Genomic DNA, 255,300 nt, shown 5'->3' on the forward strand with positions numbered 1-255,300 from the left:
GAGCCGAAACAGAACTACATACTGACGCGTCTATGTACGGATATGGCGCAATCTTATTGCAGCGCGACGAAAACAATGATAAATTTCATCCGATCTATTATGCGAGTGGTAAGACTACATCGACTGAGGCGAAATACACTAGTTACGAGCTCGAAGTGTTAGCAATAATAAAAGCGTTACGGAAGTTTAGAATTTATCTGTTGGGTATACCGTTTAAGATAGTAACTGATTGTCAGGCATTTTCGATGACTATGAATAAAAAGGATTTATGTGTGAGAGTGGCTCGGTGGGCTTTGTTATTGGAAGAGTTCCAATATGAGATAGAGCATAGACCAGGTAAAAGTATGTTGCATGTCGATGCGTTGAGTCGGAATCCATTGCCGACCAGCATGGTAATAGATGAAAGCGATGAGAGTGTGAATGTGAGGATTGGTAGGGCGCAGCGTAGCGATAACGAACTTAGGAAGTTTTCGAATTGGCGCAGCGAGATGAGCTTAATGATTATAAGATTAGGTATGGCCTATTGTTTAAACAAGACGAAGGGGAAATGCGATTAATTGTACCGAAATCAATGATCACCGAAATAATTAGGCGTGTTCACGAAAATGGGCATTTCTCAGCGGCAAAAACGGAAACGTTAGTGAAACGGAATTATTGGTTCCAGAATATGCGCTCAAAAATTGAAAAGGTTGTACGTACTTGTGTAAGTTGTATTTTAGCGGAACGAAAACAGGGTAAACAGGAAGGATTCCTTAATCCTATTGAAAAGGGCAGCATACCGCTGGACGTATATCACATAGATCATCTGGGACCGCTAAATTCGACGAAGAAAAATTATAGACATATCTTAGTGGTAGTAGATGCTTTTTCTAAGTTTGTGTGGTTGTACGCGGTTCGGTCAACAAATACAGCCGAAACTCTAGATAGGCTTCGAAAGCAGGCGGCGATATTCGGAAACCCGAGAAGGATCATATCGGACCGCGGCACCGCCTTTACTGCGCGTGAGTTTGAGGAGTATTGTAAAGAAGAAGGTATTGAGCACGTAAAAATTACAACCGGTGTGCCTAGGGGAAATGGGCAAGTTGAAAGGATAAACAGAACCCTTATTCCTGTTCTTACCAAGTTAGCGGCGCCAAAACCCCAAGACTGGTACAAATATTTGGGAAGGGCACAACAGTGCTTAAATGCCGTTCCAAATCGCAGCACAGGGACGTCCGCTTTCAACGTCCTTTTTGGAGTGCATATGAGAGTAAGAAATGATCCACAAATTCGAGAAATTATAGAGACCGAGTGGCTACGGGAGTTTCAAAAAGATCGCGATGAACTCAGAGATGCTGTTCGAGACCAGTTGCAGAAAGTGCAGCGGGAAAATATAAAAACATATAACAAACGACGAAAGGAAGCAAAACGATATAACGAGGATGACTTGGTGGCAATCAAGCGAACGCAATTGGCACCAGGCTTGAAGCTGGCATCGAAATACTTGGGTCCGTATCAGATAATAAAAGCCTTGCGTAATGATCGATATGTGGTGCGTAAGGTAGGCGAATCGGAGGGCCCTTTACAAACTTCTACATCGGCGGATCACATGAAACCGTGGGTCGAAAGTATAAACGTCGGATTGAGTGATAGTGAGTCGAGTGACGATTAGTGATTATTGTGGCAGACGTGTAAATAGATATGAGTAAATGGAATTGATGCGAATGAATGAATGTGAAACGAAACGGTATTGACGACAGATACTGCTGCAGAATGGCCGAGTGTAGGAGACGGTAAGCGTCGCCGTCTTATCTTTTGGGTCTGCCGACAAAGACGCTATATATCTAATATCGGGTGGATTTTAAGTAACCTGATACAACAGACGAAATAAAGGACGGTGTGAATGCGACGAATGAATGCACGAGCGACAAAGAGTAGTGAGTGTTGAGCGTTGTAAGAGAGAGGATCTGCGTTTTGTAATAACGATTAGAAATTGTAATAAAACTGTTTTTCCCATTAAAAATCCTACATATAGTTCAAGAAGCTTGCTAAAAAACTTTTTCAATATAATACAAAAAAATTCTTATGTAGCGAAAAAAAAGTACCCAAAAACTCGCAACAATATTACTCCCAGGATTGCAGCGATCATTTTTCGACGAAAAAACATCGAATTCTAAACGACAAGTTCCAAAAACTTGTCGTTAATCGATGATCTTACATCTTCCCGAAGATTTCGTAGCATTGCGTATAAACAAATAAGCCCTTTTTTTCTTTTCAGAAATCAATAATCAGTGGTATGGACCGCATTATACTTGGCAAATCTTTCGAAATAAAGTCTGAAATGGGCATACAGAGGAGGACAATATATTCTGAGAGCACCTATAGATCGGGTAACTTGCTAGAAAATTCATTCAATAAAATACGAAAAACTACTTAGACAGTAAAAATAAGGTACCAAAAATTCGAAAAAATTTTACTACAATGACCGCAACGATCTTTTTTCGGCGAAAAAAAATTGAATTCTACACGAAAGCTGTCCAGAATTTGTCGATAATCGATGATATTTTATCTTCCCGAAGGTTCCGTGGCATTGTGTGTAAAGAAATCAGCCTTTTTTTTTCGTTCTTGAAATCTATAATCAGTGGTATGGACCGCATTATTCTTGGCAAATCGTTCGAAATAAAGGCTGAAATGGGCATACAGTGGAGGATTATATATTCTAAAAGCTCCTATAGATCGGGAAGCTTGCTAGAAAATTCTTTCTAAAAAAATACGAAAAAATTCTTAGTCAGCGAAAATAAAGTACCCAAAATTCGAAAAAATTACACTCCCACGAACGCAACAATCTTTCTTCGTAAAAATAACATCGACTACTACACGACAAGTGCCCAAAACTTGTCAAAAATCGATGATTTTCATCTTCCCGAAGGTTTAGTTGCGTTGCTTATAAAGAAATAAGCCTTTTTTTTCTGTTCGCGAAATCTATAATCAGTGCAATGGACCGCATTATTCTTAGCAAATCTTTCGAAATAAAGGCTGAAATGGGCATACAGAGGAAGATTATATATTCTGAGAGCACCTATAGATCGGCAAGCTTGCTAAAAAATTCTTTCTACAAAATACGAAAAAATTCTTAGACAGTGAAAATAAAGAACCCAAAAATTCGAAAAAATTTCACTCCCAGGATCGCAACGATTTTTTCGGCGAAAAAACATTGAATTCTACACGAAAGTTGCCCAAAACTTGTCGAAAATCGATGATTTTTCATCTTCACGAAGGGTTCGTGTCCTTGCTTACAAAGAAATCTGCCCTTTTTTAAGTTCTTGAAATCTATAATCAGTGGTATGGACCGCATTATTCTTGGCAAAACTCTCGAAATAAAGACTGAATCGGCCATACAGAGGACGATTATATATTCTTAGCTCACCTATAGATCGGGAAGCTTGCTAGAAAATTCTTTCTTCAAAATACGAAAAAATTCTTAGACAGTGAAAATAAAGTACCCAAAAATTCGAAAAAAATTTTACTCCCATGATCGCAACGATCTTTTTTCGGCGAAAAAACATCGAATTCTACACGACAAGTGTCAAAAACTTGTCGAAAATCGATGATTTTTCATCTTCACGAAGGGTTCGTGTCCCTGCTTACAAAGAAATCGGCCCTTTTTTTCGTTCTTGAAATCTATAATCAGTGGTATGGACCGCATAATTCTTGGCAAATATTTCGAAATAAAGGCTGAATCGGGCATACACAAAAGGATTATATATTCTGAGACCTCCTATAGATCGGAAAGCTTGCTAGAAAATTCTTTCTATAAAATACGAAAAGATTCTTATACAGTGAAAATAAAGTACAAAAAATTCGAAAAAATTTTACTCCCATGATCGCAACGATCTTTTTTCGGCGAAAAAACATCGAATTCTACACAACAAGTGTCAAAAATTTGTCGATAATAGATGATGTTTTATCTTCCCAAAGGTTTTGTGTCCTTGCCTACAAAGAAATCGGCCCTATTTTCGTTCTTGAAATCTATAATCAGTGGTATGGACCACTGTTTATAGAATATTTAACATTATTCTTGGCAAATCTTTCGAAATAAAGGCTGAATCGGGCATACAGAAGAGGATTATATATTCTGAGAGCACCTATAGATCGGGAAGCTTGCTAGAAAATTCATTCAATAAAATACGAAAAATTCTTAGTCAGTGAAAATGAAGTACCAAAAGATTCGAAAAAATTTTACTCAAATGACCGCAACGATCTTTTTTCGGCGAAAAAAACTTTGAATTCTACACGACAAGTGCAAAACTTGTCGATAATCGATGATCTTTCATCTTCCCGAAGATTTCGTAGCATTGCGTATAAACAAATAAGCCCTTTTTTTCTTTTCCGAAATCTATAATCAGTGGTATGGACCGCATTATTCTTGGCAAATCTTTCGAAATAAAGTCTGAAATGGGCATACAGAGGAGGACAATATATTCTGAGAGCACCTATAGATCGGGTAGCTTGCTAGAAAATTCATTCAATAAAATACGAAAAACTACTTAGACAGTAAAATAAGGTACCAAAAAATTCGAAAAAATTTTACTACAATGACCGCAACGATCTTTTTTCGGCGAAAAAAAATTGAATTCTACACGAAAGCTGTCCAGAATTTGTCGATAATCGATGATATTTTATCTTCCCGAAGGTTCCGTGGCATTGTGTGTAAAGAAATCAGCCTTTTTTTTCGTTCTTGAAATCTATAATCAGTGGTATGGACCGCATTATTCTTGGCAAATCGTTCGAAATAAGGCTGAAATAGGCATACAGTGGAGGATTATCTATTCTGAGAGCTCCTATAGATCGGGAAGCTTGCTAGAAAATTCTTTCTATAAAATACGAAAAAATTCTTAGTCAGCGAAAATAAAGTACCCAAAAATTCGAAAAAATTACACTCCCACGAACGCAACAATCTTTCTTCGTAAAAATAACATCGACTACTACACGACAAGTGCCCAAAACTTGTCGAAAATCGATGATTTTCTCTTCCTGAAGGTTTAGTTGCGTTGCTTATAAAGAAATAAGCCTTTTTTTCTGTTCGCGAAATCTATAATCAGTGCTATGGACCGCATTATTCTTAGCAAATCTTTCGAAATAAAGGTGTTCGGTGAAATTAGGGAATTTTACCAATTCGTATTGCGCGCCGAATAGGTTAGAAAGCGACGGCGTTGGGATATTAAATTGGTTAGAATTACATTCTAAATAGGATCTGGTACTGTTGCCTTAGTTGAGTTATGAGGGCTCGAGGGGGCATTAGAGATACATGTAGGACCTCCTTAGCCGGCAAGGTACGTGCGCGTGGGTCTTGTGGTACTTGGGTGAGGGGAGATGGGTGCGTAGGCCCTGGCTCGAGAGCGCAAGCGACAGACCGATTCTGGATATTGAAAAGGATTATTCGTTTGCTGATAAGGTACAATGGCGCCATATTGGTTTCTTTGAAGTAAGAGCTGTTTCTTGTGGCGTTCTTTCGAGTTGTCGACTGGTAAGTTTGAAAGGGTTGGGCATAGCCGCAACCGAGCTTTTTTACTAAGTAGGAGGGGGTTGTGCATAGACACAACCATGCACTTGGCCAAGTAGAAGGGGTTTTGCATAGACTCAACCGCGCTTATTATTAAGTTCGATGGGGTCGTGCTAGCACAAGACCGCACTGTTACTTCGCTTTGAAGGAGTTGTGCAAAAGGCACAACTACGCTTGTCACCGATAGTCACGGTGCCTATTACAGTGTTTACCAGTCGACCTGCCGAGGATAAATTTGTGAAGGAAAAGGCTACCCCACGTGGAAGGTGTTGGCAGCGAGATTAACGTTTTTTGAAGACCGGATAACGCATCTAAGTAGGCTACGATAAGTTACATATTTGTAGTGGAGACGAAGGTAAGAGAGTTCTCTAGTCAAAGAAGAAATAAGAGACTACTATTTACTGTATTATAGGATTAAATAAAGTCATAGCTTGCCCCGGCTTTTCTCTCAACTTCGTGAGAGTTTTTATGCCGAAGCAAGTGTTTCATACCGCGTAAAATTGTGTTAATTGATTTATCTATCCTTCCCTATCTCACTCATTCATGCGTCGAAATAACCGAACTCACGACATTAATATCGAAACGCTTACAATCTTATATTCTACAAACATTTTGATGCCTCGGGTGAGGAATGAGTGATAGGTTGGATTGATAAATCAGTATATTCGGAAGGTGATTGCGAATTTTTTCTCTTTGTTCTTTGTCACGCCGAGCGTGTGGCTTTGTGTGAATATGGCGTCGTTTTTCCGTTGCATACCGGAAACGCGTGACATTTTTCGAATTTAGGCACGTGCTACGCGTTAGCACTTCACTTCCGTCCGCATCGTTTCCCCCACCCGGTTTGGGACTTTGGTTGGGGCGGTTGTATGTTAAGCGGTGGCGGTGACGAGTAGTAGTGGGGATAACGGAAAAGCTGTGGTGTAGAGGGGATGTAGCATCGTTGCGGTCCCCTGGTTACGCTCGAAAACAACTTGTCTTTCTTGCACGCGCGTTTCTCTGTCTATCTCGCCTCCGATCAGTGACTGTGGTAAATTGAGACTTTGGTTTCTTCCTTTGACGTTATACAACATGCCATCGCGCGCTTTAAGTGAGTTTGATGTCTCTTGATTGACATGATCCAGCCGGGAATTGACGCGTTAGCTACGGTATTTAAGGCGTTACAGATAAACAGCCGAGTTATTCGAGCAACGAATTTCGCTTTAATTCAGCAGGAGAATTTTTGCGTACTTTGGAGTAGCCAATTTAGAGTTTGCCACCTAGAAGCGGATCGATTTAATTTAGAGACGATGTCTACGGCCGATTACTTCAACCAGGTTTGAGAAACAACAGCTTGACGCTCAGGACACGGCGTTTGAACGATTTATCTCCGTATTAGTGGATGCAGGAGCTGCACGGCGGGCGGAGTGGAATGCGACTAATTCTCTATTGTAGGTGCTGTCCGGCTCTCCTCAGAAGGAAGTGAATGAACGTTGCAGCGATTTTTGGAGCTAGGAGATGTTTCAGCCGCACCTAAGCGGGTAATGTCCGAAGATGAGAGATTCGAGAGAACCTTCCAGGAGACGCATCAGAGAAACCAGATACGTCGATAAGTGGGACAGCTATCGCTGAAGCAGGATCACCGTCCAGTCGCAGCAGAGACGAAGCGAATCGCTCTTCTCTTCTCTTGTAATTACATTGTAGGCTCTCACGGGATTCGAAATTGGCTCAGGCGTATGGTGAATTCATGGAGCCGTACGAGGAGTTGAATCCTAGGTTGCGAGGTTCGAAGACAGAGATCCCACGTTAGGAGGCCTAGTATTTACCTCATCATGTAGTAGTGCAGCAGAATAATTCAAGGAGAACCTAAGGGTGGTATCTGACGCTTCTCGGCATACGAGAGACAGTCATTCTTTAATTTCTTTTATACTAACAAGTTCCCGTTGCAAAATGATCTCTTACTAATTTTACTCAATTGACGCAGGTACTGGTATTGCTTTCATTGCGCATATTGTTGAGAGTTTGGAAAGATTCGGGTAGTGCCGGAGCATCGGGATTACCAAAGGATTATCTGATCGCCCGACGCTTCATTGGAACCGGTGGAATTCCGGCTAAATACGGTCACTTATGACACAGCTTGCGCTCCCTACCTGGCCATTCGCACCCTCTCGCAGCTGGTTCAGAATGAAAGTTTGCGGTTCCCGCTCGGAGCCCGTTGCTTGCAATCAGAGATGTAGGTCGACGATATTTTTGCGGGCGCAGACGACATACCGACGGTGATTAGAAAAGGGATTGAATTTGTTGAGCTATTAGTTTCTGCTGTATCCAGCTAGATAAGTGGGCTGCGAATTATCCAGAAGTACTTCCAGATTCAGTAAGACAGGTCGCGGAGTTCGATCGAGAATGATCGAACGATTAAAATACTATGCGTGCGCTGGGTTCCGGAACAGGACGAATTTAAGTTCGATGCTGCTAGTATGGCTGACATGGCTGCCGCTTATACTGAAAGATCGGTTTTATCAAATATCGCGCGGTTATTCGACCCCTTAGGATAACTTTCACATGTTACCGTTGTCGCCAAGATATTGATGCAGGACATGTGGTTGTTGAAATGTGATTAGAACGCGCCATTACCGTCGGAAATCCGTGAACGTTGGTATAGGTATTGTCAAGGGTTAGTTACATTACCGGGTTTATCTGTAAGGAGGTGGCTAGGGAGTACCGCGGAATCATTTTGCCAGATACACGGTTTCGCGGATGCCTCTTCGCCTGCGTACGCCGCAGCAGTATATTTGCGTATTGACGAGGGTCATGGGAAGTTTCGCGTGTCGTTGTTAGCTTCTAAATTAAAGGTAGCTCCTGTTAAGACTGTGAGTATTCCTAATCTAGAACTTTGCTGAGCGGCTCTTCTTGTTAAGCTTATTCTTCATCTAACTAGCCTGGACCTTCTTCAGAGATGTCCAATTTTGCCTGGTCAGATAGTCAAATCGTGCTTAATTGGCTTCGTAAGCAGCCGTGCCATTGGAAAACCTTTGTCGCCAATCGCGTGTCGCTCATTTAGATTCAACTGAAGAGCAACGTAGTCCCATGTTCCGACTAAGAAAAATCCTGCCGATTTGGCATCGCAAGGTGTTCTACCGGATGAGTTAGCTAGGAGCGCTCTTTGGGGGCAGGGCCCGGCATGGCTTTCCATGTCCTCCGTCCAGTGGTCGCACTCGAACGAAGCCGTTTGAGTGCACCATGTCCGTCATAGCTTAAATGAGCCCGAGATCCTGACTCGATTCTCTTCCTTAACTAAACTTCTAAGATCTCTTTGCATACTGCAGGCGCCCAATTCTCCGGGTAAGAAATCGTCAACCAGTAGATACAAGTTCTTTACCTCATTTTATTATCAGTGTTGAGATATCTGACGCTCGAGTGATGGTCATTCGTTTAGTTCGGGCAACAGTGTTCGCGACGGAGATAGGAATCCTGACGGCAGGCAAGAGATTGCCGAAAGGCAACTGCCTTACTAAGTTAAATCCCTTCTTGAATGAGGATGACGGTCTATTACGAGTAGGAGGTCGTTTGGCCAGTTCTTACTTAGCTTTCGATCGGAAACATCCGCCAATTTTGCCCCAGAATTCATACCTTAGTCAATTGTTTGTGCGACATGCACACCACCAGTGTCTCCATGGAGGTCCAACCTTGACCTCGAGTTATCTGATGTCCCAAGTTGGATATTAAGCAGAAACCGGCTAGTTAAATCGGCTATTCGAGCTTGTTAGCGACTTAACCTCTGATTCCGTCATAGCCGCGTATCGTCGATTTGTAGGTAGACGAGGTATTTCTCAGACTCTTTATAGTGACAATGCTACTAATTTCCAAGGAGCTGATAAAGAGCTTAGGATTATGTTCAACCGTGTTCGGAGTTTTATCAGAAAGTGACATTTCTTCTTGCCAACGATGGAACGAACTGGAAGTTCATTCCAACCAGTGCTCCACATTATGGTGGGTTGTGGGAAGCTGGAGTCAAATCAGTAAAGCACCATTTAAAGAGAGTCATAGGGGAGCATACGCTCACCTTTGAGGAGTTATCCACAGCTCTCGTGGAAATCGATGCTTGTCTCAATTCTCGTCCTCTATGGCCGCTAAGCTCGGAAACCGACGATCGGCGGGAGCACACTCCTTCTCATTTTCCAAATGAGGGAGTTTCTACTTTGATTCAGGATGCTGATTTACCAAAATTGCCTGAGAAACGGTTAAGTAGATTTCAACTTCTTCAACGCATTAGAAACAATTTCTGGAAACGTTGGTCAAGCGAGTATTTGGTGCACTTGCAATGTCGAGAAAAATGGAGGGATCCTTACGAGATCTCCACAGTAGGTCAGCTTGTGTCAGTGCGCGACGACCGATACCCCCCTCAAAATAGTCCTTATGCAGAGTAACAGAGATACTCCCACGTAAGATACTCATTGGAGAACAGCTAGTTTTGGTTCGTTAGTTTGACGAAGGCGGGCGGGATGTTCGGTAAAATTAGGGAATTTGACAAATTCGTATTGCGCGCCGAATAGGTTAGATAGCGACAGCGTTGGAATATTAAATTGGTTAGAATTACATTCTAAATAGGATCTGGTACGGTTGCCTTAGTTGAGTTATGAGGGCGCGAAGGGGCATTAGAGATACATGTAGGACCGCCTTTAGCCGGCAAGGTACGTGCGCGTGGGTCTTGAGGTACTTGGGAGGGGGGAAATGGGTGCGTAGGCCCTGGCTCGAGAGCGCAAGCGACAGACCGATTCTGGATATTGAAAAGGACTATTCGTTTGCTGATAAGGTACAATGGCGCCATATTGGTTTCTTTGAAGTAAGAGCTGTTTCTTGTGGCGTTCTTTCGAGTTGTCGACTGGTAAGTTTGAAAGGGTTGGGCATAGCCGCAACCGAGCTTTTTTACTAAGTAGGAGGGGGTTGTGCATAGACACAACCATGCACTTGGCCAAGTAGAAGGGGTTTTGCATAGACTCAACCGCGCTCATTATTAATAGCCCAGTCAACGCGGGCCAAAAACTGATTTTTGCAGCCCCTGCTTGATTCTTTGTAATAAAGGCTAAAATATGCATACAGAGGATGATTATATATTCTGAGAGCACATACAGATCGGGAAGCTTGCAAGAAAATTCATTCAATAAAATACGAAAAAATTCTTAGTCAGTGAAAATAAAGTACCCAAATATTCGAAAAAATTTTACTCCTAGGATCGCAACGATTTTTTTTCGGTGAAAAAACATTGAATTCTACACAAAAGCTGCCCAAAACTTTTCGAAAATTAATGATTTTTCATCTTCCTGAAGGGTTCGTTTCCTTGCCTAGAAAGAAATCGGCCCTTTTTCTCCTTCGCGAAATCTATAATCAGTGGTATGGACCGCATTATTCTTGGCAAATCGTTCGAAATAAAGGCTGAAATGGGCATACAGAGGACGATTAAATATTCTGAGAGCACCTATAGATCGGGAAGCTTGCTAGAAAATTCTTTCAATAAAATACGAAAAAATTCTTAGTCAGTGAAAATAAAGTAACAAAAAATACGAAAAAATTTTACTCCCAGGATCGCAACGATCTTTTTTCGGCGAAAAAACATCAAATTCTACACGACAAGTGCCAAAACTTGTCGATAATCGATGATCTTTCATCTTCCCGAAGGTTTCGTGGCATTGCGTATAAAGAAATCAGTCTTTTTTTTCCGTTCGCGAAATCTATAATCAGTGGTATGGACCGCATTATTCTTTGCAAATCTTTCGAAATAAAGGCTGAAATGGGCATACAGAGGACGATTATATATTCTGACAGCACCTATAGATCGGGAAGCTTGCTAGAAAATTCTTTCAATAAAATACGAAAAAATTCTTAGTCAGTGAAAATAAAGTACCCAAAAATTCGAAAAAATTTTACTCCCAGGATCGCAACGATCTTTTTTCGGCGAAAAAACATCGAATTCTAAACGACAAGTGCCAAAAACTTGTCGATAATCGATGATATTTCATCTTCCCGAAGGTTTCGTGGCTTTGCGTATAAAGAAATCATCCTTTTTTTTCTGTTCGCGAAATCTATAATCAATGGTATGGAACGCATTATTCTTTGCAAAACTTTCGTAATAAAGGCTAAAATGGGCATACAGAGGACGATTATATATTCTGAGAGCACCTATAGATCAGGAAGCTTGCTAGAAAATTCTTTCAATAAAATACGAAAAAATTCTTAGTCAGTGAAAATAAAGTACCCAAATATTCGAAAAAATTTTACTCCTAGGATCGCAACGATTTTTTTTCAGTGAAAAAACATGGAATTCTACACAAAAGCTGCCCAAAACTTTTCGAAAATAAATAATTTTTCATCTTCCTGAAGGGTTCGTTTCCTTGCCTAGAATAGAATCGGCCCTTTTTCTCCTTCGCGAAATCTATAATCAGTGGTATGGACCGCATTATTCTTGGCAAATCGTTCGAAATAAAGGCTGAAATGGGCATACAGAGGACGATTATATATTCTGAGAGCACCTATAGATCGGGAAGCTTGCTAGAAAATTCATTCAATAAAATACGAAAATCCTTAGTCAGTGAAAATAAAGTAACCAAAAATACGAAAAAATTTTACTCCCAGGATCGCAACGATCTTTTTTCGGCGAAAAAACATCGAATTCTACACGACAAGTGCCAAAAACTTGTCGATAATCGATGATCTTTCATCCTCCCGAAGGTTTCGTGGCATTGCGTATAAAGAAATCAGCCTTTTTTTTCCGTTCGCGAAATCTATAATCAGTGGTATGGACCGCATTATTCTTGGCAAATCTTTCGAAATAGAGGCTAAAATAGGCATACAGAGGACGATTAAATATTCTGAGAGAACCTATAGTTCAAGAAGCTTGCTAAAAAAGTTTTTCAATATAATACAAAAAAATTCTTATGTAGCTAAAAAAAAGTACCCAAAAACTCGAAACAATTTTACTCCAAGGATTGCAGCGATCATTTTTCGGCAAAAAAACATCGAATTCTACAAGACAAGTGCCAAAAACTTGTCGATAATCAATGATCTTTCATCCTCCCGAAGGTTTCGTGGCATTGCGTATAAAGAAATCAGCCTTTTTTTTCCGTTCGCGAAATCTATAATCAGTGGTATGGACCGCATTATTCTTGGCAAATCGTTCGAAATAAGGCTGAAATGGGCATACAGAGGACGATTAAATATTCTGAGAGCACCTATAGATCGGAAAGCTTGCTAGAAAATTCTTTCAATAAAATACGAAAAAATTATTAGTCAGTGAAAATAAAGTAACCAAAAATACGAAAAAATTATACTCCCAGGATCGCAACGATCTTTTCTCGGCGAAAAAACATCGAATTCTACACGACAAGAGCCAAAAACTTGTCGATAATCGATGATCTTTCATCTTCCCGAAGGTTTCGTTGCATTGCGTATAAAGAAATCATCCTTTTTTTCTGTTCGCGAAATCTATAATCAGTGGTATGGACCGCATTATTCTTTGCAAAACTTTCGTAATAAAGACTAAATTGGGCATACAGAGGACGATTATATATTATGAGAGCACCTATAGATCGGGAAGCTTGCTAAAAAATTCTTTCAATAAAATACGAAAAAATTCTTAGTCAGTGAAAATAAAGTACCCAAATATTCGAAAAAATTTTACTCCTAGGATCGCAACGATTTTTTTTCAGTGAAAAAACATGGAATTCTACACAAAAGCTGCCCAAAACTTGTCGAAAATTAATAATTTTTCATCTTCCTGAAGGGTTCGTTTCTTTGCCTAGAAAGAAATCGGCCCTTTTTTTCCTTCACGAAATCTATAATCAGTGGTATGGACCGCATTATTCTTGGCAAATCGTTCGAAATAAAGGCTGAAATGGGCCTACAGAGGACGATTAAATATTCTGAGAGCACCTATAGATCGGGAAGCTTGCTAGAAAATTCTTTCAATAAAATACGAAAAAATTATTAGTCAGTGAAAATAAAGTAACCAAAAATACGAAAAAATTTTACTCCCTTGATTGCAGCGATCTTTTTTCGGCGAAAAAACATCGAATTCTACACGACAAATTCCGAAAACATTTCGAAAATCGATGATTTTTCATCTTCCCGAAGGTTTCGTGTCCTTGCCTACAAAGATATCGGCCCTATTTTCCGTTAGCGAAATCTATAATCAGTGGTATGGACCGCATTATTCTTGGCAAATCTCTCAAAATAAAGGCTTATATAGGCATATAGAGGACGATTCTATAGTGTGACATGACCTACAGATCGGGTAGCTTGCTAAAAAATTCTTTCAATAAAATTCGAAAAAATTTTTAAACAGAGAAAAAAAATTACACGAAAACTCGAATATATTTTACTCCCAGGATCGCAACAATCTTTTATCATCGAAAAAACATCGAATTAAATACGACAAGTGCAAAAAACATGTCGAAAATCGATAATTTTTCATCTACCCGAAGAGTTCGTAGCATTGCGTATAAAGAAATCATCCTTTTTTTCTTTTCGTGAAATCTATATTCACTGGTATGGACCGCAATATTTTTGGCAAATCTGTCGAACTAAAGGATGAAATAGGCATACAGTGAACGATAATATAGTCCGAGAGCATCTACAGATCGGGAAGCTTGCTAGAAAATTCTTTTAATAAAAGAAGAAAAAATTTTTAGGCAGCGAAAAAAAAGTACAGAAAAACTCAAAAAATTTTACTCCCGGGATTGCAACGATCTATTTTCGGCGAAAAAAAATCGAATTCTACACGACAAGTGCCAAAAACATTTCGAAAATCGATGATTTTTCATATTCCCGAAAAGTTCGTGGTTTTGCCTACAAAGAAATCGGCCCAATTGTTCGTTCGCGAAATCTATATTTAGTGGTTAGGAAAGCAATCTTCTTCTCAAATCTTTCGAAATATATGTGGAAAAACGCATACAGTTGACAATTCTATAGTCTGAAAGCATATACAGATCAGGAAGCTTGCTAGATAATTTTTCCAAAAAAATACGAAAAATTTCTAAGGCAGCGAAAAAAAAGTACCCAAAAACACGAAAAAATTTCACTCCTAGTATTGCAACGATCTTTTTTAGGCGAAAAAACATCGAATTCTACATGAAAAGTTTTCAAAACATGTCGAAAGTCGATGATTTTTCATCTTCCCGAAGAGTTCGTGGTTTTGCCTACAAAGAAATCGGCCCAATTGTTCGTTCGCGAAATCTATATTCAGTTGTTTGGACAGCAATATTTTTCTCAAATCTTTCGAAATATAGACTGAAGAAGGGCATACAGTTGACGATTCTAAAGTCTGGGAGCAGATACAGATCGAGAAGCTAGCTAGAAAATTTTTTAAAGAGTGTAAGAAAAAATACCCCGGCAGCGAAAAAATAGTACCCAAACACTCGAAAAAATTTTACTCCCAGGATCGCAACGATCTTTTTTCGGCGAAAAAACATCGAATTCTACACGACAAGTGCCAAAAACTTGTCGATAATCGATGATCTTTCATCCTCCCGAAGGTTTCGTGGCATTACGTATAAAGAAATCAGCCTTTTTTTTCCGTTCGCGAAATCTATAATCAGTGGTATGGACCGCATTATTCTTGGCAAATCTTTCGAAATAGAGGCTAAAATGGGCATACAGAGGACGATTAAATATTCTGAGAGAACCTATAGTTCAAGAAGCTTGCTAAAAAAGTTTTTCAATATAATACAAAAAAATTCTTATGTAGCTAAAAAAAAGTACCCAAAAACTCGAAACAATTTTACTCCAAGGATTGCAGCGATCATTTTTCGGCAAAAAAACATCGAATTCTACACGACAAGTGCCAAAAACTTGTCGATAATCGATGATCTTTCATCTTCCCGAAGGTTTCGTTGCATTGCGTATAAGGAAATCATCCTTTTTTTCTGTTCGCGAAATCTATAATCAGTGGTATGGACCGCATTATTCTTTGCAAAACTTTCGTAATAAAGACTAAATTGGGCATACAGAGGACGATTATATATTCTGAGAGCACCTATAGATCGGGAAGCTTGCTAAAAAATTCTTTCAATAAAATACGAAAAAATTCTTAGTCAGTGAAAATAAAGTACCCAAATATTCGAAAAAATTTTACTCCTAGGATCGAAACGATTTTTTTTCAGTGAAAAAACATGGAATTCTACACAAAAGCTGCCCAAAACTTGTCGAAAATTAATAATTTTTCATCTTCCTGAAGGGTTCGTTTCTTTGCCTAGAAAGAAATCGGCCCTTTTTTTCCTTCACGAAATCTATAATCAGTAGTATGGACCGCATTATTCTTGGCAAATCGTTCGAAATAAAGGCTGAAATGGGCCTACAGAGGACGATTAAATATTCTGAGAGCACCTATAGATCGGGAAGCTTGCTAGAAAATTCTTTCAATAAAATACGAAAAAATTATTAGTCAGTGAAAATAAAGTAACCAAAAATACGAAAAAATTTTACTCCCTTGATTGCAGCGATCTTTTTTCGGCGAAAAAACATCGAATTCTACACGACAAATTCCGAAAACATTTCGAAAATCGATGATTTTTCATCTTCCCGAAGGTTTCGTGTCCTTGCCTACAAAGATATCGGCCCTATTTTCCGTTAGCGAAATCTATAATCAGTGGTATGGACCGCATTATTCTTGGCAAATCTCTCAAAATAAAGGCTTATATAGGCATATAGAGGACGATTCTATAGTGTGACATGACCTACAGATCGGGTAGCTTGCTAAAAAATTCTTTCAATAAAATTCGAAAAAATTTTTAAACAGAGAAAAAAAATTACACGAAAACTCGAATATATTTTACTCCCAGGATCGCAACAATCTTTTATCATCGAAAAAACATCGAATTAAATACGACAAGTGCAAAAAACATGTCGAAAATCGATAATTTTTCATCTACCCGAAGAGTTCGTAGCATTGCGTATAAAGAAATCAGCCTTTTTTTCTTTTCGTGAAATCTATATTCACTGGTATGGACCGCAATATTTTTGGCAAATCTGTCGAACTAAAGGATGAAATAGGCATACAGTGAACGATAATATAGTCCGAGAGCATCTACAGATCGGGAAGCTTGCTAGAAAATTCTTTTAATAAAAGAAGAAAAAATTTTTAGGCAGCGAAAAAAAAGTACCAAAAAACTCAAAAAATTTTACTCCCAGGATTGCAACGATCTATTTTCGGCGAAAAAAAATCGAATTCTACACGACAAGTGCCAAAAACATTTCGAAAATCGATGATTTTTCATATTCCCGAAAAGTTCGTGGTTTTGCCTACAAAGAAATCGGCCCAATTGTTCGTTCGCGAAATCTATATTTAGTGGTTAGGAAAGCAATCTTCTTCTCAAATCTTTCGAAATATATGTGGAAAAACGCATATAGTTGACAATTCTATAGTCTGAAAGCATATACAGATCAGGAAGCTTGCTAGATAATTTTTCCAAAAAAATACGAAAAATTTCTAAGGCAGCGAAAAAAAAGTACCCAAAAACACGAAAAAATTTCACTCCTAGTATTGCAACGATCTTTTTTAGGCGAAAAAACATCGAATTCTACATGAAAAGTTTTCAAAACATGTCGAAAGTCGATGATTTTTCATCTTCCCGAAGAGTTCGTGGTTTTGCCAACAAAGAAATCGGCCCAATTGTTCGTTCGCGAAATCTATATTCAGTTGTTTGGACAGCAATATTTTTCTCAAATCTTTCGAAATATAGACTGAAGAAGGGCATACAGTTGACGATTCTAAAGTCTGGGAGCAGATACAGATCGAGAAGCTAGCTAGAAAATTTTTTAAAGAGTGTAAGAAAAAATACCCCGGCAGCGAAAAAATAGTACCCAAACACTCGAAAAAATTTCACTCCCAGTATCGCAACGATATTTTTTCATCGAAAAAACATCGAATTCTACACGAAAGGTTCTCAGAACATGTCGAAAATCGATGATTTTTCATCTTACCGAAGAGTTCGTGGTTTTACATACAATGAAATCGGCCCATTTTTTCGTTCTCGAAATCTATGTTCAGTTGTATGGACCGCAATATTCTTCTCAAATCTTTCTTAATATATGCTGAAAAAGGCATACAGTTGACAATTCTATAATCTGAAAGCAGTTACAGATCGGGAAGCTTGCTAAAATTTTTTCTAGAAAATACGAAAAAATTTTCGGGCAGCGAAATAAAAGTACCCAAAAACTAAAAAAAATTTCAACCCCAGTATTGTAACGATCTTTTTTCGGCGACAGAACATCGAATTCTACACGGAAGGTTCTCAAAACATGTAGAAAGTCGATGATTATTCATCTTGCCGAAGAGTTCGTGGTTTTGCTTAGAAAGAAATCGACCCTTCTTTTGTTCGAGAAATCTATATTCAGTGGTATAGACCGCAATATTCTTAACAAATCATTCGAAAAATATGCTGAAAATGGCATACAGTTGACGATTCAATAGTCTGAGAGCAAATACAACTCTATAAGCTTGATAGAAAATTTTTTCTAGAAAATACGAAAAAATTTTCAGGCAGCGAAATAAAAGTACCCAAACACTCGAAAAAATTTTACTCCCAGTATCGCAACGATCTTTTTCCGGCGACAAAACATCGAGTTCTGCACAAAAGTGTTCAAAACATATCAAAAATCGATTATTTTTCATCCTCCCGAAAAGTTCGTGTTTTTGCCTACAAAGAAATCGGACCAATTGTTCGTTCGCGAAATCTATATTCAGTTGTTTGGACATCAATATTCTTCTCAAATCTTTCGAAATATATGCTGAAAAAGACATACAGTCGATGATTCTATAGTCTGAGAGCATATACAGATCGGGAAGCTTGCTACAAAATTTTTTCAAGAAAATACGAAAAAATTGTAAGGCAGCGAAAAAAAAGTTCTTTAAAACTTGAAAAAAATTAATTCCCAGGATTGCAACTATCTTTTTTCGTCGAAAAAACATCGAATTCTACAGGAAAAGTGTTCAAAACATGTCGAAAATCGATTATTTTTCATCCTCCCGAAAAGTTCGTTGTCTTGCCTACATAGTAATCGGCCTATTTTTTCAATCGCGAAATCTATATTCAGTGGTATGGATCGCAATATTCTTCTCAAATCTTTCAAAATATATGCTGAAAAGGGCATACAGTTGACATTTCTATAGTCTGAAAGCAGTTACAGATCGGGAAGCTTGCTAGAAAATATTTCCAAGAAAATACGAAATAATTCTCAGGCAGCGAAAAAAAAGTACCTAAAAACTCGAAAAAATTTAAATATCAGGATCACAACGATCTCTATTCGGCGAGAAAAAATCGAATTCCAAACAAAAATGCTCAAAAGATGTCGAAAATCGATGATTTTTTATCTTACCGAAGAGTTTGTGGTTTTGCATCCAATGAAATTGGCCCATTTTTTCGTTCGCGAAATCTATGTTCAGTTGTTTGGACATCAATATTCTTCTCAAATCTTTCGAAATATATGCTGAAAAAGACATACAGTCGATGATTCTATAGTCTGAGAGCATATACAGATCGGGAAGCTTGCTACAAAATTTTTCAAGAAAATACGAAAAAATTGTCACGCAGCGAAAAATAGTACCCAAAAACTCGAAGAAATTTCACTCCTAGGATCTCAACGATCTTTTTTCGCAAAAAAACTTCGAATTCTACACGTAAAGTACTTAAAACATGTAGAATATCGATGATTTTTTATCTTCCCTAAGAGTTCATGGTTTTGCCTACTTAGAAATCGGCCCAATTGTTCGTTCGCGAAATATATATTCAGTAATATGGACCGCCGTATTCTTCTCATATCTTTCGAAATATAGACTGAAGAAGGGCATACAGTTGACGATTCTAAAGTCTGGGAGCAGATACAAATCGAGAAGCTTGCTAGAAAATTTTTTCAAGTAAGTACGAAAAAATACCCAGGCAGCGAAAAAAAAGTACCCAAACACTCGAAAAAATTTCACTCCCAGTATCGCAACGATCTTTTTTCGGCGACAAAACATCGAATTCTGCACAAAAGTGTTCAAAACATGATGAAAATCGATGATTTTTTATCTTCCTGAAGAGTTCGTTGTTTTGCCTACAAAGTAATCGGCCCATTTTTTCAATAGCGAAATCTATATTCAGTGGTATGGACCGCAATATTCTTCTCAAATCTTTCGAAATATATGCTGAAAAGGGCATACAGTTGACGATTCTAAAGTCTGAGAGCAGATACAGATCGAGAAGCTTGCTAGAAAATTTTTTCAAGAATATACGAAAAAATACCCAGGCAGCAAAAAAAAAGTATCCAAACACTCGAAAAAATTTCACTCCCAGTATCGCAACTATCTTTTTTCGGCGACAAAACATCGAATTCTGCACAAAAGTGCTCAAAACATGTTGAAAATTGATGATTTTTTATCTTTCCGAAGCGTTCGTAGTTTTTCAATCGCGAAATATATATTCAGTAATATGGACCGCAATATTCTTCTCAAATCTTTCGTAATATATGCTGAAAAGAGCATACAGTTGACAATTCTATAGTCTGAAAGCAAATACAGATCGGAAAATTTCTAGAAAATTTTTTCAAGAAAATACGAAAAAATTTTTAGGCAGCGAAATAAAAGTTACCAAAAAATCGAAAAAATTTCACTCCCAGGATAGCAACGAACTTTTTTCGGCGAAAAAACATCGAATTGTACAGAAAAAGTGCTCAAAACATGTCGAAAATCGATGATTTTTCATCTTCTCAAAGAGTACGTCGTTTTCCCTAAAAATAAACCGACCCTTTTTTTCGTTCGCTAAACTATAATCAGTGGTGTGGACCGCAATATTCTTCTCAAATCTTTCGAAATATATGCTAAAAAGGGAATACAGTTGACGATTCTATAGTCTGAAAGCAGATACAGATCGGGAAGCTTTCTAGAAAATTTTTTCAAGAAAATACGAAAAAATTCTCACGCAGCAAAGAAATATTACCCAAAAACTCGAAAAAATTTTACTCCCAGGATCGCTAAGATCTTTTTTAAGCGAAAAAACATCGAATTCTACACGGAAGGTTCTCAAAACATGTAGAAAATCGATGATTATTCATCTTGCCGAAGAGTTCGTGGTTTTGCTTAGAAAGAAATCGACCCTTCTTTCGTTCGCGAAATATATATTCAGTGGTATAGACCGCAATATTCTTAACAAATCTTTCGAAATATATGCTGAAAATGGCATACAGTTGACGATTCTATACTCTGAGAGCAAATACAGATCAATAAGCTTGATAGAAAATTTTTTCTAGAAAATACGAAAAAATTTTCAGGCAGCGAAATAAAAGTACCCAAAAACTAAAAAAAATTTCACCCCCAGTATTGCAACGATCTTTTTTCTGATACAAAACATCGAATTCTACACATAAAGTTCTTTAACATGTAGAATATCGATGATTTTTCATCTTCCCGAAGAGTTCTTGGTCTTGCCTACAAAGAAATCGGCCCAATAGTTCATTCGCGAAATCTATATTCAGTTGTTTGGACAGCAATATTCTTCTCACATCTTTCGAAATATAGACTGAAGAAGGGCATACAGTTGATGTTTCTATCATTTATATAGGTGACCAGAAAATGGTCGAATATCTCCCAATGAGTTCTACTAAAAAGTTTAACGCTGGAATGAGTGAGAAAGGACAGGATAGTTAAATTAACAAAACACTTTTACGCGGCACAAAGCTACTTGCCTCGGCATAAAAACTCTCACGGAATTGAGAGAAAAGCCAGGGCAAGAGAACAATTTATTCAATAAACTGGTAAAACATACAATGACAAACAAAACGCTGAAAAGAAAATATATTATTTGAATAAACGACGCGAGGTACCTTTTGGTCGCACGCTAGAGAGCTCTCTTACCGTTCGCTTCCAACGCAAGGCGACAACCGAACGCACGCTGTTTCTTATCGCACCTAACGATAGCCTGTCTGGCCAGTACCTTATCCCGCGTTGGTAGCCTGGCGACCGGTTGCAGATAATTCGCTACAACCGTCCGACTACAAGATGCAGATAATTCGCTCCAACTCTCTGACTACAAGCCCACGTGGGGAGCCCGGCTACAGGTTGCGGATACTTCGCTACAACTGTCGGCTGCAAGCCCGCGTTGGGAGCCTGGCGACAGGTTGCAGTTATCCGTACAACTGACCGACTAGAAGCCCACGTGGGAAGCTTGGCTACAGGTTGCGGATATGTCGCTACAACTGTCCGCAGCAAGCCCGCGTTGGGAGCCTGGCGACAGGTTGCAGATAATTCGCCACAAGCCCACGTGGGGAGCCCGGCTACAGGTTGCAGACAATTCGCTACACCTGGCCGGCTAGAAGCCCACGTGGGAAGCCTGGAGACAGGTTCTAGATATCCGTAGAACTGACCGACTAGAAGCCCACGTGGAGAGTCTGTTGGGAACAAAACACCAGAAAACTCCACCCACTCCTCACTCACTCACACACGCTCTAGTCACGTTGCCTAGAACAAAGGCCAAGATAACGAGAAGCTCAAGATGAGAAAACACACTGTTGGTAGCTTGAACCAGAGTGAACACCAGAATCAGACTCGTGCGTGCACACGGCCCCACGCATACTATCCCCCCCCCGCACACCTCAAGACGCTCAACCATGCCTCTTGCATGGTAAGGCGCGTCTGCACGCATTTTGACAGCCCTTGCGCGCCCTCGCAACTTAATTAACGCATACGCCGCCTATCCTATTCCACGCGCAATATGAATTATTCCAACAACGTAAATATCGCCGAACAGTTGACGATTCTAAAGTCTGAGAGCAGATACAGATCGAGAAGCTTGCTAGAAAATTTTTTCAAGAATATACGAAAAAATACCCAGGCAGCAGAAAAAAGTATCCAAACACTCGAAAAAATTTCACTCCCAGTATCGCAACGATCTTTTTTCGGCGACAAAACATCGAATTCTGCACAAAAGTGCTCAAAACATGTTGAAAATTGATGATTTTTTATCTTTCCGAAGCGTTCGTAGTTTTTCAATCGCGAAATCTATATTCAGTAATATGGACCGCAATATTCTTCTCAAATCTTTCGTAATATATGCTGAAAAGAGCATACAGTTGACAATTCTATAGTCTGAAAGCAAATACAGATCGGAAAATTTCTAGAAAATTTTTTCAAGAAAATACGAAAAAATTTCTAGGCAGCGAAATAAAAGTACCCAAAAAATCGAAAAAATTTCACTCCCAGGATAGCAACGAACTTTTTTCGGCGAAAAAACATCGAATTGTACAGAAAAAGTGCTCAAAACATGTCGAAAATCGATGATTTTTCATCTTCTCAAAGAGTTCGTCGTTTTCCCTAAAAATAAACCGACCCTTTTTTTCGTTCGCTAAACTATAATCAGTGGTGTGGGCCGCAATATTCTTCTCAAATCTTTCGAAATATATGCTAAAAAGGGAATACAGTTGACGATTCTATAGTCTGAAAGCAGATACAGATCGGGAAGCTTTCTAGAAAATTTTTTCAAGAAAATACGAAAAAATTCTCACGCAGCGAAAAAAAAGTACCCAAAACCTCAAAAAAATTTAATTCCCAGGATCACAACGATCTTTATTCGGCGGGAAAAAATCGAATTCCACACGAAAATTGCTCAAAAAAGGTCAAAAATCGATGATTTTTCATCTTACCTAAGAGTTCGTGGTTTTGCATACAATGAAATCAGCCCATTTTTTCGTTCGCGTAATCAATGTTCAGTTGTATACATCGCAATATTCTTCTCAAATCTTTCGTAATATATGCTGAAAAGGGCATACAGTTGACAATTCTGTAGTATGAAAGCAGATACAGGTCGGGAAGCTTTCTAGAAAATTTTTTCAAGAAAATGCGAAAAAATTCTCAGGCAGCGATAAAAAAAGACCCAAAAACTGATAAAAATTTCAAATCCAGGACTGCATCGATCTTTTTCGGCGAAAAAACATCGAATTCTACACGATTAGTGCACAAAACTTGTCGAAAATCGATGATTTTTCATCTTTCCGAAGAGTTCGTCGATTTGCCTACAAATAAATCGACCCATTTTTTCGTTCACGAAATCTATATTCAGTGGTATAGGCCGCAATATTTTTGGCCAATCATTCGAAATATGTACTGAAAAATGGCCTACAGTTGACGATTCTATAGTCTCAGAGCAAATATAGATCGAGAAGCTTGCTACAAAATTTTTTCAAGAAAATACGAAAAAATTCTCAGGCAGCGAAAGAAAAGTACCAAAAAACTCGAAAAAATTTCACTCCCAGGATCGGAACGATTTTTTTTCGGCGAAAAAACATCGAATTTTGCACAAAAGTGCTCAAAAAATTTTGAAAATCGATGATTTTTTATCTTTCCGAAGAGTTCGTGGTTTTTCTTAGAAGAAATCGGCCCTTTTTTCCGTTCGCGAAATTTATATTCAGTAGTATGGACCGCAATATTCTTCTCAAATCTTTCGAAATATATGCTGTAAAGGTCATACAGTTGACGATTCTATAGTCTGAGAGCAAATACAGTTCGAGAAGCTTGCTAGAAAATTTTTTCAAGGAAATACGAAAAAATTGTCAGGAAACGAAAAAAAAATACCATAAAACTCGAAAAAAATTCATTACCAGAATAGCAAGGATCTTTCTTCGGCAAAAAAACATCGAATTCTACACGAAAAATTCCCAAAACATGTAGAAAATCGATTTTTCATCTAACCGAAGAGTTCGTGATTTTGCTTAGAAAGAAATTGACCCTTTTTTTTCTTCGCGTAATATATATTCAGTGGTATGGACCGTAATATTCTAGGATATCTTCTAAAATATAGGCTGAAAAAAGCATACAGTTGTCGATTCTATAGTCTGGGAGCAGATACGGATCGGGAAGAAAATTTTTTTAAGAAAATACGAAAAAATTCTCAGGCAGCGAAAGAAAAGTACCCAAAAACTCGGTAAAATTTCACTCCCAGGATCGGAACGATATATTTTCGGCGACAAAACATCGAATTTTGCACAAAAGTGCTCAAAACATGTAGAAAATCGATGATTTTTTATTTTTCCGGAGAGTTCGTTGTTTTGCCCACAAAGAAATCAACCCTTTTTTTCGTTCGCGAAATCTATATTCAGTGGTATGGATCGCAATATTCATCTCAAATCTTTACAAATATACCCTGCGCCGGAACTCCGAAGTGAATATTATGGTATTAATCATAGTCGTCTGCAGGTACACGGCTCGATACGAGTTAGTTTAAAATTAGATGACGGCGAAAGGGTTGACACTAGTCTGTTGGTAGTACCGGATACTACAATGGTTAACTCCGTTATTTTAGGTCGCGACGCATTAAAAAGATGTGGATTAGTTTTTAGCAGAAAAGATAGGCGCTCCGAAGAAGAGGTAGTAATAGATCAGATTATGAATATAGAAGTAAGTGATTCCACCGATAATAAAATTACCGAATTAGACATTAATCCCAAAATCGCGGTGGAAAAACAAAATGAATTAAAGGAAATCTTAAAGGTAAATTACTTAGATGCACCTCGTCCGGAAAAGCCTAGAATAAGCAAGGAACACCTACGAGCAATGGAAGAGTTAAAGGATAAATTAGTTATAGCGCCTTTGTTAGCCAAATTTAATTACAAATCATCGGGAAAAAATTGGCATCAATTTTTAACGGATATTGAGTACGCTTTGAATAACAGTCCGAATGCATCAACCGGGGAACCTCCTAGTAAATTATTATTCGGTGTAATCCAGAGGGGTGGCATTGTCGATAATGTCCGTAGTTATTTAGAAAACACCATCGCGAATAGCGAACGCGATTTAAAAGCAATTAGGAATAAGGCCGAAGATAGAATGGCTGAGAAGCAAAATTATAACAAGAGGTATTATGATAAACGCCATCATAAGATACGGTCAGAATTTAATGTCGGTGATTATGTGGTGGTAAGAAATTTTGATAGCACTCCAGGGGTTGGAAAAAAACTGATACCAAAATTTAGGGGTCCGTACGAAGTTATAAGAAAATTACGAAACGATAGATATGTAGTTGCCGATATAGGGGGCTTCCAAATATCTCAAAGACCGTATCAGGGAACATGGGAATATTGTAACATGCGTCCCTGGCGAGGAACGGAACAGGCCAAAGAATAAAGACAGAGGAGAACAATCTAAAGTTTATATTTAGTATATTTTATCCTTACGATTAAAATCCAGTTGTATTATGTTTCATTTCATTTCCTTTTTAAGATTATCACCGAAATCGCATCTCGCTTTATGTTTGTAAGAATAAATATTATTTTAGTTATTGATTAGATCGAAAAGAAAAAAAAAAAAAGAGAGAGGAAAAAAGGAAAAAGAAATATTGTATCCGAGTGATTTTATATCTTATGTATGCGTTTATTTAATCTTTAGACCCTTATATATCAGAATTTTTAGGACCTTTTATACTATCTTGCGCTTGTGTTTATTTTGTGATTGTATTTCTTATGTATGGATTATCTTATATTTTTTCTTTCAGATTATTACTTTTATTTATGATCGTATTCTTATGTTTGTATTCATGTACTTTTTATTTATGTATTAACCTTATGTTCATGTTCATTTTACGTTGCGTCTTTATGTATGTGTGATGGTCTAGTGACCGAGGGCGGTCACCGTCAGGACTGGCCGATTGTAAACGTCTTATGCAGGTTCGTGCACGTTGGCGCCTGCACTAGTGTGAGTGCGTGCCGATGTTTATTTAGGATATCGGTATTCTTAAGATTAAGTGTGGGGAACAGAGGCTATATGCGTCACCCGTAGGGGAGGCCGATGCTTCGTCGTTCGATGAAAAGGTATAAAAGGGCAGACGGGGAATACGGCCGGAGGAGTTATAGAAGAGTTATAGAGGAGAGTGAAGGAGTTTAGTTCAGTTTTCGCGGTTCTTATGTTAGTTATGATGACCCTACTTATGAGTCTTATGTATCTTACGGTAACGGGTTATTACAATTATTAAGAATTGTCCACTATTGAAAGTAACGGCCTTATGAAATCTTGTGTGCTGTAAAGTTTACACTTGTCTTGTAGAATTCGATGATTTTCGCTAAAAAAGATCCTTGCGATCCTGGGAGTAAAATTTTTTCGAATTTTTGAGTACTTTATTTTCGCTGACTAAGAATTTTTTCGATTTTATTGAAAGAATTTTCTAGCAAGCTTCCCGATCTATAGGTGCTCTTAGAATATATAATCGTCCTCTGTATGCCCATTTCAGCCTTTATATCGAAAGATTTGCCATGAATAATGCGGTCCATACCACTGATTATAGATTTCGCGAACGGAAAATAAAGGCCGATTACTTATATGCAATGCCATGAACCCTTCGGAAAGATGAAATATCATCGATTAACGACAAGTTTTTGGTACTTGTCGTGTAGAAGTTGATGTTTTTTCGCCAAAAAAAGATCGTTGCAATCCTGGGAGTAAAATTTTTTCGAGTTTTTAGGTACTTTTTTTTTCGCTACATAAGAATTTTATCGTATTTTATTGAAAAAGTTTTATAGCAAGATACTTGATCTATAAGTGCTCTCTGACTATATAATCGTCCTCTGTATGTCCATTTCAGCCTTCATTTCTAAAGATTTGCCAAGAATAATGCGGTCCATACAACTGATTATAGATTTCGCGAACGAAAAAAAGGGACGATTTCTTTGTAGGCAAAGACACGAACCTTTCGGAAAGACGAAAAATCATTGATTATCGGAAAGGTTTTGGCACTTGTCGTGTAAAATTCGATGTTTTTTCACCGAAAAAAGATCTTTGCAATCCTGGGAGTAAAATTTTTTCGAGTTTTTGGGAACTTTTTTTTCGCTACATAAGAATTTTATCGTATTTTATTGAAAAAGTTTTATAGCAAGATTCTTGATCTATAAGTGCTCTCTGACTATATAATTGTCCTCTGTATGTCTATTTCAGCCTTTAGTTCGAACGATTTGCCAAGAATAATGTGATCCATAAAACTGATTATAGATTTCGCGAACAAAAAAAAGGGACGATTTCTTTGTAGGCAAAGACACGAACCTTTCGGAAAGACGAAAAATCATTGATTTGCGACAAATTTTGGGCAGCTTTCGTGTAGAATTCAATGTTTTTTTGTCGAAAAAAGATCGTTGCGATCCTGGGAGTAAAATTTATTCGAATTTTTGGGTACTTTATTTTCACTGACTAAGAATTTTTTCGTATTTTATTGAAAGAATTTTCTAGCAAGCTTCCCGTACTATAGGTACTCTTAGAATATATAATCGTCCTCTGTATGCCCATTTCAGCCTTTATATCGAAAGATTTGCCATGAATAATGCGGTCCAAACCACTAATTATAGATTTCGCGAAAGGAAAATAAAGGCCGATTACTTTATATGCAATGCCAAGAACCCTTCGGGAAGATGAAAGATCATCGATTAACGACAAGTTTTTGGTACTTGTCGTGTAGAAGTTGATGTTTTTTCGCCAAAAAAAGATCGTTGCAATCCTGGGAGTAAAATTTTTTCGAGTTTTAGGTACTTTTTTTCGCTACATAAGAATTTTATCGTATTTTATTGAAAAAGTTTTATAGCAAGATTCTTGATCTATAAGTGCTCTCTGACTATATAATCGTCCTCTGTATGTCCATTTCAGCCTTCATTTCTAAAGATTTGCCAAGAATAATGCGGTCCATACAACTGATTATAGATTTCGCGAACGAAAAAAAGGGACGATTTCTTTGTAGGCAAAGACACGAACCTTTCGGAAAGACGAAAAATCATTGATTATCGGAAAGGTTTTGGCACTTGTCGTGTAAAATTCGATGTTTTTTCACCGAAAAAAGATCTTTGCAATCCTGGGAGTAAAATTTTTTCGAGTTTTTGGGAACTTTTTTTTCGCTACATAAGAATTTTATCGTATTTTATTGAAAAAGTTTTATAGCAAGATTCTTGATCTATAAGTGCTCTCTGACTATATAATTGTCCTCTGTATGTCTATTTCAGCCTTTAGTTCGAACGATTTGCCAAGAATAATGTGATCCATAAAACTGATTATAGATTTCGCGAAAAAAAAAAGGGACGATTTCTTTGTAGGCAAAGACACGAACCTTTCGGAAAGACGAAAAATCATTGATTTGCGACAAATTTTAGGCAGCTTTCGTGTAGAATTCAATGTTTTTTTGTCGAAAAAAGATCGTTGCGATCCTGGGAGTAAAATTTATTCGAATTTTTGGGTACTTTATTTTCACTGACAAAGAATTTTTTCGTATTTTATTGAAAGAATTTTCTAGCAAGCTTCCCGATCTATAGGTACTCTTAGAATATATAATCGTCCTCTGTATGCCCATTTCAGCCTTTATATCGAAAGATTTGCCATGAATAATGCGGTCCATACCACTGATTATAGATTTCGCGAACGGAAAATAAAGGCCGATTACTTTATATGCAATGCCATGAACCCTTCGGGAAGATGAAATATCATCGATTAACGACAAGTTTTTGGTACTTGTCGTGTAGAAGTTGATGTTTTTTCGCCAAAAAAAGATCGTTGCAATCCTGGGAGTAAAATTTTTTCGAGTTTTTAGGTACTTTTTTTTCGCTACATAAGAATTTTATCGTATTTTATTGAAAAAGTTTTATAGCAAGATTCTTGATCTATAAGTGCTCTCTGACTATATAATCGTCCTCTGTATGTCCATTTCAGCCTTCATTTCTAAAGATTTGCCAAGAATAATGCGGTCCATACAACTGATTATAGATTTCGCGAACGAAAAAAAGGGACGATTTCTTTGTAGGCAAAGACACGAACCTTTCGGAAAGACGAAAAATCATTGATTATCGGAAAGGTTTTGGCACTTGTCGTGTAAAATTCGATGTTTTTTCACCGAAAAAAGATCTTTACAATCCTGGGAGTAAAATTTTTTCGAGTTTTTGGGAACTTTTTTTTCGCTACATAAGAATTTTATCGTATTTTATTGAAAAAGTTTTATAGCAAGATTCTTGATCTATAAGTGCTCTCTGACTATATAATTGTCCTCTGTATGTCTATTTCAGTTTTTAGTTCGAACGATTTGCCAAGAATAATGCGGTCCATACAACTGATTATAGATTTCGCGAACGAAAAAAAGGGACGATATCTTTGTAGGCAAAGACACGAACCTTTCGGAAAGACGAAAAATCATTGATTATCGGAAAGGTTTTGGCACTTGTCGTGTAAAATTCGATGTTTTTTCACCGAAAAAAGATCTTTGCAATCCTGGGAGTAAAATTTTTTCGAGTTTTTGGGAACTTTTTTTTCGCTACATAAGAATTTTATCGTATTTTATTGAAAAAGTTTTATAGCAAGATTCTTGATCTATAAGTGCTCTCTGACTATATAATTGTCCTCTGTATGTCTATTTCAGCCTTTAGTTCGAACGATTTGCCAAGAATAATGTGATCCATAAAACTGATTATAGATTTCGCGAACAAAAAAAAGGGACGATTTCTTTGTAGGCAAAGACACGAACCTTTCGGAAAGACGAAAAATCATTGATTTGCGACAAATTTTGGGCAGCTTTCGTGTAGAATTCAATATTTTTGTCGAAAAAAGATCGTTGCGATCCTGGAAGTAAAATTTATTCGAATTTTTGGGTACTTTATTTTCACTGACTAAGAATTTTTTCGTATTTTATTGAAAGAATTTTCTAGCAAGCTTCCCGATCTATAGGTGCTTTCAGAATATATAATCGTCCTCTGTATACCCATTTTAGCCTTTATATCGAAAGATTTGCCAAGAATAATGCGGTCCATACCACTAATTATAGATTTCAAGAACGAAAAAATGCCGATTTTTTTGTAAGCAAGGAAACGAACTATTAGAGAAGATGAAAAATCATCGATTTTCGCAAGTTTTGGGCACCTTTCGTGTAGAATTCAATGATTTTTCGCCGAAAAAAGATCGTTGCGATCCTGGGAGTAAAATTTTTTTCGAATTTTTGAGTACTTTATTTCGCTGACTAAGAATTTTATCGTATTTTATTGAAAAAGTTTTATAGCAAGATTCTTGATCTATAAGTGCTCTCTGACTATATAATCGTCCTCTGTATGTCCATTTCAGCCTTCATTTCTAAAGATTTGCCAAGAATAATGCGGTCCATACAACTGATTATAGATTTCGCGAACGAAAAAAAGGGACGATTTCTTTGTAGGCAAAGACACGAACCTTTCGGAAAGACGAAAAATCATTGATTATCGGAAAGGTTTTGGCACTTGTCGTGTAAAATTCGATGTTTTTTCACCGAAAAAAGATCGTTGCAATCCTGGGAGTAAAATTTTTTCGAGTTTTTGGGTACTTTTTTTTCGCTACATAAGAATTTTATCGTATTTTATTGAAAAAGTTTTATAGCAAGATTCTTGATCTATAAGTGCTCTCAGACTATATAATCGTCCTCTGAATGCCCATTTCAGCCTTTAGTTCGAACGATTTGCCAAGAATAATGTGGTCCATAAAACTGATTATAGATTTCGCGAACAAAAAAAAGGGACGATTTCTTTGTAGGCAAAGATACGAACCTTTCGGAAAGACGAAAAATCATTGATTTGCGACAAATTTTGGGCAGCTTTCGTGTAGAATTCAATGTTTTTTTGTCGAAAAAAGATCGTTGCGATCCTAGGAGTAAAATTTATTCGAATTTTTGGGTACTTTATTTTCACTGATTAAGAATTTTTTCGTATTTTATTGAAAGAATTTTCTAGCAAGCTTCCCGATCTATAGGTGCTCTCAGAATATATAATCCTCCTGTGTATGCCCGATTCAGACTTTATTTCGAAAGTTTTGCCAAAAATATTGCGGTACATACCACTGATTAAAGATTACGCGGACGGAAAAAAAGGCTGATTTCTTTATACGCAATGCCACGAAATCTTCGGGATGATGAAAAATCATCGTTTATCGACATGTTTTTGGCACTTGTCGTGTAGAATTCGATTTTTTTTCCCTGAAAAAAAAATCGTTGCGATCCGGGGAGTAAAATTTGTTCGAGTTTCTGGGTAATATTTTTTCCCTGCCTAAGAATATTATCGTATTTTTTCGAAAGAATTTTCTAGCAAGCTTCTCAATCTGTAGGTGCCCTCAGACTATAGAATCGTCCTCTGTATGCAAATTTCAGCCTTTATTTCGAAAGATTTGCCTAAAATATTGCAGTCCATACAACTGAATATAGATTTCGCGAACGGAAAAAAGGGCTGATATCTTTATACGCAAGGCCGCGAACTCTTCGGGAAGATGAAAAATCATCGATTATCGACATTTTTTGAGCACTTTTCGTGTAGAAATCTATGTTTTTTCGACGAAAAAAGGTTGTTGCGATCCGTTGAGTGAAATTTTCTCGAGTTTTTTGGTACTTTTTTTTCGCTGCCAAAGAATTTTTTCGTATTTTATTGAAAAAGTATTTTAACAAGCTTCTTGATCTATAAGTGCTCTCAGACTATAGAATCGTAAACTGTTTGCCCTTTTCAGCATTTATTTCGAAAGATATGCTAAGAATATTGCGGTCCATACCACTGGTTATAGATTTCGCGAACGAAAAAAGGGGTCGATTTCTTTGTAGACAATGCCACGAACTCTTCAGGATGAAGAAAAATCATCGATTGTCGACATGTTTTGGGAACTATTTGTGTAGAATTCGATGTTAACTCAACGAAAAAAAGGTGCTGGGATCCTGGGAGTACAATTTTTTCGAGTTTTTGGGTACTTTTTTTTCGCTGCCAAGGAATCTTCTCGTATTTTATTGAAAATATTTTCTAGCAAGCTTCCCTAAATATAGGTGCTCTCAGACTATAGAATCGTCCACTGTATGCCCTTTTCAGCCATTAATAAGAAAGATTTGCCAAGAATATTGCGGTCCATACAACTGAATATAGATTTCGCGAACGGAAAAAAGGGCTGATATCTTTATACGCAAGGCCGCGAACTCTTCGGGAAAATGAAATATCATCGATTTTCGACATATTTTGGGCACATTTCGTATAGAATTCGATGATATTTGGCAGAAAAAAGAATGTTTCGATATTGGGAGTGAAATTTTTTCGAGTTTTTTGGTACTTTTTTTTCGCTGCCAAAGAATCTTTTCGTATTTTATTGAAAAAATTTTCTAGCAAGCTTCCCGATCTATAGGTGCTCTCAGACTATAGAATCGTCCAATGTATGCCCTTTTTCAGCATTCATTTCGATAGATTTGCCAAGAATATTGCGGTCCATACCACTGCATATACATTTTGCGAACTGAAAAAAATGCTGAATTCTTTATACGCAATGCCACGAACTCTTCGGGAAGATGAAAAATCATCGATTATCGACATGTTTTGGGCATTTTTCGTGTAGAATTCGATGTTATTTCGACTAAAAAAGATTGTTGCGATCCTAGGAGAGAAATTTTTTCGATTTTTCGGGAACTTTTTTTTCGCTGCCAAAGAATTTTTTCGTATTTTATTAAAAAAATTTTCTAGCAAGCTTCCCTATATATAGGTTCACTTAGACTATAGAATTATGCAATTAGCTTGTCTTCCTCCTCTGCTTCTGCTCATCAACATCTATTTCGAGTATTTTATCAAGTTCAAGTGTGGTTTAGTAATTAACTAGACCCAAAAGACTGAGGTTGGAAGTTATCGACAATACATTGGAACCAATCCAGACTTTACTCTCATCTGCACCGGAAAAACTCCTCAACACAATTTTTTTCAATTGTAAAAAAGGATGTAAAGCTAAATGCGGCTGCAAAGAAGTGGGACTGTTTTGTTCATTAGCATGTACCAGTTGTCACTGCCAATCATGCTTCAATTATGATTCGCTATCAGAAGAATGTTCATACGATATCAGCGAGGAAACATCTAATTCATTGCTGTTAGGACAATTTACTTGCACCCAGCAGGAAAAAGAAGAAGAAGAACAACATGAGGAAGCAGAAGTATTAGATGATTACGAATAATTTTCCTCAATTTCTTAAAATTCACACCGCTTTCATCATTTCCAATAGTACCATTTTTTATTATTAAATAGTATTGAATTAAACAGGATCACAATAGATCATAGAATAGGCCTACCGGGGAAACCACTTTAAAAAAAAACGCTTCAAGTACACTACCTCACAGGTGGCGTGATAACGTGTGCATATTATGAAGAACACTACTTTTTCAACTTTTTGAATCATTACATCTCAGAAACGGTGACACTTAGGAGAAAAAGTGTGGGAAGTGTGGAAGTTTTATAGATAATTGCATGATCTAAAATTTTAGTCTGACCTATTTTTATGATAAAACTTACCGTTTGGCTGAAAAACGCAAAAAACCCATATTTGCGAACTTTGATCTTGAATAAATTTTTTCGCAAATGTCGAATCGATGGGAACTTTTCACATTTCATTTATATTGGTGTTACGAACATTCGTACAAATTTTCTGCTCTATGCGAATTTTGATAACCTTGCATGTCTAACTTGACCGGGCTATTATATATGTAGGAGACGGTAAGCGTCGCCGTCTTATCTTTTGGGTCTGCCGACACACAAAGACGCTATATATCTAATATCGGTTAGATTTTAAGTAACCTGATACAACGGACGAAATAAAGGACGGTGTGAATGCGACGAATGAATGCACGGGCGACAAAGAGCAGTGAGTATTGAGCGTTTTAAGAGAGAGGATCTGCGTTTTGTAATAAAACTGTTTTTCCATTTAAAAATCCTACATATATAAATTAAAACTCATACTTTTGTTAAATTTACTCTTCTAATCGTTTGCAAGCACACACTCATGCACACACACACAAACGCTAATCAACATGCGCATATACATTCGTTCGTCTTTCTTTTCTTGATTAACCCATTTGCATCCAAGAGCGGATATATCCGCGAGCTGAGACTGTCTGCTATCACCGAGCGCGGATTATTCCGCATAAGAAACATTAGTTTTTCTATCTGTGAGACTTTGGTCGGTGATACGGGTCAGTCGACAGTTTAATGTCGCTGATTTTTGAGCAAGAAAGCTAAAGTAGACGCATAATGCAAATGGGTTTATAATTTTTGTTAATTTTAATTTTTTATATATTTATTTCTTTTTCTTTTCATCGTTGATTTTTGACACTGTCGCCATCTATCCGTATAACTACAATCTAATTTTTACTCTCTCTTGTTTTATTTTTTTATTAGGTATCATCGAACGATACTTCGACTATCGATAAGTTAGAAATTTTTATTTCTTTCTTTAATTTAAAAAATAATTTAAACTTGTTTTTTTACAAACAAATCGAGAAACAATAATTAACGATAACGATTAAAGATACAAATTTATATCAATGTTATTTAAAAAGAAAGCTTTTAAATACGTTCTATTGATTCTCCATTACAAAACAAGGATTGTTAACAATAATTTGTAATGAATTGTTGCTAACACATTGACAACTGAGTACGTATTTATTGAAAAAAAGAAAGAAAACAAAAATTCTAAGTACTGCAAATGAATTTGCATATATTTTTGTTACTTTTTTTCCTGTCGAAAAAATATGGTATCGTTCATTTTGTAAAAACCTTCCACTCTCCCCGTATTCATTCAATTTTTAATTTAATCATCGTTGAATTATTTTTCACGTTTAAATCTTCATCGAAACATACTTTTTCACTTCTTTCTTAATTCGTATACACATTTCTCTCTCTCTCTCTTTCTTTCTCATTCTTCATTCTATGTATATATTTAAGTATATATATGTATATATATCTAAAGTTATATTATATTGCAATTGACATACGTTTTTAGATTATTATTTTATTTTTTACAATTTGCAGAATTCTTCGGATCGAACGAAGGTCACCGTATAATAGTGGCCACACTTATTTTATTACTTCCTTCTTTTCTTCTCTCCCAACCCCGGTCATCTTCTTCTTTTTTATCTCTTTTTGTCTTTTTTATTTCTTTCTTTCAATTTTATCATCTTCTTTATTCGTCGACCGTATGATTTGTGTGATCAAGATGGATTTTATGTTTACGTGTATGTCTGCCTGCGTGTGTATTTATTTTTTTTTGTTCGTACGGTATCGTACTATAAAAACATTTTTATAGCACTGATACCGTTCTAAATACTTAGAACCGTTCGTGCTTAATGATTTTACTGTTTTCTTTTCTTTTTTTTTTTATTATTGTAATACGAACGTTTTTGTAGGAAGAACGCTATTTTTTTATTTCCTTTCATTTAATTTTTAATTTTATATTTATTTTATTTTAATTATTTATATTTATTTACTAACGCAGCCCGAGAGAAAACGTTGTGGTAATAATGATATTTAATTGAATACAATTTAATAAAATAATAATAACTTTTGTTCTTTATTTTTTTGTTTTTCTCACTTTCTTCCCTTGTCTTCTTTCTTTTTCTTTATTTTTTTGGGGGGGATGAAAATGGCGACGATGTTTGCTTTGATTTTTCTACTGTTTTCTTTTTTTTACGATGTTTTTGTTTGTTTTTTTGACATTTTATTATCGTTCAAAGATTCTAGTTTCGGCTTAGGCACTTTCAGGAAAATAAATAGCAGTTGTGTGATAATATTTTTCATAGCAATTAGAGCGAATGAATTTTTTTTTTCCCCAAGGATATTTAACTGTATTTTGTTGTTTCGCTTTATTATCCTTTTTTCTTTTTCATTTTTTTGGGGAGTATTTTTATTCTTTGACTTTAAACGTAATTTAGAAGTATATGTATGTGGGGTTTTGTATTATTAAGAAGTGTAGATATGAATGTGTGAATGGTATGAGTGTAAAGTGATTGAAAGAAATGAAAGAATGCATCCGGTCGAGACAAAGGAAGAGCGTTAGAAAGGAATGTTAGTTTATAGGTTTAAGGTTACATCATCCGGATTTGTCGCCTTTGTATCGCTACATCGAAGTCTCCCGAATGTTCTCGATAATGTAAAATACCGGAAGAGCATTTGCGCGTGGCTTGGAATGATCGGGAAGTTTCCAGGGAGATGACGAGAAACAACGGGAGACGATGGAGGGGATGTAGGATATAAGTGGACGACGGAAAGGATGGTGCTGCGTTCTGTTCTGTTCTGTTCTGGGTTGCGTTTTTCTGAGAGTTGAATAAGATTTGAGGAGTGATAAGTGTAACGGGAGGTACGAAAGACAACGGGGAACGGCGAAGGATCAAGATAGACGACGAAGAGTCGGATTCGGGTGTTCCTTGCGGTTGATTTCGGGACGTGGGAGTTACACTTGTTATTAGATCATTAGATTATTAGATTATAGATACTTACCATTTTATATTCTTTTTACAAACATTATACCTTGTTACTTATTTTTAATAAATACTACTTTATATTACCATTATACAATAAATTCTTACATGTATATGTGTGTATTTTACTAAAAAAAAAAAAAAAAAAACCAACAAAAAATACGATCTTTTTCCATTGGTCGGCTTCGCTATTTTTTTTTACAACACTATGTATTATAATTATGTATTTACATATGTGTGGAACAAGCCTAATTTTTGCGAGACATTAAAGGAGACGATGAAGGGACAAAATAGCGACTTTTTAAGGATTGGTAGGTGCAGGTGAGAGATGTAGGACGGGGTTTGTAAAAGTAATTTTAACAAAGAGACGAGTCTAGGATACTTTTGTTTCTCAATTTTCCTTTTTTTTCTTTTTTCCTAATTTCTCTCGTTTCTTCCAGCGAATTTTTGGCTCTCTCTAAAGCTAAATTAATAAACAATATAATAATAATATTTTTATTAATGAAAAAACTACGGTGAATTTCTTGTTATGAAATCGACAAATGTTTTAACGATCTCTCTTTTGCCTATTAATAGGATCGATCTCGTTTAGGTTCTTTTTCTTTCTTTTTTTTTTTGAACACATTGCAGGATCAAGGTTTTATGTAATTAAATAGGAAACACACATTTTGTATATATGTATATACACACGTTTGGATACGTATTTCTTTTCCTAATTAAAAGAAAAAAGAAAATATAAAAAGAAAAACGAATAAATGGTATCGTTAATTCTCTTTTTTCTTTTTTTTTATTCAGTAATAAATTTATGTATACTATTACTTTTATATAATACCTTTATGTATATATATATATATATACATTTATATAAAGGTGCATCAAGAAATATTTTTTTATTTTCTCTCTCTCTCTTTCTCTTTGTGTTTTCACGAAAAAAAAATAACTTCATAAAAATCATGTCTTCGATTTTAATGTTTTTCGAGCTTCTAAAAGCTTCTAAATTACTATGAATGAATTTAAAAAAAGAACGTTCAGGAGAGATACTAACTTTATGAAATATGAAGATTTTCGTTTACGTGAAAGTACCTACAGCCCTATTATGACAAAGGTAGGAGAATATATTATTCTGTATTTATTTTTTAATGCTAAAAATATTTAACACTTTTACAAGTCTGTAAAAAAATCATATTTTCTAATTTCGAAAAAAATGTTCTCTTCTACAAAAATGAAAAATAAAGAAATTTCATTTCCCTTTTCCCCCTTTTCCCTATCATTTTATATTTATTTCAAATATTCATCACCTTTTTTTGGTTTTGGTTTGTTTAGAAACCCACATTTTATCCTAATCATTTATTTTTCTTTTCTACTCTTCTTCCAATCACCGTTTTGAATTAACCCGTGCAATGTAATATTAAACATGTCCATTTTGAAAAAATAATAAAAAAAACTTTTATCTATTTAGCGTGGTAATTGCTTTTCGTTGACTTTTTTAAATACTTAATTATAGTATAATATACATATATATATGTAGGATTCAATACAAAGATGAATAGAATGTTTCCATGTAAATACAATAATAGCTGTTTGCTTCTTAAAGGCTATACGATGACTAACTTACATAGCAACGTACTCACTCATACTATCTCATTTCCCTCACACCATCACAATAAAGGGCGATATTTCTTATGTCTTTTCACTTATTCGAATATTTAGTAACGATCGTTCTCGAACATTCATACTGAACAACAACTTTTTTCTTACTCTAAAGGCGTATATATTTAGCAACGATCGTTCCCCAATATTCCTATCTTAACGTTTCTTCTTAAATTTTTTCTATCCCTTCCTAACTGACAAACAACTTTGTTTTTCCTTGAAATACGGATATGTTTAGCAATGATCGTTCTCGAATATTCATATCTTAATTCATAGCCCCTTTGTCTAATTTCCCTTCCCACATATATTTAATCATAATTGTTTTTCTCTTAATTTCTATTCGTAATATTTATTTTCGAGTTTTCTTAAAACTATAAGAAAAATAACGTAATTTCCAACAAGTTTAATTTTTAAAGATTAAATTTCACTTACAAGCAACTCTCTGTTCCGTCCTCGATTTGAGACAAAAGGAGAGAAAGAAAAAGAGAATTGAGTTTCATACCCATCATGCTCAAATTTCAAATCGGATAAATACGATCCCTACGTATTAACTGTATATGTGTGTATGCATTGAAGAAGAAACATGATGGAAATTTTAAAACGAGAAAAATACTTTGTCTCTATATACACGCACACGTACGAGTACATATACGCATGTACGTGAATATATTTGCATGTGTGTAAGTTTAGGGAAGTCATGAAAAAAATTTTGGAATGTAATGCATGTGTTGTGTGTGTATGTGTGTGTACAGATGTATATGTTAAGAACACACGAAGAAAATTGTGACTGAAGTTAATACGTATGTACGAATGTATATGAATATGTATATATGTGAAAAAAATTTAAAACGAAGAGAAATATTTTACCTGTTTTAATATGCGTATATAAATGTGTACGTTCGTATGCAAGATACATATGTTACGTTTAAGTTGACACATTAAAATATTTCATTGAAAATGTAAGTAAGGACATGTATGTATGTATATATGTATGTGTATGTAGTAAAATAACATGAAAAATATGGAAAATAGATTAGAATGCATTAATGTGAATTATATGTATGAAGTATATGTATTTAGTGTGAATTTGTTTGCTTCTAGTACTTTACATATGGTAAGTGAATACTTGTATTATGTATATATGTATTATACATATATGGATACATACATCTTATGATCAACAAATCAGATTCAACAATTTCGAATGTATGAGTATGTGTGAGTATGTAATATATGCGTCAATGGAACTTTTAGTGTCAATGTGTTTTTCAAATATTTCAAATATGTAAATACTTTTATATATGTATATATGTATATATGTGTATGTACTAAAAAGTATGGTAGAGAAACGATGTATATATATATGATACCTATTAAAAAAGATTTGCGTGAATATGTTTGTGTAATTGTAAGTAAAAGACGGAAAAAAAAGAAAAGAAAATAATGATGGAACAAAATTGGATCGAACTTTCTTCCCCGATCGTGCCTCGTTCGTTTCAATGGATTTTCTAACTTCGCATAATCTTTCAAACAACTTCCATCATACAATTTCTCTCTCGACTCGTTGAAAGTCATCAAACGAAAATTATATTTTCCCATAGGATCCTATTAGAACAGTAGTGGGGGTAACTTTATTCATCTTATTGCGAGCCACATAACTTTTATTATTAGAATCCAACTCTCACCACCGCTACTACTTCCCCCACTCCTTCCTACTAGTATTACTTAAACACTTTTGCGATTTGTATCTGGTATTTTTCTTATATACGTCATTTAACCCTTTGCACTTCGGTTAAGCTTTAATATAATTATAGTTCATTGTGTGGAATGCATAAGGGTTCCAAATCGTTACCTGAGAACCGATAAGGTTTGAAATCTTACAGTTTTCGGTAATCATTCATGTTTTCTTTTTACACATGGAATAATTAATTTTTTTTGATTAATTATTGTTAAACAACAGATGATTATACTGTGTTGTAATAAAGCAATATTTTTGATTTTCTATCATTCAAATTTAAATATAACCCAATGATATTTGGGTTTAGTTTTTTTGAATATTTTATGGAGCGTTTACTGAGTACCTTAATAATTAACAATAACCAATCATTTAATTATTTTCATTAACACTTTTCTACAATTAATTTCATTAATATTTAAATATAAGTAACAAATGATTACAAAAGCACGCAATAAAGTAGCAATATTTTTGATTTTCCGTCATTCGCATTTAAATAGAACCCTGCAGTATTCGGGCTTAGATTTTTGAACATTATTCGAAACATTTCTGAGTACCGACAGCTTTTTTAAATCCTTAATTAACAGTAATCAATCATTTAATGTTTTTCATTAACAATTAATTTTGTTTGTATAATTTAATTTAAACAATAATTGAATATAAACGTCTTGCAGTAAAGTAATATTTCCAATATTTTTTAAATATCCATTTAAATATTATAACAGATATCTGTGCGGTACTCAGTTTTAGATTTGAAAAATTTTGTTAATTAGATACCACTCCAAATGATTATTCAATAAATAAAGATAAACGAAACCGTATGAAAATAATATTGCTTGTATTTCATTTTACCGGAGCAAATAAGTAACAGAACACCGTTATAACAATTATCCACCCCTTTAGCAACACAATCCTCTAAAACAGTGTTTCTCAACCAATAAATCGGACTTTTTACTATTTTTAGGTTATATTAAATTTTGAATTTGGCCTACCTTAGACAAAAGCGAGAAAAATAATTAATAAATTTGTCAATGATTTGTAAAAACTATTCGTTAAATGTTTTTAACAAGTTAACGAAAATTTATAAATATATAATAAAATTTATAAAAATATAATAAAATAATAAAAACAGTGTAACTTCTCAGAGCCAATAACTATGCGTTTCCAAATTTTTAGATTTTAAACATTTGGGTCATAGTAATATGGTAAAAAAAAAGAAAGGTTAAAAAACCCTGCTCTAAACTGATAATTCAATTGAATATATTTATATTGATTTTGTTTAAACTTTTTGGATCAGATTGTCATCGATATTTCGAAGAGATTCTTAAAAATGATAACATATATTATATTCATTTTTTTAATCGATAATTAACAAGCATCACAACCGAGTCTCTCATTCTCTTTTCCATTATTATTATTATTATTATTATTATTATTAGTAGTAGTAGTAGTAGTAGTAGTATTAGTATTATTATTATTAATATTATTATTATAATATCATTATTATTAGATATTTATTTTCTTTTTTCATAAAAATGTGATTCGTTTCTCAATGGTACAGGCAACTTTGTTTTACACATTTTTTGCTTATCCTTAATTACTCTGTATAAATGTATTAGTATAATAAAAAGATATATAAGAGATCGCGATCTTCTCGATTGTATTTTTTTATCAATGATAAAATAACAACTTATACAAAATTAATAACTTTTAAGTGTATGTAAGAAAAAAAGAAAAAGAAAGAGTGAGAGAGAGAAAGAGAGAAAGAAAAAGAGATAGAGAGAGAAATAGAAACGACACGTTTCTTCCCTATCATCGTCATCATCATCATCATCATCATCATCATCATCATCATCATCATCATCATCATAATTATCATTGTCATCATCGTCGTCATAATCATCATCGTCATCGTCATTATCATCGTCATCATTATTATAATCATCATTATCATTCTTATTATCATAATCATGATAAATCACGATAATCGTGATTAACCCGACACAAGCACGGTATATTCGATGACGCGGAATCTTCGACTTGGCACTGAAGAGAGCTAATTAGCGACGAAAGAAGACGACCTTGAACTGGTCATCATGATTGGGTCGCATCAAAATAGGCCGAACTTGGTCCTGAGGAATTCCTTTAAGGGGACATAATATTGGTTCCTTAAAGCCACCATTTCTGGCGTTTTACGCAGGCTGTTAAATATCGTAGCATCCGTTTCGAATATCAGTATCAAACTGATGAAAAACGCGGTTAAGACAAGCATGAAGGCCGGAACGAAGCGTCGTAAAATTCGCATACTCCTATGCCTCAACTTTCCTTGAAATCTACGTGCTAGATGCGACTGTTGTTGTTGTTGCAATTGTTGTTATTGGTGTTGATGTTGGTGTTGATGTTTTTGTTGCAAAGAAAGCTTCAAATTTTGAAGCTTTTGCATTTTTGGTACCGGTGTTACCGATCGACTATGTGGTTTACCGGATGCGTCCAATAACTGACTCTCCGATGACGAATGATCGAAGGAGTCTCTGAAGTAATAATCGTTCACCTCACCCTCGTGTTGGCCGACTGTAACAATAGATTTAATCAACGATTAATTAGATTTATCATTTTTTTTAAGTTACTCGAATCGTTCGTTGTTATTCCCGTTTATCGTCAAAGTTCAATCATATTTTTTCTTTTCTTTTCTATTATTTCAAGTTATCAGATTGGCCCGAAAAGTTAGTGCCGATCCCTTCTCCACCCACCGAACCTCGCCCCACCAAAAAAAATTCAAAAACAATTTATATATCTGTTGATATTTTAAAATCGATACGAAACATTTTGCAAGTAAGTCAATATACTTGGAGGATAAACGAGTTATAACGGTTAGAGTTTCTAGATCCTACAAGTTGAAAAGATTCTGGTAACATCGACGTTTTGATCGAAACAAGAATCTTTTCTCACGACGTTTCGTTCAAGAACAGGCTCGACATCAAAGGCTACGTGATGACTTATCGTTAACAGGCGCAGGCCCATGCTTCACCGCAATAATAATATGCAAAACAGAAAGTAATTTAAAAGTAAATGTAAAAAAAAGAACTATATATATATATATATATATATACCATAGATATATTATAAATAAATATCTAAACGCTCGAACGCATTAAATCAAATAGCGCATTAGAAATATAAAATAGATTAGATATATAGAAAGATAGAAAGAGAAAGAGAAAGAGAAAAAGAGAAAGAGGGAGAAATAGATGAAGAGATAAAAGATAGAAAGAAAGTAAATAGAAAGGGAATAATGTGAGAATAAAAAGGATAAAGAATCCCAGGATGATCCTGTATAGATGGATCCATAGGGCCGAGATCTTACCTGAATTTAAAACAGAATCGATTCCATTTCTATCGTCATGCTGTGAAGTTAGCCGATGATGATCGTAGTAAACAGAACCGTTGGTAGTAGTAGTAGTAGTAGTAGTAGTAGCTAGCGAAGAAGCTTTAGAGTTTTTTGACATCGTTCCCATTGTAGTCGTCGAGTCTTCTTGAAGTGTCGTCTCGTTGTTATTGTAGTAGTAGTAGTTGTGGTGTTGATTGTGATTTTGTTGTTGTTGTTGTTGTTGTTGTTGTTGGTGGTGATGGTGGTGGTGTTGATGAACCTTTCTTACCTGCCACGAATCGTCTCGAGTTGGTTCGAGTGTATTGTCGAGAACATCAACATTGCTTTTCGAGTTGGTCGTTGAAATGTTTCCGTTAGCTATGAAGACACGTTTCTTTTATGTCAGTGACATTGGTGTTGTTGTTGATGTTGGGATCGTGGTTGAAGTAGTTGCATTAGTATTAGTAATAATGGTTGCTGTTGGCAACGACAATAAGGAGGAAGAGGAGTAAGATACTGATGTAGACAAGGATGGTTTAAAGGCTGGTACCTTGGAGGTCTTGATTATCAATGCGGTAGACCTGACGACCTTGGGACTCTTTTCAAGGGCATTTATACGTTGCCTGACGACGTTATCGATATCACGACCAACTAGCTCTTCCGAGCCTATCACTATTCTTTGACTGTACAACGCTTGTGGTCGGTTCAGCGTGCTCTTGGGAAATTTCAGTTTAACTTTCGCGTGGTTGTTTGTGGTGGTAGTAGTAGTAGTAGTAGTATTGGAGGTAGTAGTAGAATTAGAAGTAGAAGTAGAAGTAGTAGAAGTAGTGGTAGTGGTGGTGGTGGTGGTGGTGGTGTTGTTGTTGTTGTTGTTGTTGTTGTGGGTGGTGGCACTCACATGCTTATCTTTTTCGTCTAAGGCTAAAAAAACAGAAAAAAAGGGAAGGAACAAATAAACGGTTGAAAAAAAAGAAGCCAAAATAATAAGCGCCAGGTAATATTGTTGCGGAAGCTGCGGAAGCTTGAGATTGCGACAACAGGTCGTTTTGTTCATTTATTTTTGTTTTGCCTGATAACAATCGTTTTATGTTCGTAATGCTAAGTGATGTGTAATAAAGAAGGAGAAAGAAAGAAAAGATAGGATTAAGTGCATCATTCTATCCTCTAGAAAATTCTATTATTTTAAGTAAAATGTATTTCTTTCACTTTTTTTTATTAGTTATATATTACATATATTTTTATTACTTTTATATTATACATTAATTTTTATATTAATATAATTATACTGTTATAAATTATATCGTTAACTTCACATTATATAATTATCTGATGTGTGTGTAATTTTTTTTAAATATAATTAATATATGAGAAATTATAAATTTATAGAAAGTTTATTATTACACTATTGATATTAATTTAAAAATTAATTTTGTTTTATTTCTTGCTTTTAGTTTTTCTCGTTAAAAATATTTTTACAAATAATCCATTTACCTCGAGAAAAATTAGAATCGTAAAATGTAAATTTTATCTGACAACGACGGTAATATAATTATTCGTAAAAATTTAGATCAATATATTCCCTCTCTCTCTTTCTTTCTCTTTAGCATGTTTCATCGTCATGATTCGTTAAGACACGCCATGTTCGAGAAAAAATGATTCGTGTCTTTAAAAAACGATTGTTAACGTGATGTAATTAATTACATATATAATTATGTACTAATATATACACACACACACACATTAATAAATAGATATATAGAACGAACGAAATGTATTTTGTTCTACAATTTTTATTTACGACCTTGATTTATTTTAATTACTATTCTTTTTTCTCTTTTCATGTTTTTCATAAAAAAAAAAATTTCTTTTATCTAATCATTTCGTTCGTTTGTTCATTTAATATCTATTGTTTCATGCAATCGGGCTAAAACGTGATCATTTCGTACATGCATTTCTCTTTTAAAATCTTCACGAGTCATTGAATCGTACGATGATAATCGAAATGGTAATTATTACTTTCTTTTTTTTCATAAGTTTAATAAAATTTTCTATCCACGATCCAACGTTGACTCATTTAAATTTACTCAAAGAGAAAAAAAAGTCATTCTCACGTTTTTTCTAAAAATTAAACATTAAAGTGCTCGTTCGAGTATTATTTATGCATGAATAATTATAAAAAATAGCCAGAGTCGAATATTTCTATGCGCGTACGTATATATATTTTGTTTTGTTTTTTATTAATTCAGAATTATTTAATACAATATAACAAAATTAATGATCGCTCATTGACTTGGGTTACTTTTATAATCAAAAATTCGTATAACTATCAATAAAATCAATATCTACGTAACATGTTATACGAAAATACAGTAAATCTTCCAATAAAAATTAATAACAAATAATAATCAATTAAATTTATTTCATCAATAAGAAATACGATAATTCCAGTATTAAAATATTTACAAACCAATCGACAAATTCTTTGCGAACATATTCTTGCAAGGTAATTCATGCCACAATTAATACGAATAAGTATAAATTTATTTTTTAATATATAAAACAATCTAAGACACTTTATCGTATTAATATTAATTAATTCTTCTGACTGTGTATATGCACATAATATATACCCACCCCCTCCCCTAAGTTTCCTAATTTCACACGTACGAATCTTTAAAAGAACAAAAAATAAACAAAAACTCCATAAAAATATATTCCTTATGTCTTTAATTAATTTTATTGCACATTCATATAACATGTTTGAATAAAAAACGGAAGAAAACACATTCACACGAAACGCTTGAGTGAATAATAAAAATAAACGGAAGGTATAGTAAAAATTCTAAAAAGAACTGATTAAAACGGATAGATAAAACAAACAAACATAGACAAAAAATAGATAAAAAATATAGACCAACCATTGTTTCTTCTTGCATGAATCTCTTGGTCCTCCGATACGGTCTCCAGGAGTGGCAAGGTATTATCTGGACAATAGGGTGAACTGAGAGGTACTCCAGTACCACCCTCAGACATTCCGGTACCATCCAATCCCGCACTATGACAACTACGTGGTAAACTGGAATAACCTATTCAAAAATCGTATTATAATCAGACACGTTATATAATTGTTAAAATTAATCCTATCGTTGAAATTATTGTATTTTCTTTATTTTTATAAATTTATTTTTTATTCAACGAATATACCATACGCGTATATTCGAGGATTATCTTCTATTTACGTCACAAATCGTAAAGAGATTTTTCATTTTTATAACGTTATATATGTCATAGATGATTATTCGAAATAATTCCGATTATGAAGATTTTGTTATATTTTGGTATATTTTGTAAGATTTTGTTATATTTTTATATTTATATACGTTTATGTTCGTTTAACGAACAATATTTTGATCGAAGTTAAAATAGAGTAGGATTATTCATAATACGTGTGTATTATATATGTGAAATTGTTGGTATATATTAGGTGTACAAATAAGTTTCCGCCGTTTTTTTATTAAAAATTAAGTATTTATTCTAGAAGAATGGTAATTTTGAGGTTATTTAAAATACTGTCCATCACTTGCAATGACTTTTTTCCATCTCTCAGGTAACATTCGGATCCCACGTCGGAAGAACTCCTTGTCTTTTGTGGCTATCCACGAATCAACCAAATTTTTGGTATCTTCATATGATTTGAACCGCTGCTCCGACAGAGCATGTGCCATGGACCGAAATAGGTGATAATCGGACGGTGCAATGTCTGGTGAATACGGCGGGTGGGGTAACACTTCCCAATCAAGTGTTTCCAAATACATTTTCACGGGAGCCGCTACATGTGGACGAGCATTGTCATGCAGGAGAATAATTTTTTCGTGTCTAGAATAGTATTGAGGGCGTTTTTCCTTCAGAGCTCGGCTCAATCTCATTAATTGTGTTCGATAGAGGGCTCCGGTGATTGTTTCGCTCGGATTAAGCAACTCATAATACACTACACCCAGCTGATCCCACCAAATACACAGCATGAGTTTTTTTCCGTGAATATTCGGTTTTGCTGTTGATGTTGACGCATGGATTGGTAATCCCCATGATTTTTTCTTTTTGGATTATCATAATGTATCCATTTCTCGTCACCAGTGATGATACGATGTAAAAAACCCTTTTTTTTTTATGTCTAGCAAGCAGTATTTCACTTAAGCATAATCGGCGTTCAATATCTCTCGGCTTTAATTCGTACGGAACCCAATTTCCTTGTTTATTAATCATTCCTAATGATTTTAAACGATGTGAGACTGCTTGCTGAGTGACTTCTAATGTTACAGCAAGTTCTTTTTGTGTTTGAGATGAATCTTCCAACAATATTTCCTCCAATTCTGCATCCTCGTAAATTTTGGCCTTCCACTGCGATCTTTGTCTTCTACGTCGAAATCACCGTTTTTAAACTTTTGAAACCACTCACGACACGTTCTCTCACTCGAAGCAGTTTCACCATATGCTTCTACGAGCAATCGATGCGCCTCAGCAGCAGATTTCTTTATATTAAAGAAGTAAACTAATATTTCCGCAAATGACGCTTATTTGGCTCAAATTTGGAAATATTCAACTAAAAAAATTATATTTTACCAATATGAAATCAATAATATTAATAGGTTATGTTGTTCTTAAACGTCCAAACTAATTTTTAAGCAGGATATCATCTGCGAAAGTTAACGGAAACTCCGCGCCGCGCTATCTACATTAAAACGGCGGAAACTTATTTGTACACCTAATATTTCTAATGCAACGATTCTACGATTTTTTTAACGTATATCCTCTTTAAATTCGCTCGACGTATGAATATTTACGAAAAAATATGTGTATATTTTTTTAAAACATTATACGTATATACACATTTCTCGAATGTTAATATAAACAAACAGAAATTATTATAATGCGCGTTGCATTATTTTTTTAATTTGATTTTATTAGATTGGCGCGTGACTTAAGATAGAATTATCAAAGATTATAATATAAAATAGATTTTTAAAATAGTATGCATCCGTTCAACATTTTCATGTTTAAAAAAAATAATAAATCAGTAAAATGAATCGAAAAGTATTAAAAGAAAAAAGAAAAAGAAATAAAAACAACAACAATAATATTATAACCCCCCTCCCATATTATATTAAATATTAATTATATATAATTTAAAAAAAAAGAGAATGAAAACACACATAAATTATAAATCGGTCATTTGATACATGATTCGTTTAACGTTAATAGATAAAAATATTAATTATAAAAATAATACTAACGTATTTCCACAAGGTCCTGACTAGGGGTGCTAGGGGTGGCCGGTACGCTGCTTGCTTTTCTTCTAAGACACGTCGTTTGACAACGTTGAATAGGTGGTTCCTCTTTTCGAAGTGGACCCGTTTCCTCTAAAACTTCTCTTTCCGTTCTTCCTGTGTATTTGAATTTAGTGCCCCAAGAGAATATTGATCCTCCACTGACCACAGGTGCGTCAGATGCTTTCGGCAAACTATTGTTTTCAAACAAACACAAATCAAATTTATTCCAAGTAATTTTATTATTGAAAAATAGAATATTGATAATATAAGATATATATCTTATGAAGAATAAATATATACACGTGTAAGGAATATTTTAATAAATATTATTAGTTTAGAATTATGAGAAATATTATTAGTTTAGGGTAGGTAAATAGGTAGTAGTACGATACTCTAATCTTATTGTTAGTTTACAGGAGATAGCTGAAGATTTAGAGTGTTATGGTGACAAATATTCCAAGGGATAAGGTTTTTTTAACCCTTTCGCTACGGCACTCCGTTCCGTGGGAGTAGCGCCACTGAACGGGACACCGCTCCGTGCAGTGGCTTACGTCTTTCAATGGCATTTTGGAATTCTCTTGTGTGGATACTTTATTGAGAGTTATGTAACAACTGTTTCATCATTTTATATAAAAACATAAAAATGAGTATATTTTGAGTATTCAGAAATTAACATATTAATAATTTAAGTGTAAGCGTAGGTGTTCACGCGACACCGACTATAGTCGGTGTCCGTACACGCAGCACTTCGCGCGGCCGCCGACTATAGTCGGTGTCCGTAGCGAAAGGGTTAAGAGGAAGGATCTGGTATTTGTTTTGAAGTAAATAACACGTGGTAATCTACACTGGGAGATTCAGAGAACCTTTGAACGTACTCCCACTCTAAGGCGTCACTTATGCTTAGAAGAAAGACCGATTGATGACCAATGATGGATCGGAAAAAGACTGGGACCGCCCAGAGTCTCTTTTCCCCTTCCATCGGGGGTATGACCGATGCATAGGATATAAGAACGGAGAAAAAGGAAAAAAGTAGTCTTATTATATCTTATGTCTTAAGTACTCTTATCTCTATGTCTTATGTCTTACGTTTATCTTATGGTTACGATTATGTTATTGTGAAAATCTTATGTTAAATGAATTAATGTGAGATTAAATATATGTGTATCTCAGACTTTCATCCTCAATCAGTAATGCGCCCATCATCCTGACAAACTATCTAAATATATTATAACATCATAATCACCTTTTTCTCCCTTATACACATATAATAATTCAGTAGTTACTAAAGTATATAATATTAGATCAATGATTTTATTTTATCAACCTTTTCGAACGTAAAATAAAATATTCAATATTCGAACAAATGATATTAACCCCCTTTACACTATAATTATTTGTCTGATTTGTTCTTTGCCTATTCTGATATTCCTTTTTCCCAGTTTTGGTGTCTTATATCAAAATTAAAATAGTTAATTTATCGTATACAGTGCTTTTATATTCCTTTTTTTAAATATAATACATTTTAATTCGGTTATTAATTCGGTTAGTTAAAACTACCGTTTAGAATTGTATCGAACAAGAAAACAGTTCTCGAATTTTCCATTTCGTATTTCTGGTTAGAACTTTTTCAATAAAACATTTTTATAAAGCTTATCTTTATGGAACGTGTGTTTTTTTTGTTTCTTATTTTTATTTATAGAAAAAATTGGTAGAATTTTACAGGGAAAAGAAAAAAGAACTAGGACACCCTGTATAAGATAGGATAGTTTTATATGTATTTATGTAATAGATGTGTGTATGTGTGTATATGTAGTAAATGGAATGGTCGTTGCACATTGCACATTGCACTTTTACCCTCAGAGAAACCGACAAAGGCTTTGACCCGATTCGTAAAACTCGATCGGTGAGAAACACCCGTATATCTTTCTTTCTCATAGATACAAGCAACGATAAATTTTCTTTACACTTCATTCTTCCGACTTTATACTAACATAAATATTTCTTTTTCTTTTATTTCACCAAACTAAATGGTAATAACATAACCGTATATATATATATATATATAAACTTTTTTATTTAACGAACTTGTGATACGTTTGAGAGAAAATTTCAATAGAAGAAAAAGTTTAATTATCGTTTCGTTAATTAATATTTAAGAAAAAGAAAATTAAAATCTAGAAAGAAAAAACTTTCTAAAATTATCCACTACATATAGTTATATTTTATTTTTAATCATAGTGAATCACTTGAAATCGTAAAAACTTTAATGACATTTCAACTAATCTATTTTAAAATAGTACAATTTATAAATAAATAAATAAATGAATAAACGATGATATAGTTTTTAAATCAAATTACTTTCCTCCCCCTCTCTCTCTCTCTTCAAATTAGTTAATAAAATATTATTTAGTACAAGTCAAAAATATAACAATTGTAAAATTTAAAATAATTATTATTTGAAATAATAAATCTAATTTTAAAAAGAAACAAATTTAAACATAAAAAAAAAATAAATACAGAAAAAGAATATTATATAATTTTAGAATAGAAAAATCTTAAAAAAGAAAAGAACAAAAAATTAATTTAAAAATCCGGAGTAAAATTTAGAACAAAATCTATAGTATCGAAAATCAAATTCCCTTTTTTCTTTTTTTCTTTTTTAGGAAAAGAACAAAATCAGCAATTCGATTGGACGTGGAAACAATTTGCCGCATCGAACAATGTTGCTGCGAAGTGCATCGAGATAGTAGATAGTATTACAGTTTGACGTTCACTATAACGTGGGTGTATAGTGAACGAATAGACAGGTTTAGCTAGTCCAGTGGTATACCTCGAGATATCCAATTAGATCGATGCATATGTGTCGTTCGCATCGATGCACCGAACTATTGCACAACGTTGAACTGAATTAAAACGCATAGTGCATGGATCGAACTGCATGTAGAAATGCATCCACCTGCATCGGCAACGTTAATGAACCTACGAGAATTAATAGATAAATATTATAGTCAAGATATAAATACATAAAATCATAATTTTTTCTAAAAATCGAAACATTACTTCTTTGTTATTTAAATTATTAATAATTAATATACAACGCAATTTTCTCGCTTGTCTTTTTATTATAAACTATCATCAAATTTTTGTCTTCATTAATATTTGTTTCCTTTTAAAACAATATGATTAATTCGTTATTTAAATTATTAATTACCTCCGTGTAAATTATTATATTTTCTTTTTATGATTTATTATAATATCTTTTTTTTATAGTATTTTTTCAACATATTTTTTGTTTCATCTAAAAATTGCCACGAATCGTATAGTTGTAAACATTGTATTATATAAAAATAAATATTTATATTACACACACACACACACACGCGCGCGAGTTATATGATCCGGTCTCTAGGCATCTGATTACCGAGCGGCCAACGTCCTTATCATCATAGTTGTCAGTTTTCGTCACCAGAAGCGTGACGGTAAGAGTGCCGGTGGCGCCAAGCTTTAGCATGACGGCCACATATTGTAGCGGCCTGCTGTCGATAAGCAGATTTCAACCTTATCCCATGCGACGACTGGCGCTGACACTCTCTGTCGGGCATTCAATCTGTAACGACGTATTAATCAGTAAAAATATTTTAACCAACTTCTTTTAGTTTGATTATTTACTCACTTACCTGAACAAAAATAAATCATTCGTTATTACTTACGTGTGTGAATTCATACCTCGTACACTGTAACATAACTCGCGCGAGTTAATAAGCTTGTAAATAAGCATCAGCAACGAATCCACATGCACAACGACCGACGCTGTTTCGGCCGTCGTTATCTGTCTGCATAAATATACTCCCTTATCAATGAATGGACAGTCCCTTGCAGATAGCCTGATTGTAGGTCCCATTAAAGTCCAAGGCGTAGTAATTATTTCCGTTTGATTATTATTGTTGATAGTAGCAAGTCTTTGGATCAAAGTGAATTCGATAGGGTTTAGGATAGGAATTTTAAGGGTGTATATGATATGGTCTTGGGTAAATACGATTGTTCCCTTAGTAAAGCGAAAATCTAACAAGCTATGATAATGTAACATAAGTTCTTTATAAGAATAAATTTCTAAAAGGTGTGTTCGAATATTTGACACTTGTTCATACGTGAGTATTTCCAGATCGAATAATTGTTCTGAAAAAATAAAGGATCTTTTTATTTTGCCTAACATATCGAGAAAGCGCTGCCCCTGTATAATAAGAGTGGTTATTCCTTCAAAAATATTAAATTTGACGTTCTGATTAATCAAAGCCTTTGATATGTTTGACAAACTTCCGTTAATAATTTCTGTGTTAGCGTTTATATCTTTGCCAATTTTGTATATTATACTTATTGATTTATTTAATGTTATAATATCCTCTTGCTGTTGATGATTAAGTAAATCCAGATTACTATTGATTTTTCTTAGATCTTCCGCGTCCGGGTTTCCGAAAAAATATTTAATCACTGTGCCCAATCCGTCTACCAAGCTTTCTTGCTTCTTTTATTAAAGGGTGCTATCTGATCGAGATTCTGGCGTATCTCATCGCACATGATTGCTGCCTGCTTTAGTAATCCCGACTCTTTAAGTTCCTGTCTTAGGGATAGCATGTGGTAATTTGTAAGGATTTGTGTGTATGTGCCCCGGAGATTGTGGATGTTTAGATTGAAATGTATATAGTGATATTCCGATATGATTCTCCCAATTCCCTGTCGGAAATCGTAGTGAGTCGAATTCATTTCTTCCTCGCCGTCACCCCCTACGAGCATCGTCGCGAGTAGTAGAATCCGCACAATCTTCATTGTCCTGTGAATAAGAAATTTTTCTTAATTTCTTGGCACTTCTTAGATTATAACGTCGGGGCTGACCATGTACATAACATTCTAACGCGGGACCCTTCTGTTTGTTTACAAGCACTTTGTGATAGCGAGCTGCCGTTTTGTCTCGCTGCTGTTTATGCGTTTTAATATAGATTTCCTTATTTTCTAATGTTTTATCAGAGTCGTTAGGTAAATTTTGTTTATCCATCTGCTTATTATATAAGATATTATAGAAAGGAAAAATTTCATTTTTTCGTATTTCATTATATTTTTCGATTGTGTCAGCTTCCGGTTCGATTACATGTTTATGCAACTCTTCGTATGGTCCGTATAAAAGAGCAAAAGGCGTAAAGTTTGTGGCTGAATGGATACTTTGATTATAAATTAAAATTGCCGTAGTCATATGGTTTTTGATCGCTTCTCTGGGATTTTGTTCCATTAAGATACCCAACTTTTCTTTTAAAGTGGAATGCAAACGTTCTATGGGTCCATTCGATGTATGACGATTAATGGTAGTTTGGTGGTAGTCTATTTTATGTATGTGCAAAATTCCCTGAACACAGCCGAATTAAATTCACTGCCGTTATCCGTAGTGATTTTGTCAGGAAAATTATGGTGTGAAGCGAAATGTCTTAATTTATTTAAGATGGTTGTGGCGTTTCCATCCATCAAGTGATAGGCCTGAGCATATTTGGAAAATATGTCTATGATGGTTAAGAACTTTTCTTTCCCAATATGAAAAATATCCATATGTATGTGTTGTAGTGGTCTATTGGCAATTATGGGGCCATAGGACTCCGTTTCATAGGGTTTTCTTTCGTATTTATTCTCCAAGCATAATTCACACTGATTTATGAAATTTTGAATGATACGGTCCATATTTATGGTATAGAATTTTCTTTTAAAGTGAGCTATAGTTTCCTGTATGCCGTTATGGTTTTGGTTATGATACTCGTCTAGTTTTTCCACGAAGTTTTTCCGGTCTATTACAGGCGTATAGATGTTGGTTTTAATCAATTTCAATCTCCCGTTGAAGTGTTCCCTTAATAACCTATACGTGATGGTTTCTAGATTTCCGTCCGCGAAATAAATCCCATATTGTTTATCAGTGTGGATGTTTTCCCTGAAAAATTTGAGCAACTGTGTCTCTGCGTCATTTTCATTAATTTTTACCGTGTATTGTATTTTAAGTTTATCCTTGGTCGTCTTTATTCCATAATCTCTTCCTGATTTAATTATTATACTGTAATTAAACATGTGAATGTTTTTTTCCGTTATGGGCAAAGAGAAGGCCGAGTCCGTCCGAGGTGTAAACGGTTGCCATGCCCTCGTCCGGTGTCTCGTCCGGTGTCTCGTCCAATTCCTCCTGAGCATTGAGTTCTATCCTGCTTAAAGCATCTGCTACACCATTCTCACGACCTTTTTTATATTTGATTTCGAAGTCATATTCCTCCAACTTAATTCTCCATCGAATTAAGCGAGAATTGGGTGTTTTTAAGGACCAAAGCCAGGTAAGCGGTTTATGGTCAGTTTCGATAGTAAATTTTCTCCCGTAGATGTAGGGCCGAAAATGCCTACATGCTTCTACGATCGCTAACAGTTCCTTCTCTATGGTGGAATAATTTTGTTCTGCGGAATTTAACGTTCTCGAATAGCATGATATAAGATGCCTATCCTGAGACAACTCGGCTCCGATTCCAACATTCGATGCATCCGTAGTAATGATAAAAGGTTTCAGAAATCCGGGTATGCTAAAACAGGTGCATTTGTAATTAACTCTTTTAATTTATTAAATGCTTCTACGTAATTCGAATTTTGACAATCTATCTGTTCGCCCTTAGTAAGCACCTTTGTGAGTGGCTTGGATATTGTGGCGTAATCTTTTATAAATTTGCGATAATATCCGGTGAGTCCCAGAAATGATTTCACCTCCCTTTGCGTTTTCGGAATGGGATATCTTACTATAGAATCGATTTTATCGGGATTTGTCTTTATCCCCTCTGATGTTATTATGTGGCCTAAAAATGGAACCTCCTTCCTTAAAAATTCACTTTTGTCTATCTGAATCTTCAACTTATATTTTCTTAATTCTTCAAATATGAGTTTCAAATGTTGTAAGTGTTCCTGTAGTGATTTCGAAAATATTACTATGTCATCCATATATACAAAACAAAATCGGTGTAAATATTCATCAGTATTCTGTCCATCATTCGCTGGAACGTAGCAGGAGCATTTTTCAGTCCGAATGGCATTCGGACATACTCGAAGTGTCCATTCTCGACGGAAAAAGCTGTTTTCTCTATTGAATCTCTATCCACGGGTATTTGGTGAAATCCCTGTGCCAGATCCAGTGTGCTAAAGTAAGCGCATTTGCCCAAATTTTCCAAGATTTCCTCCATTCTTGGTAGTGGGTATTTATCCTCAATAGTTTTGTCATTTAATTTTCTGTAATCGATGACCATGCGCCATTTCTTTTTTCCGCTGGTGTCCGATTTTTTCGGAACGACCCAAACTGGTGACGAATAAGGTGAGTTACTTGGCTGAATTATTTTGTCGTTCAACAATTTTCTGATTTGTTCTTGTATAATCTCTTTTAAGTGGTAAGGATATCTAAAACCTTTGACATAGATCGGATATTCATCTTTCGTTCTAATATTATGTGTCACTGCGGTGGTCGCCGATAGCTTTTCGTTATCGTTATAAAAACAATCCTGATATTTCCGGCATAGTGTTACGATCTTTTCTTTCTCCTCGCAATTCATATGATCTGTTCTTATCAACATTCCCACCCCTTGATGTGATTCACAAAGACGGGCTTGCATAGCTCCGGTATATTATCCAAATAATCTATCTCAAATTTTCCTGTGCTGAATGTTTTGGTTTTATAATTTATACTTGCTTGTAAATTCTGTAAATCTTTATTTCCAATTAAACAGTCATATGTCGAATGCCAAGGTGCTATCAAAAATGTAATAGGAGTATCGTCTCCAAATTCCTTTAAAATTGGAAACGTGAGAGCATGCGTACCCGTGTTACCTTGTGCACAGACTTTATTTCAAACCTATATGGGAAAATACGTCCTGAAAATAATTCGTATGCTATTTTTGGGTTTATGACAGATGACGATGCCCAGTATCTATGAGAATTTTTAATGATGGGTTGGTAGTTACGAGGTGTGGTAACTCGGGCGAATTTCCAATATTGTTTAAATTGATTATGTGCCTCCGGCGAAATTGCGGTCCCCCTGAAAATTTTCAGCGTCAGTTATTTCCCCATTCCCCTGATCGTCTACATTATCATTAATAAAAGGCAGTTCCTCCTGACATTCTGGTGTTTCTTCCTGTTCTTCCTGATTATATAGCTCTTCCGAAATAAAATGAGAAGGTCCCGTATTCCTAAAGAAATTACTTCCTCCCGGTACGAAGTTATTCGGTTTAGCTACGTTGTTATTTGATGTCGGTAAGTTATTCGATCTACCAACCAGATTCCCCCTTTGCCCACTGGTATTTCCAGCGCCCATCGACATGGGTGTAAATCTATAGTTCTGTTGCCCAGGTTGATTATTAGCACCTTTTCCAAAATTATTTTCAAAATTTGTTATGGCTCTGGGTGGTGCCCGTGCAGTTACTGGCTGTGGCTGAAATGGTCGGAATAAATTTCCATTTCCCGATGTTCCGGGTACGTTGAAGAGATTAGAATTCCTTGATTGATTGCCTGTACCGAAACCGTTAGGTTTTGATTTGATTTCTCGTTGTTTTGTAAAATTGAGGAATGCCGCTTGTTGCTCATAGCTTTCCAGTCTCCTACATTTCGCTAGACAGGCTTCGATATCTCCTAATTCGAAGTGCGTAAGATGTGTATGATAGGGTTCTCTAATACCACTAATGAATACATTTTTTGCAACATTTTCATAAAACGTAAATTTCATGATGATTAATTGTGCGTCTTGAATATTTAATTGAATATGCTCCTTCAGTTTGTTCAATCGCCGTTTGATCTCATCAGCATAACTTTCGTAACTTTGATTCGGTAATTGGTAACATGTGTTAAGTTTGCTAAATAATAATTCCTCTGAACTAGCGTCGCTATATCTATTTATTAGGAGTGTTTTACACGCGGCCCAATTAGCCGGGTTATTTGAGACTACTAAATCCAATGCTTCCCCCCGTATTTTTGACTTGATAAGCGCAAATAATGATGTATTTATAGCGTCGTCGTTCGTTATCAAATTCTCGACAAACTTATCACATGTTTGTAAAAAGTGCGATAAAAACCTTGTTCCTCCCTCATAAATGGGAATCGCATCCCGCCATATTTCTAGTCTTAGTTTAAATTGTTCTAAACTAATTTGTGCATTTTGATTTTGAGCCATTTTATATTTTAATTATATAACGTAAGTATTAAATAATAAAAGACACGCTGTATATTCGTAATGCTTATTTGATTCTTTTGATTTTCGCTTTCTCTATATGTACGTATGTATCACTTTTATAGTAATTGCTTTTACGTAACAATCGTATTTGAGGTAGGGTTATAATGAAATGAAGTGAAAGGAATTCCGAAGACTTACTACTTTTCTTTGGTGATTCCAGATGACACTTTGCTTGCAGGTGGGCTTCAGAGCTCGACGTGGTGGACTGTGACAATGGGGTTAAAACACCTGCTGCCTCCTCTTTGATGATTTCCGTCAAAGGTATGGCGGAGAATCCGGATTTGTCAGCCTCACAGTATCCTACCGGCTGCGCCAGTTATGTTACAGTGTACGAGGTATGAATTCACACACGTAAGTAATAACGAATGATTTATTTTGTTCAGGTAAGTGAGTAAATAATCAAACTAAAAGAAGTTGGTTAAAATACTTTTACTGATTAATACGTCGTTACAGATTGAATGCCCGACAAAGAGTAGTTCGTCGCCGGTACGAGAGAAGTGGTGGCAAGCACTTCCCCGTGCCCCCCCCATCGCATTCCAATTGAACGGCCCTTCATCTTAAGTCGCCTTGCTCGGGCATCGAGGATGTTTATTCTACCCATGATGATAAGGACGCCGGCCGCTCGGCAACCAGATACCCAGAGGCCGAATCATATAACTCGCGCGCGCGTGAATAAAAAGAAAGTATGCTAGAAACTAATTGTTATTTAATTAACGTATTATTTTTCTTCACCATTTATACGTGATTTTGTTATGGAAGTGTAACTTATATACATACATTATATGATTAAATAATGTATATGGCAAGAATTACTATAATAGTTACATATATATTTTTATAGAGATTTATTATACGATTATGAAAGTATTATTTTAAATATATTATCCAACAAGTATAATAAACTTAACATTTAGATACAAAAAAAAATGTTATTATTCTTACCACTTTCACAATCATTAGGTTTATCGAAATACAGGGTCTTTCGCCTAACTCGATCACCTAAAATATCTAGTTTATTTCGTACGATAGAAGAAAATGTTAAAGAAAAACAATATTCTGTTGGAAGGCGACGATACAGTGATGGACCAAAATTTTTTTGTCAAAGTCATTTTTTTCGAGATATCAAGGACACATCGTATTTTTTTTAAATATGACTGCATATTTACACTAGAATATTCTTGTAGCTTAAAAAAACCGAATCCAAGAATGTGCAATATGTTGACCTTCAAATGAACTTTACCGAGAAAATTGTGAAATATTGTTTCTTGTACATGAGAAGATTTTTTGAGTGCTTACACGTTGATTGCATTTGTTTCTTCATTACCGTCTTCCAAACGCATACTGAAGTTCCTGACAAGCTTTTCACAATTTTTTCAGTAAAAGTCATTTGATGGTCAACATGTTGCACATCGTTGGATTTAGTTTTTTATAAACAATAAGAATATTGTAGTAAAAATATGCAGTCCTATTTAAAAAAAATACGATGATCTTGATATCTCGAAAAAAATGACCCTGCAAAAAAAATTTGGCCCATTATTATATCGGCGCCTTCGAACAGAATATTTTTTTCCTCTAACACTTTTTTCTATCGTACGAAATAAATGAGATATTTTCGGTGGTCGAGTTTGACGAAAGACCCTGTATATTATTAATAAAGAAATTGAAAAATTCGTAATAATTTGTTACATGAGGTAGATAATAAATTCTTCGTCGTACGACTTCATTTTTCTTTTATGACGATGATAAAGAAAGAAAGAAAGAAAAAAAAAAAACAAAAAATAAGAAAAAATGTCTAAACCGGCTACTTCAAAATGAACTAATTAATAATCTAATGTAAAAGCTAAGCTGATCTATGATCTCTAACTAAAATTACGATCTAGCAATCATAATATTAAACGTGAACGATTTTTGTTTATCTAATTTATTAATTAATACTAATGTAGGATTCAATACAAAAATGAATAGAATGTTTCCATGTAAATGCAATAATAGCTGTTTGCTGCTTAAAGGCTATACGATGACTAACTTACATAGCAACGTACTCACTCATACTATACCATTTCCCTCACACCATCACAATAAAGGGCGATATTTCTTATGTCTTTTCACTTATTCGAATATTTAGTAACGATCGTTCTCGAACATTCATACTGAACAACAACTTTTTTCTTACTCTAAAGGCGTATATATTTAGCAACGATCGCTCCCCAATATTCCTATCTTAACGTTTCTTCTTAAATTTTTTCTATCCCTTCCTAACTGACAAACAACTTTGTTTTTCCTTGAAATACGGATATGTTTAGCAATGATCGTTCTCGAATATTCATATCTTAATTCATAGCCCCTTTGTCTAATTTCCCTTCCCACACTCGGCCATATCTGCATCTCCTTCGGCCCCCGAAGGGAACTCTTCGAACGGTTTCATGTAATCTGCCGCCGTTGTGGTGGTCTTTGGTCCTTCATCCCCACCAACACGAATCACTTCATATCGGTTATTTCCCTTACATCTAGATATCTTATACGGACCTAAGAATTTCTTTTGTATCTTTAACCCCGCACCAAACTGCGTGCGCTTTATTGCTACTAAATCGCCTTCGTTGTAAACACTCGCTTTCTTACATTTACGGTTATAATTACGCCTATTCTCTTCTTGAATTTTTAACAGACTTTCCTTCGTTGCTTCTCTCAGTCTTAAGCGTTCGTCAGAATATTGCAATATCGCCTCTTTCTCTATTAATTCTAAAATAGCTAAATCTTCGCGCTGCTTCATTTTTACGCCAAACATCACCTCGAAAGGTAACGCATCTACACTACGCTGATAAGTGCTATTAATCGCTCTTTGGACCTTATCTACGTGCTTATACCACTTGTCAGGCGCGTCCATCGACATCTTATAGTCCAGTCAACGAAGGCCGTTTCCTGCCTATCTCAGGAAAGAAGGTGGAAACTTGATATAAGGGTAAATAAACGACGCTGAATCGAATGGTGCTAATTTTTTTGAGGTGGAAGGTGCCGTTTTTGAAAAAAGGGTAAAGAAGGATAAAAATTGGTAAAAAATGGCTTTATCTTAGAATCTAGGCATTTAATCGAAAAAAGTTTCAAACAAAAGTTGTAGAGAATTAAAATATACATAAAAAATGTTCTATGAGTTATCTTCGTATTTTCAAAAATAAGCGAATAAAATTGGATTGAAGATGGGAAAATAATTGTAAGAGTGGGGAAGCAAGTCCCGCCTCTCAGTCGGCTTTTACACGCGAGCGGGCTAGTGTGCGTGCGAGCGTCCGTGTGCACTAATCACAAACGAAGGATCTTCGGCAATCTTCGGGACTCTCGGTCTTGAATACAAGTGAGAGTGAGAGAAGAAACCGATATTTCCCTTTTCTATTTGTTTAGGCGATAACGAGTATTATTGTCCTTGGCCATCGATTGTTGAGCGTTCTGATATTTCTCGTTTTATATTTTTTCTTTCGGTATAGTCCAGTCAACGCGGGCCGTTTCCTTCATATCTCAGGAAAGAAGGTGGAAACTTAAAATAAGGGTAAATAGACGACGCTGAATCGAATGGTGCTAATTTTTTTGAGGTGGAAAGTGCCGTTTTTAAGAAAAAGGGTAAAAAAGGGTCAAAAATAACTTTATCTTAGAATCTAGGCATTTAATCGAAAAAAGTTTGAAACAAAAGTTGTAGAGAAATGAAAAATACTAAAAAAATTGTAAACTCCCAAACACATAAGAACATAAGACTAACTAACTGCTACTTCCTACTACTCAGCACATAAGAACATAAGATTAACTAACTGCTACTTCCTACTACTACCCGTATTGTCCGACTGCCCTTTTTTACTTTTCCGTCGAACAACGGAGCATCGGCCCCCCTCCATGGGTGACGCATACAGCCTCGGTTCCCCACACTTAATCTTAAGAATACCGATATCCTAAATAAACATCCGCACGCACTCACACTAGTGCAGGCGCCAACGTGCACGAACCTGCATAAGACGTTTACAAAATGTTCTATGAGTTATCTTCGTATTTTCAAAAATAAGCGAATAAAATTGGATTGAAGATGGGAAAAAAATTGTAAGAGTGGGAGAAAGCAAGCTTATCCCTCCGTCGCGTTTTACACGCGAGCGAGCTAGTGTGCGTGCGAGCGTCCGTGTGCACTAATACACAAACGAAAGATCTTCGGCAATCTTCGGGACTCTCGGCCTTGAATGAAAGTGCGAGTGAGAGAACAAACCAATATTTCTCTCTTTTTATTTATCATGCGATAACGAGTATTATTGTCCTTGGCCATCGATTGTTGAGCGTTCTGATATTTCTCTTTTTATATTTTTTCTTTCGGTAGCAAGAATTTTACGTCTTGGCCATCGTGCGTCGAGCGTTTTGTATATCTATATATATCGGCGTATAAGCGCGGCATTTTTAAATCGAATCTTGATGCTTATGGCACGCCGTTTCTTTATTTATTGTCAAAAATAATGAACCTTGAGTAAAAAAAAAATAATTCATTTTAGCAGAAACTATTATTATTTTAGTTGAGAGTAAAGATAATGAATTAATTTTGTGCCTCGCAATAAAATTAATTAGAATAATTAATTGATATAATTTTTTGCCTCACAAAAATTTATTTGTATATCAAATTGAATACGTATTCTCTTTAAGACGAAATTTAAAATTTAAATATTTTTCCTATTAAATTATGTATTTTATAAAATTTTAAATTACTGACTTTTTGTCTCGTAAAAATTTATTAGTGTATCAAACTAAATACATATTTGAAAAAGAAGAATTTTGTATCCACACATAAAATTAATTCAAGATATATATGAAAGGATATTCTAAAAACGTGGAATTTATTTTTTGTCTATACATAATTTTAATTCATTTTTATTATGTTATAAGAAAACAGTAATGCATTCCGATTGATCTTCGAAGTCTTAAGAATTGTACGAAAAATATTGGGCAATTATCAATTGGTGCGTTAGCGTAAGTAGTAACGTCTTCGCTTCTAGCGCTGGTTTATTAACGTTCGATTCTTCGTGGGGGAATTATTTTTTTTATAAGTTTTTCTATCCTTAACAAGGAGACGATCAGTGAGTCTCACCTCAGATTTTTTTCAAATTTTGCACTAACGATATAAATTTTATTAGGAAATCAACATTATTACGCGAGTAATAAATTACCAATTATAAATAAATAATATCCAATAAATAACAAAAATTAATTTTTAACGTGCCGAAACGATACATTTTTTAGGATGATATTTACAGGATTAATTTGTAATTTAAGTAATAAACTTCGTTTATTTGTGCAGGATGTAAAAAAATTTATTGCTTTGAATTTTTTTGTAATAATTTTTTTTTTTTCTATATATAATTAGAAATTAGGAAATGTAAAAATAATTTATATAACCTAAGGATAGAAAAACTTATAAAAAAAATAATTCCCCCACGAAGAATCGAACGTTAATAAACCAGCGCGAGAAGCGAAGACGTTACTACTTACGCTACGCATCACTTGGTAATTGTTCAATTTTTTCGTACAATTCTTAAGACTTCGAAGATGAATCAGAATGCATTACTGTTTTCTTATAACATAATAAAAATGAATTAAAATTATGTGTAGACAAAAATAAATTCCACGTTTTTAGAATATCCTTTCATATATATCTTGAATTAATTTTATGTGTGGATATAAAATTCTTCTTTTTCAAATATGTATTTAATTTGATACACTAATAAATTTTTACGAGACAAAAAGTCAGTAATTTAAAATTTTATAAAATACATAATTTAATAGGAAAAATATTTAAATTTTAAATTTCGTCTTAAAGAGAATACGTATTCAATTTGATATACAAATAAATTTTTGTGAGGCAAAGAATTTATGTCAATTAATTATTCTAATTAATTTTATGGCGAGACACAAAATTAATTCATTATTTTTACTCTCAACTAAATAATAATAGTTTCTGAAAATGAATTATTTTTTTTTTATTCAAGGTTCATTATTTTTGACAATAAATAAAGAAACGGCGTGCCATAAGCATCAAGATTCGATTTAAAAATGCCGCGCTTATACGCCGATATATATAGATATACAAAACGCTCGACGCACGATGGCCAAAACGAAAAATTCTCGCTACCAAAGAAAAAATAGAAAGAGAGAAATATCGGTTTTCTTTCTCACTCGCACTCGTATACAAAACGCTCGACGCTCGATGGCCAAGACGTAAAATTCTTGCTACCGAAAGAAAAAATATAAAAAGAGAAATATCAGAACGCTCAACAATCGATGGCCCAAGACAATAATACTCGTTATCGCATGATAAATAAAAAGAGAGTAATATTGGTTTGTTCTCTCACTCGCACTTTCATTCAAGACCGAGAGTCCCGAAGATTGCCGAAGATCCTTCGTTTGTGTATTAGTGCACACGGACGCTCGCACGCATACTAGCTCGCTCGCGTGTAAAACGCGACGGAGGGATAAGCTTGCTTTCTCCCACTCTTACAATTTTTTTCCATCTTCAATCCAATTTTATTCGCTTATTTTTGAAAATACGAAGATAACTCATGGAACATTTTTATGTATATTTTAATTCTCTACAACTTTTGTTTGAAACTTTTTTCGATTAAATGCCTAGATTCTAAGATAAGGCTATATTTTACCCTTTTTTACCCTTTTTCTCAAAACCTCGGGATCAAATTTAAATAAAATTAGCACCATTCGATTCAGCGTCGTCAACTTACCCTTAGGACAAAGATGCACGCGTTTTGCTAAAAAAGTCGAAGTTAGGCCCGCGTTGACTGGCCTATTTTCTTTGTCTGGACAGAAACTATGTGCTTCCGAACCGCACCCGTAACAATGGTCTTTCTTTATCGCCGGAGATCTACCGATACGTATCAACGCTACGTTTCCTTGATTATCTTTTCTAAATCGCGTTCCTTGTACGTTACTTTTTTTAAGTTTATCAAATATTTGAATATTATTTTTAAATTCTGTGAGCGTTCGGGATCCGTACAATACTGCCTTATCGCGACGCTCGCCTAACAAACCATCCGCTATATACTGTATAAGGGCGTCTTCTTCGATGTTACCTTGATTCGCGATTTCTTGCATACTATAAATGTACAAACGACTACTTTCGCCTGGTTGTTGTCTACGCTTGGACAACTGCTTATGAATCGTGGCTGAATTTACCTTTACCTGAAATTCCCTAATCAAACTACGCTTTAAGCTGTCCCATGATTTAATTTCTCTTTCGAACGATATAAATTGTCTTGCCGCTCCTTTTAACATACGTTTCCCGTAGATAAACTTCTGCAAATCGTTCCATCCCAACAATACGCTGGTATCTTCAAAATCGTGGATCCAATGATCTATCAGTAGCTTATCCTCTCCGTTGAAATATGATAGGCTTTCTTCCACATCCTTTATGGAAAACGAAGCGAGTTGTTGCGTAGCAACGCTAACCGCTCCTCTTTCCCCGCGTTGTCCACCTCTCTGTGATTCTTCTTCTCGTTTGCCTTCGTCTCCTTCTTCTTCTTCTTCTTCTTCTTCACTTTCTTCGTCTTCGCTTTCTTCATCTTTCATCGCATCTTTCAAGCGATTTCTTAACGCCTGCTTATTTCCGACTATGGATAACCTTAACTTCTTCGCCGCTTTTTTTAACTCCCTTAATTTCATGGAGTCAATCTGCTCATAGGTATAAGTGACGGCTTCTTCCTCGACTGCTTTACCTTGACGCTTTCGTTCTTCAACTCGTCTTCTTAGTAACGTGTTTTGAACGGCCCTTTCGTTCAATTCCTCACGTTCAACTTCCTGCTCATCCGCACTTGTTTCGAGTGTTACCTTCAATTGAGCCATCGTTCAAACAGCTACTTTTCTTAATCTTAATGTTTCTTTATCGTCCTCCTATATCACCGTTACACCAACACTACCGATTACTTCACAACTTTACTTTAGTATTCACGCATGGTCAACTTTCCTCGCGCAACACTCTTAATCAACTTAGAATCGGATTCACACTGCTGGTAATTGTAACGCAACTTTCGACTTGATACAACTTTATACGACTTTTTATTGCACACATGAAATCTATTCTCTTTTAATCCCGGACGAGCCTCCAAATGTAGGATTCAATACAAAGATGAATAGAATGTTTCCATGTAAATGCAATAATAGCTGTTTGCTGCTTAAAGGCTATACGATGACTAACTTACATAGCAACGTACTCACTCATACTATACCATTTCCCTCACACCATCACAATAAAGGGCGATATTTCTTATGTCTTTTCACTTATTCGAATATTTAGTAACGATCGTTCTCGAACATTCATACTGAACAACAACTTTTTTCTTATTCTAAAGGCGTATATATTTAGCAACGATCGTTCCCCAATATTCCTATCTTAACGTTTCTTCTTAAATTTTTTCTATCCCTTCCTAACTGACAAACAACTTTGTTTTTCCTTGAAATACGGATATGTTTAGCAATGATCGTTCTCGAATATTCATATCTTAATTCATAGCCCCTTTGTCTAATTTCCCTTCCCACACTAATATCAGACTTCTATTGCTAAATGATTTAATTATTATATATAATGAGTCACAAGTATATTCTTAACACGTTGTTAATTTAAAACAATCATATTTTCTTGTAATACGATATTACAAAATTTTTATAAATCGAAAAATATTGTAGGATTATTCAATTTTGATATTGCTATTATATATATTATAATGAACTTTGTAGCAAAAGATTATTTTATTATAAGAGAAATAAAAAAAAAGGATGCACAAGATGATGAACCAAGTATTAAAATACATAAAAAAATAAATAATAGTATTCGTGAGACCAATTTTTGATCATTTGAGTAAAAATTATATTTGTCTAACAATAAAATGCTCTTCTGCCATCAAATTTTTTTCAATTTGAAAAATGTAATAATACTACAATATGTTTCAGAGTGTGTGTGAGAATATTGAAAGTTTATATTGCAAGCAAAAATCATATACAGAGATTCATTAATTATTGTATTAGATCAAGGAAAAAAAAGGAATCAATTATTTTTATGTTTATTTAAACGTTTATTTATCTATTATTTTTACGTTTATATATAAACGTTATTTATCCGTTATTTTTACCTTTTTTTAAAACGTTTATTTATAAATTATTATTATCCTGTATTGAATAGTAATATCCTGTATTTATTCTATATGGATTCCTTTTTTCCCTTAGACCAAATAAATTTATATAAATAAAATTAAAAACAATACAAAAAATTGTTATTAAATATAACAAAGACGTACACATAAGGTACGACATACTTACGTGAAAAACAGCATTTGCTCGATAGCGCATCTCCATACGTGACGGCAATTTGAGCCTGTGGGACACTTAAATCCAACTGTGTGCTTTTTCTGAAAATCGTGGGAAACAATATTGTTCTAAAACGTCTCTACTCTATGGTTTTTTAATTACGGCTTCCTTACGGTTCCCCCGAATGTACCGAGAAAATATTATCAACGTTTCGCGTATGATATTATTTTTTTTCCTACCTTTAAAAAAGAAAAAAAAAGTATAGTAAGTTTAATTTAAAAAAAAACACGATGTTTTATATATCATTTCATTGTATTTATTTTTATTTTTCCTTTTTTAGCAAGATCAATTAGTAAGTTTTTTTTTAATTCGTCTTTTTATTATCTCCTTTTACGGATTCTCTAGAGTCAAAGTTTTTGTCTGAATTACTTCTTTTTTTAAATAATATTCTCAAAATGTTATGAATGAAATTCCATTCCATTTTATTTGAATGAAACAGAAAATTATAAATTATTTTTTTAATGTCCAATCGGAGACGATTATGTTTTTTTTCTTGGATACACCGAACGTTTGTATAGATCTGCAATTTTTTTTAATTTCGAATATTAAAAAGGGAAAAAGAAGTATCTTAAGAAGACAGATACTTTTTAATTAAATTCGCGTTGAAATCGGTGAACTTTTAATTAGCGAAGTTCCAACCCTACGTATGGTACTTTTCTCGGTACATAAATGCGATAATTAGCGAACTACGACTATATACATACATATATATATACACATATGTATGTATTTAAGTATATATATATAGGATTCGTGAAAAAATTGGGCCGTTGGACAGACTGGACCGGGACTCGAACCCGGATCTTCCGCTTTCCGGGCGACTGCTCTTAACCATTGAGCTATCCAGGGCCGACCGTCCAATCTCCTCACGAATGCCTATTTAAGTGTTTGGCTTGGAGGTGCTCGCATCCCACATATATGTATACGTTTCTAGAGACGTATAAGTTATGATGCGTTTGTTACGCTAATCCGATCGGATTTGAACGGAGATTCGTCTCAAGTGAGTAATAAAAACGATAGGACAATTAAACAATCATTGATTTTTAAGTTAAATAAAAAAAATAAAATAATAAAAGGTTTCTCTAAAAGTGGTTTGCAAAACGTAATATCATAATTGTTTTTTTGGTAAAGTCATATTTTCATACTGCAACATTAAAAATTGATTTTGTTTTGGTTTTAAGAAATATGGAAAAAAAACAAAATATTAAATAAATATTTGCAATCGATATTTTAAGAAAAGGTCAATTTGTAATTCTAACTTTTTAAATAAATCATTAATAGTCAAATATTTTTTTTGTGTTAATATCTATGGGTATCTTCATTTAGAGAGAAATTGATTAAATATATACTATAAATATTTATATATTTTAACTCCGCCTGCATGATCGATGAGAGGATCGAAATCAGCGATCATGTTGCCGGTCCTAAGCCCGGGAAAGGAGGAAGGTTGTTGGATCAGGCTAGCTCCCTACCCAACGTAAAAAAAAAATTTGCTCATAGAAACGAAATATTGCCTCGGAATAGGACGGATTCACAGATGACGACCCAAGCAAAAAAAAGGACAAAGAGTTGGAAAAAAGAACACATAATGCGTCTGGCTACCTGGAACATCAAATCATTTAATAATAAAGATCAAGAAACCCTGAAAGAACTGAAAGATAATAACATCGATATTTGCGCCTTACAAGAAACCAAAAAGAAAGGCAAAGGACAAATACAGTACGAAGACTACTTAGTGATCTATAGTGGTGTAGAAAAACAAATCAGGGCAAAAGAAGGGGTAGCCATCGCAGTGTCTAAGAAGTATCAAAATAACATAGAAGAATGTAGCTACGTATCTTCACGAATCTTGGTTGTAAAAATGATAACGGAAGACCAAAAATTAAATATAGTGTCAATTTATGCACCCGAAGATAATAAACCGAAAGAAGAAAGAGAAGCCTTCTACGACCAACTACAAAATTTAGTCGGATCATTACCAAGTAACCAACAAATGATACCCCTTGGAGATTTTAACGCCCGCATCGGAAACGAAATAATACCTGGAATAAAACAAAGGTTCAACGAAAACGTGTTAAACGACAATGGAGAACTAACGACACAGCTATGCACATTTAACGAGCTAAGGATTAATAATACATTTTACAATCATAAGGAACACTATAAATTTACATACAGCAACACCAGAGGCTTCAGGTCTACAATTGATTACATTGTTACCAACAGATACGTCCAACCAAACCAAATATTAGATATCAGGACGTTAAATTCCGCGAATGTAGGAAGCGATCATAGCCTGCTATTAGCAAAGATAAGAATGAAGTTTAAACCCCAAAGAAATCTTGCACGAGCAACTCAAGTATTGAAAATAAACATCGAGTCACTATGGAACTTACCAACCAAAAACTATACGAGAACAGTTGAAAGAAAAAATCGAAAAAAACCCAATAAAAGAAGAAGATAACATAAACATAGCCTGGAAGAAACTAAGAACCAACATTTTAGACGCTGCATATGAAGCCCTGGGAACACGAACTGTAAAAAACCGGGCTAGAATGATCAAAACTCCTTGGTTCCGCCCAGAGATTAAGGAAATATGCAAAAAAAAGAAAATAGCATACCTTAATATAGGACATTAGGAACACCTGAGTCATACGAAACGTATAGACGAATCCGGAATCAAACAGCGACATTAGTAAGGCAAACAAAGCAAAATTATTGGGAGATTTTTTCGAAAAGAATGGAGAGTGACTTCTATGGACTCCAAAAACAAATCTGGCGATTTATTAGAAATCAAAAAAGGAGGTCAATGAAATGATAGAAACAAACCAGATCACAAAAGAAAATTGGATTAACTATCTAACAGAGCTCTATAATCAGAAGAACCTCAAACGGAACTAAATACGCCAGAAATAATAACCAGAAGCGACATACAAATTGAGTCCAGTGATGTAGAAACAGCTATTCGAAGACTAAAGAATAGGAAGAGCTCAGGGCAAGATGGCATCCAAAACGAGTTAATAAAATATGGTGGCCAACGTCTCACACAACAGTTAACATCCTAATCCAAAAAATACTATGCCAACACAAAATACCTGACGAATGGCGAACTAGTACAACTATAGTTATGTTTAAAAAAGGAGACAAAAAGCTGCCTACAAACTACAGGGAATAAATCTTTTAAACACTTCATTAAAACTAACAACAAAGATTATAACGAATAAAATTAACAGCTTAACGAATCTAGAAGACGAACAGCAGGGATTCAATCAGGCAGATCGTGCACAGACGCGGTTTTCATCATAAGACAGATAACAGAAAAATCAATTGAATACAACAGACCAGCATATATGTGTTTCATTGATTTGGAAAAGGCATTCGACCGAGTGCAGTTAAAGGATGTTATACACCTCCTCTATAACCGGCAAATTCCGAACAATCTTATCAAGACCATAGAGGACATCTATAGAAACAATAAGATCCAAGCAAAGATAAATGGCGCCTTGACTGAACCGATTGATGCAGGTCGTGGTATCCGACAAGGGGATTCCCTAAGTCCCCTGCTTTTTAACATCATTATGGACGAAATAATAAGAAACGTAAGACTGCTAAAAGGATATAAAATGGGCAGTGAAGAAATAACCATCCTATGCTATGCTGATGACGCTGTATTAGTGGCCGAAAATGAGGATGATCTACAACGTCTACTACACCGATTTAACTGCATAGCCAAATCATTCAACATGAAAATATCGGCCCAGAAAACTAAATGCATGACAACATCAAAGAAACCGTTAAGATGCAAACTGGAAATTGAAGGGAAGGTTATTCAGCAGGAAATGAGATTTAAGTACCTAGGAATAGAAATCTCAGGATATGGTGATGTTGAAGCAGAGGTAAGAGAACAGACAATGAAGGCATCCAGAATAGCGGGTTGTTTGAATGACACAATATGGCGAAACAAAAACATTGACATAGAGACCAAAGCAAGAATTTACAAGGCAATGGTAAGACCTATTATTCATATACCGCAGAAACTCGACCAGACACGGCGAAAACGAAACAGTTACTAGAGACAACCGAAATGAGAGTTCTTCGCAGAATAGCTGGAAAAACACTACTGGATCGAGAGAGAAGTGAAGATATTAGAAGAACATGCAAAGTGGAAAACATTAACGAATGGATACTAAAAAGAAAAAAAGAATGGAACGAACATATCAACAGAATGGACAACGGAAGAATTGTCAGAATTGCACGGGATAAGTCACCGGTAGGCCGCAGAAGCACAGGGCACCCACGAAAACGATGGTGCGACAATTTAACAGTGCAATAGGCAGAAAAACGTCGTTACGAAACAGGCAACTTGCCTAAACTGAAGAATGAAGAAGAATTCTTCTTATATCTTCACTTCTCTCTCGGTCCAGTAGTGTTTTTCCAACTATTCTGCGAAGAACTTTCATTTCGGTTGTCTCTAGTAACTGTTTCGTTTTCGCTGTATCTGGTCGAGTTTCTGCGGTATATGACATAATAGGTCTTACCGTTGCCTTGTAGATTCTTGCTTTGGTCTCTATGTCCATGTTTTTGTTTCGCCATATTGTGTTATTAGAACAACCCGCTATTCTGGATGCCTTCATTGTCTGTTCTCTTACCTCTGCTTCAACATCACCATATCCTGAGATTTCTATTCCTAGGTACTTAAATCTCATTTCCTGCTGAATAACCTTCCCTTCAATTTCCAGTTTGCATCTTAACGGTGTCTTTGATGTTGTCATGCATTTAGTTTTCTGGGCCGATATTTTCATGTTGAATGATTTGGCTATGCAGTTAAATCGGTGTAGTAGACGTTGTAGATCATCCTCATTTTCGGCCACTAATACAGCGTCATCAGCATAGCATAGGATGGTTATTTCTTCACTGCCCATTTTATATCCTTTTAGCAGTCTTACGTTTCTTATTATTTCGTCCATAATGATGTTAAAAAGCAGGGGACTTAGGGAATCCCCTTGTCGGATACCACGACCTGCATCAATCGGTTCAGTCAAGGCGCCATTTATCTTTGCTTGGATCTTATTGTTTCTATAGATGTCCTCTATGGTCTTGATAAGATTGTTCGGAATTTGCCGGTTATAGAGGAGGTGTATAACATCCTTTAACTGCACTCGGTCGAATGCCTTTTCCAAATCAATGAAACACATATATGCTGGTCTGTTGTATTCAATTGATTTTTCTGTTATCTGTCTTATGATGAAAACCGCGTCTGTGCACGATCTGCCTGATCTGAATCCCTGCTGTTCGTCTTCTAGATTCGTTAAGCTGTTAATTTTATTCGTTATAACCTTTGTTGTTAGTTTCAATGAAGTGTTTAAAAGATTTATTCCCCTGTAATTTGTAGGTAGTTTTTTGTCTCCTTTTTTAAACATAACTATAGTTGTGCTGGTTCGCCATTCATCAGGTATTTTGTGTTGGCATAGTATTTTTTGGATTAGGAGTGTTAACTGTTGTGTGAGACGTTGGCCACCATATTTTAATAATTCGTTTGGGATGCCATCTTGCCCTGAGCTCTTCCTATTCTTTAGTTTTCGAATAGCTGTTTCTACATCACTGGACTCAATTTGTATGTCGTTTTTAGTTACTATTTCTGGCGTATTTAGTTCCGCTTGAGGTTCTTCTGATTTATAGAGTTCTGTTAAGTAGTTAATCCAGGTTTCTCTTGTGATCTGATTTGTTTAGATCATTTCGTTGACCTCCTTTCTTTGATTTCTAATAAATCGATAGATTTGTTTTTGGAGTCCATAGAAGTCACTCTCCATTCTCTTCGAAAAAATCTCTCAATGATGTTGTTTTGTTTGCCTTACTAATGTCGCTGTTTGATTCCGGATTCGTCTATACATTTCGTATGATTCAGGTGTTCGTAATGTCCTATAGTTAAGGTATGCTATTTTCTTTTTTTTACATATTTCCTTAATCTCTGGGCGGAACCAAGGAGTTTTGATCATTCTAGCCCGGTTTTTTACAGCTCGTGTTCCCAGGGCTTCATACGCAGCTTCTAAAATGTTAGTTTTTGGTTTCTTCCAGGCTGTGTTTATATTATCCTCTTCTTTTATTGGGTTTATTTCGATTTTTTCCTTCAACCTGTTCTCATATAGTTGTTTAGTTGGTAAGTTCCATAGTGACTCGATGTTTATTTTCGGTTCTTGGGTTGCTCGGGCAAGGTTGTTTTGGGGTTTAAACTTCATTCTTATTTTTGCTAGTAGCAGGCTATGATCGCTTCCTACATTCGCGGAATTTAACGTCCTGATATCTAGTATTTGGTGTGGTTGGACGTATCTGTTGGTAACAATATAATCAATTGTGGACCTGAAGCCTCTGGTGTTACTGTATGTGAGTTTGTATTGCTCTTTGTGGTTATAGAATGTATTGTTAATCCTAAGCTCGTTAAATGTGCATAATTATGTCATAATTTCTCCATTATTATTTAACACATTTTCGTTGAACCTTTGTTTAATTCCAGGTATTATTTTATTTCCGATGCGGGCGTTAAAATCTCCAAGGATTATTATTTGTTGGTTATTTGGTAATGATCCGACTGTATTTTGTAACTGTTCGTAGAAGGCTTCTCTTTCTTCTTTTGGTTTGTTATCTTCGGGTGCATAAATTGACACTATATTTAATTTTTGGTCATCTGTTTTCATTTTTACCACTAATATTCGTGAAGATATGTAATCACACTCTTGTATGTTGTTTTTATATTTCTTGGATATTGCGATGGCTACCCCTTCTTTTGCCCTGATTTGTTTTTCTACACCACTATAGATCACTAAGTAGTCGTCGTATTGCATTTGTCCTTTGCCTTTCTTTTTGGTTTCTGGTAAGGCGCATATATCAATTTTATTATCTTTCAATTCTTTTAGGGTTTCTTGGTCTTTATTATTAAGTGACTTGATGTTCCAGGTAGCCAGACGCATTATGTGTTCTTTTTTCCAGTTCTTTGTCCTTTTTCTTGCTTGGGTCGTCATCTGTGAATCCGTCCTATTCCGAGGCAATATTTCGTTTCTATGAGCAAAAATTTTATTTTTTACGTTGGGTAGGGAGCTAGCCTGATCCAACAACCTTCCTCCTTTTCCCGGGCTTAGGACCGGCAACATAATCGCTGATCTCGATCATGCAAGCGGAGTTTAAATTGTATTTAAAAAAAAAAAAAAAATTGTATTTAAAGATATTAAATAAATTGTATTTAATATCTTTATTTTATTAAAGTTTTTATTGAATTTATATTTTATTTTATTTACAAATGTAGAGTATATATTGGCATTCAGGAAAATTGTAGTTATTTCATATTGATTGAAAGATTGGCCAGAAAATCGTACAGAAAGTTGCTGGACACGTTGCGGTTTAAATTAATAAAACAATAGTGCCGATCGGACGTAGATCTTCAACTATTCTCCTTAGCAACAATACAAAAATTAAGATTAAGCGTTCACATTTATCCATAGTTTAAATTTAATTATTTATTATTAATTATTGAAAATTTATTTATTTTATTTTAATTATTTAAATTATTTTAATTTTGAAGTTATTATTAAACTATAATCTCTTGCAGCTTTCCTATTGACCAGGATCAGTATACATTTAAATTTCTGTTTAAGTTTTTGAGATGCCTAAAACTAATGCAAAGAAATGTAAAGATTATCGTCTACGTAGGAAAAGGAATAAGGAAAATAAGGAAATAAGGAAAATAAGGAAAATAATGAGGAAAATAAGGAAAACATAATGCACGCTAATGCAAAACGTTGTAGGGTTCATTGGCTGCGAAGAAAAATGATTCAAAAAGGATATTAATTCCATGCAAATAAAATTTTATGTACTCCGTCAAATTCTAATTTACTTTGCGAACCATCGGATAAGCCTGTGATTACCGGTAAAAATTTATACAATTTAAAATTCACAGCAATAACTAATAGTACTGCTAATTATTAATTTTGAACTTATATTTCTTTTGGTACGTTTGGGAATTTGGTCTTTATTTTTTAAATTTACTTCTTCAAGATGCATCGTTGTCTACTGCAAAAGATGACTTTTACAACTATATTACTGTGCAAGCTGATGTGCATATGGAAAATTCTTCTATGCCGTGTCATCATCGTATAACATCAAAAAACATTACATTAACAAACATGGAGCAAAGTTCACGATCTTAAGCACGAAATAATCAATATTTAGCTGATGCTTCGATTATATATGTATTGTCTAATCAAGACATTTTACCGAATGAAGAACGCAATTCGTTAAACCAAGACACAATCATGGATCAGGAATTACCTCAATCAGATGTACACTCTATTTATTCTAACTCTTCAGACCAGTTAGTAATTAATCATTCCACTGGCGAGCAAATTAATGTGGATTTAGATCCTTCTTTACCATATAGCAATTATCATCAATTTAAACGAACTCATAAGGAATTTAAAATAAAATTCTTGGGCAATTCATTTGGACATCCATGCTCAGTATGTGACTGATTGTGGTTTAAAAAGGATTTAAAAGAGCCATCTAATGAACATAAGGATATTCTAATACAATTTATACCTAATGTACCTATGGAAAATACTAAGCTTTGTAATACATGCATACAAGCTTTAAACAAGAAGAATATTTTATAATATCAAGATATAACGGCTTCAAATATCCAGATGTACCTTAGCATCTACTACCTTTAGATTTAGTTTCTGAAAGATTAATTTTGCCTCGTATTTCTTTTATGCAGATCAGACGTCTGAGACATGTGAATGGTAAATACGCCATTTATGGTCAATTAATTAACCTGCCTTTTTCAGTTAATACAATGGTCAAATCTCTTCAAAGAAATATCGATAACGATTATTGTATAAATGTACATATTAAACGTAAGAAAATTGACCGATCTAGTTACTTACATGGCATTGTTAACAAGCGTACAATTAAAGCTTGGCTATAATTTTTAATACCGTCTCCATTGTATAGAATGTACGATATTAAAATTAATGATTCATATTTTAATGATAATCAAATTCACGACAAAGTTGAACAAAATGATTTTTTTTTTTTTTCTTTAGAAGAAAGTCTTACTGCGTACCAACAGACATTAATGTGGGATGAAAAACAATATTTACGTATTGCACCTGGCGAAGAAAATTTATCTGACAGTTTATGAAAAACAATATTTACGTATTACACCTAGCGAAGAAAATTTATCTCAAAGTTTATTATTTGGTGAATTTTTTTATTTCTTATTTTTTATTTTATTTCTTATTTTAATTAAACCCTTCTTCTTCCTCATGTATAAATAAATAAGATTATACTTATTTTTTTGAAGATATTTTTGAGGTTTTTGATGCTATATTCGTTTTGGTACGCCAAAGAAGTATAACTTCTTACGTGCGTACATAAGTACACACACCAGCTTTTTTTAGAACTTCTAGAAACTTTTGTTCCGCCGTCTAAGAAAATTTGCATATCCTCTTGTTAAGGAAATAAAATAAAAATGAAATGAACGCCGAGCACTTTACAATTGCAGATTTGAATTTTAAATAATTCCGTTACAAATAGGTGGTCGACTAGTGTTGCCGTACGTGAGGCGATTTAAAGCTAATTAGGATTATATTAATCCCGCGAGTAGACGAAAAGTGATTATATTAATCACTTGAGTGGTCTAAGAAACGGAACGAGATCGCAAGTAAGAATCAGAGAGTCCTTGAAAAATCACGTCGTAACCGTTTGAGAATTTCAACTATAATGGCTGCCGGGTAACGGCTGCCGAAAAAGCCGGCGTTACGGCTAGGCATCAAAAAAGGCGCTCAGGAACGAAGCGTATTCCTAGTGCGACAACTGTAGGTAGGCGCCGTTCTTTGGGAATGCTTATTTCCAAACATTCCGCCTGCCATCAGCAACGGGGTTGATGATGAGTTAGGAGTCCCCTCGTTGAGTCACCGGTAGCACAGCGAGCTTGGCGATCGGCCGGGTGAGCGTGGTGGTTGCCGTTTTGAGAGACACTACCCTGGTAAGTCCATCTTCCCCTGGCAACAGCTTGAGTACTCTGGCCATGGGCCACTTTCCTGGAGGCAGCCGCTCATCAGTGAGCAGAACTAGAGAGCCGTATATTATTGTGAGGGTGCCTCCACTTTGAGATGGCTTGCAATCGCTGCAAGTATTGAGTGGACCACAAGCGCCAGAACTGTTGCATCCGCTGTTGGATGAATTGCCATCGGGACAGCCGATTGACCGAGACGTCTAGAAATGAGTGCTCGGGGACCGTATTGAGAGCGGTCCCAATGAGAGAACGACCTGGGGTGAGCGCTGTCGTGTCCTCTGGGTCATCGCTGAGCGGTTCGAGAGGTCGTGAGTTGAGGATGGCTTCTATTTGAGCTAGGAGCGTGAATGCTTCCTCGTAAGTGAGTAACGTATCTCCGACCGTGCGCTCGACGTGGAACTTCAACGATTTGACCGCTGCTTCCCATTTACCACCCATGTGGGGCGCGACAGGTGGGTTAAAGTGCCACTGTGTGTTGTCTTGCGCCAGAAGCGCGGAGAACTTGAGATATCCAGGTGAGCTGGCAGCGAAGCAGCACTTGAGTTGCGCATCCGCGCCCAAAAAATTGGTTCCACAGTCGGAATAGAGTGCCGACGGGGTTCCGCGTCGTGAGGTGAATCTTCTGTATGTTGATATGAACCCTTCAGAGGTGTAGTCGGAGACCACCTCAAGGTGAGTGGCCGATGTTGTGAGGCAAACAAACACGCAAATCCATCCTTTGTAAGTTTTTGCCCGCGGCCTCGCCATGTTTTGAGCGTGAGTGGTCAAGCGTGGTCGATGCCCGTGTGTGAGAAGGGGCGTGATGGTGTGACTCGCGCCAGAGGTAGTTGGCCCATCAGTTGCTGGGCACGGATCCCCCTGTGGCGAGCGCACATCACACACCTGAGGATATGAGATTTGACTGGGGCTCGACCGCCGACGATCCAATAGAGCTGTCTGATAAACGCCAGAGTTATCTGAGTTCCTCCATGCATCGTCTGCTTGTGAGCGTGAGCGATGATGAGTTCTCAGAGTCTTGAGGTCCGGGGAAGGATTGCAGGATGTTTCGTGTCATATGAGAGTTCTGATCTTCTGAGACGACCGCCCACTCTGAGCACACCTTCATTGTCGATGAAGGCGGTGAGTCGGCTGAGTGGGTGAGAGCTTGGTAGGTGAGATTGTCGTCTGAGCAGAGCGAGTTCGTCCTGGAAGAATGCTGCCTGAGTTGCCTTGACCCAAAAGAGTCGCGAGTCTTCCAAATCGGCAGCTGAGATGAGGAATACTGGAGTTGAGTCGATCCTCCGTGAGAGTCTCTTGATTGCTCTGCGACAGAGTGAGGTGATCCTGAGCAGCTTGTTGAGCGTCGAGAACTTGTAAATGAGGACCAAATGATATTCAGGAATGGACCGTACTGTATGATGTGCAACGCTAGCACGAGCTTCCTGAGCACATATATCATCCGGGGCCTCATCAGGTTGAGCAGGCCATGAGTCCTCTGATTGAGTCATCCATGATGGTCCAGTCCACCATAGCGAGTGTTCCTCAAGCTGATCTGTGGTTATTCCACGCGACGCACAGTCAGCGGTGTTGGAAGTGCCTGGTACATGCCTCCAATGAGCAGTCTCCGTAAGTTCCTGTATCTTGGTTACGCGGTTGCGCACGTAATCCTTCCATCTTGAGGGATGAGCCTTGATCCATTTGAGTGTCACTTGAGAGTCCGTCCACAAATGTATGTTCGTAATAGTCATGTTTAAAGTAGCGTAAACATGTTTGAGTAGCGTGGAGAGTAGCAGCGCTGCTGAGAGCTCTAACCTCGGGATGGTTAGCCGTTTGAGTGGAGCAACTTTTGTTTTTGAGCAGACGAGTGAGACGTTGGCGCCAGTGGACGGTGAGTTGACGATCAAATACACAACGGCTCCCATTGCGAACTGAGATGCATCAGCGAAACCGTGCAGTTCAACCGTTGAATGAGCAAACGTGTTGAACCACCGCGGGATGGAGAGTCTGGCCAGACTAGTGAGATCCTGTCTGATGCTGAGCCATTGAGTTGTGAGTGGTTCTGGGAGTGCGTCGTCCCAGTTGAGAGTGTGCAACCAAAGAGACTGAAGAAACATCTTCGCTCTGATGACAACTGGTGAGGCGAATCCCAATGGATCAAATATTTGAGCTACTTCAGATAAGACGAGGCGTTTTGAGAATCTGTTGGGATGAGTTGGTGAGATAGCTAAGAAGTTGAACGTATCCTCCTGAGATGACCAGCGTATTCCCAGGATTTTGGTGTCGCAACCGTCAAATGAGATGTCTGAGTCCTTGCCACTTTCAGAAGGGAGCTCTGCCAATAGCTGGCTAGATGTGGAGTGCCACTTAGCCAGTGGGAAGCCGCCCGCGTGGCACAGACGTATGAGTTGATGAGCAGTCTGAATCAGCTCTCCCACTGAATCTGCTCCTCCGAAAATATCATCGACGTATCGACCGTGAGTGATTGGTTCCACTGCGAGTGGGTAACTTGAACCTTCATCTTCCACTAGTTGAAGCAGCGTTCTTACTGCCAAGAACGGAGCTGACTTGGTTCCATTTGTAACCGTGGTGAGTTGGAAGTGAGATTCCTTGAGCTGCTCGTCTACCCACAATATTCGTTGGAGATCCCAATCGTCAGAGTGTATCTTGATCTGCCGATACATCTTCGTGATATCCGTGGCGAACAGATACTTACGGCGGCAGATCCAGATGAGCAGGTCGAAGAGGTTGAGCATCAAATTTGGACCAGCGTGCATGAGATCATTGAGATAGTAGCCCGTGGAGGTTTTGCTTGAAGACCACTCGGAGCTTAGTGGTTGAGCTGTCTGGCTTGAGAACTCCGTGATGCGGCATATAGTAGTGTGGTCTTCTGACTGTTGAGTTGTCGTCGAGTTTGGTCATGTGACCAGCCTCCTCGTACTCTCTCATGAACTGCGTGTACCGTTGCTGGTACTGATGATCTCTGCGAAACCGTGTGAGTGTTCGTTGTAGACAGGCGTGAGCCGTGTGTTGAGAGTCGGCCAAGAGCTTCGGAGAAGAGTTGAGAGGTATCCTGACGATGTAACGCCCTCTCAGATCTCTCGTATGAGTCGTCTTGAAGTGGTGTTCACACTCCAGCTCTTCAGGTGTGAGTTGAACGTCAGTTGCCGTTGGAACCTCCTCTTGAACCCAAAACTTGGTGAGTAGGTCTTGCAAGCAGGAGTTCGTCGGTTGTGAGATGCCATGATGAGTCTTCCTTGCCAGCGTGACCGGTGCACAAGTTGGGCCGATGACTAGCCACCCGAAGATGGACAGTTGAGCAATGGGGTCTCTAGATGAATGCCGAATAATGTTAGGCCTGATGAGTTGTCCGTAAAAGTCTGCCCCTATGATCACGTCTACTGCTCTTGGAGTGAGAAACTCTGGGTCAGCGAGGTTTAAGCCTCTCAAATGAGGCCATTCAGGCTCGTGAGATATCTCGCCAGACGGCAGGATGCTGGTGACCGTCTTTAGCATATGAGCCGTTATTCTCACCGAGAGTGGTCTGTATCTGGAGTGAAGGTCGATGGTGACCACACCGCTGGTCTGAGATGTCCTTTTGCCTCCAACTCCATAGACGTCTAGCGTTGAGTGTCGCCGCTCAAGATGCAGTTGTCTGGTAAGACCTTCGCTGATGAATGAGATTTCTGACCCGGGGTCAATAAGCACGCGTACCTGAGATGACGAGGTGGGTGAGAAGACTGTGGCTGTTGCGGTTGCCAGCAACGCGAGATGACTATGCTTGAGTGGGCACGTTGCTGTGGGATCGGAAATATCGACGATCCGACTTGATCTTCATGTGGTTGAGGGCTTGGCGTCAGCTATCACCGGAGCCCGTTGGAAATTCCTGCCCAATGGACCAGCTGTCGCCTGATCCCCTGGAGCTGTCTGAGTGTGTTCTGCCGGTGTGCCGAAGAGGCTAGCGAGATCGGCACCATGGAGCATGGTGTGATGCAAGCCGTTGCAGTTCCTACAATGCCTGCGGCTGTTGCAATGTCTGACATTGTGTCTGCCCAAACAATTGCAGCACAGGCTTCGATCTTTCACCACCTTTAACCGCTGACTGATTGAATAGTCGCGCAACTTCGGACAAATCACGATGTAGTGATCCTGTCCACAACAATCACATGGATACGTTGAGCGCGGCTGAGCTGACTGAGCTGCCTGTTGAGACGTCTGAGTGGTTGGCTTTGGTGAGTTGGCTCGGGACTGTTGAGACACCTGATGGGCAATGACGCGCCTGGGCACAGTTGTCTTCGCACCGTTGAGCTGAGCTGTCGTTTGGGTCGCGTTCTCCTCTATATTTTCTAGCGTACGAGCCCGAGCCAAGAGAAACTCAGTGAGCTTACTAAGCGATGGGAATTCATCTGAGGATGTGAGCGATGTTTCCCATTTCTCACGTGTATCGCGGTCGAGTAGTCCACTGACGAGCGTCACCATGAGACACTCATCGGTGTTGGCATGCTTGAGCGCCTGAGTTGTCTCATTTATAACGTTAAGCAGCTTGGTTAGTGAGCTGGACTGGCGCTTCTGCATTGGCTTGAGGTTGAGTAGTCTTTCCAAGTGCAATTTGATGATGAGCCGCTTGTTTTCAAATCGATTGTTGAGCATTGACCACGCTGCGGCGTATGATGAGTAATCTGGCGTAAGGTTTATAATGAGCTCAGAAACGTCACCCTGCAATGCGGCCTTGAGGTATTGAAATTTCTCAATGTCGCTCAGATCTGTGCGATTTCCGATGACTGAGACGAACATGGCCTTGAAGTCTGGCTATTTTCTGATATCTCCGCTGAAGCTGGGCACAGTCAACTCTGGTAGACGTGAGCGGGTTCGAGTTCCAACTGCTGTTGCAGCGGCTGGCTGAGTAGACTGCGTGAGCTGATCCTTGAGCCGTCCTAACATGCGTTTAACTTTGATTACCAACTTGCTTTCCGTGAGATGGACCTTTGTGTTGAAGTAAGCATGATTCAAGTGAGCTGGGGGCCAGTGAGTCACCAACCACGTGTGCTCTGTTCGGAAGGCCTGGTTCATTTCTTCGAGTTGGACCAGCATCATGGTCACTTCAGACACCGACATGTCAGCTGCTGGATCGGTGGCTTGGCTGAGCAGGTCCTCCATTGATTCGACGAGCTCATTTTGAGCCTGAACACGTAGATCTAGCTCACTGCTGAGCTTTGACGGCGACTGACTTCGAGTCACCGCCCCTTGATTTGATGAGACACTGAACAGATCTGTCGCTTGATTCTGCGACCCTGAGAGAGACGGTATTGAATCGACTGACCCCATGGGGGTTGCATCTTGATCGCGCATGACAGGCATGATCAAAGATAAGATGAGCAGGTACGACAATTTATGTATGAGCGGTCTAACAGGCAGGCAATGCCGAATAGTACACACGCGTGGGAGAGAGTGACAGACGGCACTATACCTCGCGGCGCACGAACGCAAGAGAGAGTGAGAGAGACGACATTATACCTCACGGCGCACGAACGCGAGAAAGTGAGTGAGATGGCACTATACCTCGCGGCGCACGAACGCGAGAGAGAGTGAGAGATGGCACTGGCTTCGCAACGCACGAACGCGAGCGAGCAAGAGAGATGGCGATAATCTCACTGAGCTGTTTGGCGCTCCGACTGGCGGTGGTGCAATCATTACATGTGATTGGACAGCCGTCCCGCCAATAGAAGGCCGCGACATCCCGGGCAGAGGAAAAAGGGACTAGGGAGCGGGCAGAGGTGTTAGTTACTAAAGAGAGCGGAAGAAGAAAGAAAGACACATGTACCCGTTGTAAAGATTTGTTATTCCTACGTTGTTAAAATATATCGTTGTTATTCGTTACACGAGTGATATTAATTCTTGTTATCCGCCTACGTAAAACCTATAATTTCCCTATGCTATTATTTGGCTAATAGAGCACGCCACAGCTGTGGCGGCCTGCTGTCGATAAGCAGATTTCTACCTTATCCTATGCGACGACTAGCGCTGCCATCCTCACCGCTGATTCTTTGTCCAAGCTACTTGAGCGCTAGCACTCTATCACGGCTAACGACGTTTCTATGGGAACGTTAATGTTTCCATAGTAACAGAGACTTTCTTCTTCCGTTATTATAAATAAATAAAGAAATGAATTAAGAAGTTACACGTGCTCGATCAACAACGCATTTTTGTTATCCGTTCTTGTTTTGTAATAGTTTATGAATAAATAAATGTTACATAAAAATAGTAGTGGCAGTAGTACATAAAAATCAGTGTTTGAACCAATAGAATTCAAGTTCCTGGTTCCTTCCGCCACAGAGCACAACACGAGCGAGCAACAGAGATGGCACTAGCCTCGCAGCGCACGAACGCGAGCGAGCAAGAGAGATGGCGATAATCTCGCTGAGCACGATCGTGACGGAGCGAGTGAGACGGCACTATCCTCGCTATGCACGAATTTAAAAAGCGAGAAAAACTGCACTACACGCGCTTCACACTACTTCGTATAATTGGCAATTGTAAGAATGCCCTATCCGGCTCGAAGGACCAAATGTTGAGGAAATAAAATAAAAATGAAATGAACGCCGAGCACTTTACAATTGCAGATTTGAATTTTAAATAATTCCGTTACAAATAGGTGGTCGACTAGTGTTGCCGTACGTGAGGCGATTTAAAGCTAATTAGGATTATATTAATCCCGCGAGTAGACGAAAAGTGATTATATTAATCACTTGAGTGGTCTAAGAAACGGAACGAGATCGCAAGTAAGAATCAGAGAGTCCTTGAAAAATCACGTCGTAACCGTTTGAGAATTTCAACTATAATGGCTGCCGGGTAACGGCTGCCGAAAAAGCCGGCGTTACGGCTAGGCATCAAAAAAGGCGCTCAGGAACGAAGCGTATTCCTAGTGCGACAACTTTAGGTAGGCGCCGTTCTTTGGGAATGCTTATTCCCAAACACCTCTAGATAAGATTTTTCAGCAACATTTTCAATCTGGAGGTGTTCGTAGACTATAGGATCTCAAACTATATATTGTTTTTAGCCTATTATTTTAAAGGTTTGGCGAAAGAAATACAACCAATTCCTTTCAATATAAATTTCGCTAATGAAAAAAGGGCCGATTTGTTTGATTGCAAGACCACGAACTTCTTGAGAAGATATAAAATCGTTGATTTCCTACCTGTTTTGGGTATTTTTCGCATAGAATTCAATGCTTTCTCGACGAAGAACGACCGTTTCGATCCAAGAAATGAAATTATTTTTAGTTTTTTGGTAGTTTTTATTCGTCGTCTAAGAAAATTTTCATATTTTATTAAAAAAATTTTCTAGCTAGCTTCCTGATCAGTAAGTTCTCGCAGACAATAGAATTTTCCCTTCTATGATCTTTTTTGCCTTTTTTCGAAGAATTTGTCAAAAATATTATAGTTAATACATCTGAATATAGCTTTCGTGAACGAAAAAAAGGGCCGATTTGTTTGATTGCAAGACGACGAACTTCTCGAAAAGAATAATTAACATTGATTTCCTACCTGTTTTGGGTATTTTTCGCGTAGATTTCAATGCTTTTTCGACGAAGAACGATCGTTTCTATCCTGGAAAAGAGATTTATCAAAATTTTTTGGTACTTTATTTCGCCGTCTAAAAAAATTTTTTTTCAAAAACATTCTGTGTTCAACCGTTAGTAAATACGGACGTGTTTATTTACCGCTCCCGAAAATATAAGTATTTAAATAATAATTACGTTAAGATACAGTGTATCGTACGTTAGGTCTACATCGCAGATACAAGGGTGAGCGACCAGTGTACTAGCGAGGTAACACTGCACCCACACGGGTAACCGCGTGGTCAAGCCTATGGCAAAAATTTGACCATGGAAAGTAACAATATTCCACCTCTTAAAATCGTTAATAACGGAAACAGATTCATTATTCAAAATACCGAATTAGGACTACCGTCGATGGAAACAAAACAATCCTCTAACCTTTCTCGTACAGAAAAGATAATAATCAAAATAGATAATAGAAACTCGTGTATGGAAAGTGAGATGGATACAGACTCGAAAGATTCGCAAAACTAAATTCCCGCTAAATCAACCAAACTACAGGGTTCAAAAAAAATGGCTTCAAGACATATCCGTTAGCAACTCTTATGATCTACTTGATGATTCAACAGAAACTCAAAACATTACAGGAAAAGCAATAGAAGAAATAAAAGCAGTAAAGCCACCACCAATATACATCGACGCAAAAATCATAGACCCTCTGCTCGAGTTACTGGATGAAACAGCTGGTAAAAACAATTATGTAATAAAACAACGTAAGTACAACTAAGTGACAGTACAAACTACAACACCAGATACGTACAGAAAGGTAATAAATGCACTAAAAACTAAAAACGCGAGATACCACACGTATCAAGAAAAAACGAGAAGAGCTATAAAATCGTTATTCGAGGACTTCATCCCAAATCCAACATAGTTAAAATAACAAATAAATTAAACAAAATTGGCAACAAGGTAAGATCAATAACTAATATAATAAAATTCGATACCAAACAGCCGCTACCTTTATTTCTTATCGAATTGGCTCCTCAAGATAATAACAAAAATATATACGAGATTAAAACCCTGCTTAATATAATAATTAAAGGAGAACCACCAAGAACTAAAAGAGAAATACCTCAATGCACAAGATGCCAAGCCTATGGGCACACAAAAAATTACTGTAACAGAAATCCTGCATGTGTAAAATGTGCAAAAAATCACCTAACAGCACTCTGTCCTCAAGAGGGCAAAATAGAAAAAGTCATATGTGTAAACTGCAACGGTAACCACCCAGCAAATTACAAAGGATGTCAGACGAGAAAATTACTACAACAAAAACTGTATCCAACGCTGAGAAAAGAAGTATTGGAAAAACCTTTTCTAGAAGATCCTTACGAAGAAACATACTACAATAAACAAAACATAAATGCCAACAGGGATAATACACCGATAGTTGAACTCAGCGAATCAAGGAGAAGCTACGCCGAAGTAACCCAATGTGCACATACAAATACAAAAGACTTAAGCACTGAGGAGACATCGGACATTAAAGAACTACTAAAACAATCTATTAAAAATACAGAAATCATTACCACAATAATAATGGAGCCAAATTCTCTTTTAAAACAACAAACGCAACAAATAACCACAATGCTACAACTATTAACAAAAACGCTACTTAATAACAAATAATGGATGCACAAATAAAAATAGCGGTTTGGAACAGCAACGGATTACAACAACGAATTCAAGAAACCAAAGCATTCATATACACGCATGATATAGACATTCTACTCGTATCTGAAACTCATCTCACAGACAAAAACTACATAAATATTCCATACTACACCATGTATGACACAAAATATCCTTCAGGTAAAGCGCATGGTGGAACTGCCATAATTATTAAGAACGAGATAAAACATCATCTACACAGTAAAACAGACAACGATTACCTTCAAGCCACCACAACTACATTAGAAACACAGGGTAATTCAATTAAACTATCGGCTATCTATGTACCGCCAAAATTTAAAATTACAATCGACCAAAGGAACAACTTTTTCAAGGAACTAGGTAATAAATTTATAGCAGCTGGCCAAACATCCATATTGGGGATAAAAAACCACTTCACCAAGAGGTAAAATTTTAAACTCCTACGTAACGAACGCAAACCTAGACATCCTCACGACAGGTGAACCAACATACTGGCCATCAGCTTCTAATAAAACTTCCGACTTAATAGACTTCGACGTCCTAAAAGATATAAACCTAATGCACTTCAAAACCGATCATCACTTGATCTCAGTTCAGACCATTCACCTATAATTATAACTTACCAGAACAAACCTATACTATATAAAAAATCACCAACGCTGTGCAATGGGAGCACAAATTGGATGATCTTTAAAGAAACTTTAGAATCCAAATTAAACTTCAACATTTCGCTCAAGACCTCTTTACAAATACAAAATGCAGTTAACAACCTAACAGATGCTATACAAGAAGCAGCGTGGGCATCTAAATCCCAAAATGTTTTATCCAGAAAAATTCCGTCATACCCTAGCATTATTTTACATAAAATAAAAATAAAAAGGCAAGTTAAAGCTAGGTGGCAGAAAAATAAAACGAAGAGTAATAAGAGACTACTAAACAAAGTAACTAAAGATGTTAAGCAGAGCATACGGGATTACAACAAAGCAGAATTCGAAAGATACCTGACATCACTTTCACCTCACGAAGATACAAATTACTCTCTCTAGAAAACAAAAAAAAGATTCAAAAGACCAGTAAAATCAATACCAGCCATACGAAATTTTGGTGGCTCATGGGCAAAAAGCATAGAAAAACAAGCGGAAACCTTCGCAACAAACCTAGAAAACATATTCACAGCACACAACTTCAATATTCATACGTGCACAAACACTAACGTAAATGACGTCGGAAACAAAACACAATCACATGTAAACATTAATAGCACAACAGCCGAAAAAATTACAATGCTAATATCAGAAATCAAAATAAGAAAGGCACCAGGTTACGATCTAATAAATGGCAGAATACTAAAGAAACTGCCACCTAAAGCAATTAAGATGCTCACAATAATATTTAATGCAGTATTACGAGTCCATTACTTTCCAAGTACTTGGAAACTCGCGGAAATTATAATGCTCCCTAAACCTAATAAAGATCCGCATGAAGTAAATTCTTATAGACCGATATCGCTCTTACCATTACTATCGAAACTACTGGAAAAAATAATATACAAAAGAATGAAACGAATAATTTCGGACAAAAACCTGATTCCTGACCATCAATTTGGATTCCGAAACAAACACTCTACCGTTGAACAAGTACACCGACTAACTAACACTATAATAACAGCTTTAGAAAATAAGGAGTACTGTTCTGCCGTCTTCATAGATGTAGAAAAAGTTTTCGATAAAGTGTGGCATCAAGGATTACTACAAATTATAAATAAACACTTTCCACACTCGTATTACAAACTCCTAAAATCTTATCTTTCCGACAGGACATTCTATGTAAAAATAAAAGACACTCATTCAAACATCAAATTAATCAAAGCTGGGGTTCCGCAAGGAAGTATCCTCGGACCAATTCTTTACACCCTCTATACAGCAGACATACCAATAAACGCTAACTGTACTGTCTTAACATTTGCAGACGACACGGCAAAGTTTACCGTAAACAAAGATCCACAACAAGCAGTTCAATTATTACAAAACCAAATCAATTCTCTCGAAGAATGGTTACTTAATAAGAAGATCAAAGTAAACTCTACCAAATGTAAACACATTACGTTTACACTGAGGAAAAACAAAGTACCAAAACTACAATTATATAATACAGAAATCCCACAAGTATCAACGGTCAAGTACTTAGGACTACACCTAGATTCCAAACTAACATGGAAAAAGCATATAAATGCCAAAATCGAACAAATTGGTTTAAAAAGAAGACAAATTGCATGGTTAACTGGCAAAAAATCGAAACTTAGCATAGAGAATAAACTAAGAATTTACAAAACAATTATAAAACCAATCTGGACATATGGATTACCGCTATGGGGTATAGCAGCGAAAAGCCACATTGCCAAGCTCGAGGCTCAACAATCCATAACACTACGCACAATCTTGGATGCTCCATGGTACGTCCGCAATGAAGATATAAGGAAAGACTTAAATATTCCCACGTTACAAGAAGAAATAACCAAATCAACCTGCAGATACAAAAGAAGAATTGATACGCACATAAACCCGCTAGCCAATGAAAACTATAACCAACATATCCCTAGAAGGCTCAAAAGAATTCACCCAGGAGACCTAGTAAAAACTATAACTAAATGAAATAAACGACAATAGCGACGCTTTTTCATTGGAGAAAACGTCTACGTGCTATCTTTTTCACTTATATAACAATTTACCAAATGTCTACGGACAAATTGTAAAGATGTATGGAGTTATAAAAAAAAAAAAGAAAAAAAAAGGATTAGAGTGCGATACCTCTACGGCTCATAGCTTTGATCAACAGGTGATCGTTGCTCGTCTAAAGGCAAAGATTACAGTATAATGGCTTCTCTCCATATGGCTTAGATCATTCTGTGATCTCTTCTCGGTTGATGGCAAATATTAGAGTACGATAGCTCATCAACTCATAGCCATGATCAACGAATGATCGCTGCTCGTCTAAGTGCTAAGATTGCAGAATAATCGCACCTTGGCTCATAGCTAAGAACAGCGTATGATCGCTTCTCAGCTTGATGCTAAGATTACAGTACGATCTCTCCTCGTCTCTCCTCTCCTCTCTCTACAATTGACACTAGTGACTTATGGTAACTAAAGTCTAATGTATTTACCAAGATTTCTTCAACATGGAGTCCTCTAGCGATTGGGTTTAGCTAATTGTGAGGAAGGTGAAAGATTAAATTAAAAATAAATTAAAACACATGGTTGAGCCAATGGAAAGTACAATACTCTATTGGCTCATCAGGGAAAAGCATTGCGGCATAAAAGCCCTCGTTGTTATTCGTATACGCGTTAATGGTGGTCAACCACGGACAACGCACGTGGTCGATATTTGTCTACGTGTTAATGGCGGTCAACGAGGGACAACGCACGTGCCTTACCTGATTCGTTTGAGTATAAAAATACAATAATTATCTTACCGAATACGTGGTGGTAGAAGTGTAAAGCGTCCTAATACACTTCGTTACTTATCGTGTGGGGATACTCGGATGATACTCACTCTCGCGCGATTATACAGGTATCTGCTATGATATATATTCTGGATGCATTTTGTTCTCTCTAGTTGTCTCTGATTTATCGTCGTAGGCGTCCAGTGGAAGAATAGACCGAGTGTTTTTTTGGCTGGCGAGGGACGCCCAGCCCATTACCGAAAGTAGGCCCACCATTTTCCGAGATCCGAGTAGTGGGAATGCGAACATTAGCGCTTAGTAATTCCCTATAGGACTAAGACGCACATTATGAATACGAGTTCATAGTCTACGTTCGATTCCGATCGTACAGTAATATATATGCTCTAGTTTGAATTTGATCAAGATATCTTTAAAATATAGCGTCAATTACTATTTTTGTCGCACCGATGGCATGGAGGCGACATTTACTGCCATGACCAGCTTAACACTATTCACCGATGTGGTTTTCACCAGATTCTAAGCTCTTTCCGCTCTGAGGGAAAACCGTAAGTAAAAACTCTCAGGAGATTGTCGGTACCAAGCCCCAAGACGGCTTCTTCTTTTAACTCGCTCCTCCGAAAAGAGACGCTTCCTAGGACAGCACAACTTCCTCTGTGTCAGTTCGACTAAAAACGGAAAATAACCTTTTTTCCCCTCTTTCTTTAAAACAACGACGGATATCTTACTTTCGTTTGTCACTAGGTACCGGGCGTCGTTATCTTCCCTGGATCCGCGAAAAGGCCCTCCTCGGAGATGACGTGTTCTAGATACCTCACATCCCTTTCGAAGAATCTGCACTTCTTTAGATTGTTCCTTAGCTTGTATGAATGAAACCGCTCGAACACCTCCCCTGGTTGCAAAGTAGCTACTCGTAAGAGCTCCTGTATACGATGTCTTCGAAATACACCAGTCAAGCTTGGTCCAGTAATTATCGCAGAACTCGCTCCATAAGGTGCTCAAACGTAGCTGGATCATTGCACAGTCTAAAAGGCATTACTCGGAATTGTCAGAATCTTCTTCCCAATGAAAGCGTTGTCTTACCATTGTCCGCCGCGATCCACCTTCTACCTTTAATGAGTTGGAATCCTCCTGGATGTCTGCTTAATCGGTTCCTTCTCGGTCAGCCTAAATGCATGCTCAACGACGTCACATCTTTCGGCGCCAAAGTTCTCTGCGAACTCTTCCGCATTGACGTTTTCCTAAACTCTGCTGGTTCCCTTCGTGATCTTGCCCACTTTTCCTACAAGTCCGGATCTGCTCCTGCTTCTCGGTTTCCCTGGTTCTAAGCTGCACCGACATTTTTTGATCCTTACTCGCTGCTGTAGAAGTTCCTCCCGCATTCCCTCCATCATCCATAACTCGAAACTCCTCCGCTCTGGCTTATCCAGAAAAGCTTCCAGCCCTTTTTCCAACTGACCCAGACCTGGTCGCAACAATATATTACATTAATTATTATGTAGACTCCAAGTTTTCCATTTCAACAAACGATTCGAGTGGCTTATGATAACTAAAGTATGAAATAAATGCTTTGGTTTGGATTGGATGCAAATATTTTTGAAATACAGCATCAATTACTGTTTTTGATTTTGTTGTTAATTTAGTGCAACTGCTGCACATTTTTAAATTTAATTTTGTATTCAGGAACTTAATTAAATGGAGCGCTGTATCTAATGAAAAATTCACAAAAAATCTCCACTAAAAATAAACTGAATTTTATCGTAATCTTTTTTAAGAATGTTATAATATATGGTAAATTTTATAATCTTAAGTTGGTATATAATGTAGCGTGTTCAACAATATTCAAAAATAATTAATTCACTAGGGAAAAATATTATAAGAATACTTTCATTTTTTAACGTATCAAAAAAGACTTACAAAATATATGACAAACTTAACAATTATAACAAAGGAAAACGAAAGTAGGAACTAGTGTTCACTCTTTGGTCGCTGCTAGTAAATACGCGTGTGTCTTGCTCGGTGGTTGGAACGGAAGAAAGCGAATAGCAACGGTTTTTCATATACGTGGGGTTTTTTTAGTTATCAGTTTTTGCCATCAGAGGCGTGACGGTAAGAGTGCCGGTGGCGCTAAACTTTGGCGTGACGGCCACAATAAATGGGTTCGTTACGCCATCTGATTATGACCAACGAATCTGTGTAGCGAAAGCGGTAGCACTGCGTGTGCGATATGCAATGTGCTTCCCCACTCTAGTTATATAGTCGCTTGTTAACAATGTAAGAGTATCTATCGACGTGGGCTTTTTGCCACTTATTCTTTTGATTCAAATATAATTAATATTATAGCAATAGATTTAATGACGTGCAGAAAGGTTTTAAGATGGCCAGCAAGGTTTAAAGATGGCTAGCATGGTTTTAAGATGAAGAGCAAGGATTTAAGATAATGCAAGATTTAAAGGGTTATATGCAGTTGCGTGGCTTAAAAAAGACGTCTTTTTATGAATTTTTTATAGAAAAAGTTTTAACTTATCAATTATAAGTGATGGTAATTCAAATAGAGTCTACTTTTAATAATACAATAGCGCGTCGATCATGTAAAAATATTAATGTGCACCGCTCCTGTAGATGATTTCCTGAACGTCCTCTAAAAAAAGGCGCTTGGCGGTTATCTCCACTTTGGCAGTTTTGATTAACCGAAATAAAAAAAATGGTGGATTCTTTTAAAGGATAGATTAATGCAGGTATTAACGGGAGGAATATTCAAAATTTTGATTTTTGACAAAATGGCATCTATTTGAAAAAAATGTTTCGTTTTTGACTGAAATTTTCGCTCTAAATTGTAAAAAAAAAATAGTAATAATTTTTTTAAATCTTATTCCTACCGTCAATATCTGAGGAATATATCTAAGAATATTGTGTAAAGATATAAGTCCAATCGGTTGAGTTATTTCTGAGAAATCGAGATCACCGACTTTGAACATACCGTTTTGAGAAAAACGCGATTAAAGTTTCAAAGAGACGTTTACACATAGTTAAAAATTTTTGTTTGCAGCTTACATGAAGTGAAGGATATTTGCCGGATCAATTTGAAATTTTCAGAGAATATGCTTAAATATATATACATTCCGAAAATGCAAAAAAAAATCGATTTTTTTAAATTCTAACTGCGTATAACCCCTTAAAGTAAAATGTAAGGTTTAGAAGGAAATAATAAGATTTAAAGTAGTACGTATGGTGATTATATTAAAATATATATAAATATCCTAATTTTTCTTAACAATTGCAATTCCGCCTGACCTCGTATATATGTGGTCTTTTATATTGAACTACAATATAAAAATTTGGAATTTTTACAATGTTTTCATAATTCATCCACGTCTCAGAAAGAATAAAAAAATTCAACGACGAAGCTATTCTGTCTAATTGAAGACCCTGTGCATGAGCTCGTAAACTTTGACAGGTAAAAGTAGACAGTGACAACCCTTTCCTTGTATTAATAGAACCATATACTAATTTCTCAATTGTTTCAAATCAATTCACGTTCAGCCTTTGAAACTAAGATTGCAATTCTTCTTCTTATTATTATTAATAAGACTTCGTCCTGTTATATATTAGCTATATAGTTCTCTTTTTAGGGCGTTTGTTGATCCTGTAATGATTTTGTCCAGCTTTCATGCCATCTTTTTCGGGGTCTTCCAGGTGGTCTCGTTGTCCCCATTTTTCCTGTTTTTGCCACCTTTGGCAGCTTTCTGTCGTCCATCCTGTCTACATGGTCTCACCACTCTCTTCTTTTCCCTCTTATCCACCTTACCACACCGTGGGTCTCACATTCTTTTCTTATCTCTTTGTTTCTTCTTCTGTCTCCTACAAGGAGACCTTACACTGGGATACTAACGGATTTTAACGAGCTCTGGTATATTAGTAGTATACTTTTATGATGTTATCGTGGTAAAATTTTTTCGTCAAATGCCCAGCCAATTTCGATAAAAAAGCTTTTAAAGTTTTGATTTTTGTTGTATACATGTTTATATTTTCTTAAATTCGACCGTCTATATCAAGTGGCGCGTCAGCGTAAGTAATAGCTTTCTCACTTCTCATGCCGCTAGTTCAATACTTTTTTTCGAAGTTTTTTTTAATAATTTTTTCTATCTGTTTTCAAATTTTTTTTCATATTTTTTAAATTTTAAATATATACAGGAAAGAGAAAATCATTATTACAAAATAATTAGAAATAATAAATTTTTTAACATCTTGCACAAATAATAAAGAAAAACTTATTACTTGAATTACAGTTAACATTTTATTTTTTAACAGGTATATAAAAATAGATAAATCTTCAATATACTAACAAATATAACCATTGTATATATTCTAATCATTAACAATTTCATATATAATTTTTTTATATCCTTGAATTTTAACATTTACTGTACATTTATTAATATTTATTAAACGCAGATTCCAGAGTGATAGTTATCGTAAAAGCATTCAATTGTCACCAAAAATTTTTCATAAAATGATTCGATATGCATGGTACGCTTCGAAATTATTAAAACCAAATGAAAGAGAAATATTTTTAAACGTTAATCAGGTTTGTTTTCCAACAGATCTTTTAAAAAATCGTTGTTTATGTAATAAGTCATCTTTTATTAATTGTGTGAGATGTGAAAAAATTTATTGTTTCTAATTTTTTTCTAATAAATAATTTTCTCTTTCCTGTATATATTTAAAAATTAAGAAATATGAAAAAAAAATTTGAAAACAGATAGAAAAAAATTATTAAAATAAAATTACCCCATAAAGGATCGTACACTAACTAGTGGCACGAGAAGGAAATACGCTACTACTGACGCTAGCGCGCCACTTGATAGACGGTCAAAATTAAGATAATATAAACATATATACAACAAAAATCAAAACTTTAAAAGCCTTTTTCTCAAAATTGAGTAGGCGTTAGGCGAAAATATTTTACCACGATAACACCTTAAAAGTATACTACTATAATAATATACCAAAGCTCGTTAAAATCCATTGGTGTTCCAGTGTAAGGTCCCCTTATTAGTTATTTATAAATTATTTTCTACAATAATTATTATTAAACTATAATCTCTTGCAGCTTTTTGATCAGTATCAGTATACATTTAAATTTTTGTTTTAATTTTCGAGATTTTTAAAACTAATGCAGAGAAATGTAATGCCTATTACTATCGTAATAAAAAAGTATCTAAAAGAAAGTATCCATCACAAATAAACATCAAAAAGAAAAGTATAAAATTACTTCTATTAATCTTTTTATTTTATCTTTATTCTCATGCTCTAGATGATCTATTTTCCTCTCATATTCCTTTTCCTCTACATGTTTACTAAAGTTTGCTTCCTCCTCCTTGTCTCTTTGGGTTTGTTTTTGGCCTATTCTCAAATTTTCATCCTGTATCAGACTAAATTCTTTTATTATGTTCAGGCCTATGAGAAAATCATGAAAATCTTCCTTTTCAATAATAAAGACATCTACCTCTCTTTCAATATCGAAGATTTTTAATTTTATTTTCGTCAATCCTTCTGTATGTGTCACACCACTAACTGTTTTTAATTGTATTTTGTTCATATCTCTCTTTCTATCTATAATTTTTATCAATTTTTTATTTATTAATGATATTTGCGATCCTGAGTCATAAACTCCTTCTATCTCCAACCTGTTTTCTAATACAACCTTAATCTTTATTAGTGGTGTGTTTATTTTTTCGTTATATAGTTCTACCTCCAAAATCGAATTGCTATTTACTTTTTTCCTTTCTCCTCTTCCTTTGCTCTAAACCAGCATTTTTCGCTAGGGTGGTATCTTATACCTTTACCCAATTTTTCGCACATCTTACATGACCTCTTTTCTTCGGGTTTTTTATTGAAATCTATTGTGTTCTTTCTTTGAAAATTTTTCTTATATACCAAGTTTTCATGTTTTCTTACCTCGTTAAATAGATCCGTTGTTTCTTTTAATCCTCCTCGGTTTAGTTTGTTTAATATAAATTCCGGTAATCCTATTGCTATTAGCGATGTAAGTGTTTTTTGTCTATGTCTTTATTGAAATCTACTATAGAAGTTTTTCCTTTTTTATGGCATAATCTATTGGTGAACCGTCCTTGTATTTAAATGTTAGAGCAAAAGTTGCATTACTCCATCCATCGTCTGCAAAACTAAAAATCTTTTTTTCCATTCCGACCATCCAGCTGTTACAGTTAATCTCACAATCGTTGAAGAGTGTCAATCCAACCCTGGTTTATCCAAAAATAACTTTAATATCTCCATTTTTTCCCCATCCTTATCTATCTCAAATCGGGAACATTCCTTTTCAAATTTCTCCATCCATTGTTCGGCATTGGTGTTCTTGCTCGAAAACTTCTCTATCAAGAATTTTTCTCCCATAACTTACAAATTCCGTTTGCTACCTTTATCTTGTGTTGTTTCCACCAATTTTTCTAGTATTTTTTTAAGATCCTCGTCCTGTGACATGTTTTTTATATCTTTTTCATCCACCTCCTCCAGGTACTTCTCTTTAAACCGCAAATTCCCATATTTATCTGTATATACATCTTGTAATTCTTTTGTTAGTGTAATCCAAATTTTTTTCCTTTAGTGTCTTTTTTTGAGTGTATTAACTAATATTGTGTAATTTTCCGTCTTTAATTTAATTTAGTTAAATTCTTTTTAAAAATAATTTAAGTTAATTTAGTTTAATTCTGTATGAATCTTATGTCTCGCCTCTTCCGGTAGTACATACTTCTCCCCACGTTCTATGGTAATCGAGGTTACGATAATTATATTTGTCTTATCATCCTTTGGTGAAGCTACCACTATAAATTCGAATTGGAGTTTTACTATTGTGAACAAAATTGTCGTTTTATAAGACAAATAATTCTAAATTAAATATCGGTGAGGTTTCTTTTTGTTTCCCTTAAGAAAATAACTCAAACGGTTTCTCTCTGTAAAATAAGAGTTTATATTTTAATTAACATTTTTACAATCATTTAACATATTTACAATACTTAAAAACTATATTCTACCTGTAAAATAAGAGAAACGACAATTGAAGTTAGTTATTCGCCTCTCTTTCACAACACTATTTGGAGGTCACCCGTATGGTTAATAACAATTACTAATGTTTCTCTCTGTGTTACGAACTTTTATAAACTGAATAGGTTGATACTTTCCTTTGTCCTATATACCGTCGTAAAGACGCGCGGATCATACTTAGCGCGCCAAGTTTAAAGAGAATATATTCTCTTTACATGCATATATGTATACTAGTATATACTAATATTTTGGACTTATTGTTAGTCATGTTTATAATAATAGTTAGCCTTGGCAGGCGATTATAGCAAAAATACGTATATAATAAGTTTAGAAAACACATGTTTGAGCTAGGGTGTCGAAAGTGCCCTGGGGCATGCTCTCTAGTTTAGGCTTTTGCACTCTGGTGGTATGTGAAAGAACTGTGGAGTGAATTTATTGAGGTATATTTTTGTTTTTTTTAAATATGGATAATAAGCAGGCAGGTTACATACTTTTTTGACGGAATGTGAAAACTTTAATTTTAGGTAGATAGGATCCAGAAAAGGCACTAGGGTTGCGTTCACTCCGGAGTGGAAATTCCACCTCCTGGTTTATACATAATTGTTACAAAATTATATCTTTTAATTTTATTATGTTTGCTTTGTAAATTCATTTTGTTACTCTTCTGTAATTTTTATTATGTATCATAAGATTCAAAGGGATTTGCAACGATTTGAAAGATTCATTTCTATTTCGATTCTATCTCGAACGAGATAGATCCGAACAAATTTGCAAATTCTTCGATGTGTGTGTGTGTGTGAATTTGATACTTAGTTTTAAGTATTATAAGATTAACACTTCGCACAATCTTGATTTTGTCTTATAATTAGAAATATTTTATATAATTCAATATAACGAAGAAATAAAATGAAAATATTACAAGAAAATGCATTTCATTTATTACATTATTTATTTCGATTTCATTTGATGACTTAAAATTAAAAGTGCTACGTGTTATAAGGTCATTGATTATAATTATCTGCTTGGACATTCGATTAATTGTGCTCATGTACCAGGTATAGAAGTATAAAACTGGAATTTTTTGTAAAAATTACACATCTGATGTTTAAAAATGATAAATATTTTATTCAAAATAATCTCCATTGCTATTTATAAATTTTTCCTATTTTTCCGGCAGTTTATGAATGCCAAGCCAAAAAAACGCACGTTCTCCTCTCTTCCGCTCTTCGTTTCTCACGTCAAAATCACCACTTTTGAAATTTTTGAACCACTCGAAACACTGTTTTTACCAAGAGCATGTTCACCGTAAAACTTCGACAAGCATTTGATGCAATTCTGCAACAGATTTTTTCAAACGTTAACAGAAAACTAATGCTGTCATCAAATTGTAGTTCGAAGGCACAAAACTCAACATATCTAAGGTTATAGAAAAATATACCGGTGTATGGAACTTGAGCTGTTGTGTGTTAAAAATCTTCGTCAGCTGTTAGAGGGAGATGATGAGGCTACAGTGTGGCCGTCACGCCAAAGCTTGGCGCCTTCGGCACTCTTACCGTCACGCCTCTGGTGGCGGAACTGTATACTAAAAAAACCCCCACGTACATGAATAACCGCTGCTATTTGCTCTCTTCCTTCTCAACCGCCGAACGAGACACACGCGTACTATTAGCAGCGACAGCAACGCGAACACTAGTTCCTAACTTCCTTTTCCTTTTTAAGATTCTCGTTAAGTTTGTAATAAATTTTATATATAATTTTTTTCTGTTACGTTTTTAATAAAAAATATTCATATAATATTTTCCCCCACTGAACTTGTTATTTTGAATACCATTGAACACGCTACATAACTGTAGCAGTCCGCTGTCGACAAGTAGATTCCTACTACACCCTACGCGACAATCAACGCCGCCACTCTAACCACATATTCTATGGCCAAGCGACTCTAGTACCGCAACTCAACCGTAGCTAACAACGTAGTATCGTCAAAAACTAAAGTCTCTCTTCCGTTTAAATAAATAAAGAAGTTACACACGCGCTCGATTTACACCCACGTTTCATTATTTGTTCGGATCCTGTAATAGTTTATAAATAAATAAATGTTACATAAAGAGAGAGAGATAGTAGAGTCAGTCAGTGAATTGGACAAATAGAATTCACGTTCCTAATCTATCCGCTACTTGATTGGTAACCCTGAAGTGATGAAAGACGGATACGAAAATCGCGCGAGTTATATTACGGTGTACGAGGTATGAATTCACACACGTAAGTAATAACGAATGATTTATTTTGTTCAGGTAAGTGAGTAAATAATCGAACTAAAAGAAGTTGGTTAAAATACTTTTACTGGTTAATACGTCGTTACAGATTGAATGCCCGACAAAGAATAGTTCGTCGCTGGTACGAGAGAAGTGGTGGTAAGCACTTCCTTGTGCCCCCCCCCATCGCATTCCAATTGAACGGCCCTTTATCTTAAGTCGCCCCGCTCGGGCACCGAGGATGTTTACTCTACCCATGACGATAAGGACGTCGGTCGCCCAGCAACCAGATACCCAGAGGCCGGATCATATAACTCGCGCGCCACGGACAGAGGCACAGCCATTGAGACCTCGCGACAACAGTCGAAGACCTGTTACCCTGCAAAAAAAACGCCGCCGACGAACGAGAAGCACCTTAATGTCACCGGTAAGTCATTCACTGCAAAGATCCAACCGCGTGCCCAACGAAAACTCGAGAGACGCCAACGACGACGCCGTGGATAACGACATGTACCAGGCCAAGAAACAGCAACTACGAGTCCCCAACAACAATGACGAGGTAACGGTCAACGCGGCACGCGCCGTAAAACTTCCACAGTTTTAGAAAGAAAACCCGGTCCTCTGGTTCGCTCAAGCGAAAGCAGCCTTCCACATCGCCCGCGTCACCAGCGACACCACAAAATTTCGGCACCTCGTGGTCGACCTAGATCAAGATATCCTACAGTTCGTATCGAATATCCTCGTATCATCGCCCAAGGAGGATAGGTATGAGACCCTCAAGGCATGTGTCGTTAGCGCCTTCAACAAAATGAGCGAGACCAAGCTACGAAAATTGTTTCGGAACAACCAACCAACGGACACGAAACCGAGTAACATCCTGCTGAGGCTACGCAATATAATGAACGGCCAGTGCACGGATAACATCCTGTGGACATTATTCATGGAGCAACTCTCCGATTACATCAGAAGTATATTGGCCATAAGCGAGGAAACAGATCTAACGAAGCTAGCTTTATAGACAAATAAGATTCTCGAGGTGTCCAAGTCCGACGTCGCCGCCGTCGCGTCGACTTCTGCCAAGGAGACACGCCACACTGTTGTGAACACCGATCTGGCAGAGCTACGCGACGTGGAAAAAAACCTGTCGCTGGAGTTACACAAGTTGCGTCCTCGATGAGACCGAGCCGCAGCCGCCACCACAATAGCAGCGTCCAAATAGACAACGGCCCATGCTACTATCATATGCGATACCAAGTGCAGGCCAGGAAATGCCGGCAGCCGTGCACCTGGGTCCAGAATCGCAACGCCCGCGATGGTAATCGCAATCCTCGCGATTCCGATGACGTCCATCGCCCCAACAATAATGTCAACGTCGACAAAAAATAATCTCTCCTTAGACCTACGCGGACGACGCCTCATTGACAACCAAACGCAGATGTCATCTCCAAGGAAGCTCGTGATTCCCACGAAAACAATCGTCTCGTCCATTCATCCTAACGGACCGCATGTCAAACTCTTGAAAGAATTCGTCGACCTGACTTCGCCGTCAATCAAGAAGGCAGCTGCCCACACAGTATATCACATCATCACGAAAGGTCCACCCGTCTACGAGCCGGCGCACAGACTGCCTCCCGACAAGTACAAAGCCGCCAAGGCAGAATTTCAACATATGCTGAACCAAGGCATATGTCAACTGTCCAAGAGTCCATGGGCCAGCCCTCTCCACCTCGTCGCCAAAAAAACGGAGACTGGAGGCTATGTGGCGATTATAGAAAACTGAACGCGATAACGGAACCAGAACGTCACCCAATTCCGCATTTACACGATTTCACGCACAATTTAAATAGATGAACGATTTTTACAGTTATCGACCTGGAACGCGCAAATCATCAGATTCCAGTAGCTCCGGAGGATCGCCCGAAGACAGCCGTCATCACACCGTTCGGCCTATTTGAATTCAACGCCATGTCCTTTGGACTCCGGAACGCAGCAGAAACATTTCAGCGTTTCATGAACAGCGCGCTGCGAGGATTAGATTTTAGTTACTGCTACATTGACGACATCTTGATAGCATCGTTAACGCCGGAGGAGCACATAAGGCACTTTCGCACATTATTCGAGAGGTTACGCGAATTCGGCCTCACTATCAACGTATCAAAATGCACCACGAGGTCGAGTATCTCGGTTACAAGATCAACGCGCAAGGTACACGTCCAGTGGAGGAGCGCGTGGATACCATCCAACAGTACCCAAGACCCGAGGACATCAGCGACCTGCGGAGATTCTTGTGAATTATTAACTTTTATCGTCGTTTTATACCGCACGCCGCATTGGTGCAGGCACCGTTGCACACCTATATAGTAGGCAACAAGAAGAAGAACCAGCGATTCATCGAATGTACCTCGGACGCCAAGCGCGCGTTCGATGCCTGCAAACAAAAACTCGCCGAAGCATCGCTATTTGCACATCCAATTGCAGATGCATCGCTGATCCTGCAGACAGACGCCTCCGACAACGCTATAGGGGCAGTCTTGCAGCAACGAAACAGGAAACAATTTCAACCTTCAGGTTTCTTCTCGCAGAAGCTCTCGGAAACGCAGACCAGATACTCAACCTACGACAGGGAGCTGCAAGCAATTTACAGCAGCCTCAAGTTCTTTCGATTCTTGGTCGAAGGGCGTCACCTAATAATCAAAATCGATCACAAACCTTTAACATTCGCATTTCAGCAGAAGGCGAGCAAGACGTCATAACTACAACTACGACAACTGGACTATATTAGGCAATGCACTACCAGTATCATCCACGTCGCAGGCGACGAAAACAGTCGCGGACGCGCTCTCCAGGGTAGAGGAAATCAGCGTACCTGTCGTGTTCAGCACATAGGATCTGGCGGAACATCAAGAGAGAGACGAGGAACTCGCTGCCCTGATCGATCCTGGGACAAAAACGTCGCTCGTGCTACAAAAGCTACGCGTCGATAATACCAAGACAGTCATATACTGCGACGTCTCTGGAACGGATGTCCAACCGTACATTCCTCAAACGCTTTGTAGACGCATCTTCGATACATCGTACAACTTGGCACATCACAGCGCACGCTCCGTTAGGAAGTTAATAGCACAACGGTTCGTCTGGCCCGGCATGAGCAGCGATATTACCCGTTGGATACGCACCTGTCTGCCGTGCCAGCCCAGCAAAATAAAACGGCATACGAAGAACGCTTTGGAACGAATTCCAATACCGGACACACGTTTCTATCATGTCCATATCGATATCGTTGGGCCACTGTATAAAGAGGTTACCGCTACTGCCTTACGATGAACGATCGTTTCACAAGGTGGCCAGAAGCCATTCCCATCGCCGACATGGCAGCCGACAGCGTCACGAAAACGTTCTTCAGCGGTTGGGTCGCATGCTTCGGAGCACCCGCCATCGTGACCATATAGTCCCTTGCAGGTTTACCAACTTTTCTTTTATTTTTTTCAAAGTGCGCTTGTACCTTGAATTTGTGGTTGCGCATGCGCATAACATATAACCTCTTCATGACGTTTTTTTATTTTTAATTAATAACTAATTAAATAATTAATTAATAAAGTTAAAAGCTATGTATTTTAAATAAACATTTTGTTAGCAATTTAGCGCACTTATTCATTTTTTTCTGCTGTGGCCAACTACGTTGCTTTACTAAGAAATGAAAAAAAAATTTTCACATTTTCAATTATCAATAACTAATTAAATAATTAATAAAAAATTTAAAAAAATATGGATTTCGAATTAACAAATAGCGAGCAATTAAATGTATATCTTCATTTTTCCTAGTTCTGATGGTCGTGTGCCAACTTTTTTGCGCTAAGTAGCTTGACCAAAAAAAGAGCGGTGAGAGTGGCGGCGCTAGCTGTCACATAGGATAGAGTAGAAATCTGCTTATCGACAGTAGGCCGCTACAGTATTCTATCTACTATCGGCCACTGGTGGTCCCGGTAGTAACTAAGATGAATTTGGTTAGGAAAAAAGAGGACTTTGTGAGCTTCTGTGTACTTCTGTATTCTTTAGTTTTTAAATTCCTTTGTATTGATCGAATTGCATGAAACTTACAGAGAACGTATCTAAACTATTATTTATATTGTATAATGGATATCGATAATCCAACTCCACAAGATCTTCAAAGAAAATTATATTTTTTAGTTGAACAGCTTCAACATATGGCTGGAGAACTTCCACCGAAATATCAAATGAGACTTCCTTACGAATTGTTGTCTGCCTTGGCAAATTCTTTATTAAATGACACCATTTTTGAGATTGTCAAGGGTTTAATGGAAATACAACATGTTACAGAAAAACATTTGTTTCAGCAAAGATTGCAACTCCTAAATCAACAAAAAATAGAAACTCAAGAATCATTGTCAAACATAACAACGGATGAGGAAAGAATGGCAATAAAAGCTGCACTTTATAAAAAACATAAAGATGAGTTAAAACAAATAGATATGAAACTGGTATTGCAATTGGATCAAAAGGTATCAGATCAACAAAGTATATTAGAAAAAGCTGGTGTACCTGGATTTGAAGTAACCAATAATCCAATTGAAATTCAAGTACAAATGAGGTTATGTGATTTTATAATAAGATTAAGTAAAATGGAAGTACCCAGATAATTTCAACTGTTTAAATTATTTTGTTTACCTTAATTAATATTAAACTTCAATTACAATATATAATTTAAATGACATTATATTAAACGACATTATTTTGTAAAAATATTTCTTTTATGTATAAAAGTTCATAAAAATATTTAATATTTTTATATATGAAACAAAATGAGTATTGTTTGCGTCACTGTTATAAGTAGTATAAATTTAATTTCATTCTTATTAACGAGAATTTCTCTCACCTTGTATAAGTAGGTGTAAAAGAAAAACATGAAAAATTGTAAAAAATTTAAAATTCCCAAGAATCCATCCATCGCAAAGAATGCATAGAACTTTCAGGATCAGACGCAGCAGGCCCCTCCATTCCATAAGCCAATGGTGAAAATAAATAAAAGCTACAAATACGTAATACATATTAAATACATAAAAATCAATGTATTATATAAATTCGCTGTTAACCATTTGAGTCCCAGGAGTCTTTGGAATAATCTCATTAAAAAGACCCAAGCAGGGTGATAGCATTTGTCTCAATTTATATCGAGAAAACCCAAACAACGTTATTCTTTTCTGTTTTATTAATGCGATTGTCAAGTATCAGTAAAATAAAGGAAACCAACTTCGGTAAAATTCTAAAGCACCATCAATAGTGCACAATGGACAAATGTATTGGATCTTTTCGACATGAAATCTGAGGAGTACAATTACGCTGCTTGTGACTCGAACGATTAAATATATTACCTATATATCGTAATAGAAATAACGCTGCCCATTATAATATGATAAATAGTATTTCCTACTTTATTAGGCAATAATATTTGTAAACTTTCGACGATGTAATTTAAAGTAACGCCAGTTAACATCGAGCTATATAGCAATGCTGGAAAGTAATGATGGAAATATAATACTCTACTCATAGCCCAAAATGGTGCATAATGTAAAAACCATCCAACAAAAAGCCATTTTCCAGCTTCCATTATTTTCTCCCTTTGTTGAAGTGTTAAAGGATCCTCAATGCAACCTCTTTGTTCTCTTATACACACATGTATGTATAACATAATAAACATTATAAGGAATATTATATTTCCCCACCATATAACAGGATTACCAAGCAAATAGACCCTCTGATTATTTCCAGAGAAGAATTGACCCTAAAATCAGTATTTTATATTTAGCTTTTATCAAATCTTTCATTTATCTATTATATTAATCTGTACTAATAAATACTCTATAATTAATAGGCCATTGCCAAGGTTGAGAAGATACTTCTCCTTCTTTCACTTTGAGATCTGAATTTCCTTGCAACATGACAGCATGCGATTCTAAAAATCTATCGAAGAATCCAGGTGCATAAACTTGGAAACTTACATTGGGTACTGTAAATGATATTTACAATTATTACTATTAAATCTAGTATTAAGAATTTCTTATAAAATAAATCGAAATTAATATAATATCGAATACTTACATTTAGTATAATTATTATCTTCTATGTTCCATAATGCATTTTTGTCTCTCATATTTGGATTACATGAAACCTCTTGTTGATTATAACCCCTAAAATAATAAAATTCATAATAATATATTAATATTATCATATTTATAATAATTCTTCGTTAATTCTTGTTTTCCTCGCATACTAACCATTTTGGTAATGTCTTTCCACTACATGTTAGTACGCAATGATGAAGATAGTGAACAAATTTTAACTTACTTATAACAGTTTCAACTATATCACCATCTTTACCATTTGCTATCAATATTTTCCAAACATCATTGGCATCTCCTGTACCATTCTGGAAAATAGATAATGATAATAATAATTATTATTATCAATCAAAATGACAAATATTTAAGGATCCTATGCCACGGCACAGTTCGTACACCCATAAATACTATTTTGAATACAATATTGAATAATTAATTCACAAAATATTAACCTCGCCATATCCTGTTACTTGGTAATGTTTTTTAGAAATAGGTGCAATTTCTTTATGAGAATGTAAATTCCGTTTTGTAATAACATGTTCCAAACGTACAAGATCACCCTGTTTTACCAATACTGGTTCAGACGGAATGTTATCGGTATCATATTTTTTTATCAACCAAAGATTATTATCGTCTTTATGAGAATAAGTTGTAATCTAGAAAATAAATAAAACTGTTGTTTCATTTAACAAATTCGAGCTTGCATTCTTATATAGATCTTATGTATAAAAACCTGTTGCTGTCTGGCGCCAACTTCTTCAGGATATAAATGCCAATGAGAATGTAAATATCCTCCACCTGTACGATGATTTTTTAAAGTAATAGTAGCACCATATGCTAATTGTCGTGGCATAGTTGCATTGTACAAAGAATTTCCTTTTAATAATGATTGAAATTCCGAACTATAAAATCCATCTCCACTTCCGCTGAATCAAAGAAATACATTTGATAAATAATAATAAGTTTTTGTATTATATAAAAAATAAAATCGATGATTTCACCTTTTATTTAAAACTTGAAGATGAATGTAGAAAAATAACATGTAAAGAAATACTGGTAACATAATAAGACAACAAAATCTTGCTATCAAATGTTTGCTCACATAAGACTGGAAGAAAAAATATTTCTATATTTTTTTATTCGGATCACAAATAAAATAAATTATATTATTATAATTATTAAAATTTTTAAACCTAACATAAAAGCAATATTTTTTTCGGTCAAACTTATCTTTTATTAAAAAAAACAAGATTGTGGTTACTGTGTCAGGGCTCAAATTTTTTCAATCCAGCCTCGTATATTCTTATTCTATAATAAATAAAAAGAAAAATAATGCTTACAATGGGTTTCGTTAAGTCCCCTAATTCTCGCCATAATTCGTTTATGGTATAAAGACCAACAAGCATGACAACGAACAGACCAACAAATTTAACGCTAATTGTGCACGCAAGGGATACACCTGTAAATATTAGCCAACTCCACCAAGAAGATGTAAATGGTTGATGACGAAGAGAACCAATTCGAGTCATTCCCCAAGTTGCACACATCATAATAATATTGGGTCCAGAAGAATATACTGATTTAAAGTCAATAGACCAACATCTACAATCAAATTCATTATTATGATTAAAAATAAACATTTAGTTTTATCGATTGAAATTAAAATTTACCAAAAAGAATAAATACTGCAGAAAGCGTTGCTGCATGAGTAGATTTCGTTAAATCCCATACTGTGAGAAATGATAAGGGTACTGTAGTAGCACCTAATAATGTACAAAACTAAAAAGAAAAGAACTATATTTTTAAACATTATAAATATTAACCAGTTAAATTATTACCATAACTATTTTACATTTAAAGAAATAAACATAATTACTATTCTCATTCCAACATATTTGACATTTTCATATTTATCACCTGGTTTTTCAAATGCAAATGTACCATTGTAACCAGTTAAATACCCAGATAATGCGATAAGCATCTAAAATGAAGAATAAAAATTTTAATTCGTAACACTCATGAATATTCACTAATATTTATAACATTTGGAAAATGACAAAATATTTACTTTTCCAAGAGGAGGATGTACATCAAAGAAAAATGTCCTATTTATATACCAACTTCCCATTTTACCAAAATGAGTTTCGTCCCAGCTGTAATATAATATTATTAAATGCACTATCAATTATATAAATAAATATTTTAAACAAATAAATATATGTTAATGTATTTCTTTTATTTTTTTCCTTATACCAGACATGTTGTGGCTCTGTAACTTTATAAAATCTAGTTCCAATTGTAAAAATTATAATAATTCCAAATAACAGCCACCAATTTCTACAAATAAATAAATAAATTTTATATATTTATAATTGAAGGATTACTAATTATTAATACATTTGTTTACGTACCGATTTCGTTCATAGCACATATTTTCATTTTTGAATGGTAAATGTTTTAATTTTGGAATATTTTCTTTTATAATTGTTTTCATTTTTTATTATTTAATAGTATTTTTGTTAAATATAAACAGTTCAGAAAAGTGTGTATACAGTAGACATATTTGAAAAGTGTATATATATAAAAATGCCGCGTGGCTAAGTAAAATACCAACTACAGGATGGAACAAAAGTTCCTAAATTATCTAGGGACAATCTAGGAATAAAATAGTAACCAAATTACTATATAAATTAATGTAATTATTCTTTAATTTATAATAAATATATATTTAACAACGTTCAAAATTGCGTAGCATAAATTTAAAGCATATTTAGTAAATTATATTTTATAGGTACCTGTGGACAATATCTCTTAAATATCGTAAAGAGAATAAACTAATTTATAATCTTGATTTAATATAAAATTTATTTTTCTTATATATCTTATAGGGAAAGTGGGACCTTCGGGGATTGTGAGCTCGTCCTAGGCATTGGCCACAATGCGGTTTGGTTACAAGAGGTTTTTGGCAGCGTAGGAAACAAGAATTGTTATCTTTTGTTCCTTATCATAGCGGCACACACCGGCATTAAGTTTCAGTTTACAGAGGTGTACATAGTATAGCGGCACGACAGTCTCAAAAACCCGCTTCATGCTCGCTTTGTGTGTGTGTGTGTGCGCGCCTGTTACCCGATAATGTATTCTTCTCAACATTGCTTAAATAATAATTTGATATTCTATAGGATATCAAAGTATTATGTACAATGCCTTGGAAAAGTCCGTAACAATTCTTCGTTTCTTACGTCCCAAAAACCGCTTGGTATTGTGGTCAATGCTTAGGACAAGCTCACAATCCCCGAAGGTCCCACTTTCCCTACAACATATATAATATAAGATTATTTATTGTTTTGTGCATGGAAAACATTATTTGTCACGAACACCGGAGAAAAATGGTTAACTCCAAATTATAAAAATAAAGTATATATTATACAATATATCTGTGTGTATGCATAGAACATCATGCAAATAATAAGATGCAATATCTCTAAGATCTCTAAGATAATTAACTATTTACTTGTTTTATTTTGTTCTAATGGTATAATAACAATACAGTTTTTAGCTTCTGATATATGCCACCATCTACCAAGTCTGTGTTCTTTACCGACACCAGCAATTAAATTATTACCATCTGATGTAAATAATAGAGAATTTATGAATCCTACTAATTTAATTGTAAACAATGGATGCAGAGATTTGAACGAATCACCACATCGCCACAACTTGATCTCACCATTTTTAGAACCTAATTAAAAGAAAATATTTATATTATATTTAATGATTTGCATGCATTATAATAAAAATAAAATATACAAAAGAATATTGAGATATAAATAATAGATATCTTATGGAGAAATGTCATACCAGATGCAACTAAATCAGTATTCAAAAACGTTGCTATGCTTGTTATCCAATTAGGTTCATCATTACTGTCGTCTTTTCCATGTGCCTCTGATACAGAGCATAAAGGTTTCTTTTTATGAGAACCCCATATGCAAAGTGAGCCATCATCACTGCCACTAAAAAAATTCTCTTCATTGATAAGTTTAACGATACCTATGCTATTACTATCACCGTTAAAAATTAACTGGGATTCTTCAACAATTTTCCATACTCTAATAGTTCCATCAAATCCGCCACTAGTTATGGCACGTTCTCTTGACAAAGCATCAATCGATGTGATACCGTTTTGATGTCCAAATCTAACAATAGAAGTGCATTATAAACATACAATTTATGTGAAAATATTAATCCATTAAATGTTAACATATACTTACAATGATTCAACATACGCCATATCGTCCAAATTCCAAACTTTTACGCTTCTATCATCAGATGCAGAATAGAGTGTATGTGTGTCTTTTCGAAACACTAGACCAGTTACTATATCTCTATGACCTTGTAAATTTTTGAGAAAATTTAAACTTTCTCCAGAAAATACTTTGATTTCTTTACAACCACCGTCTCCTACAACCTAAAATATTATTTATAAATTAGAAACATAGATATGTCGAATATATAAAATCTACATTTAAAACACAATATACTATTATATTGCTTTTCTTACCAAAAATTTTCCATCCGTACTAACTGCTATACAGTTAATCGATTTCATTCCGTCCTGCTCTTTATTTTTTCCTTTTATAACTTTCAATTTAGTTCTTTCCTTTAATGACCCTAGTATCAATGAAATAATATAAATTACATTACTTGTTTGTTAGATATTTATTAATCAATGTTTTTAATTAAACAAATTTTAATAAAAACTTACATTTAATTAAACTGCCATCTTTAGAACCAGAATATAAAATGTTCCCTTTACTATAAAAACATAAACAAGTAATAGAATCTCTGTGATCTTTACATTTCAACATTATAGGATCTTGATGAGCAATGTAATGTTCAGCTACTGTTTTTCTGAGATATCCCTTTTCTTCCAAATATTCATCTTTTAATCTTTTCTCAACCGCTCCTTCCTCAAACTCTGCTCTATCTTTCTCTATATATTGGATCAAAATATATAATACATTAATAATGTGTAGATATTTATATACGCATAGTGTTATAATTCATATTAAATTTACTAACCTTCTTCCTTAATTTGTTGGAGATATTTTTGGCCAACCTAATACGTTTTTCTTGTGCTGTTTCTTCACTTTCTGACTCACTTTCAAATTCTGGTAATTCTTGACTGCAAAAGAAAAATATTTTACATTTTTTACAGAAAAACTGTTGTTTCTTTTTGTTAATTTATTTATAAATACAAAAAATATTCTTCACAAAAACACATAAATGAAATAAATAGAAACTCATCTCTGCATTCGTTCAAATTTCATAGGAAGCGTAGACCATTCAATACGATCATAAATAAAAGGTTGGTAGGACTGAACACGGTAATTGATATTTATTATAAGTACTTATCTATATGCTCTATACATTGGAGCTCGCATGAAAAAAAGATCATAATAAATTTCATCATATTTTAGCACATAGATCAAATCCTATTTGCTATTTCTGAACTATACGATTACACTTACTTTTGATTCTCTTCTGCAAGTTCTTCGTCATCGCTTGGTATACTCTCATTGTCACCAGATTTTTTTACATTTTTTTTCTCTTTGAAAGCAAATAAACTTTTATTTTTATTTTTATTTTCAAAGCGTCCATTGTACTGAAAAATAAACCAATATTTTATTTAAAAATAGTATATTACGAATATATATATATACATAATATTTTTATTTATTGATAGTTTATACATTAAATACAAAATTCGATTAAATTTTAATTGTTTAAATTTGAAGTTAATTAAGACTGAATACTAAATTATTTGTTTATCATAAACTGCATAACTCTAACCTATAATATGCAACTAAAAATCGTTCAATTTATTAATGCATAAATATTAATAACTTACTTTTCTTTTAACTCCATCCTTGGCATGATTGTTTCTAATAAAAAATGACATTTTTACGTTGAACTAATGTAAATTACCACAATTTAAAAATAAAATCTAAATTTCTAAATTTATTTCAAATACATTAAGCACATGGTAGAAGCCATTCAATTTGTTTGATACTTGTTGCCTTAGAAAGATTAAAGTAGATGGCAGCACGTGCGAACCATGTGTGGCGGCCTGCTGTCGATAAGCAGATTTCTACCTTATCCTATGCGACGACTAGCGCTGCCATCCTCACCGCTGATTCTTTGTCCAAGCTACTTGAACGCTCGCACACTATCACGGCTAACAACGTTTCTATGGGAACGTTAATGTTTCCATAGTTACAAAGACTTTCTTCTTCCGTTATTATAAATAAAGAAAGGAATTAAGAAGTTACACGTGCCCGATTAACAACGCATTTTTGTTATCCGTTCTTGTTTTGTAATAGTTTATGAATAAATAAATGTTACATAAAAATAGTAGTGGCGATCAGTGTTTGAACCAATAGAATTCAAGTTTCTGGTTCCTTCCGCCACACATGTGTAGTGATACGCACCTAGCATACCGGTGCGATACACTAGTGCCTTTTCTCCCTATATGGGAACCATCCAAGTCAAGATTTTTATATATAACATTTATGGAGGGTAGAGGTAAAGAGAATCATCTTATATGGGAGAAAATTTGAAAAAGTGTCCAGCTTATGCTATAAATAATAGTTCATAAACCTTCCAAAATGGCACTGGTGTAGACAAAGGGTATGGTATGAATGTAGCAATTGTAGACGAATTGAAGTATGCGGAAGTTTTTCTTTCCTTGTTTATTTCTCAATCCTACTCTAATAATATTTGGAGCTTCCTTAGAATTAAAAAGTTGGCATAGAATCTCAACAGTTGAAAAAAATGAATAAGTGTATTTAATTGCTAGCTATTTGCTAATTCAAAATCCATAATTGCTAACTTTTTTAATTAATTATTTAATTAGTTATTGATAATTACAAATGTGGAAACGTCATGAAGAGGTTATATGTTATACGCATGCGCAACCACAAATTCAAGGTGCAAGCGCACTGTATACCAACTTTACTTTTATTTTTTTCAAAATGCGCTTGCACCTGTATACCAACTTTACTTTTATTTTTTTCAAAAAGCGCTTTCATAATAACGTTCGAGAGATATCAGTTATATGTGGCGTCCAAGAGTGTACCCGTTATTAATAATAATAAATTGTATATTTTCTTGTTGATAAATTCAGAAAGTGTATATAAATTCTTTGGATATCATTTATCCACCGTCCTGGTTCCCCACATACGTGTAAGGATCCTAAAAAATCAAAATAAGTTGACTAGAGTTTTTTAAAAGTAATTTCTGTTAAAGCATTATTTGTCATATATTTAGATAACCCCACAATTTTGTATAAATCTGTTGTAACATAGAAATATAATAAAAAAAATAATAAAACTGATCATGACGAAGAAGAAAGCAGTGCTTATGGTCTGTTTAGGTATATTTTTATAATTTTTCTTTAATAAGTTTAATTATTTTACCATATATAATATAATCTCATATGAAACATTTATCCCTTTATTTCTAAAGGAAATATTTGCCGCTCTCCAATTGCAGAAGCTATTTTTGATGATAAAATTAAAAAGAAAGGTTTAACTGATCAGTGGGAAGTTGATAGTGCAGCTCTTATAGGATATCATACTGGTAAAAGTCCTGATCCAAGAGCTGTCTCTGTATTGAGAGAAAAAGGAATTACTAACTATTCTCATAATGCTAGACAGGTATGTAAAGTTTTTAGTAAATAATATAATCTAATATAATCTATTTTTTAATATTTATTGAATATGAAAAATACCATATATGCTTGTTAATTCTAGATTACGCTGGATGATTTTCATAAATATGATTGGATATTTGGGATGGACCATGAAATTTAAAAGTATTAACTAATATGAAACCGCAGAATAGTAAAGCAGTAGTTGATATGCTTGGGAAATATGATCCATTAAAAGAAATAGTAATACGTGATCCTTACTATGATGTACATTATCATATTCTTTATATTCTTATATAGATACTTATTTATTTATTTAAATATAATTTAAGTATTTTAAATTGTTTCTATTTTTATAGAATCATAATGATGGATTTAAGGCCGTGTTTGATCAGTGCACAAGATGTATTACAGCGTTTTTAGAAAAATATGAAGGTATTTAATTTTATATTTAATTATACCATTTTTGTTATAGCATAATGTAATATTAATTTAAACCTAAGATATAATAGTTATTTAAGTAGTATTTAAAATTTATTATGTCTAATTTATTTTGTAATTATTCATTATATTACTTACATAATAAATAATTTAATTTTTCAATAGAATAAAAACGCTTGTAAATAAAAGAAACTTGAAACATTGTATAATACAAATGCATTCTATTTTCCCATGAAAGTAATATAACATACTGTATGAAGATAGGAAAAAAAATGAAAATAAATAAAACATACTTTTCAATAACGAAAGCGAGAAATAAAATTGAAATCAAAATTAAATAAAAATAAAATCGACCCAGTGATATAGCGGTAACGAATCTGCATTATTACACGTTACGCTACTGTCTAAACAAACTATTATATAAGAATGTTAGTAAAACTTCTTTCCTCGTTTTCTCGGAAACGATTGGACGTTGTATCCTACTTCTAAAGTGCAATCTATAATTCTAATGGATCTCTACAAATATATAAAGTTTCAAAAAAATCGGAGAAGGACAATACTCTCACAACTCTTGTAAGTGAAACAAACCACAATAAATTATAAAAGGTTAGAAACTAGGAGACAGCGAATATTCCGGAAATAAACAGTCTAGTTATCTATTGTCAAATGAGAGTGCCACAGCTCTTCCTCTTACTGCAATAAATGATCCTTGGTAATATCTCTCGTTATTTTCATTCTCTTCAAATATGTCATAGTTTGTTTCACTTATAATAGCTTGAGATTCCCTTTCCTTCCATGCTTCAAATATAATCAATTGAAGTATCTTTCAGATATTGCAAAAGTTTAATTCAAAATACAAAATCTATAATTTTTCAAAATATGGCAAAAAAGAATAAAGTACTTATGGTTTGTTTAGGTAAGATTGCAATTATGATATATATATGGATTGATTAGGGAATTATTATGAAATTGTTACTATTATTGTAGGAAACAGTTGTCGGTCTCCAATAGCTGAGGCAGTTTTTAATGAACAAATTAAACAAATGAATTTATTTAATTATTGGGAAGCAAATAGCGCAGCAATTCTGAAATATCATATAGGCAATCCACCTGAACCAAGAGCCATGTCGACGCTTCATAAACATGGAATTACTGAGTACTCTCATATAGCAAGACTCGTAAGAACATTTGATATAAATTAATACAAAATGTTTTCGAAGACTAAAAAGAAATAAATCAAAAGGCTGGCCCAAACAACTCATAAAGCAAAGTAATAAAGGGCTTTTAATGCAAAGTACTTTTACTTACCATAACTGTTTACTAATAAAGAAACTGCTGATTGATCTTTGAAGAAAATTAGATTGTAGTTTAAGTTATAAAAAAAATATTAATATTATAATTATTGTTATTTTAGCTTACAAAAGCTGATTTTAACGAATATGATTGGATTTTTGGAATGGATGGTTATATAATGGAATGTTTGTATCATTATAAACTAAAAAATAGTAAAGCAATTGTTGAAATTTTAGGAAAATATGATCCCAATGGAGAAATTAATATAAGGGATCCATTATTTGTACGTAATTTTCAAGAATGTAATTTTTAATTACATCTTATCAAAAAATAACTTTTATAGCTATTTATATATCATTACTTTGTTTAGGATGATGATAGTCATGGATTTGAAAAAGCATATGAACAATCTTTAAGAAGTATACAATCTTTTTTAATACATCATAAAATAGAGAAAATTAATTATATTTTTATTTAACTTTTCGGCCAGAAACATAAACTTCCAAAATGTTACGATCATCTCCAGAATATATAAATCTTTGTAATTGCTCTTCTAATGTATAACTTATTAAATTATCTATTGGACTATCACTAATATTCATATTTATTACAAGTGCATCAAATTGTTTACCAGGCATTAAATTACCTACTTCCTCATCAATTCCTAATGCTGAAATATAAAGATATTCAAGGATGTTAAGGTAAAACATTTAATATCGAATAAAAATACTTACATATAGCACCACCTAAAGTAGCCATATAAAAAACTTCTTTATAATCGAGACTAATATAATCATTTTTAATTGTAGCAAGATTGTTTGACACCACTAATGCAGATCTCATTGCTTCTACCATACTGGAGCTTTGTCCTCCGGCTACATCTAGTGATAAAATAATTATATATTTTATATACAAATTTATCTGACATCATAACAAAATTTATAAAGAAAGAATAATATTATCAATACCAGTCCCTAGTCCTACTTTAAGTCCTTTTGAAATTAATTTTCGTACATCGCACATACCACTTTTTAAACATATATTGGATGATGGACAATGTATAACTGCTGTATCATTTTGTCTGAGAAGCGCTATTTCACTGTCCGTAAGGTATATTGCATGAGCTAATATTGTCTAAGAAAAATAATTTAAATCTAATTGAAAAATGATCAGCTTTCATATTACATTTTATTATTTACCTTATCAGTTAAAAGTCCAGCTTCGTTATATACACTAGCGTAAGATGTATAGTCCTTGAACATGTTTTGTACTGCTTTAATTTCATCTAGATTTTCCGAAATATGTGTCTAAAATAATAATATTTTGTTTTTATAGAAAAATTTTAATTGCTTTATCGAAATTGTGCTTTATAATAATATTTGTAAATACCTGTATACGAAGATTTTTATTTTTAGCCAGTAAACCCAATTCTATCATCAATTTCATATCACAACTTAAAGCAAATCTTGGTGTAATGATTGGTTTATAAGAGGATTCTATAATCCAAATTTTCATATTCAAATATTAAGATTTAAATCATTTTACTATCATAGTTTCATCATTGAAATAACTACTTTTGCTTACATTTAAAGCGATAACATCATCTACAAATTCTACAGTATTTTTTATAGAATCTACCGTATTTTCATAATAGCCATCATCGCGGTCTACATTCATATTTACTTTTCCTATAAAAGCACGTTGGCCATATTTTGAAACTGCTTGTGCTAGTTCCATACATGCCTTTCCATATAAAGATGCAAAATAACATGCTGTTGTTGTACCCATACCAAGTGTACGTTTCTATATATATATGAAACATTAAAAACAATATATTTTATCTATTAAATATACAGATATCCTTATTGTTTGAGATTAAAATGAGAACTAAATTCTACATACCACAACAGTTTTAAATACACGTTTAGCAAAATTCTCATCGACATATTTTCTTTCTAACGGGAAAGTATACTTTTCTAACCAATCTAATAGATTTTTATCATAACCCAAACCAAGATTAGGAAATTGAACTGCATGGGTATGACAATCGACAAAACCTGGCATTAAAAATTCATGGTTGTTTAAAAAAGTTACATGATCACCTTTAATTTTACTAAGATCTGGATTAACAGTAACATCAATTATCTGTAAATTTAAAATGAATTATTCAAATTTCGATAATTAATTAGATGTTAATTTTATTGAAATACAAAAAATATGATAAATATATTTTGTTGACATTGTATAAGAGACATTATTAAGAATACCTTGCCATTTTCTACCAGTACTGCGGCTTGTTTAATTGTAATTAATTCCCTTTTTTTATTACAATGCACCAAGGAACCAACGAATAATCGATTTGACATATTGTAGAGAATGGTTTTTATAATCTTTCAGAAGTGGTGATGTTAACTGAAAAAATACGAATGAAAATTAGTATCACGTATGTGGATATGTTTTCTATTACACGCAATTAAAAAAAAAAAATAAAAAAGATCTCATATATAAAATTAATAGTTAATAATTATTTCAGTGGTAATACATTAATTATATTTATTTTATTAGTGTAAGACTATTTATTGATCGCTAAATCGATCAACAATATTCTACTTCTAATAATTATAAGGATGGAGTTTCCAATAAATAAAACATAACTAAACTAATTAACTAATGTTCTAAAATGATCTTATGATAAAATTCATTATCTCTAATGGCCCCATTGAAAGAATAAACGTCAATCACGGTTTGTATAAAGGTTGCATCAGGATATTTTAATATTTTTTTCCTATAATTTTCACGAAAAAAATTTAAAGGGATATAAATTATACGTGGAAGAAATATTGATCAAATATATCATAGCAACAAGATCGTTTTTCGATTTGTATTCCTTTCGTGAAACTAAACCATTATGTAATATCAATCGAAAGATTATTATTATTTGTTTATTTGCAAGTAAATTTATTAAGAATTTAAAATATGGGAAATAAAAAGGAAAAGAAACGTGAACAAGTGAAAAAAAATAATAAATTAATATCCGATCCACATCGGGAATATTTGGATATGAATACTGATGAAGAAGGCTACGAAAGACATGGTAAAATAAAATGATAGTTTTTACTGTAATTTAGATTATTATTTCTATTTTTAACTGAACTATCATGTTCATATGATGCGATAATAAAAAAAAATACAAATTTATCGCTTAAATCTCAATCATGCACGTTGTGCATGTTTATTAAACTCAACGTTGGCATCATATTTTTTTATAGAATTAATTATAATTTATTACGCGCCAGCTGAAAACCGGGTCGTCATTTATCGATAATAAATATTGATAATTATTTATTTATAAATGACTAATTATAATTTCTTTTATGTATTCTTAATTTTTCGAAAATATGAAATCGGATTATCTGAAGTCTCTCCGTTAATTCGAAAAATACGTTCTAATTATATTTCCTGAACAATTATAGTTTTATCAACTTTAATGGATATGCGTTTAATGGTAATAGTTATCAATTGTATTAGAAAATTATTAAATGATTTAATGTATTTATAAAATACTTAATTACAGAAAGTTCCGAGGGTGAAGAAGAAACTTCTTCAGAACCAGAAAATCCTATCTATACTGAACAACAACTGATAACGTTAGTCAGTATCATGATTACTCATTGGGCGGGAAAATTTAAATGATATTAAAACAATCATTTCTATTCAAATGCGCGTATATTTTCAATTGATTCATTTAAAAGTTTGATTATATTTGATATATCATAAAGATATGTTTTTTTAGGTACAATATATAAAAGATTTGACTATATTATCTCATCTCAAGGAATCAGATTGGAATGAAAACTGTTACGAAGTTATAAAAGAATATTTTCAATGCGTAACTCATAATATGATTATATTTTTCAATCAAAATAAATTAAAAGCATCTTTAAATTTTTACGATTGCAGAGACGTAGAAGTTATGTATTTTTTAAGATCACCGTTACAAATCTACATGCCTGATTTTTTAAAAACAATTTTATGTGGAAATGTCACCAGAGATAAAATAAAATCAATTTTTAAATTTTTAATAAATATATACGCACCTGTTGCTTTGAACAGTAAAGAATGGCCAAAAAGTATTTCTTTATATTATATTTATCATTTAATAATAATAAGTAAATTAATGAGATTTTTTAAAATTCTATTCTAGTTATACAAAATGATTTATATTTGAATTTACATGATCTTTTAATGGTTCTAAATGATCAGCTTTGTAAATTAATAAATAGAACGATTTTGTACGTACCCAAAGAACGTTTACCTAAATTACAAGGATTTCGATTATTTTATGAGAATGATTCCATAATTATAGAAAAAAAAGATTCTATCCTATTAACGCAAGAGTTTCATATTAAAGAATTCATTGGAAGATTGGAAAAAATAGTCAGATGTTGGATCAAGCAAATACATTCAGCTTTGGCTGCTATGGCTATTAGAAAAAATATTAAAAGTATAATGGATGAATGGAATCATTGGAAAAATGTTTGTCAGTTTAATCTTTTTTATTATTATTATCGTAGCTAACTATATTGGATATACTATAAAATATATTATTCATTAATAACATATTTGTATATATATTTTCAGATGATAATTTAAATTCTTTAAATCATCAATTATCCAATAACGAAGTCCAAGGAATTTTGAAATTATTAAAAAATATTAATTCATCTAGTGTAGAATCATTTCCAATGTATATTAAACAAATACAGAAAGCATTGATAGAATCTTCATCTAATTTAATATACTTAAACATTTTATCTGAATATTGTACTAATTTATTTATCTCCAATAACATAGAAATTAATGCAACAAAGATATTCCTTCTGATATTGGTCATTTGGGTGGAATCACCTTTTTACAGTATAACGTATATAGAATTATTAAATAATTAATTTACTAAAATATGTCTATAATATTTATTAGAGAATTATGCAATATTAACATGAAATTTATATTTTTATAGAAATAATATAGAATCCCTTTGTCGAGCATTAAGTTTGCAGTTAATATCTCAATGTCAATGTTGCATAGATTTAGAAAGTGCAATTAAAGGACATGCCGAAAGTGGGATACACATGCTAAAGAAATCTATATCTACTTGTGAAATGTATAAAAAAATTTACGAGAAAGTAAGAATACATATTTCTTCATTTTAACATTTATAGTAATCTGGAGAATATTTTGTAGTTTGTTAAAAAAGTAGTAACATCTATCAACCCTAATAAAATATGGAATATAGATGAGCAATTAATTTTTAATAACATTAATGCATTTATACAAAGATGTCATAATATAATTGAAATTTGTAATGCACGAATTATTTTTGAAAGGTAATTTAGACATCCAATATTTGACTTTTTTATAAATATATATATATATATATTATTATATTATTATTATATTACTTATATTATTATAGGTGTACCAAAGGAGGAACATTCGGAGGCGCAAAAGGATTAGAATATGAAACATGTTGTCAACAAATTGAAAATCTGTTTTATGATCATTTAAGCAACATCATTGCAATTCAAGATAATTTATTAAATATTCAAAATACTAAGTGCAATATTGCTATAGATAAATTTAGAAGAGCTACAATACAATTAGAAAACACAATCAAAAATTTAATTAATCATATTTTTGAAAACATTAAAAACATTGATGAGGGCATTGAAGCGATATATGCTCTTGAAAGATTTAAGTATCGAAAGTGTTTAAAAGATTTAATACATGAAAATGGGAACAGGTGAAATATTTACAAAATAGAATATATATAATTGTTATTTAGTGCAATTGTTAGCTATGATTTTATTATGTACGTAGGTATGGAAAATTTTAGACGAAGAAATAGAAATGTGCAATGTAACTAAAATTATAGAAATAGGTGAATATCATTCACTTATTAAATCCTTTTCTAAATACTCCAAAGAACGGTACACAAACAAATATTATTTAAAAATGCAATATACAAAAATAATAAATGCATCTTATTGGCTGAGAGATTGTGTAGCTGAAAGGTATATACAATATTGTGAAGTAATGGTTTTAACTATACTTTTTATAAAGAAAATGTAATATCATAAAATTTGAATAATTTTAGATATTCCCTGGAACGGTACAAAGTTGTAATAAATCAGTTAAAAGACACTTATGCTATTAATGAAATATGTAGCTAATCACATGAATTTAAGAATTCTATAAAAATTAACATGTACTAATTACTAAAACAGTTCTTCACAGACTAAAATTTAACTATCTTTATGAAATAAAATAATATTTTCTTTTATTCCATTCATATACAATAAAATTTTTAATATAAATGTACATTAATAATAAAAGTATAAAAAATCTATCAGATAATACAAATAAAATATTTGATATAATATAATAACGAAACTATAAAATTTGAATAATTTCTTGAGGTATACATTTAATAACTAAAATATTTGAATTGCACGTTCTATCTATCTTAAATATTACCTACCACTAATAAAAATATATCTATAATATTATATCTTCATATTTTTAATTTATAGAAACAACTTATTAAATGAATTTTCATTATTGTTCTTTTTGTATACATACTTTCTGATGCGTAAATATTCATTTGAATTAATGATCACTTTAGTAGAAACTATATAAATGCAAGAAATTGTTACTTTCTTTAAAAAAAAAAGAAATCCATAAGTAATAACATTTAATAATCAGTAAAATAATTTTCTCTATAGAAAAAAAAAAAAGAATATTTTTAAATTATATATATATATATATATATATATATAAATAATTTATATATTTTTTTTATTAAGCACAATGCACATATTTTTGTATAAAATAATGTTTTTTACTAGAAGAGTTAAAATCTTCTATATACTATAATCCCTACTATTGCATGTTTTCTATTTTATTTTGTAGTTTTTTCTATTCACAATCAATTATATATTCTATTCAACATACAAAATAGAAACACTTTACAAATGATCCCTTATTAAAAAAATATCCACATATGTGATTTACTGAGGCACAATTTTTCTATTTAAATATTTTACCACGTTCTAACTTTCCTTGTTATAAAGAGAAAAGATTCCTACGCTAACAGAGATCTTATTAGTTTACATTAGTAATGATATTATTTTGGCATAATGTAATTATAATTAAATTTTTAATGGCAAGTTTATCTTTTTTTTTACCTAGAGACAATTAATAAATTGTCTTGTCCATTTATCAATGTAAATACTGGACTATCGAGATAGTCTTTATAGTTTAACAACTCATTATCTTCACTGGAAGAACTAATATTTAAGTTGCTTAATTGTTTTGTCCGTGCAGGCGGTAACAAAAATAATAAAGATATAGCGATTATCATATGCCATATGCTATGGATGTACTGTAATCAAATAAATTGATTATTTATAAAATTTATCTAAATAAAATCATGATATTAATTATGTTTACATACTTGGTAATTCGCTTCTGTCTCAATCATAGAAAAAAGCAGAAAACCTACTCCTGCTAATAATGAGCCTATTAATAACTTTGATAATTTATTAGGTCTTCTCCAACTTTTTATACGGTAACTACGATATGTATATGTTCCAACCTACAAGATTTATATTATAAATGAAAATGTATCATTACAGTATTTACAATTAGATATATAATAATTGACTTACTGGTATTATGATACCTATTGTCAAGGGTATCGATATACTAATTAAACTTGTTCTATTAGATTGCACTTCAAATGCAATTAGAAGAACACCAAACATATTGTATAAAGATACTAAATGAATAGGTAATTCTGCCATGGCTACAAGTGTTACCCAAAAAGCCAATATGCTTGAAAAAAAGTCGCTGTACTGTAATACCTACATAATTATTTAGAAAAAAACAAAGTTAATTTATTTCTATAACTTACAATTTAGGCAAATATTATATAGTTAAAAATAAACTTACTTCAAATTTAGTAATACAATAATTTGTGGTATGTTGATCACAGGCATGATAAAGAGCAGAAGATAACATGGTAGATAAGTAAATCAATCCTTCTGTATAAAATTCTCGTTTTATAGCTATATATAGCTGGTATAAAGAATCCATTACTTAATGTTAACATTAATATTCTTGTAGTAGCAGAAGTTCCAGAATTTGTTATAATCATATCGGTACAACCCCATCCCTTATATCCTATAAATGCGTGATAGATAATTATTAATTTATATTTTTAAAATAAATATAAATTTCTTTTGCATATTTGACTTTGGGATAAAGCAGTGTTACCTTCATAACAGTCACAAGCTGTATAGGCAAGAAGATCTCTATGAATTTCTTGACAAATCCCATGACGACCGCACGAATTTTTACCAGGAAATACGCATTGTCTTATATGAACATTCAACGATACTAAAATTTCTTCCATTTCACAATTTACAGGATGGCTATAAATATAATTATTTAAAAATAAAATGATTATACTACAAATATGTATATTTATACAAGCATATATAATATAAGATCTTACTTATTTAAGTAACATATTGCTTGTAAAGAAATATACCATATGTCCGGTTGTGGATATGGTATTAATATATTTCCATCATGTTTATCCGACGAAGACAAATTCATAAATAGTTTTTCATCTTCACATATAATTTTATTTTCCAATATATTAGATGCATGACCTTTTTGAATGCAAACTGTTACAACAATTAATTGTTTTGTCATCGTCTATTAAAAGTAATGATGATGTTTAATTACATAATTTATATATAAGTATGACTTTCAATAATTTTAACGATATCAAAGTTTCTTACCTCATACATTTCTAAATGAATATTAATGTCAAGAGTACCTCCGATATCTACAAAAGGTAAAATATTAAACTGCGTTATAATCGGATATGAGTCCGTTAAAGCCAACCACGGAGTTAACCATTCTTTCCCCTAGAAAAAAAAATGATATATATAAATAACATAGTATAATTATTGCATTGTATAAATCTTTTACCCATATACATTATTTAAATTAAAAGCATACTTGCAATAAATAACTCGTAGAAAATATTTTAGAATGTTTAACTCTGACAAGTTGATATCTTGGGAAACATTTGTCCTCCAAATTAGAATTTTCTTTTTGTACGTAAAACTGATTTGTACGTAGATCCATCAGATTATAAAATGAACTTCTGTTATGGTTCGAAACAATGGTTTGATTTTGTTTTATATTTGTTCCAGATATTTGTGTAAATTTTTCGGTAATCAATGAATACTGTTCTACATTTTGTTTTCCCATTAGTTTAATAGAACATTCTAAAACGATAAGTTTCATTTTATAGAATAGAATTATTTTCAACATTCAGTTCATTCTTAATTAATTACAGAGGACTTACCTGAAACACTAACTTTGATGTTAAATTCTATGATACTATCTGAGATAATTAATAAGTAATAATAACTATCTTCGTATGGGGAAGATATGGTAAACATATAAGAATCTAGCATAGTCAAATTTCCAATATTGCTTGGAGGAGTATTATTAAATATTGGTAAAACACGAGCTTGCAAGACTACATTTTTAATACAAGATTTATGTACATTGCGTAAAGAATGTACGGTAGAATTACATCCCCAAATATGGACACGTAAAGTCGATATTCCAGATGGTACATATATTCTAAAAAATATCTAAATAAATAATTTTCTAATTTTAATCATGATATAATTATTCATTGTGTACATACACTCACTTGTAATAAGAAGACGTTTCTTTAGTTTTTAATGTGGCTTGATAACCAACAGGTACATTTTCTATAGCGCTTACTTCTACCCATAAAGCTATAGAACCTATGCTATAATGACATTTATGAAAAAGGCCCTAAAATATGAAATTAAATATTTTATAATATCATTATCTTTTTTAGGGATAACGAATAAAAACTTATGAACATACTTGTTGTTGAATTTTTTTATCCCAATGAGATAAATATGCGGCAACAAACCAATCACCAGCTTGTGGTCCGTAAACAGGTACAACAGCTATACTTTTGGGCTCAAAATAAGTATTGGTTGAAATGACCAGTGTATCGTTATTAAGCGGATACATATTTGTTGGAAATTTTGTCATATTATCAATTGGTAGGACAGGATAACTACCCCATCTCAAGTGTCTACAAAATATTATTAAAACTTTAGTCATGTCCTAAAGTAAATTAAATAAAACAATCTTATTAAAAAGGCACTAACATATGCACCTTCCTTTGTGGACAATTTGGTTGATCCGTAAATGCTGCAAATTGCCATGTTGCTCTGAGAACTTCCTTTGGTACATTAAAATGAAACATTGCTACGTCTGAATAACTTTTAAAGGGTTGTAGTATACTTTCTTGACTTGCTTCTGGTATTATACATAATGTACCTAAATGTTTAATTAAATTATAATCAATTAATATAATCTTCTATAGCATACATAGTCTAAATTAAAATTAATGTTTAATGACTTTGGAAATTAACATGCCTGGAAGGAAAGATAGTAAATATATTTGGAAAAAAATGAAAAATAAAAGGAACGTTGGATTGAAAAGACAAATTTTCCAAACATGACAGTCATTGCATAAACGTCGATTGTAATAAGTATTGTAAATGTTTAATGAAACACATGTAAAACAAAGTAAAGATTTATTATAAATATTTTATAAACTTAACATATTTATAAACTTGTGGGTGTTCCTAGGTAAAGTTAGGTAGGTTTCCTAGGGACATTGATGTTCCCTAGTGATTTAATTTTGATCAGAAAAAACATTTCTATGATTATTTTGTCATGATAATTACCGCTTGTGATCGAATGCGTTTTTCCTGGGGTTAAAAGACCATTTTTTAATGATAAATATTTCCGTTAAAGTATAAATAAACAATCATTATAAAATTCCTTATCACCACGTACATAACATTTTAATTTAAATCCAGCATTTGCCGCCTATTCAGTTCGATTTATCTCGACATTTTCATATATTTAAAAAAAATAATATCATTTTACTTATAAATATACACTCTTATATTTGTTGTTAATCAATATGTATACTTATAATCAATGATAAATTATATTTTAGAAAAGATCATTAATATTTAGTGTTAATAAAAGTGACTCCATCAATCAAAGATATTTATACATATATAATTAATAAATTAAAATATATTTTAGACTTCGATCTCTTCTTCAGCAGCTGGTAAAATAACATTAGTGAACGCAAGAGGCTTTGGTTTGTCTTTTTTGCAAAGTAAAACTTGTACCTTGCCAGAAATTCTATTAGTTAATTTAGCGTCAACAGTTATCGGGATTGGTATACCACTGAGTAATAAAGGCAAGTTGACAACACGTGGATCAACTTCGGTATTTTCTCCTCTACAAACAATAAACAATCCAGTATCGGATAATCCATCTGAGATATTGGTGATCAATATTTGAATTTGATAATTGGGTCCTAAACCAAGGACATTAGCCTCCAAGGAAATTGGATCGAGTCCAGTATTTTCACAACCAGTTAAAAGATCAACAGCGTTTTTGGCGATGATTAAACGTAGCCGTAAAAATCCTTGCTGAAAAGTATTATGAATTTTTTTGGCTTCTGATCTTTCTCTTATTGTTTGTTCAACAAAAAGACGAGTCTTTTTTGGTATAACAAATTTGGTTACGCTGTTTGACGTTACAGAAAACATTGTATTATGTATACTAAAATCAGCAGTTCGTTTTAATATTTTTACACAGAGACCACCACTGATTGTTACCATAGCCATTGTTCGTTCTTCTTGTCCCATTCGTCCATACTGTAAACCGTTCTCTTTCTCAATAAAATCCAATTAATAACAGTATTGTATACAATAGTAGATAAAAATATACCTTTATTGCAGACACAGGTTCCATCGTTTTAATCGTGTCAACATGGTGTTTACCATCGTATATTCGTACACCATATCCAACCGTACTGACAGCCAGCAAAGAAAGTCCACTTTGTGGTACTGGCAAACTTACCATGTCTAAAATAATACCTGGTACATTAATGCTCCATACTTTAACACCCTATAAAATAATATATATGATCATGCATATTTTTCATTGCTAAATATTTTTCTTTTCTAATTTTTACCTTTTTTGAAAATCCTAATAATGTTCCATCCATAATAGCGACTGCTGCACCATCACCACTAAGAACGGAAACGGCAATGATTGGAGCTTCAAGTTTTTCCCAGAGTTTAACAGGACTTCCTCTTCGTATCGCTCCAATATTTCCATCTCTACCAATTACCATAATTCGACCATCGCCTGCCCATAAACCAGTAGTTGCAAAAGATACAGGTGGCCATTTTAAGAGGTGTTTATCCATGACGGTAAATGCTCTAAAGGTGCAAAGAAAAAAAAAGAAAAACTACAAATGATTTTGATGAAAGAAATTGAGATGCATTTTTTTTACCTTGGATCCAATACAAAAATCTCTTTATTTTCTGTACCTATAATAAGGCAACTACAAGCAGGATCATTCCAGGAATCTTTTCTGATAACACCCAGTGCAGTAACAGTATTATTTTTAATCAGAGGAACTCTTCTGTATTGTTCTGCAAAACTCATACGTAAATTCACATCCATCGTCAAGAATTTTAATGTACGTGGAGATATTGCAGTTGCACCGAGTTCTTTCAACAATAAATCTAGATCATCAGCCAATGTTAATACATTTAATTCTTCGTCGAGACCAGCCTTGTGCCATATCTGAAGGAAGCTCAGATGTATCGTGCAATGCAAATAATATTAATTATACATTAAAAGTATACACGTATATTATTTTTAATTTTAGACGCACTTCTCGCTCTTTAGGATGGGCTTCAAGATGTGGTAAACAATATTTAAAGAATGGTCTCAAGTTCTTAAAAATATAAACACTGGAACTAGCTCCTGCTGCTAATACAGCTGATCTGGGTTCACCGTTTTCTGTATAAAATCCAGCAATTCCACAGGGTGCATCCATCATATTATGCTCTGTTACTTGATCACTACCCTTGTAAACACGTATCTAAAAATAATATCCAGTTACTTATTATGAACAGAGAAGGAGAGAGTAGTAATATCAAACGGGTTGATATTTGAAATAAATACCTTTGCCGAATTAGCGTTAATGGATCCTAAATCAGTGGATATAAGACGCGCATCTCCATCACCGATTACATCAAGCATATCAACGCCACCAGGAAGAGTATAAATTTTAGCACTTGGTTCCCAAATTGCTTCTAACCACCTGCTCGTTCCAAGGCCACCACCTGAATTATGATCTGCCCTGAAAATAATAGATTTTTTAAATATATGAATTAGATATAAGAGATTGATTTATCCTTACCTTAATCCGTGCATCTTGAAATTTGATCAAATATATTTTGTAAATGTTTATTTAAAATTAAATGATTAAAATATATACATGTGTTTATATACAATCTCAATACTTTTCATAATGTTAAAAGCAAGTAATAACGTTTATCACGTGCTATGTTTGGCTATTCGTATCCATGGGAATCTTTTACTAATACATGGTAGATTATTAAGATAAATCAGTAGACATGCGCCCTTTAATATATTGTTTCAATATTTATAATACCTTCGAGAAGGTATATAAATAATTGAATTAAAAAATGCAGTAGTAAGCACTTTCAAAGTATAAAAATTAAAATTACAATTTTTTACAGTACAATAAATGATAATGTAAAAACTATAAAATGTCATTTGAAGGATTGAAGTAATCTTATTCAATAGATTTTAATTCAATATTCATATGTTAAAATAATTGTAGTAGTAATTGTAGTTGACCTATGTATATCGAAACATTGTTTTTCTTAAACGTCATGTTTATTTTCCTTCTTAGTTGTTCAGTTACGAATCAACCTTCAGAACTTTAATTAACAACGCGTACGGCAAATATTATTGAAAATTACGTTGTAATGGGGATTCGTGTCTTCTTTCAAAAAATTTTCTTTTAAATATTACTTTTAATTGACAATGGAAGCAGAAACACCTATTTCTTATTATAGATTTAAGTCAAGACCAACGAATAGACAATTGTGGCCCAAAAATAAAAAAGAAGACAAATTGTTCAAAGATCTGATTGATTGTGTTAATATAATATTAGATCCATGGGATAAAATAGATTCTCCGCAGTTTATAGACTTTTTTGATTTACCTGAAATATCTGATGAATTTTTTGGTATACGATTATCTATGCCTTTATTATTATTAATTATAACTTGATTGTTAATTAAATTATCTTTCTCATTTGTTGTCCAAAATAATTGGATATTTACTTTTATTATAAATATTTCTTTATGTTAAAAGAAACGAAAAATGACGACAAACCATTGAAGCATAATCCAGAAGCACAAAAACTTCCTCAAACGAGTGATTGTAATGATCGCAATGAATTAATTAAGTAATCATTACTTTTGCTCATTTTTATCTTATAAAATTTACGAACAAAATTTAATTTCTAAATTTCCTTTCAGAATATTAGACAATCTTTCTTTGAAGAAAGAAAATAAACAATTGGATGTAAATATTAATAAGGATAAAAAGAAAAAACATTTGATTAAACAAGTATTAATTAAATAAATTTATTAATTTAATTGTTTTTAATTTTAATTTTAAAAATTAAATAAATTATTATTATTATTATTATTATTATTATTATTATTATTATTATTATTATTATTATTATTATTATTATTATTATTTGAATAATATTTCAGTGTATTAAAGTGAAACAGGAAACAACTACTACAACAAATGAAAATAAAAAAATATAACAGAGAAAGTGGATAACGTTGTAAAGCCTTTCAGTTTTGATTTACGAAATAAATGCAAACAACAACAACAAAAGGTAGAATACATTTTTATATATTTATCGTTTCAAAAAATTCTTTTCTAATAATTATAATTTTTTATTTACAATTTATTACCACAAAGAATGTAAAAGAAGATAAAGAGTTACATGTGTTTCAAGCAAAACCTGTAGCCAGATCTATTAAAACAAATGTGAAATCAAAGTCTGATCATACAATTGATGGAAAATTGAAAAATTCAAATAAAATAAATACCGAAAAATGTACCAAAAAATCTACAGAGGTATGTTATATCCGTTACAGTAGATGAAATTATTTCTATAATTATTTGCAATGTAATATTTTGATTTTATTTGCATGCTTTTACTGTATGTATAATTTTGTTTGTAACAAAAAAGGTTTGGAAAAAGTCGCCATTTTTACCGTGTCCTGTTAAAAAAATTTTAAAAATCCCCAAAAGTCCGCCTCTTTTAACAGCAATTCGAGCTAAAGAAAGAAAACGTTTTGAGGAAAAGTTAAAAGAGAAGAAAAAGGAAATGGAAATCCTCAAATCTTTGGTAACTTTTCTTTGATGTTGTATATCTTAAACATTCATTTAACATAATTATACATTTATTACAAGAAATGACAATTAATCGTCAAATGCAATTAGTTTTAGTTTTCAAAATGATAATTATAACAAACACTTTTGTATTATTCATACATATGTATTTATATATATACTTCATTCACGTGTATTTCATTTTTAAATAGATATATTTACATAGAATTGTTTTAATTGACAGACTGCTATAACAGAGAAGAAATTGGAGAAGAAAGAAATGACTCGTTTGAGAAAGCAAACTGTTCATAACGCTCAACCCATTCCCAAATATATCTCTTGTTTGCGTCAAATTGATAAACGTCCTCTTACTGAACCACTCAGTCCATTTAATCATAAACGCCGACGACGCATTTAATTATCAATTTTTTTCAATTCTTTTTTCCGCGTAATAAAAAAAAACTGATAACAAGCATTCGCTTTGTTTCAATTTTTTAACATATCTTCTTCCCATTGTAATTTACTTTATTAAGTTCGATATAATAGAATGTTCTTTTTATTGCCGTTAACGTTACTTTAAAAAAGGGGCAACTTTATAATAAATTTTGTATAAATACTATTCGTATGTAAATATATTAAAAAAAAAAAAAAAAAAATACAGAAAAATAAACATCACTAATTAATATATTTTTGGCACATTAAAATAGTTCAGTGTAAATTTTCTCTTTGTTAGAGACGTGATTATCGATCGTTGAGGATTTATTAACAAATCTGATGACTTGAATGATTTAAAAATTGTAATCGTATCAATACAGTATTTAATAATCTTCTTACCAACAACTACTTTCGTGTACTATGTATATTTCTTATTTTATTCTTATTATCAATATAATTACTTATCAAATTAAAATGACGAACGAAAATTGTTGCTTTAATTATTTATTTCTAGATATTATTTTATTCCAATTTTCCCATTTCATTAATATTATAATAAAAAACTAATTAAGTAAGTACGTTCTTCAAAGAAATTATTAAATCAATTATGTACTCGTTTTATAAATGAACGATTTGTACTCTATATAGTTGGAATCATAAATTAATAGTCTCCAATTCTCATGCATTTATCGCTAAAATTTGTTTAGTGGTCGAAGAGAAAGAGAGAAAGAGAGAGAGAGAGAAAGTATTTGTCCTTTTTATTTAACACATTGATCGCCATGCATAAATCGAATGTGTTTCTTATGGGACCGAAATTCATGCTGCAGCGCAAGTTGGAAACTTATTTAAACTGAGGGGTCCCTACGGAAACATAGCTGCCATCCAGGCTTAAGTTAATTGTAAGTGTGATCAACATGTTAAATATATTTAGCGCTATTAACAAAATTATATATATATAAGTCTTTTGATCTAATAAATCTTTTTTATCAGATTAAATAACATTATTATCTTACAGTTAGTTAAAAAATATAAATTCAAGGATTGGAGAAATTGTAACATTTATAAAGTTAAGTTTTGTTGTTTTAACATATATTTGAAGATTACTATATCGTTAAATAAGAACGACATATACAGGGTCTTTCACCTAACTCGACCACTTAAAATATCTCATTTATTTTGTATGATAGAAAAAAATGTCAGAAGAAAAAAATATTCTGTTCGAAGACGCCGATATAGTGATGGGCCGAATTTTTTTTCAAGGTCATTTTTTTGAGATGTTAAGGTTATCGTATATTTTTTTAAATGGGATTGCACATTTGTACTAGAATATTCTTATAGTTTATAAAAAACGAATCCAACGATGTGCTATATGTTGACCTTCAGGTGACCTTTACCGAGAAAATTGTGAAATGTTTGTCAGGAACTTCAGTACGCGCTCGAAGAACGGTAAATGAAGAAACAAATGCAAATCAACGTGTAAGACACTCCCAAGCAAAAAATCTTCTCATGTACAAGAGACAACATTTCACAATTTTCTTAGTAAAGGTCACCTGAAGGTCAACATATAGCACATCGTTGGATTCGATTTTTTATAAACTATAAGAATATTCTAGTACAAATGTGCAATCCCATTTAAAAAATATACGATAACCTTAACATCTCAAAAAAATGACCTTGAAAAAAAATTCGGCCCATCACTATATCGGCGTCTTCGAACAGAATATTTTTTTCTATCATACAAAATAAATGAGATATTTTAAGTGGTCGAGTTAGGTGAAAGACCCGGTATGTATATATATGCATATACCTGAACTTTCTCTATGTAAGATTAATAATGTATGTATGTGTGTGTGTCTGTGTTTGAAAAATATAAATAATATAAAATGATACTATAATCATATCTAATGCATCACTAACGCAAACTGTCTTCATTGCAGATATGTCAGAACATTAATAAATTTTTTTCTTTTTAATTTTCTCTCAGGTGACACATTCTTTTTATAAAGAAATCTATTTACCCTATTTTAAATACATGTCACACACATGTGAATGAATAAATTTATTAGAGAATGAAAAATAAATGGTATAGAGATCAAAAAGATAAATAGATCTATACGCACTTCTTATTACCTGCATGCGATAATATATATATATGTATGCATGTATGCATACGTAATATATATTTGTGTATGGTGTGTGTGTGTATTATCATCGTGCGCGTACATTTACGTAAACATGTAAATCACATAAAGTATATAGGAAGCCCAATGAATGTCGACAAAAGACAAACATATAAGTAACAGTCTTATTAACTACATGAACACAGCCAATGACACATTAATTAGATAAGATCATAGTTCCATATAGTTCACAATGAATGTAATATGTGAATCAATAATATTATTTTTTATGATTTCTTACTGCAAATATTAAATTAAGACTGTTCATTTGTTTTTACCTATTGTTCCACAAAGTGATTTAATTACTATCTAAATAAAGTAATGCAGAGGTTGGCGATGGTGGTAATGATGAAGAGGGAGGCCGTGCTATAAGAATTTCTGGTTCACTACAATGAAATTGACATACTGTACTGGAAGTACTTAATGTTGATTCCGATAGCATTCCTCTTCCTTTTCCTTTTTTTATTACTTTACCACTATCCCTATTTGTTTCTGCCAAATCTTCAGATTTTTTTTTACGGAAACAAAATAATAACTTTCTTCCCCTAAAATTTGTAACATCACTCTGTGATTGTGAAACAATTGTTTTAGCATTATTTTATTAATATATTTAAAATGTTACCTTGGATATTGAAATTGTGCAAAGTGCGATGATGGACCGATAACTGCTAACATTGGGCATAAAAATAATGTTGCATAAATCCAACTTATTCCCATCACAAGCAATAGAAATACACCAATCTGTATATATGCTAATACATCAGAGGGTAACATGAGAGCACCAGCAATTCCACTTGTTAATGCTGCCATCAGTGTTGGACCACCCATTTGATTTAGTGTTGCTTTAACTTTATCCATTCTTTGTTCCGAGTTGCATGCTCGATAACTCACAGCATAATGTAAACTGAAATCCACTGCCAAACCTAGATAGAAACAAAGTCTTATTATATGTCTTTTTATATATATATTATTTAATTAATATGTATAATTAACATTACCTATGGCAGTAGATACTGCAACACTTTCCAGGACATTAAGTTTCCAACCAAGAAGAATTAAAGCAGCAACAGTAACTATAATAGCAGCACCGATAGTTATAATTGCATACATACTAACTAAAGGATTCAGTGTCACAAATGCTAATACTGCAAGTGCTAAAATCAACGAGACGATCATAGCCCAAATAGTACCCTCGTGCAATGTACGTTGTAATTCGTAAAATTCCAATTCACTAACGAACCATCCTCCTTGCATGGTTGGAGGTGCTGTTTTTAATTGTTTTTGCATCCAAGTTTCAACCTAAAAATATATATACATTATTAGAGAAGTCTTCTTAAATTTAATATTTAATTTAAAACTTACTTGATTATAGAATTGATCCATATCAGAATACGAAAGACTATAGTTATATACTATTATATTCTATAACTAATGCCTTTATTTTAGGCACTGATAACTTTAAAGATTCCGTTGCATTTGTTCCTTGTGATGGAGTTTGTACTGGTTTTTTCAAGAATTTTAGACCTGCAGAGACCGGACCACCTCGATGCCACAAATAAGAAGGGGTGTCATAAAGATGTGCAGCAGCTTCTGCTGCGCACTTTCTTAATACCTTTGGTTTATAAGGAAAAGTACTTTTCTTACAACATGGTGAATAATTAATATATTTGTTTATAGGATCTTCACAATGTCTTTCCATCCACTTTTTTAATGATTCAATAAAACAATTATGAAGAAGTGCTCCTAATGTACTTCGATAAAAAGGCTGAAGTCTTAGATTATAGCAGAACTGTTGTAACCATAATTGAGATTTTGGATGAGACACGTCAAAAGAGTCATCCAATTCTAGCTTACCCTTCTTATCAGGATTTAGATAATCACCATTATCAATTGGTTTTATACCCCAAACGAATCGCATTGGTAACGCTTCACCATCATCGATCTATAAATTTATAATGTTTGCATTATTATACGATTATATGATTATATGTATTATATATTATCTATTTTTAAATATTATGTATTATTACCATTTCACGTTTTTCAAACAAGAATTGTCGAGAATAAATTAAGTCATATTGTTCAAAAGGATGAGAACTTTCAAACAATTGAAAGTCAGGAGTATCTGGTAATTGTAATCCTGGATTATAAAAGACTACTATACAACAGGCTGTAGCTAAAGCACCCAAACTCACAAGCCAAAACCATCTTAAACCAATTGCTATTTTGGTGAGAAAAGTACTAAATGTAAGAGCTATTTTGTCTGCAAATAATCGCACGGGACGAATTATTTTTCTTGTAATAAAACTTGCAGGCGACAAAGTAGTTATTCGACAACGTTCTGATACTACTACGCATGCCGGTAGCCACGTGATCATTAAAAAAAAATTAGCGATCACGGTCATCCCTGAAAACAAACTATATACACAGGCACAATTATTAATTTCAGATATATACGTTAAATAATGTATTTATGATTTATCAATGTAAAGATTTCCTTACCTAAAACAATTAATGGCAGTGACATTACTGACAATGGATGCAAAAAATGCTACTGCTGTTGTTAATGAAGTAACAAACATAGACGGTATTGCATGCTTCATGGTTTCTTGTACTAATCTTGGTAATCCATCGTTAGAAAGCTTTTGTTGTTTGCAACATTCCCAAACCTTGCAATATATAAATGCATCATCTGCACCAATTCCTTAAAAAACAATAATATTTACCACACAATTATGAGATATTTAACTTTTTGTATAGAATTAAAAATATTAAAAAAAAAAACAACTTACCGACAGCAACTACAATTGCAAGCAAATTCATAAATGGGAAAAATTTAATTTGCAGGACAAGAGTATATACTGCATATGAAATACCAAGACTAAAAAGTACTGCAAAGAATGTGGCAATAGTTAACAATAAAGATCCAGTGTACATCCAAATGCATAAGGTTACAAAGCCGAATCCTGTTAGAACCAAACTGAAATTTGATACCAAAAGACGATCAAATAATGTACTCTTTAATCCCAATTGCATGCCTTGTACTTTAAACTTTCCATAACTCAGTCCATTATTGTTTAACTCTTTATAGAAATCTAAACTGGCTGAACTGGCTGCCATTGGGAGAAATAACATCGCAGATTGCAATCCTAAATGCGACTTGTTCAAAAATTGATGTTTCTGTAAAGAAATATTTAATTTATTAGAAAATTATTACTTCTAATTGAGTGTGACATATAATTTAAAAAAAATTAATTCTTACATCATTGGGAATAAAATTAAAATCTAAAAGATAATGTAATAAATGATAAACTGCGTTATGTTGATAACATTCGGCTCGTACACGTTTCTGACAATTAGGATCTTCCGCACATTTAAAAGTTAATTCTAAATTATAATAATAATAAGCACATCTTCTTAACAAAGCTTCTACCCGAATGAGATCACTCTCAGTCACTCCCAAACAGGAACTCCGATTAGACAACAATGCAACATAATTAGCAGGTGACCAACTTCTGCAACACTTATTATTACTCTTGATACCATTATGTTCCTCTTGAACTTGACACAATGAAGTAAAATGAGGATTTGCTCTAAGCGCTGCATCAATATGACACTGAGCTAGTACACCTTCCATGGTCCATAAACTTTTCTCTTCTGTTTCTGTGCTACCAATAACTACACGAGCATAATCAGGGCTTGGTAAATTGCAGAAAAAGTTTTCGCTGTCTAAATTATTATGAATTTTGTCATATTCTATGATGTTAAATTGATTTTTATTTCTTAACTCTGACAATTCTTTCCATTCATCTTTGTTATTATCATTACTTGTATCTTTTTCCGTTTCATTTGTAGTTGCCATGTATTTTTTTCCTTTTTTTCTGCTCATACTCTTAGGCTTCTTTCTAAGAATACCTTGACTTGCCCAACTATGATTTTGCGAAATAGAGTCAGTCTGTAAGAAACAATGTTTATTTTGTTACACTTTGAACAGAAAATTAGGTGATTTACAATTTGTGTCACAACTTTTTAATAAAGCTTTAAATGACTTGTTCGTATAACATTTTTTTCTTATTTTTATGTACAAAATACACTGACACTATTTGGCCAGTTAAACCTCTGGCATCTTATATATACATATACATATTATGATATTTCTTTAGAAAGGAAATAGAATAATAGAATTACCTGTCGTTTCACTTGTTCTAAATAATAATTAAACTCAAAAGGATTATCAGTGAATTCTCCTCTAGGCTTTGTTGCTTCCATTAAATTTTGCCATGCTGTCAGTCTTTGCGCTAATATAGTACCTCGCGCTTCAAAACCCTTGAAATAATAAACGTGTATATAATATCAGTAATAAGTATAATATATGTATATATATATTTCTAAACGTAATATGCATATATAAAATTTATAATACTCACCAATTGAGGGTCAGAAAAGTCTGGTAAACTTTGAATAGTACGTGGAGCTATTAAACACGTACAAGAAAATAGAAATACTGTCAATAGAATAACGCATGGATGATGTGCAACAATGCGAGAAAACCACCACGCTTCCATTTTTGATCCGCTTAATGCCTTACATTGATATTATAATTTTAAATCAAAATAAGCATAGTGTAATAAAAATAGTCTTGATAAAACACCATTCAAGCACATTGCACTTTACAGTACAAATCTGTTACAATTACTTTCAATGAAATTAGTGTCAAAATATAATTTAGTATTGATAACACTGTTTAACGTTTTAACATGAATGTAATTAAAATCATAATTTTCTTTAAATAACACATACATCTTCAATATTTTTTAAATGTTAAATTTCTTATGTTTGCCTAATTGCACTTTGTTGACTCCATTTAAGACGAATCCACCTTTCAACATGTGCAAATAGTATTTTAATATTTAAATATACACATTTCTAATCGATATTTTTGTACTTACATCGATTACAATACAAATAAAATCATATTACAATACACTATGTATACATATATATATATATATATATATATATATATATTATATATATGCATATTATATATACATGTATTTAAACTATACCCACACAATTATTTTCTAGGATCATTGAAAAAGTAACATGGTTGCTCTATGTCAAAGGGTAGCATATGTGTTTACAATCGGTAAGAGTGGTACGATCCGATATTTTGTCCGAAAATTTAATTGCTGAAATGGTAACGTTCGTAAATTGTGCGTCTCGTTTTTCCCTATTTCTCTCTCTCTCTCTCTCTCTCGCTCCTTCTATTCCCCCACTCCTTTCAACATTTATTTTCTCTTTATTGTACGTAATTTATAACATGATTTATTATGATTTATTTCAATTTATTATAATTTATTTTTAAAAATATCGATTTTATTTATCAAATTAAGCCTAAAACATGACAAAATAATAATAGATTACACGAAAGTGATTGGTGTATGCACATTTACGAACAAATACATTTCAATATAATAATACATGTATATTGAAGTGATTAAAACAAAGAATATTATTTTTTATTCACGTATTATATCTTTTGGCTGCAATATTTTCTTTATTATTATTTGATATAAATTACAAATTAATTTAAATATTGCCCTTCTTCTGTTTACAAATTATCATTTTCCATTATTACAAATAGCATATTTTCATTCAGTTCATTATCCTAATTTGTTTAATAAATGACTAAGCATTTAAGTGTACAATAATTTTTTATATTTTATAAAGCTTGACTATAAAAGTATTCTTTTTGTATTTATATTTATATTTATAAAAGAAAAATAATTTATCTATAACTGCCAGTTATCAGTTTAGAAAAAAAGACAACGCTACCATTGATTTTTTAAATATTTAATTTAGAAAGAGATCTTTAACGTTAATGGTAGTTCGCAGACTAAAACATTGAAATGTTCATTTTTAAGATTATTCATTGTTTTTAAATTAAATGAAAAAACATTAACGACTTTTAAACCTCAATAGGATTGACAACAATAGCATTTCTTTTTGCTTCTTTAGATTCTTCTTCCGGGTGTTGTAAGTCGTCCTGTCCTCGAATTCTGATATTATGCTTTTCCTTGTATTCATTTATTTCAATACCTTTCTTAGTTAATTGATCGTTCAAAGCTTCTATTACTTTGGTCAACTAAAAATGATATTAGAAAATTTAAGTTAGTGATAACAATATAAGAATGCATTATTGTATCATGTAGAATCTAAAAACAATAAATTACAAATTGAAAATGTATCGGTTAATTATTCAAACCTGTTCTTTGTTTGTTACTAATGTAGGCATTACGTCTTCAACAATACGCTCACATAAAACTCCTCCGATCATTCTATAACACTTCTTTTTAGGATCAACGTTTTTTAAAGTATCGATAACAATTCTAAAGAAAAGAATCATTTGTTATATCAATTAATGTGATATATAACTATACCTAGATCTATAATTTCTTTAAATGCATTGCATTTCGTAAACAATAGGTTAAAGATCATACTTATGCTCATTTAATTCCATTTCCATTTCGGACAATTTACTGGCCATTAATCTTTGTTCATTTCGAAGCGTTTGAAATCCAGCGAAAACCTCTTCATTAGATTTTCCACTTTTCGAAGATGTTTTGCCTGATTTTTTTTCGCTAGCCATATTAGGAGATCTAACCACAATTCAAAGAAACCGAACGAACTTAGTTGAGTTTCCTAACCTATATAACTTGAACACATGCACAAATTATGATGCATTTTCATGGTGACCAACTTTGTTAATTGTGTTTAGAACAAAGCATTATTTTTAGAATTCGACGTTAACGCCACGTTTGTCGTATTCATTGATACCAGCCATTTTATTTAAATAATAATACAGATTTTGCACTCTAAATTCAATATTTTTACAAATCATATTCATATATATATACAATATAATATTCATAATCAATGGATATTGTATTATAATATTTACAACAATTTTCTAACAAAGTTTTTAAGCATTCATAGCATTTTGTATCTAATATTCTTTTTTATCCTAATATATAAATTTGTTTCATATATTTCTTAAATATTTTCATAACGTAATATCAAAACAATTTTATATACTCATATCAGAATTCGGAAAATAATAGTGGACAAATAACAGGAAGAGTCTCAAATTTTAATGTTTTCTATAGTCATTGCAAATTTTTGTCTTTAAAATTATTTCAAATATTCACATACATACACATACAAAATCTTGTCTATAAAAGTAAATATTCTATTTTTATTTTTATCTATTTAAATTACATTCTAGTTAATAAAAAAATTTAGTAACACCGATAGGTCCAAATAAATTGTTCCAGACATCTGTACATCAAATGTATATTTCATCATTTATCGATACACAATCACCACGCTCACACATAAATAAAATAATTAATTGTATAAAAAAATTCTTTCCATACACGCATTTTCCAAATACAACATATCCATAAATGCACGAAGAACACAAGCTTACAAACTTAAGTAGTTCTTGTTTCTTTTCTTTTTTCTTTTTTTAAGTACAGTCTAAAATATTCGTAATAATTTATACGATTTTATTCATAATACAATTAATGAACAACATAAGGCAAGCAATATAATAATATTTTGTAACATTACTAAATTAATTGTGATATGTTATTGTAAAAATAGCGTCATTTATAATTCGCACTAAGAGATGTAAATGCTTAAAATATTGAATTATACTATTAACAAAGATATTTTTTCCTCTTCGATTAGGAAAATTATTTATCGCGTTTGTTTGGAATGCAAAACACATATCCGATAGGGATAATATAATTTTTTTCGTTCGTATAAAAAATTCTTTGCCTATATCTAGGTCTATATAAATCCAAATGTTATAAACTTGTGTATATACGAATATATACAAAAGCATTGAAGCCAAGCATGAAATAGATTTCTGCTTTTTATTTACATGTTTTATCTCTTTTTTGATATATTTTTTGTTAAATATTTTTGTATGAATAGATATACGAGATGTTTTTTTTAAATGTGATTCACCAGTCTTATGAAAATCATATGTTGCTTAAAATTCAACACATGAAAGCCACGAATAAAAAGGTGCAAGTTTAAACACCTGCTTATGTTAGCATATATCTGGTATAAGAATACTATACCATTAGTCATGGAGTATTTAAAATGTTCATAATACATTTGGCTTTTCAAATTCCATATATGCATATACAATAAAGAATAAGTTACTATAATGTCTAATCACAACTCACAAGAATATTCAAGGTACTAAAGTAAAAAAGAAAGTTTACAAAAATGTTCTTAATATAATTTAAAAAGAAAAAAATGTCATGGATATTAAATGAAATTATTATTGTCATTATTAAACCAATTTCATCGTGATTCGACAGTTTAGCCTTAAAAAAATACTTTAAATTTGTTCAATAATTATTTTTACTTATAGAACTAATTAAATTTAGTGATTCAATTAAACTTATCGATTTCAAATGACAATAATACTTTGCTTACGATACTTTTACAGAAAAGAAAGTCTATTATTTTAAATATAAATTAACTAGTTTACACAAAAGTCTACTTTTAATTATATTTTATATATTTATACAAATCATCCATATTTAATTTATTTCCGAGCAATATTTGCTCGAGTAAAAAGAAAAGTGCTTTCATACTAATATTAATCCACATGTACATGATTTCATACAACGTATTCGTAAAATATGTTTCTTATATAAATTGATAAAAAAATGATTTGAAAATGCCTAAATATAAAAAAATCTTCAACGAATAACTTATGGATTAACTGAATATAATAATTAAGTAAATTAACATAAGTTTAACATATATAAACTTTGTATAAAAGATATTTATAAATAATGATGTAAAAAAAAAATAAAAGTAAATAGATAATTAAAAGTAAGTATTGTTTTTATACCATCAATAAATGTAAATAATATGAAATTGCTTATGCAAAAAAGTGTATGCATATATTTACGTAATAAAATATATATTAATTAAGCTTTTATGGTCTTGGAAATAAAAATATTATCAATTTGTTTGATAACTGTTACTTTTAAAAATAAAACTTAGTTTTGTAATTCATGACAATCAAATTGTTCATATACTTTAATTTTTGTCTTTTAAATGTTCTTTTAAAATTTGTGCATTTTTATGCTTTTAAAAATTTATGCAAATTCACATCCACTAGTATGATAAGCACCTTGTAATAGGATGTCTAAAAAATTGTCAGTACTACTACACAGAAGTTTCGGAATTCAACCTCAATAAAAATTTGTTAGATTTAGGATGTGCCAATTGTTCGGTAAGATGAAAATTCGGTAATCGATATGCCGTGCACAAAAGTGCAATCTCACCTTGTCTCAATTGAAATTCACAACCATTTGCAAGAGGTCGTGATGGCAACTCACCTTCACAAATTAAAGCCCAATGATGTGAACCCTTTTGTCTTTCCTTTTCGTTGGAAAGAACAGGACTTGTTGTAAAAAATGGTTCTAAGAATGCTCGAGGTGCTGCATCTTGTGCTAAACATCTTGCAAAACGATTTAATATTGATTCAACGGAATGACGAGGTTGTTGGCGGGTAACTCTTAAATATTTTTGCAAAGCTCTCGCCATAGATGGAAATACTGCTTGGGCAGCTTCCATAGGATCCAAAGAACCAGGACCAGGTGCAGATTCGACTTCAGAATGTAATCGTTTGATATGAGCAAATGCTTCTTCCGCGGCAGTAATTAATCTCGCCTTTCGTTTGCGTACTCTTCTCTCGTAATCATGTTCTTCGTAAAAACGACCATTATGGCTAGAATCTCTACGTCTAGCTTGCGCAGCTAATACTGCTGTATCGCCGCTACCTCCGCGCGACTGAACACCACTTGAAACACCTCCGTCAACGTCATAAAATTTGAAACTTGATTGTTTTCGACTTGATTTAGATACAGGCAAACGCTCCAGGTATGGATTGTAAATAGGAAAATCTATATAATACCTTTCTAATACCCATACTGCTGCTCTTTGTATCGATAATTGTCCTATCGCATAAGATCTCGATTCACCATCTGGAGATCTTACTACCTGTAATAAAATATTCAATTAAAGTATCCAATGTAATGATAATAAATATAGCAGCAATTATAAATTCATGAATTTTTTATATACCTTAACATAAAACGTTGGCTGAGAATGACGAACTTCTATAAGCAGCACGCCAACATAGTGAATGAATAGTAATGTATTTGCAAGAGTACCCGCATAATTTACTAAACTTTTGTACTCTGTTATTTCACCATTAGCAGCAGTTTTAGCACTTTCTGTGATCTAAAATGATACATTATATTAAGTTAATATAATTAAATCATAATTTTAATTATAAAAATTTATACAAGAATATAAAACTAAACAACAGCATACCTGAACAACATAAAACAACCAATAAGTACAAATGCACAGCATCGTAAGAAGTAAGACACCAGCTCTGAATAAAAATACACGCGGCATAGTAACACTTCGTGGGCGTAGAAATACAGCCCAACTTCCAATAACTAATAGTACTAATTTAAAGGCTAATCCTAACAATTGCCCTTTGCATTCTGCATTGCACGAAAGTAATTGTAATTTTTGTTGCATTGTTAGTACGGTTGTTGTATCAGGAAAAAATCCTAATTTAGGTAGTATGACCATTGCTATGGGACTTAAAAAAGCGCATATTCCAAGGAGCACAGCTACTATTGGAACTATATGTCGATTACAGGCAGATCCAAAAGAAGTGTCAGTTTCGCTTGGCCAATGACTTACATCCTCTGTCGATTCTGACCTGTCTGATGTATTTCCAGTTACTGCTGTTGTATTTTCTCCCCAATTTTCATCTTGAGGTAATATTTGTACTTCAATAACCTCAGGACCTAAGTTATCCACACTATCCCCACGTACATTAACTGTAGTTTGAAAAGGAGCCATTTCGTTTGTATTTATATTATGTCTTTCCTTTCTTTGACTTCGACTACTCCTAATTAAAATAAAGAATCAAACATAGAATGAAATTATAAATTATTTAAAATTATGGTACGCTTACATCTGAATTAAATGATATACCTCAATACATATATTAGATATCAAACAATTATTGATCATAGATTTAAATTAAGAACACCTTCATAATAAAACAGAAGCTAAAAGTTATACTTGATTTAATCAAACAAATTAGCCTACATTTAAAAGTAAATAACTGACATACAATTTTTATCCACAAATTAATGACAAAACTGACATGTAGATCTGTTCTAATATAAAAATATCAAAATATATCGTTGACATTTAACATAGAAATAATTTTATACAGAATCTATGTCATAGTTTGCATGTTATCAAACTATATCTTGATACAATTCAACATAATATTGAATAAACATGACATGAATAAAAATCTAGATATAAACGTACCATTTAATATCACACATGTCTTACTTCATGCTCGAATAATTTAAACAATCACGATAATAAAATATAACAAATCATTCGGAATACTCGAAAATAAAATATAAAATAATATAAAATAAATAATAATAATATATATTATGATCACGAGATAACAGTATAATTGATATGAAGCGCTGATTAGTGCTTGGTTTTGTCGAGGACCGGGATCGAATCCTACAGAGTTTAACCTCGACTACAGCGCCTCTAATAGCGAAAAATAAAAGCAGATTAAGGTAGATATTGTTAAGGTACCTTGTAGTTGTTCTATGAGAATGTTGTCGATGATGAGTTTTGCTACTGTTATTGTATATTTTATGGTGTTTTAGCGAAGATCTGCTTTGCTGGCTATGGCTATGCTCGCTAGCCCCTGATTTTACGCTCTCCGTCTCCATTCCCTAGTATAGGTTACCGCTCTTGCATTATTACTCCATACGAGTATTCTTCCCTGCACCTTCCAACGTGAACAATAAACGACAGGCACATTTACAGAAATGACTTTTCTAGCTGATAATTCAACTATTCAGAGCTTTATCTTCAAAATTCTCAAATGACACATCATCATCATCATTATTATCATAGAATCCTTGGATTCTTTTCCGTCCGTAAATGTCCACATTTAAACATCTTGATTGATCGAATTTGTATGACTTATTATTTAGTCTGAACGTTTAAATAATACTAAGAGCACTTATTTTCTGATAGAAGGACTTCGACAAAGCTTAAAAAATGACGCCGCCACGCCTAGCGTTTATTATTTCCATCCTTCTTCGTCTTCTTTGAAGCAACATTCCGAAGTAATCCCTAGAGATTAAATCTCCACGATTTTCTAGGGACTTAAGAGATTTGCCGAAATATATTCTAGGGACGAAAACTAGTGATTGTTTTCTTTTACTATACTTGCTTTGACTTTTATTCCATTGTATTTTTCTTGTAAATATTAAGAAAGCTCTAATATAGAAGATTTGTGAAGTGTGAAATTTTACAAGTCATTGTTTGGTTTGTAATATTTTCAGATATTCATTTGTTGTAGTTGATAAAGAAAATCCGAAACAATTATTTTTACAAAATAAATACCTGATACATTATTTTGATATACTTTATTGGATTACATTTGTAATTTTTCTTGCTTTGATACAAACCATCAAAATCAACCCGTTACATATAATTTCTCACCGAGCCATTAATCACAATAAATACAAAACATGGATATCTTAACATTGTTCTTTCATCTAATTAGGCAGTGTTCTAAGTTTAAGATAATCATATGACAACATCTCTTGCTAACAAAGCTCATTAATGTAACATAGAATGTATAGAAAAAGCATTTGGATATAATTTTGTAAAATAACTTCATAGGTTAACACAACGTGACAAGGACCCCTGATATTAATTGTTGTACAAAATATTGTAAATTGGTTTTGGAAGATAATCACTGCATAAGGCGTGCATTCGTTCTTGACGTGATACTGGAGCATACCTTTGCATTGGAAATGTTTTCATTATGCTGTCTGTCAAAGCTCTGCTAACTGATGTTAAATCCGCTTCGGGTCCTTGCGTATATTTTTCAAGTGCTAACATTTCCTTTTGGAATAATTCTTCCCCATATTCTTTACGTGTTTGAGGATCAAGTTGCATCCACATATCTCGAGCTTGTTCTAATAACGAATTATTGTCTTTTAACCAAGCATTACCAGACACGTATTCTCCAGTTTCTACAATCACTACATCAACTCCCCATCTTCGCATTTCTAATCGAAGACAAGAACCCCATGCCTCGATAGCAGCCTAAACGTTTTACAAATATTATATGTCAATTAATTTTAAATTAAGTTTAATTCTTATTTTAATTAGTAAAATGTATTCGTAACGTTACCTTAACTGCACAATAAATGCCTCTCACGGGACTTGGTATACGAGCTAAGAGGCTACTCACTATTACAACACGTCCTCTTGATCTTCTGACCAATGGTAAAAATACCTGTTGACAACGACCGTTTATATATATATTAAAAGATATTTATATTATATATGTGGATTAATATTTGATTACCTGTGTCAATCGGGCAAGACCAATAAAGTTAATATCTATACTTCGTTTTAAGACAGAGGGAGGTACCCATTCACATTCACCTAATGTTACCCATGCTGCTGCATGTACCAATGCCCATAATCCTTATTTGTTCCATTGTTTAATCAAATATAGAATTTAATTGTTTTATTTTATTTTATTTTAAATCTAATTATAAGAAAAATTAAAAAACTTACCTGGTGCTTCATCTGGTAAATTTTCATTCACATACAGAAAGGTCGAATGTATATCATGTTCACTAGTAATATCGAGTTGCAATACATGTAATCTTCCTGATGCTTCTTGTTTTAATTTTTTCATTGTTTCTTCTGCTTCATCTTTATTACTAAATCCAGCAAAAACTGTGAAACCCTGCAATATAACAAAATGATATATTAAATAGAGTATTATTAATGATAATCGTAATATCGAATTTTTAAATTAATTAATATCATACCAAGTCATCCAATTGTTTAGCCAAGGTATATCCAACTCTTGAATCGCATCCAGTTACAAGAACAGCCTTTCCTGCCGTAGTAACCTGTTGTGTATATAATTTCACAATTAATAATTTTGTAGTATTGTATATTATTTTAAACGTGCGCATATGAGAAATCCTAAGACTACATTGTTCTATTATGAGTATACAAATGCAGATACAAAAAGAAAAGCCCTTTATGAAGTATTCCAATGAGAATAACGTTTAATTTAATATTACACAAAAAAGGTCAAAGGTTTTAATGGCAAAGATTTTTAATACATTGCTACTCTAAAATAAAAATTTGTTTCACCCATTTGAATAATTTTATATATTTACTGTCAGATAAATTTATTACGTAAGTTAGATTTTAATGAGAATAAATTGAAAATATTATAAATTTGTTTGAAATAATAATTATTTTGAATGCGACATATAATTTGATGATACATCTCTGTTATATATAAATGTTGTATTAATAACTCACCTTTAAATTGTGATAAAATAATGTTGAACTCACTGATATTACCAACAAAAGTAAGAACAATGCAAAACTAGATGTTTGCGAAATACCAAAAATATTTAATACTGTTGCTAGAATAACTGCAACGGCATGTGAAAATGCGATTGGTAATAAACATCTTTCGGCTAACTCCCAAGTTTGACTATCATCTGATTCTTTGTTAACACTTGGCATTTTTTTTTCTTTCCTTTTATTTTTATTTTTATAGAATATTTCAATTAAATTTAATTCCTTCCATCCGGATACGGCTTATGGCTCATTTAAGAGCCTCAACTGAGCTAAGCCTGGGCTAACTTTAATCTTAAAACAGTGTCTAGTCTTGTCTAAATTTAGTTGCAGTGCCGTGTCCTAAGTTCACAAGTCCTAGTCAAATTTGACACCCAATCTAAAAATAAATGATACTTTTAACTTTTCTAAATCTGACTTCTAAAATCTGTTTAAAAATTTTGTTGTATAAGAATATATTTATAATAAAATTACAATATTTGTATACTGAGAGTGAAATGTTGTTTTGATCTATTAAAATAATTTCATTTACTATTAATTTACTGGTATTAACTCAAGTTTTGAGATAAGTATAAATACAAATATTGTTCCTTATATTCAAGATTTAAAATATGTTTGAATATATCATGAATTGATTAATTGATAATTTGATTCATATAAAATTGGATAAATACATATTATCTGAAATACAAGTACAGAAGTATAAATAATAAAAATTTTTCAACAGTAATATTCGATTGTTAACATTATAAATATAATCGAAAGTAGAAAGTTTTTATCGGTATATTTTATGGGTTGGTAGGTAAATATAAAGGGATATATACAAAATTATTTTTTATTAATTATTTTTTAAATCAGCGATGATCTAACATTAGTACCATCATGGCAAATTATTTAAATGTATACAAGAGGGAATATTTATTATTTAATTAGCATAATACTTAGATAATAATATTTATTAAAGTTTCATCCATAAACGTTAATATAGTTTGTCCGGTTGAAGTGAAAAAAATGTATACTAGTGTAGAGTAGGTTATTGATTTCTGTCTAGATGCCATGTTGGTTCGGAATACGGTTGGGGGTGTCTCTCGGATGTATATATATACGCAGGAGTCTGCAAGGAGTATAAATAGGAGGGGTAGTTGCACCATTGACCCAGTGTTGAGTTGACACACAGTCAGTTCACTCACTCATTCAGGCGTTATCATTAAACATTACCGTCTTCTACATTTTTTTAATTCGTTCATATGTGAATTGCGCTAATACCATAGGCAAATTCGCAAAAAGATCAAATTTATATATTCGATACAATCCTAAAACACTGCCCTTTTTCGTACTTTCGTTTAAAAAACCACATACGACTTTTTTATTTCTACCACATCATATATATATATATATATATATATATATATATATATATATATGTATATATGTGTGTATATTTAGTGTTTTAATATAACAACATTTTTATAATAAATATTTGTAATCAGTTGATTAGTATTATGCAAATGTAATAAGCTAGTTGCATTTCATTCAAGGATACGAGTGCATTGTCCGATTAGTGTGCAACGAGAATCAGGCCTTAACAGTGTCAATTTAAAAATAAAATAAAATAAAATAAAATAAAGAAAGAAAAAAGAAGTGAATTTTTGTTCCATCATAGTCGGTTTTATTTGTTATTGAAAAATTTTGGATATAAAGTCATTTTTTCGAGAACGTGTATTTAAAGAAATTATATTGAATCTATTATTTACATTTTGAAGCAATATGTCAGAGACACCAGGGATAGTACAAGGATTGGGTAATCCATATAAAATAGTTGATCATGCAAGGGAAAGAAGGAAGGGTATCACTGCCTCCTCTTTGAAAGATTTGACTAATATAGCTCGAAGTCGCTTGGCTTTACCACCAGATGCAAATCTTACTATCGTGTTAGAACAAGATGGTAAGAATACATTGTTATTGGATAGAGAATATATTTTTAAATCTTCCTCTAAATTTAGATTTATTTTTAACGGTTCTTGAGATTTGGTTGACTTTGCATTTAGGGACCGAGGTAGACGATGAAGAATATTTTGCAACATTGGAAAGGAACACCAGTCTAATGGTTTTATACGGAGACCAGAAATGGATTGCAGCGGGTAGCAGCAAAACTGCTTCTCACTACATTGTTGTAGATGATGTGGACAACATGGAAGGCACTTCAAGAAGCACCGAAATTAGACGTCGACGTCCACCAATAGAGCCATTGGTTTCATCGTTACATGATGATCCATCACACATTTCACTACTCGGTGGAAATGATTTAGAGCTGCTTAGTGATATGGATCCTGATAGCTTAGCTGATATTGTACCTGACAGGTTAGTGTTTAATTTTGTAAACATATAATAGTAGCATTCTTTGTCGTAATCATTTTTTATATTCTCTTTGTTTTGTTATTATAGGATTTTCCTGGAGCAATTGAAGGAAGCATCAGGTAGATTCCTTGCAGAAAAACGACAAGCACAGGAGTCTATGGCTCTTCTTCAGATTTATGCGAGTGGAGGAGAAATGGAGCGAGCGTAGGCCATGTGGGGGGTGGGCGCCCTCACATTGGCTAATATGTATCGAGTTAGGCGTCGTATTTTTTACAAAGGTCGCCAATTACAACAAACATTAATCCTCCTTTGGAATTGAGCCCATTAAATATTTAAAATTGCCAGCCTCGATCGGAGCAAGTAAAAGATTATTCTACTGCAAGCAAAAGATTATTCTTTGCACTTCTGCAGCAAAAAATAATTTATGGATTAAGGATTCAAAATTCTTTTCCATATAAAAAAACTTATTTGCCAGGGTTGTTTTGAAGAAAGTGAGATGATGATAAAAAGAAATACGTACAGATAGACAAATTATTCTCTATTTCTGACTAAAAATGATTTATGAAGTATTTGAAATAATCTATTCAGTCCAAAATGATCAAATTTATAATATTAACCAAAGGGATAAAGAAATGTTTGCTTATATATATCTCATGAGTTAATTATTGTATAAATTAGATCAGATTTTATCTTACGTTTTTTGTTAGTTAGTATTTATAGCATATATATATATATATATATAAATATAATTAACTCAAAAGTAGATACTTTGAACATATGTTGATTTTAGTATGTGGCATATGGAATTGCTTTAATACAAAATATGATTATAATACAAAATATATAAAAGTACTTAGCCGTTAAATAATCTGAACATATTTGATAAGAAAAAAAATTACGATGTCAAAGAAGGTATTCCGTCACGATGTTATCATATCAGTATCAGCACAAGATATGTTTTACTTATTGTATTTTATGTAGATATATCCATAACTGAACTTATGTTCAACGAAGATTGATGGAATATTTAAGACTGAATTTATAGGAAAACAGATTGCATCCCCATTAAAATCACCAATTCATTAAACACTAGATGTAGTGATGTATTAGGAAGAAGAAGAAAAAAAAACAATATCAATCCTTTGATACCAAATGAAGTTGTGCATTTGATAAAAAATCAGCAAAAAATAAAGAAAATAGACGGGTGTTCCTGAAAAGATTATACATATGCACAATCAATAGATTAAATTCATGATACTAACTGTTCTTCATTTATATAATAAGCAAAATGATTTCAAAATATTTAAAAACAAATTGTTACTATCACAATTAAATTATGCGTTGCATTCACATTACGTTATATATATATATATATATATATATATATAAAGTGTTGAATTGCGCTATATACTAAAAAGAAAAAAATAAGGAAGAAAACAGTAAATACAATGTGCATGTCTACTCTTTACAGGTACTCCGTATTTAAATATCGTGACATTCTTTGATATATATATATATATATATATATATATATATATATATATATATATCTTAACATACATATGCAGAACTTTAGTGTTTACATTGTTACCCTTACAAATAAACGTCTAATTTATGTCATGCAAAATTAGAAAGTGCAACGATCAGTATAAGGATATTTATTACTTGGTAATATATATAAATAAATATGTATACATATACATATACATATACATATACATATACATATACATATACATAAACATATACATATACATATATATATATATATATACATGACTAAAAACCACAAATTGCATTTTTTGTGAAACTTAGAATTATTCATTTTTTAATAAATTAAAAGGAACATTATTCATGCCTGAAATTCTCAGGTACGTTAGTTAATATTGAATAGACTGCCAATTATAAGTAACGCACATTAGTGCTCAATGCATTATATTTAATAATGATTCTTTTGTAATAATAACATTTTCATTTTGAATAACTTTATTATTATTATTATGATCATCTTCAGTCTATAATATTACTATAAATAAATTTTATTAACAAGAATATATATTAACCATTTGAGTTCCAGTGGTCTTTAGAAAAATCATGTCAAATGCCAAATGGCACAAACATGTATCAATTGCACATTGCATTTCAATAATGTGGCACTTTTCGATAAGAAATTTGAATAGTGCAATCATGCTGTTTGGGATTCAAATGGTTAATAAACAAATAAGTTATGTTTTAATAGAATGTAAAAACTGGTTATTTATAAGTTCATATAGAGCATTAGATGCGTTCTTAGATTTATTAGAAGCATTACGCAATTGACAAACCGCCTCTTGTAAGACAAGTTCACTTCTTAATAATTGTTTATTGACAGTTGATAGTTCTTGAACACCATTAACAATTGTTCCTTCTGTCATTTGAATTATGTCTTTATCCAATGTTTCATTACATTCACCTATATAAAACACAAAGGCAATAGTTCCTTTTCTTAATTTACATTACGTCATTGTTATTATTATTTAATATAGATAATATGTCATACAAAAAAAATAATTTTTTCTCTTTATAAATAAACATTATATCATTAATGCTATATATAAATTTAAAGTATATAACAGGATAATGTTCTGCTTGCAAGGAAAAGAAATTTTAGGTGCTAAATAAAGTGGATCTCATAAATCCATGAAATTCTTACTTCAGAAAGAAAGAAAGAAAGAAAAAAACAACTTGCATTATGAATAAAAAATGTTTCTGCATAAAGAATATTATATAAAATAATGTGTTTTAGCTATAGGGATGCGTATTGTACTACTATAATATTGATGAAATATGATGTTATTAAAAGCATCTGTTTTACATTCATTCTGTAACCAAAACCTATATAGTACATCAAATTAATGTAATTATAATAATATCATTAATTATTCAGTCTTATCAAATAAAAGATTCTTTCTATTACTTACGTAATTTTTTATGAAGCAAGCTGTTATACTTAATGCTGCTTTTTTTAGACTTCAGTGTTTTTATTTCCGTGTATGGTGGACAAGTCATTGCATCAACTGCTCCACTGATACTGCTCAAACTTGTAACGTCTATAAAGATGATACATTATTCATTTATTATGTACAAAATGATTATTCGAATTACCTTCATCAGATTCAGGAGCTTCGCCAGTGACAATTGTACCACAATAATTTGGTGTATGCACGGAGGGAAATCCTATACCCTGTAATAACAAAATTTATATGTTTAGCATATAATATATATAATATTTAAATTATTTATAATACTATAAGAATCAACATACCGTAATGACATTAGCAGTATCATCATCTGATTCTGATGCTTCTCCTGAGACGACTACAGCTTTTAAATCCATTTCTCTATAAAATCTAAAAATAAGTTCTTTCATATAATTACATTTTAATTTAATTTAAGGTTAGTCATTTTAAATAAATTATTAACAAAGACATAATACAAGAATGTCAAAAATTCAATGTCATGACAAATAATAATTATGTATTCTAAATGTAAGATTAAATGTCGATTGTTAGGTTATACTTGACAAATATTTTTAATTTGGAAACCAAACAAATATATTTCCATACTAGGTTATAATCTTTGTTTATTCCTGAGATTTTTGTTAGTTTTAATTAATTTACCAATAAACATATAACTAATATTATTATATTTTTTGAAATATTTTAAAGTTTTAAAGAAACTATTGGTTTAGCTTAAAAGATGCTTCTTGAAATACTACGAAAGCGCATGTTTACTGATAGAAAAAGGTTAATCGAGTTGACGACATTCTTGTTTGTATACTATTATTTTTACAATATTAGAATTTATTTATTACATTACTTAAGAAAGTATTATTTATATTATTTACACTATACACAAGCTTACGTATTAAAAAGAAAAAAATAGATCATTTACATTTATGACTAATTATCTCTTATAAATGACCACGTAAAATATTTAATTCTTCTGGTGTAACGTGCATTCGTAATTCTTTTTCACGTATCACATCTTGTATTTGCGTTAAAAGTTGCGGTGCGACTTCAGCCGCATCGATATAAATACTTCTCGCCCAAGGACACAATACTACACTTTCATGATAAACTTCTTCTCCTTTTTTCTCGCACAAATTATACTCTCGAAGAAGAAGCATGTATATTCTCCATAAGAGTGGACAGAATCTTATTTCTGGTGTTCTTAGAAAAAATAAAACAACATAAGAGTATATAATAAATCAATTATCATACAAATATAAGAATATAATTCTTTTTCAAGAAAATTTTAAGAGAAATTATACCTTGCAAATATTCTATGAAGCGATAATAATTTGTTAAGCGACGCATAAGCTGCGTCATGACCAAGCTGCATTAAAAATTGTGTTCGCTTACGTCCAGCTAAACACAAGGATAAAGCTTTCCAAATCGTTAGCTTAGATTTTTTATTGTTAAATTTCCAACTAGGCAATTCACTCTAAAAAGAAATTTGTATTACTTATATTAGGTTACATCAATTTGCTAATTTTTAAATTTACCTGTTTATTGGCATAAATAGACAGCGCATAAAAGTTATCCGGATATAATTCTAACATATTGTCCAACGTTTTATTTACATTATTATCCACATCAGGAAAATTTTCATAATGCAATTGTAAAATTGCAAGCTCACTTTCATATAACATTTCCTGCAATAAATAAAAAATTATGATGATAGTAATGAAAGAACAAGTGAGTATAACAAGGGAAAAAAAATCAAATATATACCTGTAGATGGGATAATTCTTTGCAATTTTCTATACAACATTTATATATTGATTATTTCATTGATATTATTATCTTTTACATACAAAAATAACGTATAACATACGATTACATCACAATATATATTTGATAAGAAAAATGTATCTTTATTTTCACTCTTATGTTCTATCTTCAAAAAATCATTGACACAATCTTTCAAGTATTTCTCGACAAGTAATAATTGATTGTCAGTTGATTCCGGCATCATATGCTTAATGACATTCAATATCTTTTCTTTGTGTGCTTCTTTATACGTTTCAGTATTTAATAAAGTTTCAAAAAGTGTCCTGTATAAATTAAATAAAGCAGCCTTTTCTTCTGGATCTGATATCATAGACAGAGTACAATTAGATTGTATAGCTGTCTCTAAAATATTAATACAGCTTTCAAATTTACCCATTTCTCGTTCTATTAAAGCATATTCTTTATAAAAATGTAAGTTGTTTCTGTTAACATCTTTCTTCAAAAATTCTTTCAACATAGATTTCATTTTTTTCCCTCTGCAAAAATATTCATATAATTGCAATAAAAAATGTAAGATATATATCATCATCATTAACTCACTTATTATCGTATTTTAAAGGATCATCTTTGTTAAGAAAAACAAGTAATCTTTCAAATCTCAACCACCATACGTATATATTACTACGTTCAAGGGACGGTAAACTGTCAGCGATTGTATGAAATGTTTCACGTATAAAATCTAAGTATGGTTCTTGTGCAGGATGAAATTTAAGATATTGAGGTCCAGATATTAAATGTCCTTCGAGTATTCCATGTATCAATGCTTTCCTTTTTTTATGACCAGCCATCTCTCCTACTATTGGATATGCGAATGGAAATAATACTTCTGAAGAATCCACACCCCATGAAAATTCTTTCAAACCTAAATCCTATAAGTGCAAAAATTCATTTCAACACATATCAGAAATATTATTTGAATCTACAATTATGATTTGCCTTACCTTCAACATGCAATCTCTTGTTGGTAACAATGGTACTTTTAAAACTAAAAGACTATAAATTGCCATACGAAAATTCGAATCACGACTAATTATTGGATGTACAAAATCAGCAACATCTTCCGGTATGACGAATCTACGGGAATCTCCAACTAATTCTAATTCTTCTTTACTAACACTAATCCAATGACAATTTTCTCTTAACAATTCTGTTCTTAACCATAATTGATTTAACGGTAATCTTGACATTAGTACCACTTCTTCCATTCCAACTGAAAATATTTATAAAATTAGATAATCTTTGAATAAGTTTACTTTTATAATTATAATGATGAATCAACTTACTTAGCTTCTTTTCATCAATAATTTTTTTAAAAACCAAGCTATCTCTATTCAAATTAAGATTCAATATGAGATTTAAACGTATTGTTTCCCACATTTGTTCCCATAAACCAGTATGTCTTAAAAAAATTAAGCACTGGTATAACATTTCTAGTATAATAATAAGGAATAGTTTAGTTAAACAAACTAATAAATATAAAATACAGTATTTATCAAAAATAATATAAAGCACTACCTAATAATCGTTCATCGTAAATACGTGGATTTGTACGAGATCGTTGTCTTAATATACAAAAACATTTAGTATATAAATCTAAAACTTTAGGAACTGTGCATATTGCTACTGAACCTTGCGTAGCCATAATTAAAGCTTGCCATAAAATAATATTTCCCGTGTCCTTGTTAACTAATGTTTCCATCTCTTTAGAAAATTCATCGGCAGGTGATATTTCTCCCATAAAACGCAACTTTAACTTTAACAATTCGGTACAATTTACATTTTGTTCTAAGGCTTTCTCAACGATTGATAACTTCCTTAAAACCGTTGAACGTTGAATATTCTTGGTTAATTGACTTTTTTGAAATTTAGCTAGAGTGTCCTATTTAAAACATATATAAATAAATTTTATTATAAAAAATTCTTTTTTTTTATTGATACTATATATATATATATATATATATACACTACCTTTAAAAAAACAAATAAATTACCTGAAATTCTATGTACTCTAACCACAGCTTTATGTTCTTAGGGTCTTCTATTAACTTTTCATTGTATTCTCGTGTCTTGGATGTTTGCTCTTCTTCCAAATTTGTACACCAAGATAACATTTGTTCATTTTTACTTGTTGTGTCATTCTTTGCGATTTCCCTTTTAATTATCATATCTTTATTTTTAGTTTTTTCTGTTGCATCAATGTTATACGCATGATATCTTTGATAAGTATTTTTTTTAATTTTCTTATAAGAAACAAAACCTAGATACTTTTGTCCGACATTATAATATGGTCTAACTCTAGAACATAGCATTCTCATTGTACCGAATAATTTATCTCGATGTTTGTCTTCAAAATATATGTTAGCAACATCTCGTGCATATTCATGTTTAACTTTCTTTCTGCCGCTTGATCTTCGTTCTTTTTTACGTTTTCTTGTACGTTTAGATAGTTTTTTCCTATCCTCGCTTAACTTAATCGATTCAATGGAATTATAATAGGAATGTTTATCTTCTTGAGTAGATGCATTGGAAATAGGAACCTTGGTGGAAATAGGGAAATCATTATCTGATGAATTCTCTGAAGAAATATCTACTACAAGTGTTTCTGATTGTACGCATGTTTGAAAACTCGAATTTGTTAACCAGTTTGTTGATGCATTATCTAAAAATTAGAAATATAATTGATTAATATAAATGGAAATGCCATTTTAATAAATAAATAATGTTGACAATGATTTACCTGATTGTTGTGAAACATTGCTGTTTGTTGATTCAGTTACATTTTCATTTGAATAAGCAGGAAACAATGACATTATTCTTATTTCTGGATTAATAAACACCAAATATTAATTTTAAGGTTAGGACCTTTCATACATCTTTCATGTTAAGAATGTATAATAATATGAAAAACTGCACATTGGTTGGTCACTGATTGGTTCTTCTCAAATGCGCGGTAATTTATTAGAAATTTCTAAACTCGTTTGACATAATTCAAATATGCAAATATGTACGCGCATTGAGATATGAAGTTAGGATTATTTTACAATTATCGTTTTTTATAAGCAATCTAATTTTTTAAACAAATATATCATTAACTAATTAATGTATTAATGATATTATTTAACGAGATTTGAAGAATTGATAAGAAATAGTTGAGAAGCACTGCATTATCATTTTTATTTCAAGTCGTGATCGCTAGAGGGTGCGGATGATTTAACGATGGCTGCGCACTCTATGGAATATTACGCTAATAAAATTTGTACGTCTATACTATACATATTGTTTAAGTTTATGTGAATGTATGTGTATATATAATTCGAGGAATAACTTCACAAGTAATACTTTTATATATCGGGTGGATAGTGCCGGACGAAGTCATTTATTTTAGTTTAGAAATTGGTATACGGTTAGTGATATTCATCGTCGTTGGAAACGAATCGTATAGGTGCTTTTTCACCCTTTAACTTGATTTCATTTTTTAGAGTACTTGTTTATCGGAGACCAAGAACTAAAAGAAAAAAATGACTCGTAAGTTTTTCTTTCTTTATTTTTTTATTTACACTTTCTTAATTATATTAATGAAAAAAAAGAAAAATAGTGATCGAATTAAAAGGACAAATGGAAGGACATCAATATGTTCTGTACGATTTAACGTTTAATTATCACATTATCATGTAAATCAACAAATTTCAATGCGTTTATCAATAATCATCTTAAGGTCGATTATTTTTTTAACTAGTTTATTATTCGTATCTTTTTTTTCTTTTTATAATAAATATTTGCAATTAGGATAAATAAATTGCTATTTAGCGATCATCAATGATTCACTTAATTCTTTTTTAACCCTACAACAATAGATAATGTTTCTGTGGCTATTCTGAGATGTTTTGGGAATTGCTTTTTTTAGCCTTAATCATGGTTACAGTTGGTATGGTTTAAAGAGTTATTGTAAACAACAAATATAATTCAATGCTACATTAGCTGTAATTTTATTTTATTGAAATGTATCTTTCGTTCTAACATGGAGAAAGTATGTTGTATGTTCTAAAAAAGTTCTAGAAAAGTTGTAAAATAATTTTTATTTGGAAAGTGATCTTTTTAAAGATTTATTGAAACATTTTTTTATTACGTTTCATGAATTTAATAGAAGCGTATACCATTATTTGTTCTAACGAATAATGTATTTTTTGTGAGATAAAACAGCATCTGTGCGCACGTAATATGTACGTTTATACGAGTAAGATTTATAAAATGTTTAATGCAGGGGGAAATCAACGTGAACTAGCAAGAGCTAAAAATATGAAAAAAACTGTTAAAAAAGCTGCTGCTGAGCAGGACAGCAATAAAGGTCTTTCATTAGAACAGCGAAAGGCACGGTAGGCTATTCATTTTTCTGTAAGAGCTTTGAACAATCATGAAATAGAAAAGCATAAGTTGAACATATTATATATACTGGAGTATTAACAATATGATTTACAGAGATGCGGAACGAATGAGGGAAAAACAACAAAAAAAGCAACAAGAGCAAGGAGCGAAGACTAAACAAACTGCGACATAACTTATAAAAATTATTTGTAAATTTCTACTCAAAGTAAAATCAAACTTTACCAAGCATGTTTTTAAAATTGACGATTATAAGGCATCAAGGTTACACCTATTGTGGACACATAAAGAGTACACAAGTCTTTGATCTTAGAGAATTTCTTCGTTATTCTCTGTCTGTAATATTATGATGTATAACAGGACCTAGTTCTGTGCGATGTTATTTACAGATTACTTGTAATAATAGCCAATATGTATAAAACTATTGTTACGTATATCTTTATAGTCAAAGGAAATCTATTTGACTGGAGTAGATTTTAAGGATATTCATTAAATATTATGATACTTGTAGTAATAATTTTGTGTAAATTAAAACTTCAGTTATTTAATATGTTGTATAATTAAATGAAAACACAGAACGACAAAGAGGAAGGAAATGTATGCTTGTCGTTTTCTTATAATAAATTATTCAAATTTATTAATATTCAAGAACAAATATATATCAAATTACTTTCCTTAATCTGTCCATAATGTATAAATTATCAAAAAAAAAAAAGATGGAAATGTAAAAAGTATATATTTTTAACATTATTATAAATAATAAATTTTAGTGTATGCTTAATAGGAAGATTTTTTAAAGGGGCTTAACTATTTAATATATATATTTTTTTTTATATTTTATTGCACTTTCCCAAAAGAGTACACTTTTAACATATTATTTTATTGCATAATTCTGAAATTTTCTTATATATAATTACAAATATTTGGAATATAAACATTATTTCTGTTAAAAGTCAAATGATCTGATAAATGTGTAGTGGAAGACCAAATTTTAACGCTAATATGGGAAAGGAAAGAGAAATGTTATGCTATGTCAACCATGGACGTAGTATCTAGCCTCTAAAGACCAAAAACCCTTATGAAATAATCGTCTTATTATTTTTGTATCTTATCTTTTTTTTTTCTTGATGCAATTAAAAGTCAATAATTTTACTGTTTTAATTCGAATAATCTTCAAATTATTTGTATCCCACATTTATATTATAATTATATTATAATTTTATTATGGCATTTTGAATATACGAATAAGCAGAAAGATAGTCTGCGTTTTTATTTGTTGAAAATTTGTTTGTTATATTTTGTTATACGCAAAGTACGATATTATTATTATTATTATTATTATTTTTTTTTTTTTTATTGTTTTTTTATGTCGATCTTTTTCTTTCACATTTATTTAAAAACTTCACACCGTTGCATTTTAATGAATTTAATGTATCGAAATGTAATAACGAAATTTTTATTAATTAATTTTATCTATGCAAAATGAAATACATTTAATATAATAATGAAATTATATTAGCGAAATAAAGAAAAACTAAAAGTTTTTCTTTATGCAGAGTACAATAATCGCGCGCGCGATCAAATTATTATTTTTTAAATTTATCTATTTAAATTGATTGTAAATTCATATAATTATAATAAAAAAAAAAAATCTATTTAAATTATATAATCAATCTTTTACACATAACTTGTGTGTGTGTTCAATAAAAATAAACTTGGACTTGATATGAAATCATATGTGATATTGAAATGATAAGATTACAAAAGCTATCTCTATTTTTATATTATTTTAAATATAAGTATGAATTTAGATCAATTTCAATCAATTAGATTATTTGAGAGTATTTTCCTTTTCTTTTTTTTCTTTTTTTTTTCGGATCGCTTTTAATATTTAGCAATAAGACGGATACAAAATTTCTATTGCGTTATGTCCAAAAATTATAATTAAAAAAAAATCTATTTTGTATCTGACAATGAAAGGAACCGTGAATGCCTTATTTAAGAGTATAAATAGTATGATTAATGTTTTTTTAATGAATAATATTTAATAACGATCCGAAAACATCAAAGAAACATATATATAAGTAAATTAAAAAAGGAAAAAAAATATCCAAACATCTTTCGTTTTTACAAAGTCATGGTTTTGTTCTCACGAATGTAGAATAGACAATTTTTAGAAGTATTCCATACAGATTTCTGATTATAGATATATAGATATCATTAATATAGATTTCATTTTTTCTTCTTATTTTTTTGATTTTTTATTTTTTTTACGTTAATATCATAGATCACGTAATAATGGCATAAATATTCCCTTACTTAACTATTTCGATGATGTATCGTTTTTCATTTATATGTATATTTTTTATTTTTTTCACCTTTTTTTACTTTTTTATTACATTTTTTGTTTTTCCTTTTTTTTTCTTTCTTTCTAAAGAGATGGAACGTTTATACGAGTGTGTGTGTCTGCGTGTGTGTGTGCGCGCGTGCATATATTAAAGAGTTAACGTGGCAAATGTGTTGCACAACAAAAAGTTACTTTTTTTTTTTAAAAGAAGTCGCGCAGCAGATGATTTAAAAGAGAAAATTGAATTGTTGTTGTTTTTTTTCTTCTTTTTTTTCTTTTTCTTTTTTCTTTTTACAAGTTTATCTAATTACTCTCGTCTAAACTATTATAAAACGACTTCATACTTGTAATATTAGCACCATATCTGTTTATTGTGTTATTCTCCTATGTGAATTGCTTTATAATACGTATTTAGTAGGTCGATCATGATGAAGCCAGAGTTTTGGCTTTTAGTAACGAATAAACGGAATTAAAAAAAAAAAAAATAAGAAACGACATGAATATATTTTCCTGACATTTTCTTCGGCGAAAACGATTTATCTTGATGATCTAATTCGATCATTGACAATTCTTTCAAAGATATTATTATCATTGACAATGAGAGACATATACAGGATATCTTAAAAATTACTTTACCGAATCGAAATATTAACAAATTTTTGTTTGGTAGATATTTGGAATGATTGTATCATAGGTTCATAACTTTTGTTTTAACAATACTTAACTGTAAATTCGTATATTAAGAAATGAAAAAATACAATACTGGAATTCTATTTAATAAATCAATAATAATGAGTTTATATATATTTATTTTTTACTTTTATTTTCTCGGGGTAAGGCAATTTTTTTTAGACAGCCTGCATATGCGAAAGCCAAAAAATGTCACGAATGTTATTATACGTATTTGTATATAGACTACAAATAATACAAAAAAATATATTTGTCAAACACAACCATTAGAGACGCGGTTACATTATTATTACAATAATAACTATAGGAAAGTTTTCGTAAAAATAATTCGATTGAAATATATTATAAGTGATTGGAAAGAAAATTGCAGACTTTTACAAAGTCGTTTTACAAAGTGTAATAACGAAATTGTTTAACGTGATAATTAGCGAGTAAGATTTTATTTATTTATTTATTATCATTATTATTTTGTTTTTTGTCGAATCCGTTCTATGCATCTTCTCGCTTTGAAAATACGTCAGCACATTTAGATGAAGTTTTTTTTTTGTTTTTTTTTTTAATAGAATTAGGAATATAAAATCAGATCTCAAGATCTGATCGAATAAGAACTGTTAAGCTATTGAAAGCTTTTCTTTTCTTTTTTTTCTTTTTAACGAAAACGGTTAGACAATTAAATGGAATGCTTATGTAGTGGAATGGAAATTATATCTATGAAATATGCAATAAATGCATCTTGATAATTGAAATGTATATGTATAAGGAAAGTAGGAAATGCAGGCATTGTCCACAATACCGAGCCGTTTTTGTAATGTAGGAAACAGAAGAATTCTTATCTGTATCTTTTGTTCCTCATTATTGCGGCACATGCTGCTTACGCAATGTCTAGAAGAATACATCATTGGGCAACAGGCACACCCCCCTCCCCCAATTTAAACAACCCTGCCCTCAAATACACACACAAAAGCGAGCATGCAGCGGGTGTTAAGACTGTGCGTGCCGCTAACTATGCGTACCTATATAAACTGAAACTTAATGTCAATGTGTGTTCTTCTGTTCCTACATTGACAAAAACGGCTCGGTATTGTGAACAATGCCTAGGTATTATCCACAATCCCTGCATTTCCCACTTTCCTTATAACATATACATTAAAGTAAGGACTCACGCAATGCAATAGGTCTTAAGTAGAGAAATTGTTAAGTTTCTTATCTTTTTCTTTTCGTTTACAATACTATCATAAGCAGAACAATATTATTTAAACGACGAGGATAATAATAATAATATGTTCCCTCGCAAGTGATATTACATATATTCCAAAAAAATATAAAACATAATTCGAAAAGTTAACTTAAAATCGAATTTAAAATTGGAGTTGATTCATAAACGAACAGTTAATTACAATAAACTTCAATCTTAGAATTTTAATCGGTTATTAATTTGATTTATAAAATAAGTAAAAAGTCTGTTACAATAATATATGATACTTATATATATATTTATGAATCAACCCTAATGTATAATTAGTTTACATATGAATGTACGTCCTAAGCGTGAGAAGTGTTTATCCATAAGTTTCAGAAATTTTCAACGAGTTTTGTTGCTTGAAACGAAACGAAAAAAAAAACAAAAAAAGAATAAAACAATGTAAAGAAAAAATCATACGATTTAAATAATATAAATAATTTCGAATTATAGAATTGATTTATGTTAGAGATTGAGAGAGCAAATGGTGCAAGTTTGAGCGATGCAATGAGCATGAAGTTGCTGCTGTTGTTGTTGTTGATGATGATGATGATGATGATGATGATGTTGTTGTTGTTGATGATGAAGATGATGCTGATGATGATGATGATGATGATGATGTGCGTGTTGTTGTTGTTGTTGTTGTTGTTGCTGTTGTTGTTGTGAGAGATGATGCTGAGTCGAATGCACGGAAGAAATTGTTGATTGTGGCGGTGGTGGCGGTGGTGGTGGAGGTGGTGGAGGTGGTGGAGGTGGTGGTGGTGGCATATAACGCCAACCTGGATTAGTGCTCGACCAAACAGCCGTACCCGGAGTCGATGAGACAACGGACGGAAGCAGTGCACCGCTACTGCTGGTAGCAGTGCTTGCATGAGAACTTGGCCCACCCTCTACTCACATCACCTGTCAATTAAAATTTTGTATTAGTTTTTTTATCCTAATTTTTTAATTAACTGAAAAAGATATGTTAACTCTAAACCTATATTATGAATACCTTTTTATACAAGTTACCGGTTAAATGACAGGATTCTAACAAATAATGTATGAATGTAGACAATTGTTAATTTGATATTGGTTTAAATAATAAGTCGAATGATTTGTAGTAAATTTAAATTAATAGAAGATAACAATATTTAATGATAATCTTTTTAATCGAAGATTTCGAATTGATTATTTGATCAATGTTGATACGTTCAACATTGGTAATATATTAATTAATATTAATTTACAAAAAAAGGAAATTGTTTATGATTATTTATCGATGAATATTACTATTAATATTTTAACGTTCATCATCGATTTTTCGAGTTTAATACGAAGGAAGCCTCGTGTTAGAGTCGAGGGGTAACTCGTAGAGGTTCGCAAATGCACAGAGAAGATGCGCTTCAAATTTCAGCCCTTCTCAGAAACTTTCAATCATTGTCTACGAGATTGTTCGAAAGTTATGTTCTCATTGATCTAATGTTGGAAAGCAATTTTTTTTTTTTTAGAAATGATTAGAATTATATTTCTTTTATATATTATATTATTTTTTTAATTATTATAAATTCCTTTCCGTCAGATCACTAAAGTTAAGCAACGGTGAGTACGGTTAGTAAAATCAATGGGTGGTCCATTCGAAGAAACAAAAGGACAAAAAAACCGGGCGCTGTTTACTTCAGAAAGGCGATGAAAAAATGCGACTACCTCTTTGATAGTACTGGAATAATTGCAAGAAGGTGTTGGTAAAGAAGTAACACTACCCCGTAAAAGAGGGTAGAGTAAAAATACAAGAAGATAATTAGAATCATCAATTTTTGTATTAACTTAATTTCGTATGATTGATCGATTATATATGTTCCATTTAGTGATCCTTCGATTGATATAGTTAAACTAAATTAACTTGCTTAAGTAATTTTAATTGGAGTTAAGAAGGAAATCTAATTACGATTTGAAATAGAGGGAATATGGTTTAAGTTTTTCATGGAATTTCTTTAAAAGTGTCTGGATAAATTGAGGTCAAGCAAGCAGACAGCTGAGACAACTGAGACAAAGATAGTGAACGGAAATGAATTGAAATAAGAAAAATTAGTTATAAGAAAGTAAGATGCTTTTGGCACCTTTGATTAAAGTTCAATTTTGATCATTATTCTAATATTAAAGTAAGGGAACATGATCAATAGAATTATTCTATGGGTTGAGAAGTAATTTAGCTGTTAGCTATAGAGAAGAGCAGAGGCTAATTAGACAACCATACGTGGTCATGGATAACTTAACGAGGCAAAGTTTAACGAGCTCAAAGAAACATACATTGAACAAAGTTTCGACAAACCAATTTGTTGCTTAACTTTAAGCGATAATATATATCTACAATGATTTTTTACATAAAAAAAAACTAAAATTATCTTGTCAAATTTTCAACGATATTCGAAAAAAAAAAAACAAAAAAAGACAATTGATTTATGTCAAACTCTTTTTTCTATCACAAAAATAGAAAAAATTAAATGAATCCGTAATTATGAAGTTGTCGAATCGATGAAATATAACATTTCATAAAAAGTCTCATCGAATGTCGATTAATTGTCATAATTTTTAACTCGTTTATCTTTTTTTGATTGTCATAATTCTATAAAGAAAAGATTACCTGCAATATTTGGCTGGCTTCAAAAGTCATGCCTGGTACAAGTATGACTGGACTACTGACATGTCCACTTTCGACGCATATCATATTAGGAAATTCGTCATCCCCAAAATCCGGTATATCACGAGCCTTTTCTTGCCAAGGATTCGATACCACCGTATCCGGGAAATTGTACTTTTGCACACGCATCTTTCTTCCAGAAACAACGTTCGTGATGATGTGTTCCCCAGGTGTATTTTGATAGATTCTATCGGTCCATTCGCATACCGTAACCACGTCACGACCTTCTTGGAAAATTTGGTTGTCTCTAGTCTAATATCATTTTTCATTTTGTTATTCAAAATGATATGATAAAGTACGATTATAATCATTTTAAATTAAAAATTCATTTGTGGCGTAAATAGAGAGAGAAATAACAAGTTAAAATTTAATTATATATTATTTTCATTCATTTAAAAACTTTATTACCTTCGACTCGTAGTAATTTTGCTAAATGCATTTCTACTTACATTAAAAAATGTTTTTAGTAATAGACGATTATGATATAATATAAACAAAAAATACCGTAGCATGTTTTATATTTAGCTTATTGTTAGAAAAAAATTTGTTTAAGAATAAGCCGGTTAAACACACTGTAATATATTTTGAAATAACGAAGAGTTCCATTTTACGATTGAACGATAAGACTTTTTGATTATCATTTGCATTTTGATATGATTATAATAATAATATTATCGATTATTAATCGTTGATAATGTTCAAATATCTAACGTTAAAAAAATATTAATAATAAACAAAAAAAATTACCTTGTCGATAAATGTGCATCCATGCAAGCCTGTAATCTGGCATCTCCTAACGTCCGGAACTTTGAAATAAGTATGTAGTAAAATATTAAAGCTAAAGGTATGATCTTTGCTCGGATTATATACGCCAATGTGGAAATGAAGTTCTTTCTCTCGTAGAATTAACCTATAGGTTAATCTGAACGAGTAATTCCACATTGACCGTGTGAATTCGTTATCCATTATCGAGAATATTGCTTCGACGTCTCCGCTTGGCAATCGTTCTGGCGATTTTTCTACGTTCCAACGAACAATTCTGGCAAATCCATGGGGTGGTCCGAACGTCCATGGTCCAAATTGTGCTACAAATTTTTTTTTATTTTATTTACATTTTTCTTTTTATTTTTCTTTTTCTTTTTACCATAAAAATTTTAGTATCTTTGTAGATAATTAATAATAAGTCATTAGCAAGGCAAATTCTTTATATATGTAATATTTTTATGAATTACGAAATAATCTAATGATTTATGTATTTGGAAAAATACACATATAATAAATTAAATTTAAACGATTAAATAATCATTAGCGATAAAATAATATTATTATTTCCATCGAGAATGAATAAAACTGATTGTGAATACCCAAAAAGAAAAACTAATTAGAATTTCTTATTCTCGTAATTTGATTTCACATATTTAACATGATTTTTCAAGGATATCCATGTACATCATATGTATGTAGTACGTCGACAAGAATAAAATGAATTTATCGAAAAAGTTAATAACGAGAGTTCTCGAGTTGATCTGCTAGTAAAAATATAAATGAAATGAAATGAAATGGTGATGAGATTATTTTTCTTGTAAAACACGATCGTAAAAATCAATATTTAATCGTGTAACTATTTTTTTTCTTTTTTTTAATTTTTGCCTTCTAGTTTTTAAACGTTTAAATCATTTTTACGTTGTATTCGCAGTTAAACGATTTATATATTGTTTTAATATTTATACTTACGGAAGACAAATGGTATGCCTCCTCTAATGGCCTTCTTTCCGTCGAATACAGCCTGTTTACTGAAACAGAAAAGATTAGTTTGTTAGAAATAAAACGAAAAAAACAAAAAAATAACGTTAGTCCCCTAACTAGACGTTTTTATTTTTGCCAAAATTCATACGATTTCGAATGTAAGATTTTTCAATGAGAGATTAATTGTTAACGCTTTACGATTAAATCCTCCCAAGAAATCTTTTAACTATTCTTTATTTGTTATTTACGAAAAAAAGAAGTAGAAAAATGAATTAACGGATATATAAGTATCATTTCATACTTTTAAAGTCTCTCGATGTGTATGTCTTCGATTATAAATATTTTCTTTTATTTATCTATTCTTTTCATATTTTATCTATGGTAAATTGTAATGGTAAATCATAAAATTGTATGGTAAATTGTATATGTAAACGATTTCAAATGTGTTCGAATTTATTATTAGAAATGAATGTAATTAATTATCAGATGCTAAATAATTTAAAATATATACATACATACAAAACAAAATCAAACAAATAAAAATCTACGTAGAATGTTTCGATAATTTTTATATCGTCAACAAAAAATGGAATTACACCGTTAAAAAACGAAAGGGTATCAGAATTTGATGTTACAAAAAGTTCTCCCATCTCCAAAATAAAATAAATCAAATTTTCGAACCTTAACCGAAAAATAAAAAAAAAGGAAAAACAAACAAAAAAACAAAACAAAAACAGAAAATCAGGTAAATCATACAAAACGCAAATATTAGCATGATATTTGAGATAAACGAATATATCGGGGGGGGGGGAGTATATCGTATCGTTTGCAAAAAAGAAAAAAAAATCAACAACTTGGTATTTGGTGTTCGAAGTTGGACACACGTTTTGTCCAGTGTACTCCGTATCCGTATCTGGATACTTCGAAGACAGCCAAGACTCGGCAATACGAAGGGGTGAGGGGGAAAGGGAGTAAAGGGGGAAGGGAAAGGGTATACGAAGAAGACGAAGGAGAAACAAAAAGAGAGAGAGAGAGAGAGAAAGAGAAAGAGAAAGAAGAACTCGAAGGCACATTCCAGCGTCTCGTACTACTAATATACGAGGGTCGCAGAACGTTTTACGGTCGTGTACCATTTCTCGTAAGGGTATAGGTAGGAGAGGAAGGGTTCGATCGGCGACGATTTACAATACACAATTCGTGAGAAGCACGAATCGTTCTAGGAGATGACCACCGATCGAGAAAAGAGAGAGAAAGAAGAAAAAAAAACGAAGAAGATACACGTAGTCCCACTTGGAACGATCTTTTTCGTTTCTTTGGATAGAAGTGGTTTATCGTATGAGAGAAGAACTATAAAAAAATATATATATATATATAGGTAGATAGATATATAGATAAATATATATATATATATCTATATATAAAAGGAGAAAAGGGCTTCTCTTAAAAAGATTTTTATTCTCTTTAACGTAATTTCGTTCGTAGAGTAAAAGTAAAAGGTACAATGATTACGTCGAATTTTTCTTTTATTCGTTTAGTGAAACTTTTCCTCCACCTACCCTTTTTTTCTTTTATTCTTTCATTATCTTCCTATTTACTATTATATTCTTTTTGATGTGTTTCTAATTTTTTGTCATAAATCAGTTTTGTTTCTTTTTTTAATTTAATTGGGGAGACAATTTTTTGTTTGTTAATTATTTTTAGGTATTTTTATTAGACTAGATCCAGTAAATGAAATAATTTCTTATAATTTCTTTCTTTTCTTCTTCTATATATATACAAGCAATTTTTACGGTTTAATTCTTCTTTGTATCGTCAAAAAATTTCATTTTTTCTTCTGACTATTTTCTTCGTATATATATATACAAATTATATATATATATCATTTTTGTTTCATTTTAATTATTATTTTTTTTTTATTCACTCAAGGAAATTTTTCCCAACGAATTAGTGAAAAGATATTATTAGGTTAGATCAATGTTGGAATTTCGAATTCTAATATTTATTGCAGTCGTTTCGATAGAAATATTTCAATAATTTGTAAACAAATTTTCTTGATTCAATTTTTATCTCATTGCAGAGTAAAAAATATTAATATCCGATTATTCCGATAGATAGTTTTTTTGTTGTTGAAATAAATAAACGAGACTAAATATTTGTTTCTTCTTTTCTTAAAAATTTCAACATCATAAAATATTATTATTAGTCAGCACGAATAATTTAGTTTGGTTATTTTTTCAACGACATGAGAGAAGTTTGCGTAAAACTTTAATTTCGACGTATAAAAGTTATATTACGGAGTAAGCAAATATTCACATCTCTAGTATTTTCTTAATTACGCGAGCAGTATGTTTACAGTATTTCAAAGTTGTATTAAGGAGCGTTGTATTTAGAGTAGACTCTCGTCTAATAAATGTTAATAACGTTAATTAAATAGCAGTAACAATAACGGAATAATGCGAAACGAGAAAATTTGAGTTTTACGCGCGCGATATAATTGTTAGTTTAATTATTTTCTCATTATTAAATTTATTTATTAGAAATTAGTTAATCACGTGAGTTAATTATGAAAAACAAGTGGACAATTGAACTGACAAATTTCTTTTTATTCCATAAATTTTTCTATAATTTTTCTCCTTGATAATATATTTACAAACATATTTACAGTATGATAATATCTCTTATATCGTTTCTATTATTATTGTTAACAAATAAAGCTCTCTCTCTCTCTTTTAATTCCTAGATTTGTAAGTTCAACTAAGTGCACGAGTAGAAATTTGTTTTTTTCCAAAACAAAATCTTGTACGAACGAATTTGATTCTACTTTTTTGATTTAATTTTCTCTATCCGATTTTATGATATATGGTTATTTATTTGTATAAAAAAAAAGAAGTGATAGTGTGAATTATGTGAAAGTGTATACTTGATATTATATATACACACACACATATATATAGGTATATATAATATCAAAGAATATGTGTAATTTATAAGTTTTAGATATTATATACGGTGGTATTTATTGTTATATATTTGTGTATATGTGTTTATTTCTCTACCATGTATACTATATACTATATTGAAGAAAACATGTAACGTTACTGATACATAAAGACCGAGGGTGGATGCAGGACGACCATTAGTCAACGGCTGTCAAGGGTCACAGAGATATCCTTAAGAAGGAACGCGAGGATAGGTTTAGGTTCGAGACTGTTACGAAAACGCACGGTGATATCGAAAAAGAATTGTCGTCGTTTTCATTTTATCGAATTATCCAAAATGTTTATTATTTCAAATTTCGAATTTAATTTCTATATATATATATATTTATTGATTCTTCCATCATCCTTAATATTATTTATTTTTACTTCTTCTTTCTTTTTCTAATTACTTTTGTTAAGAAAAGTAATAAATTTATTTGCTTAAAATTATTAATCATTGGATTATTTCGATTTTTGTTTTGATATAATTATCATCGATCTTCATTTCACTTTTTAATAATAAATAAATTTCGTTTAAAACGTATGTTTTTTTTCATTTAAATTGGAAATTAGATACAAAAATTATGATATTTATTTCATACATCGATCCTCCTACCATCATTAATGTTTTTCTTATCTTCTTATACCATTGTTTAAAATAATAATAGTATTTTATAGGGTTGATTCTTTCGTTCATCTTGTTTCAAAACGAACGGAAAAAGTAATTAACGGATTATGCTTCTTTACTGTTTGTTCTTATCCGCTTGATATTCTTATACGAGTATCGAAAATGTATTTTTCTATTCATTACTCTCTTTTTCTTTCTCATTGAATCGAGAAAATGAGTAAACGTAACTATTGATATCGAATATCTGCTTGTAGTATATGCTATCGATTTTTTTGTCATAAAAATGTTTCACAATTTATATACGAAACATTTTGCCATTTAACACATTCAAACATGTGTCTTGTGTATTAATAAATTATAATGAGGAAAGCGGGGTATTAAACCCAACATGACATTTCATTAATATATAATTATTGTAAAAATAATCACAGAAAAAATACAGATTAAATTTTATTTTTGTTTTATATATATAATTGATATATACAAATTTATATATGACGAAAATGTCAAAAGTTAAATAAAAGCGAATTTGTTTTTTCACTTATTTTTTTTTCACCGAGTAAAAATCTTTATAACGTTGCGATTATTATTTTATCATAGTATCAAAATATTTTAATAAATCGTCTAAAATACTTGATAACGTGTTAAACGCGTATTTAATTATATATTTTTATAATATGACTCAAGGCTATGAATTATTCTGATCCAATGTTTTCTTCTTCATTCTAACACGAAGAATATATAGATATATAATTTATTAATAATTGTGAAAAAAAATAACTCTGTCAGCTAGTTTTGCGAGTTAATTTTAATTATCGAGTACAAAGTTCTTCTTACTAATGATACATGTTTGTTATTGAGTCTATCGTCATTATTTTAATGATAAGTTAGAAATAACGTGTACATATTTGTTTAGAGTAAAGAATAAAAATAGCAATATCATTATAAATAACAATAGCAACAATAAAATAGAATAACAATCTAGGTAGCAGTAGAATTAAGGATTATTGCAAATTTTTCAATTAAATATTTTCGATCCTAGTGAAACAAACAATTTTTATGTTGAATTACTGTCTTTATCATTTTATACATAATGATTCGATTGGAATTATAAATCAATTCAGATAAAAACATTAATGTTCAATTTCAGATATATATTGTTGATCCAATTAAAAATGGACAATTCATTTTATGCAACTAATATCGTCATTCATACATGCATTTTTTAATTATGATGGTAGATTAATTATAAATTAAAAAAAACAGATGAAAATTAATGTTAATAATAAATTCAAAATAATATCCACGAAATTTAAACGAATTCGTAAAAACCAATGATTAAAAACAAAAAAAACAACCATGAGAAACCTGGAAAAAGGAAACAACAACGTAGTTAAAAGTTAAGTACAAAATTATGGAATACTTTTTTTCGAAAAAATCCACGATTTAATTGGAAAAAACGAACGAAATTCGTTTACCTTTAAAATATACCTCCCGTTTATTCAAATAAATGTCTACGAATCGAACGATATTCGAATAATAAAAGAAAAGAACCTACTTCGTCGAACGCGAAACACAGACACACATCGAAGTGGAGAGAGGGTGAGGGAAAAAAGCATTGAAATTCGGATACAACAAACACACAAAATTGTTAGCTTGAAGTTAGGCAAGAGATTAAACGCAGATTTTCGGATGTTCTCGATTCAGTTGGAAGGATAGACTTAGTACCAATGCTCTCGCGAACGATGTAATCCATTTTCCTTGGGTGCGTAAACCCTGGAAAGTGGGAGAAAAAGAGAGAGATAGGTAGATAGGTAGGTAGGTAATCCCATTCGTTGTGCGATCCCGAGGCGAACGAAGAACGAAGCGTTGTGAGACGAAAAAGAAGAAAGGGATGGAAAAAGTAAAGGAGGTGGAGATGAGTGAAGATTCGAAAGAGAAAGAAAAAAGAGAACGAGAACGAGAGACGATAAAGAGAGAGAGAGAGAGACAGAGAGAGAAAGAAAAAGACGAAGATGGAAAGCTCGAAAGCACCAGCAGAGTGTACAAGCTAAAAAGAGATCAACAGAGAAAGAGATGGGGATGTGGATGAAGGGTAGACCAAGGGAGTAAGGAAGAGAACCATAAGAGGAAGAGAAAGGTTAAGTTGGATGAGGGGATGAGGGGCACTGAGGGCATTGGGGGGAATTGGTGGGGGAGGAAGGGGGGAAGGGTAGAATAGAACGACGTACCAGGACGAGGTACGACGCGGCGGTAGGAACGCGGCTGACGCCAAGCAAAAACGATCGGCGCTGTCTGCCGTGCTTTTTGCGGGCATCACAGTTTCCAACCTCTCTCTCCTTTTGGTCGTTTCTATCTACTACTACTACTGCTAATGCTACTGGTGCTACTGCTGGTGCTGGTGGTGCTGGTGGTGGTGCTGGTGGTGGTGCTAGTGGTGGTGCTGGTGTTGGTGCTGGTGATACTGGTGTAGCTGCCGGTGTTGCTGCTGGTGTTGCTGCTGATGCTACTGTTACTACTGGTATCCCTAGGTCCTGGTGCAACCGATGTTGCATCAGAGAAACACTAGCACCCAATTCGTGATGCGGTTACGCCAGAATAAAGAAAGAGAGAAACCCGGGGGATGGATTGAAAGAGAGAATGAGAGAGTTAATGTGTGTGTGTGTGTGTGTGTGTGTGTGTGTGAGAGAGAGAGAGGATGATTTCCATTCGAGCGAATCGACTCGAACGCGTTATAACTCCCTTCGTTACGCTACGCTTCACGATTTTTATATCTTCCTGGTGGTGGTAATAATAATGGCGATGATGGTAGGTAGCCAATGGTGCTGGTGCCACTGCTGCTACTGCTGCTGCTATTCTTGGTAGTGGTAGTGGTAGTGGTAGTGGTAACTTTTGTTTGTTCAACTAAATTTTTATTTCCGACGAACCGTGATCTCTCTATACATATATATATATATATATATATATCGTCTGTTACAAAATTTTTTACTCATCGTTCTAACTTCTGATGTTTATTTCTAATTTTTTTTTTCTTTTTATCTTTTATTCTATTTCATTTTAAAACGTTTGCTTTACTATTGATCCGAGATATTTAATATTAAAAGATCTCGAATGTTATACCATTTACATATTTGTAAATTTTTAAGAAAGATAAAGAGAAAGAATGTTCATCAAATTAATTATGGTATATTTTTTTAGATACGAAGTGCTGGTATTTTTGTTTCATAGAAAAATTAATATTAGAGTATATGAAATTGAGTATGTAATATAAATAATTTTGTATATAAAAGAAATAATTAGGTATATCAGTATGTGGAAGTTGTTCTATCATTTAATTACTCTTTCTTTTTATTTTTTTAATTTAACCTATGGTCAATTCGACCGATTCTTTTGATAAATCATATTAATCGATACTTCATTAGACGAAGTATCGTATTAAGATCTTCGATTTACTATTATTTGTCGTGTTTCCTTATGATCGGTATAACATTTCAAACGATTAACTACGGTAAAAGAATTATAGAGAGAAAAAAAAAAATATATATATATATATATTAACAGTAACGTAATATGTTGAATAAGTCATGTAAAACTGGAAGTATTAATATCTTGACTTCTTGTACATAGAAATAAATTATTTAAGAAAAATATGTTTAATAAGATGAATTGTGTGATGCCGTAATTTTATTCGAAGAACATGATATTTTTAAAGTGATTTTATTTTTATTACATACAAATTATAAGAAAGATCAAAACTAATTTAAAATATCCTAACTTTTTTCAATTGTTGCTATTAAAATCAGAAATTGTCGTTATTCAAAATTCATAAATACTATGAATATATGGTATTTACTATGAATGGCAACTAATAAGTATGCTATAGTGGTTATTTGATTACTAAGAAAAAAATATTGTCTTCCATAACGCACAAGTACGTAAACACAATAAGTATATAATATATTGCATTAAATTTAAATAATCGATATACGTAATATCACCTATACTATGGATGATTATTATAAAAAGAAATACACTTATATAATCTTTGAAATATTACAAATATCCTAAGTCGATTTATATTGCTTTTCAATAAATTATTCCGTTGTTATGTTATTTATATCCTCATAGCTATCTGTTTATTTATGTTTAATGTTTGTTACAGCTTTAATAGACGTGTATGAAAAAAAAAGAAAAGAAAAAAAACAATCCTGTTTATAATAACTTCGTTGTAAAAAAGTAGTGTATGATAAAAACGTTCGATAATTATGTAATATCATTCGGCCTTTACGAAAGAAAATCTAGTTTAATAACAAGTATGAACAATAGATTGTAAGAATTGAACGAATCCGATCCGTTAAATGACCCTAATGATGTATTTGTTAAACGTCTTCTACGTTCTTTTTTTTATTCTTTTTATTACGCAATATAAATCGATAAAAAAAATTCATTATCTAAATTTCGACTAAAACATACTTTTAAAACGTACTTTCTTTAATTACACAATGAATTTTTACGAAATGTTTCATTTCAATATTCGCATATTAATTCGTTAGGATGGTTTAGTTTTTTTTTTATGAAGTTTAATACTAGGATTCGACAAAAAGGCGACTATAGGAAAAATTAATACGTTTCGTCGTAATAGAGAGTGTATATGTGCGTGTGTGTGTGAGTGAGAGAAAGAAAAATAGAGAAAGAAAATAGATGAAAAAAAAGAATTAATCAACGACGTAACTTTTAGTTGAGAAAAATCTCAACATGGTTCGATCAGAATTGGATAATTAGTATAGTTCTATATTAAATATATTTTTAGTTTATATATTTTAAATTGAAATAATATATATGTTTCCGGCATAGTCGGAAATCCGGCAAAACTAGTAATACCCCGGCATTGTCATAAATGCAAAGCGCTTTTTGACAAAGTCGGAAAAAGAAGAATTCTTACAGACATTTCCTAAGCATACTTTGGTATCCTATAGATTATCAAATTACTATTTAAGCGATGTTAAGAAGAATACATTATTGAGCACAGGCACACACGCATACGCAACCCTCCCCCATAAACAACCCACACCCCGCTCCCACATTCACACACACAAAAGCGACATGGTATGTGTGTTGAAACTGTGCGTGTCGCTATACTATGCGTACCTCTTTGAATTGAAACTTATTGTTAGATATTGAGTAATCCCCCCCCACAAACCACACACCTCACCCCCCAAACAAAAAAACGAGTGGTGTGTGATTGTGTGGGGAGGGGAATTCGATTGTCCGATAATGTCAACATTGCCTAATAGGCCAGTCAAAATGGGCCAAACTTTCAGTTTTTTTAGCTGACCATCTGATTCTTTGATCTAAGGATAAGTCGACGACGCTGAATCGAATGGTGCTAATTCTTGTGCAATAGGATCCCAAGTTTTTGAGAAAAAAGGTAAAAAAGGGTAAAATATGGCTATATTTTAGAATCTAGGCATTTAATCGAAAAAAGTTTCAAACAAAAGTTGTGGAAAATTGAAAAATACATAAAAAATGTTCTAAGGGTTATCTTCGTATTTGCAAAAATAAGCGAGAAATATTGAAAAAAAGTAATTGTAGAGTGGGGCGCAAAGTCCCGCCTCTCCGTCGACTTTTACACGCGAGCGGGCTAGTGTGCGTGCGAGCGTCCGTGTGTACTAATACACAAACGAAGGATCTTCGGCAATCTTCGGGCCTCTCGGCTTGAATGAAAGTGCGAGTATGAGAAGAAACCAATATTTCTCTCTTTTTATTTGTTCATGCGATAGCGAATATTTTACGTTTTGGCCATCGAGTGTTGAGCGTTCTGTATATCTATTTATTTTTGTTATTTATATGTTATTTTTGTTAAGGATAGAAAAATTTATAAAAAAAATAATTCCCCCACGAAGAATCTAACGTTAATAACCGGCGCAAGAAGCGAAGTCGATACTACTTACACTAACGCACTACTTGATAAATGTTCAATTTTTTTTTCGTACAATTTTTATGGCTTTGAAGCTGAATAAAAATGCATTACTTTTTTCATATAACAAAATAAAAATGAATTAAAATTATGTCTAGACAAAAAATAAATTCCACGTTTTTAGAATATCCTTTCCTGTATATCTTGAATTAATTTTATGTGTAGATATAAAGTTCTTCTTTTTCAAATATGTATTTAATTTAATATACAAATAAATTTTTGTGAGGCAAAAAATTAATATCAATTTAGGCACAAAACTCTTGACTAAATAATAATAGTTTCTGTTAAAATGAATTATTGTATTTCTTTTATTGAAGGTTCAGTATTTTTGACAATAAATAAAAAAACGGTGTGCTATAAGCATCAACATTCGATTTAAAAACGCCGCGCTTATACGCCGATATATAAATATACAGAACGCTCGACACTCGATGGCCAAGACGAAAATATTCGCTATCGCATGAACAAATAAAAAGAGAGAAATATTGGTTTCTTCTCTTACTCGCACTTTCATTCAAGCCGAGAGGCCCGAAGATTGCCGAAGATCCTTCGTTTGTGTATTAGTACACACGGACGCTCGCACGCACACTAGCCCGCTCGCGTGTAAAAGTCGACGGAGAGGCGGGACTTTGCGCCCCACTCTACAATTACTTTTTTAATATTTCTCGCTTATTTTGTAAATACGAAGATAATCCTTAGAACATTTTTTATGTATTTTTCAATTTTCCACAACTTTTGTTTGAAACTTTTTTCGATTAAATGCCTAGATTCTAAAATATAGCCATATTTTACCCTTTTTACCCTTTTTCTCAAAAACTTTGGATCCTATTGCAAAAGAATTAGCACCATTCGATTCAGCGTCGTCGACTTATCCTTAGATCAAAGAATCAGATGGTCAGCTAAAAAACTGAAAGTTTGGCCCATTTTGACTGGCCTATAAATAGCATTTGGTATTCAATAGAATACCAAAGTATTATGTACATTGCCTAGGAAAAGTTCGTATCAATTCTTCTGTTTTCTACATTGCCCAAAAACGCCTGCCATTGTGAATAATGCCTACGCAGTGTTTATAATTCCGGATTTCCCAAATGGTGCGTAACATATATATTGTTTATACATATTATACAGGATGATTCACTAACTTTTGCCATCAAGATAGCTCTGAAAGTATGATAGTAGCAGAAAAGTTTATAGAACGAAAGTTGCATGAAAAATTCGGGAGTATAATGTGATGTCAGTTTCTTTTTACTAGGTTTCGTCGCTTCTGAGATTTAAAGATCAAGTTTTGTTTTTTTTAAATGGAATACTATGTTTTGGTACTTATTTTCTGATAGTGGCTGTTGTGGCAAATTCAACGATATGCAACATTAAATACAAAATCTGACAATAACAAATAAACACTGTTCGGACGATATCTGTTCCGTCCTTTGTTGGACACCTAAAGGATGATGCAACCCTGACGTAAGCACGACGCGGAGGAGCTGGAGTATCGTGGCTAGCTAGCTGGTTCACCAGACTTGATCTTCATTGACCTTCAAATACCTTAATGTTGCATATCGTTGGATTCGCCACGATAGCCGCTATTAGAAAATAAGTACTAAAACATAGCATTTTATTTAAAAAAAACAAACTTGACCTTTAAATCTCAGAAGCGATTAAACCTAGCAAAAAAAACTTATATAAACATATACTGTATATATATATAAATATAATACAAATTATATATAAATTATATATAATTTTATATATATACTGTATATAGTATTATATATTATATATATTATTATGATATTTTTGATTATATGATAATATTTAACAAATGTCCAATATAATACTTCATATTATAGGACGATTATAATAATCAATTCTAACAGATAAATTTGTATTTAAAAATGCGAATAAATAATCGATCTGAAATGTTTCAAATGTTTTATTATATAAATAAAATAAGTAAAAAAGTGACTGGGGGGGAGAGGGACACAAAAAAAGTTTATCAACGAATAAATTTTACTGGAAATTTCCCATAAATATGTTGATTCATGATCGTTCTGATTTAATATCGATTTGTTTTTAAGAAACAATGTGAAATATATAATGATTAACGATTTGAATTATTGCAATCAGTATTACATGGATAGAATAATGCGTAATACACGTTTACGAACACGAGTTGCATTCCTACGTATATACTTTTCTAACAGCGAAACAAATTCCTTTTTTTTTGTTTCTGCTGCTTTTTGCTATATTTTTTTTTCTATTTACGACGTAGAAGTGCATAGTCATATCGCATCAATAATAACGTCGATTCATGCACTTTATGTCGTTCATAAAAATAATTACATACAAAGTAGGGCCCTCGCGTAATATACAGGGTGTTTCAAAATATATGAGCATAACTTCAGAGGTGCATTGGTGTTTTCTAAGTATGCTAAAATATAAGAAAAAAAACAGGTTTCATATAATCGTAAATCTGATATGATCTTGTTTACAAATTATTTTTTTTATTATACGTGTTGTTACATGTTCTTGTTTTCTTTTTTATAAGAAAATGTTCAAAATTGTCATTGTCGGTTTCGAAAACAAAGTAGTCGGTAAAGTTAAACAAATTATAGAAAGATAAAAATAATTATAATTTGGAAGAAAAGACATAAATATCGAGCATATGATTGCATGAATCTTTTTTTATTATATTTTTATTTCAGTTTATCAACCTTAAAATTTTTGTCGATATATTTTGAAACACGCTGTATATAAATATATGTAGTGGTTCTATTCCAATCATGATAAGCGTGTTTCATAAGTCGTGTTATCGAGAATCGAATATTAAAATATAGTAGACGTATTATCTATTTATTTCGAATTGATTAATAATTAATATTGAAATTGTTTTTGTAGTATATATAATAATTGAATATTAATATTATTAAAAATATTACATGATTAATTTAACATAACATACTGTATTCTGTGGATTAATCATTTTTATTTATATTTGATCTATTACTTTTAATAATTTATTGTAGCATATTTTATGATAGGCCAACAATTAGCAATGCTTATAATACATCAATAAATTTCATATATTGAAAAAGAGAGTATATTAGATGTATCTTGCATTATTTTAGTATAGTATACTATATAGTATATAAAATAATATAGTATCTATACTATAATATCAGTATTATAAATAATTACTGATATAATTGTACGGTATAGTATACTAAATTTCTAAATATATAAGAGAAAAGTATATTATAGTAATCTATATACAGTATATATATATGGAGAGAGAGAGAGAGAGAGAGAGAGAGAGAGAGAGAGAGAGAGAGAGAGAGAGAGAGAGAGAGAGAGAGAGAGAGAGAGAGAGAAATACTATTTATATAGCATTTAAAAATAATATAATTGCAAAAATTATTGATATCACAGTATAATATAACATACTAATCATTTACTTTTTTTCTATTATAAATAGCATAACTTTTTTTTTATTATTCATAAATTGTTAACTCACATTTTGAACTCATTTAGTCAGTATATAATAAAAGTTAATTATACGATATGTTTTATTAATCAATTTCTAACGAAACATGATCGGTGATGTTTATTCTCATTTGAACAAAAAAAATGAACAGAACAAAAAAATAAGAATTGTCGATAGAATCGATCCTGTGATCTTGCAGCGGCTTCTCTCTCTCCCTTTCTGTTTCTGATTCTTTCTTTTAAAGATCGTTAGAGGAGAGTTGTACCGACCGAAAGTATGCAGTAAAATGCAAGAAGCGGATGCCACGCATTATAAGTGTATTAACGCGGCACCGTTGGTAGCCAAGCACCATTCTCAACAACGAGAGCGACAAAGCAGAGAGAGAGAGAGAGAGAGAGAGAGAGAGAGAGAGAAAATAGAAAAAAAGTAAAAGAGAGAGAGAAAAAAAGAGAGAGAAAACGAGATCGGCCATCTGCCACATCTACGATTTACGATTGTCCAGTGAAACTCTGACGAGAGAACCGTTTCGGTCTCGACTGATAATTATCAAGAAAAACTGGGCTTCAGTAAACTATATATATTTCTCTTTCTCTTTCTTATACTCTCTCACTTCCTCCCCTTCTTCTGTTCTCCTCTTTTTATCATCTTTACCTTCTCTTTTATCTCATTGGTGGTTTGGATCGTACGAATACCCCCGGTACAATGATCTCAAGGTTTTACCTAATAAACGTACGTACACGAAACAAATACGTGTGTGTGTGTGTTCGTGTTTGTGTTTGTATATGTGAGTATTATTTGTGACGTTTATTGTATAAAGTAATAATACATGTTAGTTAGAATATTATTGAAATTAATGTTGAATTATTTATTATAATTATAAAATATTTTAGAATTTTTATTTGAATTTTTATTTTTAATTGAAAGAATAAACGAATGGGGAAGGGGGGTATAGTTTAAAATTGTTATTATAATTGAGATTACGAACGAAGTCTTATTCGCAACGGTGAAACTGAATATAGAAATATTATTAATTGTTAGAAAATATCTGTACAAATATACGCATACATATATACATATATGTAATATTTTATATATTTAAAAAAATTATAACATTGCGTATACGCAATACTTTTTGCAATTGAAATATTTTCGTTCTCGTTAACGATACATTTAATTATTAATGACATCAAACTTTCCATCTAAACATATCAATTTTTTTTTATTAATATGAAATATTTTCTAAGTTTAGTTATATCGAAATTTCAAGCTTTAAATTGATCATTATGCGAGTTTTGTTACACACACGGTTTTATAATTTATCTAAAAATGAATTTATTCATAATAAAAGTTATGTTTATCTTTTAATGATCTCGAATAAGAAAGAATAAGAAGCACGAGATGAAAATTTATTTGCAACGGATTGGAAAAATGTATGAATGATTTTGGATAATTATAAGATAAACAAAAAAAAATAAAAATACAAATAGAAAAGAAACGACAAAAACGAATATAATGATTAATGATATTTAGTATCAATAAAAATATAGCAACTATTATGGTAATTGTATATTAATATATATATATATATATATATATATTACATTTTATCTACTCGATCTTGAGTGTCATTAAAAACGATCAATCTTTTACTAAAAAACGCATTTCTAAAGTTTGATTTAATTGTAAATAAGTAAGTAAAGAAGGTTTGTTAGTATAGGTGAATCTATCTGTGTTTTGTCCTACGTTATTTTCATAAATTATCTAACACAGTATGGAATCCTTGTAAATCGCTTTTCGCGATGAATCACAGGTAATGCGATTTAAAAGAAAAATGTCTCTCCTTCCTTTTCTTTCTTTCCCTTCGTGGTTTTAAATTTTATTCTCTTTCTTTTTTTATTTTTTTCCAATTTCTGTTTTCATGGTGGTTCTTAAGTTTATAACTATATATTATTACTACTATTATCACTATTTCTATTGGTATTATCGTGTGTTTTAGTAAAGTTACATATGTAAGTATCAACAAATAAAATTACGGTACATTTTCGTTTTGAAGAAATACAAAATAAATGTTTTGAAGAAAAATAAATGAAATATTTAGTTTATCTTACGTTAATTTTTTTTTATTTTTAAGTAATCCCAAGTTAATATACATTTGAAAGATTTTTTTCATCGGGTTTTTCGTTTACTCGTTAAATGCATTATTTAATGGAAAAAAGACAAGACAAACTTTGAAATATTCCGATGAGTGTTTTTAAACGTTTAGATTTTTAATTATTTGAGTTGTGATATTGTAAATGATTTTTGTTTGAATTATCGAAAGGTATGGTATAAGTTTTATTGTATTTATTCTATGGCTAGTAGATGTTGCAATTTTATTCTTGTTATAGGAAAAGTGGGACCTGCCGGGATTGTGAGCTTTTCCTAGGCATTGCCCACAATGCTCGGCGTTTTTAGGCAATGTAGGAAACAGAAGAATTGTTATCTTACCTGACAACAGACTTATCGGGCAACACACACAAAACATAGTACACCTAATTCTGTGTTTACACGATAGATACGTTCCCAAAGAATACGTGTAAAAAAAATTCGTGTAAAAAAATATATTGTATCTATGAAAAAATAAAAGATTTGCTTCCAGTCCTAAGAAATTAGCAAAAATAATACAATAAACCATGAATTTTTTTTTCATGTTAGTATCTTAAACATTTTATTTCATAAAGATTGCACATGTATCATACAAGTAAATTATCATTTGAAATGGAAAAAAACATGTCAATAATTCATGAACACAAAAATTGGGCAAGATAATATGAGTTACCCATAAAAAGATTTTTACATTTTTTATTACAAGTTAGCAAAATTTAAAAAAAATCTGAGATGTGCCTCACTGATCGATTCCGTGGAAATCGCTTTTAGCCCGATCAGCCGTAAAACGTTTCTGAGACATTTTGGTTACATTTGGCCCGGTCGACTTTCAACATTTCTGAGGTGACTAAGGGGTTAATAAGACAAAGGTTTTGAAACTATAACTTACCATTTATTGACTTTTACGCAAAATTCATTCCTCGTCTCCAATGTCGAAGTTATAAAAACAAAAGTAAAGCAAAATTTACTCCTTAGAAATTGAGTTATTCGTGTTAAATCAAAATAAGTCGTGTAAAAAGAGAATTAAATTTTTTTCCTAATTCGTGTCAAATGAAAATCGTGTAAAAGAAGTTCGTGTAAAAACAGAATTAGGTATATTGTATAGCGCATACTATAGCGGCACGCACAGTCTCAAAAACCCGCTCCATGTTCGCTTTTATTTGTGTTTGTGTTTGTGTCTGTGTGTCTGTTGCCCGATTAGTCCGCAACAATTCTTCTGTTTTCTACGTTGCCTAAAAACGCCTTGCATTGTGGGCAATGCCTAGGAAAAGCTCAAAATCCCTGCAGGTCCCACTTTCCTTATAACATTATTATTACTCATCTTGAATAAATTAATTTATGAAAACATTTTTGGAACAATAGTAAGTTTCAATAAAAGTATGTCATAGAAAAGAACAGTATTGTATTCAAAGATAAATACAAAACTATTTCATACTTTCTTGTACTTTAACAATTCTTAGATAATACATTTGAAATTTCGTTTATTCATATTTTAGAAAATTCTAATGTTGTAAATAATTTTAATTAAACTCGTGTTATTAGAAAACACGTATATATATGCGTATAGGTTACATTTAAATTATTTATTTAATCTCCCGATCCGAATTTATCTATGAAGACGTTGAAAAGATCAAAAAAAAAAGTTGAGAAAAGAAAAAGCGAAAAAGCGAAAAAGTGAAAAAGCCAATAAAATAAGTAAAAAAGAAGGGGGTAGAAAAATACCGTATAAATTTTTATTACACAGTCGGTGGAGTAATCTGCCTTCCTTCCGAAAGTTTATCTCGAGTTCAAAGGATCGATTTCCTGCGAAGCGAACGTAATTACAGCATCGTAATTACACGAATGGAGAACGGTCAGTGGTGAAACACTGTGAAAGAGAAAGAAAGAAAGAAAGAAAGAAAGAAAGAAAGAAAGGAGGAGAAACGCATGAGAATTTCAAAGAGAAGCAAAATCGACAAACGAGAGGAAGCATTTTCTTTTTCTCTTTGTTTTAGATTTCTTTTTTATATATCTCCTGTTTTTTATTTTTTTTTAACGCAAACATGTAACGTAAAAGGTATGACTATATTCTTCTTTTGTAATATTGATAAAAGATACTCAACTATTTTACCTCTTTTTCTCTTTCTAACTAATTTTGTTATTGTTTTTACTATGAACTAAATAATGTTTTCCTAGTAAGGGATAAATAAAAAAAAAAAACCCATAGTAATTTTATAGTGTAAGAAAAGAAAAGTTAGCATGGTGGACTATATAATCTGAAGACGTTTATCTTCCCGTTATCTGGACCAACGAGTCTTTGCTAATCTTTAGAAAGAAATTCTTTCTTTTTTTCTCTTTCTCTCTTTTTGTTTCTTTTTCTTTTTGTTTTTCTTGTTCTGTTTATCTTCTTTCCGGACGAGTCACAAAGATGATCGATGCGGCAAGTGCAACAATTCCCGCCTCTTTTCGAGCTCAAATATAACCTCACGCACCTCAAACTTCTTTTTTTTTCTTTTTCATCCTCAGGCAAACAAATCAATTTGCTCGTGCCTTCGAAACCATGCAATTTGCATAAAGTTAAAGAAACGCGAAGAAAAGTAGTGTTATCTTATATAGGTATACTTTCGATCAAATATCTCGAATTATCGGATGATTTATTTCAAACTACAAAGATTTTCTGTTTTTTATAAATATATATCATTATTATTTGAAATTGTTGCAATGTTTAAAGTAAATTAGGTAGTTTAAAATAAATTATTGCAATCTTTAGTGCGATATTTCATTAATTAAATAATTTCATTTTCATACAAGTATATTCGTATATATATGTGTGTATGTCCATATATATGTATATACGCGAAAGATTTGAAAAATAGATTAACAATAAGTCATATAAAAAAATTAGGAAAATATTAGATCACTCATAAAGTTAATGCCAATTATATTTTTCGTCATCATTAATAAATAAACAAGATCAATCAACATTTAGTATTCTCGGGTATATTCTTTTACTCATTAGCTCATAAGTGTAATGAAACTTACTGGCCAAATATTAACGAATGACAATGTAAATAAAAAAAATAAAACGATCATCCAATAGAAACGGACTCACATCGAATCAGATATATCTCAAAGCAACTTTGTATAAATCATCTCCACGTTTCAAAGTTTACTCAACGTCGTTATACTTTATCTGTGAAAACGTGAAAACAGAATAAACTCGATTCCAACGTAACCGACGAGTAAAACGGATAAAAGTGTTGAAAAAGCTGTGCGAACCATGAGCGAATTGCAGAGAGAGATGCATTCCAAAGAAAAAGAAGTTCAGCAGAAAGAGAGGAGAGAGAGACGTAGGAGAAGGACTCTCTCTCCCTCTTTTTTTCTCTCTGGGTGCATCACTCTGGCCCCCTCCACCCCCCTCCACTCATACCACCTAACCCGGACACCCCTTACCCCGTTAACCACCTCATCTGGCATACTGCTCATCCCCCTTCACGGTTTCCTCATACCCCTGATTTCACCCCTTCTCCAACCATGCTACTACTACTCTCTTCCTCAAAAGTCTCGTAAATTACGCCATTAAATTCCCCTGGGAGAATATCCCTTCGCTCTTGCATCGTTAGACGGGACACCCGGTATACGTCGAAGGTGCTTGCTTCAAGCTCCGCCGAAGCCAGCGGTTTTTGTGTTTTCCCCGGTTCTACCACCACCATCACCAGTAGCAGCAGCAGCAGCACCAGCAGCAGTAGCAGCAGCCGTGGCAGTAATGGCGGACGGGGTTCACAACCCTCTCTCATACATACATGTTATATGTATGTATGTATGTATGTGCTATAGATGTATATGTAGTAGATCCGATGCTTACCGCAACTCTCCTCCTCCTCCTTTTTCTACTCTGCGTCCTTCCAACCCACCAACGTCGTGGAACTTTGTTTAACTAAGGCCAGCAAGAAGTAAACCTATTTATACTAGGTCGGACGCGTTTGCAAGTAAGAGAGATAGAGATAAATAGATGGATGGGTTAGGTAAAGAGAGACAAAGAGGGAGAGAAGGAAAATGAGACGGAGTTTGTATCGTGTTTCCATTCTCGTTGGTTATTCCACCCTTTCACATGCTTTCGCCAAAGCATGAATTACAAAAGAATCTTAAATTACGACCCATCTTCGAGTACGTATGGTACCTCTTGTGTTATATTCAGTTTAGAGATACGAGAGATTAGTTTTTAGTTTTAGCTTCTTTTTTTATTTTTTTTTATTTATTTATTATTGCGATAATTAAAAAAAATGTTTCTTTAGTATTTAACTTTTAATTTGTATTTTTGTCGGGTTTTTCTTTTATTTTATTTTCCATCTTTTTAACTAAATAGTTCGATATTAGGTCTCGCAATTAGATGATTTTAAATGTGTCGAGATACGAATTAATTGTTTGTTTGCAAAAAGTTAGAAATCTTTAACTTGATCTCGATAACACGATTGGTGTTATTTAATTATTTTATTTATTTTTTTATTTTGTTTATTTCTACGTTTCCTTGATCGATTAATCTACTTTGAAAATAATTTTAAATATGTGCCACGATACGAGAGAGATCAATTTTTTATTTTCTTTTTCATTTTAGATAATAAGATATTCTAGATAATTCGATATCTATTTTAAGATGATCAGATAAAATATGAAGAGAATCGTCTAGCTTAATGATATATTTAAGCAAGTCCACAAATGTATTAGTTAGTATACTTTATTATTTTATTATTGATTATTGATTATATTTTATATATTAATAATTGATTATTTTTTATTATTGATTATATTTCACTTAAGAGTTAAAACGCAATTATATATTCTTATTTAAAAGAACCTAGTAGTTAGATGATAGCGCAGTTGTAGATAATTTCATAATACTTGATGTCGATCTTAGAAAAACTTCTTTACTGTAAAGACAAAAACTGTTTAATTGTGAAAACAAGTGTTGCATGATTCTTTGATTATATACTCGTTTCCAATTATTAAATAGGAGAGAGGGGGGGTGCAAAATAAAATATCTATTTAAAATATTTATTCTATACGGAAATAGAAAACAATTAGAAAATAACGTAATATACAATAAAATATATTAAAAATAAATACAACAAAATAAACAACCGCTATAACATCGTATTTTGTTAAAAAAAAAAAGGGATATCATTAAAGGATATCATTAACCGATCGATGAATAAAAAGAACAACAAAATTTCTATTTAAAGTAATATACATATCTATTATTTGAAATTGAAATAATGAAATTATTTATCCAAAGGAAATTTGGATACTCATTATATACATATCGATAATCGACTATCGTTTTACTTAAGTCGATGTAAAATCGTTTGATCAGGATGCTCAAATTTACCCGTGACGTTTTAACAAGCTACTTTGAACGCATTTATCGTCGAGTTCTGCGATAATGAGCTGATTTGGCAGGGTTCTTTGCCGGTGCAACGCGAAGAAAGAAAACGACAAGTAAGTATAGTGGTGGTGGTGGTGGTGGTGGTGGTGGTATATAAGTAGAGTGATATAAGTAGAAACGAGTAGGTTGTTCGTCTGATCTGAGTAAATTCTTTCATAGTGATGTCGTCTTAATCGTCATTACAAGTAAGCGAGAATTTCGAATATCCGTCATTGTTTGCATTAATTACATTTATAAAACCATAAGCTTTAATCGTTTATTTTTTTTTAGATTTTTCGATAAATAGATTGATCAAGCAAGCATCAATTTCTTTCTCGTTACTTATTATACAAGTTTATAGTATTAATGAATTTTTCTGAAAAGGTTTTTTTCTTTCTTTTTTGCAATTTTATTATAGAAATAATTTTTGTCTTAATTAAAGTAACAATTCATTTTATTTCCAATCAAAATTTGTATACGCGCGTATTTATGATTACCGATCGATATTGATTTTCTTTATTTTAATTTTTATTTTATTATCTTATAAAAATGAATGTTCAATCATTGTTAGTAATAATCGTTTTACTTAGGATAATGTATTTGTTATTTAATAAATATTATTCGAATTAGAATCGTATAAATATCATATAAGAAAAGTAAACCTATACGAACAAACGAATAAAAATATTTATGCATACGATCGTTTTTATTATCAAACGAAAAGTATACATCAAAATCGAAGATGTTCGGTTAAATTGAAACATTTTCCCCGTTTGCATATACATATGAAAAGTAAAGAAAACGAATTCTAATAGGATCGAGCCATCTGTATTCGGATTACCTTAGAATCGAGTTTTCTTTACAGAGGGTTAGGGTAAGTGCAAAGTTATTATATTTTACGGTCGATACTATTCATAAACCTTTAATACGAATTAACGAATATCCAAAAAATATTATTTCTTCAAATAATATCGCATCGTTTAAAATTGATATGACTATTTAATATACTTTTTAATTTATACGTAATCATCACTTATACGTAATAAATTAATATGTCAAATTTAAATATGGTAAATGTTCACGTACAAAAAAAGATAGAAATGTACAATTTTGTAATAAATAATTTTTAAATAATCTTTAGGTTATTCAAAAAAATATAATTTTATCATATTGATCCTAATAAAGAAGTCATATTGAAACGATTGAAGAAGTATAGGTATAACTTTTTGATCCTCATTGGTTGTTCACATATACTTATAGGTTATGTGCGTATACCTAAATACCGTGTACGTAGATATTAGTGTATATGTACTCTTGTTAACTGGTGGAAATGAAAGAAGTCTAGTAAGAAGAATAAGGTGTTCCCCATCTTTTTTTTTTTAGAGCATCAGTGAGTTGCTCGAGTTTCTCTCCACCCGGTATAAGAGAGCGATGGATTATAGGCTCGAGCCGTAGACTAATGATCCCAGTGGCTGCGGTTTTTGCCGACATTCTACAGCATTCCCATTCAACTGGATTCTGCTTCGAAGCCTCGACAGCATTATTTTTCCTCTATGGAGCACCATGGAACGCGTATTATCCGTTTGCTTTGCTTGGACATGTTTCGTAAATGTCACACACACATATATACACACACACACACGCGTCTGTGAAATAACGTGTGTGTTGATGTATGTATGTGTTATGTGAAAGAACTTGTGTGTTAGTGTGTGTGTATATGTGAAAAAGAAAGAGAGAGATCTAGAGGAACCACAGTTTCAATTCGTTTCTTAATTCTGTTCGTCCCGAACTACCTCACGAATCGGAATGTTTTCGCGTCTTATGTTAGTTCTTTTTCTTTAATTCGAGATGAGGCCAATGGCGGCGGGGCTCGGTGGCAACCTAAAATGATTCTGGACGCTCCGAGTGTCCAATCGGCCACTTAATCTTCTACCATGTTTCTGTGATCTCAAACGAGGACCAAGAAATACTAAACTCTTTATTTCTTTTTTTCATTATTTTTCTTCATATTTTTACTTTAACCAGTTCATTTTATTTTATATTCGATAATATAAGGTTATGTTAGGTTAGTGCAAAAGTTATTGCAATTTGTTTTTAATGACGTATTAAATGACCATAAATAGATAAAAGTTAATTATAAAAATCACTAACTTAATGAATAATTTAATAAATAGTCTCAAAATGTTTATCATAAATTATTTTCATTTGTATTGTATAAGAAATTTTCAATAATAAAATGAATATATTTAATCAATGACGAACTATCCGTGTCATTTTAAATGACATTTATCCCATCATTACGTCAGCTTATCTTTATCAAAAATTATTCAATCAACAAAAAAAATATTACAAAATATTATCGTTAATTGACAAATCGTAATTACGTCAAAATGATCAACAAAGCGAAAAATCTACTATCGTTATTACAATTTTAATTATTTTTTGTTTTTAGTTTGGAAATTTGTACTTATTCGTTCATAATAAAAATAAAAAGAAAAAGATTTAAATACGTTAGAGTTCAGTCAAGTTTTGTTTGTGCGTGTTAGAGAAGCTTATCTTGGGGTAATAAAAAGCATCGTTTGGAGGTGCAACATTAGCCGGATAACGATGCATTTCCGTTGAGAAATTCTCGAGGAAGGGTGAGAGGTGAGCCTCCTTGTTCGTTCGTTTCATCCTCTATGCCGACGTTACTATGATTAACGGTCGACGGATTCGCCTGATGCTTTCCAAGACAAATTCGTCCCTCGAATTAAGATTCTCATTTTTCACACTGAACTTTCTCTCTCTCTCTTTCTCTGAGATGAGATTAAAAAGGAAAATTACATCTTTGATTTGTTCGAAAGATCTTCCAATAATATTCTCAAACAATACATATATTTTATATATTAATAATTATTATTTATCGATTTTATTTATTTATTGTTATAAATAATTAAATATTTTAAATGTAATTATTATGAAAAAAAAAAGAATTATAAGAAATATTTATTTTTAATCTATGATTAGATTTTTTTAATAAGTATTATCAATATTACGTGTGAAAATTAAGAAACATTTGGAAGAAGACAATATTGTTCGATTAATATTCGAGTGGTAATTTAATTTAATTTGTTATATGCGTATTGTTTCTATAAGTATTATCAATATTTTTCGAAAAATATTGAATTTAAAAAAGTAACATATAACGAATATAATATAGACGATATATTGTATAGTAAATGATTGATAAAGAATTTTCGCAGTTATTAAATCAGAACCGTGATTCATATACGCAAGAAGTTAACACGTTGATCCAATTTTGGATAAATTGATAGATCGATCACTGTCATAATGTTTTTACATTATCCCATACGTTTTTTACTTCCACATATGACGTTAGAGATGTTATCAATTTAAAAAAATAAATCTTATGAAATAGCTTGTTGTATTATATGACTCAATAATGTAAATATTAAAATATTTACTAATAATAATTTTTCTTTCTATAAATTGAAATATTAAATTGATTTATTTAAATCATAAATATTTTTAATGAAATAATTTTCTAAGAATATTTGAAAAACCAATGTTTTTTTTAGAAATATTTAATAAATCATTTTATATTGTTTGAATAGAACACCCCCAAAAAAATAATGAATGCATTTGAATGAAAATTAATATGGCGTCTAGTTAAATTAATAAGCCATTGTGTGTAATGACTATCTTGATGATAAAAAGAAAATATCTTTTCGCGTTGGCGTTGTACAAATTCATCCATGAGAGAAGCGTCTCGAAAAAAAGAAAAAGAAAAGAAAAAAGAAAAAAAAAAAAAAGAAAAAAAGGATAGAAAAAGTATAAAGCTGCGGCGTCATTAACGTTGCTTGGTACTCCATCTCTATCATCTTCTTCTCTTACGGTTCGTTTGCATGCATCCTTCTCGCACTCACTGTTCTCTTATACATATTTTTATCCTTGTTCAACGACCTCGCTCATATGGTTAACATACATGTATTGTTATTTTTTCCAACATATTAGCCAAATCTTTTAGGCGAAATTGTTCGTTCATCCATCTTTATACTACTCTTCCACATATACAATAATATATGTGTTATCATAAGTCGGTAATTATAATAATGCGGACTGTGTTTCTAATATGGAAACGCCATTTATTTTATGATTTAGTTGTTATATATATAATATAGATTTATATATTAAATTATATTATTATTATTTATATATATTAATAATATAATATTATATATAATATTTTTTTTAATATTAATAATATAATATTAAAATAAAAATTTTATTCATGACAATGCGGGCTTCCTTCGAAATGAAATTTTTATTATTTTTTTTTAATCATATATGACAGACGCGAAAACGATTATAAGAAATATTACAAATGGAAATTCTCTTATTAGAATTATTTTTGTTTTTACAAATTTTCTCTCCGTTTTCTTGTTAATTTTATTGTAAAATTTTTTTCTGACGATATTTCCATCAAAATAACATCTTTGTTAATTAAAGAAAAAGAAGGAAAGTGAGACGCGAATGTTTCTGTCTAAATAAAATAACACGAAGGATAATTAATATAATTAAATCTTTATCCGACTACATTAGTGGACACATGAATTACACATATCGACACACACACGCATACACACACACACAGAAGCACGGATATATTATGAAATTTCTCTTTAGAGTTATCTTTTTAAAGTTTCTACTCATTTTCGACATAATTTATAAAAATATTTATATTCGATTTAGTTACGAATCTTTTTCGAAGTTTTCTTCTATTTCGGTATTATTATATCATACATTGAAAAATTTTTTTTTCTTCATAATATTTCTAGGTAGAGAGTTAAGTCAGAAAATATAGTGAGATAATTAAATAAAAATTTTATGCATTTTTATCGAAAAAAAATAATACAATACACAAGATATTTAAACGTTACCTTAAAAAAATGAAAAGTTTATCGTCGTTAATGGCTGCCAACAAGATTCGACCATGAAAATTTATAACTGTCCATAGAGTTCAACAATTTAAATGGATTAGATGTATGCATGTATGTGTGTGTTTCTGCATATATAAAGTGTATTGCTTTCTCATTTATTGTTTAAAATTCTATCCCATCAATCCTTAGGTTGGTGCATATGAAATATCGGATTTTCTTTACATGTGAACGTTTGTCTCCTTGTTTTAGTTATTCTTTTGTTTTTGGCATAACTTCATTTATAGTCGTACTGTCCATTGCCAGAGTCACATTTCAACATAAAAGATTTTCTTAAAAGTGTTCGATTTTGTTATTTTTTTTAAATTTTGTAAAGATATGAATTCAACCGATATTCGTGTAATTTTTTTATATGAGTATAAACTTGGTAATAATGGTGCAAAAGATGCACGCAATATAAACCAGGAATTTAGGGAGAATACTGTTAACGATCGAGAAGGGTAGTGTTGGTTTGAAAAATTTCAGTCTGGTGAATTTTCCCTACAAAATGAACCACGTGGAAGACCCAAAGCGTCTGTGAAAAATGATGCTCTGAAAGCATTGGTGGAATCTACAAGGGAACTTGCTACCAGAATGAAAGTTGATCATACAACAATATTGCGACATTTTACTGAAATTGACAAGGTGAAAAACATGGATAAATAGGTACTGCACGAACTAACCGAGCCAAATAAGCTAGATCGGTTGAACGTATGCTCATCATTACTAATACGATTTTTACAAATGAATTAAAATATAAAATTTTGCAGCATCCAGCTTATTCACGGGATTTTTTGTCAACCGATTTACATTTTTTTGAACATTTAAAACAGTTTTTACGGACTAAACAGTATGAAAATGAAGACAGTCTGAAAAATTCCATATCAGAGTTTATTAATTCTAATGATCAGAATTTCTTTAACAAGGAGACCTTACGGTTGTGTAACAACGGATTTTTACGAGCTTTAGTATATCAGTAGTTTACTCCTAGTAAAATATTTTCGTTTACTGGCCAGCCAATTTTGAGAAGAAAGCTTTCAAAATTTGTTTTTGTTTATATATGTACTTATGTTCTTGAAAATTCTAATGATTAAAAATTGGCGCAATCTAAATACAATTGGCGCAATCTAAATACAATTGGCGCAATCTAATACATCGGCGAGAACGCTACTATCTACGCTATTGTGCCATTTACCATATAGTTGAATTTATAAGAATATAAGCACTCCGTACAAAAAAGGCATATTTTAAAAGCTTTTTTTTCAAAATTGGCTGGCCAGTGAACGAAAATATTTCACCGCGAGTATACCTTAAAGGTGTAATACTGATATACCAAAGCTTGTAAAAATCCGTTGGTACACAACCGTAAGATCTCCTTAGACTAGCATCTATGCATTAAAATTTCGTTGGAAAATTTTATTTTGATTAAATAAACAGGTTTGAAAAAAGATATATAGTTTTATACATTCACTGAAAAATCCGACATTTCATACGCATCAATTTAATAATTCAAAATCTTAAACCAATAATTTTATAAAATAATCGAAACAACGTAAGATAAAGTTTTGTCCCTTTTTAGGGCCAAGAAAACACAAACGTCATCGTTGAAAATATTACCAACAACGAATCAACGAGCAATACATAGTTAACCCTTTTCAGTTGAAATCAAAAGACAGTAGGGTGACCTAACAGTACATTCTTCTGTTAAAGGGAGGACGAGAAAATGATAAAGGGGGAAGGGAGATAAATTGGGAGTAGGAACATGAGCAAGAGGGGATGGTGGAAGGGAGGAAGGAAGACAGGGAGAAAAGAAGAAGAAGAAGAGAAGAAGAAGAAACAGGAAGAAAAGAACGAAAGGGGTTGCCAGAACCGTACAATCGTACGATTCATCTCGTCAAAAGGGGGTAGGAGGAGGGGGACGATGATTAAAGATCCCTTTCGTCTATCCTTGCCACGCCTAAGAAACGATTCATGCACGCATACAAACATACTTATCGAGTACACATTATTAACATACGTACAAATATCTTACACGTACACGAATAGATATTTAGGGGAAATAGAAAAGTGTGAAACGTTCGTATATATGGGTAGGATCTATATTATACACACACACATTTATACATACATAAAGATACTTTAGGGAAATAGAAGAGTGTGAACATTCATAGGATACACATGTGTAATATCTAAGCTTAACGAAAAGGAGGGAAAGGCGTCGTTAATGGCTGCCAGCAAGATTCGACCATGAAATTTTATCTCGACTTCGAATTAAAGATCCCCTTTTTCCTACTACTACTAATACTAATATACTAATATTACTACTACCACTATTACTCTTTTTCTTATTTTTCGATACTTCTTCGTTTCGCTTGCGTGACTTTCTTTCCATAGAAATATTGAGGTTTTATCGAGGAGAAAGTAACGGGATGTGTATAACAAAAAAATCAAACTAGAAAAATTAGAAAATAGGATGAAAAATGGAAGAATAAAATGAGAAAAGAAAAATAAAGAAGAAATATAGAATTTGTTAGTGGGACCGTTTTTAAAGAGCATCTTTTTATGACTTCGTATTGGTATATTATTGTAATCAAATGAAATTTATTTTGGAATAGAATTTTTGCAAAAGTTTTAAAGAAAATAAAAGTTTAATAGAAATCGCAGAGTAAGTTAATAGATGGAGTATTTCTAAAAGTATGGGAAAAAGAGAGAAAGAAAGAAATGGAAATACTATATGGATATATCTTTGTTCTTTAAATTATTTTTACGAAAGACGTATGAATAGAGAAGAAAAATGACAAAGAGAAAGTTGGCGAATACATTCAATAGAAATAAAAATAAAATCAAATTTCGTTGAATCATATTTTAATAATATATATCATATTTAAAAAAAAAAAGGTTAATTATTTGATAATCCCGTATATAACTATATTTATAAATAAATAAGTATTTTTTAATACAATCGTAGAAAGAGTATTAGAAATAATTGTTACTATTAAAATAAATTCTTGTAATAAAAACAGGAAAAGAAAAACTACAAATTAATGTATATAATAAATTCATATTAATTGAATCATACGTTTTAGAAAATTATGAATATTAAAGATTAATGAGTTTATAAGAACGATTAAATGTCAAATAGGTAGATACATTTAAACAAAATGATACTTTTGAAATATGAAAAATATTAGGAAAAATTCGAGATGTTGGAACGTTTAGAAAAATTTTCAAAAGAGACGAGGGTCTGGGGAGGGTGGTGAAGGTATCGTGTGTTTAGGGTCGAAGAAAAATCATTCTCAGGTTTTGCGGCTTCCGCTTTTCGACGACTACGAACCGTACGCAGATGTTCGGTCGACGAAACGAAGACCATAAGCATACACATATGACGATGATGCTTTGCTAACGAAACCTGAAGGAGTTACGGGACATCTGCTGGCTTCGTGTTTGTAGATGTATACTCATGGAATGGTGGTACTTCTTGGAATGGAATTATGAGAAGAGGATAAGCATACTCGTTCAAGTACTTTAACGAGCGGGTACATCATTAAGTATATAATTTAAAAGATCTACGGTAAAAAAAAGGGGGGAGGTGGTGATGGAGTTAAAAAAAAATATATCACAGTTTTTATTCAAAATTTGATTAAATTTCGATGATAATCTATTTCTTTTTCTTTTTTATATATTTTCTATATTCTCGCTCGTATATATTATTTATAATGAGATATTGCATTTTTTTATATAAATAATTTATGATTTATTCATTTTTTATAGATAGAAAATAAATTTAATAAAAAAAAAAATAGGTCCGTGATCTCTTTGAAAATACGGAGCTATGTATGTGCCAAAAGGTTTTCGTTGAAATGTCACTTGAATCCGTAGAAAAGGAATGTAATAAAGATAAAAATAAAAAAAAATAAATCGTAAAATTGCTTTTTTCCAAGTTTAGATTTAATCCGTTATCACGTATGTCATATAAATATTTTGAAATATTATTACATTTCTATAATATTATATAGAAAATATTATATATAAAATCTGCAATATGTATATAATATCGTAATATTATAGGAAAAAAAAACATAAATTTTATGGGAGTAAAATTTTTGGAAAATGTTTAACAAAAAAAAATAAAACTCAAATGTAAATCAGAGTACGTTACTTTAATAAATTGCATTAATTTAAAAAAAAATGACCTAGAGAGACATAATATTATAAGATTATAAATTTAACAAGATATATTCGTCGTAAAATAATTCATATAAAATAAAATAAAATATTATATATATCGAAAGTTTCAAAAATATAATGTAAATTTTCCATGATCAACAAAAAAACCTAAATATATATTCTACAAAAGTTTATTTTAAAAAAACTATTTAATAATTGAAAATATACTATTGACTGTATAAAATATATAAAGATAATTGTATGAAGATATATAATAATAAGAATTAATAAAGTACATCTAATCATAGCTCATTCAACAAAGTAAATCTCTCTTTTGCAATCTAGTATGATTACACATAACGCGTTGATCTCGTCGTCGAGTAAACGACGACGAAAATTGACGATATGCAGAAAACGCTTCGACGATTTACTTCAAGTAACTCACATCAAGATCTTTATCAGTGTAGAGCTCAGAGAGAAATGTCAAGAGAGAAATTTTACAGTCGTTTCAAGATGAATTGAAGTAAATTGCTAAACTTACTTTACTTATTCTCATTTTCACTCTCCTTTGCTAAGCTATTTGCCATATTTTCTTTTCCTTTCTTCTTTCTCTCTAGCTTTCTTACTTTTTATTTTTATTGTATTCTTTATACATCTCAAGATGATATAATTTTCCAATTAATTAGGTAATTAATAGTGACAACGAAGCTACGAGATTGCATGTCGTTCTTTACTCTTTGACACGAAAATAAAAAAAAATAAAAAATAAATTTCAAATTAAGTTAAAGAACCTTTAAAAAAAAGAAAAAAAAAAACAAAATATTATTACTCAACTAATACGTGACACTTTTGGAAAATACAAAAAAGAAAGAAAAAAAAGATTAAGAGGGGGAGAAAGGAAATGGCAGAGAGTAAAGAAAAATTGGTCGATTCTGCATGCCCTTACTAAGTCATACATACACACATACACACACAGATACTGGCTAACTTTTTCTCTGAAATGAAGAAGTAGAAGTAGAAGAAGAAGAAGAAGAAGAAGAAGAAGAAGAAAAGGGGAGAAGAAGAGGAGAAGGAGAGGATGAAGAAGACAAGGATGGGTAGAGGGTTATGAAGGGACAAGAGAGAGGAAGGAAAGATGGTCCTGAGAATGCCTTTAATGTGTGAGAGAAAGAGAGAGAGAGAAAGAAAATAAGAGCAAAAGAAAGAAAAAAAAGAAAGAGAAAGAGAGAGAGAGAGAGGAAGAGAGAGAGAGAGAGAGGAAGAGAGAGAGAGAGGAAGGAAAGACCGATGACTGGCAAGCGGCAAGGGGCCCTGAACCTTGGTGTATAAGGTATGTACTGGTCCAGAGAGCGCCCTTGCCTCTGGTCCGTCAGTTTTTTCATCGTCTGCTCCTGGGTTGCCGCTTTAAAGCGATCGTCACGGGTACCGGCGCTTTTACGCGCTTCTCTTTCTTTCTCTCCCTATATATATTTTATTATTTAGTTTTATATAAATTTATAACAGATATAGAAATTTGTATTACAAATTTATACAGTAGAGACCCTATCTTATCTTTTAATCTATAAATTTTATTATTCTTTTTTTTTATTCAACGAATATTGGAGATTTTATTCGACATTATACGTATTTCTTTAAATATCAATTATATATATATGTTATATATAAAAGTCCTATATTAATGTAATTATTGTTAATTTGTAATTTAAGTATATAGACACATTCATTTTTTTTATATATTAGATATATAAAGAAAAAGACACCAAATGTCTATTTTATAATAGTAAAGCGTCTTATATATCAATATAATTATTTTTAATTTATTTAGATATTTAAATATCTATAATTAAGATATTATTAATATTTATTTATTGGATAGATATTAGATAGATATTTCTAAAGAAGAAAATCAAAAGTATATTTAAAAAAATTTTAGATAAATTAATTACACGAAATAAATATTAGAAAATTCAAACTTAATAACACAAACGTGGTCTCTTTATAAGATTTTTTCTCTCTCTCTCTCTCTCTTTAATCTTTGCAGGTGTGCCTGCATACCTTCAATTCATTATTCGTTATTATCGTTTTACATAGAAACGAAAGTAAGTTTTTGTTTTTTTTTCCCTTTTTAATTATTCTCTTCTATAATATCACATCAAACAACTCGATTAATTACCAATAATTTGTCATATGAATAAGTAATAAGAAAAGATCATGTTCTTAAAATGATATTACTTTTTTTTCTCAATAATTCACAAGTCCGTTTGTTTATTAGTTGTTTATTAATAAACTTCTTGTCTTACGATGAATATGCGTGACTTCATCATCCATTCCCCTTACCTCCTCCTTTCTTTATTTTACTATGACAATGTTACGTTAACAAACATAACGTATTTTTCATTTGATTTTCAAATAATTCATGAATTGAATTAAATTATTATTTAAAAAGAAAAAGAAAAGTTAAAATATTTAAAAACATTTGAAACACCGTGTTACGTCAATCCAAAATATAATATATTAAAGAAATTTTAATTAGATAACTATATTTATTTTAATTCGAAATGAATAAAAAAAATTAAAACAAAATAAAAAAAGAAAATAATTAGGTGAAAATAAAAATTTTCACCCAACGATAAGCGAAAATCTTTAAAATGATTAGAAAATGTGATGATAATTAACGCGTATTATTTTAAATCGTACGTGTGTTTAAAAATATATTAAAACGGGTCAAATATCAAATCTAATATGTTTATAATAACTAAAACTAGCGCTAGTTACACGTTATTGCTAGTCATTATCAATTCTTATCTCTAACTTGATCTTTTACCTCCTCTTTTTTCCCCGATTGTGAGATAGAATGGCAATAAGATCGTTTTATATCGGCTTCGATTATATCGATGCAAATCAAGAGAATAATATCGTGCATTCCATTCGATAAGAAACTGAGGATATATATTTCTTCTCAGCGAGTAGTTCGCATTCCCTATTTTCTTTCTGCAAATGATTTCGATCTCCTTTAACGAACGCGTACGTTTTCCTAATTGCAAGTTGATCGTTTATTTCTTCAAGAGAGAAAGAGAGAGAGAAACTCTATCTTTATCATTCTTTTACTTTTTACATTAACTTGAAATAATGAAATATTCATATCGCGTTTTTATTGTGTTATGTTAACTCCTTGTAGGAATCCAAATTAATTTTTGTATAGACATGTGTATATGGGAGCTCGTTATGATATATAGTAATATTTTTATATTATAATATTAATGCTATATTATATTAATAGTATATTCTATTATGCTATATTATATTAATAGTATATTCTATTATGCTATATATATAGATATTATATTAGTGTAATATATAATATTAGATATATAATACTTATAATATTATATAACATATAATATACTTATAATATTTTCCTAATTATATTATATAAAAAAAATGTTATCACTTTTTAAAATAAAATCAAAGTTACAAAATTCAACTACCTACCCAGAGGTAAGTACCTATAAACTTAAATGGTCTACATTACAAAAGGGTTAATTACAACAACAAAAACGAGCAAAGAAAAAAAAAATAAAAAATAAAGACCAAAAGAATCGGAAAAGAAGATATGTAAGGATTTTGGTTTTTTTTCGTTTCTTTTGATGAATGTCCTCGAACGTAAAGATTTTTTCATACTTTTTGTCATTTTCTTTTTCTTTTTTAAGGATCGTTACTTTCACGATGGCTGATGTCACACGTGCATATGTATGTATGTATGTATGTACACTCATATATATATATGTGAGAAAGAGAGGAAAAGAGAGAGAAGGGAGTATCATTGCCCTCGCCAATTTATTCGCCGTTTTTTCAACGTCTGCCGTCTACAAAACGGCCGTCACGGATATCACGCTCATACGCCTGTTCTTTTCCCCTCAGCGAGTGTCCGCGTCTTCTCGACCGTGATATTATTGTTATGGAGAATCTCGCGTAATATCCGAGGCAGGGGATAAAAAGGTGCGAGATTATGTGTGTCCTTCTACGTGGACCGACCATTCGTCAAAAACCTATTTTCCTATTCCATTGACCAGCAAATTTCTTAGCTTTAGAATTATTTATCTTCGGCGATTTTTCATTTTTTTTTCGTTAACTCATATTATGTGTATGTATACCCGTGTAGATATATATATATATATATATGTATTGAATATATAATATTTAATTACAGGGGTACTATATAATATTTTAATTATAGTATATTTATATGTATATAGATATATACATATATATCTTATATATACACACATAAATTTGTATAAAATATTATATTATTTATTTGAAATGATTTATAACTCGGATAGATTAAGGATAATTTCAAAGCATTATAATATCAGTTATAAAATCGAATCATGTTTATAATATTCGTTTCTAATTTATAAACAATTATGAACGATCAATTGTTAAAATATCTATTAAAATATTTAAGCGAAGAAACAAATCGAGAAGGTGTCGATGAATGATTTTGTTAATACGAACATAGAGAATTTAATGTTTAATTTTAAATTATTATCACGAGACTCTTTATAAATGGTATAAATCTATTGACAAACTTTTTTATAACTCACCTTACGAAGAGTTGCTCCTGATTGTTAACTCGCCAAGAAACTACGGTCGCACCTATGAAAAATAGAAGCAAATACAATAAGTAATAATCTTCATATTTAATCGTTTAATTTGAAATCCGCGCGAACGCGTACCCGCCATTTTCAAATTCGACGTTAACTTAGGCGCGCCACTTTTTGAAAGCACGAAAAACACTCGGTTCAATTTTTTTATTCTTCTCGAATTAAAATCATATCAATATCTTAATTGTTGTATCTATTAAAAAAAGAATAAGGTAAAATCTTACTTTTTGTGCTAGTCAAAGTTAATGAATATTACAGTGAATCTATAGATTTTTATCGATTATACGGTCACATAATCGTCAATATGTAATATATAGGTATTAGCGTTTCAAACTTCATGTCGTTAGTTACACGAGGATATAAAAAAACGAAGAAAATAAATATACGTTAATGTGCAATCATTTTAAACTAAAAAAAAATGATAATCTTTCACGTCACGTAATCGCGTACTCACATTTTACATATAATATTTATTACGTACGAGTTTTATCGAAGAGAAATAATTAGCAATTTATTTTCCGTATTTATCGCACTATGCTCGTAATATTCGTTTATTTCACGAGAAGGAGAGAGAAAAATCTCCTCTCGTTCCGATTCACCGAATCGTTTTGCACGTTAGTCGTTGAAATGATCGTCCTTTTACGATCGTTTTCTTCTTGTTTCAATGACTTATTTTTTATTATCACCGGTTATTTGTTATATATATATATCTTTCTTTATTTTTCTCTCTCTCTCTATCTCTTTCTCTTTTTACGTATGTACTCGCGAATAACGCACCGTGTAGATTGATCGTGCAGGTGGTATTGTTGCCCCTGTCCAGGACGACAACGCTGGTAGCCGCTGCCATGTTTGAGTCGTGAATGCGCTTCTCGACACGACCAACCTTTGTTCAATGTCCGCCGGGCTGAATTCCCCCACCACCGCGATTTACTTTTTACCCCCACCACTTCCAGTCAATTCCCGTCCCAGTGGCCTTTCCCTTTGATCGACGCTAACGCCACCGCAGTTTACCGCAACACCTCGTCGCGGACGGATCGATGAGTTAAAATTTTCCGTTATTTTATCAATATTTTACCGACAGTCGTATATCGTATATCGGTAAAGTAGAAAATTAATTTACGAACAATCAATTAATCCGTACTGTTTCACAAAGTAATCGTTCAGTCGATAAATAAAATCTTGTTATTATATCTAATAAAACAATAATGCGCGTATTCATTTTACGTAATCAATTGGTGTAATAATAGTGTTGATTATTAACAAAAAAATTAATCGGGATTTATCTGCTGTAAGTAATCAGAAGTTAGTAACGAATGAAGTTGCAGCAGCGCATGCTCCAGGACAGACACGACAACGTTGTAAGCACTCGAGACTACGAATGTGGCAACGTTGGTATGGTTGTTCGAACGAAGTGCAAAACTAAGAGAGAGAGAGAGACGGAGAGAGAGAGAGAGACGGAGAGAGAGAGAGAGACAGAGAGAGAGAGAGAGAGAGAGAGAAATATATAATCCAGAGTGTGTAAAGTGGTGTGGTGGTGTGGTGGTAGTAGTTAAAGCACAGAAGGAGGAACGGTAGTAGAACTGAAATCGGGGAAGTCTTTGTGTGTTTCGCCGAGACGGTGGTGATGCGTCGTCGTCGTCGTTGTTTGCCGTCGTGCGCCGTGTCAGCTCTCAACGAGGGTCACGGAATAAGAAGAGTAGTATAGTAGTAGAAGCCAAGCACGCCGGTGACCGTAAACGTCACCGTCTGCGCCAAAACCGCTAAGGCGGTACGTGCCTAATCAAACGGGGCAGTGTGTGGTGCTGTGGGGTAAGGGATGACGACGGCCGGGGGACGATAATAGGGGTGCCGACTTGAGGACAGAAATGTTGAAGTTCGGTAGCAAGAGCGACGTTACCGTGGTGCACCGCGCCACTATTCGACTTTTGGACGATTCCGAGATTATCCATTGCGACTTTGAGGTGAGTTTATTTATCAATTCCTTTCTTTTTTTACCCCTTTCGATTTTTTCTTACCTTCGTCTAATTACCATCAAACTTTATTTCTCTTTTTATTATTTATATATATGTATTTTTTAGTTTTTTTTTATTATAAAAATAAAATATCATTTTTATCTTCATAAGTATGCAATACTTTTTGTATGCAAGTGTACCGTATCCATGCGTAGAGTGATTATACCACATTGCATTCTCCCTCTCACTTTTTATTTATTTATTTATTTATTCTAACTAACGTGTAATAAAATAGTAGATACGTTTTATACAATCGTATTGTATCTTAATGTTCGATCCAAATTAGGAAATATTATTTCTTCACTCGTTTAAAAGACTCGTAAGCACAAACAAAGGTATGAAAAGCAACGATGACATTTCTGACCCATATACATACATATGTATATGTCCACCTCGAGGGTGGTGATCCGAAATAATCGATCGCTTTAATCCCTCTTCAACTTTTTTACCTCTTTCTCTCTCTCTCTCTTTTTCTCTAACTCTCTCCTACTTGAAAATATTCTAAGCTAACCGAGGATAGCTTTATTCTCTCTCTCTTGTATCCTTTTCACATACAGCTCTCGGACTTTGACTCCTCTAACCGATCAATACGAATCTAAACAAAATCAACATCCTTATACCCACGTTGCCCTTATCTTTCTTTCTATTTTTTATTTTCCTTATTTTATGTTACTTACCCAGGGTCACGTTTGTCAGTCATGTTGAGAAGATCCTTTCCAGTTTTCTTCCCCAATTTGCTGCCTCATTTGTACTTTTTGTAAGTAGTATCTCTCTCTCTCTCTCCCCTTTTTCTCTCTCTCTCCCTCTTTTTCTCTCTCTCCCTCTTTTTCTCTCTCTCTTTTTCTGTCTCTCTTCGCACTGGAACAGAATCGGCGCGCTTGAATCGATTCCAGAATAGTGTGAGAAAGAGAAAGAGAGGAAGAGAGACAGAGAAGCACTGGCAGTGGCAGGGGGTGGTTGAGGAGGAGGAGGAAGTGGTGGAGGAGAAAGGAGGTTTTGTCTGTCAAAAAAGCAACGAGATGCGTTCGCGACTAAAACGTGTGCCGGTTACTACGAGCCACGACTTTGACATTTCCACGTTGCGCGTGTTCAACAAAACGTCGATCGTATCCTACCAACGATAGAGCTTATGTTATACGTTACATGTATGTACGTGTTTGTATGTGTATATGGTAATTCATTCAAAATATTATAACTTCTAATATATTTAATATTCATTTTTGGTATAATTTTTTTTCTCCTCTTAATTTTGCAAATATAAGAAAATTTATTATTTTTTCTTTTTAAAGAAACGTGTCATTGTTTTTTTTATGAATTTGTTTAATTAATTAAAAATGTTGTGTTCTAATGATCAAATTTGTATGTGTATTTTGACTTGTGCGAATTTATAATTGATTATCATACGACGTTCTCAATTAAATGGAATTAATATTTTTTTGTATTTTTTACCTGGAAAAAGTTTGTACATTTAATCAATACGTTTTTTTTACTTTATTAAGGAAAGATTTTTGTAATTTTTTTTCTCTTACCTTTTATTTGTTCGTAATGCGTTTTGATTTTATTGTAAATAAAGTGAAAACTTCGTTTATAATTTTTTTAAATTATTAGTTTAAAAAAACTTAAAACTTAAACAAAAGACGTTTAAATTTGAGATCTTTAAATTGCGAATGAAAATAGATCTTTTTGCTGGTGTGTTAGTTTCTTCTTTTACTAAATCGTAAAATAAGTAAGATACGTATTTGTATAGTAAATTTATTGTCTACGATTTCTCGATGTTCGAATTTCGAGATAATCTTTCAAAGTCTCTTCTTATTCAGGTTTGACCGTTTACAACACGTATTTTTTGTATTTACGAGACATTTTCACGATAGAACGTTACTATTTATTCCTTCTATGGAAATATATAACTTGTATTCTTTTCAACAACGAAACTTACGTAGCACTCGTGTTCGGCATTTTCTATTAACAATCATAATAATTATTCATAGATCTCAATGTTCTTCAATTCTTTATTTGTAATCATTTATATCTATTATTTTTTTGTCGTTTAAATTATAAATATTCATAGTTTTATTTAATTTTTCCTCTTTTTTTCTTTTCATTTACATACAAATTATACCTATATTGCATTTATAAATATTTATTATCATATGTTTTATTGTAAACATTTTTAGAATTCATTTTTCCATCCTTTCGATATACTTCTGTTAACATTATTATTATTATTATTATATTGTCAGAATGTCGTGTAATTTTTCTATTTTTAATACAATTGAAGGTAAGCTTGTTAAAAAAAATATTTTTGGCAGTGTGTTAAGAACACTTAAAGATGTTACACACGTACACACACGCACACACACGCACACGCGCGCGCCCGTTGATTATGATTGTAATTATCTTAATTGAAGCGTGACATGAAGAAAATATAAATATACACATACACATGTATATAAACGGAGCAGACAGATATATATGCATTTACATCTATACTAATATCTAATATTACGAATTCATACACACATATTGCGTGTAAATCCGTGTACGACCCTTTTCCTATTTCAAGCACTGACGTAATAATCCATCGAGATAGATGATAGGATTTTTTTATAGCGTTACCGTGCGATTTAATGTAAGGAATGATACCATCAGACTAGATTTCCTACTCCTATTATAGTTTATCGCGAATTTACTCAAATACCTTCTGACAATTCTTATCGTAGATCTTTTGATATTCATTTGAATGAAATATCGTTTAATCGATATCAAATATTATATAGAAATGTTACTAAAGTTTTATACAAACATCAAAGAATAGTTTATTATTTTTTTTATTATTCGTAATTTTCATACGCATTCAATAATTTTTTATTTTTATTTGTTCTTTTTTGGTCTGAATTTATTTAGGAAATAAATAATAATTAAATAAATGTTGTATCATTAAAAGAAACTTAATATCATCTATTAACTATTCTAATCATCAAATAATCAGATTAGATATTAAACTTTAATCGTAATGTATCGTTATTAATAATTATATTGAATTTTTATCACGATTTTTATCATAGATTTTTCAGAATACATTCGAGTAAAATAAACGAATATTTTTATGTTAAAACATCTACCTAATTTCTACTTATTTATTTTCTAAATCTTCATTAGTCATTTTGTTTCTACATATTATTCCAAAAGTACATGACAGTTAAAAGAATGCGTGTTCTTACTAAAAAGCAAAAGTTTATTACTTCTCATTAATTCACAAAAACTCGACATAATCGTATATAATTAAAGTATAATAAATCACATAGGATTAGATAATAAACAATTAAAAAAAAGCCAAAAAACAAATTAAAAAAACGATTTTATCTAGCGGTTAACGTTCTACACAAAATCCATTAATTTCTATTCAAAAAATATCTGCTTTGTTTCTATGTATGTGTATATGGATTGGATTAGTAGTAGATCGTTCGTAACGTTGGTAAATTACGTCACGATTCGCCAATCCCATGAATGACGTAACGTACAAGCATCTGACAAGAATTAATACGCTACATGTTAACGCAAATATGCAAATAAAAGAATGAAAAAAAAATGATATGTTTAGAAACAGTTTGAAGGAAAAAATTCTTGACTTTCTTTCGATTTTAAAATCGATTCTCCAAATTCTAATAAACCTCTTTACACTACAATTTAATTTTCTAATTTCTACTTTATATAACGTATACTATTTTATGCGTGTGTGTGTGGGTTGCGTATGATTTATTTTATTCGTTTGTTTGATTTTAATGTTTGTTAAGTTATTTCTGAAGATTCGTCGTAGTCTTTAGTTATTGATTGAAATAAAAGTAGGTGTGTATACCTTTTTGATCGAGTTCTAGTATTTTTCAATCTCTCTCTCATGTTAAATTTTTTAAAATTGGTTACTGGGTATATGATTACTTCAGTATACACATTTACATTCGCACGCAAAAAGAGTACTCGATGAGAGATCCGAGAAATTGTGTATGCTAGTCTTACTATATATAAAATATATATGGGCGTGTGTCTACCTATATACATTGTATATGTTACTGGAATAGTGGAAAATCAGACAAAATATTAGCAATACCCTGGCATTGTCCTCAATGCAAAGCGTTTATTGATAATGTAGGAAACAGAAGAATTTTTACGGACTTTTTAGTCCAGTCAACGAGGGCCGTTTGCCGCGATTTCAGGAAAGAAGGTGGAAGCTTGATATAAGGGTAAATAGACGCTGAATCGAATGGTGCTAATTTTTTTGAGGTGGAAGGTGCCGTTTTTGAAAAAAAGGGTAAAGAAGGATAAAAATTGGTAAAAAATGGCTTTATCTTAGAATCTAGGCATTTAATCGGAAAAAGTTTTAAACAAAAGTTGTAGAGAATTAAAATATACATAAAAAATGTTCTATGAGTTATCTTCGTATTTTCAAAAATAAGCGAATAAAATTGGATTGAAGATGGGAAAATAATTGTAAGAGTGGGGGAAAGCAAGCTTATCCCTCCGTCGCTTTTTACACGCGAGCGAGCTAGTATGCGTGCGAGCGTCCGTGTGCACTAACCCAAACGAAGGATCTTCGGCAATCTTCGGGACTCTCGGTCTTGAATGAAAGTGCGAGTGAGAGAACAAACCAATATTTCTCTCTTTTTATTTATCATGCAATAACGAGTATTTTTGTTTTGGCCATCGATTGTTGAGCGTTCTGTATACGAGTGCGAGTGAGACAATAAACTGATATTTCTCTTTTTATATTTTTTCACTCCGTAGACAGAATTTTACATCTTGGCCATCGAGCGTCGAGCGTTTTGTATATTAGCCCAGTCAACGCGGGCCATACCCGGAACTTTTCTTGTTTATGCTTCAAAATTTGATCTAAGGGTAAGTTGACGACGCTGAATCGAATGGTGCTAATTATAATAAAATCAGCAACCGGCATCTTGGGGAAAAAGGGTAAAAAAGGGTAAAATATAGCCTTATCTTAGAATCTAGGCATTAAATCGAAAAAAGTTTCAAACAAAAGTTGTAGAGAATTAAAATATACATAAAAAATGTTCTATGAGTTATCTTCGTATTTTCAAAAATAAGCGAATAAAATTGGATTGAAGATGGGAACAAAATTTTAAGAGTGGGAGAAAGCAAGCTTATCCCTCCGTCGCGTTTTACACGCGAGCGAGCTAGTATGCGTGCGAGCGTCCGTGTGCACTAAACACAAACGAAGGATCTTCGGCAATCTTCGGGACTCTCGGTCTTGAATGCAAGTGAGAGTGAGAGAAGAAACCGATATTTCCCTTTTCTATTTGTTTAGGCGATAACGAGTATTATTGTCCTTGGCCATCGATTGTTGAACGTTCTGATATTTCTCTTTTTATACTTTTTCTTTCGGTAGAAAGAATTTTACGTCTTGGCCATCGAGCGTCGAGCGTTCTGTATATCTATATATATCGGCGTATAAGCGCGGCACTTTTAAATCGAATCTTGATGCTTATGGCACGCCGTTTCTTTATTTATTGTCAAAAATAATGAACCTTGAGTAAAAAAAAAATAATTCATTTTAACAGAAACTATTATTATTTAGTTGAGAGTAAAAATAATGAATTAATTTTGTGTCTCGCCATAAAATTAATTAGAATAATTAATTGATATAGATTCTTTGCCTCACAAAAATTTATTTGTATATCAAATTGAATACGTATTCTCTTTAAGACGAAATTAAAAATTTAAATATTTTTCCTATTAAATTATGTATTTTATAAAATTTTAAATTACTGACTTTTTGTCTCGTAAAAATTTATTAGTGTATCAAACTAAATACATATTTGAAAAAGAAGAATTTTGTATCCACACATAAAATTAATTCAAGATATATATGAAAGGATATTCTAAAAACGTGGAATTTATTTTTTGTCTATACATAATTTTAATTCATTTTTATTATGTTATAAGAAAATAGTAATGCATTCTGATTTATCTTCGAAGTCTTAAGAATTGTACGAAAAAATTGAGCTATTATCAAGTGGTGCATTAGCGTAAGTAGTAACGTCTTCGCTTCTCGCGCTGGGTATTTAACGTTCGATTCTTCGTGGGGGAATTATTTTTTTTATAAGTTTTTCTATCCTTAACAAGGAAACGTAGTGAGTCCCACCTCAGATTTTTTTCAAATTTTGCACTAACGATATAAAATTTTTTAAGAAATCAACATTATTACGCGAGTAATAAAGTTACTAATTATAAATTAAATAATATCCAATAAATAACAAAAATTAATTTTTAACGTGCCGAAACGATACATTTTTTAATATGATATTTACAGGATAATTTGTAATTTAAGTAATAAACTTGTTTATTTGTGCAGGATGTAAAAAAATTTATTGCTTTGAATTTTTTTGTAATAATTTTAATTTTTTCTATATATAATTAGAAATTAGGAAACGTAAAAACAATTTATATAACCTAAGGATAGAAAAACTTATAAAAAAAATAATTCCCCCACGAAGAATCGAACGTTAATACCCAGCGCGAGAAGCGAAGACGTTACTACTTACGCTAACGCACCACTTAGTAATCGTCCAATTTTTTTCGTACAATTCTTAAGACTTCGAAGATAAATCAGAATGCATTACTGTTTTCTTATAACATAATAAAAATGAATTAAAATTATGTATAGACAAAAAATAAGTTCCACGTTTTTAGAATATCCTTTCATATATATCTTGAATTAATTTTATGTGTGGATATAAAATTCTTCTTTTTCAAATATGTATTTAATTTGATACACTAATAAATTTTTACGAGACAAAAAGTCAGTAATTTAAAATTTTATAAAATACATAATTTAATAGGAAAAATATTTAAATTTTAATTTCGTCTTAAAGAGAATACGTATTCAATTTGATATACAAATAAATTTTTGTGAGGCAAAGAATTTATATCAATTAATTATTCTAATTAATTTTATGGCGAGACACAAAATTAATTCATTATTTTTACTCTCAACTAAATAATAATAGTTTCTGTTAAAATGAATTATTTTTTTTTTACTCAAGGTTCATTATTTTTGACAATAAATAAAGAAACGGCGTGCCATAAGCATCAAGATTCGATTTAAAAATGCCGCGCTTATACGCCGATATATATAGATATACAAAACGCTCGACGCACGATGGCCAAGACGTAAAATTCTTGCTACCGAAAGAAAAAATATAAAAAGAGAAATATCAGAACGCTCAACAATCGATGGCCAAGGACAATAATACTCGTTATCGCATGATAAATAAAAAGAGAGAAATATTGGTTTGTTCTCTCACTCGCACTTTCATTCAAGACCGAGAGTCCCGAAGATTGCCGAAGATCCTTCGTTTGTGTTTAGTGCACACGGACGCTCGCACGCATACTAGCTCGCTCGCGTGTAAAACGCGACGGAGGGATAAGCTTGCTTTCTCCCACTCTTAAAATTTTGTTCCCATCTTCAATCCAATTTTATTCGCTTATTTTTGAAAATACGAAGATAACTCATAGAACATTTTTTATGTATATTTTAATTCTCTACAACTTTTGTTTGAAACTTTTTTCGATTAAATGCCTAGATTCTAAGATAAAGTTATTTTTTACCCTTTTTTACCCTTTTTCTCAAAAACGGTACTTTCCACCTCAAAAAAATTAGCACTATTCGATTCAACGTCGTCTATTTACCCTTATATCAAGTTTCCACCTTCTTTCCTGAGATATGAAGGAAACGGCCCGCGTTGACTGGACTATTATTTACTTAATCATAACAAATTTGTAACAAGATTATCATTTTTTTCATTTATATTTATACGAGATCATATCATCATCATCATAATCATTATAATATTTAAGAAAAAAGTAAATTATTTCTCAACATTTAACCAAAAATCATTAACCAAACAAATGTTCATTTTATTTAATAAGAGAAAATGATTATTCTTTAAATTTATTAATAATTACTCTATAAAAAAATATCTAAAGTGATGTGTAAAAAAATTAACAAAAAACATATTTTACACTTTCACAGATCTTATTTTTACCATTAAAAATTTGTTCGAAGAGCAATAATTCAAATTAGCATAAATGTTAGGGTAATGACCTTTGGTTGAACATACGTGAACGTTATTAATCTTTCTTTTTAACATATATTTAAATAAAAATAATATTAAAATAAATCACGATATTGAATGTTCAAGCAATCAGAACGTTAAGCCAATTTTACGATTCGTTTCGAAGTCGAGTTGACAAATTGGTTTTCAAGTTGGTTTGTTAATTTTTAAACTACATAAATACATAGTTAGACGAATCCTATATACTTATAGTATAATAATCTTCAACGATTAACGTATACTAACGGAAAATTGGATGACCAATTCCGTAAGAGTGGAGACATTCGTATAAGTCAAATTTTAAATCTACTCGAATTACCAACTAATAGAAAATTATCATAAAAAAGCAAAAAAAAAAAAAAAGAAAGAAGAGAGAGAGAGAGAGAGAGAGAGAGAGAGAGAGAGAGAGAGAGAGAGAGAGGAAGTAAAATACGAAAAACTGTTTTCTGTCATTTCCTTTTGGTTCCTTTTCTTTTTTTTACTGTTATATTTTTAATATTAATCGTATATGTTTTATTCAAAAAGAAAAGAATAAGAAATGCAGAAATAAAATTTAAATGAAAGAAAAAAATTATTATATATACAGGGTGATTCACTAATTCTTGCCACCAAAATAGCTCCTAAAGTATGATAGTTAGCAGAAAAGTTTATAGAACCAAAGTTACATTAAAAATTCGGGAGTATAACATGACGTCAGTTTTTTTTTTACTAGGTTTAGTCACTTCTGAGATTTAAAGGTCAAGTTTGTTTTTTTTAAGTGAAATGTTATATTTTATTACGTATCTTCTGATAGCGGCTGTCATGGCAAATCCAACGATATGCAACATTAAGGTATTTGAAGGTCAAGTTTGGTGAACCCATCCAGCCACGATACAGCTCCTCCGCGTCATGCGTGCGTCAGGGTTGCGTCATCTTTTAGATGTCCGACAAAGGATGGAACAGTTGGAGGTAGTCAGGTTTGATGAATACGCCGTATTTAATAAATATTTACTATATTTAATGTTGTACATCGTTGGATTCGCCACGACAATTGCTATCAAAAAATAAGTAATAAAATATAGCATTTCATTTAAAAAAACAAACTTGACCTTTAAATCTCGGAAGTGACTACAACTAGCAAAAAAAAACTGACGTTATGTTATACTACCAAATTTTTAATGCAACTTTGGTTCTATAAACTTTTCTGCTACTACCATGCTTCTGAAGCTATCTTGGTGGAAAGAGTTAGTGAATCACCCTTATATAATAAGAATGTTGGTAACATTTTTTCCTTCGATAACTCTTTTTTTTAAAAAAAAACAGTTGATTATTTACGATTATTCCTAAAGTGCAGCGTATTGTTCTAAACGATACCTAAAACTGTATAAAATGTTCAAAAATATATGGGAGTATACGTATTTGGCGTTACCCTTTTGTTAAATAATTTTGTTATATTATGCAATTTTTTTTGTCCTATCCACGAGATAAAAGTGAAGAAACCTGATATTAAAAGGGCTTTTAATTTGATTAAGACCTGTTTACGTTGCACGTTCACTTAAATGTTTAAGAACGTGCGTTTTAACGTGATCAACCATCTCCTCCTCTCCTCCTCTCAACCACGTTTCCTTTTCCTTTGATTTTAAAATCTTGAAAATAGTTGCACCAGCACGTAGACCCTGCATCTGTTATTCTTTATTGTCGGTCCTTGGAATAAAATATTACATTATTATGTATAATATAACTTACATTATTCTCAAGCATAATTATACGTTAAAATGCTAATTTACCTTATACCGAGATAAACGATAATCTTTTAACTAAAAAAAAAATACGTTTATATAATTATTAATCACTTTTTATAATATTGTTAAATAAGTTCAAATTTGAAGATATCTTTATCTTGCATTTTTTTTCTTTTTTTTTTTTAATGTCGATCCAAAATATAACCGTCTACTATTATTGCTTCGTAGTTAAGAAGAAGTCTCTCTCTCTCTCTCTCTCATATTTCACTTTTACAGTTCACTCGCTCGTAAAATTTGCTTTTATTAATGTATTATGTCGACTGCCGCCTAAAAACGAGACGAGCCGAGGAAGGAAAAGGATTGGTAAGAGTAGAAAAGAGGGGATGGGATGACTAGTAAGAGGGTAAAATAGAAGAAATAAAAGAGAAAGTGTATGAGAGAGAGAGAAAGAGAGAGAGAGAGAGAGAGAGAGAGAGAGAGAAAGTAAAATACGAAAAACTGTTTTCTGTCATTTTCTTTTTTTACTTTTTTTTATTTCTCTCTTTCTTTATTTATCTTTATTTTTCACTTGGATCTGACGTAGCTTTCAAAGTGTGGCCTAAAAAACGTAACAAGGAACAAGAAATAAACAAAACAAGGGGATGTCTCTCTCATCTTCATTTTCTTTTTCTCACTTTTTCTTTTACCTATCTTTTCTTCTCTCTTTATCTCTTTTTCTCTCCTTTCTTTCTGTTTCTGCCCGTTTTTTATTTATTACTCACTTTTCTCGGATTTTTATATAGGAAGGAAGAAGACACTCACAATCAGTTCTTTTCCTTTTTTGTTTCTTCATATTTATTTTCTTGTTTTTCTCTCGTGTTTGTTTCTCCCTCTCATTTTGATTCTTTTTTTGTCGAGTTGTTACAATAGTTTTTTCACACTTCATCATCCTCAGTTAACCACAGAATTTTACTTTCGTCAGAGAGGTGAGGGGAGGGGTTGGGAGAAGACATACTTTTCTTTGACTATATTTTTTGTTTTCGCACGAATTTTCAATCTTATTGTTAGTTCTTGTCCACTTGTCGTTAACAATAAATAACTTTCTTGTACTTCCTTATTCTTCACTTTTATTCTCCACTCCTTTTTTTGTTTCACCTTTTTTCCTCTTTACTGTTTCTTCTACATCTTGCAGAGAGAGGGGGAAGAGGGGTATGAATTTATATATTTTTGTTGTTGACGCAAATAAACGAGTAATTATATAATCTTTGAGCAACGTTCGTTTGATTAATTTCGACTTCTTTGCGTTTGGTTAATTAACGCAGTTATTATTTTTTTTTACCGACCACAATGAGAGCCACATCTCGTTATTTCTCATTTTTGTTGTTCTTTTTCTTTCTTTCTTTCTTTCTTTCTTTTTATTTTTCTCCAGTCACGCTTTTTTTCCCTTTTATTTGTCCTATTGTCGATTTAAGGATTGGAATGATACAAGTAGAAGTTGTTCCTTTTTGTTGTCCTTATCTTTGATTGTTTTGTAATCATTTTTTTATCATTGATTTTTCCTTTTTAAATTCATTTATTCGTTGCTCGTAATTTTTAGAACGTTTACGATCGAGATTGTCCAGATATGCGTTGCGTGATAGGAAAATAAAAATCGTTCTTTTACTATTTCTCTCTTCTTTTTTCATTAATTATTATTATTATTGATTTTTCATCTTTATTTAAACTTGTAGATTTGCGTTTACCAAAAGGTAAAAGTTATTTCTTTTTGGATTTCTTTTTACTATCGTTGATTTCCATATTCATTTCTTATTATTTATTTTATTATATATATTATATATATATATATATTATTATATATATATTAGTTATTTTTCTTTTCTTTTACTTTTATTTATTTCTAAATAATAATTCGAATATTTTCATATAATATTCTTGTGTCATATTGCAATAAAATAATCTTACTTTTGTTAGCATTAATTTGTACGTTTTATTATTTCTCTATTTTTATATTATTCGTAACTCGTAATTCAAATGTAAGTTTGTAGTAAAATGTTTATGTTTTACATCTAACAAAAGATAAAAGTAGTAGTACTATCTTTTCTCGGTTTTTTTTCTTTTTTCTTTTTTAATATCATTAATATTCCATTTTTATTTCCTCTGTCTTTTTTTATTTTCCTTTTTTTATTTGCTTTTATTATTTGTAAACTCGTAATCCAAATATTCGTCGTGGAAGCCGAACATTTTGATGTTGCTTCTTTTCGGTAGGAAACTTTATGGAACATAGGAGGAAACTGCTACTAGTATCATCCTCGTTTTATGATACAAGATCCTTCGAGGTATCATAAATCATTAATAATAACGAGTAGAAAGATATACAATAAAAATCACATTTTGTTGAACTTTGTGCGTAGGACTCACTAGGTTGAACGATAAATAATGTTACTGTTTTTATTACTTTATTTACTTTTATATTTGATATATAAAATATATAAAAATATTATTTAAATTATTCTTTTTATTGGAGATAAAAATAGTGAGATACAATTTTCTTTCGGATACACGTAATTCGAACGCGAAAAGTTGTCACAGTTTAGCAAAAAAAAACCTTACATCGAAAACAGTATTTTTCTGTTGGACAAATTTCTCTTTCAATTTTTGATCTAGAGATAGAAACTACTACTACTACTACTACTAATACTATTTCTCAGTTCTATAAAAGATTATTTATCGAAGAGCGTAGGAGATATTTACAAAAATATTACTTTTTCTTTATTACGAGTGGAAAATATTTTTATTTATAATTTGTTACCTCTATGAAACACGGTATTTCGATATTCTAAGAAATATTTTTAAACAAATAAAAAATATTTAATCTTTTTTTTTTTAAATTATAAGATAGCATTACCATTTTAATAAAAAATATCTAAAAAATCTAACCTAAGTTACTCAAAAACCTGACATAAAACAAGGTACTAACACGATAAGTTATAAATCTAATTTATATCAGATTTTAAATGACTTTTAACTAGTGTTATTTATTAAACATTAAAAGATGACATTACCCTTTTAATAAAAAAATCTAAAAATCTAAATTATACAAAAACCTAATGTGTTAGTATATTTTAAGCACCAAATTCTATTGTATGCACAAAACAACGCCAGTACTGATAAATGTTACAGAAAAACATTTATGCAGAAACAAACACGCAGAAGAAACATTTAACTAGTATTATTTATTAAACATTTCTTGTTCATTTTGTTTATTTATCTTCTTTTTTTTGTAATTTCTTTATATATATATTTAATTAATTTAATATATATTTTTTTTCTTTTACGTGGCAAAGGAGAAAAATTCTTCAAAAAACTTTGAAGAAAGGTGCATTAAAATGATGCTCGAAAATAGGACGGGGGTTTTGTAGCTGGGTTTCAAACTGAACCAGTAGTCGTCTCTTCAAGATTCACTTTCTCTCTCTCTCTCTCTCTCTCCTTCCCTCCCACCCTCTCTTCCTCCCCTTCTCTCATTATTCTTCCTCCTCAAGTGAAGTGTACGGAAGGTTAATTAATTCGTCGGTTCGTTTCCTATTAAAAACGTCTGTGCGGTTTACTTGAAAACGTAGACTTCCCTCGTTTTTTATGGTTTTTAAAATGTGCAATCTTATAATACGTATATTTATTATTTATCTTTTATAGCAAACACATTTTTTTACATATTTACGTAATTAGATATTTTTCCAACGAAATTTCTAATTTATATTTTCCATTTATCTTTTAAGAACATTTAATATTGATTTTATATAATTTATATATTTTATTTTTTATTCAGCTATTTGAAACAAAATTTTATATATCTATGTTTCTAAATTAATTTTTGTAAGATTTTTTCTATCGATTTTTGTCAAATATATTTTTTTTAAAACATATGTATACTTAATAATAGAGATATTTATTAAACATAGTTTGAAATCTTTATTAGAACGTAATAAAGAAACTGATGTTAAATTAATTTACCTAGAACATAATTTGTACAATTTGAACGTGAAAATCTTATAAATTGTACATGTAATAATAGGAGTTTCTCTATAATCGATTTAAACTAACTAAAGCAACGTTTTCATGAATTCAAACAAAACCATATTTAATATGTGACATAGAATAAAAAGAAAGTATAAGACCTCCTCCCCACCCCTTACCCCAGATAGATAAGAGAAAATTATTCAACTTTGTCGGTCGTTTATCGTTAAACGATAAAATGTTTCCGGTCGCAAATGGAAAATGGTAAATATTAATAACGTGCCTTTCTTGAAAATAGAAGTTTAATAAGCGTCGTATCGTATGCGTTGATTGATAGCCATCGAAGATCGTATCTTGTTAATGTTTATTTATAGTGACCCATTGTTCAACCTATATTCTACATTAGCGTAACATTATTGGATCTCTACAGGGTGATGCTTCTGTAATAGAATTATATATTTATATATTTATAAATGTGTACATACTAGGTGTAAAAATTAATTTATCTTGAAATTATTTGAACTTTAATTAAATGAAATTTAATATTTATTTATGTAGATAGATTAACTATCTTACGAAAGGATAAGAATTATTTCCATATCCAATTTGTTTGACGATTTAAAAACATTGACTATTACGTTCAATCTTAATTTGTCCTTTCTTCAACAATCCCTTCAATTTCATTTGTGCAAAACGTATTTTAAACATATTGATTAGAAATTTTTTTTGTCGATAAAATCCATCATTTATTGTTAGTTATAATTATTTCTTCAAAACAAATAATTTGATCTACGATTACATAAATTGTTACTAAGGATGTTTAGGTTATGTTAGCTAATATTAACGATGTAAGAAATATGTATGAATTAAGTTGTATTTTTTTACCAGAACAGAAAAAAAAAGAACTAGGGGACACCCGGGTTTGAACCGGGGACCTCTCGATCTGCAGTCGAATGCTCTACCACTGAGCTATATCCCCAGATATCAACTGGTTCTGTTCTAGTGTATTTCAGAAGCAAATGCAATGATATTTATGTGTGTATATGTATATGTATTGATGAGAAACTAACGTGCATTTATTTAAATAAATTTTAAAATTAATAATTTTAAATAATTAACAGATACACATAGGACACTCTAATGCATACAATGATATCTGTATGTGTGTTATAATAATAAGAACAAATACATATTCAAATGTATTTTTCTGATTGTGAGATAAATAACTAATAAAAACAAAATTATTTGATTTTGATAATTATAACAATTAATTTATTTTTATATAATTCGAACAAGTCATGAGTGCATTTACGTTGAAAAATTATTCGAAATTGTTAATTTATATTGTTATTCATATTATTTATTCATTCATTATTGTCTTATTTTGTTTTTGTAAAATATAATTAATTAATGGTTTATCTTCTGAAGGTCTTTTCTATTCGTGACGTAACGTTAGCTTAGTATTATTAATTCAGCATAAGAGAAGGTTAATGATCTTTTATCTTTATCTTTACCTCTCTCTTTTTAAACAGAAGGATATTACCAGCTCTCATGAGTAGGTGGATATATTATTACGGAAATGGCACATTTGTATATGTCTCTTAGGATCATTCAATGAGATATAATCAAACTTATGGACGACAATAATATTTAAGTCTAGGTCAAGTAACAACCCTGGGTCTATAAGTTCTTTACTGTCTTTATAAACCAAAGTAAGATAGACAATGAGAAAGAATAGTATACATATAGGTTTAGCAGATTTGCATATATAATACTTACTATCTAGGGTCTCTAGACTGTAATAATTTTTCAATCAAATTTAAACTTACATTAGAATTATTTTCTGTCTCTTTTTTTTAGACGTTTCTTTCCTTTTATATTTGTTATATAAAAATTTGTTAACTGTTATTAGTAATTATAAATATTTATTTAATAACATTTGAAGTGATTTTGATTTGTGTGATTTTTCTATCGAACCAGAAATAACACAACAATTTATTTTGTTTTATAACATAGCTTTTTGATTTTGTAATTGATAATTATTTATTTAACCAAAAATAAAGTTCAAGCAGTTATTAGTAATATGAAAAAATTATTAGTTTTGATTTATAATAAAGTATATTATTATATTTCTTATTTAGAATCCTGAGATAGTAATAATTTGTTCATTTAATTGGAAATAACATAAAGACTATCATTATTTTGAATAAAAAAAAAACTACATTCTCCTTGAAAAGAAAATATTTAAACAATCTAGAATTAAATTAATAGAAATATTATCTACCATTTTTCACTACAAAATTATATAACTTGCCTTGACAATCTCGAATTCTCATTTCAAATGTCACAATGAAAAGGATGTAATAATACTTCGAGAGAGAAAATGTCAAAATTGCAAAGTTTGCGTGAACCTTTTAACTAAATTTTTCCCAGCAAAGCATTCTTATTCTTATCCTTGTGAATCTTCGAACATACTATTCTACCAGATATAATCAGAAAAATCCTTGAACCAGTTATGGAAAAGTTAATGTCACAGTTAGATGGGAGTGATCCTAGTAATCAAGTTCTACAACTTTTAATTTAATCAAACTTAAACTTAAAAACGATTGTACTTTCTCGTTAATTTTTCATTTATCTTCGTTAACATTGATAGAGAAGTAGATAATCCAATAAATAACATAACATAAGGATCGGTCAATAAACTAATTGTAAAACATCAGAAATAAGTGAAAGAAACACAAATTAATCAATACTCTTTAAAAGCAATTAGCTTATTATCGTGCACACGTTCATACACACCACACACGCGCGCGCGCACGTATTCATGCACACACCGATCAATTTGATTTGTGAATGATTCATATGATTAATCACTTTTTCCTCTCTTATCCTTATCATAACTTGTTCGAGTTTCCTCCCTCACTTTGTCGTCGTTTAACCCTTTAATTTTTATAAATGTATATATACGTCCGGTGAAAGGTATCGATGTCGACTGTGTATGCATTTATGCGTCCACCGATTTGTTTCTATTAGAAAACTAACACTAACAAGTTGCTACATTTTAAATTTTATTATTTGTAAAAAAAATTGTATAGTAATAAAATAGCTTCAATTTAGAATATTCGGTAATCAAATTCAAATTCTTTTAATTCTTTAAATACGGTTTTGTTTATTTGTCGATATGTTTGTCAGTATATGTATGAGCAATCGATTCCTATAATTTACAACACAATTCGAATCTGTACAATACATCTTTACAATATACTTTTTATATTTACAAAAATTGTTAAAAAATAATTGTTACAAATTTTAATAAAGTGTGAAAGTTTAACGAATTAATCTTGGTTATAATATCGAAAGAGTTAAAAAAGAATCTTTAGGAAATTTGTTTATTAGTTATATTAATTACTAGTCTTTAGATATTTGTTTGTTATTTGTATTGTTTTATCTGGACATTATTATTTAAAAGAAAAAAAAAAAAAAAAGAAAATCCTCCCCGGCGGGGAATCGAACCCCGGTCTCCCGCGTGACAGGCGGGGATACTAACCACTATACTACCGAGGATTCTTGAACGTAATCAGTTAATAGATGATCCAGCCACGAATCTATTACTTTATCGGAAATAAAATATAACAATTAAATTAAATCGTGTAATAAAGTATCGATGGAAAGTTATTATTTATAACGTATTTTACAGTAATAAAAATTTTTAAAATTATATAGAAAGAAAATTAATCGTAATCTGTTCACAGAGAATATTCAATGCATGAATAATATGTGAGATTGGGGGAATTCGAGAAGTGTGCGTGTCGAGGTTTCTAGAATTATTAATAGACGATTTCTTTATAAGTATCACTAAGTAAATGTTATTCTTTATTTGTCATATGTGTAATGGTATGAGTATAGGTGGGTAAGAGAATGTATCGGTTGACGAAAGAGAAAGAAACCGTTTCGTTAGATTAGAGTGTTTGTTTAGGCTGTAAGGTTACACCGTCTAGACTTGTAGTAATAATAAATTACACACATAAGTAAGTTGTTTGTTTTTAAAAGCACTTGTGCACTTTGTTCGTCGGCGACAAATAAAATAATTTTTTGTTAAAATTTTCATTTCTTTGCTTTGAAAGTTATCTAAAGGTTATAGTATACTATATAGTCCAGTCAACGCGGGCCATCTCCTTCAAATCTCAGGAAAGAAGGTGGAAACTTGATATAAGGGTAAATAGACGACGCTGAATCGAATGGTGCTAATTTTTTTGAGGTGGAAAGTGCCGTTTTTGAGAAAAAGGGTAAAAAAGGGTCAAAAATAACTTTATCTTAGAATCTAGGCATTTAATCGAAAAAAGTTTCAAACAAAAGTTGTAGAGAATTAAAATATACATAAAAAATGTTCTATGAGTTATCTTCGTATTTTCAAAAATAAGCGAATAAAATTGGATTGAAGATGGGAAAAAAATTGTAAGAGTGGGAGAAAGCAAGCTTATCCCTCCGTCGCGTTTTACACGCGAGCGAGCTAGTGTGCGTGCGAGCGTCCGTGTGCACTAATACACAAACGAAGGATCTTCGGCAATCTTCGGGACTCTCGGTCTTGAATGAAAGTGCGAGTGAGAGAACAAACCAATATTTCTCTTTTTATTTATCATGCGATAACGAGTATTATTGTCCTTGGCCATCGATTGTTGAGCGTTCTGATATTTCTCTTTTTATATTTTTTCTTTCGGTAGCAAGAATTTTACGTCTTGGCCATCGAGCGTCGAGCGTTTTGTATACGAGTGCGAGTGAGAAAGAAAACCGATATTTCTCTCTTTCTATTTTTTCTTTCGGTAGCGAGAATTTTTCGTTTTGGCCATCGAGTGTCGAGCGTTCTGTATATCTATATATATCGGCGTATAAGCGCGGCGTTTTTAAATCGAATCTTGATGCTTATGGCACGCCGTTTCTTTATTTATTGTCAAAAATAATGAACCTTGAGTAAAAAAAAAATAATTCATTTTAACAGAAATATTTATATATATATATATATAGTTGAGAGTAACAATAATGAATTAATTTTGTGTCTCGCCATAAAATTAATTAGAATAATTAATTGATATAAATTCTTTGCCTCACAAAAATTTATTTGTATATCAAATTGAATACGTATTCTCTTTAAGACGAAATTTAAAATTTAAATATTTTTCCTATTAAATTATGTATTTTATAAAATTTTAAATTACTGACTTTTTGTCTCGTAAAAATTTATTAGTGTATCAAACTAAATACATATTTGAAAAAGAAGAATTTTGTATCCACACAAAATTAATTCAAGATATATATGAAAGGATATTCTAAAAACGTGGAATTTATTTTTTGTCTATACATAATTTTAATTCATTTTTATTATGTTATAAGAAAACAGTAATGCATTCTGATTCATCTTCGAAGTCTTAAGAATTGTACGAAATAAATTGAGCAATTATCAATTGATGCGTTAGCGTAAGTAGTAACGTCTTCGCTTCTCGCGCTGGGTATTTAACGTTCGATTCTTCGTGGGGGAATTATTTTTTTTAAAAGTATATCAAGTTTCCACCTTCTTTCCTGAGATTTGAAGGAGATGGCCCGCGTTGACTGGACTATATATCGTTGAATTCGTATTTATATGGGCTATAATACTGTTACCTCAAAAATACTACGTGCTATTTAAAAAAAGAAAGGTAGCCTTAAAAGACATTAAAAAACAAATTTTTTCGAACTTTTTTTTATTGCAATGTATAGTCAATCAAAAACAGATCAACTTTTGTTTAAAGTACTTTTTTGTCAGATTATCGCAAGTACTTGAAAAATCGTGACTAGAGTTATGCGTGACACCCTGTAAATGCTATAAGCAAAGTAGATAATCCGGCATTGTGGACAATGCCTAGGCAATGTAGGAAATATATTCATATTTCTCATATTTCCTAGGAATTCTGTAGAATAACAAATGAGAAACCGGTAAAGTAAGATATACATCTTCGATTCGTTTTGAATAATTTTCATTAGAATGCAGATATGAAACATCTCGTTCTGGACCTGCTAATCTTCCGCTATGATAATGAACACAAGATACAGATTTTCCATGGTAATCTTTATGAACAACGGTCTAACATAAATGTAATAATCTTTTACTACGATAAGTAACTGTGAGCCCTACATAATAACACACCGGCATAGAGTAAGTTTCAATTAATAGAAGTGTGTGCGCATAGTCTCATATAGCGACGCGCACAGTCTCTGAAACCCGCGCACAAAAACCCTGTGCTTCATGATCGCTTTTGTGTGTGTGTTTGGGGGGGGGTCTGTGTTTCTTTTGTGATATGTGTGAGTTTGTGTGTGCGCATGTTGCTCGATAATGTATTTTTCTCAACATTGCCTAAATAGCATTTGGTATTCTAAAGAATACCTAAGTATTATGTAAAATGCCTAGGAAAAGTCCGTAACAATTTTTCTGTTTCCTATATTACCTAAAAACGCCTGGCATTTCTCATTTTGCCCATAACATATATTGTTACGTCCCAGGACGTTTTCTTTTTATTGTCTACGCTCGATATTTTCTTCGTTGAAAGCAATGAAACACAAATAGAAGGCCCACATAATCCTAAACAAACATTCCATAAATTCCGTATTCACTATCGCTGCCGATATATAAAATATCCGACAAAGGAATAGATCTTTGATCCATAAGCGTAGGCGCATACAAATTTGTGCATCTGAAATCATTTGGACTTTACCCCCAGAAGGTATACTCTTTAAACCAATGAGCTTTGTAGGGGCGTCAATGTAAAATAAGGAACTATGTTTTATATCTTGCAAACTGATTCGTTATGCAACTAAGTAACTGATCTAATTGTAAGAAGTGGAAGCAGGAAAAAATCTATAAAGGTTAGGGACAAGGACATTACGCTTTTTTTTACATTTCCGATATTCAGCACTCTTCTTTTACATCATTTTTTTACATCTGATATACATCTCTTACAACTTCTAATTTTTCTGTAGACTTAGAACTTTTCCGTTAAATCCACTATTTCTGTTTAATAAGTCTGCATTCTGTTTTAGTTAATAAGTTTGATTTTTGTTTTAATTAATAAGTCTGTATTCTGTAAAACTAGTGAATAATTCAATAAGATTGATTAATAGCGTAAATGAATAAATATTGAAGATAAATGAATTCGAGAGTTAGTAAAATACAATTATTACCCGTGAATAGAATTATTGTATTGTTGCTGATCAAAATTCTGACGGAGACCTACTAGCCCAGTTACAAGAAAAAGGGTAAGCACTTTAATCTAATTCCTTATCAGTGGGAAAAGTTCACTCTTTTCTAATATCGAGCCTCCCTCAATCCTGAGTATAATCTTTGAACGAAGGTTGATCAAAACCACAGGGAACATTGTTTTTAGTCGTGTAAAGGGATAGAGATTAACGTCATTTCAGGCCAAGTATCGGACGAAAATTTATTCTCACTACTTTTGGTCTCTGACCGACACGTGGACGTAACAATATATATTGAAAAAGTTCAATTTAATTTTTGACAATTATTTATTATTGTATATTTTATTATATTATTATTCCTTTCAGTCATATGTTTTTCGCATTACTTATTTTATTTTCACTTCGTTCTTCTCTGTTTCGAAAAAAAAAAAAAAAACATCCTCCCCGGCGGGGAATCGAACCCCGGTCTCCCGCGTGACAGGCGGGGATACTAACCACTATACTACCGAGGATGCTTGATGCAACGTGGTTACGTATTATTAATTAATCTGAATAGTATGGCACAAATGAGAAATTAATCGACATTGTTTAAATTATTACCACATAGTAGCTCCAGAATTAATATTTACCACATATGTATGTAATTAAGGTCTTCAAACTAGCATTAAGAATACAATTAAATTATTACATATGTTACAGGAATAGTAGGAAATCAGGCAATTAGTCCAGTCAATTAGAAGTCGAAATCTGGTTTTCGGTTAGAGTCCTGATTCTTTGATCTAAGGGTAAGTCGACGACGCTGAATCGATTGGTGCTAATTTTTTTGCAATAGGATCTCAAATTTTTAAGAAAAAGGGTAAAAAATTTTTATTAATAAATTTTTGTGAGGCAAAGAATTTATATCAATTAATTATTCTAATTAATTTTATGGCGAGACACAAAATTAATTCATTATTGTTACTCTCAACTATAAATAATAATAGTTCCTGTTAAAATGAATTATTTTTTTTTTACTCAAGGTTCATTATTTTTGACAATAAATAAAGAAACGGCGTGCCATAAGCATCAAGATTCGATTTAAAAATGCCGCGCTTATACGCCGATATATATAGATATACAAAACGCTCGACGCACGATGGCCAAGACGTAAAATTCTGGCTACCGAATGAAAAAATAGAAAGAGAGAAATATCGGTTTTTTTTCTCACTCGCACTCGTATACAGAACGCTCAACTATCGATGGCCAGGAAAAGAAATACTCGTTATCGCCTAAACAAATAGAAAAGGGAAATATCGGTTTCTTCTCTCACTCGCACTTGCATTCAAGACCGAGAGTCCCGAAGATTGCCGAAGATCCTTCGTTTGTGTTTAGTGCACACGGACGCTCGCACGCACACTAGCATACTAGTGCGCTCGCATGTAAAAACCGACAGAGGGGTAAGACTTGCTTTCCTCCCACTCTTACAATTATTTTCCCATCTTCAATCCAATTTTATTCGCTTATTTTTGAAAATACGAAGATAACTCATAGATCATTTTTTATGTATATTTTAATTCTCTACAATTTTTGTTTGAAACTTTTTTCGATTAAATGCCTAGATTCTAAGATAAGGCTATTTTTACCCTTTTTTTTACCCTTTTTTACCCTTTTTCCCCAAGATGCCGGTTGCTGATTTTATTTTAATTAGCACCATTCGATTCAGCGTCGTCAACTTACCCTTAGGTCAAATTTTGAAGCATTTGGTAAAAAAGGTCCGTGTTTGGCCCGCGTTCACTGGGCTATTGACTAATTGTAAGTTTTAGTTTATAGAGGTACGTATAGTATAGTGGTACGCAAAGTCTCAATAACCCGCTCCATGCTCGCTTTTGTGTGTGTGTGTGTGTGGGAGTATGGTGTATGTTGATTTGGGGGGGGGGGAGTGTATGTCTATATGTGCCTGTTGCCCGATAATGTATTCTCTTCAATATTGCCTAAATAGCATTTGGTGTTCTATAGAATGTCTAATTGTAAGTGTTATGTTCAATGCTTAGGAAAAGTCCGTAAAAATTCTTCTGCTTCCTACATTGTCAAAAAACGCTTTGCATTGAGGACAATGCCTGGGCATTTCGGTGAATCTCAACGTTTCCCATTTGGATGGAATCATATATAATTATCATAATTTCCAGCACATGTGTAGATAAACATATGAAGTGTGTGTTATGGATTAAGAGTGTTTATAATTTTATTTCATTAAATATTTGAAATGATAGTTTTAACGAGAAAATTATTATGTCGATTTTGGCAAAGAATCGAGCTCGGGAATTTTTTACTGATCCGAAGGCTTATCTAAGGATAAAATAACGACAAAATGGACTGCCATTTTTTTTGACAATATATTTATCTCTTATGGGAGTTATTTCTGACGCCAATAGAGTACAGTTACTGAGTACTTAAACAATAACGTCTTGGAAAAAGAAAAAAGAAAAGAAAGGAGTATAATATATTACGAATCGATACAAAAAAATAAAAATAATAGTAATATAAACGAAAAGTTGTATATATATATATATATTTTTTTTTAAATAAAAATTATTTTCAGGATGTTCTGTATAGATGTGTTTTATACAATACCATAGTGTATTATATAAAATATTGTTACATAAACTTTTATATTAATATTCTGGTCCATCATAGAGAAATAATCGAATTTATTTATTTATTTATGTAATTTTTTTTATTGTTATTTATTCGTTTGTTTGCTTCTTTTTTTTATTTATTAAATGAAAAGAATGAAAGAAGGAAATGAAGAAAAATACGAATATATTTATGAAAAAGATGTTTCACTACGAATAGAAAAAGTAGACGAATTTATGTATGTATGTATGTATGTATGTATATATTTATCTTATGCGAACAAGTTATATACTCGGGCTTGTATATATATACATATATGTACACATGTATCCACTAGAAAGAACGTGTAAAAAGAAAATGCACACATTGCTTTTAAGCCAAGATGCCAGACATAAGGGTAGCTGAATTTGGCACGATCGAAGTGTATTTCGAAGTTACGTGAAAATTTTTCGGAAACGTTGCCTTAGAAAATAATGTTAAAAACTAAATTATTTAACATTTTATATTTAAAAAGAAAAATAAATTATACTGCAATATAATATTAGAATAAACCAAAAGTTCATGCATTTAAATATCAATATTTCACTTGAATAGAATGTAATTTTATTGACTTCAAAAAATTACATTATCTGAAATAACACAATAAACGCACGAACTTTTTGTTCACCCTAATAATAATAATAATTTAATTATGCAATTGATTTTTACGAATACAAGTATTGTCAGATTTTGTTTTCAGAAAGTAATTTTTATAACTAAATTTTTAGAATAAATGTTAATTTTTATATAGATTTAATATTATTAATTATTATATAGATATAAAATATAATTAATAAATAAAATAAATTAATCAATTTCAAAGACACCAAAAAAGAATTAAAAAAATAAAAACGTTTCAACTCGCAAGTAACACAATGTTTTTACAATATCTACGAGTTCTTATTCTTATTTAAAAATAAAAAACTTTTTTTACAGTTTGTCGATGCAATTCGTGTCTGTGTCTGTGTTGATATGAACGGTATTTGATAACAGAGAGTATACATATATTTATACATACATTAGACTTATAGTCGTTATAACTTCCAAAAATAAAACATGAACGTTTGAGGAGCGAAAGGGTGGGGTCTAGAGGAGCAAAGGTTATCGTTTTTTGCGGGTTCTTCGATCAATCGATTCTATTGCTCGTGTTAAAGTTTTGAAAAAAAAAGCTTTTTTCCTTCATTCGACCGTATATTTACATCAAAGAGAAATTATTTTCGATGGTGTTACAAGTTTGATTACAAAGAAAAAAAAAAGAAGAAAAATCTCATTATAGAATTATTTTATCATCAATTAATACAAAATCTAACTTAGCGTTAGATTGTGAATATTCAATAATATGTATTTTATAATGTATAATATAACATTTCAAATCATAAGATAATGATACCTATAATCATTTACAAACAGGAAAGGAAAACAAATAAAAAGAAAAATTACTGATATGAGAACAAAAGAAACGTTCTAATCAACAACATAAATTTATATAACACTTTTAATATCATTCTAATAACAGGAAAACGTTATTAAAAAGCTTTGTGGAATTTTAATTATTCATGTCCTTGTTAGTATAATCTCAGAGCATACGTGTATACATATATGTATATATAGATATATATACATAATAGGTACACTTTGATATGACTACAGTGTGTAATTACCATCGTGTAATAATTACCTTCGTGTTTTGTTTCATGAAAAGTGGTAGTAATACTGTCATCTATAGTATAAAGGTCACGGTTAAGAAATAAAGAGAGAGAGAGAATGATAGATAGATACAGATAAACGGAAAATAATGACAGGTGATAAAAACTTATTATACTATTATATTACATTTACGTAATAATTGTCGAGTATTCGAAACATGACATTTAAATCTTCCTTTATATTGTTTTATTTTTATTTATTTTTTTATTAATATGCAGATAATTATGACAGTGGATTAATATTCAACGAATTTTATGATTTATTTTTTAATATTAAAATTATTTACGTTATTATAATACATTTTTTCGAATTTTGTTGATTCACACTGTTTACCACTATCATAATTACTGGAATATTTATTTATTGCCACCTTGCCATCAATAATCTCCTTTCGGGTTTATTCATAATTCTTGGGACACTTTTTATATACAAAATAAATACTAAAATTTATTTAATCCCTATTTTTAGAATAAAAATATTGATAAATTTGATTTTATCAATTTTTAAATAGATGCTTAAATATTTATAATAAAATACAATACATTCATTTAAAAGTCAATATTAAAATTTTCACAAACGTAACATTTAATATTTAAATATTATTATATAATATAATAAATGTCATTGATATTTATATTAAGTTAGTATCAAGGAATCAATAGATTTATTTTTGTCACACCAACTAGTAGATCTTTATCTACAAGTTAACTTAGCGTGTTTGGAAATATTAAAGGTATCAAACCGTTTCCTTGCACCCAACTATACCTTTACCTTTCCATTTCCCCCACACCTTCTTCCCTTTTCTCTTATCTCTTAACTAGAAATCGTTGAGTCTTTAGAAACAAGCCACGTTTTCATATACGATATTTCGTTCTAACCATGAAACTTGCCATGTCATGTGGCTCGTTTTCCAAAGTTCAAGTATCAAAGTAACGTTTAGGTTAGCATGAATGTCGCCATTTGTATATATGTGTTAGTATAATCCTCTTTTGGATTGTCCCAACCAACTGTTTAGAACCTTTAATAGGTATTTCTAACTTCGATGTTACTTAATTCTACAATTTTATATTTTTTACTTTATTTATATTTACATTAACATTTTTTTGCAATAAGCTTGTAACATTGTGTACTATACAATACAGTACAATAAAATCAAATTTAGGATTATGCAATAATAGCGGCAGTTTAGAGAACGTAGACTTTTGTTCGTTTGTTCAATGAGAAACATTATGTTTTGTTTAATTATTTTGTACATTAGTATGATTTCTATATTCACTACTTACGTCTCGTTACGATCTCTGTTTTCTTATCATTCGTCATAATTTTTAATTTAAGAATATAGTATTTCATTTTTTTATTTTATTTTATTTTATTCAACGTATTATTGATTTCTGCTTCTCTTAACCCCTTTGTTCGCGCGCAATATATGTATGCTAACGCGAATCCGTTTCAAACTAACGTACAAATTATTTAAGTCGAATTATACGCTCGTTTTGTACAGAAATCTCGACGACAGTAAATTTATACGGTGTGGGTAGTTTTGTAGCAATACTAAAGACAGTTCATTAGTCAACAATGATTTTTTATTATTAAGTCTTGGCGACTACAGTAAAATTATTTGAATGCTTGATATGGACTGTATAAATGCTTATGGACAACTAACTATGCTTAGTGTAGACTATGTGAGAAAGGCTAAGTGTAATGTTACAAGGGCAAAAATTTAAGGCTTAGTTATATAGTCCAGTCAAAAAGGGCCAAATTTCTGAATTTTAGCTGCCCGCGGGAAAATTTGATCTAAGGGTAAGTCGACGACGCTGAATCGAATGGTGCAATTTTTTTGCAATTTGATGTGTGAGCTTTGAGAAAAAGGGTAAAAATGGCCTTATCTTAGAATCTAGGCATTTAATCGAAAAAAGTTTCAAACAAAAGTTGTACAGAATTGAAAAATACATAAAAAATATTCTAAGGTTTATCTTCGTATCTGCAAAAATAAGCGAGAAAAAGATGGTAAAAGATAATTGTAAGAGTGGGGTTAGACCCGCCTCTTAGTCGGCTTTTACACGCGAGCGGGCTAGTGTGCGTGCGAGCGTCCGTGTGCCTTATTACAAACGAAGGATCTTCGGCAATCTTCGGGACTCTAGGTCTTGAATGCAAGTGCGACTGAAAGAAGAAACCGATATTTCTCCCTTTCTATTTGTTTAGACGATAACGAGTATTATTAGGCCAGTCAACGCGGGCCAAAAACTGATTTTCTTAGGTACAGCTTGATTCTTTGATATAATGGTAAGTTGACGACGCTGAATCGAATGGTGCTAATTTTATTTAAATTTGATCCCGAGGTTTTGAGAAAAATGGTAAAAAGGGTAAAAAATTGCCTTATCTTAGAATCTAGGCATTTAATCGAAAAAAGTTTCAAACAAAAGTTGTAGAGAATTGAAAAATACTAAAAAATGTTCTATGAGTTTCTTTGTATTTTAAAAATAAGCGAATAAAATTGGATTGAAGATGGGAAAAAAATTGTAAGAGTGGGAGAAAGCAAGCTTATCCCTCCGTCGCGTTTACACGCGAGCGAGCTAGTATGCGTGCGAGCGTCCGTGTGCACTAATACACAAACGAAGGATCTTCGGCAATCTTCGGGACTCTCGGTCTTGAATGCAAGTGAGAGTGAGAGAAGAAACCGATATTTCCCTTTTCTATTTGTTTAGGCGATAACGAGTATTATTGTCCTTGGCCATCGATTGTTGAGCGTTCTGATATTTCTTTTTTTATATTTTTTCTTTCGGTAGCAAGAATTTTACGTCTTGGCCATCGAGCGTCGAGCGTTTGTATACGATTGCGAGTGAGAAAGAAAACCGATATTTCTCTCTTTCTATTTTTTCTTTCGGTAGCGAGAATTTTTCGTTTTGGCCATCGTGCGTCGAGCGTTTTGTATATCTATATATATCGGCGTATAAGCGCGGCATTTTTAAATCGAATCTTGATGCTTATGGCACGCCGTTTTTTATTTATTGTCAAAAATAATGAACCTTGAGTAAAAAAAAAATAATTCATTTTAACAGAAACTATTATTATTTAGTTGAGAGTAAAAATAATGAATTAATTTTGTGCCTCGCCATAAAATTAATTAGAATAATTAATTGATATAAATTCTTTGCCTCACAAAAATTTATTTGTATATCAAATTGAATACGTATTCTCTTTAAGACGAAATTTAAAATTTAAACATTTTTCCTATTAAATTATGTATTTTATAAAATTTTAAATTACTGATTTTTGTCTCTTAAATTTATTAGTGTATCAAATTAAATACATATTTGAAAAAGAAGAATTTTATATCCACACATACAATTAATTCAAGATATATATGAAAGGATATTCTAAAACCGTAGAATTTATGTTTTATCTAGACATAATTTTAATTCATTTTTATTATATTATAAAAAAACAGTAATGCATTCCGATTCATCTTCGAAGTCTTAAGAATTGTACGCAAAAATTGAATACTCGTCAAGTGGTGCTGTAGCGTAAGTAGTATCGACTTCGCTTCTCGCATCGGTTATTAACGTTCGATTCTTCGTGAGGGAATTATTTTTTTTATGTTTTTCTATCCTTAGGTTAAATAGATTATTTTCACATTTCCTAATTTCTAATTATATATAGAAAAAGAATTAAAATTATTACAAAAAAATTAAAAGCAATAAATTTTTTTACATCTTGCACAAATAAAGGAAGATTTATTACTTAAATTACAAATTCATCCTGTAAATATCATCCTAAAAAATGTATCGTTTCGACACGTTAAAAATTAATTTTTGTTATTTATTGGATATTATTTAATTTATAATTAGTAATTTTATTACTCGCGTATATATAATGTTGATCTCTTAATAAAATTTATATCGTAGTGCAAAATTTGAAAAAAAACTGAGGTTGGACTCACTGACCGTCCTCTTGTTAAGGATAGAAAAACTTATAAAAAAATAATTCGATGGCCAGAAAAAAATACTCGTTATCGCCTAAACAAATAGAAAGGGGGAAATATCAGTTTCTTCTCTCACTGGCACTCGCATTCAAGGCCGAGAGGCCCAAAGATTACCGAAGATCCTTCGTTTGTGAATTAGTACACACGGACGCTCGCACGCACACTAGCCCGCTCGCGTGTAAAAGCCGACTAAGAGGCGGGACTAACCCCACTCTTACAATTATCTTTTACCATCTTTTTCTCGCTTTTTTGCAGATACGAAGATAAACCTTAGAATATTTTTTATGTATTTTTCAATTCTGTACAACTTTGTTGAAACTTTTTTCGATTAACAGTATTATATCGATTTTTAACTTAACAGTATTATAGCCCATATAAATACGAATTCAACGATAATATACTATAACCTTTAGATAACTTTCAAAGCAAAGAAATGAAAATTTTAACAAAAAATTATTTTACTTGTCGTCGACGAACAAAGTGCACAAGTGCTTTTAAAAACAAACAACTTACTTATGTGTGTAATTTATTATTACTTAAACAAAAACAAACAATGCCACAGTGCTGTTTCAGGCCTTTTTGCGAATTTTTTTCGCTTTACATAGTTCGTTTTGTACAGGTCCCTCTCTGAATACTTTGCAGCATACAGATTTGCTGCTTCATGTGGATTGCTTTGACATTCGCCAAGTATTAGCAAACATATCAACTTTTTCACTATAAGTATACATTTTCTACGAATTAAGATTAATCTGCGATTTGTTCCCGTGAAAAATCAAGACTAAACAGAAAAATGTATAAGGCGAAAAAAATTCGCAAAAGGCCTGAAACAGCACTGTGGCATTGTTTGTTTTTTGTTTAAGTAACAATAAATTACACATATAAGCAATTGTTTATTTTTAAAAGCACTTGTGCCCTTTGTTCGTCGACGACAAGTAAATAATTTTTTGTTAAAATTTTCATTTCTTTGCTTTGAAGTTATCTAAAGGTTATAGTATACTATATCGTTGAATTCGTATTTATATGGGCTATAATACTGTTAAGTCAAAAATACTACGTGCTTTTTTCGAACTTTTTTTTATTGTAATGTATAGTCATTCAAAAACAGATCAACTTTTGTTTGAAGTATTTTTTGTCAGGTTATCGCAAGTACTTGAAAAGTCGTGACTAGAGTTATGTGGGACACCCTGTATATATTTTTTTTGCTTATTGCTTTTAATCCATTCGCATTAATTATTTTCTTGTTTCTTATGTTTTTTTCGTTTCGTTTTTTTTAAAACTGGTATTTATGTAACTATTTAATATATATGTTATAGTTTAAGTAGGAAATTTCGGCATTTGAACAATGCTAGGCGTTTTTAGGCAATGTAGGAAACAGAAGAATTGTTACGGACTTTTCCTAGTAGCCCGGTCAAGTTAGATATGCCATTCCTCGTTTAATCTTAAGTAAATACGGACGTATTTATCTACCATTTCCGAGAATACAAGTATAATATTTAAATAATAAATACGTTGAGATACAGTATAACGTACGTTAGATTTACATTGAAGATACAAGAGTAGTGACCAGTGAGGTAAAATTATGCACTCTTATGGGTAACCGCGTGTTCAAGCCTATGGCAAAAAAGCTTTGACCATGAAAATTAACAACATCCCACCTCTTCAAATAGTTAATAACGGTAGCAGTTATATTATTTGAACAAGAGCTAATACCGAAATAGGTCAACCGTCGATGGAAACAAAACAATCCTTTAACTTTGCTCGTACAGAAAAGAGAATAATTAAAATCGATAATAGAAATTCGTCTATAGAAAGTGAGATGGATACAGATTCGGAAGATTCGCAAAACTGGATTCCCACTAAGTAAACTAAGTAAAAAATTAAAAAAAAAACTGGTACGTGTACTTATGTACGCACGTAAGAAGTTATATTTCTTTTGCGTAACAAAAGATTTTTTTTTCGCAGCCTATACGCCTTACTACGTTTCGCGTTTGTTTGTGATAGATTCTTTCTTTTAGATGCATTTTTATAACGATAGTAACAGGCATTACACTTCTCTGTATTAGTTTTAGAAATCTCGAAAACTCAAACAAAATACAAATGTATACTGATACTGGTCAAAAAGCTGCAGAAGATTATAGTTTAATAGAATTGTGAAAAATAATTTAAATAACTAAAATGCATTCATTTTATAATTCTTTTGATAGAATATTAATGTACATGGTTTCTTCCCAGTGTGAATAAAAGAAGATTGTGTCTTCCAAATTTTTCATGATTTCAGCGTTGTTGGCTTCTTTTATCGTTGTTGAAAATAATACATTCTCTTTTCCAAAAAATGATTGATCACTTATGTGGAGAGAAAAAGTTTTCTCATGCTTTGAAATATTTTTCAAGAGAATTAGAATATTTGTTTCTTTTTTAAAAGCAAGATTATTATTTTTACCTTTTAACAGACTCATGTCTTGCTTATTCCTTATAACTGTGGTTGGATTATTTAGTATTAAAAAAAATATCAGAATATAGATATCAGTCCACATTAAATGTAAGGAAGATATATCGAATTACTTCATGCCGTAAATTTGAAATCGCTTTTCCCGCGTATCGTAAATACCGGAAGACGTGGTGTTGCTCGCGGAAGTTTGTTTTGGTCGGTGCGCATGCATCGTATTAGGTGTCCAAATAAGTTTCCGCCGTTTTTTATTAAAAATTAAGTATTTATTCTAGAAGAATGGTAATTTTAGGGTTATTTAAAATACTGTCCATCACTTGCAATGACTTTTTCCCATCTCTCAGGCAACATTCGGATCCCACGTCGGAAGAACTCCTTGTCTTTTGAGGCTATCCACGAATCAACCCAATTTTTGGTATCTTCATATGATTTGAACCGTTGCTCCGACAGAGCATGTGCCATGGACCGAAATAGTGATAATCGGACGGTGCAATGTCTGGTGAATACGGCGGGTGGGGTAACACTTCCCAATCAAGTGTTTCCAAATACTTTTTCACGGGAGCCGCTACATGTGGACGAGCATTGTCATGCAGGAGAATAATTTTTCGTGTCTAGAATAGTATTGAGGGCGTTTTTCCTTCAGAGCTCGGCTCAATCTCATTAATTGTGTTCGAGAGAGGGCTCCGGTGATTGTTTCGCTCGGATTAAGCAACTCATAATACACTACACCCAGCTGATCCCACCAAATACACAGCCTGAGTTTTTTTCCGTGAATATTCGGTTTTGCTGTTGATGTTGACGCATGGTTGGTAATCCCCATGATTTTCTTCTTTTTGGATTATCATAATGTATCCATTTCTAGTCACCAGTGATGATACGATGTAAAAAACCCTTTTTTTTATGTCTAGCAAGCAGTATTTTACTTAAGCATAATCGGCGTTCAATATCTCTCGGCTTTAATTCGTACGGAACCCAGTTTCCTTGTTTATTAATCATTCCTAATGATTTTAAACGATGTGAGACTGCTTGCTGAGTGACTTCTAATGTTACAGCAAGTTCTTTTTGTGTTTGAGATGAATCTTCCTTCAATATTTCCTCCAATTCTGCATCCTCGTAAATTTTTGGCCTTCCACTGCGATCTTTGTCTTCTACGTCGAAATCACCGTTTTTAAACTTTTGAAACCACTCACGACACGTTCTCTCACTCAAAGCAGTCTCACCATATGCTTCTACGAGCAATCGATGCGCCTCAGCAGCAGATTTCTTTATATTAAAGAAGTAAACTAATATTTCCCGCAAATGACGCTTATTTGGCTCAAATTTGGACATTTTCAACTAAAAAAAATTATATTTTACCAATATGAAATCAATAATATTAACAGGTTATGTTGTTCTTAAACGTCCAAACTAATTTTTAAGCAGGATATCATCTGCGAAAGTTAACGGAAACTCCGCGCCGCGCTATCTACATTAAAACGGCGGAAACTTATTTGTACACCTAATAAATAATTTTCTCTTCCCTGTATATATATAAAAATTAATAAATATGAAAAAAAAATTAGAAAACAGAAAGAAAAAAAATTAATAAAAAAAACTTCCCCCACGAAGGATCGAACACTGACTAACTATAATTACACTAACTAACATTTTGAAAAAACCCTTTACCACGATAACACCCTAAAAGTATACTACTAATACACCAAAGCTCGTTAAGATCTGTGGGGGTCCCAGTGTAAGGTCCCCTTGTTAGATATTCTGTAGTATACCAAATGCTATTTAGGCAATGTTGAGAAGAATATATTATCGGGCAACAGGTACACAACACACACACAAGCGATCATGGACCGCAGTAAAAAATTAATTTTTTTTTTTAACAAATTTAATACCTTGACTGAAACGTCAGTTTTTGTGTGCCGGTTTTTGAGACTGTGCGCGCGGCTATACTATGCGTACTTCTATAAATTAAAACTTACTCTATGCCGGTGTTTTATTAGGTAGGGCCCACTGTTACTTGTTGTAGTAGAAGATTATTTCATTTAGACTGATATTCATAGAGATCACCATGGAAAATCTGTCTTTTGCTCCTTATCATAGCGGAAGATAAGCAAATTTAGAACAAAATGTTTCATATCTGTATTCTGTGGAATATAATTGAAACAAATCGGAGATGTTTTTCTTATTTTACAAGTTTTCATTTGTCATTTTATAGAATATCTTGGAAATGTGAGAAATATGAATACATTTCCTACATTTTCGGCTAGTTTTAGACATTTTGAACAATGCCAGATTTCCTACTTTGCCTATAACATATACAAATGTAGAACACATAGTACGTAAGAAATTTCTTATAACTTACGCGTATCGTTAAACTATAATGATAACGTATCTTATTGATATATATTTACATTGTTTTTTTTCTTACAATTTGTAAAATTAATGATAATGTAGAGTAAAAATAATATATGGAAATAGAAAGTATGAAAAATAAAATTGAAAACATGGGAAAGAAAATGGATTCGAATTAGAACGAAAAACCAATATTATTCGCATGAACGTCGTCTAATTTTACTGGTAGTCGTATTGATTATTCCATTTGTTCTTATCAGAGTTGAATAAAAAAAAATCCATCAAATTAAAATACATTTTCTTGAAGAAGGTGTATTGTCATTTAAAAAAAGCAACAAATAAGTAAAAATAAATATTACTGAATGAAAAATATTACAAATAATATTGTTAATAATATACTTATTAATAAACAAACAAAAAAATTATAAATTATATAAGTGAATAATTTTTTATTTAATATAAAAACAAAATTATTAATCATATTATTTATACAACAAAATTTTCATAATATTATTGACTAAACGATATCAACAATAACAAGAAATATACACATATACACACATTATTTATATTATCAAATGATGTTTACATTAGACACATATACATACAAATACTGTATCGATTAAGATAAAAAAACTGGTGTGTGTACTTATTTACGCACGTAAGAAGTTATACTTCTTTGGCGTACCAAAACGAATATAACCTCAATAACCTCAAAAATAACTTCAAAAAAAATAACTTAAAAAGAAAATAATAATAATTATTATTATTATCATTAATAATTTTCCTTGTTGCTTTTTTTAATTTTCCTTGTTATTTTTAATTAATGTTATTATTATTATTAATTTACTTTTACATAGAATATAGTTGATAAAGAAACCTGTTCCACCCTCCCTGCTTGTTGATCGATAATATTAGCTAATGTAAGCAGATTATTTTTCTTTATTATTATTTGTATTCATTTATTTAATTATTTAATTTTATAAATATATATATAGCGTTACCAGGTAAAAAGGGGGAGGATTGGAAGTATGAGAAGATAAGCTACTAATTATTATTATTTAATTATTTAACAAAAAAGAAGTGTAAATTTAAAAAAAGAAAGGAAACATATTTATATTTTTAATCGATCGATATATTATATATGTATAAGAAAGAATAAAAAAACTGGTGTGTGTACTTATGTACGCACGTAAGAAGTTATACTTCTTTGCCGTACCAAAACGAATATAACCTCAAAAATAATTTCAAAAAAATACTTCAAAGAAAAAAATAACTTAAAAAAATAAATAATTATTATTATATATATAAGAAAGAATAAAAAAAGAAAAAGAAAATATCAAAATATAGATATCAGTCCACACTAAATATAAGAGAAATATATCGAATTACTTCACGCGTCAACAGCCATGGCGCGGTTACAGCATTAGTTCTCGCTTGGATCATTTAAGTAAAGCAGCGCTGAGTACGATTAGTATTTGGATGGGTGACTCGCTTAAGGAAAAAAAAGAGGAAAAGAAGAGAAAGACGACTTCTTGCCGTAAATTTGAAATCGCTTTGCCGCGCATCGTAAATACCGACAAACTTCGTGGTGTCGCTCGGAAAAAAATCACTCTCATCACATTTTCCCAAACGCGCCAAAAGAAGTATAACTTCAAAAAATAAACATCCTTTACAACGCGAATGTTTAATAACTTTTACAAATATTATCCGATTAGTTTAAAATTTGTATACATGATTTCTACAGTTATTTTTTTATTAGTAATGTCAACGTTACTTTCAAAACTTAATTCTAACCTAGATATTTTTATTCTTTAAACCATTCAATTGAACGTACGAACACTTTCATGAGCCATTGTAGATGTATGTATTTTTTTTCGAATAAAGTTTCCACAAGGGAAATAAAATAAGAAAACATCACGACAGCTTACCAAACGGTTCGAATTGGCATCCTTCCAAAGTGATATATCACCAATGAGGGTGAGTGGGGTGTGTGGGGGCTTACCTTCTGTTCCTACCTATCCTACTTATCTTTGAGTCTTCCAAATATCCACTTTTTAGATAACACCACTAACCGTACGCTATCTTCTTCCTCTTGACAATTAGGAAATCCGATTTCGTGACTTTGATCCTATCGTTTATTTATTTTCTTCGGCTTCTCCCCCTACTACCCCCCACTCCCCGCGATATCATCATTTTCTTCCGCTTTAATTCCACTTAAGAGAAACACATCCTCGTATTATTTCGTGTTTTTGAACATTTATTTTCAATGTCTGCCATATCTATTTTTCTTCATCCCTTCTACTATTTTATTTTATCATAAAAAATATTATGTATAGGTTCTAATGAATATTGATTATTAATGTTTAAAATACATTACGATATTATGAGAATAAAAATAAAATAAAATTACAAATTGTTCCGAAAGAACAAAACAAATTTATTCATTTTGTGTTGGTCTCATCAAAAGCTTACAATTAGAAAAAAAAATATTTATAGTAGTAGTAATGTAATAGAGTAGTTTTATTTCGGTACACAGTCAAAGAAATCAGTTTAATTTACAATTGATTTTTCCTTTTAATCGTAATGATAATAATAATAATGTCAATTTTTAAACGATCTGTAAAATGTTTGTTTAATTTTCGAAATAATCTTAATTTTGGAATAATAACGGACTATACCCACGTATTTTGAATTAGTATATTCATAATAATTTGTTGTAAGCATTGATTGTAAATTTGTTACATTAATATACATTAAATACACGCCCAAAATATAGCTAAAATATGACAATATAGTTTCATTTTTATTTGAATTAATATTTGAGTTTCATACGATTACACACTTTAACTTAATTGTTCTAAATAATATTTCAATATAATATATAACACATAATAAAAATAAATTGTATGCAAACCATGTACAATTACTGTGACATTAAACGTGTTGATATATGTATAAAGTAATCATATGAATGTAAAAAATTGGTGTACATAAGGAATATAAATATAGTTTAGTATTAAAAGAAAATTTTTATCGGGCTATTTGCTGAAATTCCGATATGGCGTTGGTACTCGATCGTTTAAAGGCCGACATTCTCTTGGGAATTGGAAATTCGAGGAAAAGCGTTTGGAATACAAGTTTATGCTTTTTATATATATATTACCGGCATAGTGGGAAATCCGGAAATGCTAGCAATACCCCGGCATTGTTCTCAATTGCAAAGCGCCTTTTGACAAAGTCGAAAATGTATTCATATTTCTCACATTTTCTAGAAATTCTTGAGGATAACAAATGAGTAACCGGTAAAGTAAAAAACCAGATACAAAATATTTCGTTCTAAACCCGCTTATCTTTCGATACGATAATGAGCAAAAGATACAGATTTTTTATGGCAATCTCTATGATATCGGTCTAAAAGTAATATAATTTTCTACTACGATAAGTAACAGTGGGCCCTACATAAAACACACCAACATTGACTAATTTTCAGTTTATAGAGGTACGCATAGTATAGCGACACGCACAGTCTCAACAACCCGCACCATGCTCGCTTTTTTGTGTTTGTGTTAGAGCGTGGTTGGGTTGTTTGTGGAGGGGGGGGTTGCGTATGATTGTGTGTGCCTGTTGCCCGATAAAGTATTCTTTTTAATACCTTTTTGGTGTTCTATAGAATGCCTAAGTATTATGTTCAATGCTCAAGAAAAGTCTTTAAGAATTCTTCTGTTTCCGACTAGAAAAGGAGCTTTGCATTGAGTTCAATGCCGGGGTATTGCTAGCATTGCCGAATTTCCTACTATGCCTGTAACATATATATTCATATCATGATCACTATAAATATTTATTTTGAACATTACTGACTTGTTATATATCCAATTGAACAAGTATTTTACTTATTGTTAAACAAAAAGAAAATTTTTTTCACAACTGGGCTAATATTATTATTATTTTATTACAGCCTCAACACAAAGGAATGTACATTCTCGAATATGTGTGTAAGCAACTCAACATTTTGGAAACGGACTATTTCGGACTTCGTTACGTTGATCATTGTAGACAAAGAGTGAGTATTAATTATTATAGCAAAAATATTTTATGTTAACTTTATTGTTATATATCATAGTTATTTTGAACTTTTGAAAGATTAAAAATATAAGAAAGAATTGAAGGAATGAGTGGAAGCTTAAAAATAATTTAAGAACTTATGCTGATGTGTTTAATTTTGATGAGTTTAGTATTTGATTTTTAAAATATAAATTGAAAAATATGACATTGAATGTAAAATGATTAATCGTGTATAGATAACTTTATTATAATTATTATAAAAAATGTATAGTTAAATATATGAAATATGAAACATTTTAGTAGGCCAGTCAACGCGGGCCAAACCCGGAACTTTTCTTGTTTATGCTTCAAAATTTGACCTAAGGGTAAGTTGACGACGCTGAATCGAATGGTGCTAATTATAATAAAATCAGCAACCGGCATCTTGGGGAAAAAGGGTAAAAAAGGGTAAAATATAGCCTTATCTTAGAATCTAGGCATTTAATCGAAAAAAGTTTCAAACAAAAGTTGTAGAGAATTAAAATATACATAAAAAATGTTCTATGAGTTATCTTCGTATTTTCAAAAATAAGCGCATAAAATTGGATTGAAGATGGGAACAAAATTTTAAGAGTGGGAGAAGCAAGCTTATCCCTCCGTCGCGTTTTACACGCGAGCGAGCTAGTATGCGTGCGAGCGTCCGTGTGCACTAATACACAAACGAAGGATCTTCGGCAATCTTCGGGACTCTCGGTCTTGAATGAAAGTGCGAGTGAGAGAACAAACCAATACTTCTCTCTTTTTATTTATCATGCGATAACGAGTATTATTGTCCTTGGCCATCGATTGTTGAGCCTTCTGATATTTCTCTTTTTATATTTTTTCTTTCGGTAGCGAGAATTTTACGTCTTGGCCATCGAGCGTCGAGCGTTTTGTATACGAGTGCGAGTGAGAAAGAAAACCGATATTTCTCTCTTTCTATTTTTTCTTTCGGTAGCGAGAATTTTTCGTTTTGGCCATCGTGCGTCGAGCGTTCTATATATCTATATATATCGGCGTATAAGCGCGGCACTTTTAAATCGAATCTTGATGCTTATGGCACGCCGTTTCTTTATTTATTGTCAAAAATAATGAACCTTGAGTAAAAAAAAATAATTCATTTTAACAGAAACTATTATTATTTAGTTGAGAGTAAAAATAATGAATTAATTTTGTGTCTCGCCATAAAATTAATTAGAATAATTAATTGATGTAAATTCTTTGTCTCACAAAAATTTATTTGTATATCAAATTGAATACGTATTCTTTTAAGACGAAATTTAAAATTTAAATATTTTTCCTATTAAATTATTATTTTATAAAATTTAAATTACTGACTTTTTGTCTCGTAAAAATTTATTAGTGTATCAAATTAAATACATATTTGAAAAAGAAGAATTTTATATCCACACATAAAATTAATTCAAGATATATATGAAAGGATATTCTAAAAACGTGGAATTTATTTTTTGTCTATACATAATTTTAATTCATTTTTATTATGTTATAAGAAAACAGTAATGCATTCGATTCATCTTCGAAGTCTTAAGAATTGTACGAAAAAATTGGCAATTATCAAGTGGTGCGTTAGCGTAAGAGTAACGTCTTCGCTTCTCGCGCTGGGTATTTAACGTTCGATTCTTTGTGGGGGAATTATTTTTTTCTAAGTTTTTCTATCCTTAACAAGGAGACGGTCAGTGAGTCCCACCTCAGATTTTTTTCAAATTTTGCACTAACGATAAAAATTTATTAAGAAATCAACATTATTACGTGAGTAATAAAGTTACTAATTATAAATTAAATAATATCCAATAAATAACAAAAATTAATTTTTAACGTGCCGAAACGAGACATTTTTTAGGATGATATTTACAGGATGAATTTGTAATTTAAGTAATAAATCTTCCTTTATTTGTGCAAGATGTAAAAAAATTTATTGCTTTTAATTTTTTTGTAATAATTTTAATTTTTTTCTATATAATTAGAAATTAGGAAACGTAAAAACAATTTATATAACCTAAGGATAGAAAAACTTATAAAAAAAATAATTCCCCCACGAAGAATCGAACGTTAAATACCCAGCGCGAGAAGCGAAGACGTTACTACTTACGCTAACGCACCACTTGATAATAGCTCAATTTATTTCGTACAATTCTTAAGACTTCGAAGATGAATCAGAATGCATTACTATTTTCTTATAACATAATAAAAATGAATTAAAATATGTATAGACAAAAAATAAATTCCACGTTTTTAGAATATCCTTTCATATATATCTTGAATTAATTTTATGTGTGGATATAAAATTCTTCTTTTTCAAATATGTATTTAATTTGATACACTAATAAATTTTTACGAGACAAAAAGTCAGTAATTTAAATTTTATAAAATAATAATTTAATAGGAAAAATATTTAAATTTTAAATTTCGTCTTAAAAGAATACGTATTCAATTTGATATACAAATAAATTTTTGTGAGGCAAAGAATTTACATCAATTAATTATTCTAATTAATTTTATGGCGAGACACAAAATTAATTCATTATTTTTACTCTCAACTAAATAATAATAGTTTCTGTTAAAATGAATTATTTTTTTTTTACTCAAGGTTCATTATTTTTGACAATAAATAAAGAAACGGCGTGCCATAAGCATCAAGATTCGATTTAAAAGTGCCGCGCTTATACGCCGATATATATAGATATATAGAACGCTCGACGCACGATGGCCAAAACGAAAAATTCTCGCTACCGAAAGAAAAAATAGAAAGAGAGAAATATCGGTTTTCTTTCTCACTCGCACTCGTATACAAAACGCTCGACGCTCGATGGCCAAGACGTAAAATTCTCGCTACCGAAAGAAAAAATATAAAAAGAGAAATATCAGAAGGCTCAACAATCGATGGCCAAGGACAATAATACTCGTTATCGCATGATAAATAAAAAGAGAGAAGTATTGGTTTGTTCTCTCACTCGCACTTTCATTCAAGACCGAGAGTCCCGAAGATTGCCGAAGATCCTTCGTTTGTGTATTAGTGCACACGGACGCTCGCACGCATACTAGCTCGCTCGCGTGTAAAACGCGACGGAGGGATAAGCTTGCTTCTCCCACTCTTAAAATTTTGTTCCCATCTTCAATCCAATTTTATGCGCTTATTTTTGAAAATACGAAGATAACTCATAGAACATTTTTTATGTATATTTTAATTCTCTACAACTTTTGTTTGAAACTTTTTTCGATTAAATGCCTAGATTCTAAGATAAGGCTATATTTTACCCTTTTTTACCCTTTTTCCCCAAGATGCCGGTTGCTGATTTATTATAATTAGCACCATTCGATTCAGCGTCGTCAACTTACCCTTAGGTCAAATTTTGAAGCATAAACAAGAAAAGTTCCGGGTTTGGCCCGCGTTGACTGGCCTAAGGCATGAATTGAAAATTGAATTTATTAGCAAAAGAATAAAATCAAATTAAAACAAAATATAAAGATGTAAATAGAAAATGTATTACTTCAAATTTAGTATTAACAAAATTCTAGATCTTGCGAACGATTAAAATGAGAATAAAATGTTTCTTGTTATCTCTTCTTTTTTCTTTTGGTTTTAAAAAAAAATATATTAATAAATAAATCAACTATAAATGGAAGAAGGAGAAAGAGATAATAAATAAGTAAATAATTTAGGCAAGTATGGGACAAGAATACAAATGAATAGAATGAACAAATATGAAAGAAAGAAAGAAGAGATAGAGAAGATAGATAAATAATAGGCAAGTAACAGAGAGAAAAAGAAATAGATAAATAAACAAGGCAAATTTGGTATATAGATAGAATAGATAAATAGATAAATACATAAATACATACATACAGAAAGGGAGAAAGAGATAGCTAAATTGATCGATAAGATAAGCAAAAGAAAGAAAGAAAGAAAGAAATAGGGGGAAAATAAATAAATTGAAAAGGTAAAGAAAAAAAAAGAAAATAAAACTAGATAAATAGATTGGCAAGAGAAGTAGGAATGTTAAAGAAAGATACAATAAAAAATAAAGTAAGAGAGAGAAAGACAAAGATAGATTAATTAATTGACAAAATAAGTAAAAGAGAAAGAAATATTGTTTTGTATTCTTTTGTCTTCACCAGCCGTTTAATTCACTCGCGGAAATTCTATCGTAATCGTTATTCTTAGGTCATCGATGTAATTCCGGTATTGTTTAAAAATAGATAGCTGGGTAGAGAGCCTTGAGAAAATATCAGTCTATTCATCGCGTTATATATCTGTCTATATATATATAGTACTGTCTTATAGAGTATGAATCACAAGTAACAAGACATCGAAATATAAATCCTTGTTGAATTTTGAGAATAACTAAAATTGTAAAGAAATTTGTTAAAAATTAATTAACATTGTGTAAGTTGTTTGTTAGGATTTTTTATACTTACGTATACATATAAAAATAACACGTCATAGAAAATTCTTCGATGTTTTTGTTACTAATTCAAATTAGATATTATCTTTATATACGTTGACGTTTTTTTAACTCATCCTGTATATGAATAAATTGCAAGGTCGTGTTTGCATTAAATAGGAATTGTGATAGTCATTGGCAAGTTTTCATTTACGTGAATACGCAAAAGTTAACGTTAATAGTAGCGTGGGGAAATAAAAGACTACTTATAATCTCAGCAAGCATATATATTATATATAATTAAATAATATTATTTGTTAGAATTATTTATGAAATATTATTTGATTAATTAGATTCGTATTCGAACCTTAATAATTAATTAGGTAATTAAACATACTTTTTTTTATATATCATCATATATTTAAGAGAGTATTTTATTGGTTATTTAAATGATATAATTAAATATTGAGCAATCGTTGCCATAATCGGTTTTTCTATTTTATTAATGTCGGTGGATTTCGTTTAATCAATGTTAAGTAGAATGAGGTGACGTGATATTAGAATAATCTAAATTTTTCAATAACAATCAAATGTTACTGATAAAGATTAATTAAGATTTAAGATTTGATACGATAGTTAATGATTAAGAAGATCACTTTTCAATGAATAACAACTGCGATAATTGCAACTTATAACCATTTGTTCATTTAGTCTGTTATATGAGATTTAAAAATACGATTACAGGGTATTAAGTTATAGTGCAACTTGTTTGTTAATGATGTTCAAATTCAATTGGTTGCTATGGTTGTTATATTGCAACTAAGATATTCTAACCTCAAAGAGGATCATAATTCCCTTTTCATGGGTAGCGAAAATGGAGTTTGGAACATTTAGTATACATTAATTGACCAATCAATGCCGATTTCATCCCTAGTAATTCCATAAAGAAGAGAAAATCTATGTTTTTACTTAAAATAGATTTAGATAAGATTGTTTAATAGTTATTCGAAGTGATGATTCTTACGATAATTTTATTCGTCAGACAAGTTTATAAAACGTCTGAAATTTATAGAACATTCGTGTCTTATTTTCGAGCGTAGAATACGAAAATATCTCGAACACCCTGTATACTTTTTATTCTTCACGTTACTTTTTGATGTAACAAAATGAATTCTCACGAATTTTCTTATCACTTTTCACTAATATTTATTTTATCGTTTTATTAATACTAATGCTAAACTAATAAAAATGTGATATGATAAATAAAATAAAATAAAATAAAATAAAATAAAATAAAATATAGATAAGGTGTTATCTCGTAAACAATAATTTCTTTTTTATTATATTACAAAAATTATGTAAATTTTTAGGAAAGAAAGAAAGAAAGAAATAAACTATTTTTTGTATAAAAACATTTTCGTGGTTTTTGTTTTATTTGCAAAAAGAAAATAAATAGAGGGCTGGGTAAAAAAAATAATAAAAAATAAATGAAGATAGAGAAGTAAAGGATCGGAGAATGAATGGCATGGTTTTTACCACGGGTGGGCCAGGGCCCTTTGAAATTTTGATGCATGGTCAGTCAGTGTTCACCTAACTTTATACGCTTGAAACGCCTAAGGGCTCTCAAAGAGGAAAGTTTTGCAAAGACGATGACAACGACGAGGTGAAGAAAACCAGAGGAGAAGAAAGATCCCTCACCTCACCGTTTCCTTCATTTTTTTTTTCTTCTCGTCTTTGTATCTTTGGATATTTTTTCTATTTTTCTTTTTTCATTTTCGACACAATAAAAAAAAATTACGCTACTTTGCGATTAGACTATCAACTTAAATGCCAATTTAAAATTTACTAGATAAAAGAATAAACTGTTTTATATTAATTGAGAACAACAAATATGTATACATCTTACGTATTCAAAATTGGTGGAACAATAATAAATTTTTGTTAAAACAATAATAAAAATTTAAAAACAATTAGGAGATAAATGTAATACAATTGTACAGCACTGGGATTTTTTTAATCTAACATTTTTATTTATTTATAATTTGTAGTAAATTTAAATTTAATAAAATTACGATTAAATTAGAAAGAATAATTTGAAAACGATTAATAAAAAAAAACCAACCAAAGTAAAATGTATTATAATTAATAGCTGAGATATTGAAATCATTTTTGTGAGTTATCCCTGGTTTCTTTCTCTAGGCTCTTAAATTTTAGTTCCCTCGTTATTTCGATATTTTCCACTTGCTTGTAAGTTTAAAATAACACAATGGAAAATAAAATAAATAGAAGAGATGTAACCTAGAGAGAATTTTTTTTAAATATACCGATGTATTTTTATCTTTAAAAAACGAACTCAAGTAATAGAAAGAAGAGGAAACAAAAAAATGTTCAAAAAATAAAGAAACATATTATTGTATATTATTTTCTATATTATTAGACATCAGTTTATGGTAAAAAATTTTAATAATTGGTAAAAGATCTAATGGTGGAAAAAGATCATTGGATAGACCAATCTAATATTAGAATTGATTTAACGAAATGGGACAGAAAGGTCGCGAATGAAGGGATTTTTTCAAGGTCAAGAACAATGGCGAGATTCGATATTTGCGGTAATGAACTTTAAAAGTTCTTAACATCATCTAATAATAACAATAACAATACAATAATAATAATAATAATAATAATAATAATAATAATAATAATAATAATAATAATAATATCAGTCAACATTTATTAAACGAATAATTATTTAATTAAATTAAAAATCAAGAAAAAAAAATTAAATTATTATAATAAAATAATATATTATAGTATATAATAAATTATATTATAAAAAAAAGAGATCACAAGACGAATATTTTATCAGAAATAAAAAACATCATGTTGATAAGAAAAAAAACAAAAAAAATTAATTCGAACAATTATAGTTTGTTAACTTATTTCTTTTGCTTTTTACAATTAAAAAGTTAATTCATAATAATCTCTAATGATTTTGAATAGTTCGTTTGTGTTTGATGGAGTCATGAAAGTTGTAGTATATTTATTCGAGAGAAAAGAAATAACTACTCTACGTGTTCTCTCTCTCTCTCTCTCGTTTTTCATTTTTCTTTCTCTCTCTTTTTTTCTTTCGTCAGTCTACTGAAGAGTATACGCTTTAAGACCTGGAAAAAATCAATATTGTCCGCCTAGACATCCGCAGACGTTCGTCAGCTTCTTAAAGATTAATCTCGGTCTGCACTCTTGATACGTGTACTCATATCAGCTTCTCTTTCTTTTTTTTTTATCTTTTTATCTTCTTTTTAGATTCTACTTTTTTTTTCTTCTTTTTCTTCCTCTTGATATATCAATTTTGATTTATATCATATTGTTGTCTTTATTATCAACGAAAACGATGAAAAATTTTGTCCATCCAATCGTACTGGCCGTTTATTTTAAAAATGTTGATGCAAATTCATTTTTTGTTGTTTTTCTTTTATTTCGAGAATAAATTAAAATTTTAGGTATTAGTCAATTCAATAAAAATTTATTAATTATGACGAGAGTATGGGAATGGTTTTATTAAATTATCAAAATGTAATTTAATTATAAATTCAAAATAAACGGTACATATTATATATTTTATTTATTTATTTATTGTCGTTCAGTTAATCGTTTATACATTTTTTTACAGTCTTTCACGTAAAATCACTTCCTCGCTAGCTTTAATATCACTTAAAGGATACCCTGTGTATTATATTTTTCATTTAAAAAAAATAAAAATCGTGATCACCTTTCGCAACGATATAATAATCTTGTGTTGGTTATTTAATAATTAACTTATTAAAATGTTATTATTCTAGCAAATAACAAACATTTATATTTAAATCGAATAGTATTTAGTTTATTCATTAAAATAATCATACTCTACAGATCTTTTTGTTCTTCACTAATCCGTATTTTAATTCCTTATTCGAAATATAGATCGGAAGATAGAACCAAGAAACTTCGTTCGTTCGTACAGTTCTGAATTTGATGTAGAATTTCAAAAGCGGAAACTGGAATACTCAAGGTTGCCATCTTGTGGTTGAGAAGATTATAAAGGAATCCGCAAAACCACAAAGCAAAACCTTTTGTTTTTGAAAGTTCATGAAATACCTTCTGTCTCACCACCACCACCACCACACTACCATAACTCGTCTTTGATAAATCATTATCCTATCCTTTGAATGATTTGTCTCATTACTCATGTGGGTATATTTTCATTCTCTGATAAATAATTATTGGATACTATTAACATTTCCCATCAATCTTATGGTGGGATCATCATCACTATGAATATAATTATACAACTAAGGTAAGACTGGTGAGAAGAACAAAATTTATTTATTAATTCAAGTGAGGAACGCCTGAATGATGATACTCGTTTTTTTCTAAATTTTTTCATTATATTTTTGTTTTTATTTTTTGCGAATGAACTCTGACGATGGTAACGATACACATGAGGGCCACATAAAATATTATGAAAAGAAACGTAGAGACAAGAACGACGATGTTACGTTTTGTTTTGTTGTAATCCTGATAACGAACGTTTTTATAATTTATATAATTATATTGATAAAATATCATGTATTTTATTATATTTTATTATTATTATAATTATTGTTTATTTTCTAAATATGAAATATTAAAGTAAGCGTACAAAACGTTCATGCTTAAAGTGAAAACTTATGTTTACGCTATATTCTTTTTCCTTTTATATTATTTCTCGAAAGAAAAAGACGAAATTGTAAAAATTTATCCCTGAATATATGTTTTAAATATTTTTAATAAAATCCGGTGGTAGACTATTTTCAAAAAAGATAGTTCGATTCGGCTATTGTTCAAACATCTTTGTACTACCGACAGGAATGAAAAAGAAGTTGAAGGGTGAGTTACGTTATTAACAGACCTCCTATTACTTCCTAGTAGGATATATCAAAGTGAACGTTTTGCAAGCAACAACGTGAACCGACTGGTGAACAATTTAATAGAAACTTCTTCAATTTAAATGCTCTGATATTTTTGTTCGTGAGGGCACGGGATGGGGTCTATTTTCACTAATTTCAACGGGGGAAAATAATTTTTAAACTTTCAAACTTAGTTACGAATTTATGTTATACGTATCAACGTTTAATACAATTTAATTAACAATCCAACGATTTATACGAAGAAACTTTTTTTATCAACATTGAATATTTTAGAGAAAAAAAAAAGAAATTATCACGTTAGGGTGAAAATTATACGAGAAAAATAAGTAAAAAAATAATATATAAATATAAAAAGTTAATATAAGTGTAATATAAAGTATAGACAAAAATATATTTAATGATATAATAGTAAATATTATATATATAGGATAAAATATATAATAGTTAGTAAAGTATATAGCGATTAAATAAAGTAATTTAACATTTATAACGTATCGATCGAAATCTCGATATAACAACCATGATGTTGTAGATGGATATAGTTTGTCAGGTACGGTTAATGATATCCTTAGACGTCCTTTGTGAGGGTTGCATCCCTTGGGATGAAGTTAGATCGATCTGGTTAACGAAACTCGTGGTCTTTGGTGTGTCGACTATTCACCATAATCACACCATTTACTATTTCCTATCTTCTGAATAGTATTGTTCTTCGATGAGTACTTCGACAATAATTCCAAATAATTGATCGGATTAAATTTGTACTAAATATATTTCAATCATTCTCTCTCCTCAAGCTTTAAACTCTAACATTATCTCTGGTTAAATTTAATTAAATATTCTATGTTTTCACGTAAATATATTAACTTGTCGTATTATACTTCTTAATCATGTATTGCATAAAATAATTTTCTATAGTGTTAATATAATGATTAGAATAATCAAGAATTTAAGTGACTATTTGTTCTTTTTAATTACGATACATCTAATTTTAGTTATAGTTATTCTTTTTGTGTATTTTTTAAACCTTTGAGTAGAATGTTATTAATACCAAAATAAATAAATAGTATAATATATATAATATAATATAACATAATTATAATATACTATAATTAAATAAATAATATAATATATAATTAATATATCATATAATATAATATAATATAATTAATAATAAGATAACAAGTGTATATATATGTAATATTAGATTTTAATATTATATATTCATATTATATTACTAGTATATTAATATTATAGCATATTACACTATTACATCTAGTCTATATAATATTACAGCTATTTATAAATAAACTGACCATGTATATATATATATATATATATCTATGCACATAAACATTTTGATAAAAATAACAATACAAATTTTAATTTAAAATAAGTCAAATTGAATGATCAACCAAATGCATATGAAAAATACGTGGTTATTGACTTGTACGTAAACGTACGTTTGTAAATAATAAATAATAGTTCACTTTTACTCGTATTAAAGGTTTGTTAGATGTTTCGATTAGCATACTCAAGTGTTTTCTATTTATTGCTTTGAACATTGAATCAGAGTGTATCTCACCGTACGAGATCTCATTTAACCGAAGACTCGAGAAATTCATCAACAGACTCAGGACGTTCAACAGTCGTGTCAATGTGCGAGAATTGCTTTGCGTCAGGGTAGATCCCAATGGCATGGAATAAATAATCGTATTTGCGAGACAATTTTCTAAATGATCGATATCGGTGTGTGTGTGTGTGTGTGTGTGTGTGTGTGTGTGTGTGTGTGTGGGTGTGTGGTGTGTTACACTAACATAAATTTCCATTACATATTCGGTTTAGAACTAAGTTATTCGATTTTAATAACAAAAGTCAAATAATATTAGTTATATTTTCTATTCAGCTTCTTTCAATGATTTAAAATGTTTTGTGCTCAATGTTTAATTTCTTTCCGATATCATAATTGCAAATGAATTATAATAAATTATAAATTATAAATAGAATTTTACTTAAATCTTTTAATTATTTCATTTAGGTTTTTCAATGAAATTGATCAATCAAAACGAGGTCTATATTTGATATCAAAGTTTTCGGATTGAAAATGTTGCAAACGAATTTTGCATCACATGCACTGATATTGGCATTATGTTCATAAATATTATTAATGATTATTAATTTGAAGGTTAGCATGACATGTTATATTAATTATTAATTAACGCAGTTATTATAATATCTTAATAATATGATTAGACATATTATTATAACATTGTTCAATATTAGCTGTATAAATATTAACGATCTATATGAATAAGCATAATTTGTTAATCATATAAAAAAATATTCATACATATCTACATACATTTTATATATTTATATGCATAGAATTAATAAATCATTCATATAATCGTTATAATTATTTTATTTTTTTCAGCTTGGCTGGACCTGGGAAAACGGCGATCAAACAGGTGAAGGTTTGTGTACGAATATTTAAATTTATTATTAAAGATATATTTTCTTTTCAAAATAAATCGATATATCCAGGAGACATATATTTCAAAAAATCAACAAATAAAAAGAAAAAAAATTAGAACAACGGTGATTACGATAATATACAAGAATAATAGAAAAAGAAGAAAGATAGAAAGAAAAATAGTAGGGGTATTAGTAATCATACTGTTGTTATTATTGTTATCGTTATAAGAAAGATACTATGAAAGAAACCAACTGTCTAAGGCCGAGAGAATTCGATCGCTAAGTCGTACTTATTTGTCTTTCCTTTTTTCTCTTTTTCTTTCTATATACCCAATTACGTTGGGTCGATGTCATATGAAACTTTTAGATGCGTATGACCCTGTGTACAGGTTCTACTTATTCTATACGATCGTTTCTAGACAGACAAAATATGACAAATGGATTTTAAATCAGTTATAATATTTCGTCGTCCTATATTTATTCGAAAATTCTATTTAAATTAAAAGAATATAAAAAGAAAAAGAATATATTGATATACTTAATTGTTTTAAATGTTTCTTTTTTTTCTATGAGAAGAAAAATGATTATATTTAATTTTTCAAATTTTTCGTTATTTTTATTCAAGAAAATTATTTGTTTTCTTTTTTTTTTTAAATCTT

At 31.7% G+C, this 255,300-nt stretch overlaps 22 protein-coding genes, 4 long non-coding RNA genes and 3 other non-coding genes across 35 annotated transcripts; 9 read left to right on the plus strand and 20 right to left on the minus strand.

The window, feature by feature from the left end:
* Window positions 1-42,063: 42,063 nt before the first annotated feature.
* Window positions 42,064-77,583, minus strand: LOC122520562 (myb-like protein P). Its single transcript, XM_043640657.1, is given in 7 exon segments — window positions 42,064-42,722; window positions 43,516-43,760; window positions 43,929-44,439; window positions 46,437-46,604; window positions 48,810-49,036; window positions 67,456-67,544; window positions 77,536-77,583. Coding segments are annotated over 7 exon segments (1,749 nt in total). The 3' UTR covers window positions 42,064-42,261.
* Window positions 77,584-77,611: 28 nt separating this feature from the next.
* Window positions 77,612-78,316, minus strand: LOC122520569. The gene has a single exon (XM_043640670.1). It carries the CDS (start codon window positions 78,314-78,316, stop codon window positions 77,612-77,614), a length of 705 nt encoding a protein of 234 aa, XP_043496605.1.
* Window positions 78,317-78,576: 260 nt separating this feature from the next.
* Window positions 78,577-80,322, minus strand: LOC122520577. The gene has a single exon (XM_043640681.1). It carries the CDS (start codon window positions 80,320-80,322, stop codon window positions 78,577-78,579), a length of 1,746 nt encoding a protein of 581 aa, XP_043496616.1.
* Window positions 80,323-80,326: 4 nt separating this feature from the next.
* LOC122520586 lies at window positions 80,327-82,339 on the minus strand. Its single transcript, XM_043640694.1, has 3 exons — window positions 81,413-82,339; window positions 81,260-81,342; window positions 80,327-81,215 (listed from the first exon to the last, which is right to left on the minus strand). The coding sequence occupies exons 1-3, from the start codon at window positions 82,337-82,339 to the stop codon at window positions 80,327-80,329; spliced, it is 1,899 nt and encodes a 632-aa protein (XP_043496629.1).
* Window positions 82,340-103,588: 21,249 nt separating this feature from the next.
* Window positions 103,589-104,260, plus strand: LOC122514921 (gonadal protein gdl). Its single transcript, XM_043632069.1, has one exon. The coding sequence runs from the start codon at window positions 103,730-103,732 to the stop codon at window positions 104,252-104,254; it is 525 nt and encodes a 174-aa protein (XP_043488004.1). The 5' UTR covers window positions 103,589-103,729; the 3' UTR covers window positions 104,255-104,260.
* A 117-nt stretch (window positions 104,261-104,377) lies between these two features.
* LOC122514905 (protein O-mannosyl-transferase 2) lies at window positions 104,378-108,177 on the minus strand. The gene is given in 15 exon segments (XM_043632043.1): window positions 104,378-104,643; window positions 104,987-105,396; window positions 105,473-105,621; window positions 105,714-105,802; window positions 105,890-106,041; window positions 106,186-106,389; window positions 106,467-106,659; window positions 106,735-106,841; window positions 107,074-107,285; window positions 107,288-107,335; window positions 107,404-107,512; window positions 107,610-107,714; window positions 107,802-107,886; window positions 107,987-108,070; window positions 108,145-108,177. Coding segments are annotated over 15 exon segments (2,073 nt in total). The 5' UTR covers window positions 108,165-108,177; the 3' UTR covers window positions 104,378-104,537.
* Window positions 108,178-108,204: 27 nt separating this feature from the next.
* Window positions 108,205-108,987, minus strand: LOC122514930. Its single transcript, XR_006303153.1, has 2 exons — window positions 108,529-108,987; window positions 108,205-108,388 (listed from the first exon to the last, which is right to left on the minus strand). It is a non-coding gene; the product is annotated as an uncharacterized LOC122514930 (long non-coding RNA).
* Window positions 108,988-109,232: 245 nt separating this feature from the next.
* LOC122514914 (U3 small nucleolar RNA-interacting protein 2) lies at window positions 109,233-111,823 on the minus strand. Its single transcript, XM_043632055.1, is given in 9 exon segments — window positions 109,233-109,472; window positions 109,592-109,929; window positions 110,005-110,201; window positions 110,295-110,404; window positions 110,499-110,726; window positions 110,816-110,845; window positions 110,848-110,918; window positions 111,265-111,398; window positions 111,645-111,823. Coding segments are annotated over 9 exon segments (1,395 nt in total). The 5' UTR covers window positions 111,696-111,823; the 3' UTR covers window positions 109,233-109,236.
* Window positions 111,824-112,274: 451 nt separating this feature from the next.
* Window positions 112,275-113,936, plus strand: LOC122515489 (low molecular weight phosphotyrosine protein phosphatase-like). Its single transcript, XM_043632864.1, is given in 5 exon segments — window positions 112,275-113,168; window positions 113,261-113,451; window positions 113,548-113,596; window positions 113,599-113,711; window positions 113,804-113,936. Coding segments are annotated over 5 exon segments (474 nt in total). The 5' UTR covers window positions 112,275-113,131; the 3' UTR covers window positions 113,888-113,936.
* A 98-nt stretch (window positions 113,937-114,034) lies between these two features.
* Window positions 114,035-115,769, plus strand: LOC122515505 (low molecular weight phosphotyrosine protein phosphatase-like). 2 transcript variants are annotated; one of them, XM_043632895.1, is made up of 5 exons: window positions 114,035-114,597; window positions 114,716-114,801; window positions 114,873-115,063; window positions 115,300-115,461; window positions 115,549-115,769. In XM_043632895.1, the coding sequence occupies exons 2-5, from the start codon at window positions 114,765-114,767 to the stop codon at window positions 115,654-115,656; spliced, it is 498 nt and encodes a 165-aa protein (XP_043488830.1). In that variant the 5' UTR covers window positions 114,035-114,597; window positions 114,716-114,764; the 3' UTR covers window positions 115,657-115,769. The 2 variants fall into 2 exon arrangements, with proteins under 2 accessions (XP_043488830.1, XP_043488822.1); XM_043632887.1 differs by having other exon boundaries at window positions 114,035-114,458.
* On the minus strand, window positions 115,628-118,882 carry LOC122515497 (guanine deaminase). The gene is given in 10 exon segments (XM_043632876.1): window positions 115,628-115,848; window positions 115,913-116,059; window positions 116,147-116,312; window positions 116,378-116,485; window positions 116,568-116,662; window positions 116,665-116,674; window positions 116,763-116,981; window positions 117,081-117,323; window positions 117,446-117,590; window positions 118,751-118,882. Coding segments are annotated over 9 exon segments (1,287 nt in total). The 5' UTR covers window positions 117,545-117,590; window positions 118,751-118,882; the 3' UTR covers window positions 115,628-115,648.
* LOC122515524 lies at window positions 115,790-116,347 on the plus strand. The gene is made up of 2 exons (XR_006303292.1): window positions 115,790-115,879; window positions 115,988-116,347. It is a non-coding gene; the product is annotated as an uncharacterized LOC122515524 (long non-coding RNA).
* LOC122515517 (dynein-1-beta heavy chain, flagellar inner arm I1 complex-like) lies at window positions 117,724-121,501 on the plus strand. Its single transcript, XM_043632907.1, has 10 exons — window positions 117,724-118,272; window positions 118,753-118,829; window positions 118,972-119,308; window positions 119,383-119,718; window positions 119,820-120,102; window positions 120,199-120,364; window positions 120,423-120,565; window positions 120,655-120,981; window positions 121,059-121,252; window positions 121,336-121,501. Exons 1-9 carry the CDS (start codon window positions 118,155-118,157, stop codon window positions 121,072-121,074), a joined length of 1,803 nt encoding a protein of 600 aa, XP_043488842.1. The 5' UTR covers window positions 117,724-118,154; the 3' UTR covers window positions 121,075-121,252; window positions 121,336-121,501.
* A 717-nt stretch (window positions 121,502-122,218) lies between these two features.
* LOC122520688 (post-GPI attachment to proteins factor 6-like) lies at window positions 122,219-126,175 on the minus strand. Its single transcript, XM_043640898.1, is given in 16 exon segments — window positions 122,219-122,622; window positions 122,695-122,835; window positions 122,909-123,103; window positions 123,192-123,309; window positions 123,311-123,422; window positions 123,516-123,673; window positions 123,757-123,962; window positions 124,049-124,177; window positions 124,272-124,543; window positions 124,624-124,907; window positions 124,981-125,108; window positions 125,184-125,400; window positions 125,477-125,648; window positions 125,935-125,959; window positions 126,062-126,085; window positions 126,167-126,175. Coding segments are annotated over 16 exon segments (2,391 nt in total). The 3' UTR covers window positions 122,219-122,421.
* Window positions 126,176-126,311: 136 nt separating this feature from the next.
* Window positions 126,312-128,901, minus strand: LOC122522306 (Bardet-Biedl syndrome 1 protein homolog). The gene is made up of 7 exons (XM_043643287.1): window positions 128,617-128,901; window positions 128,379-128,556; window positions 128,086-128,295; window positions 127,699-127,994; window positions 127,375-127,624; window positions 127,128-127,307; window positions 126,312-127,054 (listed from the first exon to the last, which is right to left on the minus strand). The coding sequence occupies exons 1-7, from the start codon at window positions 128,628-128,630 to the stop codon at window positions 126,428-126,430; spliced, it is 1,755 nt and encodes a 584-aa protein (XP_043499222.1). The 5' UTR covers window positions 128,631-128,901; the 3' UTR covers window positions 126,312-126,427.
* A 66-nt stretch (window positions 128,902-128,967) lies between these two features.
* On the plus strand, window positions 128,968-131,310 carry LOC122520692 (targeting protein for Xklp2-like). The gene is made up of 7 exons (XM_043640909.1): window positions 128,968-129,474; window positions 129,603-129,696; window positions 129,770-129,854; window positions 130,066-130,143; window positions 130,230-130,388; window positions 130,504-130,662; window positions 130,891-131,310. Exons 1-7 carry the CDS (start codon window positions 129,270-129,272, stop codon window positions 131,062-131,064), a joined length of 954 nt encoding a protein of 317 aa, XP_043496844.1. The 5' UTR covers window positions 128,968-129,269; the 3' UTR covers window positions 131,065-131,310.
* A 2,062-nt stretch (window positions 131,311-133,372) lies between these two features.
* LOC122522309 (protein dispatched) lies at window positions 133,373-138,229 on the minus strand. The gene is given in 11 exon segments (XM_043643301.1): window positions 133,373-133,806; window positions 133,884-134,184; window positions 134,260-134,560; window positions 134,624-134,672; window positions 134,674-135,203; window positions 135,292-135,679; window positions 135,764-135,965; window positions 136,054-136,441; window positions 136,524-137,216; window positions 137,450-137,587; window positions 137,689-138,229. Coding segments are annotated over 11 exon segments (3,375 nt in total). The 5' UTR covers window positions 137,827-138,229; the 3' UTR covers window positions 133,373-133,559.
* Window positions 138,230-139,101: 872 nt separating this feature from the next.
* On the minus strand, window positions 139,102-139,996 carry LOC122522316 (prefoldin subunit 2). Its single transcript, XM_043643315.1, has 3 exons — window positions 139,765-139,996; window positions 139,530-139,653; window positions 139,102-139,409 (listed from the first exon to the last, which is right to left on the minus strand). The coding sequence occupies exons 1-3, from the start codon at window positions 139,911-139,913 to the stop codon at window positions 139,233-139,235; spliced, it is 450 nt and encodes a 149-aa protein (XP_043499250.1). The 5' UTR covers window positions 139,914-139,996; the 3' UTR covers window positions 139,102-139,232.
* A 2,416-nt stretch (window positions 139,997-142,412) lies between these two features.
* On the minus strand, window positions 142,413-145,551 carry LOC122522327 (vang-like protein 2-B). 3 transcript variants are annotated; one of them, XM_043643344.1, is made up of 4 exons: window positions 145,013-145,551; window positions 143,696-144,290; window positions 143,444-143,602; window positions 142,413-143,359 (listed from the first exon to the last, which is right to left on the minus strand). In XM_043643344.1, the coding sequence occupies exons 1-4, from the start codon at window positions 145,150-145,152 to the stop codon at window positions 142,523-142,525; spliced, it is 1,731 nt and encodes a 576-aa protein (XP_043499279.1). In that variant the 5' UTR covers window positions 145,153-145,551; the 3' UTR covers window positions 142,413-142,522. The 3 variants fall into 3 exon arrangements, with proteins under 3 accessions (XP_043499279.1, XP_043499289.1, XP_043499295.1); XM_043643354.1 differs by lacking the exon at window positions 145,013-145,551 and adding an exon at window positions 144,725-144,935; XM_043643360.1 differs by lacking the exon at window positions 145,013-145,551 and adding an exon at window positions 144,749-144,776.
* Window positions 145,552-145,643: 92 nt separating this feature from the next.
* Window positions 145,644-151,686, plus strand: LOC122522341 (DNA fragmentation factor subunit alpha-like). Of its 4 annotated transcripts, none has more exons than XM_043643397.1 (4): window positions 145,644-145,756; window positions 149,599-149,780; window positions 149,884-150,196; window positions 150,281-151,686. In XM_043643397.1, exons 2-4 carry the CDS (start codon window positions 149,603-149,605, stop codon window positions 150,399-150,401), a joined length of 612 nt encoding a protein of 203 aa, XP_043499332.1. In that variant the 5' UTR covers window positions 145,644-145,756; window positions 149,599-149,602; the 3' UTR covers window positions 150,402-151,686. The 4 variants fall into 4 exon arrangements, with proteins under 4 accessions (XP_043499332.1, XP_043499350.1, XP_043499342.1 ...); XM_043643415.1 differs by lacking the exon at window positions 145,644-145,756 and adding an exon at window positions 148,916-149,011; XM_043643407.1 differs by lacking the exon at window positions 145,644-145,756 and adding an exon at window positions 149,274-149,497.
* On the minus strand, window positions 145,843-148,394 carry LOC122522336 (D-beta-hydroxybutyrate dehydrogenase, mitochondrial). The gene is made up of 7 exons (XM_043643375.1): window positions 148,310-148,394; window positions 147,794-148,214; window positions 147,286-147,369; window positions 147,026-147,200; window positions 146,811-146,932; window positions 146,634-146,738; window positions 145,843-146,545 (listed from the first exon to the last, which is right to left on the minus strand). Exons 2-7 carry the CDS (start codon window positions 148,001-148,003, stop codon window positions 146,147-146,149), a joined length of 1,095 nt encoding a protein of 364 aa, XP_043499310.1. The 5' UTR covers window positions 148,004-148,214; window positions 148,310-148,394; the 3' UTR covers window positions 145,843-146,146.
* Window positions 151,687-152,418: 732 nt separating the features above from the next.
* On the minus strand, window positions 152,419-153,569 carry LOC122520700. The gene is made up of 4 exons (XM_043640918.1): window positions 153,498-153,569; window positions 153,338-153,416; window positions 153,154-153,282; window positions 152,419-152,645 (listed from the first exon to the last, which is right to left on the minus strand). Exons 1-4 carry the CDS (start codon window positions 153,567-153,569, stop codon window positions 152,419-152,421), a joined length of 507 nt encoding a protein of 168 aa, XP_043496853.1.
* On the minus strand, window positions 153,529-158,079 carry LOC122522323 (nuclear exosome regulator NRDE2). Its single transcript, XM_043643328.1, is given in 12 exon segments — window positions 153,529-153,582; window positions 154,097-154,404; window positions 154,506-154,678; window positions 154,740-154,889; window positions 154,969-155,011; window positions 155,013-155,504; window positions 155,569-155,897; window positions 155,970-156,238; window positions 156,312-156,458; window positions 156,544-156,907; window positions 157,020-157,687; window positions 157,766-158,079. Coding segments are annotated over 11 exon segments (2,967 nt in total). The 5' UTR covers window positions 157,839-158,079; the 3' UTR covers window positions 153,529-153,582; window positions 154,097-154,145.
* A 158-nt stretch (window positions 158,080-158,237) lies between these two features.
* On the plus strand, window positions 158,238-158,539 carry LOC122517116. The gene is made up of 2 exons (XR_006303736.1): window positions 158,238-158,431; window positions 158,508-158,539. It is a non-coding gene; the product is annotated as an uncharacterized LOC122517116 (long non-coding RNA).
* A 5,780-nt stretch (window positions 158,540-164,319) lies between these two features.
* On the minus strand, window positions 164,320-203,447 carry LOC122513612 (putative glucose-6-phosphate 1-epimerase). Its single transcript, XM_043630036.1, has 6 exons — window positions 203,309-203,447; window positions 202,472-202,523; window positions 168,100-168,158; window positions 167,113-167,450; window positions 166,309-166,617; window positions 164,320-164,588 (listed from the first exon to the last, which is right to left on the minus strand). Exons 1-6 carry the CDS (start codon window positions 203,376-203,378, stop codon window positions 164,580-164,582), a joined length of 837 nt encoding a protein of 278 aa, XP_043485971.1. The 5' UTR covers window positions 203,379-203,447; the 3' UTR covers window positions 164,320-164,579.
* A 53-nt stretch (window positions 203,448-203,500) lies between these two features.
* Window positions 203,501-242,826, plus strand: LOC122513623. Its single transcript, XR_006302806.1, has 2 exons — window positions 203,501-204,492; window positions 242,696-242,826. It is a non-coding gene; the product is annotated as an uncharacterized LOC122513623 (long non-coding RNA).
* Window positions 219,288-219,359, minus strand: Trnac-gca. Its single transcript has one exon. It is a non-coding gene; the product is annotated as a tRNA-Cys (tRNA).
* Trnad-guc lies at window positions 221,873-221,944 on the minus strand. Its single transcript has one exon. It is a non-coding gene; the product is annotated as a tRNA-Asp (tRNA).
* Window positions 226,045-226,116, minus strand: Trnad-guc. The gene has a single exon. It is a non-coding gene; the product is annotated as a tRNA-Asp (tRNA).
* Window positions 242,827-255,300: the final 12,474 nt, after the last annotated feature.

The sequence above is a fragment of the Polistes fuscatus genome, unplaced genomic scaffold (genome assembly GCF_010416935.1).
Source record: "Polistes fuscatus isolate 324 unplaced genomic scaffold, CU_Pfus_HIC Scaffold1, whole genome shotgun sequence".
NCBI classification, from domain to species: domain Eukaryota; kingdom Metazoa; phylum Arthropoda; class Insecta; order Hymenoptera; family Vespidae; genus Polistes; species Polistes fuscatus.

Bases quoted from the DNA above. Each gene is read 5' to 3' on its own strand.
- LOC122522306 (XM_043643287.1), bottom strand. The intron at 127,625-127,698 runs GTAAAAAAAATG...TTGCACCTTTAG, and splicing joins ATTTTTGTATTGGATCCAAG to AGCATTTACCGTCATGGATA. The intron at 127,055-127,127 runs GTATATTTTTAT...AACGGTTTACAG, and splicing joins AACCTGTGTCTGCAATAAAG to TATGGACGAATGGGACAAGA.
- LOC122513612 (XM_043630036.1), bottom strand. From the start codon at position 203,378: ATGGCAGCGGCTACCAGCGTTGTCGTCCTGGACAGGGGCAACAATACC. The intron at 202,524-203,308 runs GTGCGTTATTCG...TATTTTTCATAG, and splicing joins CTGCACGATCAATCTACACG to GTGCGACCGTAGTTTCTTGG. The intron at 166,618-167,112 runs GTAATTTTTTTT...AAATGATATTAG, and splicing joins GATGCACATTTATCGACAAG to ACTAGAGACAACCAAATTTT.
- LOC122520692 (XM_043640909.1), top strand. From the start codon at position 129,270: ATGGAAGCAGAAACACCTATTTCTTATTATAGATTTAAGTCAAGACCA. The intron at 129,855-130,065 runs AAACAAGTATTA...AAATAAAAAAAT, and splicing joins AAAAGAAAAAACATTTGATT to ATAACAGAGAAAGTGGATAA. The intron at 130,663-130,890 runs GTAACTTTTCTT...TTTAATTGACAG, and splicing joins TGGAAATCCTCAAATCTTTG to ACTGCTATAACAGAGAAGAA.
- LOC122522336 (XM_043643375.1), bottom strand. From the start codon at position 148,003: ATGCCAAGTGTTAACAAAGAATCAGATGATAGTCAAACTTGGGAGTTA. The intron at 147,201-147,285 runs GTATGATATTAA...GTTATATTGCAG, and splicing joins CTAAACAATTGGATGACTTG to GGTTTCACAGTTTTTGCTGG. The intron at 146,933-147,025 runs GTAAGTTTTTTA...GGAACAAATAAG, and splicing joins TTTACCAGATGAAGCACCAG to GATTATGGGCATTGGTACAT.
- LOC122520586 (XM_043640694.1), bottom strand. From the start codon at position 82,339: ATGTTCGTCTCAGTCATCGGAAATCGCACAGATCTGAGCGACATTGAG. The intron at 81,343-81,412 runs GTGATAGCTGAC...CCGATCCCACAG, and splicing joins GGAATTTCCAACGGGCTCCG to CAACGTGCCCACTCAAGCAT. The intron at 81,216-81,259 runs GTACGCGTGCTT...CTCATTCATCAG, and splicing joins CACCCACCTCGTCATCTCAG to CGAAGGTCTTACCAGACAAC.
- LOC122522327 (XM_043643344.1), bottom strand. From the start codon at position 145,152: ATGGAGACGGAGAGCGTAAAATCAGGGGCTAGCGAGCATAGCCATAGC. The intron at 144,291-145,012 runs GTACCTTAACAA...TATTTTAATTAG, and splicing joins TCTCATAGAACAACTACAAG to GAGTAGTCGAAGTCAAAGAA. The intron at 143,603-143,695 runs GTATGCTGTTGT...GTATCATTTTAG, and splicing joins GGTTGTTTTATGTTGTTCAG to ATCACAGAAAGTGCTAAAAC.
- LOC122520569 (XM_043640670.1), bottom strand. From the start codon at position 78,316: ATGGCGAGGCCGCGGGCAAAAACTTACAAAGGATGGATTTGCGTGTTT.
- LOC122515505 (XM_043632887.1), top strand. From the start codon at position 114,394: ATGGATCTCTACAAATATATAAAGTTTCAAAAAAATCGGAGAAGGACA. The intron at 114,459-114,715 runs GTAAGTGAAACA...AGTATCTTTCAG, and splicing joins ACAATACTCTCACAACTCTT to ATATTGCAAAAGTTTAATTC. The intron at 114,802-114,872 runs GTAAGATTGCAA...CTATTATTGTAG, and splicing joins AGTACTTATGGTTTGTTTAG to GAAACAGTTGTCGGTCTCCA.
- LOC122522316 (XM_043643315.1), bottom strand. From the start codon at position 139,913: ATGGCTAGCGAAAAAAAATCAGGCAAAACATCTTCGAAAAGTGGAAAA. The intron at 139,654-139,764 runs GTATGATCTTTA...TCTTTTCTTTAG, and splicing joins ATGGAATTAAATGAGCATAA to AATTGTTATCGATACTTTAA. The intron at 139,410-139,529 runs GTTTGAATAATT...TATCATTTTTAG, and splicing joins TAGTAACAAACAAAGAACAG to TTGACCAAAGTAATAGAAGC.
- LOC122520577 (XM_043640681.1), bottom strand. From the start codon at position 80,322: ATGCACGCTGGTCCAAATTTGATGCTCAACCTCTTCGACCTGCTCATC.
- LOC122514921 (XM_043632069.1), top strand. From the start codon at position 103,730: ATGGATATCGATAATCCAACTCCACAAGATCTTCAAAGAAAATTATAT.
- LOC122520700 (XM_043640918.1), bottom strand. From the start codon at position 153,569: ATGGATTTAAAAGCTGTAGTCGTCTCAGGAGAAGCATCAGAATCAGAT. The intron at 153,417-153,497 runs GTATGTTGATTC...TTGTTATTACAG, and splicing joins ATACTGCTAATGTCATTACG to GGTATAGGATTTCCCTCCGT. The intron at 152,646-153,153 runs GTAAGTAATAGA...TGTTTTATATAG, and splicing joins CTTGCTTCATAAAAAATTAC to GTGAATGTAATGAAACATTG.
- LOC122522341 (XM_043643397.1), top strand. From the start codon at position 149,603: ATGTCAGAGACACCAGGGATAGTACAAGGATTGGGTAATCCATATAAA. The intron at 149,781-149,883 runs GTAAGAATACAT...CTTTGCATTTAG, and splicing joins TATCGTGTTAGAACAAGATG to GGACCGAGGTAGACGATGAA. The intron at 150,197-150,280 runs GTTAGTGTTTAA...TTGTTATTATAG, and splicing joins GCTGATATTGTACCTGACAG to GATTTTCCTGGAGCAATTGA.
- LOC122515517 (XM_043632907.1), top strand. From the start codon at position 118,155: ATGGGAAATAAAAAGGAAAAGAAACGTGAACAAGTGAAAAAAAATAAT. The intron at 118,273-118,752 runs GTAAAATAAAAT...ACTTAATTACAG, and splicing joins AGAAGGCTACGAAAGACATG to AAAGTTCCGAGGGTGAAGAA. The intron at 120,103-120,198 runs GTATATAGAATT...ATATTTTTATAG, and splicing joins TCACCTTTTTACAGTATAAC to AAATAATATAGAATCCCTTT.